Source organism: Colletes latitarsis, chromosome 11 (genome assembly GCF_051014445.1).
Source record: "Colletes latitarsis isolate SP2378_abdomen chromosome 11, iyColLati1, whole genome shotgun sequence".
Taxonomy (NCBI): domain Eukaryota; kingdom Metazoa; phylum Arthropoda; class Insecta; order Hymenoptera; family Colletidae; genus Colletes; species Colletes latitarsis.
In genome coordinates this window covers 5,987,336-6,262,677 of record NC_135144.1, presented here as the reverse complement: position 1 = coordinate 6,262,677, position 275,342 = coordinate 5,987,336, and the positions used below count along the sequence as shown (strand labels likewise).

General features: G+C 38.1%; 1 protein-coding gene across 1 annotated transcript; it reads left to right on the top strand.

Annotated features, from left to right (window-relative positions):
- Window positions 1-114,706: 114,706 nt before the first annotated feature.
- LOC143347971 (uncharacterized) lies at window positions 114,707-251,961 on the top strand. The gene is made up of 6 exons (XM_076777673.1): window positions 114,707-115,362; window positions 214,973-215,185; window positions 216,623-216,761; window positions 240,597-240,723; window positions 243,109-243,337; window positions 249,580-251,961. Exons 1-6 carry the CDS (start codon window positions 115,229-115,231, stop codon window positions 250,607-250,609), a joined length of 1,872 nt encoding a protein of 623 aa, XP_076633788.1. The 5' UTR covers window positions 114,707-115,228; the 3' UTR covers window positions 250,610-251,961.
- Window positions 251,962-275,342: the final 23,381 nt, after the last annotated feature.

Genomic DNA, 275,342 nt, shown 5'->3' with positions numbered 1-275,342 from the left:
ACTTCAGAAAAAAGTTTCATTCAAATATATTCACTATTGTAGAAGTTATGGCTGTTTGAAAATTGGACCATTTTTATGGAGTTTTTCTCATTTTGCGGGGTCAAGAATCAATTTTTCGAATATTTTTGCGATTTGTACATATTCTCCACCAAAATACGCGTTGTTTGCATTTTGAAACATTAAAATCGTCCAATCCGTTCAGGAGTTATGACGTTTTAAAGATTTGCATGAAATTTCGGGGAACCATTTTTGGCCTCAAATTATATTTTCGGTAAGGAATTTTTTTCTCGATAGTGGTTAGGTTTTTGGGGGTATATGTATTGACAAAAAATGATTGTAATTGACCCCTACAGCCAAAAATATTTTTTTTAGAATGATTTGCAATTTTTTTTTTCGCCGAGAAAATTTAGACACCTACCCCCCGTTGATTTTTCTTAAAAATTCGTTTTTGATTTTTAGTAATTTTATTTGACGCCCTACAGAAAAGTTGTCTAATACTTTTTTGTAGGTATTCGTAAGCTCTACTCCAGGGAAAAGTTTCTTTGAAATATATTCACTATTGCAGGAGTTATGGCAGTTTAAAAATTGGATCATTTTTATGAGGGTTTTCTCATTTTGCAGGGTCAAGGATCAACTTTTCGTATATTTTTGCAATTTCTACATATTCTTCATCTAAATACGCGTCGTTTGCGTTTTTGAAAATTAAAATCGTCCTATCCGTTCAGGAGTTATGGTGTCTTAAAGATTCGCATGAAATCTCGGGGAACGATTTCTGGCCTGAAATTGGATTTTCGGTAAGGAATTTTTTTCTCGAAAGTGCGTAGGATTTTGGGGGTATGTGTAATGACCAAAAATGATTGCGATTGACACTTGCAAACGAAAAAAATTTTTTTAAAACGATTTGAAAAATTTTTTTTTCTGCCAAAAAATTTCACCTACCCGATTTTTTTTCTCGAAAGTGGGTAGGATTTCAGGGATATGTTTATTCACCAAAAATGCTTATAATTGACCCCTGCAACCAAAAATAATTTTTTCAGAACGATTTGAAGTTTTTGAATTTAATTGTTTATAACTTTTTAACGGACCCTCCCTCAATAAATTGGTATTCCTGATTTTCGTTTTATAAAATTTTTCCCAGGGGTGGCCGAGCACCCTGTATATCAGTGGGTTTTAATTGTTCATATCTTTTATATTGTGTCGTCGTTGTGTAAATAAATACATTTTTGTCCATTTTACTCACAGGAATAGTTACGTTAAATTTGTTTTGATGATAAAAAAAAAAGGAATAAAACCCGAACAATTATGTATTTTATGAAGAATTTGAAGGACAAAAGAAATGACTCGTTGATTTATTAACCCGTGATTACAATCTGGTTTGTATTAATCTAAATTTTGCCTCCTCACCCATTAAACAGGATTGCATCGGTGTACTATTCGCTTTCGGGTGGTTCCGGTCGATGAAACAGGACTTGGCGTGGATCGGTCACGGATTCCATCGTGAGCATGTTTTATTTATCGAAATACCTCCGAGTTGGGGGTCGTTCGACGAGTTCTGGCGCGACAAGTTCCAGAGTCGCTACAAAAATGGGATCCCCTGCTTTAAATTCTCGCATTAGCTTCTGTACGATCACCGTTATATACATCGCTGTTTCGACAATAATTTTCTAACGGAATTTCAAAGATCGGGGTACGCGACGACGAAAAAATGACGTCGATCGACTTTCACGGGCCGCTCGTGAAACATAAGCTCGAGTCACGCGATAAAACGTTGTCCTTGCGTACTTTCGTTACGTTTCTTCTATAACGAACGTTTATTGGTAACTGAATTTTTAGCACACGCGCGTGTTAATAAATTTTCAGAATCGTCCAGATCTTAACGACCCGAAGAAAACTTTTCTACCGATTTAATTTATGGGATTACTTTGTTCGCGTCGCAACGTTATTCGCGCGACCGTCTTTGAAACGCGAAACTTATTTGTTTTCAAACCGGCCGGTTTTCTTATGCAAAAGCGAAGAACAATACACCTTCGCGGCGCGGCTTGTACAGACGGGACAGCGGAACACGGGCCGCAACCTCCGACGATTTAATCGGCCGCAATTCGTCATCCGTGTCTCGTCATAATTCCTCGGCTCTCTTTCTCTCCCCTGTCATTTTTCTCCTTTTCCTCGTTTTTCTTTCCCTTTATCTCGTCGTGAACCGCGTCGCAGTTCAAGGGGCAGCTGTCTGACAACTCAATCCCACATTGGGAGAGGCATTTCTATTTTTATTCGCGGCCAGGACAGCGAATTCTATCCGAGGCTCATAAACCGGATTGGTATCTTGGAATCTGAAGGGGTAACATCGATGTGGATGGCATATATACGCAACACTCGCCTCCCTGCCAGTGTGTTCGTGTCCGCGAATGTACAGAATCGCGCGTTCCCGCGCTTAGTTCGGCTTATTTCCAGCCCGCAAAGCCATATCTCTGCTTGTTTGCCGCGATAAATGCCCCGCGAGCGAGGTTCGATCGCAAAAATCGAAATCGTCGACGTGCATCTTGATTCACGAAAGTAGAGGGACGTTTTTTAATTACTTCAAGGAATATGATAAAAAAACGTCGTTGAAAGATCCATTCTCTACAATAATTTTATCGACACATTAGTTAACTTATTTTCTAGTTAGAACATAATAAAATTCAAATATTATTTTTACTTGAAAAACACCTAAACTTGGAGGAGAAATTTGTAAAATAAAAATTTGTCGTATATTTGAAATATTGTAGAATTAAAGGGATTTTTTAAATTACTTCTTGGGATATGATAAAAAAACGTCGTTGAAAGATCCATTTTCTACAATAATTTTATCGACTCATTAGTTAACTTATTTTCTAGTTAGAACATAATAAAATTCAAATATTATTTTTACTTTAAAACCACCTAAACTTGGAGGAGAAATTTGTAAAATAAAAATTTGTCGTATATTTGAAATATTGTAGAATTAAAGGGATTTTTTAAATTACTTCTTGGGATATGATAAAAAAACGTCGTTGAAAGATCCATTTTCTACAATAATTTTATCGACTCATTAGTTAACTTATTTTCTAGTTAGAACATAATAAAATTCAAATATTATTTTTACTTTAAAACCACCTAAACTTGGAGGAGAAATTTGTAAAATAAAAATTTGTCGTACATTTGAAATATTGTAGAATTAAAGGGATTTTTTAAATTACTTCTTGGGATATGATAAAAAAACGTCGTTGAAAAATCCATTTTCTACAATAATTTTATCGACTCATTAGTTAACTTATCTTCCTGTTACAACATAATAAAATTCAAATATTGTTTTTACTTTAAAAACACGTAAACTTGGAGGAGAAATTTGTAAAATAAAAATTTGTTGTATATTGAAATATTGTAGAATTAAAGGGATTTTTTAAATTACTTCTTGGGATATGATAAAAAAACGTCGTTGAAAGATCCATTCTCTATAATAATTTTATCGACTTATTAGTTAACTTATCTTCCTGTTAGAACATAATAAAATTCAAATATTATTTTTACTTGAAAAACACCTAAAGTTGAAGGAGAAATTTGTAAAATAAAAATTTGTTGTATATTTGAAATATTGTGAAATTATACTTTCATTCGTTTGTCCAGTGAAAATAAAGTGTTTCTTTGAAAATTAATGTGTAAAACTTTCTTCACAGCGATCGCAATATATCAACGTCATATTCCGCCATTTTTTCTACGACATGCGTGGTTCCGTAGCATCAGTAACTTTCAATAAGATTCGTCCCTAGGAAGTCGCTTTTCGTCGTTGCAATGGCGATGATGGTCATTTTCTCGCGTTAGAAAAGAATAGCAACCTGCATAGCAACAGACGGAACATAAGTTGTGAACAAAATCAAGTGAACAGGTAGGGGAATAGGTATGAATTAAATTTAATCAAAGTAGTATAACTATTATGCACTTAAGTTTTATATATTCTACAGGGTGTTCGGCCACCCCTGGGAAAAATTTTAATGGGAGACTCTAGAGGCCAAAATAAGGCGAAAATCAAGAATACTAATTTGTTGGAGGCTTCGTTAAAAAGTTATTAACAATTACATTCAACAATTTCAAATCGTTTTAAAAAAATTATTTTCAGTTACAGGGGTCAATTACAATCATGTTTGGTCATTACATATACCCCCGAAATCCTACGTACTTTCGAGAAAAAAATTCCTTACCGAAAATCTAATTTCTGGCCAGAAATCGTTTCATGCGAATCTTTAAAATGTCATAACTTCTGAACGGATTGGACGATTTTATTGTTTCAAAATTCAAACAACGCGTATTTTGGTGAAAAATATGTGGACATTCCAAAAATATTCGAAAAGTTGATCCTTGACCCCGTAAACTGAGAAAAACCCAATAAAAATGGACCAATTTTCAAACAGCCATAACTCCTACAATAGTGAATATATTAAATAAAACTTTTTTCTGAAGTAGAGCTCATGACTACCTACAAAAAAGTATTAGATAACTTTTCTGTAAGGCGTAAAATAAAATTACTAAAAATTAAAAACGAATTTTTAAGAAAAATCGACGGGAGGTAGCTGCCTTTTTTCGTCGAAAAAAAATAATTTCAAATCATTCTGAAAAAATTATTTTTGGTAGCAGACATCAACTACAAGCATGTTTGCTGAATAGACATACCCCGAAATCCTACGCACTTTTGAGAAAAAAATTCTTTACCGAAAATATAATGTGAGGCCAGAAAGCTTCCCTGCATGCGAATCTTTAAAATGTCATAACTCCTGAACGGATTGGTCGATTTTAATGTTTCAAAATTCAAACAACGCGTATTTTGGTGTAGTATATGTGGAGATTCTAAGAATATTCGAAAAGTTGCTCCTTGAAACTGTAAAATGAGAGAAACCCCCTAAAACTGGTCCAATTTTCAAATGGGCATAACAACTACAATTGTGAAAATATTTCAAATCATTCTGGAAAAATTATTTTCGGTTGCAGGGGTCAATTACAATAATTTTTGATGAATAGATCTATCCCCGAAATCCTATCCACTTTCTAGAAAAAAATTCAGTACGGGCGGAACTTTAAATGTTAATAATTTTATATCGAAGCCTCCATCAACAAATTGGTATTCTCGATTTTCGTCTTATTTTGGCCTCTAGAATCCCCCATTAAAATTTTTCCCAGGGGTGACCGAACACCCTGTATATACAAGAGAAACGATTGAATAATTGCTGAATTTGAAATATGATTTTTTATTAATTTACTTACGTAGTAAAGTGAACAAATTATTAAAAACGTGTAGAACTTCCATTGTTCCTACTAATAGAGAGATAAGACTGGTTACGGAAATTTTCGGATAATATGATCTTGAGTACGCATCTAAAGATGTGTCAATGCCGTCGCTAAAGTCCGCTGATTAGTGGAATCGTCACGTTTCGTGCGTCTTCGAACGGCCGCCGAAGAAGAAATTTAATTAAAGGGTACGGAGACGCAAAATATCCGTGGTGGAGCGTTGCAGCGCCGACGAGATCCTTTCCTCGAGGACAATGCGTTTAATCACCTAGCCGGACGCACCTACTCGTGCCACTAAACGAATGATAAATGATAAGCGGATGATTAAACAAAGGCGCGCACGCAGGAAAAAGACGGTCTCATCAATCTCTATTTCCAACGCAGTCCATTTCATCGTGCGCGGTGTCTCGTCCACGGAGCGCATTTACATTATCATAAACTGGACTCTGACTCGTTCGCGACGGACCTTCTCCGTTACATAGCGTCGTCCATCCACCGTTAATTCTAGAAGGCCACGCTTCATTTTTAGATACGGTAAAACGTTGATTATCCAAACTAACAGCGAGACTGTGGAAAAGTAAGTTTAGTTTCAAATAAAGATTAATCTCGAGTATGAGATGCGTACGTGTACGAGTGAATAGTTCATGCGATCGTGGTTCTGAGAAAGTGTGAATGTTTACACAAGGAGCAGATTAAATCAACAGAAAGATTATAAAATATTATTTAATTAGTTAGAAAAACAGTGGTATAATTATTCCGTTAAGTATTTGTACAGTTTTATTTTGATACTTAATTACACGAATTCCTTAAAGAATTAGGCCTGGGATTGCAGCCCCTTGCACTCTCGTCTTCGTGTCACTGAACCGTCAACTAATTAAAAGTAAATTCGATGGCTCGTGTCACACGCGTCTTCGAGCGAACACGGTTTTATCGCGCGCATTCATTTTCAGTTGGACATTTACTCGCGTAAATGCATCGCCAGTGTTCGAATCAGACCACCTATGTAGCTTTTACGAGGCTGGGGATTGTTTATACGGAAGATGAACGCGTTAATTTTCTTGGCCGTGAGTCGGTTATTCTCGATAAGGAGGATTTCATTTCCGCGTTGCATTTATCACTCCCGCGACAAGCTGAACGTTATTACTCGCAAAAGAGACCAACAGCTGGAACATCGCGCGCGCAAGATTATTTCTACGCATAATTTAGATTAGCGTTTTCCAAAACGGTGGATTTCGGTTCCCAGGTGATCTCACGACCCAGAGAACCGAGAAACAAAGTCTTTCTTTCATTTTTGTCTTAAAAACTTAAAAATAACTTTAAATATTTTAGGGGAAACCTACTTACTCGTTTACCTTTTCTGAGATTGACAATCGGCCAATTTCTATCGTTCTCCGTTTCTTTTTTTTTTCGTATGGTGCCTCGTGAAAAGTTTGAAAATCACTGTGATTTAATTCAAGGGACGACTGTTCCTCGGATATTTCGTTGTAGAGACACTCTATAGATACGTTTCACGATACAGGTTCCCTTTCATATAGAAAGTTCGTTCCATTGACGACCGAGTGGTCGCTGTTAACGTTTTACGGAGTCCGTGGTCCGTGGTGTCGCTCGGTTGGGAACCTCTTTTGGCGCCAGACGTCACCTGGAATGCGGTTTCCACTGCTCCGGATGGACATTTCGTACCACGTGCGTCTCCCACGCAGTCACGCGCACCTCTCGCCGCGGATGATATTTTTAATATTAAGACGCCGCGTTCCAGCGAAGAATCGTCGTTGTAGGTAGGTCAGAAGAAGGACAGACGAGAACGGAATCTCGACGCCCTGTCGGGATTCGAACGATTTTCACTTTTAACGGTTCGTTCGAGGAAGTTAATAGCAAAGGACTTAATAAGCAACCCCGATGACTGGATATTATCCGAAGCACGGCCCGACAAGCGTGTGCACGCCGTGAATCGTAAATACAGTTCACGCACGTGACACCTAACTTTATGAACAGTAATATTCACGAGGATAATGCTGGGGTCCAAAGCAAACGTAGACAAGTTTTACTCATAATCATTATCTGTTGGGCACCGTGGCTATTAAGCATCCGTTTATAGAGACCGCAGACCCCTCGGGTGTTACGCGTCATAAAAGAATCGGCTTCGCGACGATAAATTAATAGACGAGAAAACCAGCGGGCATTGATGCTGCACCGTGCCTCGCCTCGCCTCGCCTCGACGCGCTGTACGAAGTCGAACGGTAATAACATAATAATACCATAGATGCCGGCCGACTAATTTATTCGCGATTGGTATGCGCTGGGTAAAAAGTTAAACACCAGCCTAGGGGGTAAGCTCGACCATGGCGAGCCTTGCATATGTCGCGTCGCTGATAAGCGAACTACGCAACGTGTTCTTACTCGTCGATTTCAATCAACCTTTCTATACCCATTAAGGACCAAAGCTAAACATACAAATTTTAATTTTAATAATCTGAGCGTATAAAACAAACTGAAAAGAAAATACGTGATATTCCAAGCAATGCCCTGACCTGGCGTTTCTTCTTTTATTATTATACAGGGTGCCCCAGAATCGGTAGTACAAGCAGGGAATTTCGATTCTACATGAAATTACAAATCAAAAATAAAGAATGAAATTTTTGGGATAATTGACCCTCGAACGACTCAACGGTTTTTTTTAAACAACCAGAAGAGGTTTCAGATACAGTAAGGAGCATAACTGGACTAATAATCACAACTTACAAATCTAATTCATAGAATACAGTTTTTGTGTGAATTAAGTTAGTTTAATAAGTAAATTACATGCCTTATTTTCATTTAAATACACTTGATACTAATGATACTGGTGCCATTTCTATCGACATTCATCCGTCTAAACCTATAGTTAAATGCACACGTACTCGGTGAATATTCACAATTAATTTTCTCGACAAGGAAACATCGAATAAAAACATTTTATTTTTTATTTTCAATTTGTTTTTTCATGTCGAACCATCCCCTTTTTTTTTGTACCATCGATTATGGGGCACTCTGTATAGTATATACAGGGTGTTCGGCCACCCCTGGGAAAAATTTTAATGGCAGATTCTAGAGGCCAAAATAAGACGAAAATCAAGAATATCAATTTGTTGACTGGGGCTTCGTTAAAAAGTTATTAAAAAATTAAATAAAAAATTTCAAACCATTCTGAAAAAATTATTTTTGGTTGTGGAGGTCAATTACAATCATTTTTTATGAATACACATATACCCGAAATCTACCCCCCTTCGAGAAAAAAATTTGGGTAGATGGTGAAATTTTTCGGCGGACAACAAATTTTTTAAATCGTTCTGAAAAAATTATTTTCAATTGCAAGGGTTGATTATAATCATTTTTGGTCAATAGACATACCTTCGAAATCCTACCCAGTTTCGAGAAAAAAATTCGAGAATGTGTGAAATTTTTCCACAAAATTAAAAATTTTCAAATCGTTCTGGAAAAATTATTTTTGATTGCAGGGATCAATTATAATCATTTTTGGTCAATAGACATACCCTCGAAATCCTATCCACTTTCGAGAAAAAAATTCCTTACCGAAAATATAATTTCAGGCCAGAAATGCTACCCTGAAATTTCATGCGAATCTTTAAAATGTCATAACTTCTGAACGGATTGGACGATTTTAATGTTCAAAAAGGCAAACGACGCGTATTTTAGTATAGAATATGTAGCACTTATAAAAATATTGAAAAAGTTGTTCTCTAGCCCCATAATGTGTGATAAACCCCATAAAAATGGTCCAATTTTCAAACAGCCATAATTCCTACAATAGTGAATATATTTCAATGAAACTTTTTTCTGAAGTAGAGCCCATAGGTGTCTACAAAAAAGTATTAGGCAACTTTTCTATAGGGCGTCAAGCAAAATTACTAGAAATCAAAAACGAATTTTTAAGAAAAATCGACAGGGGGTGCCTAAATTTTTCGGCGAAATTGAAAAGTTACAAATCGTTCTGTAAAAATTATTTTCGGTTGTTTGGGTCAATTATAATCATTTTTGGTCAATAGACATACCCCCAAAATCCTACCCACTTTCGAGAAAAAAATTCAGTACGGTGGAAACTTTAAACGTTAATAACTTCTTAACGAAGCCACCATCAACAAATTGGTATTCTTAATTTATGTCTTATTTTGGCCTCTAGAATCTCCCATTAGTATTTTTCTCAGGGGTGGCCGAACACCCTGTAGAACATTATTTTTAACCAACTCTCGTGTCTAAATTAATTCATACAACGTTCTACCGTACTCGAAAGTAATTCCGTGAACTTCGTTTGGAATTTGCTAAAACATATCAAAACTGGACAGTCGTTGAAAGGAAACAAGTCATTTGATCGGGCCCAAAATTATTAAAGGAAGACATAAACATATAGATAAGCAAGTGAACAACACGAAGAACCCTTAAAAGAGCTGAGTTTAGAAGTATTAAGAAAAAGAAGAAGCCAGTGTTGTTAAAGAAGAATATTAAACTTCATTTGGAATTTGTCAAAACATATCAAAACTGGATAGTCGTTGAAAGAAAACGAGTCATTTGATCAAACGAGATTAAAATTGACTGTATTCGTTGGAAAAATGAAACCCTTAAAGCACGACATGTAAAGCAGATTGTAAAACATGGGGGCGGATCTATAATGGGGTTCATACGATTCCCAACCAACATCAATCATACATTTGTATAGCAGAATTAAAGAACAGTGGGAACAAATATCTCCGAATTATTGTAGAAAATTAATAGAAAGTATTCCGAAGCGAATTAATGCAGTTTTGCAAGCATAAGGGTTGTGGACAAAAGATTAAAAATAAATAATATATTAAATACTGTTAAGTATTGTACATGGTGCAAAACCGAGTAAATCTATTCTTTTTTCATTGCCAAACGAGAAGACAATAACAATTAAAAAAATTTCTTATGTTACTTCTAACTGTGATAAAAATAACTATAATGTTTATTTTTTAATATTTTCTTATATTCTTAGCAATAATGAGTTATACAAAAGTTGTGATTATTAGTCCAGTTATGCTCCTTACTGTATCTGAAACCTCTTCTGGTTGTTTAAAAAAACTGTTGAGACGTTCTATGGTCAATTATCCCATTGGTATGAAACTGTCGATGCTTCGGATGCATACTTGAAATAAACTGTACGGTTTTGAGAATACGTTTTCATTATGATCTATGGGAATGGTAATTTCATGTACATGTTAATAGATAGTTGGCGAGAACTGTCGCGATCCGACGAACGGGTGGTCTTCGAGAGAAGTTACGCTCTCCGTTCGTTTTCGAAGCGGACATTCCTGAAGCTGTTCGAAAGAAGAACATAATTTAGGTGTTTGCCGTGATTGAGAGCGGGACCGGGATCGGCCGTTTCGATGCACCTCCGTGTACCCGAAGGACTAACTGCATGAATGGTATAAATTGCATTTTGTGGTGGCACTGTCCGAGCAATTTATTTTCACTTTCATTTACGATCGGACACCATGGAGGTACAGGCAGTGTGCATATACGTGCATCCTCTGCAGGTTCTGCCTTCCCTATCCGACTATACCAACAAATTCCAAAGTTTAGCATCACGTATCTAGAAGTTACACTTATAGGAACTTGAAATTTACGCAAAAGTCTAATTAAGAAAATTAAGATACGTATGGAGTGAGACACGAATTAGTCCTCACAATTGCTTAGCCCCTTTCGATGGTTTGACAAAAAAATGTTTCTTATCGAAGTTACTCAGTATTTAACTGACAAGAAATTGCAGTTACTTAAATTTAAAATTGATTTTCGATAAAAAGTTAAGGTCACTGTTATATTTTTAAATGGAACCAGGTATTTTTAACTTCTTAGTTTTGTAGGTGACGTCCAAATGAATTCAACGACTTGCTACACGATGACATTCACATGGCATTGAAGGAAAAATTGCTATGAATCGATTGCCATAATATTTGAAATTATTCGGCGATATACAGGGTGTTCGGCCATCCCTGGGAAAAATTTTAATGGGGGATTCTAGAGGCCAAAATAAGACGAAAACCAAGGATACCAATTTGTTGATGGAGGCTTCATTAAAAAGTTATTAACAATTAAATTCAAAAATTTCAAATCGTTCTGGAAAAATTATTTTCGTTTGTGGGGGTCAATTATAATTATTTTTGGTCATTGCACATACCCTCGAAATCCTACACATTTTCGAGAAAAAAATTTCTTACCGAAAATCTAATTTCAGGCCAAAAATGGTTCCCCGAAATTTCATGCAAATCTTTAAAACGTCATAACTCCTGAACGGATTGGACGATTTTAATGTTTAAAAAAGCAAACTACGTGTATTTTGGTGGAGAATATGTACAAATCGCAAAAATATCCGAAAAATTGATTCTTGACCCCGCAAAATGAGAAAAACTCCATAAAAATGGTCCAATTTTCAAACAGCCATAACTTCTACAATAGTGAATATATTTGAATGAAACTTTTTTCTGAAGTAGAGCTCATGGGTACCTACAAAAAAGTATTAGACAACTTTTCTGTAGGGCGTCAAACAAAATTACTAAAAATCAAAAACGAATTTTTAAGAAAAATCGACAGGGGGTAGGTGCTGAAATTTTTCGGCAAAAAATAATTTTCACAAATCGTTCTAAAAAAATTATTTTCGGTTGTAGAGGTCACTTATAATCATTTTTGGTCAATAGACATACCCCCGAAATCGTATCCATTTTCTAGAAAAAAATTCGAGAAGGTGCGAAATTTTTCGATGGAAAAAAAAGTTTCAAATCTTTTTGGAAAAATTATTTTCGTTTGCGGGGATTACTTATAACCATTTTTGGTCATTACACATACCCCCGAAATCTTGCGCATTTTCGAGAAAAAAATTCAGTACGGGCGGAACTTTAAACGTTAATAACTTTTTAAAAAGCCTCCATCAACAAATTGGTATTCTTGATTTTCGTCTTATTTTGGCCTCTAGAATCCCCCATTAAAATTTTTCCCAGGTGTGGCGGAGCACCCTGTATAACACTACGGCCTCGCATGTAGACGTAAACAAATGAACGTAAAAATTACGAATGCTCATTTAGTTAACTTCAGAACTTAACACTCAAAATAAAAGAAAAATTTATACAAAACCATGGTGAAAACACTCATGTTGAAAAGGTGCATGTAATTAATAATTTAATTACATGTTCGAACTGCATTTCGCCTTCTGCAACGCAAAGTTCTACTCTTTGTAATAAAGTCTTTTGTGTAGCTTCGATTAGAGAACTTCTTTGTACATTTCTACACGCATGAATTATGCGTACTTTAAGATTTTCAATATCTACAGGTCTTTTATACACAAACGATTGTAAATGACCCCAAAGTGTTTTCACTATTGCAACTTTATGGGCAGGACAGCCATCCTGTTGGAAATACATGTCTTCTGTGATGTTTTCTGCAACCTTTTGCAACAATATTGGAAGTTCATTTCACAATAAATTTAACCCCTTGCCGTACAATGACGTGTCTGACTCGTCACAAGTTCTTGATGACAAGTTCCACAATTACAAGGCCACTCGCTCGTCATCAAGTCGTATATATTAAAATCAACACATTTTTACATTCACGAGATATTCGTAAAACAAATTTATTCTTTTTCGTGCCCATTCCTTGCACGAACAAATTTAAACAAAATTAGATAGTATATGTATGAAAAATTTTTTGGAATTAATTCGTAAGTCAAGGGGTTAAGTATCGACCTGGCGTTAATGTTCCATGATAAAAATATGACCCGATTAAACATCCGTTTAAAATATTGCAATATACATTTATAATAATGTGCACTTGAATGTTACTTACAGATGTTACACGTGGATTATTTCTTGCCCAAAAACGTCGGTTACGTCGATTAAAAATATCATTATTTGTAAACTTGGATTCGTTCGGCCACAATATTTACTCTAATATGTAACAATCTTCTTCGTACTGAGACACTATCCATGCGATAAATTCTAAACGTCGGGGACCATCGGATGTTTGAAAATGTTCCACCAACGTAAATTTATATGGGTGATATCTGTTTTCTTTTAAAATTCTTCTCACACTCCTATTTGACATGCCTGTTTCAGCAACAATTGCACGAGTAAAAGTGGATTTACTTCAAAATAAGCTAACACTGTTACAGCATTGTTATCACTTGTTGCTGATTTGTGGCGACTACTGCGTTTTCCATCTTGAAATTTTCCATTGATACATAGACGTTCAAGTGGCAGGTCGTTGAACTCGTCTCAACGTCGCCTATAATACTATGAAGTTATAAATACTTAGTTCCGTTTAAAAATATAACAGTGACCTTAAATTTTAACTTTAATAGGAAATACTGTTTTGCCAGACTATCGAAAGGGGCTGAAAAATCGTGGGAGCTAATTCGTGTCTCACCCTGCATATTCAGACAGGCGAGAATTTCACCCGGAAGCCTCAACTAACTATCAGAATATGTCTTGTGAAAATCTCTAATATCTCATATAAAGTTATTCATCTATCAATAAATTATTATTATATAAACCATCTGTTGTTTGTACCAATAATAATAGACTAAAACAATTAATAGTGATTTTTCACTGTTGGTAGCATTTGTTTCAACAAAGAATTCACCAAGTTATGGGGTCACCAATCTTGAAAAAGTATATTTCTTACATTTTTTTCACTCTTTTCGAATATCACTAAAACACTTATGACCAACCTTTGCCCCTATTAGGTCGAATAATTGTGAGTCTACTGTACAAGAAAGTTCTTAGCTTTTTTTAATTTCGATAATTTTAATGAATCGTTGAGTGTACACTATTTAGACGCGCGTAGAGTACACGGGATTATAGAAATAACAATATTTAATAGTTCTAGATGTTCGAGTCGCAAATACATTTGTCGAATACTTTGAAGTGCGCGTAACTAAAAGAGAACCATATTTAACGACTTTGCACTTCTCGTACCTTTAATCGTTTGTACAGTCTGTTCAAACTAATTATGTACTAATAAATTATCGATTAATTAACGACTGTTCAAACGAATAATAATATTACGTTTAAAATAGGATCTGGTAAATATCTCTTACCGATAATTCCAGCTGTCGGATCAAGGACAAAACGTACTAATTGCTTTTTGCGCCAAAAAATATGACACAGAAAAATCTAGAAAAGAGTTTTATACGATCATTTAATTCTATTTTATCTTTTAAATAATTATTGGGATACAGTACAAACTTGAATCGAAAGTGTTATTTCAATCAACAGATACATAAACTGATCGCAATTTAAAATGTTTCTCAGTTCCGATAGTTTTATTTAGACGATGACCATGAGCTCAGAATATTCGGCGATTTGAGGCATACATAATGCAATTATTCGCGGTTGGCGAGTCGTCGCGATGGAAAATAAACAATGCGAAACCGGAGGAGCAACGCGCGCGAATAATAATGAGATTCTATGAATATGATAATAGAGTTTTGGTTGCGATTAGGTGTCAGTCAAAGGGAATGACGTGTCCCGAGCTAGGCAAACGAGGATGAAATTGCCATTACACGAAGTAAAGTGCCGTGCACGTGCATTAAACCGCAGTAACACATAGTACTTAAGCAACGACTACTCTAACGAAGGAGCCTTTGCATTCGAAATTGGATCCTCAGCGAGGAATCGTCGCCGAGAAGGAAGCATCGAAGCTGGTATTCGACATTTATTCGAAACGTCGACCAAAATTAACCGACCACTTTTCAACCTTTACGCTACGACAAACTATTTCAAGATCCGTCTCCTCTAATTACCTTTGCAAATACTCCATGGGTCTTATCTATCTAATTGCACGATTAGCGTTTTGCCGCGGCGCTCGACGCCCGTCAGAAAAACTTACTTATTAATCCATTAAGTTCAATTATCATTCCATTAGTCTGGATGCTTTTAATTGATACTTTATCTAAACATGCCGACGTGCGTCGTATTTGTAGACAACCGATGAACGATACTAAGCAACTGGACGAAGGTACAGAAATGATTCTTAAAATGAACCTCAAACGTGATTCGTAAGTTGCACATTGATATGATATCGCTGTGTATATCTATTGGTGTCGAAATTCGCCTCCGTTCTACGAAAAATGAACGTGTATAACACTGGAACGATGTTCATTTTAATACTAGATTTACGGACTGAGCCAATTTGACTCATTTAGAATATTGTTGCTATATACAGGGTGTTTGGCCACCCTTGGGAAAAATTTTAATGGGGGGTTCTATAGGCCAAAATAAGATGAAAATCAAGAATACCAATTTATTGATGGAGGCTTCGTAAAAAGTTATTACCAATTAAATTCAAAAATTTCAAATCGTTCTGGAAAAATTATTTTCGGTTGCGGAGGTCAATTACAATAATTTTTGGTCATTACACATATCTTTGAAATCCTATCCAATTTTAAGAAAAAAATTCGAGAAGGTGTGAAATTTTTCGACGGAAAAAAAAATTTCAATTCGTTTTGGAAAAATTATTTTCGTTTGCGGGTGTCAATTACAATCATTTTTGGTGAATAGACATACCCCCGGAATTCTACGCACTTTCGAGAAAAAAATTCGAATAGGTGCTGAAATTTCTTGACGAAATTAAAAAATTTCAAATCGTTCTAAAAAAAATTATTTACGATCAAGGGGTCAATTACAATCATGTTTGGTAAATGTATATAGCCCCAAAATCTTATGCACTTTTGAGACAAAATTCTTAAGCGAAAATATAATCTGTAGCCAGAAATGTTTCCCCGAAATTTCATGCAAATGTTTAAAATATCATAACTTCTCAACGGATTGGAGGATTTTAATGTTTCGAAAGGCAAACAACGCGTATTTTCGTGAAGAATATGTAGAAATCGCAAAAATATTCGAAATGTTGATCCTTGAATCTGCAAAATAAGAAAACCCCAATAAAAATGGTCCAATCTTCAAACAGCCATAACTCTCACATAAGTGAATATATTTCAATGAAACTTTTTTCTGATGTAAAGCTCATGGGTACCTACAAAAAAGTATTAGACAACTTTTCTGTAGGGTGTCAAATAAAATTACTAAAAGTCAAAAACGAATTTTTAAGAAAAATCGATGGGGGGGTAGGTGTCTAAATTTTTCGGCGAAAACAAAATCTCAAATCGTTTTGGAAAAATTATCTTCGGTTGCAGGAGTCAATTACAATCATTTTTTATCATTAGGCATACCCTCGAAATCCTACCCACTTTCGAGAAAAAAATTAGAGAAGGTGTGAATTTTTCGACGGAAAAAAAAATTTCAAATCGTTTTGGAAAAATTATTTTCGTTTACGGGTGTCAATTACAATCATTTTTGGTGAATAGACATACCCCCGAAATTCTACGCACTTTCGAGAAAAAAATTCGAGTAGGTGCTGAAATTTTTTGGCGAAATTAAAAAATTTCAGATCGTTCTAAAAAAAATTAGTTTTGATCAAGGGATCATTCACAATCATGTTTGGTAAATGTACATAGCCTCAAAATCTTATATACTTTTGAGAAAAAAATTCTTAAGCGAAAATATAATCTATAGGCAGAAATGTTTCCCCGAAATTTCATGCAAATGTTTAAAATATCATAACTTCTCAACGGATTGGAGGATTTTAATGTTTCAAAAGGCAAACAACGCGTATTTAAGCGAAGAATATGTAGAAATCGCAAAAATATTCGAAAAGTTGATCGTTGAACCTACAAAATGAGAAAAACCCCACAGAAATGGTCCAATCTTCAAACAGCCATAACTCTCACATAAGTGAATATATTGCAATGAAACTTTTTTCTGATGTAAAGCTCATGGGTACCTACAAAAAAGTATTAGACAACTTTTCTGTAGGGCGTCAAACAAAATTACTAAAAATCAAACACGAATTTTTAAGAAAAATCAAAAGGGGGTTGGTACATAAATTTTTCGACGAAAACAAAATCTCAAATCGATTTGAAAAAATTATCTTCGGTTGCAGGAGTCAATTACAATCATTTTTTATCATTAGGCATACCCTCGAAATCCTACCCACTTTCGAGAAAAAAATTCGAGAATGTGTGAAATTTTTCGACAAAAAAAAAAAAAAAAAAAAATTCAAATCGTTTTGGAAAAATTATTTTCGTTTGCATGGATCAATTACAATCATTTTTGGTGAATATGCATACTTCCGAAATCTTACGTACTTTTGAGAAAAAAATTATTTAGCAAAAATATACTGTGTGGCCGGAAATGTTTCTATAACTTTTTAACGAAACCTTAATCAACAAATTAGTATCCTTGATTTTCGTCTTATAGAATTTCACCTCTAGAATCTCCCATTAAAATTTTTCCCAGGGGTGGCCGAACACCCTGTATGTAGTAACTGGATGAAATGAAGAAATGGATATTTGTTTCTAAATATGTGTTCTATGTATTTGAAATAATTTATTAGATATTATAATTTAATAAAATGCTGTATCCGAACATTTTAAAACAGTATCACTTTTGGGTCACATTTGACGCTGTATCGTTTGCTGTGCAAGGGTTAAAATCATTTACAGCAGAATGTCTTCCCCTCTGTTTAGAACGCGATTGGCCCGTTGATAATTTCGCTGGATAAAATCGGATACGAGCCACGAGTGTAATGTTTCCATGGAAATGGTTTGTTCGTTAGAGACAGCGTAAGAGAGGACCTGGTGCTTCCGGATAGAGATCGCGTTTTACGGGGAATTCTCGTGTTACCGGCACGAGCATCGCCACCGGTATTACCTAATTCGAGGAAGGATAATGCGCCGTATCTTTGGTGAACCGTGGGATTGCCATCTCTATCCGGGAGTTCTGACCTATTCTTACTCGGTTTAACCGTCCTTCACGGTGAATCCCGATAGCCGAACGATTCTCATCGATTTCCATATGCAGCCGCTACTCCGTTCGATCCATTCCGCCGCGAAGCAGGAAGCGACGTGCTCGAGCAGAGGAATGCCAGAATCGTGTGGGAAATCCGCACCGTTATTCAGGGCAACATCTACATACTTGGCCACAATCTCTTATCTAGTTATCGCGGCTGTTACGTCCGACAATCCACTATCTTGACTTTTACGACGGAGGGTTTGCTCTTTCCCGAATAAAATTACGTGGATCGGTTTGCACAGCTTTCCTACCGTTGTCCGATCATCGTTTTCTTTTTTTTCACGACCAATCGCAACGGAAGAGAGAACAAGAATCGACGAAAACGAACAGTTACTCGTGGCAAACGTTATGCTATAAAAAAATTGTTGCTGGCTACGCGAGATCCAAGCAATGTTTACGTGAGAGCAATCTTCCTGTGGTTCAACGGTCTTCGAAATCAGAAAAACTACTAAATCTAGCTGTTTCTTTTGTTTATTTCATCTCTGTGCAACGGTCTTCTTGGAACCCTCTTCGAGCAAAGAAACGTACAAAGATCAACGAAACAGGAGTAATTAAGCCACATGTTTAATAAGAAACAAGCTTACGGTGGGTAAAGGAAAGTAATTAAGATTAGAAAAAAATAACAAAAGAATTATTTTCCTTTTCTCAGCGCATTCTTATGTAATAAAGTTTGTATATAAGTAGCTAGGGTTACATTGTTCATGTTTTTACACGCTGTATTTGATAAATTAATTAACTCTCGCACAGGTATAGAGAAATTGTCGGCAGGTTTAGCGTTAAGGAGGTATTGCTGTCTAGACTGTCAATTTCACGGCCCTTTTTGTGATTTTTTTTTAATGATAGATAGGCTGTTTTGTACTGAGACTTTGTAGATATATTTATTTATCTTATAAAAATATTAAAAATCGTGGGAATTATAACTTCTTATTTAATGGCTCTTTTGGAAAAGGTGCTCCAATGGCTTCCAGGATTCCAGATAATTTGAAACAGTGGGGGTTAAAGTATCTTCATAAGGAAGGTTGTAGTTATAGCAGGAACTAGGGAGAAGTCAAAATCCTGATAAATAAAGAAATTCTTTTGTCTTTAGCGTATCAAAAAAAAATAGTAAAACTCAATATATTTTTAAATCTCTAGTTCCAGCTATAAGGGCGCATCTGCTGAATATTCTCTCCAAATTTGAAGTCAATCGGTCTGCTAGATCTTGAAATATCATGTAAGCCAGTTCAAATGCGTTTCTTAAAACAAGAAGCTATAACTCTCGCAATTTTTAATATTTTTTGATGAAAAAAATACTATACATACCTATAAGACAAATAAATATATCTACAAAATATCACTACAAAACAACCTACCTGTCGTTAAAAAAAAAATCACAAAGAAAGGCCGAAGAAATAGCCTAGACAGCAATACTCCCTTAAGGAAGAAATATTCGATTTTGAAACGTGCTACCTTTTCTTCCAGCAGTGTAGGAACCATCGAACAGATGAGGTCCATCATCGAGAATCTGTGCTCAGGGATGTAAGTACTATCCAGTGATGGCTTGTTGGCTAGGTACCTACAAACTAAACGGGGCAAGGGCAAGGAGAGAAGGTCTTCGCGCCGCCTTATTCCCACTGGAGAGGCTCGCTCTGACGTCACGCTACATAGTACAGTGTGTTAGGAAATGATAGGTTCACTCACATTTATTATCGTAACTTATAGAGATATGTATCAACTGCTCTCAAACTTTCAAGATATAATGTCCTTGTATTAACAAATCTGATTGCTAAATTTCGTTTTGGAGTAATATTTCAAAATGATGTAACATAAGAATATCATAATTTTAACATATTTCAACCGTTAATAAATGATAGGTTCACTTTAAAAAACATATTTATACATAGTCGTTAAATAATTCTTAACAAAGTAAAAATTAAAATTAATATTTAATAGGTTTTCCACCACTTTTAATTAATAAATTGATTCGCTTCGGCATAGATTCGACAAGATTTGTGAGTTGCCGAGTAGTAATGCGATCCCAAGCGTTCGTAATTGCCGTTTTGAGCTCTTTTACACTATTGAATTGGCGACAATCATCGTAAACATCGCGTACTAGTTGTCCCCATAAATTCTCAATCGGGTTAAGATCAGGAGACCTTGATGGCCATATTAATGTGTCTATATTTTTAGTTTTTAACCATTGTTTAGTGCTTGATGAAGCGTGCACTGTTGCGTTATCATGCATGAATGTTAATTTTGCAGACGAAAAACGGCGAATATAGGGCAAAAGGTGTTCTTCTAAAACAGTTCGATATTTTTTTGAATCGAGTCGTGTATCAAGGAAGGCTAATGTCGTCTTGCCAAATCCAGAGAACGCCGCCCAAATCATCACAGAACCTCCACCAAAGTTACGCTTTGAAAAATAACGCGGTTCTATACATAGATTGTGCCAATAGTTCGCCAACCCATTTGGTCCATCTAAGTTGAATTTCTTTTCATTAGACCAAATAATCTAAAAATTTAAAAATATGTAAATTGCAACGTCCTCGCTAAAAAATGTGCACATACCGAATGCCATTGATGGGTCCACGTTTGATGCAAATCTGCAAATGTTACACGTGTTTTGCAATGCTCCTTTTTAAGCATTGGGGCAGATTTCATTTTCTTGTATACAAAATTAGAAGATTCTTTTAAAACATTCCATACTGTCACATGTGAAACATTTGGCGCGAATTCGTTGCGTAATCGTCGACTTCCTATTGTTGAATTTGATGCACTCGCGATAATTGCTCTTTTATTGCGTGGTGTCAATTTTGCTGGTCTTCCAGGTGATCTTTTCACACCATATTCATCCCCATTTTTTATAAACTGATTCACCACATTGTAAGATCTGCCTATGCGACGACCAATTTCTCGATGAGACATTCCAGAGTCTTTATACGCAAATATCTGTCCTTTCTCTTTTTCATTTAAAACTTTACCCCTGCCCATTTTAAAAAAAATGCTTTAACACCTTAATAACTCGATACTTCGATACTTTAATACATATCTTTTACACTGTAAATGCATGGGAAGATTCATTAGAAATTGTTTACTGTTTGTTTCCTTTGTAACCAGGATACGTAACAAACGACACGCAAACAAAATGACGGTGTCAAGCAGCCAAATTCACAATGAATGCATTATAACGAAAGAATATTGTGATGTATTAAATTTAGGTACATTAACAAATCGTTTAATCGTCCTTTTAGCAAGTGAACCTATCATTTATTAACGGTTAAAAGCTGGTTACATTCAGTAAAAGATTTCTAGTTTCTTTTTGAACCGTTATTTCCATATAATGTTTAGCAGAACAGTTTGTTAATATAAAAGCTAAAAATTCTGAAAATTTGAAACTGATTCATGCACTTCTTTCTAAATTATTATCATAAGTATGACTGAACCTATCATTTCCTAACACACTGTAGTAAGGTCTCCATAACCACGAGAGATACATTTTTGTCCTATTCACGGCTAGTATTTTGAGCGTACGGTTACGCCAATGCCTCTTAGTCTTGCCCTATCCTACTCTGTCCCTATACGTTTTGTTCGCGTCCTTTGTCACGCGATGGAATTGTAGTTGTGAGCAGCTCAGCCAATAAAGTGCCTAGCCATCAAATCATCACTGGATAGTACGTTTCCCGCAGAAATGAGTTTCGTTAATCGCGGCATGAAAAACCGGTAAGACCAAAGAGTAACAATCCGCGATCCGACAGTTCAATGACGCACTGACCATTCGTCGCGTATAACGGAATCGTATTCATTATCGACGCGTGATCGACGTCGATGCCACCTCGAGGTGGTTACGATCAAGATCACGGGAACAGTCGATCGAGGAGAAACGGTCATTGACGTTTGGAGTGTTCTTGACAGGATGATATCTGAGATCGCGAGTGAAATTTCCATGTAGCTTATCGGGCTCGGGTGGACAAGCGGCACCCGTTCTCCTGTTCCGTAGCCCAACACTCGGACTCGAGTCTACGGAAAATTTATACCTCACTTTCTTCTCCTTTCTTTTACCATTTCCGCTAAATAAATCTTGTCGGCGATCGCGACGTGCTCGAGGACTTAACGTTAATCGAGCAATCTACAAACTCGCGAAGCAAGTAATCGTGTGCCCGGCGCATCGTTGCGGTTTATCAGTCGTCCTGCAACGGCAGATGTTACTATCGATGACTGGAAAACCTGTAAAACATTTTGTGCAACGAGCCTCTTTGGGCCAACCAGGAACGGATTCTTTCAATTCCACGGATATCTCTCATATTCCGCGCGTTTCTATTGGGAGGGCAACTCCGTAAAGCGAAGATGGAGTCGATCGTGATTCGAATGCTTATTGCAACGTTTCCCACACTGGAGCATTCACCGGTGGTTTACGAGCTCTTAGCGGAAGAAGTTTTTTTAGTTACAGTTATGTGTTAATATCGTTCATATACTGTTGTCACGCTTAATTTTATGTAAAGATAAATATACATGTATGTGTTCGTTCAAACAGTTTATTAATTTTATTATAATGACATATACATATAGTTAATTCTGTATTTATAGGCGAGACCGGGGCTAGAAGTTACGGAGTAAGTTGTTCCGATGGTTATGTCTTTATAATGAAAAAAGATAGCGTTGCGCTTTTAATTATTTTGTAAACATAAACTGATCATGCCACGCTGTCGAACATTTTAATAGCGTCCGTGACAGCGAATTGTGTAGTTTTAGGCAAGAGGTAGTCACACATCAGGTAAGTAAATAATTCGCAGTCATTATTTATTTGTCGTAATCAATTATTTAATGAAAATATCGTTTATTGTCCTGTCGTTATGAATCAAATAATAGTTGTAATAACATTAATTAGAATATTTGAATATATAAAAAAAATATTTGTAAACGTTGCTATACAGGGTGTTCGGCCACCCCTGGGAAAAATTTTAATGGGTGATTCTAGAGGTAAAAATAATACGAAAACCAAGAATACCAATTTGTTAATAGAGGCTTCGTTAAAAAATTATTAACGTTTAAAGTTCCGCTCGTACTGAATTTTTTTCTCGAGAATGCGCAGGATTTCGGGGGTATGTCTATTGACCAAAAATGCTTATAATTGACCCCTGCAACCGAAAATAATTTTTTTAGGACAATTTGAAATTTTTTAATTTTGCCGAAAAATTTCAGCACCTACCCCCTGTCGATTTTTCTTAAAAATTCGTTTTTGATTTTTAGTAATTTTAATTGACGCCCTACAGAAAAGTTGTCTAGTACTTTTCTGTAGATACCCATAAGCTCTACTTCAGAAAAGAGTTTCATTGAAATATATTCATTATTGTAGAAGTTATGGCTATTTGAAAATTGGACCATTTTTATGGAGTTTTTCTCATTTTGCGGGGTCAAGGACCAACTTTTCGGATATTTTTGCGATTTGTACATATTCTCCACCAAAATACGCATAGTTTGCTTTTTTAAACATTAAAATCGTCCAATCCGTTCAGGAGTTATGACGTTTTAAAGATTTGCATGAAATTTCGGGGAACCATTTTTGGCCTGAAATTAGATTTTCGGTGAGGAATTTTTTTCTCGAAAATGCGTAGGATTTCGGGGGTATGTATAATGACCAAAAATAATTATAAGTGACCCCCGCAAACGAAAATAATTTTTTCAGAACGATTTGAAATTTTTTCTTTCCGTCAAAGAATTTAGGCACCTACCCCCTGTCGATTTTTCTTAAAAATTCGTTTTTGATTTTTAGTAATTTTGATTGACGCCCTACAGAAAAGTTCTCTAATACTTTTTTGTAGGCACCCATGAGCTCTACTTCAGAAAAATGTTTCATTGAAATATATTCACTATTGTAGAGGTTATGACTGTTTGAAAATTGTACCACTTTTATGGAGTTTTTCTCATTTTGCGGGGTCAAGGACCAACTTTTCGGATATTTTTGCAATTTGTACATATTCTCCACCAAAATACGCGTAGTTTGCTTTTTTAAACATTAAAATCGTCCAATCCGTTCAGGAGTTATGACGTTTTAAAGATTTGCATGAAATTTCGGGGAACCATTTTTGGCCTGAAATTAGATTTTCGGTAAGGAATTTTTTTCTCGAAAATGCGTAGGATTTCGGGGGTATGTATAATGACCAAAAATAATTATAAGTGACCCCCGCAAACGAAAATAATTTTTTCAGAACGATTTGAAATTTTTTCTTTCCGTCAAAGAATTTAGGCACCTACCCCCTGTCGATTTTTCTTCAAAATTCGTTTTTGATTTTTAATAATTTTATTTGATGCCTTACAGACGCCTTCAGAATGATTTGAAATTTTTTAATTTAATTTTTTAATAATTTTTTAACGAAGCTTTAGTCAAGAAATTGATATTCTTGATTTTTGTCTTATTTTGGCCTCTAGAATATCCCATTAAAATTTTTCCTAGGCGTGGCCGAACACCCTGTATATTTGTGTTAATCCAAAGTTAATAAACTAACCTGTCCAGAGTGATAACAACTTGCTCCACGACGGAGTAAGAAGTCCCGCTTCGACTAATCACAAAAAAACGAGTTTCTATGAAAAACTTATCGCAATATATTAAATTTGGGCTGAAAATCTTAAAATATAATTTTAACAATAAATTAGACAGGAGTGAAAAAAGTAACTACATTATTTCCTAGTTATTTTTTATGTTTTCTTAAAATCGGAACTTCTAGCCCTTAGACTATAATGGTAATTCACTATAAATGAAAAGAAACTTGTTTTCTTGTAAACTCTCTCCCATTTATTTTTATCAAATTTGTTTATTACGCTGTGTTGGTTTTATTTACGATATATCCGATTCAACGAGAACTGGCAGGAAATATAAACAAAAAGCTCACATGATTGACGCTGCGGCTGCAGATGAGGGGCTGTCGAACATTGCTACTCAGGGACTTTTTGAGGCGGCCCCGGAGATGGGCCCTCACACGAGGCATTAAACCCAATAGAGATAAATTTAATCGCAAGTTAAAAATTATATTGCAGTAAATAATACAACGTACAAAGCGGATGTAAAATATTTATTTTACGATTCACTAGAACACGTTACGATTGAAAAGTAGAGAAAATGCGTTGAACGTGTTGTTATTAAAGTTATTTAACAGAAGTTTTGGCAATGGGACAGTAAATTCTGACAGTTGAAACACAGAATCAACATAAATTGTATATAGTAATAAATAGATAAATTAAATGTTGAAATATACTTTTCCATACCTTTATTTGTATTTTTATTTGCCTCCTTATGTACATTTATTGATGAGGTACGTAGCAGGAGTTGAACATGTTAAGAAAGAAATAGTTTACCCGTGGTTAACCTTTTATAAGCAAACTATATTTCGATTCATTTTTTGCACGTGTCACAAGACGAACTAACGAATAAAGATGGCGCATCCGCTTACATTTTGGTGGCGCTCTAACCGATCGACTACGTGGCGCTCTCGATCTATAATCGACTTCAATAACATTATTATGTAATAATATTTATAATATTTAGTTAATAACATTATTAATACAAAGTTCAAAAATTCTTACAAAGTTAAGAGTGTTCACAGTATAACTGTTTACATTTAGTTAGAAAATATCATTGACTATGAGTTACGTTTACGTTTCATTAACGCGTAGAAAATTTAATTTTTTAACTACTGTGAATTTCTGAGCTAAAGGTCATCAAAAGGTCATTGTATGGCAGGTCGCCGAATTTATTTTTTAAATCAGCTATAGCAACATCAAGCCAAAAATGCATAGTGCTATTTAAAAAGGTCAATAACAAAATTTTTTTATTATTGCACTTATCCCCGTCAAAGTATTGAATAACTTTTATTTGAAACATTTTTTTTATTAGAATGGCGTAAATGTCTTAAAAATCGTAGCGACCGTTAGGATGAATATCCCTTCTTTTATTTTAAATAATTAATGTGATACATATTGTACCGTACCAGTGCATGTTTGATGCGATAAAAGTAATAAATGTAAGCGCTGGAATACTTTCGTTGGACACCGTGGAATATTTAACACTAGGTTTACGGACACTCGTTGCGCATATTTGATTATAATTCGCTACAGTTTTTCTTTTAATTAGAGGATACATCCATATCAATGCATCGATTCAATTCAACATAAATTGCTAACAAATAATATTTATGAGTCCTATAACGTTAAGTTTAGAGTCTGAATGCGTCAAATTGACGCGTACCGTAAACCTAGTGTTAAAAATTTCCTGAATTCCCGGTCTCCTAATTTTCGTCGTAAGAAGTGTAACGTATCTTTTTGTACGAAAGATAACAATTTTGCGAGTTAGTTCGCCACGCTTCGATCAGTCCGACCGGCGAATAAATTGGAGTCGGATGTGATCCATTCGCGTTGACCAGCGGTGACGAGCAACGACACGCTCCGAGGGCAGCCCAATGACAGTAATTGAACGATGAACGGCGACACCGTGCGTTCCGTGCATCGTGCCCTTGGCCTTGCCCGCAGTCTCTCGTCGAATTTCAAGAATGCAGCCATCGTTGAACGTGGCCGTGGCCGTACCCGTGCGCTGCGATATCTACGAACCTGGACAATAAAATTGGAAAAAGCACGCAAACGCTGCCGCGTGTAAGCTACGAAACGCCATTATGGTGGACATCTGGCGTGCCGCGAATTCGTGCAATCCCGTTCGAGCCGCGGACGCGACGCGACGCGACGATTCCACTGGAAAAACGATTATCATTCGCTAGGTCCGCAGGTACTCGATTTAATAAGCATCATCGCCAGGCAATCGCCTCGCGAACCGCGTTCAAAGGTTACAAGCGTTGCCGGACTCGGTCGCGAGTATAAGATACTCGAGATTATGGCGACTATATTTCACTGCCTGGTATTACACGCCAGCGTTGGCTTCAAACCTCGCGATAAATAAGGGATACCTTGGGGAGAAAGAGGCTTATATTAATTATCCCAGCGGGGCAGACGCATCAACCTCCCTCGAGATCGAGCTAGAAGCTCCCGAGGCGCCGAGCGCCGTGACCTCGACCCCCTCGACGCGCAAAACTCCTATCTGCTTCGTAACCGTTGCGTAATATTATTAACGCACCGACTCCTTAAAATTCTGCCGCCGCGAGCTTCGCCAACCCCCGGGACCCTAGCAGGGACCACGGACGCGGTAAACTACGATAATTCGCTACGATCGTCCGATTCTTCCAGCTCGTTTCGCTCATTCGAGGATAATACACGGATATTTTCTAAATCCCGGGGAAAAAATTATTTATTTAAGCGCGACGGGATGACGTACAAGGGAATCCGCGCACGTTTACGATCGTAGGCTTACGATCCGCCGGTTAAAATATCGTTATCGCGTCGTTTACATTACCGCGGATGCCGGCATTTATCAGGCCGCATGGTAAATATTTTATCGCAAATTGGACCGCTGTACAGTAACATAGTATCGCGAGCGGGACAATAAATTCCTTGGCTTGTACCGGACATTGGTAAACGGCCGGTTAAGTAGATGTCTACGCAGACCTTTAACGATTCTCTATTAGATCGTGGAAAATTGCTTCGGCTGTTAAAACCCAATTGAACAGCCTCTCCTTATTAATAGTTCGTCCACCGAGGATGTTGCTTCACGGCGTGCAAGCGTATCGCGGTTGTCGATCGCTGGCTTTCGTATCAGAACGTTAGCCTATGACCGTCCTTGGGTCCCTGCACGAGAAAATAATCGCCGGAAGCAACCGGGAACCACTGTCTTTTGAAATCGCATTCGATATGGAACAATTATGCGATTTTGGCCAAGCAGACGTTCTTTTCTCTGCTCCTTTCCACCTTCCATACCTCTTCCAATGCACACGAATGTTGGGAATGAAAAATATTGAGTTAACTGCTTGAAACGTATCGTAGATCGTCGAAAGAGTATCCTTTAAGTTTCTATACACGCATCACCAAGATACGATTCAAGTTGTGGCGACACCTTCCGCACTCGCCAGCAGAGGGCTACGCTCTTAACTCTCTCACAAGTACTCGACCGACTATTCAATGTCCTGACAGAACTCGCTAGAGTTGTTTTACCGATGAGACTTTTCTTCCTCCAAACAGCAAACCACCACAAAGTGTATATTTCAAGTAAGATAAGAGACCATATTACTTAACACGTTCGCGGAACAGTAAAAATTTTAATGAAACGGACAGGTGATTTACAGTCCAGTATGTTGTAAAATGAAATGAAAATACTCTGAATGAACCAGTTAGAAATTACATTAAAGTAATAATATTAAAATGATAATCACATGGCAGTACTCCGTGCCTTGCACATTTTCAACTCATTTATTGAGAGAATCCTTCGATATGTAATAAATAATAGAAAAGTACGCGCGAGATATAATCTTCGATACAAAATGGAAGTATATATTATTGTGTTAAATATATGTAAATTGAGACCAGAAAGCAAAGAAATTTCGAACCGACGAGAATGTATACTCTGTATTTGCCTCGTATACGTATATGTCGTAATTGTAAAATTAACGACGTTACTGATTTTAAATGTTAGTCACTGTAATGGTGCGGCATCTTTCAACTTTCGCATTACTACGATGTTTCCCAGCCGCGGACGGAAGTTCTCCCTAACAGTTTTACCGATAATAAAATTGCGACAACGATAGTGGTTGGTTGGTAACGCGGTGCTATTCCACAGCCCCACAGAAAAAGTCGTGTAAGCGGTCTGTAATTATCCGTGTAATCGGTCGGAAAATACGGAGCAAACGTATTAAACGAGGGTAGATCGCGCTCGAAACCTCCTGGCAAGCTTCTTCACGCTGTAAGAAAGGAACAGAGATTTCCTCTCGAGAACGATCGTAACAGTCTGGTTACGTCGCCTTCTAATCGGTCGCAATAAAAAAGGATCGTTTGCAGGTATCTCCGTCGATTTAAATTTGTCGGTAGGCGCGTAATCAAAGGCTCGCCTTATCATTACGCGCGGTCGTTACACGAGTAATTATATGTAGAAACCCGCGAACAATAAAGAAGTTAAAGCGTGAATAGCGTGCTCGCAAAATGAATCGGACGCACAGTGAAAAGTAACAACTACGCGCTCCCTGGATGACGCGGCCGATGACCAAACGGTCCGTGCGAACGACACTGGAAAAAACTAGCCCCTATTCGCCGCTTTGTTGGTTCAATAAACCGAAGAGAGGCTGGAGGAAAGCACAGAAAGAAACGTGGACTGCGAGGGACCCACGTTATAATTGCGTTCACTCGTTACGTAAGGTCTATCCCTACGGACCTTCGTTTCCTCTTCAACCCCCTTCACCGTATTCACGACTGAAGAACCAAGCGGAGCGCGTTCCCTTGGAACAAAACTTTACAGTATCTCGTATCACACATCCACGATAACGTAGTTCTACGTCATAACTCTCTTCTAACATCTGTGAATAATGTGCGTGATCTTGGGATATACTTCTCAACAAACCTTTCTTTTGAAAAACATATTGCACGTACGAGTAGTGCAGCATTTAGATCTCTTGGCTCTATTAGTAGGTTTGCCAAATATTTTAGAGATACTAGTACAACACGTTACTTGTATTGTACTTTAGTACGTTCTAGTATCTTTATCAAGCAAACATTCTTGAAAGGGGTCAACACAGATTTCTATGGCAACAATAGACCATGAATATTTATCAATTTAACTTAATCTAAATATTTGGCCGCTCGAATATCGTTGTATTAAGCTGATTTAGTTTTTATTTATAAAGTTCTTAATGAATTGGTGGAATCTCATGAAATACTCTTTATGTTGTATCTAATGATACCTAGATTAACTACAAAACACTATAGGATTATACAGGGTGTTCGGCCACCTCTGGGAACAAATTTGAATGAGAGATTCTAAAGACCAAAATAAGACGAAAATCAAGAATAACAATTTGTTGATTGAGGATTCGTTAAAAAGTTATTAACGTTTAAAGTTTCATACCGACAGGAAAATTTTTCGGCGAAATTAAAGAATTTCAAATCATTTTGAAAAAATTATTTTCAGTTGCGGGGGACAATTATAATAATTTTTGGTGAAGAAACATACTCCCGAATTCCTACACAGTTTCGAGAAAAAAAATTCTTTACCGAAAATACAATGTCTGACCATGAATGATTCTCCTGTCTGATTCCCCTGAAATTTCATGCGTATGTTTAAAAAATCATAACTCGCGAAGGGATTGGACGATTTTAATGTTTCAAAATGCAAACGACGCGTAATTTAATGAAGAATATGTAGAAATTCTAAGAATGCTCGGAAAGTTGGTCCTTAATCCCGTAAAGTGAAGAAAACCCCATAAAGGCGATTCAATATTCAAACGACCATAACTTCTACAATAGTGAATATATTTAATTGAAATTTAGGGAAGAGGTACAGCTCAAGGATACCTACAAAAAAGTATTAAATAACTTTTTTGTACAGCGTGAAACAAAATTACTAAAAATCGAAAACGAATTATTAAGAAAAATCGAGAGGTGCCTAAATTTTTCGTCGAAATTGAAAAGTTTCTAATCATTCCGGAAAAATTATTTTTGGTTGAGGGGGTCAATTACAATTATTTTTGGTGAATAAACATACCCCTGAAATCCTACGCACTTTCGAGAAAAAAATTCGTGAAGGTGGACAAATTTTATTAATAATTTTTAACAATAGTTTTGTTAATAACTTTTTAACGAAACCTCAATCAACAAATTGGTATTCTTGATTTTCGTTTTATTTTGGCCTCTAGAATTTCTCATTAAAATGTTTCCCAGGGGTGGCAGAACACTCTGAATTTCAAAAATTTCATTGTACGTTGTATGAAGAGTTTAAATAATCATTTAATAATCAATGCCAATAAGTTTTGCGAATATATACACTTTTTCTCCCCTTACACTTCATTCACGCAGAAATTAGATAATACTATAAGATTAAAACAACTTACATTTCTGTAAGTAGTACAACTGGGTATAACGGCTGTTATGTTTATGTTTGGTTGCAATTTGTCACGTCATCGCTCGCTCATTGTTGTACACTTTATATAGTTTATAAGTTTATATGATTTTATAATTACATATATTTTATACTTATGTCTTTCTATCTTTCTATATAAGGGGATTCATACCCGTAAGTAAATAAATAGATATAAAATTCCTTACCCAAATACCAATAACATTGTTGCACGTCATTTCAGATTTCTTCCCCGAATACAGCACAATGGCATTTATCCTCCACTTATCAGAACTAATTACATCACGTTACGTATTGCAGAGCTCCTATTATCCGAACTTGAGTCTCGCGACGTGCTGCTAATGCAAATTTGGGTCTTCGCGTCACACGTGATCAAACGACATCAATAAGTAAGTTGTATGAACACTGTTATGTCTTTTCATAATTATGGCAAAAAAATGAAAAAGAGTGGTTCTTATTATCGACGACAAGATATCAATTTTTGAACGTTTGGAAAATGTTGAAAAGACAATATTTCTTTTCGCAAAATATTATATGGAAAATTTAGAAAATGCAATATATTTGTAATCTTTCCCTGATATAGGCACGTCTCGTATAGGACCGATTTTACACGAGAAAGCTTTGCAATTAAATGCAAAAATGTAGGAAGACGCTAATTTAGTACTATTTTTATTCAAAATTCGAAAATGTATCCGTACGATTTTTCCAAGTTAGCAAATAAAGATACAATCGCTACTGTTAACCATCCAACATAGAATCACAATAGATTCATAAAAACTTGAGACACTATTAAACTTGAAGAACCAGTAGAACAGAAAGTCAGGCAGTTTCATGTATTTTATTATTTAAGACAAAATATTAATATTTTAAATACTCTGATTTTATATTTAAAGCGTAACATTTGCAAATTTCGATGATCAAACTTTGATTGTAAAATTCAATATGGTGGAGTGAGCCACACGGCGACCTCGAACGATGAATTTTTCCGTTTCGAGAATAAGGAGCGACGCATTAAAGCGATTCGCAACCAGGTGTAGTTACAATCTTCTTTTCGATCTTTTAGATGTTTCAATTAATGCATCTTGTCGGGCGTGTCACGTTTTAAGAAACACTATCCAGAGGGAAGAGTATAAAAGTGCAGCTGCATTCGCAATGGTCCTCTCGGTCCTTCGTTTCGAGGCAGATGCGCGATCCGTGCGATTTTCGTTCGAATTTCAGGGAAGCCAATCAGCCTCGCAGGCGCACAGTTCTTGTTGGGTCGTAGCACCTGCACCAGGTGCGTTAAAGGATTGCTTCGACTATGCGAGTTCGGTGCATTGGCTCGTGCACATCGCCGACAGCCTTCGTATCGTCTCGTGCCACAGAAATTCCGTGATTGCTTTTTCTGGCGAGGACGACGGACACAGAAATAATAATCTACTAACAATAGTACGGATTTAACACTAGAACTACCGACAATTATAGTGTATTTATTTCCACCAAAAGAAATTAAAACGATATGCACTTGAAGAAACGTATAATGCAATGGAAATGAATGTTTATTCATTTTCTTATAAAAAGCTACGATAAATTTTCAAAAATCCTGTTGAATAACTCTTTTACAATTTTTATTAGAAACTACGAATGGGTCATTTTGACCACTTTGGTAGTTCTAGTGTTAACAGATATACAGATTACAATTATACAAATAAAACAAATAATCTAAGTATCTGAATACCCCAAGCATCCCGCTGTTTTTATTTTCTAAAACTTTTATAGCGCACCAGGTATCCACCGTTTTATAATATAAACTGACGTTGAAGTTCGTCAATGTGATTCGCACTCATATAACGTTCCTAATATATTATGAATTTTCATTAATTTTATTAAAATCTTCCAATTCTTCGATCTCCTTGTATAAAAATTTCATAATTTTTACATGAAAAATTTTGTTAAGCACATTCCAACTACGTCAACATTTCTTAATTCTTTTCCAGAGAGATGACTTTGCAAACTTCAGAATAAATAATAATCCAATGAAGAAATTAAGTAAATTGAATTATTTATTCCCAACCAAATTATGTAATCAACGTCTGCCAGCACCTGATTTGCCACACGTGGCCGAACGTTATCTTAATGAAAATGACTCCTTTTTTTATTAAGCAAATTGGGACGGTTTTTTAAATACTGATCACAATTGTTTCAATTACTGATAATAAACTTCCATATCGATCGATCGATCGGGTTCCAGCAACTTAAAATAGAATTATTTTTTCATATTCTATGCAACGGAAAATAAAATCTGTAGCAGACCGTCGGTTTTGCATCTAATCCAAATGTTATCTAACATTTAACCCAAAAATACATGAATCCGATGATGACAAATAATAATTATTACAGAAGGTGTTCAATTCTATTAAAGAATTTTTATAAATCAGGGATTAAAAAGTTACCATGCATACAATAAGCCATAATAGCAAATAAGGGTAATATCTATACTAATTGTTAAAAATGATATTTTCATTTCACAAAAAAATAAATAAAAGGACAAATCTTGAACAAATCTAAAATTATGGTTTTTACCTCAAATGTCTAAACAGAGTGTTCGGCCACCCCTGGGCAAAATTTTAATGTGATATTCTAGAGGCCAAAATAAAACGAAAATCAAGAATACCAATTTGTTGATCGTGGCTTCGTTAAAAAGTTATTAACGTTTGAAGTTGCGCCTGTAGAACGGTAATTTGTGAACAGCTGCGTGCTCGCGATAGTGGTTCTCACTCAGCATGAGAAACTCTACTTAGTGACGTATCGACAGCCTCACAGTTTTTTGAGTGAGAACCACTATCACGTGTATGCAGCTGTGCGCAGATTGCCGTTCTACAGATGGAACTTTAAACGTTAATAACTTTTAAACGAAGCTTCAATCAACAAATTAATGTTCTTGATTTTCGTCTTATTTTGGTCCCTAGAATCTCCCATTAAAATATTTCCCAGGGGTGGCTGAACACCCTATATATTCGAAATATTGTGCCTCGTTCTTCAACAGGTTCATTGTATATTACGTTTTCTTTTATTTTTATCAAAATTTACGTAATTAAAGTAACTACTTTACGTTTCCATCCTCCTCGTATCAACAGATGCGTAAGTCTAACATGAATTGCAATAGATCTACATCGTCAAATATCTTAAATTAAAGTACATGTCGCCGTTATTGAATGCATAAGAACATTGATTGTTTAAAATTAATAACTCTTTACTAATACACCATGATATCTAAGATCAGTATGTAGTTTTGTACTCATTCAAGTCTTTAGTTTTATAACGAAATTACTTCTGAAGTGTTATTTGACTATTTATAAGAAAATTATAATGAAAATTCTATTCGTGTTCCCTTTATTTATCGGCTTGCGCCATTTATTGACCACCTTGTACCCTTATTAGTGACTAGCAATATTCCCTACTGTACATTGAACAAATTTTTGTTAAATTTATATTGTGTGAAAATTGTATATTTTTACGTTTTCAAGTTATATTTCATTATTAAGCTATTTATATTAAAACTTTTCTCATATTGATTTCTCTTTCTTCTTTTTCGTTTTCACTATTATTATTTCCTATAGATAATATACGATAGATAATATATGATTCAATATTATTTTTTAATATATATAAATATATATATATATATATATATCAATTTCTTTTAAAGAAATTAACGGTAACTAAAATAAGTAATAAATAATTATATATATTAAAAAATAATATTGAATCATACAGACGAATTCGGGAATTCAGACACTTTTTGGAATAAGTTTTCAAACCATGTTCGATTTTGAATATGTTGTAGCCCTAAGGTATGTTTAAACGTATCTTAAAGGATTTTTAAAAATTTTGTAAATTGTTGAAGTTACAGATACGTAAAGTTGAGTGCTTTTTTCAAAAAATTATACCTGTCGAATTAATAAATGGATGAGAATGCGCTTTTGGCTGCTTGTAGCAAAGATTAAATTAGAGTACCAAATAAAAATCTACCGATTAAAAACAATTTGTTTTTCACCATTTTTTTTTTGCAATTGTTTGAAAGAAATGCTGTTTTTGTACTAGAGAAATGTTTAACAATTTAAAAAAAATTACAATATAGCCTCATTTATCCTCTTGATGGAAAACTTTTCATAAATATGGACAACTTAAAATTGGCCCTATGAAAATTAATTTTAGCAAACGCTAAATTAGTGCTTTTAGCGTACAAACGACGAGACGGCTATACCTGCTATTATTTTAGTGGATATGTGATCACTGTAGGGTTCAAGACGGTTAATATTTCCAATACTATTGGGAATTTAGGATCTCATTCTTTGTCGATGACTTGAATTATTAGAAATATTTCTGTGCCACTACTTAACGAAGCTATTAGAATCATGGCCACGAAAAAAAGGTTTCATTTCTATTAAAAGGGATGGTTTAAAAATGCATATTCAGAACGTTTAATTTTAAATAATTCAAGGAAACTTCATTCACTTTAAAAACAAGAAAATTCGCTAATAAAAATTGGATTCAATATACAGGGTGTTCGGCCACCCCTGGGAAAAATTTTAATAGGGGATTCTAGAGGCCAAAATAAGACGAAAATCAAGAATACCAATTTGTTGATGGAGGCTTCGTTAAAAAGTTATTAACATTTAAAGTTCCGCCCGTACTGAATTTTTTTCTCGAAAAGAGAAAAGAATTCGGGGGTATGTCTATTCACCAAAAATTATTGTAATTGACGCGTGCAACCGAAAATAATTTTTCCAAAACGATTTGAAATTTCTTTTTCCCGTCGAAAAATTTCACACCCTCTCGAATTTTTTTCTAGAAAGTGGGTAGGATTTCGGGGGTATGTCTATTCACCAAAAATGATAGTAATTGACCCCCGTTACCGAAAATAATCTTTCCAGAACGATTTCAAATTTATTTTTCCCGTCGAAAAATTTAGGCACCTAATTAGATTTTTAGTTATGAATTTTGTTCTCGAAAGTGCGTAGGATTTCTGGGGTATGTGTAATGACCAAAAATGATTGTAATTAACCCCTGTAAATAAATATAATTTTTTTAGTATGATTTGAAATTTTTTAATTTCGTCTAAAAATATCAGTATCTACTCGATTTTTTTTCTCGAAAGTGGGTAGGATTTCAAGGATATGTGTATTCACCAGAAATGATAGTAATTGACGCCCGCAACCGAAAATAATTTTTCCAAAAAGATTTGAAATTTTTTTTCCGTCGAAAAATTTCACACCCTCTCGAATTTTTTTCTAGAAAGTGGGTAGGATTTCAGGGATACGTGTATTCACCAAAAATGATAGTACTTGACCCCCGCAACCGAAAATAATTTTTCCAGAACGATTTGAAATTTTTTAATTTAATTGTTAATAACTTTTTAACGAAGCCTCCGTCAACAATTTGGTATTCTTGATTTTCGTCTTATTTTGGCCTCTAGAATCCCTCATTAATATTTTTCCCAGGGGTGGCCGAACACCCTGTATTTGCTCAGCTACGTCCTGAAGAATGCGTGTTAGCAGTGGAACACATTCTGTTTGTGTATGTCTTATACATCAAAATGTGAAGTTAATGCTTGCTTGTGCTAAGTTGCAGAAATTAGTTCCTCCATCTTCAGATTTTCCGAACACATACGAGAATATGCTATCAAATGTACGTTATAATGTGTCATATGGATCTTGCAACTTGAGTATTTGTAAAGATTGTCCAGGTTTTAATTCGTAAAGTGTTAGAAAATTTATTTAAAAAGCATTTCATTATATTTATCTCGTGTTGCCAACGAACAAATACAGACAGATTCTATTTAGAAAGGGTAGAATATTTAACGACTAATTTGATGAATTAGAAAGCCGATTTCATTTCAAAATATTGGAGTAGTTATTTGAAATTTGCAAAAGAAAGTTTAGAACCTCATATGCTTGTCGTTGACAGAGATTTTTCAAAAAATTATACATTTGTTATTCAAGACGAAATTCAGAATTAACATCTGCAATTCAACACACATTTTACACACACACAGATTGCGTTCCACTGATTCCTGCTAACACATACTATTCAGGACAAAGTTGAGCAAATTTATTAAATCTAATTATTATTGATGGACTTCCTTATTTAAAATTAGACGTTCCTAATATACATTTTTTAACCGTCTTTTTTAATAGAAATGAAATCTTTTTTCGTGGCTATGATTCTAATAACTTCGTCAAGTAGTGGCACAGAAATATTTCTAATAATTCAAGCCATCGACAGAGAATGAGATCCTAAATTCCCAATAGTATCAGAAATATTAACCGTCTTGAACTTTTCAGTGATCAATTTCAACATTCGCTAAAAGTAATTTTCATAGGGTCAATTTTAAGTTGCCCATATTTTTGAAAAGCTGTCCATCAAGAGGACAAATGAGATTATGTTGTCATTTTTTTCAGATTTTTAAACATTTCTCCGGTACGAAAGCAGAGCACTTCTTTCAAACAATAGCATAAAAAATGGTGGAAAACAATTTTTTTTTAATCGTTATAATTTTCATTTGGTACTCTAATGTCTTCGCTACAAGCAATCAAAAACGTATTCTTATCCATCTATTAGTTCAACAGCTATAATTTTTTGAAAAAAGGTAGCACTCAACTTTACACGTCCGTAACTTCAACAATTTACAACATTTTAAAAAATCCTTTGAGAATTAAACATCCCTACGAGTTACAACATATTCAAAATTGAATATGATTTGAAAACTTATTCAAAAAAGTGTCCAATTTCGCGTGGAATGACCAATTTAATAATATTTAAAAATTTATTTAAGTATTGTACTTTACTTATATTTAGACAACTGATTGTCTAATTGTCCTAAAACTGACTACCTAAAAATTATAAAATAGTGTAATCAACTAATTTCCTTTTCGAAGTATGATTATATTTTATTCATTCTATTATCAGCTACTAGTGCAGCATACTACTGTGATTTGCTATCAATAAAAGTGATGCATGGAAGTCGCGGCGTGATATAACAACTGATTGTTTTAAGTCTGTCAATTAGGATGTTGTAGTATGATTTAAAAATTGAATTCATATGGAAATCGAATGTCTATAAAAGAACTGTCTTAAACGAAACGTATTTGTTTAATCTGCATGGCCATAATACTAGATCAATTAAATGTAAACGGTTAATCTAAAATCAATAAGAACTGTTTAGCATGCCTGATATTCAGAATGGTTGATTGGCGATAACACATTTTGCCGCTTATAAAAGTGGTTACGTGTACGTGTAATATACAGTAACCCATCATATAAGTGATAACCACGCGTATCGCTTCAAAAATTCAAACGAAACGTGTGTTTCGCTATGAAACGTAAGTATTGAATAAATTTCAAATGAAGAAATAGTTGGTGAACAAATAAAAGATATAAAATTGATTTAGAACAAATACCAGTCTGGAGCCATTTATTTCTCGAGTAAAATTATATATAAATCAGTCCAGAGCGATAAATTTTCAAAATCGAATCATTTTATTCGTGAATTTTGATGCCATTAATAAACGGGAAAATTTAATGTTTTTCAAAAATTAATATTATCGATCGGTTTAAGGAATCAGTTGTATAATTCAACGACTCTATTCAGTAATTTATACAGAAAAAATTTCTAACATTTACAAAAAATATGATTGCTCGGTAATCCCTACATTAGATACGAGTAGAAGTTTGGAAAGATTCCTATTCGTAGGAATATGATTATTTATTAATTACTTGATTTTTGAGAACTATAAATAATATAGATAACGGAATATAGTAGTCAGATTTTGAAATTAATCTTTTGAAGAGAAACTGTATTATTTATTTATAGAAAATTAGTAATGTGCATCAAATATGTAAACTTCTATCTTTACTTTATTTAAAAACAATGTAACATCTTCTATTATATGATTTTGATCATGGTTTCAGTCATACGTATTACAAAGCATTGACAATTTTCTATTAAAGTAGTCTTTCAACGTCTAATATAATTTTTACGTTTAGAAGCAGCAGATACACAGTAACAATTAATTATTAATACTAGATATAATTGCATAGCAAAATCAGATACAAGTAATACTCGACTACTATTTCATCTGCTCTATTTCAGTCATAATAAAATTTTATTTTTAATCCATAAATTTACAAATACCAACAAAAAAGTATAAGAATTAGAAATATGTAGTATAGTCTTGGGTTAAATAGCTAGAATTTAATTTACACAACAAAATTTTCGAATACTGTTGCTGGATTTTTGTCGAAATGCTGCAATATGCTAATCAGTTTGTCGTCATTATGCAGTGATGAACACTGTTATTAGACCAGAGTATCACACTAACAATGAGTGATCCAGATCGTTATAGACTTTGAAATATTGAAGACAATAACATCTAGTTCGGTAACCTTTTCCGTAAAAATTGCACAGCGCACTCACAGTGAGCAACGACGGCATTTCTACTACAAAATCCATAAAAATACACCACGTCAGCAAAATATGTTGACACTGATTAACAAAATACGTATGGGGCATTATTATAATTACATACATAGTTTATTCTACAACAGTAATCAATGAACTAACAGTTACATAGTGTAGATGGAAGAAAATTTATTTACTAAACCAAAACGAATCGTTTACGAACATATATCCAAAGAAAAACTTTTTAATTCACAAAACCTAAATTTATATTTAAAATCCAGCTATTTAACTTGAGATCATCCTAGATAGTTGCAGATCTACAATGTACGATAACGATGATACTGCTTTGAAAAATTTCAGACATATATTTTGCGGCCATCGTAGCCGCGATAACAGTGGCAATAGCTCTGATAGATGGCAAAGCTATCATACCGACAGAATGCCCACTCCGCGATACAAATGAAACGATTCACATTGCCGACAAAGACGACTGTCACAAATTTTATAAGTGTCACATGGGAAAGAAAGTTGTCATAGAATGTCCAATGAATTATGATAATACAACCAGACTGTGTTTTAATCCGATACTGTCAGTCTGTGACATGCCGCAGAACGTAGCATGCTGTCAAACACAACTTTCAACGACGAATGAAAGGTCCACACAATATGCAACGACAACGCATGACTCAATAATACCATCACTGAACGTGAAGGCACTAGCTAAGATACCATTAGTGAACCGGACATCTGACACAAAACCTACCACAACACAAACATGCACAACAACTTGCACAACGATAAAAATATCGACGACAACCCAAACTCCCAAATCACCAACACAAAACCAAAATTCCAAAACGTCACCTAACACCACTACAACACCAGAGACGAAACAAACGTGCACAACAACGTGCACGACAATTCAGACAACTATTACACCATCACCCGCAACAAATGCAGACACGATATCTCCAACTACAACAGAATCAATCAGCACACCATCACCGTTGCCAACACCATCAACTACGCCAACACAATCGTCTACTGCGTCTAGTACTCCCACGGCCAGCACGACTGTATCACAATCGTCTACGTCTCAAGGATCCACAGCATCGTCGGCATCAAGTCCAACGACCACAGGATCTACTGAAAGGCACTCGTCGATCACACCAACATCTGCAACGTCCCCAACATCACCTCAATCTTCCAGTACATCCACACAGAGCACATCGCCATCCGGGTCGACAAGCACCCCGTCGCCGTTGACCACGCAATCCGCTACGCCAACACAGTCGTCTCATGCGTCTAGGACACCTTCTGCACAGCGAGGATCAACTCCGGCACATCCGACGCAGACATCCACTGCAGCACCGTCGTCAACGTCGCAAGCATCCACTCCATCGACGCAAGCAAATCCAACGAACACAGGATCTACTGAGAGGCACTCGACGGCCACACCGACATCCGCTACGTCCAGAACATCACCACATCAACTTACCAGTACATCCACAAAGGGAACGGCAACATCCTCGGAGCGTACATCACCATCCAGGTCGACAAGCACCCCGTCGCCGTTGACCACGCAATCCGCTACGCCAACAGAATCGTCTCATGCGTCTAGGACACCTTCTGCACAGCGAGGATCAACTCCGGCACATCCGACGCAGACATCCACTGCAGCACCGTCGTCAACGTCGCAAGCATCCACTCCATCGACGCAAGCAAGTCCAACGAACACAGGATCTACTGAGAGGCACTCGACGGCCACACCGACATCCGCTACGTCCAGAACATCACCACATCAACCTACCAGTACATCCACAAAGGGAACGGCAACATCCTCGGAGCGTACATCACCATCCAGGTCGACAAGCACCCCGTCGCCGTTGACCACGCAATCCGCTACGCCAACAGAATCGTCTCATGCGTCTAGGACACCTTCTGCACAGCGAGGATCAACTCCGGCACATCCGACGCAGACATCCACTGCAGCACCGTCGTCAACGTCGCAAGCATCCACTCCATCGACGCAAGCAAGTCCAACGAACACAGGATCTACTAAGAGGCACTCGACGGTCACACCGACATCTGCTACGTCCAAAACATCATCACACCAATCTACCAGAACATCCACAAAGGGAACGTCAACATCCTCGGAGCGTACATCACCATCCAAGTCGACAAGCACCCCGTCGCCGTTGACCACGCAATCCGCTACGCCAACAGAATCGTCTCATGCGTCTAGGACACCTTCTGCACAGCGAGGATCAACTCCGGCACATCCGACACAGACATCCACTGCAGCACCGTCGTCAACGTCGCAAGCATCCACTCCATCGACGCAAGCAAGTCCAACGAACACAGGATCTACTGAGAGGCACTCGACGGCCACACCGACATCCGCTACGTCCAGAACATCACCACATCAACTTACCAGTACATCCACAAAGGGAACGGCAACATCCTCGGAGCGTACATCACCATCCAGGTCGACAAGCACCCCGTCGCCGTTGACCACGCAATCCGCTACGCCAACAGAATCGTCTCATGCGTCTAGGACACCTTCTGCACAGCGAGGATCAACTCCGGCACATCCGACGCAGACATCCACTGCAGCACCGTCGTCAACGTCGCAAGCATCCACTCCATCGACGCAAGCAAGTCCAACGAACACAGGATCTACTGAGAGGCACTCGACGGCCACACCGACATCCGCTACGTCCAGAACATCACCACATCAACTTACCAGTACATCCACAAAGGGAACGGTAACATCCTCGGAGCGTACATCACCATCCAGGTCGACAAGCACCCCGTCGCCGTTGACCACGCAATCCGCTACGCCAACAGAATCGTCTCATGCGTCTAGGACACCTTCTGCACAGCGAGGATCAACTCCGGCACATCCGACGCAGACATCCACTGCAGCACCGTCGTCAACGTCGCAAGCATCCACTCCATCGACGCAAGCAAGTCCAACGAACACAGGATCTACTGAGAGGCACTCGACGGCCACACCGACATCCGCTACGTCCAGAACATCACCACATCAACCTACCAGTACATCCACAAAGGGAACGGCAACATCCTCGGAGCGTACATCACCATCCAGGTCGACTAACACACCATCGCCGTTGACCACGCAATCCGCTACGCCAACAGAATCGTCTCATACGTCTAGGACACCTTCTGCAGCGCGAGGATCAACCCCGGCACATCCGACGCAGACATCCACTGCAGCACCGTCGTCAACGTCGCAAGCATCCACTCCATCGACGCAAGCAAGTCCAACGAACACAGGATCTACTAAGAGGCACTCGACGGTCACACCGACATCTGCTACGTCCAAAACATCATCACACCAATCTACCAGAACATCCACAAAGGGAACGTCAACATTCTCGGAGCGTACATCACCATCCAGGTCGACAAGCACCCCGTCGCCGTTGACCACGCAATCCGCTACGCCAACAGAATCGTCTCATGCGTCTAGGACACCTTCTGCACAGCGAGGATCAACTCCGGCACATCCGACACAGACATCCACTGCAGCACCGTCGTCAACGTCGCAAGCATCCACTCCATCGACGCAAGCAAGTCCAACGAACACAGGATCTACTGAGAGGCACTCGACGGCCACACCGACATCCGCTACGTCCAGAACATCACCACATCAACTTACCAGTACATCCACAAAGGGAACGGCAACATCCTCGGAGCGTACATCACCATCCAGGTCGACAAGCACCCCGTCGCCGTTGACCACGCAATCCGCTACGCCAACAGAATCGTCTCATGCGTCTAGGACACCTTCTGCACAGCGAGGATCAACTCCGGCACATCCGACGCAGACATCCACTGCAGCACCGTCGTCAACGTCGCAAGCATCCACTCCATCGACGCAAGCAAGTCCAACGAACACAGGATCTACTGAGAGGCACTCGACGGCCACACCGACATCCGCTACGTCCAGAACATCACCACATCAACTTACCAGTACATCCACAAAGGGAACGGTAACATCCTCGGAGCGTACATCACCATCCAGGTCGACAAGCACCCCGTCGCCGTTGACCACGCAATCCGCTACGCCAACAGAATCGTCTCATGCGTCTAGGACACCTTCTGCACAGCGAGGATCAACTCCGGCACATCCGACGCAGACATCCACTGCAGCACCGTCGTCAACGTCGCAAGCATCCACTCCATCGACGCAAGCAAGTCCAACGAACACAGGATCTACTGAGAGGCACTCGACGGCCACACCGACATCCGCTACGTCCAGAACATCACCACATCAACCTACCAGTACATCCACAAAGGGAACGGCAACATCCTCGGAGCGTACATCACCATCCAGGTCGACTAACACACCATCGCCGTTGACCACGCAATCCGCTACGCCAACAGAATCGTCTCATACGTCTAGGACACCTTCTGCAGCGCGAGGATCAACCCCGGCACATCCGACGCAGACATCCACTGCAGCACCGTCGTCAACGTCGCAAGCATCCACTCCATCGACGCAAGCAAGTCCAACGAACACAGGATCTACTAAGAGGCACTCGACGGTCACACCGACATCTGCTACGTCCAAAACATCATCACACCAATCTACCAGAACATCCACAAAGGGAACGTCAACATCCTCGGAGCGTACATCACCATCCAGGTCGACAAGCACCCCGTCGCCGTTGACCACGCAATCCGCTACGCCAACAGAATCGTCTCATGCGTCTAGGACACCTTCTGCACAGCGAGGATCAACTCCGGCACATCCGACGCAGACATCCACTGCAGCACCGTCGTCAACGTCGCAAGCATCCACTCCATCGACGCAAGCAAGTCCAACGAACACAGGATCTACTGAGAGGCACTCGACGGCCACACCGACATCCGCTACGTCCAGAACATCACCACATCAACTTACCAGTACATCCACAAAGGGAACGGCAACATCCTCGGAGCGTACATCACCATCCAGGTCGACAAGCACCCCGTCGCCGTTGACCACGCAATCCGCTACGCCAACAGAATCGTCTCATGCGTCTAGGACACCTTCTGCACAGCGAGGATCAACTCCGGCACATCCGACGCAGACATCCACTGCAGCACCGTCGTCAACGTCGCAAGCATCCACTCCATCGACGCAAGCAAGTCCAACGAACACAGGATCTACTGAGAGGCACTCGACGGCCACACCGACATCCGCTACGTCCAGAACATCACCACATCAACTTACCAGTACATCCACAAAGGGAACGGTAACATCCTCGGAGCGTACATCACCATCCAGGTCGACAAGCACCCCGTCGCCGTTGACCACGCAATCCGCTACGCCAACAGAATCGTCTCATGCGTCTAGGACACCTTCTGCACAGCGAGGATCAACTCCGGCACATCCGACGCAGACATCCACTGCAGCACCGTCGTCAACGTCGCAAGCATCCACTCCATCGACGCAAGCAAGTCCAACGAACACAGGATCTACTGAGAGGCACTCGACGGCCACACCGACATCCGCTACGTCCAGAACATCACCACATCAACCTACCAGTACATCCACAAAGGGAACGGCAACATCCTCGGAGCGTACATCACCATCCAGGTCGACTAACACACCATCGCCGTTGACCACGCAATCCGCTACGCCAACAGAATCGTCTCATACGTCTAGGACACCTTCTGCAGCGCGAGGATCAACCCCGGCACATCCGACGCAGACATCCACTGCAGCACCGTCGTCAACGTCGCAAGCATCCACTCCATCGACGCAAGCAAGTCCAACGAACACAGGATCTACTAAGAGGCACTCGACGGTCACACCGACATCTGCTACGTCCAAAACATCATCACACCAATCTACCAGAACATCCACAAAGGGAACGTCAACATCCTCGGAGCGTACATCACCATCCAGGTCGACAAGCACCCCGTCGCCGTTGACCACGCAATCCGCTACGCCAACAGAATCGTCTCATGCGTCTAGGACACCTTCTGCACAGCGAGGATCAACTCCGGCACATCCGACGCAGACATCCACTGCAGCACCGTCGTCAACGTCGCAAGCATCCACTCCATCGACGCAAGCAAGTCCAACGAACACAGGATCTACTGAGAGGCACTCGACGGCCACACCGACATCCGCTACGTCCAGAACATCACCACATCAACTTACCAGTACATCCACAAAGGGAACGGCAACATCCTCGGAGCGTACATCACCATCCAGGTCGACAAGCACCCCGTCGCCGTTGACCACGCAATCCGCTACGCCAACAGAATCGTCTCATGCGTCTAGGACACCTTCTGCACAGCGAGGATCAACTCCGGCACATCCGACGCAGACATCCACTGCAGCACCGTCGTCAACGTCGCAAGCATCCACTCCATCGACGCAAGCAAGTCCAACGAACACAGGATCTACTGAGAGGCACTCGACGGCCACACCGACATCCGCTACGTCCAGAACATCACCACATCAACTTACCAGTACATCCACAAAGGGAACGGTAACATCCTCGGAGCGTACATCACCATCCAGGTCGACAAGCACCCCGTCGCCGTTGACCACGCAATCCGCTACGCCAACAGAATCGTCTCATGCGTCTAGGACACCTTCTGCACAGCGAGGATCAACTCCGGCACATCCGACGCAGACATCCACTGCAGCACCGTCGTCAACGTCGCAAGCATCCACTCCATCGACGCAAGCAAGTCCAACGAACACAGGATCTACTGAGAGGCACTCGACGGCCACACCGACATCCGCTACGTCCACAACATCACCACATCAACCTACCAGTACATCCACAAAGGGAACGGCAACTTCCTCGGAGCGTACATCACCATCCAGGTCGACTAACACACCATCGCCGTTGACCACGCAATCCGCTACGCCAACAGAATCGTCTCATACGTCTAGGACACCTTCTGCAGCGCGAGGATCAACCCCGGCACATCCGACGCAGACATCCACTGCAGCACCGTCGTCAACGTCGCAAGCATCCACTCCATCGACGCAAGCAAGTCCAACGAACACAGGATCTACTGAGAGGCACTCGACGGTCACACCGACATCTGCTACGTCCAAAACATCATCACACCAATCTACCAGAACATCCACAAAGGGAACGTCAACATCCTCGGAGCGTACATCACCATCCAGGTCGACAAGCACCCCGTCGCCGTTGACCACGCAATCCGCTACGCCAACACAGTCGTCTCATGCGTCTAGGACACCTTCTGCACAGCGAGGATCAACTCCGGCACATCCGACGCAGACATCCACTGCAGCACCGTCGTCAACGTCGCAAGCATCCACTCCATCGACGCAAGCAAGTCCAACGAACACAGGATCTACTGAGAGGCACTCGACGGCCACACCGACATCCGCTACGTCCAGAACATCACCACATCAACCTACCAGTACATCCACAAAGGGAACGGCAACATCCTCGGAGCGTACATCACCATCCAGGTCGACTAACACACCATCGCCGTTGACCACGCAATCCGCTACGCCAACAGAATCGTCTCATACGTCTAGGACACCTTCTGCAGCGCGAGGATCAACCCCGGCACATCCGACGCAGACATCCACTGCAGCACCGTCGTCAACGTCGCAAGCATCCACTCCATCGACGCAAGCAAGTCCAACGAACACAGGATCTACTGAGAGGCACTCGACGGTCACACCGACATCTGCTACGTCCAAAACATCATCACACCAATCTACCAGAACATCCACAAAGGGAACGTCAACATCCTCGGAGCGTACATCACCATCCAGGTCGACAAGCACCCCGTCGCCGTTGACCACGCAATCCGCTACGCCAACACAGTCGTCTCATGCGTCTAGGACACCTTCTGCACAGCGAGGATCAACTCCGGCACATCCGACGCAGACATCCACTGCAGCACCGTCGTCAACGTCGCAAGCATCCACTCCATCGACGCAAGCAAGTCCAACGAACACAGGATCTACTGAGAGGCACTCGACGGCCACACCGACATCCGCTACGTCGAGAACATCACCACATCAACCTACCAGTACATCCACAAAGGGAACGTCAACATCCTCGGAGCGTACATCACCATCCAGGTCGACAAGCACCCCGTCGCCGTTGACCACGCAATCCGCTACGCCAACAGAATCGTCTCATGCGTCTAGGACACCTTCTGCACAGCGAGGATCAACTCCGGCACATCCGACGCAGACATCCACTGCAGCACCGTCGTCAACGTCGCAAGCATCCACTCCATCGACGCAAGCAAGTCCAACGAACACAGGATCTACTGAGAGGCACTCGACGGTCACACCGACATCTGGTACGTCCAAAACATCATCACACCAATCTACCAGAACATCCACAAAGGGAACGTCAACATCCTCGGAGCGTACATCACCATCCAGGTCGACAAGCACCCCGTCGCCGTTGACCACGCAATCCGCTACGCCAACAGAATCGTCTCATGCGTCTAGGACACCTTCTGCACAGCGAGGATCAACTCCGGCACATCCGACGCAGACATCCACTGCAGCACCGTCGTCAACGTCGCAAGCATCCACTCCATCGACGCAAGCAAGTCCAACGAACACAGGATCTACTGAGAGGCACTCGACGGTCACACCGACATCTGCTACGTCCAAAACATCATCACACCAATCTACCAGAACATCCACAAAGGGAACGTCAACATCCTCGGAGCGTACATCACCATCCAGGTCGACAAGCACCCCGTCGCCGTTGACCACGCAATCCGCTACGCCAACACAGTCGTCTCATGCGTCTAGGACACCTTCTGCACAGCGAGGATCAACTCCGGCACATCCGACGCAGACATCCACTGCAGCACCGTCGTCAACGTCGCAAGCATCCACTCCATCGACGCAAGCAAGTCCAACGAACACAGGATCTACTGAGAGGCACTCGACGGCCACACCGACATCCGCTACGTCCAGAACATCACCACATCAACTTACCAGTACATCCACAAAGGGAACGGTAACATCCTCGGAGCGTACATCACCATCCAGGTCGACAAGCACCCCGTCGCCGTTGACCACGCAATCCGCTACGCCAACAGAATCGTCTCATGCGTCTAGGACACCTTCTGCACAGCGAGGATCAACTCCGGCACATCCGACGCAGACATCCACTGCAGCACCGTCGTCAACGTCGCAAGCATCCACTCCATCGACGCAAGCAAGTCCAACGAACACAGGATCTACTGAGAGGCACTCGACGGCCACACCGACATCCGCTACGTCCAGAACATCACCACATCAACTTACCAGTACATCCACAAAGGGAACGGTAACATCCTCGGAGCGTACATCACCATCCAGGTCGACAAGCACCCCGTCGCCGTTGACCACGCAATCCGCTACGCCAACAGAATCGTCTCATGCGTCTAGGACAACTTCTGCACAGCGAGGATCAACTCCGGCACATCCGACGCAGACATCCACTGCAGCACCGTCGTCAACGTCGCAAGCATCCACTCCATCGACGCAAGCAAGTCCAACGAACACAGGATCTACTGAGAGGCACTCGACGGCCACACCGACATCTGCTACGTCCAAAACATCATCACACCAATCTACCAGAACATCCACAAAGGGAACGGTAACATCCTCGGAGCGTACATCACCATCCAGGTCGACAAGCACCCCGTCGCCGTTGACCACGCAATCCGCTACGCCAACAGAATCGTCTCATGCGTCTAGGACACCTTCTGCACAGCGAGGATCAACTCCGGCACATCCGACGCAGACATCCACTGCAGCACCGTCGTCAACGTCGCAAGCATCCACTCCATCGACGCAAGCAAGTCCAACGAACACAGGATCTACTGAGAGGCACTCGACGGCCACACCGACATCTGCTACGTCCAAAACATCATCACACCAATCTACCAGAACATCCACAAAGGGAACGTCAACATCCTCGGAGCGTACATCACCATCCAGGTCGACAAGCACCCCGTCGCCGTTGACCACGCAATCCGCTACGCCAACAGAATCGTCTCATGCGTCTAGGACACCTTCTGCACAGCGAGGATCAACTCCGGCACATCCGACGCAGACATCCACTGCAGCACCGTCGTCAACGTCGCAAGCATCCACTCCATCGACGCAAGCAAGTCCAACGAACACAGGATCTACTGAGAGGCACTCGACGGTCACACCGACATCTGCTACGTCCAAAACATCATCACACCAATCTACCAGAACATCCACAAAGGGAACGTCAACATCCTCGGAGCGTACATCACCATCCAGGTCGACTAACACACCATCGCCGTTGACCACGCAATCCGCTACGCCAACAGAATCGTCTCATGCGTCTAGGACACCTTCTGCACAGCGAGGATCAACTCCGGCACATCCGACGCAGACATCCACTGCAGCACCGTCGTCAACGTCGCAAGCATCCACTCCATCGACGCAAGCAAGTCCAACGAACACAGGATCTACTGAGAGGCACTCGACGGCCACACCGACATCCGCTACGTCGAGAACATCACCACATCAACCTACCAGTACATCCACAAAGGGAACGTCAACATCCTCGGAGCGTACATCACCATCCAGGTCGACAAGCACCCCGTCGCCGTTGACCACGCAATCCGCTACGCCAACAGAATCGTCTCATGCGTCTAGGACACCTTCTGCACAGCGAGGATCAACTCCGGCACATCCGACGCAGACATCCACTGCAGCACCGTCGTCAACGTCGCAAGCATCCACTCCATCGACGCAAGCAAGTCCAACGAACACAGGATCTACTGAGAGGCACTCGACGGTCACACCGACATCTGCTACGTCCAAAACATCATCACACCAATCTACCAGAACATCCACAAAGGGAACGTCAACATCCTCGGAGCGTACATCACCATCCAGGTCGACAAGCACCCCGTCGCCGTTGACCACGCAATCCGCTACGCCAACAGAATCGTCTCATGCGTCTAGGACACCTTCTGCACAGCGAGGATCAACTCCGGCACATCCGACGCAGACATCCACTGCAGCACCGTCGTCAACGTCGCAAGCATCCACTCCATCGACGCAAGCAAGTCCAACGAACACAGGATCTACTGAGAGGCACTCGACGGCCACACCGACATCCGCTACGTCCAGAACATCACCACATCAACTTACCAGTACATCCACAAAGGGAACGGCAACATCCTCGGAGCGTACATCACCATCCAGGTCGACAAGCACCCCGTCGCCGTTGACCACGCAATCCGCTACGCCAACAGAATCGTCTCATGCGTCTAGGACACCTTCTGCACAGCGAGGATCAACTCCGGCACATCCGACGCAGACATCCACTGCAGCACCGTCGTCAACGTCGCAAGCATCCACTCCATCGACGCAAGCAAGTCCAACGAACACAGGATCTACTGAGAGGCACTCGACGGCCACACCGACATCCGCTACGTCCAGAACATCACCACATCAACCTACCAGTACATCCACAAAGGGAACGGCAACATCCTCGGAGCGTACATCACCATCCAGGTCGACTAACACACCATCGCCGTTGACCACGCAATCCGCTACGCCAACAGAATCGTCTCATACGTCTAGGACACCTTCTGCAGCGCGAGGATCAACCCCGGTACATCCGACGCAGACATCCACTGCAGCACCGTCGTCAACGTCGCAAGCATCCACTCCATCGACGCAAGCAAGTCCAACGAACACAGGATCTACTAAGAGGCACTCGACGGTCACACCGACATCTGCTACGTCCAAAACATCATCACACCAATCTACCAGAACATCCACAAAGGGAACGGCAACATCCTCGGAGCGTACATCACCATCCAGGTCGACAAGCACCCCGTCGCCGTTGACCACGCAATCCGCTACGCCAACAGAATCGTCTCATGCGTCTAGGACACCTTCTGCACAGCGAGGATCAACTCCGGCACATCCGACGCAGACATCCACTGCAGCACCGTCGTCAACGTCGCAAGCATCCACTCCATCGACGCAAGCAAGTCCAACGAACACAGGATCTACTGAGAGGCACTCGACGGTCACACCGACATCTGGTACGTCCAAGACATCATCACACCAATCTACCAGAACATCCACAAAGGGAACGTCAACATCCTCGGAGCGTACATCACCATCCAGGTCGACAAGCACCCCGTCGCCGTTGACCACGCAATCCGCTACGCCAACAGAATCGTCTCATACGTCTAGGACACCTTCTGCAGCGCGAGGATCAACCCCGGCACATCCGACGCAGACATCCACTGCAGCACCGTCGTCAACGTCGCAAGCATCCACTCCATCGACGCAAGCAAGTCCAACGAACACAGGATCTACTGAGAGGCACTCGACGGTCACACCGACATCTGCTACGTCCAAAACATCATCACACCAATCTACCAGAACATCCACAAAGGGAACGTCAACATCCTCGGAGCGTACATCACCATCCAGGTCGACAAGCACCCCGTCGCCGTTGACCACGCAATCCGCTACGCCAACAGAATCGTCTCATGCGTCTAGGACACCTTCTGCACAGCGAGGATCAACTCCGGCACATCCGACGCAGACATCCACTGCAGCACCGTCGTCAACGTCGCAAGCATCCACTCCATCGACGCAAGCAAGTCCAACGAACACAGGATCTACTGAGAGGCACTCGACGGCCACACCGACATCCGCTACGTCCAGAACATCACCACATCAACCTACCAGTACATCCACAAAGGGAACGGCAACATCCTCGGAGCGTACATCACCATCCAGGTCGACTAACACACCATCGCCGTTGACCACGCAATCCGCTACGCCAACAGAATCGTCTCATACGTCTAGGACACCTTCTGCAGCGCGAGGATCAACCCCGGCACATCCGACACAGACATCCACTGCAGCACCGTCGTCAACGTCGCAAGCATCCACTCCATCGACGCAAGCAAGTCCAACGAACACAGGATCTACTAAGAGGCACTCGACGGTCACACCGACATCTGCTACGTCCAAAACATCATCACACCAATCTACCAGAACATCCACAAAGGGAACGGCAACATCCTCGGAGCGTACATCACCATCCAGGTCGACAAGCACCCCGTCGCCGTTGACCACGCAATCCGCTACGCCAACAGAATCGTCTCATGCGTCTAGGACACCTTCTGCACAGCGAGGATCAACTCCGGCACATCCGACGCAGACATCCACTGCAGCACCGTCGTCAACGTCGCAAGCATCCACTCCATCGACGCAAGCAAGTCCAACGAACACAGGATCTACTGAGAGGCACTCGACGGCCACACCGACATCCGCTACGTCCAGAACATCACCACATCAACCTACCAGTACATCCACAAAGGGAACGGCAACATCCTCGGAGCGTACATCACCATCCAGGTCGACTAACACACCATCGCCGTTGACCACGCAATCCGCTACGCCAACAGAATCGTCTCATACGTCTAGGACACCTTCTGCAGCGCGAGGATCAACCCCGGCACATCCGACGCAGACATCCACTGCAGCACCGTCGTCAACGTCGCAAGCATCCACTCCATCGACGCAAGCAAGTCCAACGAACACAGGATCTACTGAGAGGCACTCGACGGTCACACCGACATCTGCTACGTCCAAAACATCATCACACCAATCTACCAGAACATCCACAAAGGGAACGTCAACATCCTCGGAGCGTACATCACCATCCAGGTCGACAAGCACCCCGTCGCCGTTGACCACGCAATCCGCTACGCCAACACAGTCGTCTCATGCGTCTAGGACACCTTCTGCACAGCGAGGATCAACTCCGGCACATCCGACGCAAACATCCACTGCAGCACCGTCGTCAATGTCGCAGGCATCCACTCCATCGACGCAAGCAAGTCCAACGAACACAGGATCTACTGAGAGGCACTCGACGGCCACACCGACATCCGCTACGTCCAGAACATCACCACATCAACCTACCAGTACATCCACAAAGGGAACGTCAACATCCTCGGAGCGTACATCACCATCCAGGTCGACAAGCACCCCGTCGCCGTTGACCACGCAATCCGCTACGCCAACAGAATCGTCTCATGCGTCTAGGACACCTTCTGCACAGCGAGGATCAACTCCGGCACATCCGACGCAGACATCCACTGCAGCACCGTCGTCAACGTCGCAAGCATCCACTCCATCGACGCAAGCAAGTCCAACGAACACAGGATCTACTGAGAGGCACTCGACGGCCACACCGACATCCGCTACGTCCAGAACATCACCACATCAACTTACCAGTACATCCACAAAGGGAACGGCAACATCCTCGGAGCGTACATCACCATCCAGGTCGACAAGCACCCCGTCGCCGTTGACCACGCAATCCGCTACGCCAACAGAATCGTCTCATGCGTCTAGGACACCTTCTGCACAGCGAGGATCAACTCCGGCACATCCGACGCAGACATCCACTGCAGCACCGTCGTCAACGTCGCAAGCATCCACTCCATCGACGCAAGCAAGTCCAACGAACACAGGATCTACTGAGAGGCACTCGACGGCCACACCGACATCCGCTACGTCCAGAACATCACCACATCAACTTACCAGTACATCCACAAAGGGAACGTCAACATCCTCGGAGCGTACATCACCATCCAGGTCGACAAGCACCCCGTCGCCGTTGACCACGCAATCCGCTACGCCAACAGAATCGTCTCATGCGTCTAGGACACCTTCTGCACAGCGAGGATCAACTCCGGCACATCCGACGCAGACATCCACTGCAGCACCGTCGTCAACGTCGCAAGCATCCACTCCATCGACGCAAGCAAGTCCAACGAACACAGGATCTACTGAGAGGCACTCGACGGCCACACCGACATCCGCTACGTCCAGAACATCACCACATCAACCTACCAGTACATCCACAAAGGGAACGTCAACATCCTCGGAGCGTACATCACCATCCAGGTCGACAAGCACCCCGTCGCCGTTGACCACGCAATCCGCTACGCCAACACAGTCGTCTCATGCGTCTAGGACACCTTCTGCAGCGCGAGGATCAACTCCGGCACATCCGACGCAGACATCCACTGCAGCACCGTCGTCAACGTCGCAAGCATCCACTCCATCGACGCAAGCAAGTCCAACGAACACAGGATCTACTGAGAGGCACTCGACGGCCACACCGACATCCGCTACGTCCAGAACATCACCACATCAACTTACCAGTACATCCACAAAGGGAACGTCAACATCCTCGGAGCGTACATCACCATCCAGGTCGACAAGCACCCCGTCGCCGTTGACCACGCAATCCGCTACGCCAACAGAATCGTCTCATGCGTCTAGGACACCTTCTGCACAGCGAGGATCAACTCCGGCACATCCGACGCAGACATCCACTGCAGCAACGTCGTCAACGTCGCAAGCATCCACTCCATCGACGCAAGCAAGTCCAACTAACACAGGATCTACTGAGAGGCACTCGACGGCCACACCGACATCTGCTACGTCCAAAACATCATCACACCAATCTACCAGAACATCCACAAAGGGAACGTCAACATCCTCGGAGCGTACATCACCATCCAGGTCGACAAGCACCCCGTCGCCGTTGACCACGCAATCCGCTACGCCAACACAGTCGTCTCATGCGTCTAGGACACCTTCTGCACAGCGAGGATCAACTCCGGCACATCCGACGCAGACATCCACTGCAGCACCGTCGTCAACGTCGCAAGCATCCACTCCATCGACGCAAGCAAGTCCAACGAACACAGGATCTACTGAGAGGCACTCGACGGCCACACCGACATCCGCTACGTCCAGAACATCACCACATCAACCTACCAGTACATCCACAAAGGGAACGGCAACATCCTCGGAGCGTACATCACCATCCAGGTCGACTAACACACCATCGCCGTTGACCACACAATCCGCTACGCCAACAGAATCGTCTCATACGTCTAGGACACCTTCTGCAGCGCGAGGATCAACCCCGGCACATCCGACGCAGACATCCACTGCAGCACCGTCGTCAACGTCGCAAGTATCCACTCCATCGACGCAAGCAAGTCCAACGAACACAAGATCTACTGAGAGGCACTCGACGGCCACACCGACATCCGCTACGTCCAGAACATCACCACATCAACCTACCAGTACGTCCACAAAGGGAACGGCAACATCCTCGGAGCGTACATCACCATCCAGGTCGACCAACACACCATCGCCGTTGACCACGCAATCCGCTACGCCAACAGAATCGTCTCATGCGTCTAGGACACCTTCTGCACAGCGAGGATCAACTCCGGCACATCCGACGCAGACATCCAGTGCAGCACCGTCGTCAACGTCGCAAGCATCCACTCCATCGACGCAAGCAAGTCCAACGAACACAGGATCTACTAAGAGGCACTCGACGGTCACACCGACATCTGCTACGTCCAAAACATCATCACACCAACCTACCAGTACATCCACAAAGGGAACGGCAACATCCTCGGAGCGTACATCACCATCCAGGTCGACTAACACACCATCGCCGTTGACCACGCAATCCGCTACGCCAACAGAATCGTCTCATACGTCTAGGACACCTTCTGCAGCGCGAGGATCAACCCCGGCACATCCGACGCAGACATCCACTGCAGCACCGTCGTCAACGTCGCAAGCATCCACTCCATCGACGCAAGCAAGTCCAACGAACACAGGATCTACTGAGAGGCACTCGACGGCCACACCGACATCTGCTACGTCCAAAACATCATCACACCAATCTACCAGAACATCCACAAAGGGAACGGCAACATCCTCGGAGCGTACATCACCATCCAGGTCGACAAGCACCCCGTCGCCGTTGACCACGCAATCCGCTACGCCAACACAGTCGTCTCATGCGTCTAGGACACCTTCTGCACAGCGAGGATCAACCCCGGCACATCCGACGCAGACATCCACTGCAGCACCGTCGTCAACGTCGCACGCTACCAGTGTATCGCCGCCAGCATGTCCAACGTACAGAGGATCTACTGAAGGACACTCGACGGCCCCACCGACATCCGGTACGTCCGAAACATCATCACATCAATATACCGGTACATCCACTAAGGGAACAGCAACATCCTGGGAACGTACATCACCATCCAGGTCGACAAGCACCCCGTCGCCGTTGACCACACCATCTGCTACGCCAACGCAGTTGTCACAAGCGTCTAGCACTCCACGAGCTAAAACGACTGTATCCCCGTCGTCTACGTCGCAAGCATCCACTCCATCGGCGCCAGCAAGTCCAACGAACACAGGATCTACTGAAAGGCCTTCGACGGCCACACCGACATCCTCCACGTCCAGAACATCATCACATCAATATACCGGTACATCCACAAAGGGAACAGCAACATCCTGGGAACGTTCATCACCACCCGGGCCGACCAGCACACCATCGCCGTTGACCACACCATCTACTTCGCCAACGCAGTCGTCTCAAGCGTCTAAGAGTCCTTCTGCTCAGCATGGGACAACCCCGGCACATCGAGTGGAGACATCCACGGCAGCTCCTTTGTTAACGTCGCCAGCATGCCCAACGAACACAGGATCTACTGAAAGGCATTCGACGGCCACACCGGCATCCGTTACGTCCAGAACATCATCACATCAATCTACCAGTACATCCAGTAAGGGAACGGCAACCTCCTCAGAGCGTACATCATCATCTGTATCGACCAGCTCACCATCGCCGTTGAATACATCACCTGCTACGGCAACACAGTCGTCACAAGCGTCTAGCACTCCACGAGCTAAAACGACTGTATCCCCGTCGTCTACGTCGCAAGCAACCACACCATCGGCGCCAGCAAGTCCAACGAACACAGGATCTACTGAAAGGTACTCGACGGCCACACCGACATCCGCTACGTCCAGAACGTCGTCACATCAATCTACCAGTACATCCACAAAGGGATCGGCAACATCCTCAGAGCGTACATCACCATCTGGATCGACCAGCACACCATCGCCGTTGACCACACCTCCCGCTACGGCAACACAGTCGCCTCATGCGTCTGGGACTCCTTCTGCGCTGCGTGGATCAACTCCGGCACATCCGCGGCAGACATCCACGGCAGCACCGTCGTCAACGTCGCAAGCATCCAGTGCATCGTCGCCAGCAAGTCCAACGAACACAGGATCTACTGAAACGCACTCGACGGCCACACCGACATCCGCTACGTCCGGAACATCATCACATCAATCTACCAGTACATCCAGTAAGGGTACGGCAACATCCTCAGAGCGTACATCTCCATCTGGATCGACCAGCACACCATCGCCGTTGAATACATCACCTGCTACGGCAACACAGTCGTCACAAGCGTCTAGCACTCCGCGAGCTAAAACGACTGTATCCCCGTCGTCTACGTCGCAAGCAACCACACCAGCGGCGCCAGCAAGTCCAACGAACACAGGATCTACTGAAAGGTACTCGACGGCCACACCGACATCCGCTACGTCCAGAACGTCGTCACATCAATCTACCAGTACATCCACAAAGGGATCGGCAACATCCTCAGAGCGTACATCACCATCTGGATCGACCAGCACACCATTGCCTTTGACCACACCACCCGCTACGGCAATGCAGTCGTCTCTAGCTTCTAGTACTCCCCGGGCTAGAACGACTGCATCTCCATCGTCTACGTCACGAGCATCCACTGCATCGTCGCCCGCAAGTCCAACGAACACAGGTTCTACTGAAAGGCACTCGACGGCCACACCGACATCCGCTACGTCCAGAGCATCATCACATCAATCTACCAGTACATCCAGTAAGGGAACGGCAACATCCTCAGAGCGTACATCACCATCTGGATCGACCAGCACACCATCGCCGTTGACCACGCAATCCGCTACGCCAACACAGTCGCCTCATGCGTCTAGGACTCCTTCTGCGCAGCGTGGATCAACTCCGGCACATCCGACGCAGACATCCACTGCAGCACCGTCCTCAACGTCGCAAGCATCCACTGCATCGTCGCCAGCAAGTCCAACGAACGCAGGATCTACTGAAACGCACTCGACGGCCACACCGACATCCGCTACGTCCAGAACATCATCACATCAATCTACCAGTACATCCAGTAAGGGAACGGCAACATCCTCAGAGCGTACATCACCATCTGGATCGACAAGCACACCATCGCCGTTGACCACACCATCTGCTACGCCAACGCAGACGCCTCAAGCGTCTAGGACTCCTTCTGTCCAGCGGGGATCAACTCCGGCACATCCGACGCAGACATCCACTGCAGCACCGTCGTCAACGTCGCAAGCATCCACTGCATCGTCGCCAGCAAGTCCAACGAACACAGGATCTACTGAAACGCACTCGACGGCCACAGCGACATCCGCTACGTCCAGAACATCATCACATCAATCTACCAGTACATCCAGTAAGGGAACGGCAACATCCTCAGAGCGTACATCACCATCTGGATCGACAAGCACACCATCGCCGTTGACCACACCATCTGCTACGCCAACACAGTCGTCACAAGCGTCTAGCACTCCACGAGCTAAAACGACTGTGTCCCCGTCGTCTACGTCGCAAGCATCCACTGCATCGTCGCCCGCAAGTCCAACGAACACAGGTTCTACTGAAAGGCACACGACGGCCACACCGACATCCGCTACGTCCAGAACATCATCACATCAATCTACCAGTACATCCAGTAAGGGAACGGCAACATCCTCAGAGCGTACATCACCATCTGGATCGACCAGCACACCATCGCCGTTGACCACGCAATCCGCTACGCCAACACAGTCGTCTCATGCGTCTAGGACTCCTTCTGCGCAGCGTGGATCAACTCCGGCACATCCGACGCAGACATCCACTGCAGCACCGTCGTCAACGTCGCAAGCATCCACTGCATCGTCGCCAGCAAGTCCAACGAACGCTGGATCTACTGAGAGGCAGTCGACGGCCACACCGACATCCGCTACGTCTAGAACATCACCACATCAACCTACCAGAACATCCACAAAGAGAACGTCAACATCCTCGGAGCGTACATCACCATCCAGGTCGACAAGCACACCATCGCCGTTGACCACACCATCTGCTACGCCAACACAGTCGTCTCAAGCGTCTAGCACTCCACGAGCTAAAACGACTGTGTCCCCGTCGTCTACGTCGCAAGCATCCACACCACCGGCGCCAGCAAGTCCAACGAACACAGGATCTAGTGAAGGGTACTCGACGGCCACACCGACATCCTCTACGTCCAGAACGTCGTCACATCAATCTACCAGTACATCCACAAAGGGATCGGCAACATCCTCGGAGCGTACATCACCATCCATGTCGACAAGCACACCATCGCCGTTGACCACACCATCTGCTACGCCAACACAGTCGTCTCTAGCGTCTAGTACTCCCCGGGCTAGAACGACTGCATCTCCATCGTCTACGTCACGAGCATCCACTGCATCGTCGCCCGCAGGTCCAACGAACACAGGTTCTACTGAAAGGCACTCGACGGCCACACCGACATCCGCTACGTCCAGAACATCATCACATCAATCTACCAGTACATCCAGTAAGGGAACGGCAACATCCTCAGAGCGTACATCACCATCTGGATCGACCAGCACACCATCGCCGTTGACCACGCAATCCGCTACGCCAACACAGTCGTCTCATGCGTCTAGGACTCCTTCTGCGCAGCGTGGATCAACTCCGGCACATCCGACGCAGACATCCACTGCAGCACCGTCGTCAACGTCGCAAGCATCCACTGCATCGTCGCCAGCAAGTCCAACGAACGCTGGATCTACTGAGAGGCAGTCGACGGCCACACCGACATCCGCTACGTCTAGAACATCACCACATCAACCTACCAGAACATCCACAAAGAGAACGTCAACATCCTCGGAGCGTACATCACCATCCATGTCGACAAGCACACCATCGCCGTTGACCACACCATCTGCTACGCCAACACAGTCGTCACAAGCGTCTAGCACTCCACGAGCTAAAACGACTGTGTCCCCGTCGTCTACGTCGCAAGCATCCACTGCATCGTCGCCCGCAAGTCCAACGAACACAGGTTCTACTGAAAGGCACTCGACGGCCACACCGACATCCGCTACGTCCAGAACATCATCACATCAATCTACCAGTACATCCAGTAAGGGAACGGCAACATCCTCAGAGCGTACATCACCATCTGGATCGACCAGCACACCATCGCCGTTGACCACGCAATCCGCTACACCAACAGAGTCGTCTCATGCGTCTAGGACACCTTCTGCACAGCGAGGATCAACCCCGGCATATCCGACGCAGACATCCACTGCAGCACCGTCCTCAACGTCGCAAGCATCCAGTCCGTCGACGCGAGCAAGTCCAACGAACACAGAATCTACTGAGAGGCACTCGACGGCCACACCGACATCCGCTACGTCCAGAACATCATCACATCAATCTACCAGTACATCCAGTAAGGGTACGGCAAGATCCTCAGAGCGTACATCACCATCTGGATCGACCAGCACACCATCGCCGTTGACCACGCAATCCGCTACGCCAACACAGTCGCCTCATGCGTCTAGGACTCCTTCTGCGCAGCGTGGATCAACTCCGGCACATCCGCGGCAGACATCCACTGCAGCACCGTCGTCAACGTCGCAAGCATCCAGTGCATCGTCGCCAGCAAGTCCAACGAACACAGGATCTACTGAAACGCACTCGACGGCCACACCGACATCCGCTACGTCCAGAACATCATCACATCAATCTACCAGTACATCCAGTAAGGGTACGGCAACATCCTCAGAGCGTACATCACCATCTGGATCGACCAGCACACCATCGCCGTTGACCACGCAATCCGCTACACCAACAGAGTCGTCTCATGCGTCTAGGACACCTTCTGCACAGCGAGGATCAACCCCGGCATATCCGACGCAGACATCCACTGCAGCACCGTCCTCAACGTCGCAAGCATCCAGTCCGTCGACGCGAGCAAGTCCAACGAACACAGAATCTACTGAGAGGCACTCGACGGCCACACCGACATCCGCTACGTCCAGAACATCATCACATCAATCTACCAGTACATCCAGTAAGGGTACGGCAACATCCTCAGAGCGTACATCACCATCTGGATCGACCAGCACACCATCGCCGTTGACCACGCAATCCGCTACGCCAACACAGTCGCCTCATGCGTCTAGGACTCCTTCTGCCCAGCGGGGATCAACTCCGGCATATCCGGCGCAGACATCCACTGCAGCACCGTCGTCAACGTCGCAAGCGTCCACTGCATCGTCGGCGTCTAGTCGAAGAAACAAAGGGTCAACTGAAGTGCATTCAACTCTCACACCGACATCAGCAACGTCCAGGTCATCATTTCATTCTTCCAGTGCATCAACAAAGGGAGCGCCGTTGACTACACCATCATCTACGCCATCGCAGTCTTCAGAATCGTCTAGTTCTGCTGCTTCTCTTGGAGCCTCTACTCCGGCATGTTCGCCGTCGACTGTTGAGATGTGCAACTGTTCTGACGATGAGCCGAACATCCACAATACAATAAACGTTAACTTCGATGTTCATAATAACTTTGATGACGACGCGGACGTACATAATAATGTCGTCGATGACACAGGCATTAATAGTTTCGTCAATGACGATAGTGATATTAGGAATGAAATCAATGATAGAGCTGAGATTGTGGATGCCCTTCGCGACGATTCTGAGGTTCGCGATGCTGTTGTTGACGATTTCAAGATACGTAAATCATTGGACGATGACATAGAATTGCGGAAGGCGTTGGTCGAAAATTCAGATGTTGGAAATAGTTTTGTCGATAGTTTGAATATCCGGAATGCTTTTAGCGGTAACATGGACATGGGAAGTGCTGCCAATGTTGGAGCAGGCGTTTTGAATGCTTACGGCGATGAATCTAAACTACTGAAGGTCATCGATAATGAGTCCGTGGTCCAAAATTCTTTCAATGATGAGTCGAATGATTATAATATTTTAAACCGTGATTCAGTAATTCGCCATGCTATTAACGATAATTCTGAGTTTCAGAACGTTGTTGATGGTACCTCGGACATTCGTAACTTCATTAATGGTGGTTCCAATATCCATAACACTGTCGTTGATGATTCTGGCTTATTCAACTATTTGAATAGTGTCTCAAATGTTCATAATATTTTGAATGACGGTTCGAGCATTCGTAAGACTTTAAGGGATGGCTCGGACATCCACAAGATCTTTAACGATGATTCAGACATCCGTAAAAGGGTTAACCATAATTCAAATATCTACAAGATCTTGAGTGGTGACTTAGTTGGCCTCAAGAATGGTGGTTCCGATATTCGCAGATCTTATAGTAATGTTTAAGAAACAGAAAGAAAGTTGATATGTTTCTCCAGCATTCATAAATAATGTATTTCAGGAAAATGACTGTTTCGTGCGTTCTTTTTAGTATAACAGGGAAAATTCTGTTCAATGTCTACAAGACATTTATTTAAATCTAATGATAGAATGTGATTCTTTTTGTATGAGCGTATTAAATTTTTCACACATCGCTGTCTCAACAGTATTTGTTATATTTTTACAAGTGTAAGGAAATTATAAAATGAATGACCCCTGTTTCACCATAAAGTGCATGATGGTTAATTTTGTTTTGAGAAATGAACGCTTCTTATAACGTTTAAAATATTTGTAGCTATATTGTAAACATGGTATTATGTACCGAATTCGCTAAATTTCGAATTCACCATATACTATGCAGCGCATTCTTTGTTTATTAATATTTCTGTAAGAATATTAAAATATGTTTCATATTATAGCACTTGTTTCTAATTTAAACCTACATTTCTACGTTATCCTTCATTTCTCCTAGTTTTAATTTTCGTTTTGTCATATGCTCGTTGTTATTATATTGTATTTATAAATAAGGCTAAATCGATAATGAAATATTTAAAAAATCATTACCTTTTGTTACGCAAAGTAGCTTTTGAAAGTAAAGTGAACAAGTGTACATTATCGTTGATGTACAATAAGAAAAGCACGTATGCATCATAAATGGGATAAATTGCATTTTCCATTTGATCCAATTCCATTTTATTGCATATTTAGGTAGTATATTTAAACTATGCCTAATGCGTGGCAGCATCTGATGTTGATTCTTGAACCGTGTTTCTTATTACCGGATGTTCAAATTCCCGCTGAAACACAGTGTCTTGCCTTAAACGCAATTACGACAGTCAACAAAACGGAGATAAAAGATTCTTTATAAATCCTATACTCAAGATTTATTTAGAAGATTCGATTTGTAGAACAATGAAAGTCTTAAACACAAAATTTCAGTAAACGAATTACCTTTCTCGTAATCTAATTAAAGTATCGATCTGAGAGACATACTACAGTGAGGAGCAAAATTGAACACACATACGACATTTTAACAAAAACAATTTTTTATTCAATATTTGCATGTAGAATACAAAAGAAACAAAATAGTTAGTATTATCTAAAATCTTTTGGCTTTTCAAAACAAATTTAACATTTGTGATATCATTATTATTTCACTTGGTACAATTCTTTTTCTTGTAGTCGGTTTTGCACCGCAACTTATTTTTAGTAATCATTTCAGATTTTGGTGCACTTAATATTTCGTCCATAAACTTTCAACCTTGATAAATGCTTCGATACGTTTAGGTATACTTAATACTACAGTTTTGCGATACTCTGGTTCAATAGAATCGCATCGATATAACGTTGTGAAATCATTATCTAAAGATATAAAGAATAATATCATTTTCCAATTAAAATTGAGTTTATGAACGGAAATAATTGCTAGAAAATTTAGTGTTAGTCAGGGAGTTGTACATACAATACAGAGAAAATGTAATGAAGTCCTTGCATCTTTTGGAGATCGTCCAAAATTATTATCTTGTCAGGATAAGAGAAGATTGACAAGATAAAACTGTTAGAAAGCGATGTTGGAAAGGAAATTATTAAGTGGACATCTCGAAGAGCATTAAAAGAAGCCAATTTTACAGCAATTAAGAAAAACAAAAAACCTGTCCTATCAAAAAAGAATGTCAAAGTCTGTCAGAATTTTTCAAACATTTAAGATGGAATATGGAGCAATGGAAAAAGTAATTATTTCCAATGAATCAAAAATCAATCGAATTTCATCGGATGGATGTTGTTAGTGTTGGAAAAAGCATGACGAACCTCTTATACCACGCCATGTGAAGCAAACAATGAAATTTCGTGGTGTGTCACTTATAATATGGGGGTGTATAAATACGTATGATACAGGATCACTACATCGAACAGAAGGTACAGTGAACTAATATACGTATAAGGATATTTTAGAAAAAAATTTACTAGAAACAATTGAAAATATGCCAGTAATCAGAGTTGATGTTATACTATATTCCAACATGACAACGCTTGTAGGCATTGTGTGAACAGCGTGAAGAATTCCAAACCATGGAATGTTCTGCTCAAATACTAGGCATAAATCCGATTAAAAGAGTCTAGGCATATTTAAAAATGAAGTTATAAAATAAATATAATGCTCCCCCAATAACGATAACTAATTTGTAGCATGGAATGCAAGAACAATGGTATTCTATTACATCAGAGTATTACGAAAATTTAGTATTAAGTATGTCTAAACGTGTTGAAGCAATTATCAAGGTTAAAGGTTTATGATCGAAGTATTAAATGTACCAAAATCCGAAATGCGTACTCAAAATTGGTTGCGGTGCAAAACTGACTACATGAACAAAAATTGTACGAAACGAAATAATAATAGTATCACAAATGTTAAATTTGTTTTGAAGAGCCAAAAGATTGTAGATATAATACTAACAAGGAACTTTCGCGAACGGTCCGGCTTCGATTTTGATGAAACTTCGTACACTTATGAAGCAGCCAAAAATAATCGACACGTATTTTTTTTTTTGGCTGCGGAAACTCGAGTTTAAGGGGTGAAACCACCCCTTGAAGTTTTGGCTCGAGACGGCTATCTCGAAAACGGAAAGACATACGAAAAAATTGTTAATGGGCGAGGTTGATGGTTTCTTATGTACAATAACAAGGTGTTCAAAAATTTAACAAAATACAATTTGTTTATAACAAACAAAAATTTATTAACTTAATTTTTCATTTTATTGAAATTTTCATAATGACAACAAATGACAAGCATTTTATTCCAAATCCATTGGTATATAACATTTTAAAATTGCCTCTTATAATTTTGCAGATTTTGATGATTTACATCTTGCGCGTACATCCACTATGGTAGTAGCCATTCTAACTTTGTATTTAATGAAGCACTGTAGGCTTGCACTAAATTATACAGTAACAAGTAACAAGTAACAATAAGAGTAACAAGTTTCTTAACAGCAATGAAAAGATTAATTGTGTTTATTACCCACCTATGACATCATGGCAAAGGTGGAGCGATTTATAAATTATAAATACATACAGTGTGTATAGCAATCACTCTACGTAGTTTCGATAATAGTTGTACTCGTCGAAAAAATGTTTGAAACATAAAGATTTCTTACACTATGCGCATTTAATTATTACCACGTCACCACAAATATGGCATCTTGGTTCATTTTTAACAGAATAGCAGTACTCAACAAGATTCTGGAATGCATTTGATTTTTCATCTATACAGGATATTTGGCCACACATGAGAAAAATTTTAATGGGAGATTCTAGAGGCCAAAATAAGACGGAAATCAAGAATACTAATTTGTTGATGGAGGCTTCATTAAAAAGTTAACAAAATTAAATTAAAAAATTTCAAATCATTCTGAAAAAATTATATGTAGTTACAGGGCTCAATTACAATCATTTTTGGTGGATACACATATCCCTGAAATCCTACCCACTTTCGAGAAAAAATTCGAGTAAGAACTGAAATTTTTAAATGAAATTAAAAAATTTCAAATCATACTAAAAAAATTATATGTAGTTACAGGGCTCAATTACAAGCATTTTTGATGAATAGACATACCCCGAAATCCTACGCAATTTCAAGAAAAAAATTCTTTACCGAAAATGTAATGTAAGGCCAGAAATGCTTCCCTGAAATTTCATGCATATCTTTAAAACGTCGTAACTTCTGAACGGATTGAAGGATTTTAATGTTTAAAAAAGCAATTAACGCGTATTTTTGTAGAGAATATGTAGAAATTCTAAAAATATTGGAGAAGCTGCTCCTTGATCCCGTAAAATGAGAAAAACCCCATAAAAATGGTCCAATTTTCAAACAGCCATAACTCCTACAATTGTGAATATACTTCAATGAAACTTTTTTGTGAAGTAGAGCTCATGGGTACCTACAAAACAGTATTAGACAACTTTTCTGTAGGGCATCAAACAAAATTACTAAAAATGAAAAAGGAATTTTTAAAAAAAATCGACAAGGGTGCCTAAATTTTTCGACGAAAAAAAAATTTTTCAAATCGTTCTAAAAAAATTATTTTCGGTTGCGAGGGTCAATTATAATCATTTTTTGTTATTAGACGTACCCTCGATATCCTGTCCACTTTCTAGAAAAAAATTCAGTGCGGGCAGAACTTTAAATGTTAATAACTTTTTAACGAAACCTCCATCAATAATTTAGTATTCTTGATTTTCGTCTTATTTTAGCCTCTAGAATCTCCTATTAAAATTTTTCCCAGGGGTGGCTGAACACCTTGTATATCATGTTTTCATATACATAAAGTACATTTTTTCAATCATAGATTCTGTGCTCAACATCAATTCAGATGATAATAATTGTAGTCTTGTTCATGTAATTGATGGTTTGACTACTTTCGTCATCACTTCCTGAAGAAAAGACTGGTTTTGTTCAGGAAGAGATTCACATTTTCATTACATAACTGTATAAGAATTTTAATTTAAACTATCGTCGTTATTCAAGAGGAAAACAGAACAACGACAGATAATGAATTTAAGATTTTAACTGTATCAAGACGTTTAATTCCGCATTTAAATTAATTCAATTGTTCAATAAGTTATAATTAGCATAACTTAACTATTTCCAACTTATAATTAATGAACAGATTGTTTATATATGCTGTTTCTTTTGAAGATACTAATGAACATGTGTAATATTAGACAAATGAAGTGTAAATAGCCAATATTAATTCAATAGGAATTGTTTAGCATACCTGGTACTGATAAAAGAGGTTTGGCGATAAGACATTTTCGATCTTGTATTTAAGTAGATATGTGCACGTGTAAAAATCAGTTTCTCGTGAAGTAAGTGACAACGACGTGAATTGTTTCCAAAATTCTATCAAAAGATGTCTTTCGATATGAAGTGTAAGTATTGAAGAAGCTTTAAACAATTTCTCAAACAGTACTAACATATGGGGATGTTCGATGAATTAATAATTGCAATTAATTTAATTAACAAGTATCGAGGTATCGTTTATTTCTTAGTCATAATTACATACACATCGGCAGAGCCTGATAAATTTTTATTATAAAATTGGTTTATTCGTGAATGTCGGTTTTGTTGACGGACAGAAGAATCCAACTTTAAGTAAACATAATCAGCATAACACAGACTCGATTTTGATAACCATATTTGTCGTTAAAATGTGAATAAAGCAGATTAACAAATTAATTGAATCCTTGCGGCGAGTTGAGTATAATGCAATAAAAAAATTGTTAATTTTAACACTAGATTTACGGAAGTTGATTATACATATACCTATTTTTACTAAAATGAGCCAATTTGACTCATACAACAAAATTCAAGTTGTTTGCAAAAAAATAGTTCCGAATCAATTTAAATGAAAGATTTATTATTAAAAATTTCATTGAAAACATTTTTTACGTATACAGTGTGTTTTTAAAATACATTTAGCAAAAGAAATTTTTTCTGATTTTTTCCAACGATGGAAACCCTACGTAATTAGATGTAAAATAAATATCAATTGAAATACCTTTTACAAATAAATATTGAAATTAACTTGATGAACCAAATTATTTGACAAAAAATTGATTTTATAAAATTATATTATTTCACTAAAAATGCTCTGTTTACGCGCAATGTATAAGTCGGAATTATGAAAGAGTTTTTTTTGGCCTCAGCTAACTAATAAATTGTCAAGATTAAACATGAATGTTTACGCGCAATTGGTGTTAGAATTCTGATTCTTTATGTAAGCCAGAAATCTCATTTGCAAAGCAATTAACTATTAAATCATTTTATGAGTCAAATTGGCTCGCAACCGTAAAAATAGGTATACCACATTCGACAATACGAAATGAGGGGGTAAGTCGAGGGGAGAAATTCATATTTATGTATAATTAATTACGGAATTAAAAACCAACATATGTTATTAAAAAATAATATACAAGTTTTTTATATATATAGCAACAAAATTCTAAATGAGTCAAATTGGCTCAGTCCGTAAATCTAGTGTTAAAAACTGGGTCAAGAACAATTTTATGGCATGTTCTTTACATCAATTTCCACTAAATCAAAAGCATAAAATCCATTCATGGTACCTACTCGTGACATATAATTTAGCGATCCTGTGTACACATATTTAGGTAAATTGTTTTATCAATTGCAGACATGTATTTAGTGGCCATTGTAGCCACGATAGCAATGGAAGTAAGTCTGACCAAAGGGATTCCTATTCTTGGAACAGAGTGCCCATTAAGGAATGGGAACGAAACGGTATATCTCGAGGATAAATCCGACTGTACCAAGTTTTATCACTGCGATATGGGAAATAAGGTATCAGTGGTATGTCCACCCTATGGAGACGCAACAAGGAGATTGTGCTTTAACCCGGAATTATTAGTCTGCGATTGGCCGTGGAACGTAGAATGCTGCCAAGGTGCACAAGATGTGACATTAATGGAAACGTACGATACACCTTTTCCGGTGGTCGAAATATCCAGAAACAAGAATCATACAAAGTCATCAACAATAATACCAGTTAAACCAGTAATGATGACTCCAAAATTGCCAACATCTTCACAGCCGACTTCAACATCCACCAAACATTCAAACTGAGACTAGAAACTAAAACAAATTCAATATTGTATAAGAATACCTAGAATTAATGATTAGGTACATCAGGCGAAATGCCCAGCAGTTTGATTGCAGGTGTACTTGTACTTAGAATATTTCTTTTTATTTCAAAGTAATTTGACCGTCAACTTCAACGAAAATTACAGCCAATGCGATTTTGCAACTCGATTGCTCCGACTATACCGAACAATATTTAGTGCATATTAACCCTTAAGTGGATTATTGGGGCCGCTGCGGCCCTCCGCAAGTTTACACTAATATTGTATAATATATGTCAATGTAATTATTTGAAAATTTATGTAATCCTGCATTAGTTCATTATTTTTTAAATGCTTTAAAGGGAAGTTGATTTCTATTTATCAATTTGGTAAAAATCAACATTAAGTAAAATAATTCAGTTGAGATTGAGAGCCCACTTAAGGGTTAAATGATTATGAAATTTTAGATGTCGCGAATCAGTTACTACGCTAACATAAAATTATTTGCCCTTCGCTAGAAACTCGTCCAATTTTAGTATTGTATAATTACAAAACCAACAAAAATCTTATTAAAAACGCACGTTATTAACACGTTGATTTCTACATCAATTTTCCTTGTCTCAATTTATCCTCGACCATTTTTCAAATTATAACGTGACAAATAAAAGTATTTGTTATTATGCGGTTCATTTATTTTAAAAGACACGTTAGTTTCGAGCACCAATGGCAGTGAATGAGTCAATTACAGGCGTATCAATAATATTTTTATATAATTAGGATTCCTTAAACGAGACCTATTTTATATTATTTTCACGGATCGAGATCGTCGTTTTGTAGGGAAACATCTGTTGATTTGTATTTTCCCACGAAGGAGGCGTAACCTTTTAATCACAGGTCTGTAAATTCTAACGGATTGGTCACGCCGCATCCGTGACTGATCTTCATAATTGCTCGATCGCGGTCTGCGTAGAAACATGTCGCAGGCACGACTCCCTTGAATCACTGCGGTTAACCGATTCGCATAAAATAAATATTTATTAGTCAGTGAATCATGTGCCGGGCATGCAAATATCGTCCCTTTATCGAGAGAAAAACGTGAACGGTACGCAAGCGCGAGTGCGCCTCGCGCATTCGCTCGTCGAAAGTAATTTCCCACTCGACAGCCGCTGATTGAAATTCGTTTTACGTTCTCTCTAGTATTCGGATATATCGCTCCGCGGTGACTTCGTGGGACTCTGAGCGAGATTTTGTGTATGATTTATACGTTCCACGGGCTTCCTAAAAGCTGCGCAGGCTTTAAAGTGGTTACCAATCACCGGAAACTCGGCGCGTGATCGGTATTACAAATATGGCGTAGAGAAACCACCCAGGAAACCGGAAGTTTACGTCCTTCGTCGTTTCGGTGTTTCAACTTCCAAGAATTTTCTTCTCTATCCGCCCATTCATAAAAGAGTCATTCAATGCCCGGATCGACGCTCTTTGTTGCTACCCAAAACAAATTACTATTGGGTCGATGCATAACTTATAATAGTGCAAGCGCCAGCTTCGAACTCGTGCTCGAATAACCAACATGTGGTTGAATAATTTTAGATATATATGTAAAGAAAGAATACTTCCTTTAATCGAAAGTAGCCACGTTTTATTAGCTCAGCGCGCCTTCTAATCGAGATATATCGATACTCAACGAGAGATATAGAACAATATAGAGAGATGAGGTAAGAGGGCACATGTGCAAGAATCGAAGGGATTATTAGCAATAGATAAAATAATAGGTCTAGGAGTTAGTAAGAAGAATAAACCTCTTTTTTTAGGTAATGAATAAATTATTTTGCATATCCGTAAATACTGTATATACCCCATGTGTAAATTATAACCTCTTTTTTTAGAGCAACACATTTTGATTATTTTCCTGGAAAGTCTTAATTATTATTCTTCGTCTTATATATAGGGTGTTCAGCCATCCCTGGGAAAAATTTTAATGGGGGATTCTAGAGGCCAAAATAAGACGAAAATCAAGAATACCAATTTGTTGATGGAGGCTTCGTTAAAAAGTTATTGAAATTTTTTTTAGTTTTGTCGAAAAATTTCACACCTCGAATTTTTTTCTCGAAAGTGGGTAGGATATCGAGGGTACGTCTAATAACAAAAAATGATTATAATTGACCCCCGCAACTGAAAATAATTTTTCCAAAACCATTTGAAATCCTTTTTTTTCGCTGAATTTAGGCACCTACGGCCCAGACGACTTTTCTTATAAATTCGTTTTTCATTTTTAGTAATTTCGTTTGATGTCCTACAGAAATGTTGTCTAATACTTTTTTATAGCTGCCTATGGACTCTGCTTCAGAAAAAAATTTCAATGAGATACCTTGACTATTGTAGGAGTTACGGCCGCTTAAAAATTGGACCCCTTTTATGGGGGTTTTCACATTTTACAGGATCAAGGAGCAAGTTTTCCAATATTTTTAGAATTTTTAAATATTCTTTACTAAAATACGCGTTGATTGCTTTTTTAAACATTAAAATCCTTCAATCCGTTCAGAAGTTATGACGTTTTAAAGATATGTATGAAATTTCAGGGAAGCATTTCGGGCCTCACATTAGATTTTCGGTAAAGAATTTTTTTCTTGAAAGTGCGTAGGATTTCGGAGGTATATGTATTCACCAAAAATGATTGTAATTGACCCCCGCAACCGAAAGTAATTTTTTCAGAATGATTTGAAATTTTTAAATTTATTTTTTAATAACTTTTTAACGAAGCCTCAGTCAAGAAATTTTGGCCTCTAAAATTTCCCATTAAAATTTTTCCCAGGAGTGATCGAACACCCCAGTATATAACTATATCATGTAATAAGATATAGCAAATTCAGTTTTGTTCCATACTAAGCCTTATAACTTTGATTAAATATGATTTTATTGATGCACTTCATTATATAAGAAAGTGGTTATAAAGAATAAATGCAACTGGAAAAATTTACTGCATACAATTTTCTCTATTGAAATTTTGGGTCGGTTTTCAGGTTGCTGCCTATTTTATAACTTTACTTATTGGATTTCTCTTTCATTTTGTATTCTTTCATTGAATGATTAAGTTTTTATAAACTAATCATTAAAAAAATAAAATAAAATAATCCGTTGGAAATGAAATTAAAAAATTTGTTTGCTTTAGAGGAATGTTTGACATGCAAACGCAACTGGAAATAACTAAAAACGGTTATTAGCAGGAACGACTTAAACGCGGGCGAAGCCGCGTGGTAGAAGCTGGTATTACATTCGTCCAAAGAATACGCGAGTGCTTGCGTAATGGTCGCTGCTCCGAAAATTTGCGAATCCTCTCTCGCGACAGAGATCTTTGACACTAAGCGCGAGGTTAATAGAACTCAGAAAATATTTGGCAAGCACGTGGCTCGCCAAATAGTCGGCTAAAATAACTAACGCCGGTGCTGAATGTTCAAACGATCCGCCAGAGCAGTGGTTCTTAATCGTTTTCAGCAAAATTTAGAGGGATAAAAATTTCACACAATCCTCAACAATTATAACAACCAGAATTTAATAACAATTACAAAAAATTTCTTTTACACGGGGGATTCTCTCATATATTTTCCATGCACGAAATTTTGTATGTTGTTTTATATTTCAGGAGTGGTTTACCAGAATACATATGAATCTTGATAAAATTGTACAACTGTCAACGTTTTACTGTTTACTCAATCCATATTTAGGAACATATAATGATAATACAGAACCATTACGAGATTTTTTCGGCTTTCAATTACTGATTCTGGCCTATACAGGGTGTTCGACCACCCCCGGGAAAAATTTTAATAGGGGATTCTAGAGTCCAAAATAAGACAAAAATCAAGAATACCAATTTGTTGATGGAGGCTTCGTTAAAAAGTTATTAACGTTTAAAGTTCCGTCTGTACTGAATTTTTTCCTCGAAAATGCGCAATATTTCGGGGGTATGTCTATTCACCAAAAATGATTGTAATTGACTCCTGCAACTGAAAATAATTTTTCCAAAACGATTTGCAATTTTTTTTCCCCGTCGAAAAATTTCACATATTTTCGAATTTTTTTCTAGAAAGTGGGTAAGATTTCGAGGGTATGTTTATTCACCAAAAATGATTGTAATTGACCCCCGCAACTGCAAATAATTTTTCCAGAACGATTTGAAATTTTTTTTTTTGTCAGTCACATAATTAGATTTTCGGTAAGGAATTTTTTTCTCGAAAGTGCGTGGGATTTCAGGGGTATGTCTATTCACCAAAAATGATTGTAATTGACCCCTGCAATTGAAAATAATTTTTCCAGAGTAATTTGAAACTTTTCAATTTCGTCTAAAAATTTCAGTACCTATCCGAATTTTTTCTCGAAAGTGGGTAAGATTTCGGAGGTATGTTTATGCACCAAAAATGATAGTAATTGACCCCCGCAACCGAAAATAATTTTTCCAGAACGATTTGAAATTTTTTAATTTAATTGTTAATAACTTTTCAACGAAGCCTCAGTCAAGAGATTGATATTCTTGATTTTCGTCTTATTTTGGTCCCTAGAATCTCTCATTAGAATTTTTCCCAAGGGTGTCCGAACACCCTTTATACTGTATGATATAGCGTCATGTACATCACCCACATATGGGTGACATGACTTTTCACTAAGGAATTAACAAAATTAATTTTCAAGATTAAATGTTAAAAGAAATAGATCTAGGTAGGGCTCTTGAATTTTAACCAGGCCGTAAAAGTAAGTTCAATGACAAATTGTGAATAGTTTCCAATTGTCTAAAAACAAAGTTTTATTTTCGTGGGCTTTGGTCTGACAGTGAACGCGTTAAGAGTCGCTGCTGCGAAGAGTGTAGGACGCACGATGACCGTTTCTTCAGAAGCAATGATCGCAGTTCCATCGTTGAATCGTATTTCTCGTCATGGAATCGAATAATCGGAAATAGTGAATTCGTAAATGATCTCACTGACTGTACAATTATCGTAGCGGTGCGCGAAAGATTAATAGGAATTCTTTTCTAGTAGAGATTTCCTTATGAAAGTCAATGGTTACCGCATATCCCGTCGTTATAATTTAATCAGACGTTATGCTCGTATTTTTACCGCGTTTTTCCATTCGGTAATACCCGATAACCAAGTATAATTGCGAGCGTAAATTCGAATGCAAGAATGCTTTTCTTTTGTGAATCCGTTAAGAAGTCGATTGTAAAAAAGATTGGCACGTTCTTTCGAGTATCGGTTTCAAAGGTACATAGAAATATAACGTAAAAATAATCTCGGTTTATCGAGCGAAGAAATATTCCGACTGTTCCTCTCGCTGTCCAATAACTGTGAAATCTAAATTCGCGTTCTCGAACCCACGGTTTTCTATTTTCACTCAGTGAAAGCGTCGGTGGAAATAAGATATGCGAAGAGGCTGGTACGTCTATAGCAAGAGAAAAATATTCGATCGGAGAATCGAGTTACTCTGATCGCGTTGAATCATAAGAAATCGATATCGAGTCACTCACTTGAGTCACATTGAGTCTTTCGTGTAGATAACATCATTAAAACTTTACAAAGAGAATCATGATTTCGTAACGATACTAAAATTAAAACGTCCTCTAAACTGATGGTTTCCTCATTTCAAAAAGAAAAAGACAAAGACGACATTCGTGAGTGTGGTATGTATTGATCGAGACAAAAACTAATTAAATCTGAAAGATCGATAAAAATCTAATCAATAAGCACAAATCTGGATTTTACTGTTCGCGAATAAATAAATAAATAAGGGTGCTCGAAGACGTAATCGCGTAAGATTGAGCACTGTGGGCAGTGGAGCACTGTGAGTAAGCGCGGCTGCCCGGGGGAAGTTGGTAAGGGAGAGGAACAATATTTCGGTGGCCAACCACGGGCCAGGCCCGCGAGTCGTCTTCTATTAACGGTGACAAACAGACCGAATGGACATCACGGTTCGCCGAAAATAGAAATAGAACGGCTCTCTAACGAACAGAGCGGTTAGGTCGTGTTTCTCACGTTCCACGGCATGAATCACTACGCGAGAGCGCGTGCACGGTCTCGTCGTCGGGGATGTGTACGTTTTCTCGAGGCTTCCATCTCGTTTGTATACCGCGACGCATCCCGTGTGTAACGTGCTCGTTTGGCCCACGTATAGGTAGGCAGCTATAGGTAGGTAGGCTTCGCCTTTGGCTCTGGCCCTACAGTTGAATCACCTCGCTAAATACGGTTGCGTAATTTTAGGTGGGTCGATGAGTATGTCCGCTCAAATTCTGCCAGCCACTGAAATCACCGCGACCGCGGCCGTGGACCGCCGCGACCACCGATGACACCGTCGTCGTCCAGCATCGGGATGCGCTTCCTATTTAGGGTGCGTCGCCGGATTTTCCCGCACGATGCTTCCTCCTCAAGTAGGGTAGACCGATGACGGTTATAACATTGTAACTATCTCTAAATATACAGGGTGGCCCGTAACTGGTGGTGCAAGCGAGTAGAGGGTGATCCCACGTGAAAAATTGAATCGAAAATGTAGAATAAAATTTTTTTATATGACTCTTTATTTTCGAAAAAGATAAGTTTGAAAATTTGTCGAGTACGCGTGTACTTGGACCAGTTTCAGCTCAACGGATTTCATTGTAGATTACCTCCATTCTTGTTTGTAAACGTTGTCAATGGATCGATGAACAGATTTCCAGAATTCGTCTAATTTATGAACTGTTGGAAGTGATCGTTGCAAACATAACTGTGCTCTCATTAAATTGCATCGAACGTTTTCTAATACGTTGTTGTGCAATTTTAATTGAACAAACGCTATAATAATTTTTTGTTTTAATTGTTCAACGCTCATCATGTCATCACTGTACACAATCGACTTAACATGACCTCAAAAATAAAAATCTAAAGGTGATAGGTCCGGAGATCGTGGCGGCCACGACAAATTATTTTTTTTGAAAATAAAGAGTCATATGAAAAAATTTTATTCCATATTTTCGATTCAATTTGTCACGTAGAATCACCCCCTACTCGCTTGCACCACCAGTTACGGGACACCTTGTATAATAAATATTAACACAAATTTCAAGTATAGGGGAGATCGGGGCTAATGACTACAAAATAATGTAGTTACTTTTTTCACTCCTGGCTAATTTATATTATATTTTCAGATTTTCGGATCTAATTTAATATATTGCGGAAAGTTTTTCGTAGAACCTCGTTTCTTTCTGATTAGTCGAACTTCTTACCCCACTGTGGGGCAAGTTGTTACTGAGAAATAAATGTTATTTTCTAATGAGACATTTCATTCTTTGATAAAGTAAAACATAATTTTATTAATAAGTTTTGTTTATTAACTTTGGATTAACATAAATGTACAATGTATTCGACCACCCCTGGGAAAAATTTTAATGAGAGATTCTAGATGCCAAAATAAGACGAAAATCAAGAATATCAATTTCTTGATTGAGGCTTCGTTAAAAAGTTATTAAAAAGATAAATTGAAAAATTTCAAATCATTCTGGAAAAACTATTTTGTGTTGCGGGGGTCGATTACAATCATTTTTGGTGAATAGACATACACCCGAAATCCTATCCACTTTCGAGAAAAAAATTCCTTACCAAAAATATAATCTGAGGCCTGACATGGTTCCCCGAAATTTCATATAAATCTTTGAAACATCATAACTTCTGAACGGATTGAACGATTTTAATGTTCGAAACGGCAAACTACGCGTATTTTAGTGTAGAATATGTACAAATCGTAAAAATATTGGAAAAGTTGGTCCTTGACTTCGCAAAATGAGAAAAACCTCATAAAAATGGTCCAATTTTCAAACAGCCATAACTTCTACAATAGTGAATATATTTCAATGAAACTTTTGTCTGAAGTAGAGCTCATGGATACCTACAAAAAAGTATTAGACAACTCTTCTGTAGGGCGTCAAATAAAATTATTAAAAATCAAAAACGAATTTTGAAGAAAAATCTACAGGAGGTAGGTGCCTAAATTTTTTGACGGAAAGAAAAAATTTCAAATCGTTCTGAAAAAATTATTTTCGGTTGCAGGCGTCAATTACAAACATTTTTCGTGAATAGACATACCCCCGAAATCCTACGCACTTTCTAGAAAAAAATTCGTGTACATGGATTTTGTCGATAAAATTAAAAAATTTCAAATCGTTCTGAATAAACTATTTTTGGTTGAAGAGGTAAATTACAATCATCTTTGGTGAATACACATACTCCCGAAATCTTACGCATTTTCAAGAAAGAAAATTCTTTACCGAAAATATACTGTGTGTTCGGAAATGTTTCTATAACTTTTGAACAAAGCCTCAATCAAAAAATTGGTATTCTTGATTTTTGTCTTATTTTTGCTCCTAGAATTTTCCATTAAAATTTTTCCTAGGGTTGGCCGAACACCCTGTATATTGCTTAAAAATACATATTTTTCGAAATGAATTTGTTTTAAGTAATGAGAAGAAATTAAAAATTCAAAGTACAGATAACCCTCCTATAACACGGTAGATAGGTTTCTAGAAAATGCCGTGTTGCATGAAACCGTGTTATATGAGACCCCGAGCCAGCATAAAAAGGGGAGTTACGTTCCAAAAACTTATTAAAAACAAATATTTTTTTTTAATTCCACATAAGCAACTTAATTTTTATAAAAAATATAAATGTATGTATAACACAAAACAAAAAATATTATTTTAATTTAACACAACTTTAATTTAATAAATTGTAATTTGTTTATATATTTTCATTTAAGCCAGTTGAGTTCATTATTTCAAGGTAATTTAGTTTTTAAATATGTTAGGCAAAAATCATGTTATTCAGTACTGTAGAAGTATAGTATTGTACAAAGGTTTTCGCATTTTCTTATCGTGTTAAAGCGAAACCGTGTTACAAGATGCCGTATTGTAGGAGGGTTCCCACAATTTATGAATCGTGTTATAGCGAAACCGTGTTGTAGGAGGGCTACCTGTATTTGTATTTTTTTAGTAAATTTATACAGTTTAGCTTAGATTCGTACCACCGTACCAACAATAACATTCAAATGAAACTTAGAAACCATTTGCGTGGTTTGTTTAGAAAGCAACGAAGAGGATTGGATTCAGTGTTGTAGTTGTGAAAAATGGGCACACGAAGCTTGTGTCGATATCCTTGAAAGTGCGAATAACTATGTTTACAGTCGCTGCAAATTACATTGATACTATTTTGAGTTACGTCTTAAACTTATGCTATGTTCGGTACTGGGAGACACCAAATGATCTGCTCAAATTCTATACCAAAGTTTAACTAAAGTTTCAGTTAACTATTATAATAATATTATTTGTTTTGTAGCTTTATATTGATTTTTAATATTGTCGAATTATAAATAAAACAGTATAGAAGGCATAAAATATTATATTTTTTTAATGATTTAAAAGAAACCTTAAGTGGCTGGTATTAGGGGAACTCCCTCTAAATATTCCAGTGTTTCGTCGTCGGAAGCATCGATCTCTTTCGCGCACACAGCGAACGATACCGCCGCGAGGAACAAACGGAATCAATCGCGCGAACAAACGTGAGATAAGCGCGCGACGAAGAAAGTGACATCCTGAAAGCACGAGTCCGGTGATTCAGACGCGAGATATTCCTGACGATGCATGGCGCCACATATCCGACTCCAGCGCACTTCCTTTGCGAGCCACGCAGAATTAATAGGAAAACGAGTCGAGTGACAGAGAGTTGCACCGTACACCGGGCACACACGCCGCATGTCCTATGTCCGAGTCAGTAACCGATCACTAGCAGGCATAAACGGACGTGGAATGCCTAATGTCTGGCGCCTGTGGCTCGTGCGGCCGGAAATAGATTGCGCCGGTTATCGAGAACACGTTGCAGACCCTCTTAAAGATCCCGAGAGACGGCACTTAGGAACACCGATTCGTGATAGACGCTGCGATTCAGGGAACGGGCCATCGATCCTCCATCGCTCAACATATCGAGAAATAAATGTCATCGTTTTAATAATGATTACGAACGGAGAGTGACGGAATGCGAACAGCTTCCTGGTGGCGCGTTCCACGAAACAGCCAGAGGGAACGGAGAATCGAATTTCGTTTTGGACGAGTGAGCGCAATAACGTTTTTCCAATACGGTAGAATTCCATTTATACAGGATGTTCGGCCGCCCCTGGGAAAAATTTTAATGGGGAAATCTAGAGGCCAAAATAAGACGAAAATCAAGAATACCAATTTGTTGATGGAGGCTTCGTTAAAAAGTTATTAACGTTTAAAGTTCCGCCCGTTTTGAATTTTTTTCTTGAAAATACGCAGGATTTCGAGAATATGTCTATTCACCAAAAATGATTGTTATTGACCCCTGCAACCGAAAATAATTTTTCCAGAACGATTTGAAATTTTTTAATTTTGTCGACAAATTTTACGCCTTCTCGAATTTTTTTCTAGACAGTGGGTAGGATTTCGAAGGATATGTCTATTCACCAAAAATGATTGTAATTGACCCCCAAAACCGAAAATAATTTTTCCAGAACGATTTGAAATTTTTTTTTTTTCGACGAAAAATTTAAACTCCGAATTAGATTTTCGGTAAGGAATTTTTTTCTCGAAAGTGCATAGGATTTCGGTGGTATGTGTAATGACCAAAAATGATTGTAATTGACCCTCGCAACCGAAAATAATTTTTTTAGGACGATTTGAAAAATTTCTTTTTTGCTGAAAAATTTCAGCACCTACCCGATTTTTTTTCTCGAAAGTGGGTAGGATTTCGGAGTTATTTCTATTCACCAAAAATGATTGTAATTGACCCCCGCAACCGAAAATAATTTTTTTAGAACGATTTGAAAAATTTGAATTTAATTGTTAATAACTTTTTAACGAAGCCTCCATCAACAAATTGGTATTCTTGATTTTCGTCTTATTTTGGACTCTAGAATGCCCCATTAAAATTTTTCCCAGGTGTGGCCGAACACCCTGTATATAAATTTATACATTATCCCTACTATTTTAAACTTTTCGTTCATATGACCGATGTTCTTGTTCGGATAAGTTGATTTAATCATACCTATAGCTCTTTCGCCGGAACATAGCAATATTGCAATATTTTTGAACTTGGAAATCACTTGCAAAGACAATAATTTGGTGATAAAGTAAAAATAACCAATATAAATATTATTTATATTCAGAATTATATTAAGAATTAATTGTATTCGTTTAAGGATTTTACAAATGTTGGATCCCTTAAATATTTCAAACACTAAATTAATTTTATTTCTATTCAGCTGTGTTTGCAGTCATTTAATAACTCTGAATGTTTTTACTTTTCTGTATGCTACTACGTAATTATTTAATAATTACTACGGCATTCGTTTTTCGTTGGGAATAACTTGAAATATGCTTGTACTTCAGCGAGCACAGGCTTGTTATCTTGCTCATTATCTTTCGATTCCAATTAATTTTCACTTGCATACACAATATGTACATAAAAACAAAATTTTCTCGCTTTCATCACTGCTCTGAATAACTGGCTAATAACTGACTTCGTACAGTTTCATCCATTCGGTGTAACAAGTACATTCTATTTAAATACATTAACTAGGACTGCATAATGACTTAGAAGAACCAACTTATTTAACGGATGTTAATGTCTACGCTACAAGAAACAATGACGTTTCTCTGCTTGGGAAACTTCGATGACGAATTTAAATTGCTCATGAATTTGTGACAGCCTGCGGTTAAATAACTTCTTGACGATGTCATCGAATTCGGCAAATTCTCTTTCACGAAGCAAAGTATTCACTGCACATAACGTCCATGAAAATAAAATATAATTGTTTTGAAAATTTCAATGTTAATAAATTTAATAAATTAGATAAGGCATTCTCTTTAAGCTGCTGGCGTATAAGTGTATATCTACATATTTAATCTTTAAATTACTTTAAGTACTGTGGAGTAACCATTAAAATTATAAATATATGCGATCGATCGATATCAGTTTAATCTACTTTGTTCAAAACATTTCGTCCATAAGAAGGCTGAAACGATACAAAAAAAAATATACACGTATAGTAATTAGATTTCGATAATTGGTACAATACGTTAATACAAACACATAGGCTCACGAAAGTATTCAAACGATGACATATTCCTAATTGAAATTGACACAAACCGTACAGTATATAATATATAAAATAATATGCAATAACATGTAGAACTTTCAGTGAAATCAAATAACACATATTCGAGATAGAAAGACTTTATTAGATTTAATAGCATATCGTAAGCCACAATAGTATTCGAACTGTACATTTAACATTACTTAATAGGATCATTAATTGGACTAATCAAAAGTTAAATACGAAATTAACCCCCCTTTTGCTGTTATTATCGTCCCAAGACGGTTTTTCATAGAAAATGCTGACTTTGACGCACTAGTTATGCCTATAGACTGCTATACTTCAACAATATTCTGTTTCAATTCTTCTTTCGATGGAATCATTGTATTTCATAATTTTTTTCCACCGCATCTTATAGGTGTTCAATGGGATTGAGGTCAAGACTCTTTGTGGTGGATCTGGCAATGTGTGTAAAGTGCTGTACAGTAAGCATTCTTGAACAATTTTTGCCAAATGCTTCGAATTTTGGGTCATTGTCCTGCTGGAAGTAATAATTTTCCGGTAGACCCAATTTACTTACACTATTCTTTAAATTTTCTTTCAAAATTTTCAAATATTTCATTTTATCTACAATCGTATCGATGAATGTGAAATTTCAAACTCTATTTGCTGCTATACAGCTCCACACCATCACCGAGCCATCATTATGTTTTACAATTGGCTGTAAATTCTTTGATTGTAATTCGGTGTTCTTTGTCCTCTATACGTTTTTGTCACCATCGCTGCCAAAAATATTATATTTGCTTTCGTTAGAGAATAATACTTTACTACAAAAAGAATAATCCTTATTAATATATTCTTTGGCATATTTGAGACGAAAAATTTTATTTTGTTGGCTGATATATGGTTTTTTTCTCAGAACCCGTGCATCAAAACGGTGTTTTCTTAATAATCTTCGGTGTAATTTCAAATGAACACCTATTTTAAAGTGCGTGGCTACTATTGCTGCCAGTTTTGATGTACAAATAAAAGAATCTTTTTTAATTTCCTAAATCACCGTCTTTTCTTCTCTCTTCGTTAACTTTTTTGGTTGATTACAGCAGTGTTTATTTGTAATGGTTTCTTCGTTATTAAATTTTTTAAGAATATAATAAACTATACACTTACATCTGTCTATAAGTTTTGCAATTTCATTCGTAGATTTTCTTTCTTTGTATCATTTTACTATCACTTCTCTTTCCGACTTGCTTGTTTTTGACTTTTTCCGATTCATTTTCCAAAAATTCGATTTTAAATAAATCGTGTCTCTCTTAGATCAACTGTTTGTGATGAATGTTTGTTTACATTCGTCATTAGCTAGAAATATTATTAATATGACGGTAGTCCTTACAGTTCGAATGCTTTTGTGACCTACAATATGCTATAAATCTAATAGTCTTTCTAACTCGAATATGTGTTATTTCATTTCAATGAAATTTCTACATGTTATTCTCACATATATACGATATATACGACAATTTAAAAATATTTACTGTACTGTACGGTTTGTGTCAATTTTAATTAGGAATATGTCATCGTTCCAATACTTTCATTAACCTGTGTATTCTATGTACTCTTACGATTACGCGAGTCTTCACATTTTATGTTACAACTTGCAACTTCTGTTTTTATCATTTTACAAGGGCGTAGGACAAAGTTACCCAATGTAGAACACTTTAAATTCCCTTAAGGGGGAACCACTGTGACGAATGAAAATAAAGGCAACTTTCAAGAATTTTATGGGCAAAACTATAAAACTTTATGTGATAAATGTTTAATGTTTTTGAAAGTACATTTCTTAAACTAATTCTTGTAAAAATTTCGTATAAAAATATTAATTATTATAGCCACAATAGGAATCAGCGTTAGAGGCCTTCAAAAATTTGTTAGAAATGGCCGGACGTGTAATTTTTCACTACAAGCTGTGAAACAAGAAATCATGCAATTTTCTTAGATTATAAAATAGTAGCTTCAGTTGCATGTACGAATGTTTAAAAGTAATTATTTATTATAAAATGGTGGAACTCTCCTGTTCATTATTTGTAATAATCCTGAATAACCATCGTTAAAGTAGACTACGGCTAAATAAATTGCCAGTTGGACCACTTATCCGTGTATCGGTACATTTCATCATACTACTTATCGCTCTAGATTAAATACTCTTGATTCACATAGTTATCTCGATCAAAACACTTCCCATTCATATAAAACACAACAGAAATAATGATTGAATGTCGAATGAATGTCTCGAAATAAAGAGCAGTTAGTTTCAATCGTTAAGTATATTATATTTGCTAAATCTAATGAATCTTCTGTAACTTTGCAATTTTTGCAAAGTTTACTTTAACACTAGATTTACAGAAGCCGTCAATTTGATGGATGTCAGTTCCATATTTAAAATTGCAGAGCGCGTAAATATTATTTTTTAACAACTAATATTGAATTTGTCTGATGCAATGACATGAATATATATTCTAATTAAAAGAAAAATCGTATTTTAAGATAATCGTCAACACGAAAGGTATCAATAAATATACGTGCGATCAATGCTGGTAAATCTAGTGTTAATATTTTAGGCGGTCATTCTTAAAACCCTAAGCATTGAAAAGAGATGAAAAAAAATTCGATTTTTTCAATCCGTCATAGTGGCATCTCCCCTTAACAATATGTTCTCATTAGTTACTTGAAATACAAAAGAAATAGATTTTGAAAATCACAAGAAAATTCCCACGTATACAAAGTGCTCGGCCACCCCTGGGAGAAATTGTAATGGGAGATTCTAGAGGCCAAAATAGGACGAAAATCAAGAATACCAATTTGTTGATGGAGGCTTCGTTAAAACGTTATTAACGTTTAAAGTTCCGCCCGTATTGAATTTTTTTCTCGAAAATGCGCAGGATTTCGGGGGTATGTCTATTCACCAAAAATGATTATAATTGACTCCCGCAACTGAAAATAATTTTTTCAGAACGATTTGAAATTTTTTCTTTCCGTCGAAAAATTTAGGCACCTACCCCCTTTGTCGATTTTTCTTAAAAATTCGCTTTTGATTTTTAATAATTTTACTTGACGCCTTACAGAAAAGTTATCTAACACTTTTTTGTAGGTACCCATGTACTCTACTTTAGAAAAAAGTTTCATTGAAATATATTCACTATTACAGGAGTTATGGCTGTTTGAAAATTGGACCATTTTTATGGGGGTTTCCTAATTTTACGGGGCCAAGGAATAACTTTTCGAATATTTTTGCGATCTCTACATATTCTTCACTTAAATATGTGTTGTTTGCCGTTTCGAACATTAAAATCGTTCAATCCGTTCAGAAGTTATGATGTTTCAAAGATTCACATGAAATTTCAGGGAACCATTTCAGGCCTCAGATTATATTTTCGGTAAGGAATTTTTTTCTCGAAAGTGGATAGGATTTCGGAGGTATATCTATTGACCAAAAATGATTATAGTTAACCCCTGCAATCGAAAATAATTTTTCCAAAACGATTTGAAATGTTTTAATTTAACTTTTAATAACTTGTTAACGAAGCCTCATTCAAGAAATTGATATTCTTGATTTTCATCTTATTTTGATCTCTAGAATCTCCTATTAAAATTTTTCTCAGAAGTGGCCAAATACTTGATATGACTCCTTCGGAAACAGTAAGTATAATACATTGTCTAGGGATTACATTTACCAGAATATTATCTTGAAGTGATCCCTAATAAATGTTTTATTATACACATGTTGATTACTGGTCGTTCTTATTGTATAATTGCACAATAACTCCTACGAATCTCCAAAGAGCAAGAAAACAAATTTGCAGTGGCAAATGCAAATTGCTATTTCAAGATATTTATTGTGCTGTACGGTTTGTGTAAATTTTATTTAGGATTACACATCGTTTGAATACTTTCGTAAGCCTGTGTAGATCTATCCACATTTTCCTATATGAAAATTTTCATTCGTGTCCCCTTTGGATAATAAGGCACCTCTCTCTGCAAGGGTCGCGTCCCCTACTTTGACAAACTTTGCCCTATAATGGGGCGTGTTGCACAATGGAGTGATTTTTAAATATAAAAATATACGTGTGAGTTGAGAACGTGGCGCTGTACAACCATTGTGAAACGTTGATGTTCCAGGTTTAAACAGCAAGTCGGGTTCGTTCAATGCGCGCGCGTCCGCTTTCCAGATCCCGCGTTACGATAGATCCTTTACGTGCACGCGACGCAGCACAGGTTAAGTGGAAAACGCGTCTCCTTGTGTAATCTCAAGTCGAACTACACTCCTGATTACACCGTCAAAAAGATCGTCTTACATGAACACGTGGGACGGATTATCCACGCCAGACGCAGCGTAGGCTCACATTGTCCGGGGCAACAGACGACCTCGAACTATGCATTCGTACGGACAACATCTGCCGCCTTCTCTAATATCTTCACGTGCCGCACCGAGCGGTTATTTTAAGGGTAAACCCGTCTCGAAAATACTTTCGCCGCACGTGAAAACTTTATAACGATACACCGCACCGCAGGACGAGGCCCTCCTTCGTGTCTGGCAGCAACGTGGCGAAGTAAATTACGATCTTTCGATGCAGCATAAATCTACCTCGATGGCCTCACTTCCGGTAAATCTAACAGCGACTCGTAATCGAGTTACGCATGCACGCGTATTGTTCAACCGATTTCTTTCGTTGCGTCATTTTCTAACAGCGAAGACGAGAACCGTCTACCGCGCGATGATCATAAATCATATTGCCGTTGCACCGAGACAGTTTGTCGTTTCGTTTCAACGAGAATAATAAACGGTGATTTCGCAATCGTTTCAAGTGCCCTTTTAAATTTCGAGCGGATATTAACCTTGACGGGAGTCATGGTACCGTGTCGGATGCCGGAGACACCCAAGATGGCTGACTTTGATCGTTGTCGGATGCATCGGCCTATTCCGCGAAATTTCATTGAGGGCGTACAATGTACTCTGTTTGATAACCTCTGCGCCTGGTATCGACCGAAACGCAGGTACATGCATCTACCAGGAGAAAAGCTCCCGACAAAGAGGCACGCGGTCTTTGATAACAAAAAAGTACCGGGATAAATGCATTTCCCTTGCTTTGACATGAGATATTGTCCACCGCGTTTCACGACACAGGGATGAAAGTTCGACAAAAGAGTCGAAAGTATCTGCGGTGGACATTTTTTCCAGTGATAGCGTGTCGCTTTCCTGTCTGCTACCGTCTATGAAACGACGCTACTAGAACCGAATGGACAAAGCGTTTCCTCTGTCTCCGTGTCTCTTTTTCTCTGAAGGTAGACAGATAGATAAGCAGGTAGCCATGTATTGGCACGAGATAAAAATATCCATTAACCCTTTGTGGTGTTCGAGACATTTTTTTATATTCCCTTACAGCAGGTCGCAATTCAGTTATTTCCACTTGTACCCTATAGCTTGGAGTAGGAGAAACCGGGGCAAGTCGATACGCTTTTCAGTTTTCAATTTTTCCAAATTTTATTCGGACAATAAATAACTATTCCTAACACTAGAATTACCGAAGTGGTCAAAATTACGCATTCGTAATTTCTAATAAAAATTGTAAAAAATTTACTCAACTGGAGTTTTTAAAATTTGCCATAATTTTCTATAAGGAAACGAATAAATATTTATTTCTATTGCTTTATACATTTCTTCAAGTACTTATCGTTTTCATTTGTTTGGTGTACATAAATACTTTATCTTTAACGAATAAAAATTGAAAAAAATGCGGTAGGAAATAAATTTGAAAATATTTGAGTGACCAAGTCACACCGTATCTATTTGCCGCAATGTGAATCAGTTTTATGATCATTGTTAGATCATTCTGATTTCGATTTCAAGCTTCCTGTTCGTAGAAAGTGCATTAAAAACATTATTCATTTCTCGTTTCTTCGTTCAGAGACTGATTTTTTAATGCTGAAATCGTTGTTAATTATGTTAAACGTATCAAAAATTCTTCCATAAAGTTGGGGCACAGATATTCTGTATTTCTTTAGATATAAACTCAATAATGACAGCAGTAGATCAATGGTAATAAAGTAATAACTTAATATTTACAGAAATTCAATTTTTGAAACTTATATCGAAATGAGCTTAATTCAGCTTCGTTATTTTTCTACTGTATAATGTAAACAAATTAAAAGGTTTAAATAACGTACAACTCGAAGATAAAATTGACAGTCTACGCAACATCTCAGCGATTTTAATAGAAAGTCCATTACTCTTATTTGACAATAAGGACATTTCAAAGTGGTAAGCCGGTTGAGAGGTATTTAGTACACTGCACATAAGACTCTCGAGTAATATAAGTCTTCTATTCTTAGTCAGCAGCTATTCTAGATTGAATCTATACCGAGAAACATCCACACCCTTTTTAAGTTCAGGAATAAGTCGTATGCAACTGCTGCATGCTCTTTGAAGTTTAACATCGTGTGTCGGTGTTAGGTCATTAGAACAAGCGTACAATAATAAAATAAGACTCGTAACTATAAATTCATGCGTATGGAAGTCCAGTTATTTTTTACTTGATACTACATGCAATTTTCTCCCATGTTCTCATTCTTATACGTATCGATTCATCACGCATATTCATGCAACTCCATTACACCAAGCACTCAATTCAAATTATTCCTTCTGCTGATACCAACGTTGCTCCGTTATTCTACCATAACGCTTGGAAACATACGACGCAATAGTTCACACGTTTAAAACAGCTATTAATGTCTAATAATTCCTTCTCTCTCTCCTTCCACTACTTAATGTATTTAATAATATACCATGTATTTTTCTCGATCTGTTTTATTACAATTCATGTTAATTAACATTGCTTTTATGACATGGACTCAAAACGTCAAGTTGATTCTACAGAATGCTTCAGCAATTGTAACAAGTATAAAATAAAACTGTTTCTTACGAACTTCCATAATCGAATGGGGTAATTGCTATCAAAGGATCATTTCTTCAGTTAAGGGTTCAATTTTGTTACAATATTAATATGTCGTAAACCATTAGAAAATTTTCATTATCGACATTCATGTCACTTCACGTCGTATAAATAAAATTATGTTGGCTTTAATCGATACTTAAATTTACTCGATGCGAAGAATGTCATCAAAAACGCAAACGTGTGACTGGTTGGCGTTGACGTTTGGATACCAGAACATTTGAAAAAAGAAATATACGAAAAGAAAGGAACAGAATAAAAACGATTGTGAATAAAGACGCGTGTTATAAAAGTTAAATAATTCCAACAAAGGACTCGTTGATCATTCTTTCATTTTAGTAAAGTTTATTCAAGTTAATAGTTAGTAGTTAATTAGTTAAAAATTTTAAATAATATGAAAAGAATTACAAGGCAAAGAATTGGTTGCCCGAGAAGACCTGAAAGAAATAACCCCCGAGTAATTTCCTATGAAGTTGTATCTCCGACAAATACAGGGTGTTCAGTCACCCCTGGGTACAATTTTAATGGGAAATTCTAGAGGCCAAAATAAGACGAAAATCAAGAATATTAATTTCTTGACTGAAGTTTCGTTATAAAGTTATTAAAAAATTAAATTAAAAAATTTCAAATCGTGATGAAAAAATTATTTTTGGTTGTGGGGGTCAATTACAATCATTTTTGGTGAATACACATACCCCCGAAATTCTATCCACTCTCGAGAAAAAAATTCGGCTAAGTGCCTAAATCTTTTGGCAAAAAAAAAATTTTTTCAAATCGTTCTAAAAAAATTATTTTCGATTGCAAGGGTCGCTTACAATAATTTTTTATCATTACACATACCCATGAAATCCTACGCATTTTCGAGAAAAAAAATTCGTAATCGAAAATGTAATTTATGGCCAGAATTGTTGCCCGAAAATTTCATGCGAATCTTTAAAATATCATAACTCCTGAACGGATTGAACGATTTTAATGTTTGAAACGGCAAACAACGCATATTTAGGTGAAGAATATGTAGAAATCGCAGAAATATTCGAAAAGTTGATCCTTGACCCCACAAAATGAAAAAAACCCCATAAAAATGGTCGAATTTTCAAACAGCCATAACCCCTACAATAGTGAATATATTTCAATGAAACTTTTTCCTGAAGTAGAGCTCATGGACACCTACAAAAAAGTATTAGATAACTTTTCTGTAAGGCGTCAAATAAAATTATTAAAAATCAAAAACGAATTTTGAAGAAAAATCAACAGGGCGTAGGTGCCTAAATTTTTCGACGCAAAAACAAAATTTCAAATCGTTCTAAAAAAATTATTTTCAATTGCAGGGTTCAATTACAATCATTTTTGATTATTACACATATTCCCGAAATCCTACGAATTTTCGAGGAAAAAATTCCTTACCGAAAATCTAATGTGAGGCTAAAATGCTTCCCTGAAATTACATGCGTATCTTTAAAATATCATAACTCCTGAACGGATTGAACGATTTTAATGTTTGAAACGGTAAACAACGCGTATTTAGGTGGAGAATATGTAGAAATTGCAAAAATATTCGAAAAGTTGATCCTTGACGCCGCAAAATGGGAAAACCCTCATAAAAATGGTCCAATTTTCAAGCTGTCGTAACTCTTGCAATAGTGAATATATTTCAATGAAACTTTTTTCTGAAATAGAGCTCATGGGTATCTACAAAAAAGTATTAGACAACATGTCTGTACAGCGTAAAACAAATTTATTAAAAATCAAAAACGAATTTTTAAGCAAAATTGACAAGGGTAGTTGCCTAAATTTTTCGACGGAATGAAAAAATTTCAAATCATTCTGAAAAAATTATTTTCAGTTGCGGGGGTCTATTATAATCATTTTTGGTGAATAGACATACCCCCGAAATCCTGCGGATTCCTCGAGAAAAAAATTCAGTTCGGGCGGAACTTTAAGCATTTATAACTTTTTAACGAAGCTTCCATCAACAAATTGGTATTCTTGATTTTCGTCCTATTTTAGCCTCTAGAATCTCTCATTACAATTTATTCTATGAGTGGCGGACACCCTGTATATGTTTTCTCGACAATTTTAATGTAAATTTGACACGTCAAGCTATCATTTAATATAAGAAAAAAATATAAGTGTCTAACTTACACAAATTAACGACATAAAAGAACTGGTAGATGAATGAGATAGGTGCATTAATGTAGGATGGAAAGTAAGAAAATTATAACACTTATTAGATAAATAATATTTTAGCAGCAGCCATCCGTCTCTTTTCGTATTGAGCGACTCAAGGGGAATCTCCCCTCAATGGTGGGGATAAACACCGGGATCAACGTTCACTGTATCAAAATTTTGACGAAAAAATAACGTATCAGGTTTTGCCATCCGTCTATAGAAATTCTCTTCAGGTTTAAGAGCCACAACTTGAACGTGTGGCAATAGTAAAGGCGAATGAATGTTTCCAATAGGGATACCCAGGAATTACTAAACGTTTCCTCGCACATTCTACGGTGCGAGTAACAATTTCCAGACCGTCGACCGTGTAATCCATGCGAGTCAACGGACAATACAATTAAGTCCTTTGTATCGTCGATGTGTCACCCTCTTCCTGGCTTCTGACACACGTCCACACACGCGTATTTATAAATATAGGGCCATCGGAATAAGAGACAACTGCGCGATCCAGTTAGACGAACACGAGTTCAGTTCCATTACACCCGTGCTCCCTTTTCGCACTCCCGCAGGAGAACGTTTTCGTTTCATCGGGGTTGGTTCCCGTTTCCAACGCATGCATGGGCGTGCACGCATCCGAAAGCGTTTGCACGCGATACAATTTCAACCCTACGAAGCGTCCTTTTCCATTCGGTTAAAACGGTTCGATCGGCACCGACGCAGGTTTAAAGAAATCTAGTTTTCTCGGGTTAGCTCGGACACGTCGACAATAATATTCCCACGGTATTTCTGTTTCCTTCGGAAATCAATTACAATCACGAGTTTCCTGCCGGAATTTAGCTTCCTCCAAAGAGTGTTTTGAATACAGATAACGCATAACGATGTAAGTTGGAAGAAGGAGAATATTCTCCCCCGCGAACGAACGCTCGTGAAGAGAAAGGAATCGAAACGACGCGCAGTGGAATATTTGCCCGGGAAAATTAGTCAAAACCATTTTGACCATTTCGACGCAACGAATTACAATTAAAAATTACACAGTGTGTAATTGTGTGATGCTATTTAATTAGAAAATGAATAGGAAGAAAACAATATTAGAAATAGTTTATTTACTGAAATTATTTTTTTATTATACATTGTTCTTTTATTGTCAATATATACAGATTGTTCGGTCACCAAAGTTTTAATGGGAGATTATATAGACCAAAATAAGACGAAAATCAAGAATACCAATTTGTTGATCGAGGCATCGTTAAAAAGTTATTAACGTTTAAAGTTTCCTCTGTAGAACGACAATTTGCGAACAGCTGCGTGCGCGCGATAGTAGTTCTCACCACAGACCAGATATACAAATAGACCATACATTTAATTTATTTTTTCGATCCATTTTTCTGGGGCTCTAGAACTCCATTAATACGCATTATTTGCATTTTGGATCATTAAAATCCTTCAATTCGTCCAGAAGTTATAATTTCTTAAACATTCGCATGAAATTTCGGGAAAATATTTTCCTTAAAAATTCGTTTTTGATTTTTAATAAATTTGTTTTACGCTGTACAGACATGTTGTCTAATACTGTTTTGTAGGTATCCATGAGCTCTACTTCCAGATTAAAAACGAAATCCGTTCACTATTGTAGAAGTTATGGCCGTTTGAAAATTGGACCATTTTTATTGGGGTTTTCCCATTTTACGAGGTTAAAGAACAACTTCTCTAATATTCTTAGAATTTCTACATAATCTTCACCAAAATACGTGTTGTTTGCATTTTGAAATATTAAAATCCCCCAATTCGTACAGAAGTTATAATTTCTTAAACATTCGCATGAAATTTTGGGAAAATATTTTCCTTAAAAATTCGTTTTTGATTTTTAATAAATTTGTTTTACGCTGTACAGACATGTTGTCTAATACTATTTTGTAGGTATCCATGAGCTCTACTTCCAGATTAAATTTCAACGAAATCCGTTCACTATGGTAGAAGTTATGGCCGTTTGAAAATTGGATCATTTTTATTGGGGTTTTCCCATTTTACGAGGTTAAAGAACAACTTCTCTAATATTCTTAGAATTTCTACATAATCTTCACCAAAATACGTGTTGTTTGCATTTTGAAATATTAAAATCCCCCAATCCGTACAGAAGTTATAATTTCTTAAACATTCGCATGAAATTTTGGGAAAATATTTTCCTTAAAAATTCGTTTTTGATTTTTAATAAATTTGTTTTACGCTGTACAGACATGTTGTCTAATACTATTTTGTAGGTATCCATGAGCTCTACTTCCAGATTAAATTTCAACGAAATCCGTTCACTATTGTAGAAGTTATGGCCGTTTGAAAATTGGACCATTTTTATTGGGGTTTTCTCATTTTACGAGGTTAAAGAACAACTTCTCTAATATTCTTAGAATTTCTACATAATCTTCACCAAAATACGTGTTGTTTGCATTTTGAAACATTAAAATCCCCCAATCCGTTCAGAAGTTATGACGTTTTAAAGATACGCAAGAAATTTTCGAATGACATTTCTGGCCTGAAATTATATTTTCGGTAAAGAATTTTTTTCTCGAATATACGTAGAATTTGGGGGGCATGTGTATTCACAAAAAATGATAGTAATTGAGTCCTGCAACCGAAAATAATTTTTCCAGAGTGATTTGAAATTTTTTAATTTTGTCGAAAAATTTGTCCACATAGTTAAATAGAAAATTGCATAATTAGACAATAAATGAGATAACCAAGAGGTTAGTTGGTATTTTTCATTGGTGAAAGATAATTTCTTTTTTATTGTATAAGTGATAGTTTTGTTGTTTTGATTGTCTTTTCCTGTTTTTCTTTTCATTTTTCTAATGATACGTCAAATATACTACGAAGAGTAATTTTACTAACTTTGATTAAATTTTACTAAAACACTCCTCAAACCTCTTCACTAATTTTTATTGTATTTTTTCGTTATTATATTATGTAAAAGTTTCTACAAAAATTTATTGCCAAGACTTGCCAAAAAATGTATTGCAATTTTCCTTTACTCGACATCACTGTGTGTTCATTTTCATTAAAGTTGTAAAAAAACGTTTCTAACAAAGATTAATCATCAGGAATTATGTGGCAATAAATTACAAGAGTAAAACCTAGAAAAGTACGGTTTATTCAATACAAAATTATGGTCAGCTTAATTAATAAAGTTGTATTTCTTTTATCAATTAATCAACGCTTAGTGTTCGAAAACAGCAATTCATTCGCGAAAAATTATATTTCACCTTAAAAGTGCATACATTCTTAAAAACAAGTTTATGAATGATTATTAACACCGTTAACATTAATTTGCTTAATAATTTTTATATTATTTTATGTTAAATGAAAATTAAATTATTTAATTAAAAAAACGAAATGTATTTATTATGAAAATTTCACTGCTGAATAATATTTTGAATGATATAATGTATGTAAATAATGAAGAAAATAATAGAAAATAGGAATTATAAGAATAAGATTCGCTAACTTTAAAGTTATATTATTAAAAAAGTAACAAAAAGTAACAGCTGATTTTCAGAGAAACCAAAGAAATGAACATAAATTACAAGCCCGAGGTGGAAAGTTGACCAATGCGTACCAATCTGATAACTTCTATTCCAAAAACTTACGATAAATGCATACTAAAATTGGTTCCTTTTAATTACCTATATTTAAAATTACAATAAATTTTGATCAATTATTTTTATTCTAAAATAAAGTGTGTACCTTCCTGTGCAAAGTTCATACAGTACAAAATGTAATCATTGTAACATCATTATTTCCTAGAAGGAGAAATATGAACTGTAAAAATAGATTTCCAAGAAGAATAGAAATGTCGAGTTTGTTAGCAAAGATTACCCTATTTAAACAATTTTTCGGGACAATGTTTCAAATGAAGATATTCAAGAATTTACAAACTTTATGACACCTAAAGTAAAATGACTGGAGATGGTAAAAAATTTTTTGCGTCTGAATCGCCGTTTTCGAACAATGTGCGACGCGTCGATATTCGCGAGAATGAAATAATAACAAGTCTTTTCTACTCGAATATTTTTAGAACGAAAATATTTACCGAAACAAGACGGTGCAAATTATTTAAAAAAAAACTTTCTCGTATCTCAAACAGTTTTCAAAATAGCGTTACAGGATTAAAATTGTTTTCGGTGTTTGAACACGAGTTGCAGCGGCTGAAAAAACAAGTGTCCTTCGTTTTTTTGTTTCACCACAAAGTTGCAAGTTTCGATGGATGTTCCTTGTCCGTCATAAATTTCGCGTCGCAGTATTAGCGACAAAAGAAACTTAAAAATGGTTTCGCCGTCGGGATTCGCAGGTATAGGTCGCGTCGGCGAGGTATGTGCAGCAGACGCTCTTATCGAGTGTTTACGAACACGTGGGGAGCACACAAAGCCTCATGGGAACAATAACTTTTGCCACGAATGGCAGCATAAATCTCCTGCGAGGGTGAGGGCAACTCTTGCTCCTGCAGTGTTACCAGACGGCAGACCGGTGCCACGAGGAAACTGCCCCCTCCACTTACGTACAACCTGGTAAAAAAAAAACAATGGTCAATTGAGACAAATAAAGTTAGCAATCGTAGAAAAGACTTTCTTTCCTTACACGATGTATACAGTAGGGTGGACCTTATTCTTCACTTTGGAATTTTTTTTGGGGCACGCCCTGACTCTAGCAAAAGACTGAAAATTGGTACGCAAGATATAATAAATTATATTAACAGAGGACTGGATCATTTCGTTTCCCAAGAGACCACAAGATTTTTAGAGAGATTTTCCATATCAACCGGATTTTTAAGAAAAGATCCAAGCACGTGGGAAGATGATGATTACAAATATGGGTGAAACATTGTTCGGCAGCTAAAAGTTGTCAATAACACTGCTAAACGTGGAATTAAACTTGTGGAAGAATGCAAGCAATTATTATAAAAAAATGAGGAAGAAAAGCAATATACTTACAGGGTGTTCGGTCACCCCTTGGGAAAAATTTCAATGTAAGATTCTAGAAGTCAAAATAAGCCGAAAATCAAGAATACTAATTTGTTGATGAAGGCTTCGTCAAAAAGTTATTAACGTTTAAAGTTCCGCCGGTACTGAATTTTTTACTAGAAAGTGAGTAGGATTTCGGGGGTATGTCTATTCACCAAAAATTATTGTAATTGACCCCCGCAACCGAAAATAATTTTTCCAGAACGATTTGAAATTTTTTTTTCGTCGAAAAATTTAGGCAGCAACCCCCTGTCGATTTTTCTTAAAGATTCTTTTTTGATTTCTAGTAATTTAGTTTGATGCCCTATAGAGAAGTTGTCCAATACCTTTTTGTAGGTACCTATGAGCTCTACTTCAGAAAAATGTTTCATTGAAATATATTCACTATTGCAGGAGTTATGGCAGTTTGAAAATTGGACCGTTTTTATGAGGGTTTTCCCATTTTGCGGGGTCAAGGATCAACTTTTCGAATATTTTTGCGACTTATACATATTCTCTACCAAAATACACGTAGTTTGCTTTTTGAAACGTTAAAATCGTCCAATCCGTTCAGGAGTTATGATGTTTCAAAGATTCGCATAAAATTTCGGGGAAACTTATCAGGCCGTAGATTAGATTTTCGGTAAGGAATTTTTTTCTCGAAAGTGCGTAGGATTTTGTGAGTATGTGTAATGACCAAAAATGATTGTAATTGACCCCCACAACTGAAAATAATTTTTCCAGAACGATTTGAAATTTTTTTTTCGCCAAAAAATTTAGACACCACCGTCAATTTTTCTTAAACATTCGTTTTTTATTTTTAATAAATTTGGTTGGCGCTGTATGGAAAAATTGTTTAGTACTTTTTTGTAGGTAGCCATGAGCTCTATTTCAAAAAAAAATTTCAATGAGATACGTTTACTATTGTAGGAGTAATGGCCGTTTGAAAATTGGACCATTTTTATGAGGTTTTTCGCATTTTATAAGGTTTTTCGCATTTTACGAGGTCAAAGAGCAACTTTTCGAATATTTTTGCAATTTCTACATATTCTTCACCTAAATACGCGTTGTTTGCCGTTTCAAACATTAAAATCGTTCAATCCGTTCAGGAGTTATGATATTTTAAAGATACGCATGTAATTTCAGAGAAGCATTTTTAGCCTCACATTAGATTTTCGGTAAGGAATTTTTTTCTCGAAAATTCGTAGAATTTTGGGAATATGTGTAATGACCAAAAATGATTGTAATCGAACCCTGCAACCGAAAATAATTTTTTTAGAACGATTTGAAAAATTGTTTTTTTGCCGAAAAATTTAGACACCTAACCGAATTTTTTTCTCGAAAATGGGTAGAATTTCAGGGGTATGTGTATTCATAAAAAATGATTGTAATTCAGCCCCGTAACCAAAAATAATTTTTTCGGAATGATTTGAAATATTTTAATTTAATTTTTTAATAACTTTTTAATGAAGCTTCAGTCAAGAAATTAATATTCCCATTAAAATTTTTCCCAGGAGTGGTCGAACACCCTGTATCTTTAAGATGAAAAAAGATAGTGTTGTACTTACAATAATTTTAAAAACATAAACTGATCACGTCACATTGTCAAATATTTTAATATCGTCCGTGACAGCGAATTGTGTAGTTTTAGACAAGAAGTAGTCACGTAAGTGACGGTAGTAAGTACGGTAAGTAAATATTTCGGAGTCATTATTTGTCGTATTCAAATATTTAATGTCAATATCGCTTATTGTTCTGTCGTTATAAATCAAATAACATTTAAGAACACGTTTTTTTCTTTCAAAAATATATATTTATATTAATTCGAAGTTAAATTGTATTTTACTTCATCAGAGAATGAAATGTCTCATTAGAAAGTAACGTTTATTTCTTAGTAACAACTTACCCCAGAAAGGTAACAACTTACCGCTTCGACTAACCACAAAAAAACGAGTTTCTACGTAAAACTTATTGCAATACATTAAATTTAAGCTGAAAATCTTAAAATATAATAAATTTAACAATAAATTATGCAGGAGTGAAAAAAGTAACTACATTATTTTCTAGTCATTTTTTATGTTTTCTTAAAATCAGAATTTCTAGCCCCGGTTTCTCCTACAGTATTGTTATTATAAAAAATATTATCGGATATTTAAAGAAACTATTTTAATTTCGCAGCCATTAACCAACTTTTCTATCGTGGGTAACACCGATTACCAGGTCTCACCACGAGGAGGTTGCTACGACTAGAGACCGAAAAGGAGATAGATGAAATCCAAGTTCCATCGATCTCCCTTTCACATTCTTAGATTACTAAACTTAGGAGATAGAAGGAATCCAAGTTTCTTCGATCTCCTCGTTTAGTTCTGTCAAGCAATTATTTGATCAAAGGAAACGAGGCTAAATTGGGAAATACGCGGCGCGACGCGATGCTGTACCGTGCAGCGGATCTTGGGATCGAATCGACTGCCCTTGATAACTCGATTTCTATAGTAAAACGTATGCTGCGCCCCTAAATCAGGTCTCCATTTCTCCAACTTAGGACGTCTGACAAAGAGGGAGTACCTGAGGAACTACTTTCCCTGAATTGAGCTACCAGGAGAAGGCGATTAAATCTTTTGGACCAACTATGCGGCCGATCACATGTTTCACTCAGTGAACCCTATAACCTTAATTCTGACTTAATCCAATATTAACTACGTAGTACCAAGATCCCACGAGCGGATGACGATGTCCTCTCTAATGTTCTCGCGATGAATCCGAAAGTAAGCCTGGACCTAAACTGAAATTTAATTTAGAAACATAGATAAATAAAAGTTCTATTAAATCAAATAATTTTAAACAAAATATCACATTACGAGTCTCCTAAAATTACACATAATGAAAATGACACAAGAATTTCGGAAATAACGAGAAAATAGAAATAAGAGTAAAATAGCAAAGGATTACAGAAATTATCTATCACCTAACTAAAGAACTATCAAAAAGAGACAAACAGAAACGAAAATTGAACAGAATTGAAGAAAATGTTATAAATTTTCAACGATCGATGCAATACCTAAACTGAAATCTATTTTACAAACATAATATTCGTTTCTTACAATTATAGAAGTAAGTGAGAAAGTAGAAATCAAGAGCAATTAAATACAATAACGTATTATAAGTTATCAACTTTTGGTAATATAATTAAACTAAAGAAATTAAAAATTTCTGGGATAATGCTAATTATTGTAATATACGATGAAATTGAAACAAAATTAATCAGAATAAAATATTCTATGTCAATGTATTTATCAGAAAATATCTAGAAACTCGCATAATAAGAAATTAATAGAAATAGCATATGATTAAATAAAATATGATGGTGCATATTAACTTTGTTAGATCTACTTAAAAAGTAAGAAAATGTTCATAGTAAATCATAACGAACGAGGCAAATTGTTAAACAAATTTGAATCAAAACTCTGTAATCGAAGAAGTCATCTTTGATTACTTGAAATATAAGGCAAATAGATTTTGAAAATCCCAACAAAATTTCCACGTACATACAGGGTGTTCGGCCATCCTTGGGAAAAATTTTAATGGCAGATTCTAGAGGCCAAAATAAGACGAAAATCAAGAATACCAATTTATTGATGGAGGCTTCGTTAAAAAGTTATTAACAATTAAATTCAAAAACTTCAAATCGTTCTGGAAAAATTATTTTCGGCTGCGGTGGTCAATTACAATCATTTTTGGTGAATAAATATATCCCCGAAATCCTACCCACTTTCTAGAAAAAAATTCAAGAAGGTGTGAAATTTTTCGACGGAAAAAAAAATTTTCAAATCATTCTAAAAAAATCATATTTAATTACAGGGGTCAATTACAAGTGTTTTTGGTCATTACACATACCCCCGAAATCCTACGCACTTTCGAGAAAAAAATTCTTCACCGAAAATCTAATTAGGTAATTTCGACGGAAAAAAAAAATTTCAAATCGTTCTGGAAAAATTATTTTCGGTTGCGGGGGTCAATTACAATCATTTTTTGTGAATAGACATACCCTCGAATTCTTGCGCATTTTCGAGAAAAAAATTTCTTACCGAAAATATACTGTGTGGCCGGAAATGTTTCTATAACTTTTTAACGAAGCCTCAATCAACAAATTAGTAACCTTGATTTTCGTCTTATTTTGGCCTCTAGAATCTCCCATTGCAATTTTTTCCAGGGGTGGCCGAACACCCTGTATATCATAGTTAAACAAAAAGAATTGGTAATAGTAGTCAGTAATAGCTAGGTATGGTCGGTTGGTATCAGTAGTGACCAGAAGAGTCAGTCAGAGGTTGTTCGACACTCATCAGAAAGAGGCTAAGCTAAAGTGAATATTTTCGACCTTGATGTCTCCTCTAATTTAGGAGTGGGGAGCTATTGAAAATAGGTCAACGTTCCGTTAGATCTACGTACCCAGCAAAAATTTCACGAAATATTCATATTTACAACAATTATTTGCTAGGTCGATATTGTTAATAACTATTTCAACTACTGTCAAATGAAATTTATTAAAAATCGATAGAAATCATGATATAACGATATTTATATGGATCGAAGGTTTTAATGAATTTTTATTCCGAGTCGTGATTGTAACTAATATTTATATATTTTTTAAACGTTGTGGCAAAACATGCATTATAATTAATTGATTGGTCCATATAAATAACTTTTTACCAAGTTCCATAGTAAAAGATGGTTCCCCGAGTGTTTCTTAATTATGTAGGTAAAGTTTTATAACGAGAAAAGTAATAATTATTTATCCGGTACATTAATATATCATTTCTTTAATTTTAATCATTGATCATATATTTCACAGATAATTCCGTTTTATTCGTAAAAATATCACTTTTCAAAGTGATGAAATTCGACATAACTTATAGGTCGATCGAATAGCTACAGTGAGAGTAAAAGGATTCGTTGCGTGTTGTTCTCCATTTATTTATTTTCCAAGCAGAATATTAGCGATCGAATACTCGACGATCGTCATCGTATCTTATCTTTTGCAGGCAAGGACAAATTGCTGTCTACTTTTCTCGAATACGTAGCATTCTAATCTACGCTGGTAATCGTAGAAGATGGTTGCCTAGGCTACCACGGGCTTTTAAAAGGATTCTACGAGGAACAATGTTCCGGCATCTGGACTCTTATCGCCGCCTGCAAATCCGAAAAACAAACTTCTCCCGGTGAACGTCGAACAAAGGATCCGGAACAGATTCTCGGCGCTTCTTTCAAGGCTGCACAAAGATCCCTGTCGCACACAAAAGAAGTCAGCTTTTCAAACGGCTATGAAAGCCCCGAACACCGAGTATCCGTCGTATATTTGCAAACGTAAATTATGGTACCCGCGCGTTAATAAGGAATTCTTGCGTTCATCGAGGCGAATCAGGCGAACAGATAGAAGCAGATTAACGCGAACAAGACTTCGTTCTGCTGAATGTAAAGTGAGTTTGGTGAAACTCGGTACACGGAACGCCTGATTTACGCGGAGTTTATCTCGTCGTTCGAAAAAAAAGTCCTCGAAACGTTAAGACTTTTTGCGAACGTTGCACCGAGTTTACACCGTAATTGCTACCAATCCCTGTGATAAGCGATAATAATATGTGCTGCGAAAGTGGGCCATTCAGCAACGCTACGTCGGGAACCGTATCTATTCTTTGTTCCAAATTATAATATCCCAGTTTACCTACAGTGTACCATCGTGCACTTGAGCTCATTCCAATGGAACAAGCACGTGGGAAAGAAGCTACGCGCATCCTTCGGTTTGTTTTATGATTTACACTTATACGATCGATCTATTTCGCGATAACTTTTGCGAAGATAGATAGTAAATCAGTAGATAGGCATTTATTGTTCTCGAATAATAATGAAACTTAAGTGATGTTCGTTGATTAACGGTGTTAATTAGAAATGGTTCGGCGTAAAGTTATGAAATTTTACGATTACTTTACAATTAAATCTGAGCAGATTTCAACGAAGGTACGATTTCGAAATTACTTTTTAATTAATTAATTAAAGTGCTTAAAGAGTCGTGCGATGTTCGAGGAATTGACCATTTAATTTTATACGATTAGACAATTAACTTCTCCGTATCTGGAAAACGATTTTTGCATCGGCGAGGGAAGTTTCTATAAATTCATTTCTACCAGGAAATTGTCTGTTTAGCAACATTTTTCTGTAACGGGATAGGTATAAGTTAGGTGTTTTGTTTTCTTGCTGTTTAGAAATTCGTATGAGGTGTTGTTGTGAAGTTATACAAAACAAGCGAACAGTAATCAACATGTGTGTAATAAAACTGTCGACGAACAGTTTGCACAAATGGAAATTCAGGTATTTTTAATTGCATTTATTATGGATCACTTCAAGATAATATTTGAGTAAATGTAATCTCTAGACAATGTACTCGTACCTACTGTTTCTGAAGGAGTCATATATAGGGTGTTCGGCCACACCTGGGAAAAATTATAATGGGAGATTCTAGAGGCCAAAATAAGACGAAAATTAAGAATACTAATTTGTTGATGGAGATTTCGTTAAAAAGTTATTAACGTTTAAAGTTCCGCCCATACTGAATTTTTTTCTAACAAGTGGATAGGATTTCGAGGGTATGTCTATTAACCAAAAATGGTTGTAATTGACCCCTGCAATCGAAAATAATTTTTTTAGAACGATTTGAAAAATTTTTTTTTCATCGAAAAATTTAGGCACCTACCCCCTGTCGATTTTTCTTAAAAATTCGTTTTTGATTTTTAGTAACTTCATTTGACGCCCTACAGAAAAGTTGTCTAATACTTTTTTGTAGGTACTCGTAAGCTCTACTTCAGGAAAAAGTTTCATTGAAATATATTCACTATTGTAAGAATTATGGCTGTTTGAAAATTGGACCATTTTTATGTGGTTTTTCTCATTTTACGGGGTCAAAGAACAACTTTTTTATTATTGTTAGAATTTCTACTTATTCTACACCAAAATACGCGTTGTTTGCTTTTTTAAACATTAAAATTGTCCAATCCGTTCAGGAGTTATGATGTTTTAAAGATACGTATGAAATTTCGGGAAACGATTTCTGTCTTGAAATTAGATTTTCGGTAAGGAATTTTTTTCTCGAAAATGGTTAGGATTTCGAGGCTATGTGTAATGACCAAAAATGATTGTGATCGACTCTTGCAACTGAAAATAATTTTTTTCAGAACGATTTGAAAAATTTTTTTTTCGTCGAAAAATTTAGGCATACCCTCTGTCGATTTTTCTTAAAAATTTGTTTTTGATTTTTAGTAACTTCATTTGACGCTCTACAGAAAAGTTGTCTAATACTTTTTTGTAGGTATTCGTAAGCTCTACTTCAGGAAAAAGTTTCATTGAAATATATTCACTATTGTAAGAATTATGGCTGTTTGAAAATTGGACCATTTTTATGTGGTTTTTCTCATTTTACGGGGTCAAAGAACAACTTTTTCATTATTGTTAGAATTTCTACATATTCTATACCAAAATACGCGTTGTTTGCTTTTTTAAACATTAAAATCGTCCAATCCGTTCAGGAGTTATGGTGTTTTAAAGATACGTATGAAATTTCGAGAAACGATTTCTGGCTTGAAATTAGATTTTCGGTAAGGAATTTTTTTCTCGAAAATGGTTAGGATTTCGAGGCTATGTGTAATGACCAAAAATGATTGTGATCGACTCTTGCAACTGAAAATAATTTTTTCAGAACGATTTGAAATTTTTTACATTTGTCGAAGAATGTTACACCTTCTCGAATTTTTTATTCGAAAGTGGGTAAGATTTCGGTGGTATGTCTATTGACCAAAAATGCTTATAATTGACCCCTGCAACCTTAAAGTAATTAAGTAAATTTTTAAAAGTAATTTTTCCAGAACTATTTGAAATTTTTTAATTTAATTTGTTAATAACTTTTTAATAAAGCCTCAGTCAAGAAATTGATATTCTTGATTTTCGTCTTATTTTGGCCTCTAGAATGCCCTATTAAAATTTTTCCCAGGGGTGGCCGAACACCCTATATGTACGTGGAAATTTTGTTGGGATTTTCAAAATCTATTCGCCTTATATTTCAAGTAACCAAAGATGACATATCGTTAAGAAAATTTAAAGTATTTTAAATTTGGTAACTTTGTCCTATGTACTTGTAAAATGATAAAAACAAAAGTAGCAAGTTGTAACATAAAATGTGAAGACTCGCGTAATCGTAAGATTGCATAGAACGTGTACAAACTCGCGAAAGTATTCGAACGATAACATATTCCTTATTGAAATTGACCCAAACCGTGCAGTAGAGTAAATATTTTGAAGTTGTATACAGAGTGGGTCACTACATATTGTCATCAAGAATTACGTCACTATTATTACGCGTAGCAAAGAATGTTTAGGATGAAGTTGAATGGTTTTGAGAGGGGCACATTCTGATGATACTAGTTTTCTTACAGATGGACGTGTAGAGGACATATGAAGGTCATCAACGACTTTTTAAATAGAATCATGTATTAATCTATTAATGATAAAAAATCATTAGTTTAGGAGATATTTTAATTTTTTATGTTATTAGGAAATTATGACTCCTTTGCTAATGTTGTCATGATTTTCTTTGGAAAGAATATGCCCCTCTCGAAACCATTTAACTTCATCTGAAATATTTTTCACTATGCATAGAAATAATGACATGGTAATGTGTAGTAAAATATCCTGTAAATCGCGTATGGGGAATATGTGAGAATAACATGTAAAACTTTCATTAAAATCAAATAACACATATTCGAGTTAGAAAGACTTTATTAGATTTAATAGCATATACATAGTAGGCCACAGTAGTATTCGAACTGTACATTTAACATTAGTTAATAGGATCATTAATTGGACTAATCAAACTATAAAGTTGACGTCCTTTTGCTGTTATTACCACCCTAAAACGGTACTCCATAGAAAATTCTAACTTTGACGTACTAATTATGCCTATGATCTGCTATACTTCAACAATCTTCTGTTTCAATTCTTCTTTCGATGGAATCATTGTATTTCTTAATTTTCTTTCCACCTAATCCCATTTAATGGGATGTAGGTAGAGTGTTGTACAGTACGCATTCTTGAACAATTTTTGCCAAATGCATTGAATTTTGGGTCATTGTCCTGTTGGAAGTAATAATTTTCCAGTAGACTCAATTTACTTACACTGGTTTTAAAATTGTTTCTCACAATTTTCAAGTATTTCATTTTATCTACAATCGTATCGATGAATGTGAAATTTCAAACTCTATTTGCTGCTATACAGCCCCACACCATCACCGAGCCACCATTATGTTTTACAATTTACTATATATATACTTTGATTATAATTCGGTGTTCTTTGTCCTCTATACATTTTTGCCACCATCGCTGCCAAAAATATTATATTTGCTTTCGTCAGAGAATAATACTCTGCAACAAAAAGAATAATCCTTATTAATATATTCTTTGGCATATTTGAGACGAAAAATTTTATTTTGTTGGCTGATATATGGTTTTTTTCTCAGAAGTCGTGCATTAAAACGATGTTTTCTTAATAATCTTCATAATTTCAAATGAACATCTATTTTAAACTGTGTTGCTACTATTGTTGCCAGTTTGGATGCACAAATAAAAGAATCTTTTTTAATTTCCTAAATCACCGTCTTTTCTTCTCTCTTCGTTAACTTTTGTGGTTGATTACAGCAGTGTTTATTTGTAATGGTTTCTTCGTTATTAAATTTTTTAAGAATATAATAAACTATACACTTACATCTGTCTATAAGTTTTGCAATTCCATTCGTAGATTTTCCTTCTTTGTATCATTTTACTAGCAGTTTTCTTTCCGACTTGCTTGTTTTTGACTTTTCCGATTCATTTTCCAAAAATTCGATTTTAAATAAATCGTGTCTCTCTTAGATCAACTGTTTGTGATGAATGTTTGTTTACATTCGCCATTAGCTAGAAATATTATTAATACGACGGTTGCCTTTACAGTTCGAATGCTTTTGTGACCTACACTATGCTATAAATCTAATAAAGTTTTTCTAAGTCAAATATATGTTATTTCATTTCAATGAAATTTCTACATGTTATTCTCACATATATACGATATATACGACAATTTAAAAATATTTACTGTACTGTACGATTTGTGTCAATTTTAATTAGGAATATGTCATCGTTCCAATACTTTCATTAACCTGTGTATTCTATGTACTCTTGCGATTACGCGAGTCTTCACATTTTATGTTACAACTTGCAACTTCTGTTTTTATCATTTTACAAGAGCGTAGGACAATGTTACCGAATGTAGAACACTTTAAATTCCCTTAAGGGGGAATCACTGTGACGAATGAAAATAAAGGCAACTTTCAAGAATTTTTTGGGCGTAACTGTGAAACTTTATCTGATAAATGTTTAATGTTTTCGACAGTACATTTCTTGAACTACTTCTTGTAAAAATTTCGTATAAAAATATTAATTATTATAGCCATAATAGGAATCAGCGTTAGAGGCCTTCAAAAATTTGTTAGAAACGGGCGGACGTGTAATTGTACAGTTTGTCTAAATTTCAATTAGGAATATGTCATCGTCCGAATACTTTCATGATTCTGTGTAAGAATACGGGCAAAGGAACGTTGATCGCGCAAGTTGTTGGTATTGGTTCGTCGATCCGCTTCCTTTCTTTCTTCCTCCAGGTTGACTTCCTGCCATGTTCTTGGGGTCGGTCGGCCTCGGCCGTCCTTGCCCCTTCTGGTAGGCAGCAGTTCGTTACCATCTACTAGCTGCCGCGAAAACATCAACTCGTTGGACGGATTAGAAAGGCTCTCTCGCATGCCAATGCCTTCTTCTCCTCTACTCCCCTTACCCGTTCTTGTCACCTTGTGTGCGTAGGAGGGAAAGTTACCAGAATCCCCTTCGCGTCCCACCCTTCTCGACCTCCATACCGAGGGAAGCTGCGTCCTCGCTCGAACGATCGACATCTGTTTACAAAAACAAGCCGCAGGGATTCAAAACGAGTCCTAGGATACTTGTACACCCGTTAGAAAATATCAAGGGAACTGCAGGAACTACAGGAACTAAGAATAAAACGTTATGCAATTAGAAACTGTTAAATGCTTTATCAGAAAATTGTAACAAATTTACAAAATGTAGTCGATATCTATTTGCTTTGCGTAAACTGTAATGTTTACTTGCCGAGGTCGTTGATTTTGTAGTTGTACAGTTTTTTTTTCTCGATTTCCTACAATACGAATAAAATGTTATGTAATTAGAGACTGTTAAATGCTTTATCAGAAAATTGTAACAAAACGAAATGTAGTCGATATCTATTTGCTTTGCGTAAACTGTAATGTTTACTTGCCGAGGTCGTTGATTTTGTAGTTGTACAGTTTTTTTTTCTCGATTTCCTACAATACGAATAAAACGTTATGCAATTAGAAACTGTTAAATGCTTTATCAGAAAATTGTAACAAATTTACGAAATGTAGTCGATATCTATTTGCTTTGCGTAAACTGTAATGTTTACTTGCCGAGGTCGTTGATTTCGTAGTTGTACGGTTTTTTTTCTCGATTTCCTACAATACGAATAAAATGTTATGTAATTAGAGACTGTTAAATGCTTTATCAGAAAATTGTAACAAATTTACGAAATGTAGTCAATATCTATTTACTTTACGTGAACTGTAATATTTACTTGCCGAGGTCGTTGATTTCGTAGTTGTACAGTTTCTTTTTCTCGGTTTCCTACAATACGAATTAAAAACAGAAGCGGTAAGAAATATTTTATTATTACTTCGTCGAAAAGTTTGTATCTAATTAGTACGGTAATAGTTAAATGATCATTAGCCACAATGATGGATAAGTCGAGGAGAACCAATCTCATGGCTTTCCAAGATCACCAGATATCGCGCCAATGGATTTCTCCTTTTGAGGAACTGTGAAAGAAAGAGTTTATAGAAAATAAATTAATATTCGTGAGAAATAAACATTACAATACTTCATTTGACATTTTGAAATGGAACTGCGAATTCGAAGAAAGCGATCTATTGTTATTTTTTATTTTGTTTGTAATTTTATTTGTGGAGTATGCTTACGCTAACACAAATAGGCTTCGTTTAGTTCAGTTTTGTGAGATTGTGCAAACATAGATAGGGTAGACTTTGAGTTAAAGTAATCATACCCGCTAGTAGACGTTGCCGGTGGTATATTAATGGACTCCAACGACCATGAAATCGACGTTGGGAGGAAAGCGTCGTTTATGATACCGCGTGTACCGCAACGCTTCGCTGGATCATCGATTACGAGTGCTATCCTAGAAAACTATTTGTACACGTAGATAACTTGTCGCGCGATGAATCAGCGACGCATCATCGCCGTGTTCTGCACAAAACAGACGTGTATTCGTTTGCCTTTGACTATGTATTTTCATTAATTTTTCTTCGCCGTCGATGGCCGTTGTCTCTTCAAAGCCCTTTCGAATCCGGTGCCCGACGCGATCTTGGCATACGTTCGATCAATTTGCGATGCTCCGACGCTTTCACGATAAATTCTTAACCTCTTCGTGCGACCTCCTGTACTCCAACCGTGTACATTTGCGTTTCCATGTACCACCAAGCCTTCATCATCCGTCGCATTTTTATTTTACCCTGCAAACAACTAGGGAACTTGGATCAATGTTTGCCGATTCTAGCCCAGATAGAAGCTGCGATCGCTTCGACACGTGCGCCGAGCACTTTTCCGTATCGCGAAACGCATTGTTTGCGCCAAGTCGGCAAACACGGATTACTTTTATTCGACCGTTTCGTAGGGGTACAGAATTCATTGAACGACGGAAATAATCGATAATTTCAGCGAGGAATACGTATAACAAAATATTCAATAAGTAATTTCTTTAATGCATTCTCTATGGCACGGAGCATACAGTAGCGAACGCAAAACTATAGCACAAAAATATAAGACGCTTAAATATTTTTATGTTTAATACTTTCCGAGTGACAGGACTTTTCACTATGCAACTGAAACAATTCATGAATTTTAGCAAGATTATGAAAACAAGTATTAACAAGGAACCTTCGCAAACGGTCCGGCTTCGATTTTGATGAAATTTTGTACACTTATGAAGCAGCCAAAAATAATCGACACGTATTTTTTTTAGCTGCGGTAACTCGAGTTTAAGGGGTGAAACCACCCCTTGAAGTTTCGGCTCGAGACGGCTATCTCGAAAACGAAAAGACATACGAACAAATTGTTAATGGGCGAGGTTAATGGTTTCTTATGTACAATAACATGGTGTTAAAAAATTTTACAAAATACAATTTGTTTATAACAAAAAAAAATTTATTAACTTAATTTTTCATTTTATTGAAATTTTCATAATGACAAAAAATGACGAGCATTTTATTCCAAATCCACTGGTATTAACATTTTAAAATTGCCTCTTAAAGTTTGGAAGATTTTGATGATTTACATCTTGCGCGTACATCCACTATGGTAGTAGCCATTCTAACTTTGTATTTAATGAAGCACTGTAGGCTTGCACTAAATTATACAGTAACAAGTAACAAGTAACAATAAGAGTAACAAGTTTCTTAACAGCAATGAAAAGATTAATTGTGTTTATTACCCACCTATGACATCATGACAAAGGTGGAGCGATTTATAAATTATAAATACATACAGTGTGCATAGCAATTACTCTATGTAGTTTCGATAATAGTGGTACTCGTCGAAAAACTGTTTGAAACATAAAGATTTCTTACACCATGCGCATTTAATTATTGCCACGTCACCGCAAATATGGCATCTTGGTTCATTTTTAACAGAATAGTAGTACTCAACAGGATTCTAGAATGCATTTGGTTTTTCATCAATACAGAGTATTCGGTCACCCCTGGGAAAAATTTTAATGGGAGATTCTAGAGGCCAAAATAAGACGGAAATCAAGAATACTAATTTGTTGATGGAGGCTTTGCTAAAAAGTTAACAAAATGAAATTAAAAAATCTCAAATCATTCTGAAAAAATTATTTTTGGTTAGGGGGCTCAATTACAATCATTTTTGGTGGATACACATACCCTTCAAATCCTACCCACTTTCGAGAAAAAAATTCGAGTAGGTACTGAAATTTTTAGATGAAATTAAAAAATTTCAAATCATACTAAAAAAATTATATGTAGTTACAGGGGTCAATTACAAGCATTTTTGGTGAATAGATATACCCCTACGCACTTTCAAGAAAAAAATTCTTTACCGAAAATCTAATGTGAGGCCAGGAATGCTTCCCTGAAATTTCATGCACATCTTTAAAACGTCGTAACTTCTGAACGGATTGAAGGATTGCAATGTTTAAAAAAGCAATCAACGCGTATTTTAGTAGAGAATATGTAAAAATTCTAAAAATATTGGAAAAGTTGCTCCTTGATCCCGTAAAATGTGAAAAACCCCATGAAAGTGGTCCAATTTTTAAACGACCATAACTCCTACAATAGTAAAGGTTTCTCTTTGAAATTTTTTTCTGAAGCAGAGTCCATGGGCGCCTACAAAAAAGTATTAGACAACTTTTCTGTATGGCGTCAAATAAAATTATTAAAAATTAAAAACGAATTTTTGAGAAAAATCGATGAGGGGTAGGTGCCTAAATTTTTCAACGAAAAGAAAATATTTCAAAACATTCTGGAAAAATTATTTTCGGTTTGGGGGTCAATTACAATCATTTTTAGTGAATAGACATACCCTCAAATTCCTACCCACTTTGGAGAAAAAAATTCGAAGAGGTGTGAAATTTTTCGACGAAATTAAAAAATTTCAAATCGTTCTGGAAAAATTACTTTCGGTTGCGGGAGTCAATTACGATAATTTTTGGTAAATAGACCTACCCGTAAAATCCTACCCACTTACTAAAAAGAAATTCAGTACGGGCGAAGTTTTAAACATTAATAACTTCTTAACGAAGCTTCTATCAACAAATGAGTATTCTTGATTTCCGTCTTATTTTGGCCTCTAAAATCTCCTATTAAAATTTTTCCCAGGGGTGGCCGAATACCCTGTATAGATGAAAAATGAAATGCATTCCAGAATCCTGTTGAGTACTGCTATTCTGTTAAAAATGAACCAAGATTCAATATGTGCGGTGACGTGGCAATAATGAAATGTGCATGGTGTAAGAAATCTTTATGTTTCAAACAGTTTTTCGACGAGTACCACTATTATCGAAACTACATAGAGTAATTGCTATGCACACTGTATGTATTTATAATTTATAAATCGCTCCACCTTTGTCATGATGCCATAGGTGGGTAATAAACACAATTAATCTTTTCATTGCTGTTAAGAAACTTGTTACTCTTATTGTTACTTGTTACTTGTTACTGTATAATTTAGTGCAAGCCTACAGTGCTTCATTAAATACAAAGTTAGAATGGCTACTACCATAGTGGATGTACGCGCAAGATGTAAATCATCAAAATCTTCCAAACTTTAAGAGGCAATTTTAAAATGTTAATACCAGTGGATTTGGAATAAAATGCTCGTCATTTTTTCTCATTATGAAAATTTCAATAAAATGAAAAATTAAGTTAATAAATTTTTTTTTGTTATAAACAAATTGTATTTTGTAAAATTTTTTAACACCATGTTATTGTACATAAGAAACCATTATCCTTGCCCATTAACAATTTTTTCGTATGTCTTTCCGTTTTCGAGATAGCCGTTTCGAGCCAAAACTTCAAGGGGTGATTTCACCCCTTAAACTCTAGTTACCACAGCCAAAAAAAATACGTGTCGATTATTTTTGGCTGCTTTATATGTGTACGAAGTTTCATCAAAATCGAAGCCGGACCGTTCGCGAAGATTCCTTGTAAGATGAATTTTAAGTTATGTGATTTACAATTGTCTAAAATCAAAGTTTTAGTCTCGTAAAAAATTTTACGCTAAAAGAATGGTACGGGTTATATACAGAACAAGTATACAAAATACATATTACTTGAACGGTATGCATTAATTGCGTCAGGTAGACTCATCGGAAACGCGAGATAACACGATTAAGAAACTAGTCCTGAAGTTTCGCAAGATCCTGTTTAGAAACGCGTCCGAGAAATTCCTCGACGACTGGTCAAATTTCTCAACAGGAGTATCAAATGTCGCCGCGCATCAAGATGGTTATTATTCAGAATATGAATACCCGTTCCAATCGTTCGTTCCGTCACAGTTGAGAAGAAGCTACGATTTGCGTTTGTGGATCATGTTCAACTCATTTTTGCTCAGGGGCCAATTTGCAATCCGATATCACATCGCAAATAGGAGATTCATTCACCGGAATAAAAAGTATTTTAATACGTTGTTTGTCATAGTCATACAACGTTTCTTTAATACACTATTCAATTATTAAATATTTATATTCAGCAGATTATAGTTTTTCATGGAAAACTAAAATGGTATTCAACGTTTTAATTTTTCAGTTATATCGATGAAACAATGTTATCATGTAATTTCATAAGTTTAAGTATATTGCATTTGAAAATAAAGATATACAAATTCATACAAAATGTTAAACACTGAATTTTTAAAAGTTGCCTTGACATTGGATAAACGCTACTATAAATTTTATCGATACGTATTATATAATACGTTCCTCTTCGTAAAATTAAAAAAGCAGGGTGTCCTTAATATGTATATTTGTTGTGTTCATTTATAAATGAAAGGTATCCATATTGTTCAAACTCATTTCCATGACTGACAGAAGACTGTATAAAGTCGTCTTCTGGTTTGATATGGTTTTTATAACTTATTTATGCAACATTCTAAAGATTGATATAAGTAATTAAATAATCAAAGATTTATAATACGATCAAATATTTTTTAAATAGAAGAGAAGTATCGATCAGTTAATCATAATCTTTCAGATCTTTCGTTGATTTCTATTATTTGAGAAAGTCATTCGCACAAATACGTCTTCCTAAAAATAAATAGTAGGTATGCCACGTGCAAAAATTATGCATACCGAAAGAAAATAAAAGGAATATAAAGATTAGAGGGTCCGAAAAATCTAGTCGATCTGTTTGAGATGGCTAATGTGCGCGAATCGTTAATTCAATCTCTTCAGTTTCCAATTCCGCCGTGAATCAGCGAGTCTAAACGGCGCGTCCCGACTCGTGCTGCAAAATAGGTATAACTACGTCATAGTTATCGTGTAGAGACAACGGTTATCCTTATCGAGATTAGCTGATTTATCTCGGCATTGGAAGCTGCACCGACTTATTAGGAGATCTATAATGCAGAGGCGCGCTATAGCCACAATCTATAGGCCCCTCTCTTTCTCCGACCGGCTCGCTGCGGCTCTTTCGCCGCGAAATCGATAAATTATACATTCAATTATTCATGCTCGGTCGCCATAATCATGTACGGTGGTTGACAAGATCCTGGCACGCTTTACAAGCCTTCTGGCTCTCCGCGTTTGTTCGCTAGTCCAAGGTAAGTTCCGTTTACTAGTGTGACCGTAAGCTACTCGATTTACCGTCACGATTTGAGACGCGCTTGCTCGTTACCCGGTATTTTACGACTTTGTAAAATGGCCGCGTGTTTTATGAAACTCGCAAAGATTAGCGAGGTTCCCGCGGTTTCGGTGGAAACGCATCGTGTCTTCTGTTCGAAAAGCACGGCATTGAAATCTCCGCGCCGCAGTAACAAGTCGTAAAAATAGACGGGTTTATGGATGAAATCTCGCTGCTAAAACTCATTATTGATAATATGTTAAACCTGCAATGTGATCTTATCGGGTTTGAAGGCTGATGTAAGGGCAATTTGATATAGTTAAGCGTAAATGGAATGCCCTATAACGAGATTTTAATACGTCTTCCACGTTAGTTTTATCGTAGGAGACAAGTAACAATATCTTAACTACCATTAATATTTATGGTAAAAATTTTAGAACTCCGTAGATGCTATAATTCTCGCTTGTACTTCTCATGTTAATATTAAAAGTGGTGAAAAAAAGACTAAAAGTTTTATATACGTTTAATAATTATTATTATTCATTGATTCACGAGAAACCCCTTTAGTACAAAAACAAGTAATATGTAAGGGAAAAGAAAATAAAAATTATACAAGAGAAAATATCGTTATAAAATTTAGTAAAATAATTATTGTATAATTATTCTTCATTTTTACATGTATGAAATTAACATGAGTAATTGTTCTATTTATAAAATTTTTAGATTCATGTGTTGCGCGGTGGCTTACGGAATAAAACAGAATTCCTTAGATATTTTGGTGTTACATACAAGGGGAACGATTTAATAATTGCTCCTCACGAAATTTTCTTTCCATTATGCAAAGTTTGAAGATTTAAACATTTTCTCGCTATTCAGCGGCAAATATCGAGCAAAATGGGGGATAGAGAAAAGGGTAGACGAAATACGGTTGGGGCCGAGAGAGACAGGAGGAAGTGGTTGGTGCATGGCGTCGGGTTGCATCTATCTTTCGCGTGGTTCGCGTCGGTGCAGCACAAGCCCGTTCGGTTGCTTTCGGAGGCGTTCGGTTCGATTCGGTTCGGTGTACTGTCACCGTCACCGATTACCCAAGAGGGTGGGGGTAGACTTTCCCCACCACGGTGGAGATAGGAAGGCGCTCGAGAAGCGAGAGTGGGGATTGCACAAAGCCGCGGCGGAAGGTTCAATTGTTGGTGAACCATCGCGAAGAGTGGTCGCGCGTGATAAGGCTCGGACGATAGAAGCGCGTGCCTCGTATCGCGAACGGTGCGTGCACTCCGAGGAGACTCGTGCCATCGACGTAGCAGTGCGAAACGCCAGGAGGATTTTCGTTTACGGAGATGCGTGCCGCAACCTGCCGCGACAGTGACGTGGTGATTCGTTCGCCGTTACGTTGCCGACGCGAGTAAAATCGTAGGCCGTGTAAACGCAGTGACCGGAGACCAGAGAAAACACCTTCCCTTTTTTTTTCTTCTACTCCCTTTCCATCGCTCGTTCTCGTGTTCACGGATATTATTTTCAACACGTATCAAGAGATCTGGTTGTGATAGCTACAAGTGAATAATCGTAATCTGCTTGTGTGACTTGTACTCGGAGCGGTGCGGCTCGCCTTGCCCTTCGCGGTCGTCACGCGTCGTCGTACGACCCGACGGAAATTTGGGATTATCTGGCCACCATTTGGTCCTTTTCGTCCAGTTGACGCATCCTCGAACCGGCAGCGGCTATGACGGCGGACAGCCTGTTCGAGACTACCAGCATCCCGGGGCATCTCGCTCCCACGCCCCAGAGACTCGAGAGGCTTCTCTCGAAACAGACCCTCGAAGAGCTCTACGAGGTCGAGGAACAACCTTTCGCTCGGTGAGTCCGACGTCTCTTCTTCTCTCGTCTCGCCTAGACATTCTATCCTCTTTGTGTAAACCGAGTTACCGGCGTCCTCTACCGCGTTCCTGCTGCGACCTCGCGAGGTCGTCGCTTCGCGCTCTGCTAATTAAAATAGTTACTTTTATTTCTTCTCTCCGCGGTGAACGGAAAGTTCGCTCCCGCGAATACCGAGTTACTCGAACGGGGAGCTCCGATTGCGGAGCAGACGAAGCGTAAAAATGTTTGAGCGTGGAAAGCAAAAAGGGTCCGCTGACCGGTAGAGATCGTTCAGAGCCTGAGGCACCCTTAACTTCTCGGCCCTGGACCCTCTGGGAGAAAGAAAGTATCCCTACCGCGAGAGATCGAGGTCGAGACTTAGCGCGCTGATACTCTTTTACGACCTCGGTCTATTGGCGCTTCTTCCTCTCTCTCTCTCTTCATCCGTCTCGAGAATTTCGTTTCTTCTTAGCGGTGAGGCGCGACACTGAAGGGGATTTGTGTGTTGTGTGCGGTACAGAAGTCTCTGTGAACGGCTCCAAAACTGTGCAAGGTCGAGGACCATCTGCGAAGACGCTTCGGTACGTGTCCTGAATGACTCGTCGATCGTAAGAAGCCGCCGAAGAGAAATCCTCGAATCGGGTCGCACGGTGGTCACACGACACAGTTAATTCGCTTCTAATATTAATCATCTCGCGCGTACCGTTCCGACGGTATCGATGCTCCAATATATACATCTCGCCATAACGGACCTCGTTAGGAAATCAAAATTGCATTACCTGGATACGTGTTATCTGCTACTTTCACGACTCAACGATCCGCGTTCGTAGATCGCGATTGCAGCGGTTCTGCAAGATCGGAGCTCGGCCAAATATAAAGTATTATGGTGTGCTCGATCCTATTTGTATGCTCGATGCAGCGGTTCTTAACCTTTTTAAGCTCAGGACAGACTTAGGCAGACAAGCCTAGGACAGTGACGGCAAGTGATTGGCACGCGATTTTACGGACACGCTATAAACGTTGTAGAAAATCTTTATTTATCAAACATACGAAATAATGATATCGATGAGACCGTTAGAAGCAACGATACAAGTTATTATTAGGTATCGGTGCGTTTATATAGAATAATTATTTAATAATATTAAGCAATTGTAAGATGAAAAAAGATTCGTAATCCTTTCGAGCTCACGACACAGTTTCGGTAAATAGAATTTGATACGGTTCTTAAGCGTATAAAGAAATTGTTTAACTACTCTCGTCTTCTTAATTCAGATACTATTGTTCACATCAGCGCTACTGCTAATAAATATTCCGTATCTGTTGATGTTTTTAGTATATCTATTGAGAAATTTCGAGTTCAGACAAACAATCTTTCGTAATTTTGTAAAACAATAAATAAATAAAAATGTACGCAAATTTTTCGATGAAAACAATTTTTCTCTTTTCCGCTGACGTTTCTCTAGCAACGTAACGCCAGTCGATACGATGAAGAAATGATAACAAGACACGGATTAGTCACAATCACAATGTTTCTACGGGCACGAAGGTCAAACGATTTTGCAAAAGCGCGACGCTCGTTAAAGTTTACCAATTCCGTGCGATGGTTGGATTACTATTACGACCAAACGTAGCAGTATCTTTTTCGAACGTGGATAAAAGTGAAATAAGTCGAAAATGTGCGGCAGAAAGTTGACAGAATCGCATATTACGGTCATGCCCAATCTCGCGTTCATCCTCCGGTTGGTTCGAGCGCCATTCCCATTTGCGACCCTTTTGTTCGTCGATCGCTGGAAGTCGGTAGCGAGTGTCGCTGTCTGCAATAATATAGGCCACCGGCCACGATATTTGTTGTCGTTACACGTGCCAGAGTCGTTGGCGCTGTTTGTGCACGTAAGCTATCACCGCACCGATATCGATTGCAGACACTGCGGCAGAATGCAGTTAATTCACGCGATCTGGAACCGATAAGAGGCTCGGGATAAACAGCAATGGCGCATTAATATTTATCGTCGGACGTAACGAATCGAGCCTCGACTCGTCGCGGTTCTTTTGCGACGACGCGTTATTAGTATTCCCGCAACGACCGGATACGTTGGAGATATTTCTCCAAAGGTGCTAACCACTGCAAAGATTTATGCAGCCGTCAATCAATATCGTTGGTCGCTGGGCGTCAGCTACGAATGCAAAATAACGATTGCTTGGAAAATGCCCGCTACGCAGACAAGATTTATACACGAGACGTTTATTTCGTTCGGGATAAGGATAACGGCGTAAAGCTTAACTTTGGTATTAACGGGTTACACCCGGAGCGACTAAATTTCAACATTTGTTCGCAGACTGACAAAAGTACTAATAAAATTTTGTTTAACCTGTTAGACAGAATTTAAAACTCGCGGTCTTGGCGGCGTGCGTCTATTGGTCACGTGCTCGCTCTAGCGGCAAGAACCAGTCGCGTACAACGTATTCCTAACTTTGTTGCCCCGTTGGCCGAAGACGTGCAATCCAAAATGGACGTGTGCACCGTATCGACAAAAACAGGAACGTGTTATTAACAAAAGAAATGAAAACAACCGACGCGATTCATTGAGGATATTTTAATTGCGTAATGGCCTACAGGAAATTATATGGGAAAGGATTCTTTTCCTTCGGGATCTCGCGAGTTGGCGAGCATCTCTCTCGTTCGTCGAGACGAAGGATAAGTGGGAACAGAATCGAGCCGTTTGAGTGCCGAGCCACGACGAGTCAGACCGACGCCATAAACGTCCGCGAGAAAGGGATCTTGGTATAAATATTATGGCTGTATCGGCCTACGGAGCGTTATTTGCGAATGTAAATAAAGTCGAAGCGAACGCGCGCGCCATTTCGTTCTCACCAATTAAGCGATTCCTGCGCCCGCGACCGATACTCGGTCGCTGTATATGCTAGCAGTTTATTGCCTACAACATTTGCCTTCGCCAGTCTCTACGGCGTTGCTCGTATTCGTCACGGTTTTGGCATTTAACGTCGATTTACTTTTGCCTGGCAGCGCGCGCGCCTGCAACACGTTTCTCCACCTTCGGCGAACAGACTGTTTTTTCCCCCCCTCGAGACTGACCGACCCATTTAAAACAAAGAGAACGTTTTACGTTTCTCCTATCTGGATCGATAACACGATCCAGTAGTTTGACGTAGATCATCGCGAAGGTCAAGAACGCGTATTACTCTTCGCTCTTCCTTTCCTTCCAGCGACCCTCGCGATGAGTCAGGCTACAGTTATTAATGATTCGTACGTGCGTACTTGATTCTCGTCGCTTCGCGGTTACTCGACGAACGCGCGCGTACGCGGATCGAACGATGTTTCGCTTTGAATTTTGCGAAACAAACGTAACATAGTCGTTTCGTTGCGTTAAAACGACAATTTATACGTACGTTACAGTTAGATTAAATCAGACTTGAAAAATGGATAATGGTTACACGACTTCAGAGTCACGTTGAGTATGGCAACGATCTTCCAATATTCATGTAAATGAACGACGCGTTCGATCACAATATCTTTATTTACCACGAAACAGCGGGAGGTGAAAAATTTATTTTCTGAATTTCTACAGTCTCCTGCTCTAGAATGGTTCCAATGCATAAAGAAATTATTCCTGTAAAATAACGGTCCCAACGAATAACAGGAAAACGTGCCTCATATCTTTACACGTGAAACTTCAAGGCCCCCGAGGCACGTTTTCCCGTTAATCTGATCGTGCTGATATTTCACTAGAATTATTTCTTTATGCATTGTAACCGTTCACGGAGGTGAGACTAAAAAAATTCAGAAACTCGAAAAAGACGGCGGACTCGACGGATTTTTCGTGTTGTTACATCGTATATGGTGCACGATGCAAATATTTGCATCGGTATGTTGAAACATGTTTGAAGAAACCGTCGCGGCGGTCGCGGAACAAATTCGTTCGACTCGAGGATGCTTGGTAATTTTGGAGCAACGGAGACAGACAGGTGCTTTTTATGGTACCGGGTCGCATCTTAGAATACACGGAGACAAGTAGGGGACCCGTAAAGCAGAGCAGAGCGAGAGAGCGAGAGAGTTTAGCGTGGGTTGAAAATAGCTTGTGGCCGGACCGAGTATGCTGGGATTGTTCGCTATGCACTTGCCACTTGATATTTAAATCATTGTAATAGGTAAAATCAGGTAAACCCACACCCTTTATCACCAATGATCGAACGCTCGAGGAGAATATTCTATACAGGGTGTTCGGCCACCCCTGGGAAAAATTTTAAAGGCGGATTCTAGAGGCCAAAATAAGACGAAAAGCAAGAATATCAATTTTTTTTATGTTAACTCGTTAAAAAGTTATTAACAATTAAATTAAAAAATTTCAAATCATTCTGGAAAAATTATTTTCGGTTGCGGGGGTCAATTACAATTATTTTTGGTGAATAGACATACCCCCCAATTCCTACGTACTTTCGAGAACAAAATTCTAGTAGGTGGACAAACTTTTCGATGAAAAAAAAACAATTTCAAATCGTTCTGAAAAAATTATTTTCGGTTGCGAGGATCAATTACAATCATTTTTGGTCATTACACATACTCCAAAAATCCTACGCACTTTCGAGAAAAAAATTCTTTACCGAAAATCTAATGTGAGGCCAGAAAACTTCCCTGAAATTTCATGCGAATCTTTAAAATGTCATAACTCCTGAAAGGATTGGAGGATCTCAATGTTTTCATAATGCAAACAACGCGTATTTTAGTGGAGAATATGTAGAAATTCTAACAATATTGAAAAAATTGTTCCTTGACACCGTAAAGTGAGAAAACCCCCATAAAATGGTCCAATTATCAAACAGCCATAACTCCTGCAATAGTGAATATATTTCAATGAAACTTTTTCTGACGTAGAGCTCATAGGTACCTACAAAAAAGTATTAGATAACTTTTCTGTAAGGCGTTAAATAAAATTATTAAAAATCAAAAACGAATTTTGAAGAAAAATCGACAAGGGGGTAAATTTTTCGGTGAAAAAAAAATTTTAAATCGTTCTGGAAAAATTATTTTCGGTTGCGGGGGTCAATTTCAATCATTTTTGGTAAATAGACATAACCCCGAAATCTTGCACATTTTCGAGAAAAAAATTCAGTATGAGCGGAACTTTAAACGTTAACAACTTTTTAACGAAACCTTAATCAATAAATTGGTATTCTTGATTTTCGTCTTATTTTGGCCTCTACAATCCCCCATTAAAATTTTTCCCAGGGGTGGCCGAACACCCTGTATATGTATAACTCTTCAAAATTTATAAATTCATTTAACTCAAAAAATAAGTATGATCGATTACAATAATACAATTTAATATATGATTAGTATAAAAGAATATATAACGCAGAAATTATTTTATTTTTATACGTCATGAATAAAATGTTAATAAGATCAAGGATCTATATGAAAAAAAAATGAACGCAATTGTTGTTGCAATCGTAACCTGACTCGCTTCTTTCGCAATTTTAACCAATACGATCCAATAACATTCCGGAAAAAAGTATTAACACTCTTATCCAAATATTTTGGATTGGAAATCTTATATTTATTTCAGATGAAAGTAAATTATATTAAATTTCGATGAGATTGAACTTTTCTGAGTTTTATAATATACGTTTCTTGTTTGGAAAAATTGGAAAGAATATTGTTGGTTTGTTTCCTTCAAAAAGAGAAAGTTCTCTTTCATTTACAAAAACCATCGATGTGCATGTTGCGTTTCACTTTTCGAGGCATAAGTCAAAAGGGTGCAGCTGTGTCCCTTCCTTATTTAGACAATGAATAGAACCGTTTGGGTCTGTGGGTGACGAATTTTTCGTCACTGACCTTTCTTCATTGGTAGTTTCTTCCGAACTGAACAGACGTGCTCTTCCAAGTGTTTCAAATAAAGCCAAAGTTTAGTTTTAAAAAGATTATTTTTATTCCATCACCTATTTCCAATAAATGTTAGGTAAATTTTGAAAGGGAATTGAATTTCACTTGCAATCGTTGGGAACGTTTGATCGATTCTAGACTGTTGCAGTAGGTTGGGATCGGAATTTTGTAAATGTAACGGTTGACTGTGCGCATGCTTTCGGGTGGCGAGTCGCGAAGGAAAACTCGATCGGCGGTGTCTCTCGTTACGTTCACGGAGAACGCTCTCCAGTTGGAGCGGACGAGGTAACGCGACAGAAACGGACATACCATCTGGAAAGTAACGGTAACGGCACCTGCAATTAGCGCGACAGCCTGACTGCCAACTCGTTGGTCCGCGATCTAGTCGCTGATGACCTTCCGTCGAGGGGGGAAAATGGGATCTCGGGGCGCAGAGTGGATCGACTCGCAAAAAGATCACACGTATCCGGTTTGCTGTATTCCATGGCCTTTGTTCGAAACGATTAAGGACGTCCTGTTCTGAAACACGCGCATCGAAGTCGCAACACGCACGCGCGACGTTTCACTTTTTACGACAGGCATCTTGAAAATCCTGGACGAGATAGCGTGTTCCACAAACGCACGCCGTGATCTTGTTTCCAGAATTCGTGGCTCGGATTAGATTACTCGCAGCCATTTGGATTTGCTCCGTGGCAGCGTCCGAACACCTCCAAGTACGCTTAGATCGAGCGTCGGATATAGTGGTTTGAAGTAACGAATGAAGGCTAACGAACCGAAATCTGTACACGGTGTTGATTTCACGATGAAAATGACTACTTGCTTGTCTTTTTAAACATCAAACCTGTACCGAGATCCGATAAAGTCAAATACTTGCGATTAAAGATCGACGAAAGGCTAACCTGGATCCATTCGGTAAATACTAAATGATAAAAATAAAAAGAAGACAAATATACTGGTTACAAGAGTCGTCGATGATAACTTTTTATTGGAAACAACTGCTTTATAAATTCATTCTAGAAACTGGTTTAGATTTATAAAATTCAGCTCTTGGGATACGCAGAGTCAACAAACAATGTCAACATTTATTTAATGCAAAGATTTTAATTAAAAATATTCCCTAGAGTATCGAGTAATCCAATTTGATTTAGTCGATAAAAATGAAATTAGAATTCGATATAAGTTCGGTTGTTCGATCGGGAGTTTCTTTTGAGATTTTTCTTTTCCCTCGCCATGGATTTCGAATCGCGATGTTGCAGCTGCCTCCAGACAAGCAACAGCTGTTCCCATTGGCCCGAGCCGCTCGTAGACGGTACTTGTCTCTCTTTATTCCTGTTCCTGGTCTTCCAGGATATGCTTCCCATACCTTCGTGGCGCGTCTTTTCACTTAACATAACAATGCTTCTCTTTCAACCAGAAGAATGCAGGTTTTACGAGAACTTCGAACGGCAACGCGTAGGTCCTTTCCCTCCGTGCTTGCGTTTTCCTCTGCTCAAGAACTGTATTCCGATCGTTCGTTAACGTTATCGCGACAAATGAACACTATGATCGATGACGAAACTGACTTGTTAACGATCTTATTATTTATTTATTAACGGAAAAAATCCTTTAGTACAAAAAGCAGTAGTATGCAAGGAAAAATAAACTATTGTCGCTTATAAAATTTATTAAAATGTGTAACATGATGCAAGGATAGTTTTGAATAATTCTATTTATACAGTTTCGAGGTCCATATGTTGCGCGGTGGTTTACAAAATGAAATAGAATGTGATTCCTCGAGAGTAATATGCAAACAATGGAACTCCAAAAATACTAGCAGGCGAGTCTAAAAATGTTATAAATATTAGACGAAACCGAGCACATCTATCTTATTATTGTAGAGGATGACCTAGTAATTCGGGGAAGGAATAAAATAAATGATAGCCACAGGTTAGCGATAATAAAATGTACTTAGATGTTTTTTTTTTATTACTTAGCTTCGTGAAACTCTTGTGGGAGTTATATAGCTATACATGAATTTAATAGTTTACAAGAATGATTATAGGTGGTGTGATTAACTTAAATTTGTAAGATACATTTCTTAAGAAAACGGTAAACATGAATGCACGCTACAATATTTGGTTTCATGAGGAGGGATCTCATGATACTTAGATGTTACTGGTTCGTTGTCCCTTTTCTCGCATCCTCTTAAATAAAACCCCAACACTTTCTCCAAAGTTAGAGGCTATTCCAAAATGTGGCATAATTACAAAGGTGTCGATTGTCTTTACTGAAGTCAGCGCGCTGCTTATAATACCGACATTAAGAGTATTTGCGGAATCCTACACTATACAGGGTGTCCGGCCACCCCTGGGAAAAATTTTAATAGAGAATTCTAGAGGCCAAAATAAGACGAAAATCAAGAATACCAATTTGTTGCTGGTGGCTTCGTTAAAAAGTTATTAGCAATTAAATTCAAAAATTTCAAATCGTTCTGGAAAAATTATTTTCGATTGCGGGGGTCAATTACAATCATTTTTGGTGAATACACATACTCCCGAAATCCTACCTACTTTCGAGAAAAAAATTCGAGTAAGTGTTGAAAGTTTTGGATGAAAAAAATGACTTTCGAATCGTCTTGGAAAAATTATTTTTAGTTACAGGGGTCAATTGCAAGCATTTTTTGTCAACAGACATACCCCCGAAATCCTACTCAGTTTCGAGAAAAAAAATTTCTTACCGAAATTATAATTTCTGGCCAGAAATGTCTGCTCGAATTTTCATGCGAATATTTAAAACGTCATAACTTCTGAACGGATTGGACGATTTTAATGTTTAAAAAAGCAAACTACGCGTATTTTGGTGGAGAATACGTACAAATCGGAAAAAGATTCGAAAAGTTGCTCCTTAACCCTGCAAAATGAGTAAAACCCCATAAAAATGGTCCAATTTTCAAACAGCCATAACTCCTACAATTGTGAATGTATTTCAATGAAACTTTTTTCTGAAGTAGAGCTCGTGGGTACCTATAAAAAAGTATTAGGCAACTTTTCTGTAGGGCGTCAAACAAAATTACTAAAAATGAAAAAGGAATTTTTAAGAAAAATCGACAGGGGGTAGGTGCCTAAATTTTTCGACGAAAAAAAAAAATTTCAAATCGTTCTGGAAAAATTATTTTCGATTGCGGGGGTCAATTACAATTATTTTTGGTGAATAGACATACCCCCGAAATCCTACCCACTTTCTAGAAAAAAATTCGGAAGGTGTGAAATTTTTCGACGGAAAAAAAAAATTTCAAATCGTTTTGGAAAAATTACTTTCGGTTGCGGGGGTCAATTACAATCATTTTTGGTGAATACACATACCTCCGAAATCCTACCCACTTTCTAGAAAAAAATTCAGTACGACCGGAACTTTAAACGTTTATGTTTTTAAGGAAACCTCAATCAAAAAATTGGTGTTCTTGATTTTCATCTTATTTTGGCCTCTAGAAACACTCTGTATATTTATTCATGTTTTAGTAGTGCTCACAATTTTTTGTCAAATGAAAATAATTAAAATTGACTGAACTACATGTCTTGAATGAGGTTTCTTCAAAAAAAAAAATGTCTGAAATTTGATTAGTATGATTAATATGATTCTTATTATGATGTGAACTAAAGTTGTAAAAAAAGAATTTTCCTTACTGTCTTTTTTTTATCTCGTTAAATATGAAAAGAGTCGAGAAAATCGATATTCGAAATTCAAAATGACAAATTTAATATACTTAATTTGTATTTTAGAAAATTGTTAGAGGTTCAGTGTATAAAGGAACATTTTTTACGTATGTCAAAAAAATTGTATGCCAATCTGAACCTCTGTTTATTTGCAATCACTGTAAAATGAAACGAAAACAAGATTTCAAGAAAAACACTTAACTATTACATATCTCTTAAAAACTTCCAACAGAATAATACGAAGTTGCCAGAGCTTCTTCAGCATCTGTACGATGCTGTTTAGCAATCCTTCTATTCATTCGATTCTTTTTGGATCTATTCTTTATATCCATTTGGGATTCGTTTAAGCGTCGCTCATTTTTTTCTTCGCACATTGCCTCCGCGAGCTGTCCAGTTGCGATATCTAAATTTTGCAAAAACTGTAATAATGATTTTGCATCGTTATTGAAGATACAGATTCAATAAATAGGCTGCAATTTTAACAATTTCTATCCCGCTGTATAATGTTTTTGGAGCAATTTTCCAGACTAAATTCTTAAAGCTTTAGTAGCTCAAGTAGCTTTTCATTGCTCAAGTCTTCATAAATGGGTAAAATTACTTTGTTTTGCCTTGTTTTGTCCGCCACTGAGACAATTATTCTGACATTTTCATCTCTCAAATCCTTATTTTTTATCACAACGTCATGAAACTTTGGCATTTAATTTCTGAATAGTATTATATTCGAAAAAAAAATCGATTTTCTGACTGCCTGGTCCCCTTAAGCGTAGCAAAGCGGCGACGTTGAGCAGGGTGATTCGACGGAAAGATTTCCTGTTTTGACTATTGGTGGAAGTGGCCGTTAATTTGACCAAGCGAGAGGACGTATCGTGACTCGGCGAGGTTTGGGATGCACACACGACGTCTTATTAACAACCCTCCTGCGCGATGACGGCGATTATCAGCGATACAGATACAGCGTATAATAAAGCGGTCGTGGCGTTCCGTGTCGAGGGCTCTTCAGCTTCCCGTCGCCTTAATTATATTTATCGGCTCGCTCGATCGGAACGGTCGCCACGCCGATCTCCTTCTCTCTCGCTTTCTTGATAAAAGTGCGGTGGTTCGATCTTCACGGGTGAGAAAATACGATGGTATGCCGGGCGCGTTGCATCGGCGAACAAACGTTGCCTTCTTCTCAAGGTCGCCGTGATCATTGCCCGTTCACTGCCGCGCTGCTCGCTCATCCGATCGATAACTCTCTTCCCGAGTCAGGGATCGTGTTCTACGAGTCGGAGGAAGCCACCCAGAGTCGCAGACAGGCCGTGATTCTCGAGAAATAACGAGAAATTCCAGCGATCGTTATTCACCGGCACCGTATTTAGACAGGCTGTTACTCGTGTCCGTTACGAACGAACGAATAAACCGAACGTAGAGAAGTCGCCCAGCCATTTTCTTTCGAATAAAGATATCATCGTGCACCCCGTTGGGGAAAGAAATTCGTTCGTGCGATTTCCAGGTTCGCCACGGCGAAAGATCGGGATCTCGTTCTTAGCGCGACAGTAGACTCGCGGCTGGATCGCGCGCGATCTCAATCGCGAGACGACGTTATCGACGGAGAAAAATCGCCTAGGATCGTGATGTCTGGCCGGCATGGAAAATCAGCGAATCTTAATCGAGCGAGAAACATCCTGGCGGAATGATCTATGGATCGAGATCGATCACGACTGGAGAGCTTGGGTACCGAAGGTGGAGGTATTGCGACAGAAACTCGAGAGGGAGGCAGGTTCGACGGAGAAGGGCGACTGGATCGCTCGCGATTGCGATGATCTATGGGTCACGATCTGTTGGTGCCAAGACACTTTTAGCTCGGATCGTTCCGCGGTGTAACGTTGACTCGACGATCGAGGTCCGGTAAGAAAGTACTGGAACGGAGGATCGGATACGTGGGACTAGTATTTTAGATCGATCATGTTTTATACTGTTTCGTGACTATAGTCTTTTCTAATTTTGCAATTTACGCTCCATGAATTAATAATTTATGTAAATGAATGGATTTTTTGCCCATAAATAACTAAATAAAATTATCGATCGAAAGCTCCGATCATTTTTATCGTTCTGAACATTTTTTCTTGTTTGTTGAACGCAACAATTCCAAGTTGGCCTTCGAAAATCAGATCACGCATTTTTCCGTGTCCCGTTCGACGCCCACGCGTGTCGCGCGAACATGTTTTCCTGCTTTTCTCTCCCGGCGTCGAGCTCCCTCGATACAGTGTAAAATGCTTTTACCAATAGTTTTGTGCTACGTTCGACGATACTTTTTCTTCTACTTTTCCATGTTTCTCTGCTACAGTTTATCTCGATTGCCACGAATCGCGCGTCCTCGACGGTTTTTCGTTTCGTTCGAAAGCATCTAGCAACGAGGCATCTTAAACAACGTAATGAAGCGAAACTGGATCTCGGAGGCAATTTCTCGCTGCACAATTTCCCGGAGAATATTAATTTGAAAAAAGGCGATCGTTCGACGATCGTCTCTGCCCACGAGGTACGTTTCTTTTCTCGAGAATCGTTTCTAGTAGAACCGCGCGAGAAAAGGAGCACTCGGCGAAATTGTGCTCGCTTGATCGCCAGAATTCCGAGCAACGAAAAGAGAAAGAGAGAGTCGTAGTTTGTTCGTTAAGACTCTATACGCGACGACCTCGTTACTACAACGCGGTCGCTCCCCTTCGGTTTCCGTTCGGTTAACCGTAAATTACAACCACGACCGGTGTGTAACGAGCATAATGGCGACGGTAGCCGGGTGAAGGTCGGCCAACTCGAGCGAGCGATTCGAACAACGATACGAATCGAATCGACGCGACGTTTCGTTTCTGTCACGTTAAGGGGGGCTTCTCGTGTAACTGGTCCAAAAAATCAGTTTTTCTTTTGTTTTCATTAATTAAAAGTATAACGAAGTTATAGCTCATTTAGCGAGATGCGTCAGAGCCTGAAAGAACAAGTGTTCGACGATAAGTGTGCCTGCGACGTTTATGAAATCCAACGCTTAAAATGGATGAAGCGCGTTGTAATCTAAACATATTATGGCATCGCTGTTTATTTTTGAAGACTGAACTCGATTCGGAAGAGTAGAGACTGTTCTTAGTATCATTTCGAAATTCAAAGAGAACACAATAATTTCAAATATGCAACGAAAAGGAAGCAACTAAGATAGTTTTCATTAATTGAAACTGTGAAAAAAGTCATTTCAAGAAAATCAATATACAAGAATTGAAGTTGAAGCGACAGAAAAACTTCGTGAGTTTGAACATCAACGTGCCTTTTTACAACGTATTCAAGATCATCTCTTACCAATTTATGAGAATTTGTTCAGGTGGATTTACACAAAATTCAAACGAAAGTTTTGATACAACTATTTGATGTCTAGCTCTTAAATATTTCCATTACGATTCAAGAATGGTTAAAATTCCATCCCATTTGGCGTTTGCAATATTTCATGAAAGATTTTATGCAGTTCTTGAAATAATAGAAACGTTGGACATTGTATTTGAGAAGAAATTGCAAAATATTGCCGATTCTCACAGCGAGATGCGGCTTAAGAAAGCAGAGCGACATAGTTTAGAGAGGACGAAAGAAGAAAAAAGTAGCAGGACTATTTTGAGGAAGAAGAAGATTGCTGCAGGGTCCAGGCGTAGCAGATTAAACTTTTAAATATTTTGAAACAACATTAATACCTTTGAACGTACTTTTAGAACGCCTTTAAGAATTAATTGACTAATTAATTTTGGACGAAGCTTATTCAATTCAGTACATATTTCTCTAGGGATTATACCTCAAACCTATTCTTTCTTTGTATTTGTAATACTTTTTTATCGATATAAATTCAATGAATTTAGTGAAAAAGGTTAATTTATTTTTCAATATCTCATAACTTGCTCAATTTTCCATACTTTTTTTTTAAATAGGTATAATCCCAAACTATTTAACTTTAAGAAGATTTTTCATGTTTCGATTCTGATGATTTATGGACATTGCACGACCCGCCAACAGTGGTTACATTATTAAAAAGGATTATAAAAATTACAATAAATTCACTCTCACAATAAAAGAAATTGAAAGAAGAAAATTATTTTTTGTACTTTGCGAATATGTTTTTACACCTTCAAAAGCCTAAGCCAATATTATAAATAGTTTTCTAGAAAAAAATTATACGAAAGTGATGCATTTATACTGCCATTGCACGATAAGCCCCCGTTAATAAAAATAAAGAGAAAACAATGAAAAACAATTATGAGAACTCGTCTCGAAGTCGAGCCTCCAAATCGAAGAAAATCGATGCCAGGACTTTCTTATATCGAGCGACGCGATCCAAGATAAGCAGTGCTCGTCCTTATGCGCCGACGTCGAAAGATGAAACCGTGATCGAGGTTAACGATATGCAGATTCGATTATCCTGCGAACCCGGACGCCAGTTTTTTATTTAATTTCACTTTCTTTTGTTTCGAGAAACTTTCGTAAGCGACGAATATACATACGCGAGAAGGTCGAAAAATTTCTGCAATAAGACGGAGGATAATACGAAACTGAATTTGTTGTCTTCTTGGACTGCCGTTTACGACAATAAAATTTGTCTTAACCGTAGCTGGTCGAGTCCAGAAATCATTCGAAAGTAAGTTGATCTAGCCATCCCACCTCGAGGCGTCCTACTTCGCGAGTCGTATCGTCGATCGTTGCGGTTCCGCGTATCCATTGTGGTGTGCATTGGAAAGGGAATAACCTTGCCCGCATTTTCTATCGTGTCGCAAGAGATATACCCACCCCTATATCTCGATTCATGCACGTACCGCTTAAACGTACGTGTCGTTATCCTTAAGCACGTAAGCAGATATATCTCGTTTTCCCAGAGCACATAAAGCGATTAATCGTATCCAAGCTTCTCTCGTTACGTACGATCGAAATAGGCGACTAGAAGACTAAGATAAACAGCTACTCGCGACGAGTTGCGAGCAATTTCAGACTCTCGAGTCGTTTAATCGTTTTCCCGTCCCTCGTTACTGTCGACCACCTTCGATAAAAGGGACGTAATTAGCCGAACGACCATTGAGAAAGCAAAAACGAGATACGTCTTTTACAATTATTGATTAGTGAAATTTATTCGCTTTCTCTATTTTGGACCTAAAATTTAAAACCAATTTTATTCATTCACGGAGTACAGTAATGATTTTTAAAATGAACATCGCTTCAGGATTAGTATGTTCATCTGTCGTATAGCGGAGGCGAAACTCGACACCAGTAGGTATGCTTCATGCTCCACTGGCTGCAAGAAGGACAAAAATGTTTAACTTACGAATCACGTCTGGAGTTTGTTCTAAGATGGTAGATAAGAAACAAACAGTAAAAAATATACAGGGTGTTCGGCCACCCCTGGGAAAAATTTTGATAAGGGATTCTAGAGACCAAAATAAGATGAAAATCAAGAATGCCAATTTATTGATGGAGGCTTCGTTAAAAAGTTATTAACAATTAAATTCAACAATTTCAAATCGTTCTAGAAAAATTATTTTCGGTTGCGGGGGTCAATTACAATTATTTTTGGTGAATAGACATACCCCCGAATTCCTACGCACTTTCGAGAAAAAAATTCTAGTAGGTGGACAAACTTTTCGACAAAATTAAAAAATTTCAAATCGTTTTGGAAAAATTATTTTCGGTTGCGGGGGTCAATTACAATTATTTTTGGTCATTACACATACCCCCGAAATCCTGCGCATTTTTTAGAAAAAAATTCAGTACGAGCGGAACTTTAAACGTTAATAACTTTTTAACGAAGCCTCCATCAACAAATTGGTATTCTTGATTTTCATCTTATTTTGGCCTCTAAAATCCACCATAAAAATTTTTCCCAGGGGTGGCCGAACACCAATAAAATAATAAACAAAAATAAAAGAGAAACACTAAGAAAAGACATCCGTCGTATAACAAAATAAAAAATATATCATTGGAATAGAATAGAAAAATTTACGAGTTACGTATTACAGAGAACACGGAGCGTTTAAATACAGGAAAAGAGACGTCGAAGAAAGAATACTTTCCAAGAATGAAAGGTTTGTTGCGGATTTACGGAAAAGAGAGTGTGATTCCTTAGGCTTCGTGTTGAAACGCAAAAAGTTGTATCTAAATAAAAATTCTACGACAATAAAACTCTTTCGTTTGCTATCTAGTCATTGAAGATAGGCACGTGTCTAATCGTCAGGTTTTGTTATCTTTGGTGAGCTCATGCAAAATCTATTTGCCTTCCTTGCGACCTTTCCCACTATCAGTGTCGATACTTTAAACGCTGTGACGAACTACGATATATTTTAACTTAAAACGGAACATCGGATTGTTATGCAATCGAATGCACAGAATGTCTTCTCACACCTAATAACATACTTCGAAGAACGAAGATCGTATTGGCTGGTTTTTATTCGATCCCATAAAATCACTGTTAACCGGAGAGATGCAGTTATCGCACGGAGACATTTATTATCGGCTGGCAGCCTCATCTTTGCAACCTACTATTCCCGCGTTTTCAAGGCAATCCATCGATTCGTTGAACGCATTGTTCGTTCCGAGGCCTTTTCTTTTCCACGACGAACACGAGAACAGAGTGAGATCTCAATCGATGACGAGATCCCGTCGTCGCGGACCAGGTAAAAAGAGGCTCGTGTTCGGAGCAGAGGCTGGGTAGCCAATCGGTGCTAAGTAAACCATTCGATCGTTCCTCGATCGACGCTCGAGAAAAAGCCGATCACCCACGTCTCTCGATGTAGTCGGACGGTATCACTTTACCTTTGGGTTACCCTCTCTGTTTCTTCGTCCCAGATTCGATACACGCCCGACATATAACTGAGAGGAACATCAGGGCCAGCTGCGTGACTCTTCTAACGTAATACGGGCCGATCGATCGGAAACGTTCATTCGAGCTTCTCGATTCTTTTGTTCGGGTCGGTAGGCCACTCGGTCTCCGGTGGAAGACCACACGAGAGATGAGGTTGGCTTTGACTGTCGGGCACGTCGATTCGCGGTAACCTAAAAAAAGAGCCGTGAGATTGTCATGGTCGAACACTTCGTGATTCACGAAGCACGCGGAATAGCCAGTTTCCTAGAAGACTATGACTAGACCAATGACGTACGGAATCTTGCCAAGAACTACGAAACGTCCCACATCGGGACAGGTAGACGCTCAGAAAATCCGGCCTAAATTTTAATTTTTGCGACTTGGATTTACATCTCACTTACTCGCGGTACATTCAAATAGTGACTTTAACAAGGGAAGGACCCTGTCCGAAAAACATGTGAAAGTATACAGAGTGTTCGACCACTCCTGGTAAAAATTTTAATGGGAGATTGTAGAGGTCACAATGAAATGAAAGTCAAGAATATCAATTTCTTGATTTCGTTAAGAAGTTATTAAAAAATTAAATTAAAAAATTTCAAATTGCTCTGGAAAAATTATTTCCATTTGCGGGGGTCAATTACAACCATTTTTAGTCAATAGACATACCCTCGAAATCCTACCCACTTTCGAGAAAAAAATTCGAGTAGGTGCCTAAATTCAGTACGGGCGGAACTTTAAATGTTAATAACTTTTTAACGAAGCCTAACATCAACAAGTTGGTATTATTAATTTTCGTCTTATTTTGGCCTTTAGAATCTTCCATTAAAATTTTTCCCAGGGGTGGCCGAACACCCTGTATATATTCCTAATGATATGTGTAAAATATGAGTCGTAGATACGCAATAATTTTAAAGATATAAACAATTAATAGAAAGTAAATATAAAAATGGCGTTGGCGAGATGAGAAGAGTGGGAGATCCCTTAGTACCGGACAATTAAGGTTTTTTATATCTTAGAAATCTTTTGATATTAGAAATCAATATAAAGCAACAAAACAAATAATATTACTATAATAGTTAACTAAAACTTTGGTTAAACTTTGGTATAGAATTTAAACAGATAATTTACAGCGACTGTAAATATGGTTATCCGTACATTCAGGGATATCGGCAGAAGCTTCGTGTTCCCATTTTTCACAGCTACAACACTGAATCCAGTCTTCTTCGTTGCTTTCTAAACAAACCACGCAAATGGTTTCCAAGTTTCATTCTCGTAGTTTGAATGTTCTTGTTTTCTTATTTCCCGAATTTTTTGTTTAGTTTTCCAATCTTTTGTAGTTTTCTTTCTACTTCGTCAATAATTTATTTATTTACTTTCACATCTTCTTGCTGTTTCAGTTCTCCTTTTCTTGGCATTAGATAAGGGAGATACTTTCAGAATTATTTTGTAAATATTAACAGCAAAACTAGTAGATAGCTGCACGTCTAATGTCTTCTTATCTTTTTTTCTAGGATCTTCAGATTCTACCGTAGAAGTGAAATTTTACTGATTCCTTATTTCTTCATATGGAATATCATTTCACAACCTGCATAATCAACGACTGAGAATATAATCCTATTCAGAGGATAAATTCCAGTACATTTGAAGCCATTAGTATGAATATGAATAAGCAAAATTTAGACTTTTAGTGTTCGGTAATAGGGGACGATGATCTGTCCGGAATCCAGGGTCAACAAAGTCATAAAAAAAGTTAGTTTTATAAAAACCAGTGCACTATACATACCATGCAAGGGTAATTAAAAAAGTACTTACCGAAAGATATAATAATACCATTTACACGTTTTTTCATTACAAATATTGAGAGATATAGTAGATCATAATTTGTACGGAATCACTAGCTTCTAATTAGATGCAACACACAACTGATTTTTTTAGCTGTGTATGCGCGACTAGAATATGGAGAAACTTGATCATTTTTTATTCTATCGCTACTATTGTATATGCAAAATAATGATCGCATAGCATTTCATACTTTAAAGGTATCGCTACTATATTAGGTGCCATCCTGTTTTAGGAAAACTCCCCCTATATACTTTTTTCTATTGTAAAAGTTTATTACGTTCATGGTGTAGATATATGATGCTGCATGATAATTGCCATGTATGCAATAGAAACGTAAATGATAACAATTAATGTATCTTTTTTAATATTTAAAGTAATGATTTACAAAAATATAGAATTAATATAGTGCTAAAGTGTAAATTATTAAGTCTATATTTTTGAAAGTCATTACTTTAAATATTAAATAAGATACATTTATTGCTATCGTTCATGTTTCTCAGTATTTATATTTTTATTGGATACATGGCAATTATCATACAGCATCATGTACTTACACTACGCACACAATAAACTTTTAAAAAAACAATGCCACGGAACAGAAATCGAACACTCAGGACCTTGAATTTACCAGTCAGACACTCTTCTAACGTCACCAATACCACTTCGATAGCTTGTGTCTATACTAATGGTATGGTTTATAATTTTACGCCTAATATTTTACACATGTCATTAGGAACATTTTTCCGTACACACTTCAGCAGTGTTTTCTACAAGTAAAACTAAGGCTGACATGTTATATAACAAAAATTCATAAATGCTTTGTTAAGAAATTATGACAGAAATATAAAATGTCATGCATACGCTGTTGAATATACCTATATTTCCATTTCAAAGTGACGCCCGCCTTTGCTGAGACGCTTTTGGTATCGATGTACTATTGAATGTATTGTTGACTTCAGTTGGTTGCGATTTTGTCGAACCTCTTCATATGCGATATTGATTTTTGCAATTACTTCATCTCTTGTACGTATTTCTGTATTGTAAACTTTCTCTTTCAGAATGCCCTATAAGTAAAAACCTAAAGGGGTAAGGTCAGGTGATCTAGGGGGCCAAGAAATTGGCTCCCTTCGACAAATCCATTGTTGGGGATAGTCTATTAAACCAATTTTTTACGACAATCATAATGTACTGGATATCCATCTAATTGTACCCAGCTGTTTTTACGGAATAATAAAGATACATCTTTTAACAATGACGGGAAATCATTTCTTAAAAACGTTAGAAAAGATTCTACCGTGAACCGCTCAGGAAGGAAATAAGGTTCGATTAAGAATTTATCACATATGCCCAATCAAACATTGCATTTGAATTGATCTTTCTTTGTATTAAACTGAGAGAAACAACATTATTATATCTTATACAATTTATATTTTTGTTATAACTTCTTAACAAAGCATTTATTGATTTTATGGTATATAACATTTTAGTTTTAGTTTTACTTGTAGAACAAGCTGCTGAAGTGTGTACAGAAAAATGCGGAACACTTTGCATCAAAGTCGGAGAATTGGGGTCCTTCTTTTGTAAAAAAGGCTGATTAACACATTGACTGCCAGACCAAACCCCTCAAATTGTCCATGAGAACGAAACTTCGTTTTCAGACAATTAGAAATTTCTCACAATTTGGCATAGAACTTATTTTTACAGTCCGGCTAAAATTCAAGAATCCTAGAGCCTAGAATCTAGATTTATTTTCTTCAACGTCTAAGCTTGAGAATTAATTTTTTTAGCTCCTCAGTGAAAAATCGTGTTACTCATATAATGTCTGACGTGGCAAACTATAAAGAAAAGTTATGTCTGCAGTAGTTGTACGAGTATCCGGTAATAGGAAGTTGAGAAGGTTCAAGATTCAGCCATAATTATGATCAGTTATGACTTGCCCTGCATCAAATGCAATAAAACAGAGGAATTTATGTTGTGCACTTTTTATCATCTGTTCATGTTTGTTTAAGTAACCGATTAACATATTAACAATAATATAGAAATCGATGTATAGTTTTTGAGACAGATTTATCGTCGACCAGTGACGTCAACCGCGTGAAAGTCCTCGCGCGTAACTCGTATCGCAATTACATCGCGTTTGCCTCGTTCGGGTGAGCGCGTAAGACGCGGTTCGGCCAAGTATGTCGAAGAGTGGCTGGCTAATCGTGTGAAAATTGAACCTTCTCGAGGCGGAAGAAGCGTTTCGCGAACGGTGTTCCGCGTATTTCGACAGGTTTGCGACAAATTTCACGTCCGCGTGCGCTCCTAAGGATGACCTTTTATCGATGCGCCCGGGAGATACGAACGAGTGCGTGCAACGCTATATTTGGTAATGGTTGCAGCGATTTTCGCAATATCCCAGTTACGTGCCCGATACACGCGAACGTGGCCGGAAAGGCGTGCCGTGAAAAGTTTACGCTTGCTCGGGGTTCAGCCTTTTCGAGCTTAGCAACAGAAACGCTGCTTCAGCGTCGACTGAAACACGAGAATTCGTTCCCCTCTGCACGCACATTCTTTGCTGCGAGGACTCGACAGCTGACGTGCCCCAAGCCCCCTTATATTTTCCTCGTCCAGGCAATTGCCTCAGCTCGAGTCGACTCTGTGTCAGATATGTGCAAAATTTTTATTCAGACTCCCAACTGCCCAATAATTTATTTATTTGTTTAGTATAGTAGTAACCCCCCCGCCCCCCATTAGTGTACAAGAGAAAATATAATATTTTTACAGGTGACGTAAAGAGCAGTAAGATAAACAATATGTAGTACACAGGGTGTTCGGCCAATTTTAATGGAGGATTCTAGAGGCCAAAATAAGACGAAAATCAAGAATACCAATTTGTTGATGGAGGCTTCGTTAAAAAGTTATTAACAATTAAATTCAAAAATTTCAAATCGTTCTGGAAAAATTATTTTCGGTTGCGGGGGTCAATTACAATCATTTTTGGTGAATATACATACCCCTGAAATCCTACCCACTTTCTAGAAAAAAATTCGAAAATGTGTGAAATTTTTCGACAAAATTAAAATATTTCAAATCGTTCTGAAAAAATATTGTTAGCTGTGGGGGTCAATTATAATCATTTTTGGTGAATAGACATACCCCCGAAATCTTGCGCATTTTCGAGAAAAAAATTCAGTACGAGAAAAGTTTCAGTAAACATTAATAACTTTTTAACGAAGCCTCCATGAACAAATTGGTATTCTTGATTTTCGTCTTATTTTGAATCCTGAAGAATCCCCCATTAAAATTTTTCCCAGGGGTGGCCGAACACCCTGTATAATATAGAAACACACATAGAACAGAATAGTATTGATATTGAGTTTTAACACTAGGTTTACGGAACATGTAAATTTGACGCATTAAGATTCTAAACCTAACGTTACAGAACTCATAAATATTATTTGTTAGCAATTTATGTTGGATTTGATTGATGTAATGATATGAATATACACTCTAATTAAAAGGAAAATTGCATTTTAATGTAACTGTTAACAAAGCGAATTGCAATAAAAATATGTGCAACAAGTGCCCGTAAACCTAGAGTTAAAGAGGAAATTTTAATGGCTAAAGTCAAGCTTTGTATATTCATTAGCTAGACTGCAAATGCTGTTGATCGGTCAGCAGAGAGAAGTCGAGAAGTAGTATGCAGGTCAAGAAGGAATATAGACTTTAGAGAGCATTTATAATTCTGCAAAGAGACGGAAGGCCGTAAGTCTGCTAGATTCAAGAGATTTCGGATTTAGAATACATTGAGCAGGCTTGTAATCATGGTCGTAAATGCTCATGTAACAGCTCGGTTCATAAGATAATCGGACGATTACGGAAAAAACTACTGTAGTGAACGCGTTCGTCGAACACGAATCGAAGAAACGTATTTCCGTAGAATCGAGGAACTAGCGCGCCAAGTGCTACAACGTTGCGCAGAAACGTTGACGCGACGAGTCAGCGTTCTTTTCTCTGGAAGAATGTAAGGTGAAACGTAAAAATTGCAGTCACACCTGCGGTGACACGGGATATGACATTCCATCGTAAATGCACCGCATTCCTAAAGAAAGACCGTCGAGTCGGTACTCGATATCGCAGAAATAGAGGGCGGCTTTCGATTGCATTTCCATATAAGGGTTGTGTATTCTAGAAAGAAGGTGATTAACAGCTGATCTTATTTTTCTATTTAAAGTTATCAATAATCGTATTGGGTATGCCAAACACCTGAGAGCAAGAAATCTCTTTTACGCTATACCGTGCCGCTCGCTGATAGAACAGAGAAATTGTATGAATAGATTATGCTCAGCCACAAATGCTTCCTGCAAAAACATTCATTTTTTCAATGAATCGTTAATCTCTTTTAAATCGTCTCTAGTAAGTGCATTTAATCGTTAAATTCAATTTTCTATTTCTTCTTTTTTTGTTTTGTTTTATATACAGGTAGCCCTCCTACAACACGAAATCCTATAACACGGTTTCGCTATAACACAATTCATAAATTGCGAGAACCCTCCTACAACACGACATCCTATAACACGGTTTCACTTTAACACGATAAAAAAAATTGCGAAAACCTTTGTACAACACTGTACTTCTACAGCACTGAATAACATGATTTTTGCTTAACATATTTAAAAACTAAATTACCTTAAAATAATGAACTCAAGTGGCTTAAATGAAAATATATAAACAAATTATAATTTATTAAATTAAGGTTGTGTTAAATTAAAATAATATTTTTTGTTTTGTGTTATACATACATTTATATTTTTCATAAAAATTAAGTTGCTTATGTGGAATTACAAAAAAATATTTGTTTTAAATAAGTTTTTGGAACGTAACTCCCCTTTTTATGCTGACTCGGGGTCTCATATAACACGGTTTCATGCAACACGGCATTTTCTAGGATCCTATCTACCGTGTTATATTTTATACAAAATTCCATATTTATTCGACGTAAAAGGACTTTATCCAAACGTTAAACAAGACCTCTTAAAGTGGCTTTGCAAATGAGTAAAACTCATTTCTTGATTAATATTTCAACTAAAGAAAAGTTCAAGTTTTACTTCTCTTATTAGCCTCTCTGATACGGTAAATTATGCGAACATATTTCACCCTCATATTAATATTCGTTTTTATGTATCGCCAACTCCACTGTTATAAATCAAGCGTGATTAACATTTTTAAATTAATTTGTTGTTTTTCCTCAAAGATCTAAGACGAAATAATCCATGGCTACTTCTGACTTTGCATAATGTAAATGTATGCTCATATAGGTACGTCCCCTATACTAAATAAATAAATCCTATTTATGAAATACAGTTTTGCACAAGTCGAACGAGGAGGCGGTCTGAATGCGGGTGATCGTGCTCGAGACACTTTTACATGCCCACCTAACGTCTGCGCCGTGCACAGGTGTGGCCAGTTATTCCGCTCGATTTATTGCCCTCTTCGTTTATTGCTGCATAGCGAAAGATATTGGCAGTGCCGTAACGACAGCTTTTCGACCCACGCCCGCGTATTTTTCCACTTGCGGCCGTAACGTAATTACGACCGATATTTTCGTGCCGTGTGTGTGCCGGCTGCATCGAGTCAACCGAGCCGATCTCCGGTTGCAATCGCAATCGCGAATTTCTGCGGTTGTCTCTGCGGCGCTGCGCGATTTCGAAATTAATGTCTCTCCTCCAGACCCCGATCGATGGGCAAACAAAATCCGTGGTGCAAGTCGACTCGTGCGGTTTCACAAAAAGACGTTTTCGCCGTAGCATGATTCGCTCGACTCCTGCGATCAATTTCTTTTCCAGCCTTCTTTCGATTTAACAACACTAGGGTCAACGACGCGAAATCGATCGCTAAAGCATTTCTATTCGAGACCCGCGTATTTTCGATTTAGTGGCTCGACGTATTTTATGTTTAGGAACATTACACTACGTGGTAACGGATCTAGACGATCCAAGGGTGGGATGGAAGGGTGGGGGCTAATAAAATATCTTGAAAAAGATGTGAGATTTCGTATACCTAACGAGAGCCTTTTTCATAAGTTTCTCGATTTTATCGATTGAACTATAAAAATGTCGAAATTACACAGATGTTAACGATAACTTATATAGATGGCAGATGTAAATAGCAAGCTATCGTATAGACTACTTACTTTTTGCGGAGTCACGACTATGCATAATTGTTTAATATACATACGTGTACAAGAAATTACTTTCAACGAAGAACATTTCTGTCCACCTATAAACTAGGCGATTCACCTGATGTGAATATCATTTAACACGTTGATTGCCAGACCAAAATTGTAACATTTTTTACGAGACGAAAACCTTAATTTTAGAGAATTTCACCTAATTATTATCACCAATTATATTTTTATATACATTATACACTTTAATAAATACAAAATACTTTATTTAAAAGTTAATTAGCATTTTTATGAGTGAATTTCTTCATTCAAATTTATCTATATTAAGAGAAAAAGAATATAGTTATCGGGAATCGAACTTGGACTTACTTGGGTAGGAATCCTGATAGATTAAAATTATATTTGAGATAGTAATGAAACTTTAATCATTAATATTTAAAAAATTATTGAATATCAGCCCCTATAATGTTATACAGGGTGCTCGGCCACACCAGGAAAAAATTTTAATGGGGAATTCTAGAGGCCAAAATAAGACGAAAATCAAGAATACCAATTTGTTAATGAAGGCTTTGTTAAACAGTTATTAACGTTTAAAGTTCCGACAGTACTGAATTTTTTTCTTCAAAATGCGCAAGATTTCGGGGGTATGTCTATTGACCAAAAATGATTGTAATTGCCTCCTGCAACTGAAAATAATTTTTCCAAAACGATTTGAAATTTTTTTTTTCCGTCGAAAAATTTCACACCTTCTCGAATTTTCTTCTCGAGAGTGAGTAGGATTTCGGGGGCATGTCTATTCACTAAAAATGATTGTAATTGACCCCCACAACCGAAAATAATTTTTTCAGAATTAATTAAAAATTTTTTTTTTCGTCGAAAAATTTAGGCACCTACCCCCTATCGATTTTTCATAAAAATTCCTTTTTCATTTTTAGTAATTTTGTTTGACGCCCTACAGAAAAGTTGCCTAATACTTTTTTGTAGGTACCCACAAGCTCTACTTCAAAAAAAAGTTTCATTGAAATACATTTACAATTGTAGGAGTTATGGCTGTTTAAAAATTGGACCATTTTTATGGGGTTTTCCTCATTTTGCGGGGTCAAGGACCAACTCTTCGAATATTTTTGCGATTTGTACATATTCTCCACCAAAATACGTGTAGTTTGCTTTTTTAAACATTAAAATCGTCCAATCCATTCAGAAGTTATAACGTTTTAAATATTCGCTTGAAAATTCGGGCAGACATTTCTGGCCAGAAATTATATTTTTGGTAAGGAATTTTTTTCTCGAAACTGAGTAGGATTTCGGGAGTATGTCTGTTGACCAAAAATGCTTGCAATTGACCTCTGCAACTAAAAATAATTTTTCCAAGACAATTCAAAAGTCTTTTTTTTCATCCAAAACTTTCAGCACTTACTCGAATTTTTTTCTCGAAAGTGGGTTGGATTTCGGAAGTATGTGTATTCAGCAAAAATAATTGTAATTGACCTCCGCAACAGAAAATAATTTTTCCAGAACGATTTGAAATTTTTGAAATTAATTGTTAATAACTTTTTAACGAAGCCTCCATCAACAAGTTGGTATTCTTGATTTTCGTCTCATTTTGCCGTCTAGAATCCTCTATTAAAATTTTTCCCATGGGTGGCCGAACACCCTGTATATTCTTAAATCGAATAATTAAATCTACAAATATGCAAAGTTTTAACAAAATCGGTAACCCGAAGGCCTTGCCCTCTCCTTATTAGTATTTATCTTCGAATCCGTATTAAAATTCATGAATTCTATTAGTTTCCTTTAACATTTCTGCTTGAAAATTAATTGTTTTAATTCCAAAGTGTTGAAATCTCTGAATTTTGATGGATTTGTACGTAGGCGGTTGTAGAAACTCCAGAGTGTACGGCTTTTCGTACAATCTTTGTTCCGGGAAATCGTAACTTGTACAAGCCGTCAAAAAGAGCTAGGAATATCAAATATTACGGTTTTAACATCGTGAAAAGAAACGAGAAAATCACCGAGGCTAGCGACGAAAGTGGATCGGAAACGAGCAACCGACCCGTTAAAATGGGAGGTCTACCGAGTACCGAAGACGATGACACGAACTGCCTAACTGTCGTTTCCTCGTTCGTGAGTTCCACACGCTTTGGTGTTCCCGTTCTAGAGGTTGAGACGTGTCCTCATTTCTCGGCAACTCCTTCCTTGAAATCGAACGATCTTACCGTTTCCTCTTCCGATAGCTCAACGAACGCTTTTGCATTACATTAACTCGATAGAAGGCGCAACCTTGTTTTTCGCGCGTTAATCTTGTACTAAAAGCGAGCGTACCGTTTCGTGGGCAGGCCAATTTCTAAACAGTCGATGGCTATCCGGGCAATACCGTTTAGTTTTCGTTCAAGATCGGTTTCGAAGCGTTTGGCGATCGCCTATCGGTTCCTGACACCGTAGGTGTTTGTGCAAACGCATCGATCTTCCATGCGAACTTACACGAAATATTTTCACGTGGGATGGTCGGTCGTTGATGACCTGAATGCCGTGAAATCGTCGTGTGGGACGTGCGTCGTTTGCGGGCCTTTCGTACGATTCCACGCACTCGAATAAGTACGATTCCGTATAATTATTGCCTTCCCCTCTCCGCATGTGGCGTCGTTCGGCATTAACCGAGAGGCGTCGATGGCGGTGGCTTCCATCGGAGGCGTGCGCAATCTTTTTACCTTCTACGCAGCTGTCGCGCAGTTTTCACTTTTCCTTCGTGTACGCACAATCCAAGTCAATACAACTTGAAACGGAATAAATAGAATAAAATAAAACAAAACAAATTTTATAAGGTAACCACGCAGGTAACAATAAGATCAAGAATATCAATAAGAACACAACACATAACAAGTGGAACGATAATACAATAACGTAGAAAATAATTAAGAAAATAGTAGGTACCTATCAGTAAACCAAGAATTCAATACTTGAAAGACAAAGAACGTTTAAAAATTCTATTAACGAACAATTATATTTGGTGGTAACGATCTTGTATTACATGCTGTTTATACAAAATATGAAATTAAAAGAATATAACAATTATTTTTTGTAATTTATGGAAAAGAGATATGTAATAGATATTGAAGATAAGTAACATAAAACCTTATTCAGTTTCAATTCCACCTATTTAACAGATTTTATTAAAAACTGTGATTTATAAAAGCAGAGAAATTATTCAGTATAAAAAAAGTAAAGAGAATGAAGGCCACGCGTTGCTAAGGTAAAAGTGCCAATTACTTTAAAGCAATTGGCTAAGTGTTAATATCTATTTAACGCTCGGTCGAGCGAATTAACGGTCGATCCTTCCGTGTTCGCGATCGTCGAGATTTAGTAAAAAAAGCGACGATTCGGACTCCCAGTTCTTCGGCGCGTTTTCGTCGACGTCGTCCACCGGCGCCCGTGGTAATTTCGTCGACCGAGCTGGACGATGCTCAAGCACGCGGTCGCGAATAAATTCCGTGCAACGAAACGTGTAAACGTGGAAATCTGCACAGATGCGGTGGGCGAGAGAGCACACGAACGATCGCCAACCGCCTGGGCGATTGGATCACATTTAGTTAGCACAGTTTTCTCCTGCGGACGGTGAACGTCGTCGAGGCCGCAGACGCGGCGCCGATCTAAACACGTTCGTTCGTTCCGCTCGGACTGAACGCCGCGCACCAGTGCTCCGCGCCGCTCGGCCGGCCCCTCGAGCTGCGATTTACAGACACGCTCGATCTCTCGCGTTGCATCGCGAAATAAATAATCGTCCTATTCGAACGTTTCTCGTCGCGTCTCGTACCGCGCGACACTCCTTTCGCTTCTTCGAGTGCTTCTGCTTCGTTTGAAAATGTACGCGGCGAATAGCTACTACGGTGGTCCCTATTATTTTCAGACCTCGAATCTTTCTGCAATTAATAATTGCTGTAAAATTTTAATGGCTTCGAAAGATGTACCAAACTTAGATCACCTGGCATTTGTTTCTTGAAGTTTTGTGGCTTGTTGTAGAAAGAAGTAAGCGACACAGCAGGAGAAACGACAAATAAGGCCCAGTGTTAGATGCCGGTACATTCAATGGTTGGTCAAGGAGTATATGGGACAGTCGGTTGAGTACTTGCGAGAGAGCATAGCCCTCTGTTGGCGAGTGCGGAAAGTGTTGGCACGAAACGATCTTTCGTTTCTGCGAAGGAGTTAATGGGACAAAAATACGGGCGTCCGACACCACGATTGTGTTCATTGTGACTGGCTGGCGGCGGAAGACACGCGAACGAATCGCGACTCTGCTAATATCCTCTTAATCGAGTCGCCTCTTACCTTCCACGCGTCCTTGCGTAAGCGACTCGACTCGACGACGGCCTTTGTCGTTGTTGTTATTGTGTCATCGCGAGTAATGGGTACGGGCCGCTTCCTCGGCAAGAGGCGAGAGAGCGAACGGCTGTTTCATAGGGAAACGCCGTTAAAAGGCAGCCTCGAAAGCGCCACGTGGGCGCTCACCTTCGATCGCGTCGCGAGCGCGCAAGCGCCTCACGCGCATACGTACGTATACGCTTCGTTCACGTGAGAAAATTTTTAGTGTTTGGTGTGTACGCGTCGCAGACCATTGCTATTCGAGCGTAGGTTTTAATTGGACTGCACATACACGCGCGCGACCGTGTTGCTCCACGCATGTCACGTGGGTGCCGAACACCTATCCATACCGTTCGGGCGCCTTTGTTCGCGCGCCTTTCAACGCCGTTTACTCGACGCGTAATTTGTCGCAACGTCACACAGCGAGCCCAAAAACCGATTCTAGGAAATAAAAATTATAAATTTTAATCATCGCAATTATAATTTTGTAGGGGAGACCGAGGCTAGAATTTCCGATTTTGAGAAAACATAAACAATGACTTTATTATATTTTAAGATCTTCTTATGATTAGTCGAAGCGGAACTTCTTTCTCTATCGTGGGGCAAGTTTTTATCGCTTTGGGGTAAGTTGTTACTAAGAAATAAGTGTTACTTTCTAATGAGACATTTCATTCTCTGATGAAGTAAAACACAGTTTTATTAATAAGGTTTGTTTAATAACATCGGATTAACACAAATATACAGAGTGTTCGGCAACCCCTCTGAAAAATTTTAATGGGGGATTCTAGAGGCCAAAATAAGACGAAAATCAAGAATACCAATTTGTTGATTTATCATGATTTATCATTGGATTTTGGGGGTATGTCTATTGACCAAACATGATTATGATTGACCCCTGCAATCAAAAATAATTTTTCCAAAACGATTTGAAATTTTTTTTTGTCGCCGAAAAATTTAGACACCTACCCCCTGTCGATTTTACTTAAAAATTCGTTTTTCATTTTTAATAAATTTGTTTGACGTTCTACAGAAATGTTATCTAATACTTTTTTCTAGGTATCCATGAGCTCTACTTCCCTACTAAATTTCTATGAGATACGTTCACTATTGTAGGAGTTATGGCTATTTGAAAATTGGATCATTTTTATGGGGGTTTTCTAACTTTACGGGGTCAAAGAACAACTTTTTCAATATTGTTAGAATTCCTACATATTCTTGACTAAAATACGCATTGTTTGCCGTTTGAAACATTAAAATCCTCCAGTCCGTTCAGAAGTTATGACGTTTTAAAGATACGCAAGAAATTTTCGAGTGACATTTCTGGCCTGAAATTATATTTTCGGTAAGAAATTTTTTTCTCGAAAATGGTTAGGATTTCGAGGATATATCTCTTGACTAAAAGTGATTATAATTAACCCTAGCAATCAAAAATAATTTTTTTAGAACAATTTCAAATTTTTTCTCGAAAGAGGGTAGGATTTCGAGGGTATGTGTATTCACCAAAATGATTGTAATTGACCTCCGCAACCAAAAATAATTTTTTCAAATTTTCTAATAAATGCTATTACAAATATTATTTGATTTATAACGATAGAACAATAAATGATAATGACATTAAATAATTGAATACGACAAAAAGATAATGACTGCGAAATATTTACTTACCTGATACGTGACTATCTCTTGCCAAAAAGTACACAATTCGCTGTGAACGGATGCTATTAAAATGCTCGACAGCGTGGCATGATCAGTTTATGTTTTCAAAATAATTGAAAGCACTCTTTTTTCATCTCAAACATATGACCGTCGGAACAACTTACCCCTGGTCTTCCTTAGTTTATTTAATTGGGTCTCCTAGTTTGAATTTTTTGTGAATAAACTATAAGACCTTCTGTAGTCAAATTTACAAGGTTTGTTTATACATATTTCAATAATATTTTAAAATTTTTTAGATGAAAAAAAGTTAAAATTGATGGGACTACATACTCTCATACATAGTTACTTTTAAAAAAGTTCGTTCTACGATGTCCATGATTCCAGCCATTCTATTTGTTTGAAATGGAAAAGGGTAAAAGATTCTTAATTAGTATGAGTTTGGCTATAGCCGGTAACAAAATAAAAGAAAAAGTTGATAATTAAAAAAATGGCAACACTTTGAAATTTAATTATCAATTTTTTCATGTTTCTTTTTTTTCTAATTTCGGGGGCCTAAAGAAAGATAAAATAAGTATTTTGAGTTGATTTTGAATGTGCACCTAAAATTTGAAGCCAATTCATCAAGTAGATTTTGCTGTATCGTGAACACCGTTTCAGAAAACATAGTTTCGAGGAAAACGCTTATAAAGTTTTGTATCCTTATAACAACGACGTTGATCATCGCGACTTTAAACAGCCATAACTTCGTTAATTTTAGAAGTTCAGGCATAATGTTATGCAGATACATTTTCCAAACTACATTCTTTAAGAAAATGCAGAAAAAAAAACGATTTTTTCGAAGGTTCATACTAGAAGACCCCCTTAAGTTCATACATGTCTATGACAACTAGTAGTAATTATTCGGAATCTTGACCTTCTCATCAGTTTGAACGATATTGAAATGTGTTGCAGATATCAATATTCTAAGCAACTTCTGTATATGTTACCACCACTTGGCCTTAGTTTCCGAAATATTCGCAAAAACTTTAATGAAAAACAAGTTTCCATTATGCTTCATCTCATCATGCAAATATGTGCAACTGTTCTTAATCCTTGAATTGTGTGTGAAAAACATTATTTCGTGCCTCTATCTTGCAGGGCAGAATATTATTTATCATTCCAGGGGGTGGGTTTCTCAAATCCTTGAAATCTAAAATTTTTCGTTAGATCTCTCTTCTCGGCCCGCCATTGTTCGCACCTGTTGCTTAGGGACAAGTATTGTGCCTTCTGGTTTACAAGTTACAGACACTTCACAATTGCAGTCCAAGGATTCGTATTAACTATAGCTGTACAAATTATTGTACGAGAAATTATCGAGCCAGTCGTGGGCAGCTGACACGTCAATTTGGTTATTCGAACGTTGTCGTTGAAAGTACTATGATACCTTTTCTCGTTCATCGAGTTGGATCGATTAGGAACGAAAGTGGATAGGGCTGTTCGTTCCGTCAACCCTGTCCAAACCGTGTTCGTCGCAGCTCTACAAACCTAGATTTCAACTAGCGACGCGAAGATCAAGTGGATTAAAAAGCGAAGCCAAACCAGTCCCTCTTGTTGACGTGAAACTTCTCTTGGTTCGGTCTGAACGACGCGAAATCGGCATATAAACGCCTGCGACGAGAAAGAGGGAGTGGGAATTCTCAAACGTATCGAGGAGTGAAATTTTACCGCCTTTCACCGTTTCCATGCCTTTTCGATCGAACCTGCCATCGCTGTCTCCCGCGTTTTCGCGTCTTTGACTGTTTGCGTTGTGCAACGTCGCAGTCTGCCTCGTCGTTTCGCAGAATTAAATTCCAATTTGCGAGCCTCGGTGCAAAAATGGTCGACTACGTTACATTTTTACTCTATCAAGTAGATCTAGGTCTAATCCCTTTGCCGTACGAACTTTTAAATAAATATATCGCGATGAAACTTGTTGCTGGAAGAATTTTTAATACTAAATGACATACTTTTACCATTTTGATCGTGCTTTGGAAAATTCTCTTGAATCCCGTCACCTGTAAGTTAACACAATTCGTTAAATTATATTAACACTGGAACCACCAAAATGACCCATTTGTAATTTCTAATAAAAATTGTAAAAAATTTACTCGATTGGATTCCTGGAAATTTACCGTAATTTTCTATAAAAGAATGAGTAAATACTTATTTTCATCCTTCACATATCTATTGTTTTAATTTCTTTGGTACAAATAAATACACTATAATTGTTGGTAGTTCTAGTGTTAAAATGTATACATTGGATAAAGTAATTTTCAGCGGTCGTGATCCATAACGTAAAGAGTTAACTGTAACAGATCGGTAATAATTTTTACATGTATAAAGAGTCTTTGAAAATTTGAAATTCATTTCTATTTTCTAAAAATAATACGTTATAATTTGTTGTCCGTCGTTAGGTTGTATTTCTTGCTCAACGTGAGCATCTCTTCACCGCCATACAGTGTGTCGCGTAAATGGCAATTCGGAACAAAAATCATAGCTTCTAAACTAGTCAATTTTCGACCTAAGATCTCTTACACTTTTTTAAAGAAAATACAAAGATGCATCGATTGATGCACAAAAATTATATATTTCTGTTAAAAAAAATTGAAACGACCTTGATTTTTTGTTGAATAAAAATTGTTTTGCTAATTTCTACTATTGCAATTTCTAGTCAAGTGATTTCTGTGTAACTTTTGTTCGAAAAGTTTTTTGATTGGTTTAGAGGAAGTGCCTGAAATATCGCTGCGAACATTTCGAATATATGGGTGTTCGGGAAGAAAATCGTAACTTTGCATCTGTGTAATGTTTTTCCCATATTTCTTTTTAATTAAAATATAAAATACATACAGAAATAATTTCTTATTTTGTAAATAAATAAAAGAACATCTTTTATTAGATTAATTCCGATTCTGATTCGGAGCAGATATCAGTATTTGCAATAATGATTTTGATCATTTTCTCTGTTTCGGGCAAATTCGGGCAGCTAAAATTGGCGTTAAATTAAAATTTAATGTGTTCTAAATTAATATACAAAAAATCATCGAGGTATTTTTTGGTATTTTTTTTTAAACTCAATTTAAATGTTAATATTGTAAAAAGATTGTGCTATAATACTGTACATAACTTGCAAAAATCAAATTAAAAACACAAATTTTCGGTAAATGGCACATGTTTAAGGAAATGCACCGAAAATTGCAATAAATTTCTAGCATCATTTTCAAGAACAAATTGGTAAATTTAGTAAAGGTTATGGATAGTGTTAAAATCTACGTTGCTTTATTAACATTTTGTAATATAAGAATTTGTAAAACATAGACTTTAGTTTTTCGACTTTTGTCCATTGCTGGGCACACTGTGCGCCAGTGGGAATCACGCGTAATGGCTACGAAGATGACGCGCACTGGAGTCAGACACGCGTTCTAACGTCAGGATGGCAAAAACTGCCCCGGATACGCGTAGCGATAAAAATTTGGCCCCTTCTTGTCCGAGACGGTTACATTAATAGCAGGAGGGAACGAACGAGTGCCGGCTATTTTTGGAACAGTTTGCTTATTCTTGTCTCCGGCATTTTAATCGGATATCCTGTTTGATGACCAAACATCGTTCCGTGGATATTCCGACGTTCTCTGTTTCGGTTTGTCTCTATTCCGAGAAAAGGAAGACCACAGCGCCTAAACGGTTAAAATTCTGACGGATCAGAGGGATATTTAGCTTCTCCGGCGAAAGGGGACGATTCTGGGAAGACGGTGGGAACCACTAGCCTCTGAGGGATCGCCTAAACTTGGAATGAACGCGCTCGCGAAATTATCAGGCTCGTGGAAATAACGAGGAACAAGAGAAGAAAGATGGTCGCTATTCGTACGCTAAAATTAAAGATCGAAAGATTCGGATCGCGGCTGTCGGTCGCTGCTCTGCCTCGGCTCGCTTCCAGATTTGTCGGTCCGGGCCAAGTCATGTTGGTCCGGGCGAATGCACGCGCATACGAATATATCGCGGGCCGGGTACACACGCGCATTCCCTCCGCTGTGACAGCAACGCATTCCTGAGGAGTGAGCGCTGCATTAGTACTGGCGCCAGCGCGCTCCTTCAGCTCGAGATCAGCAAAGAGAGCTAGCTACCCTAGACGGAAAAACAGTTTTTGCCGTTTCAACGAGGCTATGTTTCTGTTAGTACGTTTCGTACGTCTATGCCTTTTCCTAAGTACATCAGACCCTTGTACTAACAAGGGGACCTTACGGTCGTGGAAATTGCTTTTGAAAAGATAGCAGGTGCAAGTTATAGTGTATACCTTATATCAAAAAACCATAATAGATTTCTTCACAATGGGCCTTCGTTTTCGAGATACAGTAGACCCTCTTTTTTGCAAACGAATTACTGCTGAGCCTCAGATGTAAGAACGCATATTCTTATACATGTGTATGTACATATGTAAAGGAGCTAACATTTGGAAAATTAAAATTAAGTACACCCGTATATTTGGTGCAAGCTGAAACGTAATTTAATACGATTAATAAATTTGTAAATCACTTTTACGTATTGTTCATAATTTAGTTGAAAATATTTATAAGTATGTAGATAGGATATAATTATGCGTAATACATATGCATAAGTACATAATAAAATTGTAAAACGAAGTAATTAACAAGAAAATTAGGCTTCAGTTGCATAAAACAATCATTTTTAAGAACAGAAAGTAAAATAATTAACCCTTAATAATAATACTAAAAATTATGAAAATCGTTTTATATTTAAAAAAATAATAAATCCACTAATAAAAATAATTAACGATAATGAACATAATTAATTTTCACGTATTTACAATCTTTGAACATGCAAGTTCTTTTAAGCTCAGGAGGCACGAACCTTAGTTACTCGACCGTCAATCCCGATTATCTGAATGAACAGAAACTCGGTGAGATGGATAAGCAATGAATCTCTATTATCGGAACACCTCGGTTATCTGAACTGCCTTGTATAAGGTGTCCGGCCATCCCTGAGAGAAATTTTAATGGGAGATTCTACAGGCCAAAAGAAGACGGAAATCAAGAATACCAATTTGTTAATGGAGGCTTCGTTAAAAAGTTATTAACAATTAAATTAAAAAATTTCAAATCGTCCTGGAAAAATTATATTCGGTTGCGAGGGTCAATTACAATCATTTTTGGTGAATATACATACCTCCGAAATCCTATCCACTTTCGAGAAAAAAAATCGGGTAGGTGTTGAAATTTTTTGGCAGAAAAAAAAATTTCTCAAATCGTTCTAAAAAAATTATTTTCAATTGCAGGGGTAGATTACAATCATGTTTGGTTATTACACATACCCGTAAAATCCTACGCATTTTCGAGAAAAAAATTCCTAATCGAAAATGTAATTTATAGCTAGAAATGTTGCTTGAAAATTTCATACGAATCTTTAAAATGTCATAATTTCTGAACGGATTGGACGATTTTAATTTTCAAAAATGCAAACGACGCGTATTTAGATGAAGAATATGTAGAAATTGCAAAAATATTCGAAAAGTTGATCCTTGACCCCGTAAACTGAGAAAAACCCAATAAAAATGGTCCAATTTTCAAACAACCATAACTCCTACAATAGTGAATATATTTCAATGAAACTTTTTTCTGAAGTAGAGCTCATGAGTACCTACAAAAAAGAATTACACAACTTTTCTGTAGGGCGTCAAATAAAATTACTAAAAATTAAAAACGAATTTTTAAGAAAAATCGACGGGGAGTAGGTGCTGAAATTTTTCGGCGAACAAAAAATTTTTCAAATCGTCCTAAAAAAATTATCTTCAATTACAGGGGTAGATTACAATCATGTTTGGTCATTACACGTACCCATAAAATCCTACGCATTTTCGGGAAAAAAATTCCTAATCGAAAATGTAATTTATGGCTAGAAATGTTGCCCGAAAATTTCATGCGAAAATTAGCTAAAAACGCAAACGACGCGTATTTAGATGAAAAATATGTAGAAATTGCAAAAATATTCGAAAAGTTGATCCTTGACCCCGTAAACTGAGAAAACCCAATAAAAATGGTCCAATTTTCAAACAGCCATAACTCCTACAATAGTGAATATATTTCAATGAAACTTTTTTCTGAAGTAGAGCTCATGAGTACCTACAAAAGAGAATTATACAACTTTTCTGTAGGGTGTCAAATAAAATTACTAAAAATTAAAAACGAATTTTTAAGAAAAATCTACGGGGGGTAAGTGCTGAAATTTTTCGGCGAACAAAAAATTTTTCAAATCATTCTAAAAAAATTATTTTCGGTTGCGGGGGTCAATTATAATCATTTTTGGTCATTACACATACCCCCGAAATCCTACGCATTTTCGAGAAAACAATTCCTTACCGAAAATCTAATTAAGTGCCTAAATTTTTCGACGAAAAAAAAAATTTCAAATCGTTCTGGAAAAATTATTTTCGGTTGCGGGGGTCAATTATAATCATTTTTGGTGAATAGACATACCCCCGAAATTTTGCGCATTTTCGAGAAAAAAATTCAGTTACGGGCGGAACTTTAAACGTTAATAACTTTTTAACGAAGCCTCCATCAACAAATTGATATTCTTGATTTTCGGCTTATTTTGGCCTCCAGAATCCCTCATTAAAATTTTCCCAGGGCTGGCAGAACACTCTGTATGTTCAGTCTGTTCAGGAGTCAACGTACATATGTAGTTTTCTTTTTACAAAATGTACGATTTTCGTACGGTAGATGAAATTTAAAATAGTGAAAGTCGATTTGTTAATAATGATACGCCCTTCGACACATTTATATTAGATTTTAGTTACCGTAACTATAAATTCCCTGACTCGTTTTACCAAGCAATTAGCATAGGTAAAGCTAATTATGACAGTAATTATTTAGATTTAAGCGCTATCGGCAGACCTTTCACATTATTTTATATGCGTAATGCATTATTTCTCTCGGTAATTAATTGTGCTCGTGTCGAGAATATCAATAAATTAACTGTTTGAATTTCGATCACGTCTCGAGAAATCTCTCCCACCGTGCGTCACTCTAGGCATGCAAGTAGATAGATAATTCACGTTTAGCGACAGAGTTGCTTCGATCGATCTTCGTCGGTTAGATAGTCGATTTTATAATCGCATTTAGATTAATTGGGTCGTGTAGTTCAGGCGAACCGCGTCGCCTTATCGGCCGACAGCTGTCGAACCCACGAAGGCCCGGATTTCTTTCGTGTACAACAGACCTTGAACCACGCGTTTGGTGTGCTTATCGAGTTAGCGACTATCCGATAACCGTTTCTAACCGTTCGACTAACGATACCCGTCACGTCGGTTTGCCGAGACAATCGACGAAAAATTCTTTCGCCGTTACTCACAGCGCGCGGTTGCCCTATTTGAGACCTTTCAGTCATCGACGACTGGAATACCGTTAAGAGATAGCAATGTCTACGGTAAAAAGGGCTCGTACGGGTCGAAAAATACGCAGCGTGGCAATTTAACCCTCAAGCACATACGCTCAAATACTTACGTAGAGACACAACTGGGTCTCTCAGACCCATCGCATCTTCAATCGCTGTATCTCGGACTGTATTGCATGGATTGAAGTGTCTTTTTTTTTTTTAATCAATACGTCAAAGATTTAAGAATAACATTATGCAGGTTAAATTGTTGGATGAGTTTTTACAGTGAAGATATTTATCAAAAAGTAAAAGATAAAATGAAACATTTTTACAGAAATTTCATTTTCTTCAAAAAATCATATATTTTTATTGATAAGAGGTAAAAGAGTTTTACCACATGAAAGTGAAATGGTTATGAGTTGTATTTCACGAAAAAAATACGCTGAAACGATTCGTTGCAAAAACTATAATTACTTTGTAGAATGAAAATAAATGAATTTTTATATCTACGCCATGACCGTTTTGATATTTTTAATAAGAAACAGTGGAAATAATCGCTTGTGGCGTTTAATACAATATGTTTTAAGTATGAACAAAATTTGTAAAAAATAATCAAAACTGACAAATAAATATGGCGACAACGGAAACCTGAAAAGGTTGTAAATACCTTAAAATGTTAGAGGTTTTTACATAAAAATTAGATTTAAAAGAATGGAAAAATGCAATATATGAAGTTCTAAAAAATTCTTTCTTAATATTTACTAAATAATTCATAGAATAGAAAATTTATATATTATTGTCAATACAATTGCAGCAGACTTTAGCAGCATGTTCTTGGCACATTGGTTTGTGGTATCTTTCCATTCTGTTCAACAAAAACCAAACATAAATACATAATATAAAGGTAGATTTATAAAAGCAAGTAATTTATAGAATCTTTTCTATTTATATTAATTTTATTTATTCTTACTTACTTTGCAAATCGCTGTTCTCAAAAAAAATGCTGCTACAGTTGGCTTGCCGTTCACAGCCATGTATTACCAATAAAACTAAGAAAACAAACCATTTTTTTCATTTTTCACGTTACACATAAATGTTCACATAACAAATAATTGATTTGAATTATATTTATTTCAACTTTGTATTTTTCGTGATTCTGATTTTCTGACGTTAAGGCACAACTTAACCCACTTTTAAGGTTGTGGGACTTACAAGGAGAGGTCCCAAGGCCTGACGCTCACTTTTTGACGAGGTTTTGCTTAATGATAGATATTAAGTTACTGAATCGAATGGTATATACCCGAATTTTGAGCGTAGACGAGTTATAGTTTTTGAAATATTTAACAGTGAAGTTGTTAGCAGATACTTATATATAGAAATAGAAGTATGTTTACTAGTAGCCAGCGTGGTGTGGTTGTGCGTGCAAACTTCTTTTACCATAGGTTCAAATCCTGTTAGAACTAATTTTTTTTTGTTTTTTCAATTAGTTTTTTATCCTACGCAAAATGTAATATTATATTTTTGACAAACCTTCGAATATATTTTTTTCTAAAAGTTGAATTTAACTGTTATTTTCAATGTATAATGGATGGTACTTTTCGTAAAAACAGTCAAAACAAAGAAATTTCAAGCACCACCTACATCTAATGAAAATTCTGTTTTCACAGAAATTGCAAAATTTTGTGTTTAACTTTCGTGGAAAGGCTGCTTCATTTACATTGATAAAATGTGAGCGATTTTTGAATACATAGTCAGGCATATCAAGCATATCTGTAATAAGAATATGTATATTGAAATTCAGTATAAAATAAGTATAATTACAAAAATACCATGTACACTCATATTTTCCTTATCATGCACACAATGCCTGAAACCTTTTTGTTTTGTCTGTTTTTACGAAAGGTACCATTTAGATTCATGTACTTTGTACATTGAAAATAACAGTTAAATTCAGCTTTTAGAAAAAAAAATATTCGAATGTTTGTCAAAAATATAATATTACATTTTTATCGGATAGAAGATAAAACGTCTTTGAAAATAAATTTTGTTCCAAGTCGATACCGTAGTCAGTTCTAGAGAAAACAAATATTTAAGAAAAAGTGCTGGCTAGTAATTACGCAAACATCCTGTATTTAAATTCATTTTCAATTAAATAAACAATTTATGGTCCAGTTTTATTGTACACTAGTCGTACGATTAATAAGAATTACTGAAACTTCTTTGAGTACTTAAAGTCAAAGTAAATGTTAAAATAAACATAGAAGACAACATATGGTACCCCCACAGGTACGGGCCCCCTCACTCTTGTCTTGTAGTTATATCTCGTATTTTCCGAATGTCTCCGGTTTCACAGACCTAGTAGTGTATACAGGGTGTTCGACTATTCCTGGGAAAAATTTTAATGGGATATACTAGAGACCAAAATAAGGCGAAAATCAAGAATATCAATTTTTTGATTGAGGTTTCGTTAAAAAGTTATTAACCATTAAATTAAAAAATTTCAAATAATTCTAAAAAAATTATTTTCGGTTGCGTGGGTCAATTACAATCATTTTTGGTCATTACACATACCCACGAAATCCTACGCACTTTCGAGTAAAAAATTTCTTACCGAAAATCTAATTAGGTGCCTGAATTTTTCGACGGAAAAAAAATTTCAAATCGTTCTGGAAAAATTATTTTCAGTTGCGGGGGTCAATTACAATCATTTTTGGTGAATAGACATACACCCGAATTCCTATCCACTTTCGAGAAAAAAATTCGAGGTGTGAAATTTTTAGACAGAAAAAAAATTTCAAATCATTTTGGAAAAATTATTTTCGGTTGCGGGGGTCAATTACAATCATTTTTGGTGACTAGACATACCCCTGAAATCTTCCGCATTTTCGAGAAAAAAATTCAGTACGAGCAGAACTTTAAACGTTAATAACTTTTTAACGAAGCCTCCATCAACAAATTGGTATTTGTAAGAGAGTTAGAATCTAGAATCCCCCATTAAAATTTTTCCTAGGGGTATTCGAACACCCTGTATAGTTGAGGGTTAATTCCCAGAATCAACGCGGCAACCCTGAAAGTAAATTCTGTATGTTTGATTTTATTGTAACGATACGGGAATTAAATTGCCGCGAAACCAGTGTCGCTGACGCGCGTCAACGTACGTAAAAATTTGAAACAACGAAGAGAGGTCTGTCGGAGCATGCTCGACTCGCAAATCGCCAGCGGCAAGCCGAAAGAGGATATAAAAGGCGTTAGTGGCGAACGCGCTGCAGGAAGTAGGCGATGGATGCGGGCCAGCCGACGTGCGAGCTGTAATAAAACGAAACTCGTTTTGTGACCTCTGGCCATCGGGCGGCACAGTAAAGTTTGCCTTCGGCGGTGGATCTGTTTACCGATCGCCCCAGGACCACTCGTGACTCGGCTCGACGTCCAACCGCGTCCGTCCAGGGATTCTGGAAACGGATGAATTATCGAGTACACTAAGATCTCGCTTAACACATTCGAGATCGATAAACTCAGTCCACGATTCATTCAACGTCTCATTTGTTAGCCTACGTCGCAGCATTTGGGTCAAAACGGAACTGCAAACATTTTGTCGGTCACTAAGGGATAATCTCATAATAATACATTTGCTTTTAATTTATTATAACGTGTTCTTTCTGCTTGTTACGAAATATATTTTTTCAGTTATTAAATTCAATTTCGAAGCGGCATTCAACCGCGCCGTCTTTTACGCGTTTCGACAATTTTATTTTATTTCTGTGTGTATGCATGTGTACATTTCCTTTGCGGTACGATATACACTATAAATAAATGAAGAATTACAAGTAAACTACGGGAGTTGTAACTACGGGTTATACAAAAAGCGATTTTTTCATGTGGAGAGTGGTAATTAGCGAATAGTAAATGTTTTATAAATGCTTGAAGTTTTGGACAGACAGTAGTATGGCGTCCAGAAGACTTCTGTTAATTTTTCAAGCTTAAAATGAGGATAATACGAATGGTCTGATTCGTTCAGGTAGCCAAAAGGGCATTGAAAATCCGCTTACCTACCAGTAGATAAAAAGAAAAAGATACGATGACCAGGTAGATGGACAATTCTGGTGTATCATTTAGAACATCATGTAGTTTTACGTGTAAAGCTACAAACTCCATTTTTCGAGTACGTATTTTACAGAAATTATTTTGTACGTATAGGAACGATTCAAGCGATTGGATCCAACAAGTCTGGCCATCTATAGTTAATGTACACTCTGCTTCGTATCCTTCGCGTTGCATTCTGCCGACGAGTTTTGTAATCGACGTTGTAAAAGCACTCGATTTGCTGTTTCCCGGCTCGTGAAAGACATTTCGTCGAACGAATCCATTCGCGTCGAGGGTTTCACCTTTCGTCGGTGAGATTCTCGTCGAATTCGACGTTCTCTGTCTGAAAGAGAACCGCAGAGCCTGGCCCTCCTGCCTTTTACTCTCACAGTCCGGCTGGTTGTCGTGTCGGTGAGTAATCCCTGCGGAATTTCGCTCGAAAAGTGGCTTTCCTGTGAAACGAACCAACATCCTTCTGCTCCGCTCTCTTCTCTCCGGCCAGACGCTCCGAAGCTTCGTTCTGTTCCCTTTCTTTCATGAACCTAACGCGGAGTGGCTTATACTGGAACGCCGCCAAAAAGAAAACCCAACCGTTTCTTTTTTTCCGGTCTCAAAGCAACGTCCGCCCAAACGGACTTTCCGTTGCGCTGGAACTTTTTCGATCTTCCATCTCTGCATGATTAAAGCGCGGACTACTTCGTTTGGGGGGGAAAAATGTTCGGTCGTGTACCAAGTCGTGCACTCAAAAAGGAAAATTTTACTTACCTTATTAGGATTAGTAGAATTCTTCGAATACTCTTAATGTAAGCGGCGCGCTGACTTCAGCAGACTACCGGCACCTTTGTAATTAAGCCGCATTCTGGAATGGTCTTGAGGCTTCGAGAAGGTGTCGTTGTTTTATTTAAGAGGACACGAACCCAGACTAGTTAATCTGTAGCCATCATTTATTTTATTCCTTCCCCGAATCACCGGGTGATCCTCTGCATTAGAAATATTTCGAAGCACAAAAGATGCGCTTCCGTAGAAACCGATCGTATAACAGTGTCGTGTAACGCTCGCTGGCACCTATTCGCATAAATTGTTTCGATCACCTTTGGCGCTCGAATGGTTGGTTCGTTGCTCCCAATTCAGGCGTCGAGGCTTCGTAACGAGATCTTTTCGATAAATCTGGCCACGGGTGCTCGTTGGATCGCACGGTCGCACGATCTTGGCCAGACGAACACCACCGGGCTGCAGATAATGCGAGTAACCTTCATCCGTGGACCGTTATTCTGCCCTGCCGGGCCCGCCGGCTACGGCTATTCAGGTCTCTGGGTCCCCGATCGTCGCGACACCGAGCCGAGGACACGACGTCTCGCATGAGACGCGGCAGCCTCCTTTTCCGCTCGCTTTGAGGCTTTGCGCGCGCTTCAATGCCGGTAGTCGCCGCGCGAACGACGCGTTTCTCTCGACCGGTAAACGCGTTCGTTCCTCGAGCATCTTTCGCGCAAGCTATTCTTTGGAGAAGAATGTTCGTTTCCCGGCACGAGCAGTCTAATTTCTGCCGCGCGATCGACAAAAAAGCGTTGATCTGGCAGTCGAGAAGCGGTTCACCAAGTATGCGTGCTTTTATGTAGATCCATTTAACCACCTCGAACAAATTTTCCTAATGTTTCGTTAAATGAACACATAATTCGTAAGTTGAACATCCGTATCCCTCCCAACTGAGGAAATCCTCTTTGGAGTCGGCGAAGTGTTCATCTTAAGAATCGTTACTGTACTAGCAGATTTCACGAAAGATTTGGTCGAAACTTTGTTCTCATACCAGTTCACAATTAGCCATTAATGGCTGCCGCCTACTCGAATCGACGATTACTCGAGGTAAGGAAACATAAGTAGCGGTGGTTACTCTTTCATAAGTATCTGAAATGCAAAATGATGCAAGAATCTTTAGAAATCAGCCGCATCTGATCGTGCAACGAGCATAGAAAATGATTACAAATAGCCTGAAACCGATTCTTAACCTTTCGCAGGTTGCAGCAGATCTGTCATCGTAAGTCGTAACGAAGTTAACGAACGACCCGCTGCGTTATCTATGAGTCGCAATGAACAATGGCTTGGATTATTAACTGGTCACTGGCTCTTATTGTTACCCGTTCTCTCTCTCACGGTGTCCTATTGTCATTCTGAATGTTAGGAAGAGTCCAACGGACCAGAATAATCAGAGCAATAAATTTGGTGTTCCTCCCTCGCAAGTTGCGACAGCGTAGTTGCATTCGAGTAGCGATACGCTGGAAGTCGGTGCGCGTTCCTAGCCGTTTACCAGGAAGCACCGGCGCGATGGGCAGGAAAAATTGTTCCTTCGGACACGGTTCGAGGTCAAAGCCGACTCTTACGCGGGAGACGCGTGTCGGCTCAATGCCTTCTCGCGTGACCGTCGGTCTTCCGCAAGTAGGCCACGTGCAAAGTAGGCCTCCTCGCGGCGAACGAAGAACGCGTTGTGGCTGCCACGGCGCGTACTCGTAGCCATCTCCTCTTCCCATCCTCTGGTGGCGTGCCACGGCTCGACAAAACACGGATCCCGTCGTGGAACGCTCCTTTCAAAGGCGGAGAAAATACCTGCGCGTCGCTGTTCGCTAATGGGATCAAAGAGCAAAGTTCAGAAGGCGTGTGCTCCTCCCTCGAGTCATTTATTCCCGTGAGACACGTTCGCTTCGTTCTCCTTTGCCACCGAGCGACACGTCGAACAATAAATCTTCGGCGTTATTCTTTGAACGTTTCCGGGAGAACGTAGCTCGAGAGGCTAAGCTCGCTAACGTAAGAACGCCGCGGAGTCGTGCCGCCCGTCCACGATAAATCATGCGTGGTTCTGGACGTAACGGACACGCCGCTGCGAGGAGTTTTGTTCGCGTTCACCAACTGACGTTGATGCCTCTTCGCGTTCGCGGGAAAATGAACTTCGAAACGACCAATATCCTTGACGTACGCGGCTGCGTGTCGTGTTCGAGGTAGCTCTTGTCAATTATTTGTCCTGATCGCTCAAATCCCAAAGATACCGAAATAAGTAGATTGCTTTAAACGATATACAGTATAACGTGATGAACTCTATCCACTTAAATATCTTAATTATTTCGAACAAAGAAAATGTTACTCTTACAGAAGTTGTAGGGTTTAAGAAAGTACATGGTATGGTATAAATATTCTTGCAAGTGAAGGCATAGAGGAGAATGTCCAATTTGTTATATGCTCGATTTCGACAAATTAAAAGTACTGAAATACATTTGTTCTCAAATTTATCCGTTTCTGAGATATTTCACTGTTTTTACGAAGCGTGTTCTCGAAATGTCGGCCATCTGCAGCGATGCAACGCTGTAGAGTCTTTGAACTGTTGCGTCCATTTATACTGTGGTGACTTGCTGTACAGAGAAATGGTAAGCGAGGTAGTAGGAGCTAAGAAAAGGAAAGGGAAGCGTTTCGTTCTGAGTTTGCTAGTAGACTTCATCAGTAAAGGCAATTCAAGCCGCCAGAGTATTGAATGGTCAATCGAGAAGCGTATACACGTATATACGAACAGAAGGGTCGAGCGCTTGTGAGAGAGTGGTTCCTCTGGTGGCGAGTACGCGAGGTGCCGCAACAATACCATATTACGTATTTTCTTAAATTGTACAACTTTTGAAAGTAACATTTTCTCATACTGTTTGAAATAATCAAGATATTTAAGTGGACAGAATTCATGAGACCCACTGTATTCAAAATTATTAATTGTTCACTAATTTCCAAGGATTGGCAGGCAGTCGGCATCAAGCGACGATCGTTGTGTTCAAAGGAGAGCAGCTTGGAACCATAACCGCCTTTTCTAGTTTGGTCACGAGTACTTAGCTACAAGCGCGATCGTTACGAAGCAACGGTGATAACATTTTCGCGACAACGACCTTGTGTCACGATTCAGGGTACGCGATTTCGTGCTCGGGTTCCGCGATAAGAATCAAAAGCTGTCGATCATACCTGCTCGGTACACGTATCAAAGGGAACATGTAAACGGGCTGCAATCAGTTTTCAAAGCTACTGAATTTATAGCTATAGTTTTCTTCGTTTGAGATGTAGGAAACAAAAGTAACAAAGAGAGGTTTCGAAGACTGGCATTTACATTTTGATCGGGTTTCACTTAGTGATAGAGCTTGAAAAACTGAAATTAACAGCTAATAATTTTTTAAATATTTAATATTAAAGCATTCAAGGTAGACATTAAATTTAGTGTTTAAAAAAATATATTTTAAGATCCGTCAAAACTGGAATATTATATCGAAGCATGTGGTTAAAAAGTAAATTGAAAAACCAAAAGAAAAGATTTTGCATATATTTCTTTAACCAGGATTCGAACCCACAACATCAGCATTACAAGGCAAATAGGGGGAATTCCCCTAGTACCGGCTATTTAAGGTTTTTTTTAAATCATTAAAAAAATATAATATTTTATGCCTCCTATACTGTTTTATTTATAATTTAACAATATTAGAAATCAATATAAAACAACAAAACGAATAAAATTATTATAATAGTTAACTGACACTTTGGTTACACTTTGGTATAAAATTGGAACAGATGATTAGGTGTCTCAAAACAGTTTCAATGTAATTTACAACGATCGTAAACATGGTTATCTGCATATTCATGCATATCGGCACAAGCTTCATGTATCCATTTTTCACAGCTACAACACTGAATGCAGTCTTCTTCGTTGCATTCTAAACAAACCACGCAAATGGTTTCCAAGTTTCATTCTCGTAGTTTGAATATTCTGGCTTTCTTACATTTATTTCCCAAACTTTTTGTATAGTTCTCTTTCTCCTTGGTCAATTTATTTATTTACTTTCATATCTTCTTGCTCTTGTTTCAGTTCTCCTTTTCTTGGCATTAGATAAGGGAGATACTTTCAGAATTATTTTGTAAATATTAACAGCAAAAATAGTAGATAGCTGCACGTCTAATGTCTTCTCATCTTTTTCTCTAGGATCTTCAGATCCCATCGTAAAAGTGAAATTTTGCTGATTCTTTATTTCTTTATGTGTAATATCATTTCACAACCTGCATAATCAACGACTGAGAATATAATTCTATTCAGAGGATAAATTCCAGTACATTTGAAACCATTAGTATGATACACTAACTTCTAATTAGACGCAATAATCAACTGATTTTTTTAGCTGTGTACGCGCGACTAGAACATGGCGAAACTTGATCATTATTTATCCTAGCCCTACTACGTTTATGTGAAATAACGATCCCATAGCGTTTCACACTTTAAAGATACGAGGGTCGTTCAATAAGTCCTTGGAAAAAGATAGAAAAACAAATTATTTTAGATAGATTTTTCTTTATTTTTCAACATAATCTCCTTTTAGCCTTGTACACTTTTCCAAGCGTTTCTCCAACTTTTTTAAATCATCTAAAAAGTAAGATTTCGGAAGGTCCTCAAAATAGGTATCTATTTGGGCGATGACCTCCTCGTTCGACGTGAACCGTTGTCCCCCGAGTCATTTTTTTAAAGTTTGGAAATAAAAAAAAGTCACTGGAGGTAAAATCCGGCGAATACAGTGGATGTTGTAATAATTCGACCTTTAATTCTATGATTTTGGCCATCGAAACTGCACAGGTATGTACCCGTGCATTGTTTTGATGCAGAAGGAAGTTTCTTACTTGAATCGACAATAAAAATGAAACCATGTGGTGGATATAACTGAGACTTTGACTTTTAGTGAGTCATGATGCTTACTAAAAACAAACCATTTTGGATGCTACGAGTGCCAAGTCTTGGATTTTCTAAGGACTTATTGAACGACCCTCGAGTATTCCTACTGTCCAGTTTTAGGGGGACTCCCCCTACCGTATAAACTTTATTATGTTTTCTTTCGACGCGTGTAGTCATATTTTAACAAATATAGATCAGTAATAACTATAACGTTAAATATCCCAAAAACTATAAGTCATCCGCAAAATTGCACCTAATATGAGTGGTATAGTCCGGGCCAAAATATAGCGAGGTCGAAAACTAAACTCTTGAGGGTTGGGATCGACTCCTGCTGCGGCACTTAGGGCCGCACATGACATCTTGTTTGAGGGTGCCTTTCTGAATGTTTTTCCGTGTCCGTAACTGCATTACTTTTTTTCATTTTCTAGATGCATATATTATAAGTAGGTAAATTAAGATATTAAAGACTTGAGTAAGACCTTTACCTCTTTTGATATTGCTCTGGAACATCAACATCTCAGTTTTCTCATACTCTCGGACTCTCTCAGCGCACTTCAGGCCTTGGAAAGCACCAAAGTAGACATTAAAACTAACCCATACATCCTTGAAATCAAGAGAAAATACAACTTGTTGATCAATAATGACCATAACAGTTTTGTTAAATTGTTTTGGATTCCGTCGCATATCGGAATTCAAAACAATGAAAATGCGAACAGGGCAGCTAAGTCGACAACATCAATGAACATTATAAATATTCCTGCGGTTCCCTACACTGATTTATTTGAGAAGTACAAAAAACAAGCTAAAGATCGTACTTTCGAAATTATAAAAAAACCAAGGTTTCTTTGCTCTACATACCCCTAAAAATGGCGACACTAGATAAAATATTTCTTCGTATGGCTCTGACTATGGTCTAAGGCCCTTCGCTGCTCGTATTTCTGTCAATTCACTCGTTTCGGGAGCTGAAACGTGTAAACTTTGACACCCACTCGAGTTTACGACCTCGCTATATTGTTGAAATCGGAGAATCGTTCGAGTCCTGTTTTCTTGCAACAATCGAGGTTCTATCGACAAATTGCCTCCGCCCTGTTCCGAGACCTGCGTTTTCCTCGAAGGATCGCGGTTCACGAATCGTGAACGGTCAGTTCTCACGGGTCTCGAACCTTTTGTATGCAGAAACGAATGAAGGCACGCGGCGGGACCGCGCCGAGGAATTTCGGGCGGCGTTGAATCACGGGCGGACGACGCCGCGACGCGACGTGACTCACGCTCCGCCGAGAGGCTCGTCCCGCGTTCTCGGACCCGCAACGGATGAAAACCGTAAGCGCGAGAGAAAGGAACGCGACTTTTGTTTCGTAATTCCGAATCGCGAAACCGTTGCGACCGGGACACCTTGTGGGTTACGTCATCGCGTCTACCGTTTCCCTCGACGACGCGGGTTTCTGTCGTGTGCGTAACCGTCGAACCACTTCCTGGAAAGGTTGGTCAATACGTAGCACATTCCGCTTGGCGGCTCGCATTGATTGTATTCAGGAGAAATGCGCTCAGATGGGCGTGGTTAAAGGAACGAAATTGACAGTAACAGTACCAGCGTATCGCGTATTTTTTAACCGACAGATCCGTAAGAATTTTTTCAAAGTAGATCGATAATTAAATCCAAGGTAATTTCTGGCAGAAATTGCATCCGCGAAGATCAGATTTCGACGTTGAAAATTCCAGAAACATTCTCCGTTTCGGTAGCATATTTCTAGCATAGCCTCTGGAAACGAGACGTTGTTGGCGGGCAGAAGAGTACGAAGGTAAGGTCGGAAGGTCGAGGAACGAAGGGAAACGGAAAAACGCGAGGTAAGGTTAGTGGCTCGGCGCGACTCGGTTCGGCTGAGTCACGAGGCGGTGCGTTCGTTGAAACGTCGACGATCGCCATGCATTGTGCGTGCAGGTTGCACGCGGAGGGCTCATGAACGATACGTATCTATGCTCGACCGGCTGAGCCACGTGGGAAGCATGCGTGAAGCTATTCCTCGGCAGGTTCGGCGCTTGCCCTTGCCTTCTCCCTCTTCATTTTTTCCTCTCTTTACTCCTGACTCCTGCTGTTTCCATGCGAATGAACAACCGATCTAGCTGCGCCGCTACCACCGCGCCAATTGAATTACTACAAATCGATTCGGATGCATCGATCGTGCGTGTAATCCACGCTACGAACGATCGACGTTGATCGATTCTAGCTGCCTGAGCCGCGTTCATTAGCGGCCTGAAGATGGGCTTTCCTGCACGCGTCCAGACGCCAACGATCGCGCTTTGTGATGCGATGCGTTTTACGAGTCGCAGAGTTAATCGTAAAACGATTTCCTATGAGCTGTCGGACAGTAATGATTCTTAAAATGAATGTGATTCGTAAGTCGAACATTCTATCCCACCCTACTGGGGAATCCTCTTTGAAGCCACTAAAGCGTGAAACACGACATTTAAAAAACGAATTTCGCCGACGCTGTGTACCTTCCTTTTAAGAATCATTACTGTATCGTAATCCTCTCTTAACTCCTTAACACTCACATTTTTTTTCAATTTACCGTGCAAAAATGCACAAATTTTTTTTTGCCATAAATTCGTATTCTTGGTATATTCTAACATATTTTTTGCATTTTTAATGCCATGCGAATTATTTTTACCAAAATAGAGAACATAACGCTAATAATGGAATGTGACACAAATCATACTATATCAAGCATTATAATTTTTTATTTTATGATATAAATATACATACAATTAAAAATGTGATTGCGTTTGATATATTTTAGAACATGGTACAGCAACTAGCCCTACATTACATTCGCATGTATCGTGTTTCTTTCCTGCATTTTTTGCCGCAGATTAAATAGAAACTGACGGCGAAAGCTTGGGGTTTTATTTTTGTTTATGTATTAAGCTGCGTCTCCACTGCGTCGGCATTTGTCATCTAGTACGGCCGATCGGCACCCTAAGTACTTCTCGGCAAAGCCAAACACTCTAAAGACCTGCATCGTCTCGGATAGCATGGCTTGGAAAGCCGAACGGCACGATGTCGGTAACCATCAAAAAAGATCGTGCCAAGACCGGCAATTAACTTTTGTTGCTTCTGTATTCCCAAAAAACAAACAAAAAAAATGCAGAGTACATCAGTCAAGTAGTCTGTTGAGTCCTCAACGTACAGAGATTCATGTCAATTTCGTTCCAAAACCATCATCGAGATACAAAGATACAATTTTATTACAAAAATTAAGATGATCTTAATTCTTTATCGAATAAAAAGATTTTTGTCAATTTTTTCGTTTACCATTTGTTGTCACATAATTACACTTTTATTGGAAAATTTTTTGTCAGTTTATCGAGAATGCTTGAAAAAATCGAATTAACCACTGGAGTACATAGAATATAGGGTTAAAGAATAAAAAATTAACATTTATTTAAATTTTTTCATTAAATATATTTTTTTAAATCAATTATATATTATAGTATGCCTACATTTGAATCAGAGTCAGTATTCGTATCTGATTGAAGACGCGATTCATCTATTATTATACAGGGTGAGGCATATGAACTAATCACCACGATTTTCCAGCCCCTTTCGATGAACTGACAAAAAAAATGTTTCCTATTGAAGTTAGTCAGTATCTAATCGACAAGAAATTGCAGTTGCTTAAATTCAAAAACAAATTAATTTCTGACCAGACCAAATTAAGCCCTGATCATAGTCTAAGGATCTTAGCTACTCGTATTTCTGTCAATTCCCCTGTTTCGGAAACTGAAACATGTAAACATTGACACCTATTCGAGTTTTCGACCTCGCTATATCGTAGTTCGGACTATATGTACAGGGTGTTCGGCTAACCTTGGGAAAAATTTTAAAGGGAGATTCTAGAGGCCAAAATAAGACGAAAATCAAGAATCATCAATTTCTTGACTGAAGCTTCGTTAAAAAGTTATTAAAAAATTAAATTAAAACATTTCAAATCGTTCTAAGAAAATTATTTTCGGTTCCAGGAGTCGATTACAATCATTTTTGGTCATTACACATACCCCCGAAATCCTACACGTATTCAAGAAAAAAAATTCCTTACCGAAAATCTAATTTCAAGCCAGAAATCGTTTCCCGAAATTTCATACGTATCTTTAAAACGTCATAACTCCTGAACGGATTGGACGATTTTAATTTTTCAAAATGCAAACTACGCGTATTTTAATGAAGAATGTGTGAAAATTCCAAAAATATTCGAAAAGTTGTTCCTTAACTCCACAAAATGAGAAAAACCCCATAAAAATGGTCCAATTTTCAAATGTTCATAACTCCTACAATAGTGAATATATTTCATTGAAATTTTTTTCTGAAGTAGATCCCATGGGTATCTCCAAGAAAGTATTAGACAACTTTTCTGTAGGGAGTTAAACAAAATTATTAAAAATCAAAACGAATTTTTAAGAAAAATCAACAAGGGTAGGTGCCTAAATTTTTCGGCGAAATTGAAAAGTTTCAAATCATTCTGAAAAAATTATTTTCGGTTGCAGGGGTTAATTACAATCATTTTTGGTGAATAGACATACCCTCGAAATCTTGCGCATTTTCGAGAAAAAAATTCAGTATGGGCGAAACTTTAAACGTTAATAACTTTTTAACAAAGCCTCCATCAACAAATTGGTATTCTTGATTTTCGTCTCATGTTGACCACTAGAATTTCCTATTAAAATTTCATTCAAGGGTGGTCGAACATCCTGTATATGGGAGTTCGGGAGTAAACTAATAACTCTTAAAATATTCAATTTTCGACCTAAAGCCTCTAATACTTTTTTCAAAAGGATACAAAGATGCATCGGTTTATGAAAAAAAACAAACAATACAATTTTACTAAAAAAATCATGGTGATCTTAATTTTTTATTGAATAAAAAAATTGTTATAATGAGAAAAATCAACATCGTTTACGAAAGAGATTTTGCGTTTCACTATTAATCGAATGAGAAAGAAATAGTTTTGTCACGTAGCCGTGCATAGCAGTGGAGACGCAGCTTTAGTAGGAACGTATAGTTCGGGCTACGATATAGCGAGGTCGTAAACTCGAGTAGGTGTCAAAGTTTACACGTTTCAGCTCCCAAAACAAGTGAATTGACATAAATATGAGCAGCTAAGGACCTTAGACCATGGTCAGGACTGTACGAAGAAGTGTCTTATCCAGTGTTGCCATTTTTAGAAAGCCATTTTTGGAGATATCGTGACATGTAAAGGTCTTACTCAAGTCTTTAATATCTTAATTTACCTGCTTATAATATATGCATGTAGAAAATGAAAAAAGGTAGTGCAGTTACGGACACAGAAAAACATTCAGAAAGGCACCCTCAAACAAGATGTCATTTACGGCCCTAAGTGCCCCAACAGTTAATTTACGATCTCGCTATATTATGGCCCGGATAATACGTGCTTTAGTACAGGATATCATGGAACAGGTCCATGATTATCAGCAGTTAAAGTAAACAAATCGCTATGTGGCGAAAGTATCTGTTACGCCCGTGACTGTCACGGGCATGCACATTTTGAACGGTTAGGCTTGCCCGTATACGTCACGGGCGTGAGCGTTAAGGGGTTAACTTGCATATCGAAATAACAGTATTACGAATAATTCCAAGATATTTTATCTCGTGTTTTTGGGGGAAACGGAGACACTGGTAATTTCCATGCCTTCCGAGAAAATGCAAGGTATCAATGGTCTCGAGAATCTTAAGACGGAACGCAAACAATTGGTCGCGATGGTAGCGGCGCGCCTTCGTTTGCCTAGGCGTGCGTTCCGCTCCATGCGGCTTCGGGCGATTTCTCAAAGCAGTCGAAGCAAATTATAAGCTGTTCGCCAAGGGTCTCGATCGAACGGTCAATTGCCGGCATTATGTAAATATTTTGCTAAGAAGATGGCAAGATTAAACCGAACCGGACCTCTGCGCAATAATGGAACGAGATTATTCCAATTAAGCCTCGTATGGAAGAAGAATTGGCCGGTGTACTTATTACTTTGATGCCCTCGCCACGCGAGAAGCCACTCCACGCGCCTGGTCTGCCATTACGCTTTATCTCGTAATAGAAAGAAAATTTGTCTCGTTACAAACAAAACGATGGAGCCATTCAGAGAGTATGCCGCGTCTCGCCCGCACGAATAACTTTAACGTAATTGAAACTGTTGAGATTTTACTACACAATGTATTTTATCTATTATATGTGTTTATTTCTAACAGGTAATGTGAAAACTAATTAACTGTATGAAGCGTGTTACCCAGTTAAGCGTGGAATTTAGTATTTCAAATCCCCCACAGTGTGTGGAATTAAAATCAAGCAATGTTCTATTATAAATTTTATGAAAAACGAGGAAGAACTACATTTTTATGTAATAAAAACTTGACAATTATTATTGTTATTATAAACTTAAAAATTCTCAAATAATAATAAAATAATAATTTGATTGGAATTTCCACAAAAATTAAATAGAGCTCTAATATTTTCTTGTGTATTCCATGCAAAACTTTTAATTTGATTCTCTTCTTCTGATCCAGTGTCATCGTAAGAATCGTCTTCAAGTTCAGTTGCACTGGAAAAATCCTCTTCTGATTCACTTTCGCTAGAAGAATCCATTTCTGAATGATCACTCTTGCTGTCGTCAGAAGATGAAAAAAGACAAGGCACATTTCTTCGCTTCCTGATATGTAAAATGTTGCTACTATCGCTGTTTGAATCACTCATTTGGGTTTAAAAAGCAATTTATTGTATCATCATTATTATTATATTATACCAATTTAGTTATTTTTCATACCTTACACTTTATTTTGGTAATAACTGTGGAAATACACATTTTTACTTTAGACACTTTTAAAGCGAGAAAAAGAGATCTTTAGGCTCGAATTCTTCGGATTATTGTGTTGATACTGCTTCAAACGCTCTATCTTGTATTGAAGAATGTCTAGGACTCTGCCTCGTAGAGCAAAGGGTATTAGCTCTGCTAAATATTTAGGCAATTTCTGTCCAAATCGATATTCGTCGTTGAAGTCGCGGCTTACGTATAGAATTGTTTTCGAGTCACGAGTTAACCATTCCCACCACCCCCTCCGTATAAAATACTTGGCAGTTCTATTGGTAATATAAAGGAAACATCCTACCAAATAATATTCTTATTGTATTTTATTAAAATTTCGAGTTTTTATAGTCAATGGTAATTTTATATTCTTCACGACGAGACGTCGAACACGCTTAACTGGTTACATTACATTACAGACTGATCTATAATTAATCGGTGATCCAGGAGGTGGCAATCGATTACCTACACTGTTTTAGCGACAAAAGTGAAATTTATGATTATGTTTTGTCTTGTTACTTCTGACTTCTTCTTGAAACGCAAGGACTCGTCGCACAGTGACCTATTTTACCGAAAAGTTGGCCAAAATATGAAGGCTTTTTTTTATTTGTACGAGAATTGGCATTCTAGAGTTTTCGAGGTCGCTGATTACGAATCTAAAGTAAAAATTTCGACAAACAAAATGGCGGGTCAAAAATAGTGGACAGTTATGTTATAAAGATATCGTAATGGCCTGATAATTGATATTTTTGAGTTTTCGAGGTCGCTGATTATGAATCTAAAAGCAAAATTTCAAAAACAAGGTCAGGACAATTAATGACTAGACTTTAAAATGAAAACTGCTATTTTACTGTTTACAGCCTTTATTTTTAGTCAGATTCGGATTCTGACGAATATTGTACATTTATATGTTCACTATCACATAGTCAGGAAGTGTTATTAGTGAATTTGAATCTAGCAATAATCTATTAAAAATGTCTTCATTGGTTTTCTTCCCAGAAATCTTTTGGCTATAACTCCTTCTAAATAATTTACATATCCTATGGCACGATTCTAATACCTCTTCTGCAAAACACCCTATGAGTATAATAGTATTTTCCCCCACAGAGGGTTCATGAATTAATAGTTTATGTACTCGCGTAGAGCATCAATTACTACTAATTGTTACTTTAAGTGTAAATATCTTCTAAATCAGCAAATTTCCGCAAAATGTTTCGATTGAATATCAAATTTGGGACGTTCCTTACCAGAATGATACGTGTCTCGCTGTGAAGTTCCGTAAATAACATAAGTATTTCTTTAACATTCTATTAAAGAATGGATAAAATTTATGGTATCTTAGCAAGAAAATTACATAGGTAAATTTAAAGTTATTTTATATTGTTCAAGTACAAAGTTTACACTTATAATTTGTATTTTAAGGACAAAATGATTTAAATATGTTTGTTTGTATATATAAACTGTACCTGACACATTAAGCATACTACAAGTTTCAGGGCGTTAGACGTACGAAATGCCAGCTTTGAAAGTCTATATATCAGTAACCGATCTTTATATTTTAAAACTTCAAGCAGCATTTGATGCTCTGATATGTATACAATAAATATGCCATAGAGGCAAAGAGCTGATTTATACTCCAAACACTGCAAACGTTCATGGACAATTTTTTAAAATAAACTTCAGACGTAATTCGTAAGTTGAACGTTTCTATCCCCTTTGGAGCCAGTAGGGCATGAAAGACGACATTTAAAAAACGATCAGCTGTTGTCGAATCAATGCCAATCCCGGAGCGATGTTCACCTCAACACTAGGTTTACGGAATACGTAAATTTGACGCATTAAGATTCTAAACCTAACGTTACAGAACTCATAAATATTATTTGTTAGCAATTTATGTTGGATTTAATTGATGTAAAGATATGAATATACACTCTAATTAAAAGAAAAATTGCATTTTAATGTAACTGTTAACAGAGCGAATTACAATAAAAATATGCGCAACGAGTGCCCGTAAACCTAGTGTTAAGAATCATTACTGTGTATTTAACACTGGACAAATGCGTGATATAATCTAAAACAACGTATATAATTACGTGGAAACAATAAGAAAAATATTCAGGGAGGCTCGAAACGCGCTGAGTACGACTCTAGGAATAATTGTTTTAAACGAAGGAGCCGCTCCGCAAAGTATGCTAAGTCGTTTCTCAGGACGAGGCTTCGTTTCGCCCTATTCTTTCATAGCATTGCAGACGGTGGTAACTGCAAGAACGACTTTGCCATTAGCGCGGTCTCGAGGTCTCGAGTACAATGCTGCGAAACGATTTGCACTTGAATGCTAGGTCTCATCCGTTTTCAGGCCGGATGCAGGTCCCGCCTTGTGCCGGATGCGGTCCCTTTGCCGCATCGACGCTCGCGAGAGTGGCCTCCCTTTCATCCATCTTGAGTTCTCCGGCATTCCTTCGAGTTTTCGTTAGTGTTTCGCGCCGCGCCGTCGAGCAATTAAAACGGACACCATAAATTCGACGGGACGAGAAACGCAATCGAGTGCCCTCGGTTCGTTTCTCGTTTTTCGTTTCCTCGGCCGCAGCGACCGGCCATTTGCTTCCTCGTAACCGAGACGCCCACGCGTTTCGCCGGCGATCGATACGACTTGCTCAATTTTTAATAGCCGCTGTAAATCACGATGCACCGTGTTAAATGTTCGTTTGGAGAACTCGTCAAAATTCCCCTTGGACCGTGCCCTTCGCTGGAATTTATTTAGTTTTTATACCTGTGTATCTCAGTTACAAATATTAAACTCATTTTATCCCATAAAATTAATATTCGAGTACAATTTTTACACTTTTTTACCTTTTGTTATATTTCTGAGATTAGAATTTTCTTGCGTTTTTATCTGTTTTGTTTAGTTTGTAACGGTAAATATTTATACGACATATATTTCAATTATTTTTTTTTTAGTAAGTAACACTTCATGTGTTTCTTTGTATACTATGGATTCGTGCTATTGGAAAAATGATGAGGTAAATCCACTACGTGGTATCTCTTATGTTTACGTATTTGTTGTCCGTTACCCAGGAGATTGGCAGCTTGAAGATTCCGATGAATTTTTAATCTGTTCATGTAGTTCGTACTAAATCACGTGTCTTCTTTTACAGTTTGTATTCTACGGTCTTGATTAAGTGTTTTGTTTGTCACGTACCAAGGTGCGTTTGCGATTACTCTTGGTGTCTTGGACTGAAATCTTTGGAGTATTTCTATGTTTGAATTGTTGGCGGATCTCCATAGCTGTGTCCTGTAGGTCCATATCGGTTTTATTATTGCTTTATAAATAAGCACTTTATTTTTTAGCGTTAATTTTGATTTTTCCCCTAACAGCCAATACATTTTACTCGTCAAGAGGTTTACGTTTGGTGGAAATATGTTTTTTACATTCTCTGACTGCAGGATCTTTTTTCCATACAATTTCACTACAGGACATGTTTTAGGTCTGCTAGTAATATTTCAATTATGATTTTTGTTTTATTGTTTTTAAACAGGCACATTAGAAAAATCATAGTTGGAAATGCTATCTTCGTTCGTTTCTAATGTTAGTTATAAATTTGTCTAGTTACAAACATTCGATCGCGTCTTTTTGGCACGCCAGGAACGAATTCTGGCTTAAGGGGGTCTTCTACTGAAAAACGCATTTTTTTTATGTTCTCTTTGGTATTTTTTTATGAAGAAACTATGCGACTTCTTGCATCGGCGTTTCGCACATATAGTTATTAGTCTTTCAGTAATATTCGCAAATATTTATAGCGAGAAATAGTCAAAATTAGTGGTAGTACAGAGTCTCGTACGCAATCGCGTACCGAAAAAGAGTTTTAATGGCTTCCATGATTCCAGCCGAAAAAGATTCTTAATTAGGTTACATTTTGATAAAATTTTGATGAAATTTATAATTTAAAAAATGGCAGTATTTTGAAGTTGAAATATCGCTATTTCTTATTGTTTTTAACATTAGCAGATTAAAAAAATAGAAAAAAAATAATGATTTTGACTTCATTGTGCGATGGGCTATAGCAACACATGTACTGAAGGTATATACACGCTAAATTTGAACGAAATCAGTCAAGTAGATCTTGAGATATCATGGAAGCCAATTCAGAAAAGATAGTTTTGGGAAAAACGCATTTAAACGGAAGGATCAGGCCGTTTAAACAGGTATAGTTCGATCGAGCAATAAGTATACCTTCGTTAATTTTAGGAGTTTGGTGATATGCATTTTACACGTATATTCCTAAGACAAAAAAAAAATCGAATTTTTTTGGCGTTTTACGGTAGAAGGCCCCCTTAATGTGGCGTGGATCGAACCAATTCTAAGTCAGTTCGACCGCAACGCGAACGGAAGCAAGTCGATCGCGATTCATTAACCGTGCAATGGATGTTCACGCGGCTTTATTCTTCAGAAGCAAATAGATCGGTGGCCTCGTAAAAGTGCCTTAGAAATAAATTGACGGGCAGATGCAAGCTGCTCGTGGCAGCTACTGGCGAAGTATAATCGCGCAAAGGGAGCCGACTGGTGTTGGGAAACGAACGAAGGGGAGCGGTTCCCCGGTAGTCCGACGTAATTAACAAAGTCATGCTTAGTCGACCCGAGTCAAGGCCACGCGGTCGCACGATTACCGAGCTAAATTCATCTTGCGATAGATTTAGGGGAACAAATCGCACACTTTAGGTAAAAAACATTCATTTTGTTTTTTTTTTTAAATACAAGTTTTAAAATAATTATTTTGAGAAGATTACGAAGAAATTTGAAAAGCTAAGTTCTAGAAGGCTTAGAAACTGAATATTTTAGATCAAAGTAGTGTCTTAAGTTTTGTCTATCAAATTAGTAGTTTATCTGAAATCGTAAACACCATTAAGACAGATTGTCTACAGTGTCATGTTGTGAATTAAAGATACTGTAACGAATATTCTCGTTAAATTGCAGTACACAAGGTAGTGCATGCTTAGTAATTTTCATTGTGATTCTATTATTCCTCCGTAGAAGAAAAAATTATAAAAAACCTTTAATTTTCAATTTGAAATAAGAAACTGACGTTTCGATATCGTCGTGGGAGTCCGTGTTATCAGGCAAGCCACGGATGCGGTTGGCAGCGTCGGACAGTATGCTCGTACTGACGTTATCGCGGCGTTCGACGTTACGCACAACAAGGAAGCGCCGTTGCTTAATCGATAATGCATTGTGTTCTTCCTACGAACACACATATTATACACAGGTTCTAAATTATAATGCTATCTGTAATCTGTATGCACTATGCTATACCAAACGTTTTCGAGAACATAATTGCACCTAATCTCTCTTGCCTCCATGTAGTAATATAATTATAACTGAGCATCGTGGGTTCGGATCCGAATGTCCTATAACTATGAATTTAATACTTTACAATTATCACGTATTCAATTTTATTAAAAGAAGTGTTCAAGTAGATATTATGTATACCGATTTCTAAAATGCTTTCAACTCTCAAAGTATTTCTTTGAAATACTTGCATCGAATAAACCTCGATACTTGTAAGTTTGTAAATAACGTTATTATTATTAGATACATTGATGAACTATTGAATATTAACATTTTTCGTACTATAGTTTAAGTGGATGCTGAGGACATCCATGAAAAACTGATATGTCAGTGAACATATTAATAAAGTAATATAATATTTTAATGACGCAAACATCCTCATTTGGAGTATTGTTCGTTAGCCTGGTCTTCTTATTCTAACAGTCATAACTCTTTTATTGAGAAAGTGAAGCATATGCAACACGCACGAGACGAGCCACTTGAAACGTTTAAAAAGACTCAAATTTTACGAGCAGACGCACGCGAAGAAGGCCGATGGTTGAGACTTGCGTGCGAATGCATGCATGCATCGCTGAAAGCATCGGAGGGAATATGTACGTGTTTATTATCGTACTTTTCAAGTACAACAAACCAGACATGATTGAAATGAAATCAATAGATACATTATTCTACATCTATCGACGAGTTATTACTAATAGGTTGACATATTTATTTATTATTATTATCGTTAATATTACTAAACGTCTTTACTATGCGTATAGGTTTCCTTTCACGAAGCAATTAACGCCTATAATAATCGATAGAAATTGCTGAAATTTCTTTGACTTCATACGCATAAAGTCAAAGTAAATTTCAAAATAAACATAGGAAACATTACAAATTATAATAGCTTTTAAAACGAATTTTGTGTCAAGTCGATAACTTAGTTAATTCCGGAAATACAGGCTTCGAAGGATTTCATTGAGTTTCATTGATAAGCACGGGATGGTCGACGAAATTCCTGTTTGAAATAAAGTGCCATCTGTTTCTATGCCACCTAGAGTTCTTCTGACTTACTATTTTTGTACTGTGTGTCTTTTGTCTGTAACGAAGCCTCGTGTTAATTAAAAATGTGTTGTTGAGAGGAAGTCAAGTTTTGCTCATTTGAATCCCCCAATTCCCACAATTCCAAGAAATATTACGACCCCCTTTAATTCTCGGAAATGCGTACACACTGGAAGTAAATAGTAGACTTGGTTGGTGTAGGTCTAATTTATAAGACGAAGACAGAAACTGTGGAATTTTAAAAAATTACACCTTTCATCAAACGACGATATCTCGAAGAGGGAAAGACGAATCTATATAAAATAAAAATCATTTCAAAGATAAAGCACCAGTAGCTTCGGAACTGCACGTGTCTAAAGTTTTACCATTTTTAATACGCATATTGTCACATGTTCTTTCTATGTTCTTTCTTGCCTTGCAATTGAAAACAACGAAGATAGACAAGATTGGCGTTCTTATGTCTGTTCGGTTGTTTTCAATTGTAAGACAAGGAAAAACATAAAAACGCACGTCGTTTCGACGCTCGTGCGACCCCGGTCTTTTTTTTTTATTTCGTTATTTAACGTCGCATCAACCGTTTTGTGGGTTATTAGCGACTCAGGTAAATCATAGCCTGTTGTGCTGTTATTTATTAGGTTGTTTTTCAAGATGGATTTTATGCTGCTCTCGAGGCGGATTGCGGTGTATTTTTTGCAGTCCAAGATAATGTGGTCCACGGTTAGCGGCACTTTTCATAGTTCACAAGTTGGTGGTTCTTCTTTATAGAAGAGATATTGGTGGGTGAGTTTAGTGTGTTCTATTATGACTCTTAAGATTACAACTTGGTCATGCTTTGGTAGGATGCAGGCGCTGCTGTTCTTGTAGAAGTCGTTCTTGACTGGTTGTTGTGGTTTGGATGAGGATTTCCAGGTTTTATTCCACTTTTCGTTTATTTTCTTTTTGAGTAGCTACAGTGTGGTTTTTCTTGATAGGCTGTTGTTGTAGTGGTTGAGGTTAGGCGAGTTTGCAGCTTCTTTAGCCACTTTGTCCACTCTTTCGTTCCCAACAATGCCAATGTGGGAAGGGACCCAGGTTACTATAACTGTATTACTTCTATTTGTTGATTTGATGAAGAATTCTTGGAATTCTTGGATGACTAACTCCGGTCTTACTAGATGTGGTTCAACGAGAATTGGCAGGGAACCTACACAGACGCCCAAGTGACGAAGCAGATAGGTTACTATAACTGCATTGCTTCTATTTGTTGATTTGATGTAGAATTCTTGGCATTCTTGGATGACTAACTCCGGTCTTACTAGATGTGGTTCAACGAGAATTGGCAGGGAATCTAAACAAACGCCCAAGTGACAAAGCAGATAGGTTACTATAACTGTATTACTTCTATTTGTTGATTTGACGTAGAATTCTTGGCATTCTTGGATGACTAACTCCGGTCTTGCTAGATGTGGTTCAACGAGAATTGGCAGGGAATCTAAACAAACGCCCAAGTGACGAAGCAGATAGGTTACCATAACTGCATTGCTTCTATTTGTTGATTTGATGTAGAATTCTTGGCATTCTTGGATGACTAACTCCGGTCTTACTAGATGTGGTTCAACGAGAATTGGCAGGGAATCTAAACAAACGCCCAAGTGACAAAGCAGATAGGTTACTATAACTGCATTGCTTCTATTTGTTGATTTGACGTAGAATTCTTGGCATTCTTGGATGACTAACTCCGGTCTTACTAGATGTGGTTCAACGAGAATTGGCAGAAAATCTAAACAAACGCCCAAATGACAAAGCAGATCGAACGTATACAATAGTTGACGAATAAAGGCAGATGTTGCCTTGTCTCATTGAACGAAGTATAGACTGTTTATTAAAATATTACATCCAGTAAGTGAATTATTCGAATAATTTCATTTGTAACAATTCTATTAATTGTCTTTGACATTATCTACGATGATTGTTTATTTAACAAAACTAACACGATTTCAATTAAGCCGGTTAAATCAGCTGTTGCGTTGTTAAAAGAAATTGTATAGTGCTATATTAATTTAATCTTTAATAAACTGTCGAGTAAAACTTGCTTAGAGCTATAAAGTTTTTAATTTAAATCATCATACTAATTCTATGTATGAACTTTTTAGTAAACTGAGCTTGAGATTAAACATACAAAACTATGGATTTTAAAATGTAAAATGTAAAAATCGATATTTGCCTATCGATTTCATGTTTGAGTCTCAATACTGAAATAGGACAATTGTACAGAAAAAAGTTAAATAGACTTTGCACATCCTCGGAGATGAATTTCATAAGTCCAGACCGGTTTTAGTGATTTTATACAGGAACAACTTGTTTACAGTTGGAAGCGTCGATAGACGACCCAGTAGATAGTAAATTTTTCTTAAGTTTATTTTTATCTGCTGTCTCTTTCGCTGAACGCGACATTTCTAGGTTAACTTTTCATCTATGGACATTTAAGTGAAAATACTTGACGTTATCAGATCTTGGTATAGAGTCGAGGTTTAAGAGGTAGGTAAGTGTCATTTACTGTGAGGTCTATATTATTCGGTATTTGATCAAAAACAGATGCACTAGATTTAGATGTTCTCGAATGTATTTATTGTAGTTACGACGTCGGTAAAGAATGTTATTGGTGATTTTGCATTGTTACGTACGTCTAGACCCAACTTGGCGTTTACTCGAGAGTTTTTTATTTCCGATAGCGACTCCTTAAAGGAAAATTCTCCGATGGAAAGCAAATAAAAAGGATCTACGCTGGCTGGCAAGCTTGTATCCGCGAAAAATAGAGCCTCATCGATCTTTGAACCGTTTCGTAATATACAGGGTGTTTGGCCACCCCTGGGAAAAATTTTAATGGGGGATTCTAGAGGCCAAAATAAGACGAAAATCAAAAATACCAATTTGTTGATGAAGGCTTCGTTAAACAGTTATTAACGTGTAAAGTTCCGACCGTACTGAATTTTTTTCTCGAAAATGCGTCAGATTTCGGGGGTATGTCTATTCACCAAAAATGATTGTAATTGACCCCCGCAACCGAAAGCAATTTTTCCAAAACGATTTGAAATTTTTTTTTTTCGTCGAAAAATTTCACACCTTCCGAATTTTTTTCTAGAAAGTGGGTAGGATTTCGGGGGTATGTCTATTCACAAAAAATAATTGTAATTGACCCCTGCAACCGAAAATAATTTTTTCAGAACGATTTGAAATTTTTTTTTTTGTCGAAAAATTTAGGCACCTACCCCCTTCGATTTCTCTTAAAAATTCCTTTTTTATTTTTAGTAATTTTGTTTGACGCCCTACAGAAAAGTTGTCTAATACTTTTTTGTAGGTACCCACGAGCTCTACTTCAGAAAAAAGTTTCATTGAAATACATTCACCACTGTAGGAGATATGGCTGTTTGAAAGTTGGACCATTTTTATGGGGTTTTTCTCATTTTGCGGGGACAAGGACCAACTTTTCGAATATTTTTGCGATTTGTACATATTCTCCATCAAAATAGGCGTAGTTTGCTTTTTTAAACATTAAAATCGTCCAATCCGTTCAGAAGTTATGACGTTTTAAAGATTCGCATGAAAATTCGGGCAGACATTTCTGGCCAGAAATTATATTTTCGGTAAGGAATTTTTTTCTCGAAACTGAGTAGGATTTCGGGGGTATGTCTGTTGACCAAAAATGCTTGCAATTGACCTCTGCAACTAAAAATAATTTTTCCAAGACGATTCGAAAGTATTTTTTTTCACCCAAAACTTTCATCACTTACTCGAATTTCTTTCTCGAAAGTGAGTAGGATTTCGGAAGTATGTGTATTCACCAAAAATGATTGTAATTGACCCCCGCAACCGAAAATAATTTTTCCAGAACGATTTGAAATTTTTGAATTTAATTGTTAATATCTTTTTAACGAAGTCTCCATCAACAAATTGGTATTCTTGATTTTCGTCTTATTTTGGTCTCTAGAATCCTCTATTAAAATTTTTCCCAGGGATGGCCGAACACCTTGTATACCTAAAGAAGTTTCAGTAATTCCTATTGATTATACAACTGGTATGCGATAAAACTGGATTATAAATTGTTTATTTAATTGAAAATGAATTTATATTTGGAAAACAGGATATTTACGTAATTACTGTCACAGCATGTTTTTGTAAATAATTGTTTTCTCTAGAACTAACTGTGGTATTGACTTGAAACAAAATTCGTTTTCAAGGGCGTCTTATCTTCTATCTGATGAAAATTAAGAAATTTTGACGTAGTTTGTAAATTTTCCTCTATTAAAATTTTTCCTAGGGGTGGCCGAACACCCTGTGTACCGACAGCTGGATCAAGAACGTTGGCAACCCAAATCGTCGACACGTTGCACAGGTTTCAGATTTCTGGTTTTTCTCCCGACTGTCTGTTAGGATTGCCAACTGGCCTTCCTCGAAATGCTCGACTCGATGGTTGCGATAGGGCGGGTTCGGTGGTAGTTTCTTTCATCGTGATCCGAGCGAACTTGGCGTTCTCATCGCGGATAGCATTTAATCACAGAGAGGAAACATCGCCATGGGGAATTATACTATTAAGTAGCTAGTTGAAGTTCTTTCGCGATAGAAATACGCGGATGATCGGAAGGCAATTAAAGTCAAGTTACAGCAATAAATTGAAACGGCGATGCGGAGAACGTGGCGCTCGTGCGGTCAGCTATCGCGGATTCATCGGGCGAAAGAGGCTATCGCGGATAACGGACGATAGATCCAGCTTCCAAGAATAGAGCGTCCTCAAGGAAGCTAACCCCATCCTAGTTTCCCATCGACCGCCGCGCCGGCCAACGAGGACGTGTGAAAAAGCCGCTTCTCACGTCGCGACTCGATGCATCGGAAAACGAAAAGCAAATCGATGCGCTTCGTTGCGCCCAGGCGTTAGGTCAGTGCTATTATCGCGATGATACTTTTACACGATCGGGCGTTACGTTGCTGTTCAGTTTATCAGCCGGTGAAAATGCTTCCAGCGATTCGATGGGTTATCGCATTCACCGATATCGAGTCGAAAGCAGCGAAATTGCCAGCTCCCTACGAACAAATTATTACTCGGATAACACCGCAAGTGTGGTTGAGCAATTCGCGATAATCTTCCTCGATTTCTCGACGAGCAGATCATCTCAGCGAATTCACCAGCGAACGGGCCCATTTTATTCTCGTTAACCCCATTGCTGATTACCAAAACAATCAAATATGGTTTTAATGCTTGATTTATTTTCTTATACGTAGAACATTGGATCGTCCCATAAGTTAGTGTCGAGTTTATTTAAACACATGCATTTTTTACCGATTCGTCAGAAAACAAAGTATTAGCTTAACTATATTTGTAATAGTTTACGACATATTCGACTAAGTACCTACGTTTTATTGCCTCTACTTTGAGGGGCCAATTTCAACATGCACAATAATTTTTAATCGCACTGCCAGTGTGACAAATTTCATCAAAATTGGTGATTGACGCTTTGGTATGTTCCTTTTTAAGTTACAAATTTTATTCCTCGTTAATCTTGAGAATGTCGAATAGCACGAATTTCTGGGATATATTTTATATATATATACAGGGTGTTCGGCCACTCCTGGGAAAAATTTTAATGGGGGATTCTAGAGGCCAAAATAAGACGAAAATCAAGAATACCAATTTGTTGATCGAGGCTTTGTTAAAAAATTATTAACGTTTAAAGTTCTGCCCATAATGAATTTTTTTCTAGAAAATGCGCAAGATTTCGAGGGTATGCGTAATGACCAAAAATTATTGTAATTAACCCCTGCAACTAAAAATATTTTTTCCAAAACGATTTGGAATTTTTTTTTTCCGTCGAAAAATTTCACACATTCTCGAATTTTTTTCTCGAAAGTGGGTAGAATTCCGGGAGTATGTCTAGTGACCAAAAATTATTGTAATTTACCCCTGCAACTAAAAATATTTTTTCCAGAACGTTTTGAAATTTTTTTTTTTCGTCGAAAAATTTAGGCGCCAAATTAGATTTTCGGTAACGAATTTTTTTCTCGAAAGTGGATAAGATTTCGGAGGTATGTGTAATGACCAAAAATGATTGTAATTGACCCCCGCAACCGAAAATAATTTTTCCAAAACGATTTGACAAATTTTTTTTTCGTCGAAAAACTTCAACACCTTCTCGAATTTTTTTCTCGAAAGTGGATAAGATTTCGGAGGTATGTGTAATGACCAAAAATGATTGTAATTGACCCCCGCAGCTGAAAATAATTTTTTCAGAATGATTTGAAATTGTTGAATTTAATTGTTAATAACTTTTTAACGAAGCCTCCATCAACAAATTTTTATTTTTGATTTTCGTCTTATTTTGGCCTCTAGAATCCCTCATTAAAATTTTTCCCAGGGGTGGCCGAACACCCTGTATATATATTCCGTTTTGAGTACGTTTTCTCCGTTCGTTGTCCTAATTGAACCGCGAAAATGTTAAATTACGCCCATGCGACCGTCCGCGCACGAGGATGACCGTTCGAATTTTTGGCGATTGTTTTGGGAACGGTCCACGAAACGGTAGAGGAAGCGATAACCGGTTTTGGCGGCGGGCATTCGCTTAAAAAGCATCCACCTTCCCGTATCGATCAGTCTGCTTTTTAATGAACACGGGTAATTGAACACCGATCCTTCCACTACCGGCATACTCGACAGTTTTAATTGTCTTTGATTCTTGCCACGTCCGCGCGAATTATTCTACTGTATTATTTATTCTACTTTAAACCTCTGAAAAAATTAACCTTTTGTTACACTTTCTCGAAGAACATAATTTGCAAAATATATGTGCAAACTCCAATATCCCAACTCCCAGTTTCTTTCATATCTTTTTAGTCTATGAAAATAATAAAAAACTTTAAACGCGTTTCTTATTCGCATTATATTTTTAAACTGATTTTCATGATATTTTAATTCTTTGCCAAAGAATTATTACAAAGAACCTAAAAATACACGTTTAAGAATAGAATACACCCTCAAGCAATGTAAGTAATTAGTCAAAATAATGTTCCCTATCGACGTTTTGCTCGTCTGTCTTTGAAAATGGAAATTAAACAACTGGTACAATATTCTGAAGCGACTTTATTATCTTGCTTTGTTACATTTAGTCATTTTAAGTTACTATATATTTTACTGTGCATTTTGATAAACGCTCGAATTAATATACATGAATCAAAATAGATATGCAATAAATAAAATTGTACAAGGAAACGAGTTTTTAAGATATACGCGTTTAAAATCAAAGAATGACATTAATGAAAAAATACTAATAAACAATTGTTAACAAAATGTCACCATTAATTCGAACGATCATTTTCAATCGAGGATAATATACTTACAAAACAAAAATTTTACATCGTACACTAACATTTTCATAAATTCCATGACATGCAATTCCTTCGTAATATAACGAATAAATAAATATTAGTTTCATTTTATACAGAGTGTTCGGCCACGCCTGGGAAAAATTTTAGTAGGAGATTCTAGAGGCCAAAATAAGGCGAAAATTAAGAATATTAATTTGTTGATTGAGGCTTCGTTAAAAAGTTATTAAAAAATTTCAAATTGTTCTGGAAAAATTGTTTTCGTTTGTGGAGGTCAATTATAATCATTTTTGGTCATTAGACATATCCTAGAAATCCTACTCACTTTCGAGAAAAAAATTCGAGTAGGTGTGAAATTTTTCGGCAAAAAAAAAAAATTTCAAATCGGTTTGAAAAAATTATTTTTGGTTGCAGGGGTCAATTACAATCATTTTTGGTGAATAGATATACCCCCGAAAAAAAAATTCGCCTGTGTTCGCAGGTTGCCGTTCTACAAGCGGAACTTTAAACATTAATAACTTTTTAACGAAACCTCAATCGACAAATTAGCATTCTTGATTTTCGTCTCATTTTGATCTCTTGAATCTCCCATTAAAATTTTTCCAGAGGTGACCCGTGGACAGGGTTGTACGAGTAATAATAATTAATGTTAGCATTGATGGTCAAGTATCGATACATTATTTGTTCCGGTCGGTTATTGGTTACATTTACTTTACGTATCTCTCGAAATACGAGCGGAAACGATTCTCCGGAGGCGCGGTTCTCCGGTGTTCAAATGAGCGTGTTATGAACTTATTCGTCGAGCTCCGCTCTGTACGTGCCTCGAATGCGGCCGCGTTCGTGTTTAGAACAATAAAGAAAATTGTAAAGCGCGCGCGCGCGCGATACAAAGCTACCAGCGGATCCACGAGCAGGCGTCGTCCGAGTAATTGCGACACGCTTTAGCGCTCGTCATAATTTTACGTAGTCGGTTGCTTTCGCTGGAACGACGACGACCACGACGACAACGACAACGACGATCGGTGACTATAAGGGGGAAGGTAATAATCGTTAGTCTCGAGCAAAGAGCCGTTACGTCACACGACCGAGTTTCTAGCATCTGTTTAACGCGGACGATTACCACTCCCGACCACTTCGCGATCGATGCCCCCTTCTCGCGTCTGCGGACGTGGAATCGAGTTAATTTCGCTCGGTGGTCGGTTTCGGAACCATGTGAATAATCAGGCTTCGCGCAGAGAAGATAAACTCGAACGACGTCATAGGCGTCTCTCGCGTTCAGAGGCAATTTCGGACCCTTCCGACCACGCTGACTTTGCAATTGGACCACTTGTTCCTAAATTAGCGGTGCACAACCCTTTTCGTTACTGGAACATGTCAAATAAAATAATACGAATATGTTCCCCCGTCAAACATGACTGATGACTTATTCACATTAGCCCTTTGACGAGTAAATTTTCTCGTAAAGTGCTAATGACTGAAAAGTAAGCTTCGTTCGATAATTTTGGCAAGTTTTTATTACATATTTATGTTTGATTATATAATATTATACGTTTGAGAGTATATACATTTATATTTGTTAGCGTCAACGTAGTTTGGAAGTGTTAGAACGTGTTTTGTACAGCAATGATGCTTAAAATGAACCTCAAATTCGTAAGGTGAACATTTCTATTGCTCCTAACTGAGGGAGATCTCTCTTGGAGCCAGTGAAGCGTGAAAGACGACATGGTAAAAAACAACAGGAACGATAGGAGTGTAGAAATATTTACTGGTGTCGAATTTCGCCTTCGCTGTACGAAAGTCGAACATGCCAACCCCGGAGCGACGTTCATCTTAAGAATCACTACTGTAATTAGTCCGTTGCTATTTACTGCAGGATAAATATGCGTTTATCGTCAATATCTTCTGATTTACTCAATCTTAACGAAATTCTAAATACATCGTCAAACCAAAGAAATAAATAATGAAGAATTGCACGTATCTATCCTAAAAAAGAGGTAGCGCAAGATCCTGTTTTCTCGGAACGAATGAATCCTTGCGCAGTTTAGCGAAGCGTCTCGACGCGAAAGACACCTGGAGCTCGGCTCTCGTCGCGTTTCTCTCGCGAACGGCTACCTGCGGCGTCTGCTATCGCGAATATATATCCATCGCACGTAAAGAAGAAATAAATTCCCAGCGGGCTGTAAAGAAATCCGTACCAAAGGCGTGCACCATCGCCTTGGTAGCTCGCCAACGAGGTTAGTGGGATTTGAGATTTTCGATAGCTCCTTCTTACACGTACGCGACATCGTAACGTGTCGAGGATAATCAGCGTTCTCTTCTCGCGCGAACGCATCCCTTCTGCGCCCGAGAACGCCGCGCCAGGTTCCTGCTTTCTATCGCTTCGGAAGGATCTATCGATATCCTGGCTTCCATTTGAACAAGACTATGGATGTTTAGTGCTTCGAAGCTCCGTGCAAATCTCTTCGAAAGATATTTAAAAGGGAAACTCCGAAAGTAAAAGACTCGAAGAAAAGTGAAAAAAAGAGTACATTAACCCTTGGGTACAAAGGGGGAAATTAGTGTGGTGATTCGTCGACAGAGGGATACGCTCAACCTGTACCTCTCTCACAAGTACCCGACCAAGCATTTATGCAATGTTCAATTATAGTTGACATTAATTATACTGATCTTCAAGTCGTAACTTTATTGCACGAGTGTCCAATCAATTTTCAAAGTCGATTTTCTCGAAAACAAAAATTTATTCTACCATTTCCGATTGTACCGTGATTATTGAGGCACCCTGTATCTGTCCACCTGAGATAATATGCCTCAAGAATGTAGAATAAATTACAATGCGTGATATTTATTAGACAATAACAGCAAAGAAAATGAATATCTGTAATCTTAATATAAAATTAAGTGAAATGGTAAACTTGATTCTACAATTATTAATTTCTGATTTTATCATCTTTTGATTTTATATTATTTTCTATTGCATCAAAGAACCACCAATTATATAAATAAACTGATCAGCTGATACCAAAACATACGTGTCCAATAGTTTTCAATATTCTGTGGCGACACTTTCCGTATTCGCCGGCAGAGGGATACACACAACCCGCACCTTTCTCACAAGTACTCGATCATTGAATGCCCCAGCGTTTACGTAACAGTCCTCTCTACATTTCTTTTCTTTTCTCCTGCTCACTTCTTCCTACAACAGCAAGTCGCAACAAACTTTTGATAAAAATGTGACGAAGAGATGATTTTTTATTTAAATTAAAGCTAACATGTCATGACATTATGAGGCACGTTTTATATAACATTCAACGAATAAGAGCGCATAAAGAAGGGAAAATTATTAGTAGAAAAATATATTTACCAAGTAAGGTATTTAAAAAAATTAAAATTCGTTTCTTCGAGACGGTGATTTGCATGCGACGTGCGCCACCGAGTTCGGTGCACCCAAACGTTAATCCGGTCAACGTTTTACCAGACGAAAGAGAAAACGCGATGAGCGTTTGGCCAAATCGTATTTTTTCACGTGAATTTTCTCAACGTTTGCGTATAGTAAACTGACAAGAACCTTTTCGTGTTTGTTGCAGGTACGTATCGCTTGGACTTATTTGCTGGAGATACCGCGACAGGGTACCCCATTGTGAGAAAGTACCTACGATTAGTCGTCGCTGATAATTCCTTATCGTTGCGCGGAAGGCGTCGGGAGATTACTCGAGGATTATTTCTCTACGTGGCAGCAAGTGAAAGGTTACAAACGAGCTTTCTCCTTCCCTGTTTCCACTTGTTTTTCTTGGCTATGTGACGTAATATCCCGGTGGATGTTAATTTATATTATTAGTCACCGATTTTTGGCAACGGTGACCGCGCAAGGCCGTCGAATCTACAAAACATGAGAGACCTCCAGCCGTTCTCTGTTCGCTTTGTTTCGAAAACAACCGCTGGAAGAGACTCTTTTTTAAATCTTTCTGTTTGCGCAACGCGAAACCGGCTTCGATCGTCGTCTCGGGTTTCTTCCTCTTTGAAGCTATTCGTGACAACAATCGTCGTAGCCACCGTACGACCAATTTTTTTACGGGTTATTTTGCGAAACGTATAAACCGGAGACGAGCAAAATTTCATTCGAATAATACACAGGGCGTTTCGAAAACTTGGTGCTAATATTCAGGGACACGAGGTAGTCGTCAAAATAAACAAACAGGTTTCAATAAACATGGATTGAAATATCGTTAATTTCAGGATTATAAAATGTTATTATTAAAATTCTGAATAAAGTAGCAGCGCATGGAGCAGTGTTAGAGCAAAGACAGCGGGCTTTCGGTCGCCCACGTTTCGTGGCGGTCACCACGCATCCAGAGACTGCGATGCGTGGTACACGCGTGATTCACGCGACTTGATTTGGTTTTCATGCGGGAGGGACGCGGGCGCACCTTGGTTTCACGCAACATCTTCCTCGAGTAATTATGATTCATCGGTAGTAGTCTCGACCGGTTACGATATTCGTGGAAACTCTCCGTAACTATGATGAACACATACTTTTAAAGCACAGACGTTTAGAATAATAAACATGCGGTACATAGACTCTCGACTTTTTAAAATATACTGTTAAATCAATGATTTCACTGCAGAAATATACATATTATTTATATTGAAAGAACGAGAAATTATGAATTGTCTTCCAATCTGATTGTTATATAACGTCCAAGAAATATTATTTTCTACTTTCGTAAAAAAGAAAGAACGAACTGCACCTAATTTGTTACACATTCTGATACATATAAATTTATTTTACTTCGAAAAGTACCCAAAGCAACAGGGTCGAAAACTAAATAAATTGTTATGTCTGGTATCGACACATTATACGTATTGGGTTTATGTACATTTAGTTCTCCGTTTTGCGAATATAAGCGTGGAGATAATTTTCTCGAGAGAGTCCAAGGCTAGCGTAGCTCGTCGACGCTGCAACGTTGATGCATTTTATCGTACGCAATAAAACTGAAAGAACTTGCCAGGTTTCTCAACCGTTAAAAGTTGATAAGTCGATAGTCGAGGGGCTCGTGGTTCACGGTACTCGTCAACCGGTCCGTCGATTTTGGTATCGGGTCCCCTCGTCCCGTCCTTCTCGGGCCCGACATCGATTTTTGCTCTTTTCGAACCGGGTCAGCAAACTTTGGCGGCCGACGAAGGACGCCAAGGGTGTTCTCGTCTTCTCTTTGGCCAGGGCTTCCTTCTTTTCGTCCACTTTCGTTTGCTCGCGCGCGCCTTCTTCTTTCGCCCGGTTTTTTCCCCCCCTTGCGAAATTTGGAAGTCGACGCCCGTCCCTGCGTTCGGCCGTGACATGCATGAATCCCGACAGCGACCAAAGTATCCTCTTATTGGCGTTTTGCGTCGTACCATGGCTAAATCGGGACCATCGAAAAAATTGCCAACGAATTCGAAACGGTATTAAACCGATACTCATCGTCATGATCGATTTCTCGATCGCCATTCTGTCGCGGTTCTCATCTTACGCTATATACTTTTCTGCATATTTCTATTAAATAGTGTACGCAACTCGCGAATGTTATTATACACCTGGATCTCTTTTTTCACGAATTTTTTAAACATGGCTTCAACTTGCAAAAATACAATAATGATTAGTTTGCAAGAAATGTCATGAAAATTATGTATATTCTGTAGGAATATTTCAAATTCATCTTTTTCAATATATTGCATAGCACAGTCGCCTTCGTTTTTTTAATTCTTCTAAAACATACGTTATTTTTTCTCAAAAATTCTTATATTTCACACATAGCAATGAATGCGAAATAATTATAAACTAAATTATTTAATGTAATCTACAGAGTGCCTTGAAATGATTGTCTAATATACTACGGGTTAAGAAGAATCCTCGTTTTGCCAAACGAACTTGGCTACGCACTGTTTATTTAATTATCCATCGTTACTTTGGCCAACCAAAACACAAGTTTGTTCTTATAACTCATTCATCTTGAAACTTTGATCTCAGCATCATGGAATCGGATTTCGTCTGGAAACGACGCGACTCAGGGAACATCGGCTTTATTTTCGCGAGACATCAAAGACGAATCCGTTCGGTTTATTCGCGGCCGTCCAAGTTTTGAAGGGAGCCAAACTGGTCGGTCCGCATCGACCATATTTCAGTGCTTGACAGGAGGAAGTCGCCGCTCGGTCGAGGTGAACGATTGTCGGATCGATCCAGTCTACCTCCTCCTCTCGATTCGTGCCCTTTCACGGTTTCATCTTCCTACTTCCTAGCGATCTGTCCGCCTAACGTTCCTCTGCTTTTTTTCTTGGCGATCGTAAACGTCTAGCCTTGAAACCATCTACGCTCTAATACGGTGATTCTTAACCACCGTGCCACACGGCACGCCGCCATCTTGCGAAGTCGACTACAGTTCGTCGTCTAATGATCCGTTGCAATTTTATTTATTTCTTTTACAGTCGACGGTTTCAACCACCGGGAAGCAATTTGACGACCCAAACGTTGGCTAACACGTTAACTGTTAGACTAGAAACGTGAAATTTTTTACGAGACCAAAACTTTCATTTTAGGGAATTGTAAAGTTTATAGATTAAAATTTGTCGTAGTACTTATTTTCGTAACCACGCTAAAATTCATGAATCTTATTCAAATATATTTCCTTTAAACCCTTGGCGAACAATGACAAGTCTGACTCGTTACAAGTTCTTGATGTCAAGTTTCACAATCATGACTCTACTCATTCGCCATTAAGTCTTATACAGGGTGTTCGGCCACTTCTGGGAAAAATTTTAATGGGGGATTCTAGAGGTTAAAATAAAACTAAAATCAAGAATATAAATTTCTTGACTGAGGCTTCGTTAAAAAGTTATTAAGAAATTAAATTAAAAAATTACAAATCATTCTGAAAAAATTATTTTTGGTTGCGAGGGTTAATTACAATGATTTTTGGTGAAGAAACATACTCCCGAAATCCAACGCAATTTCGAGAAAAAAATTCTTTACCGAAAATCTAATGTGAGGCCAGAAATGCTTCCTCGAAATTTCAGGCAAATGTTTAAAATATTATAACTCCTGAATGGATTGGAGGATTTTAATTTTTCAAAAGACAAACAACGCGTATTGTAGTGGAGAATATGTAGAAATCCTAACAATATTGAAGAAGTTGTTCCTTAACCCCGTCAAGTGAAAAAACCCCATAAAAATTGTCTACTTTTCAAACGACCATAACTCCTACAATAGTGAATGGATCTCATTGAAATTTTTTTCTGATTTAGAGCCCATGGATACCTACAAAAAAGTATTAAACAACTTTTCCGTACAGCGTCAACCAAAGTAATCAAAAATGAAAAACGAGTTTTTAAGAAAAATTGAAATTTCAAATCGTTCTGGAAAAATTAATTTCGGTTGCGGAGGTCAATTGCAATCATTTTTGGTTAATAGACATACCCCCGAAATCCTGCCCATTTTCAAAAACAACATTCAGCACGAACGAAACTTTAAACGTTAATAACTTTTTAACGAAACCTCCATCAACAAATTGGTATTCTTGATTTTCATCCTATTTTGGCCTCTAGAATCTCCCATTACAATTTTTTCCAGGGTGGCCGAACACCCTGCATATTAAAATCTATTCTTTTTCATAGCCATTCCTTGTACGAACAAAACAAAATTAAATGGTATACGTTCGACAAATTATTTGAAATTAAATCGTACGTCAAGGGGTTACCGTTGCAACTTGAGAGCCAATTGTTTCAGTTCTAAAGTAAAAAGTCTTGCCATTCGCAAATGGATGACGTGGCAATCAAAGTGTTAAATATATTAATAATCTATGTAATACATGATCGTTGTCTATGATTTTGAAAAATAACGAACGTTGACGTCACTCTGCAGGATATTCGTTTAGCGACTTTCAAATTCTTCGAAAGGGTGTAGGCATGTGGTTCGATGGTGTTCTCCGAAATACATGAAAGGTGTACCGCACCGATTGTTTCAGTTCTAAAGTAAAAAGTCTTGCCATTCGCAAATGGATGACGTTGCAATCAAAGTGTTAAATAAATTAATAATCTATGTAACACATGATCGTTGTCTATGATTTTGAAAAATAATGAACGTTGACGTCACTCCGGAGGATATTCGTTTAGCGACTTTCAAATTCGTCGAAAGGGTGTAGGCATGTGTTTCGATGGTGTTCTCCGAAATACATGAAAGGTGTACCGCACCGATTATTTCAGTTCTAAAGTAAAAAGTCTTGCCATTTGCAAATGGATGACGTTGCAATCAAAGTATTAAATAAATTAATAATCTGTGTAATACATGACCGTTGTCTATGATTTTGAAAAATAACGAACGTTGACGTCACTCCGGAGGATATTCGTTTAGCGACTTTCAAATTCGTCGAAAGGGTGTAGGCATGTGGTTCGATGGTGTTCTCCGAAATACATGAAAGGTGTACCGCACCGACTCGACGAGATATACCTCGCGATTTGTCGATGCGTGTCGAGGAGACTCGTACGCGAGGAGCATCGTGGTCTTCGACAATAACTTTTCGTCCGAGAAACGAACGTCCGCTCCTTGACCTCGGTACCTCTCATTTGGCTTGCAAATCGCTCGACTCGCCTAAACTCTCGTGATGTGCCGTCGTCCACCTTTCCGTAAGAGCGAAATCCGCTCTCGACCAGAAGGTCGCGTTCGAGAGAAAACGAACGAAAGCCCGTCAGAGCAAAAGAAACCGTGTGGAAGTCGAGTCGACGATAAGCTGGTTGTTCCATCGAAATCGTTTCGAGCATTTAATAACCGTCCGTGAAAATTGTCGATCGGTCGAGCGTTTTATTTCGTCGTCCTATTCTTAACATGGTTTCATACCAAACCGGTCTACTACATATTATTGATGTCGAAGTATTTACAAATTATTTATTTACACAGTGTGTATCCATTAATAATACGTTTCGTGTATTATTACGAGACCGCGGATGTTTATGCATTTATAGGAAATTTTAATTCTCAGACAACTACAGAATATGCACTTAATATGCAAAAATATATGAATTATGAACCCTCTACAAAGTTCCCGCTTCATTAATTCTATTAATAAAAATATAAATTTGCATAAAGATCCGCAGTTTAATTAAAATATGTGATCTTTCTAGAGGTTTAATTTGTTAAATTATCGGTACAACTTGACAGAGAACTTGCAAATAACAGAAAAATAAAATTAAGGGGTTGCAGGATCAATTCGGGTCACGCGCTTATCCCACCTGTTCTAGATCACGTAATAAATGATTCTTTTATCTATTTATTTATCTATTTAGAGAGGTCTCGAGTTCGTTGATAAAATTATTATTATTATTATCACTACTGATTCGGGGATCAACGAATAACGCGGAATAAACAGAAACGACGCCTGAGGAAACCTCGAGCGGCTTATTTTATAACCGTTCTTGGAGGAGGTTAAATATCATACCGTTCGTTCTCCAGCGAGTAACGATAAAGGCCACTCGACGATTCGCGTGAAAGTTTCACAGCGCGCTCCTTCTTCGATAAAAATCCTCTTGGGAAAACGCTTGGAGGGAACGTGCAAAACTCATACGGTAACCATTCGTTATGCATTTGGAAACGCGTATATAATTTGTTCGTATATTTATTTACTGGACCAGCCTCGTACGTTCGTCCGACTTAACGCTAGATTTACGAATATTAATTGCACGTATTTTTATCGAAAGCCGTTGTATTGACTCTTAGATTAAAACGCGGCTTTTATTTTAACACATTAACGACGGGGAATTTTTATTAAAGCTTTCCTATACGACGGGTGATGTAGTTCGACCAAAAATAAGCTTATAAATTAACTATTGTGATGTATTCAACTGTCAAAAAAATACTAATATGTTACAATATGTAGAATAAGTGTAAAAATGCACCACTGTTATAAATAATACCGTTATCAGAGAAATTACTAGAAGAATGAGAATTCTGGTTTCCAGTCGGTAATGTGTTAATTAGGATGTAGGTTCGTATCGTTGCATCGATAAAATTTAACATAAATTGCTAACAAATAATATTCACGAGTTCTGTGACTTTAAGCATGAAATCTAAAATGGGTTATAATTTAATTCTAAGACTAGAATTGACGGGTTTCGTAAATCTAGTATTAAATGGCAATAATAATCATCCTTGACGGGAGGATAAAAATGTACGCGGCGATCCGCGGGAATGCAGACGATCATGCAAAAATGGCAAAAGTCTCGGCAACACGGACGCAGGTCGCGCGCAAAATCGCGGATTCGTCGGTTTTTCGAACCATGTCCGAAGCTCCGCGCACTCTGGAGACATTACCCTAGGCTGAATTCCTCTCCGTGCGACCCTGAACGAAGCATGGAATCCAAATGCCTGCTTAAGAGCTCGTCCTGCTGCTCCTTTGTTCTCCAGTGACATCCGTGAAGAATCGAAAGCTGGAAGAAGACCCGAGGCCAAGGGTCAGGGACTATGCCGTACGGAAAATAAGCTCGTTTAAGAAAATTACCATTCTCTTACCATTGAATTCTCTCTCTCTTTCTCTCTCGACGACTTCTTTTTCATGCAAATATTCGCGAATGCATTTTACGCGCGAACACAACCGAATAAAAAGAAATCAAATCGCGCTTCAGATTTCGTTTTTACCTTTTGTAGATTTCATCCACGATATATCAGACAATATACTTCTACTGTCTCGAACAAACGTCGGAAAATTCTTTGCAAACTCGTGGTCAGGGGCCAAGAAAAATTCAGTTGAACGAACAAAAATTATTGTATTCAGGAGGCCATTTTAGAGCTTAAAATTAATGTTGGTTAAGCCAAACTTTTAGATAATTATTATCGATTGTTGCAGTAATATTTAAACGAACGTGTGAATTATGATAACATTAACTGTGATTCAGCTCTTCCGTTACAGTAATGATTCTTAAAATGGACTCTTTATGTGGTTTGTAAGTTGAACATTTCTATCCCCCTTGGACACTTCGTTAAAAAGTTATTAAAAAATTAAATTCAAAAATTTCAAATCGTACTGGAAAAATTATTTTTGGTTGCAGGAGTCAATTATAATCATTTTTGGTCAATAGATATACCCCAAAACTCCTATCCACTTTCGAGAAAAAATATTCCTTACCGAAAATATAATCTGAGGTCTGAAATGGTTCCCCGAAATTTCATGCGAATCTTTGAAACATCATAACTCCTGAATGGATTGAACGATTTTAATGTTTAAAAAAGCAAACTACGTGCATTTTGTTGCAGAATATGTACAAATCGCAAAAATATTCGAAAAGTTGGTCCTTGTCCCCGCAAAATGAGAAAAACCTCATAAAAATGGTCCAATTTTCAAACAGCCATAGCTCCTACAATTGTGAATATATTTCAATGAACCTTTTTTCTGAAGTAGAGCTCATGGGTACCTACAAAAAAGTATTAGCCAACTTTTCTGTAGGGCGTAAAACAAAATTACTAAAAGTGAAAAAGGAATTTTTAAGAAAAATCGACAGGTAGTAAGTGCTTAAATTTTTCGGTGAAAAAAAAAATTTCAAATCATATTGCAAAAATTATTTTTGGTTGCAGCGATCAATCATAATCATGTTTGGTCAATAGACATACTCCCGTAATCCTGCGCATTTTTGGAGAGAAATTCAGTACGTTCATTTGTTGTACAATTCACCCTGTATACAAGGTATTCGACCACCACTGGAAAAAATTTTAATGGGAGATTCTAGAGGTCAAAATAAGACGAAAATCAAGAATATTAATTTGTTGATGGAGGCTTCGTTAAAAAGTTATTAATGTTTAAAGTTCCGCCCGTACTGAATTTTTTTCTCGAAAGTGAATAGGATTTCTAGGGTATGTCCAATGACCAAAAATGATTGTAATTGACCCCCGCAACTGAAAATAATTTTTCCAGAACGATTTGAAATTTTTTAATTTTGTCGAAAAATTTTACACATTCTCGAATTTTTTTCTCGAAAGTGAGTAGGATTTCTAGGGTATGTCTAATGACCAAAAATGATTGTAATTGATCCCCGCAACAGAAAATAATTTTTTCAGAATTAATTAAAAATTTTCTTTTTCATCAAAAAATTTAGGCACCAACCCCCTGTAGATTTTTCTTATAAATTCGTTTTTGATTTTTAATAATTTTGTTTGACGCTCTACAGAAAAGTTGCCTAATACTTTTTTGTAGGTACCCATGAGCTCTACTTCAGACAAAAGTTTCATTGAAATATATTCACTATTGTAGGAATTATGGCTGTTTGAAAATTGGACCATTTTTATGGGGTTTTTCTCATTTTGCGGAGTTAAGGACCAACTTTTCCAATATTTTTACGATTTGTACATATTCTACACTAAAATGCGCGTAGTTTGCTTTTTTAAACATTAAAATCGTCCCATCCGTTTAGAATTTATGACGTTTTGAAGATTCGCACGAAATTTCGGGGTAAAATTTCTGGCGAGAAATGATATTTTGGGTAAGGAATTTTTTTCTCGAAAGTGGTTAGGATTTCGAGGGTATGTGTATTGACCAAAAACAATTGTAATGGACCCCCGTAACTAAAAATAATTGTTTTAGAACGATTTGAAATTTTTTAATTTTGTCGAAAAATTTCACACCTACTCGAATTTTTTTCTCGAAAAGGGGTAGGATTTCGGGGATATGTCTAATGACCAAAAATGATTGCAATTAACCCCCGCAACTGAAAATAATTTTTTCAGAACAATTTGAAATTTTCGAATTTAATTGTTAATAACTTTTTAACGAAGCCTCCATCAACAAATTAAATACACTTAATTTTCGTCTTATTTTGGCCTCTAGAATCTCCTATTAAAATTTTTCCCAGGGGTGGCCGAACACCCTGTATAAATATGTCAATCTCGAAGCGATGTTCATTTTAAGAATATTACAGCATTGTTAGCATTGTTAGCATTGAATTAAAATAAAATGTGGAGGATAAGCAACATGGAATATTGTTGGTAATTTGGAGTACCAAAGTATCTTAAAAAGTACTAATATTGTATAGCTTATAATACCGTAAATAATAGGATTAAATTACCTGTTAACAGTCGATATTTGCAAACGAACCGCAATTTTAACATTATCGATGCGATCTCAAGTAATTTTCTCTACGCTTCCCGTATACATTGAATGATTTTTTCGATAGAAATGCTTTTTCCAAATATCCGTGACGTTAGTGTTCCAAAATGTTGGTCCGCGAAGGGTTAACTCTTTGTTCGTCGCGAAATCTAGCCGCGCTCGGCCGGTTGACACTTTAAATGGCAGCGACAGGCTCGCGACACGATATTCATCGTATTTCTCTCGATCCATCCTGAACAGCCGCAAGCCGTATCAAGTGCGTGGTATTGCGTAACGCGTGTACGCGCTGACCAAGCACAATGGCGTTAACAAGCGGCAATCGACGGAAAGGCTGCGAACGTGTCCGCTTCGTTTGCAATAACGCCTTTCCGTTGGACGGCGTTCGTGCTCGCGGGGACTGGAGTCGTCGTTTCTTCGATGACTTTGCCTTCTTCAACGAGTGGAAATGCTCGCTCTCGGGAATCAAGGAGGTCGCGACCGGCCGACGTGGTGTCACCGACGCGATTCGAGAACTTTGCATTCGCATGTTCTCGTTTAAGAAACACGCGATACGTCTTGTCGATGTCTTCTGTCTTTCTCGAGGTACACTCTCTTTTTACACAGTACTTTCTTACACGATTCTTTTTTAATATGTTTCCAAAGACGACAACTTGGGAACGAGGCATAAGACACAAGTTTATAGGAATATTTTTGGCTGATTTTATGCTCCCCCATCCATCATGTGGTTACCACATTTTATGAAATATTTTGTAGGCAAATGAATTAATTGGTCGTCGACAGAATTTCAGAGAATTTTAATTCTCTAAAGAGTCTTGGCTCGCAGAAACCAAGAGAGATCAAAACTAAAAACTTTCCCACGTGGGGCCGACTTTTTAACCTTTTGCTGTGGGACGAAGCACCGCGACGAGAGGATGTTTCATCCTTCGCTCGAGACAATTATGTGTCGCGTACCGAACACGTGAAACACCTCGTAAAATGTCGCACTTAACAGGCGCAGAAAATTTTTATGGGTCTTCCTGGTTGGACGTTCTTTCACGGTCGAAAGGCTCTCGTGGCACTCGATTCCACGCGAACCACTTAATTCACGAAGAAGCACTCTCGATGCCACGCGACGGCTGAATTTATCTCATTACGGAGCCCGGGTAACACGGAAACCGAGACGGAGCCACTCACTGCCCCTGCTCGCCATTAATTACGCCGGACTCGGTTCGTAATTAAAGAAATTAGCAGATACCTAGACACGGCTGGTAAGTTGGTACATACATCGGCCAGGACGACCATCGCCCGGCTGTATCGGTGCTCTCTCGAATGCAAATCTCCATTGTGCAACTACTGCAACAGACCGACGCGACGTTACCAATGCGGTGAAATTCGTTCCAGTTGCGTTCGCAACTCGTTAACCGATTACACAACGTTACGCAACCTCCTTCTCTCAGGGGCAGTCTGATATTTTTCCAAATAACCTCGGATTCGCTCGAAAAAGGAAGGAGACCGCTTAGAAAAGAGACATACATTGATACAACACCTCGAAGATGCAAAGTAAATGAACTTACAAAGAAAGGACCCCAACTATCCGACGATGTAAAATATTACGTGTAGATACTCAATAATTTTAAAGATATAAACGATTAACGTTATAAACCATATCTACATACCATTAATATAGAAAGTAAATATCGAAGTGGCGTTGACGAGGTGAGAAGAGTGTCTGATTGGCAAATCCAATGTTATGGATTCGATTCCCGATTCAGTGGTATATACTTTTTTTTAATTGTAAAAGTTTATTGTGTTCACAATGTACACGATGCTGGATGATAATTGCTATATATGCAATAAAAACATAAATAATGAGAAACATAGATGATAACAAAAATATACAGTTAATATAGTGCTGAAACCCATAACCTTAGATTTACCAATCAGGCACTCTTCTCACATCGTCAACACCACTTCGATATTTACTTTCTACACTAATGGTATAGGTATGGTTTATAACTTTAATCATTTATACCTTCAAAATTATTGAGTATCTACGCCTAATATTTTACACATATCATTAGGAACATATATACTATCACCTTGCAAAGACTCGTTAAAATCGAACTCGGATAGTTGGAGTCCTTCTCTTGCCATACAAGGGCCAAAACTATTACAGGAATGATTGTTAAAATGAACCAATGTAATTCGCAAGTTGAACATTTCTACCCCTCCCAACTTGGGGGATTCTCCTTGGGCCCAGTGTAGCGTAAAAGACGACACTTAAAAAACGATACGAGTGATTCGCCCCTGCTGTACGAAAGATGAGCATGCCAACCCCGAAGCGATGTTCATCTTAAGAATCATTACTGTATATGTGGTATCCAAAAATTCTATCGTACGGTTGCAGAATTGAATCGTTGTTAGCGAAGGATCTTCGCGACGATGATGAGGAGGAGTGACGTTCATTTAAGAATCATCGCTTTATAGCGAGAAAGGTATCGGTTGACATTAACCGTGCAAGGTGCGTGACGAAGTTCGCAACTGCGATAACCGTGCAACTCGTTGCGTACAATGTCTCTGACCGGAGATGTCGATGACCCTCGAACGTCGGTATCGGGACGAGGAGTCTGGAGGAAGGAGGCAAGGAGGAGAAGGAAGAGGGCGACACAGGAGAAGCGGCAGAAGAAGACGGAAGAGTATGAAAAATAAAAAAGGGCAAGCTCCCGCGAGAAGAGGTGGAAGAAGGTTCCTCCTCGTGGACTGGTCGCTCGGTACAAGCGGGGTCGTCGGACCGACCGGTGTGTTTAGTAGTTAAGAAGCTAATGGATGCCTTAAAGGACGACGGATACACAAGGTTGTGTTGCACGACGTAGACTCTGATCCCGGTGTTAGCACCGATTTCCTGGTCCACCACGCTACACCAGAGGGCAACGAGCACTTAACGCTCTACTCGGCTGGTCTACCTCTCCTCTTGACCCTGGGTCGTTGATCTTACACCACGCTACGTATACAGTTTTAATGGGTCTACGCTCGGTAGTTTTAAGTAACACGCCATTCCGAGCTTTGCGGTTGATCCTCGATCGTGGGAAGAGAGTGCCGCCTTCCCATTTAGGAGCTCGACCACCGAAACGTCCACGTCGGCAACGTCCAACGCGAACCACCACGCCGCGGAAAAGAACACCGTCGAGCCCACCGCGGTAGATGCAACGTGCATTGCCCGACCAGCACCATCGTTGGACCACCCTGCTAACCGCCTTATTTTTCGCTTCTTCGCTGCGGAGCAACAGAAAAAGTCCTGGATCGCGTTGCGATACAGACAAGGATACTCGTTTCGAAGGTGCCGAATCACATGTTCTCGGCGCGTACAGCTCGACAATTTGGAAAAAATCCTTGCGGTGGGAAAACACTGGTCCAGCTTCATCTCCCATTCGACGTCTTCGTAAACATTCACGGTAGTACGTTCTGATAATTTTAATACGTACAGTAATGATTCTTAAAATGAACATCGCTCCAGGGTTGACATGTTCATCTTTCGTACAGCAGGGATCACTGACTTTAAGGGGCATTCCCCATTTGAACGCGTCAGAACCGTTCCATTTCACATCTGGGGATTCATTTTAAGAATCATTACTGTACATAGTACAGTTTAACTTAAATGTAAAGTACTAGATGATATTTGGTACCTGCTTTACTTCAGTATGCCAAAACCACGCCCTCGGGGACTATTCTTAAGTCGGTTGATCTATACTTGACAAGCGATCGAGGCGTGGCTAAAACGTAAACGCAGGGCCGTGGTTGGCGCAGGTCTGTGGGAGAGGAAATGGCCTTGAGCGTTCAAGATCCTTCGCTTCGACTATAGCAGCTTCTATCGCATCCGCCTTATCGCGTTACAGACGCAAACACAAAAGAGACGCCTCGATGCGCGTCGCGCGAACCATGCGCGAGAGACACTGCAGTGAAAGTGTATACTTTCTATGGAGTTCGTGGCATTACCGTGTTCAATCTCGGTTAGAACTTTATTCAACGGCAAAAAAGTTGCTAGGTTTCGATCCTCGGGAATTGGACCATCCATGAAACAATGGTGCAAGCAGGTTGAGATACAGAATCGAATCGTGAGTACCGACACGCGCGATTTTCGTACCGAAAACGTCGACCAGAGCAGAGTCCTAACTACGCTTTAACTTCGTGGAGAAATAATAATATACCTGTTGCTGCTTCAAAGAAACAAACATAGTGAAAGTATTGTCGTTAAACGTTAAACGCAGGGCGTCCGCGAAACCGTCGTCGGATGAACCAACGAAAGTTGATCTCACGATACTTTTCCTAGGAAGATTATCGTCCTATTTTCATTTCTATTAATTATTTTGCCATTCATCTTGTTCAATTATTGAGCAATCTTCGATCTAATTTACAATTTCAAGCACCGTGCAGCTTACTATCCTTTTACCGTTTCTTCACCTAATCTCTATCTTTGATTACCGAGTTTATAGTTTTTGATTTTCTCATTTTGCAGAGTCAACATTATACAAACGAATTTTTCTTTAATCTTTATAAAATTTTGTTCATCATTTATCGGTCGTGACATCGAATGAACGAAATTCGTTTTATTATTGAATATTTGAAGATTTGTGAGGAGTAGGGAGCAAACAAGGAAGAAAACAAAGGACTGCCAATAAAATAAATTCTATTCGATATTCAAAATAACTACTGGCCCCAACATGTCGCGCACACATAGACGGGTAATCAGTCTCGCGTAACAGCATATGTTTAATAATAATAACTATAATTTGCAAAGACCAGTCGAGCCAAGCACTGCGCTGGTTTGACAACACCGAACAACATGCGATTGTTTCTCGCCCGAGGCGTCAAGTACGAGCTCGGCTGGACGCGTGTCGAGTAGATGTAGATTTTACGGAAACAAACACCACGTTTCTCGTTTCCCATTAACTCGCGGACGCACGCACTCCGCCGTTATCTGTCAAACATATCGTACGCGGAGATTGAAGAGCAGGAAGCGACCGCGCGCGTTTCTTTAAGCAGAGAACCACGACAGTGGAACGGTCCAGTTTCCTGCTCTCGGTACACTTTCGAGGCAAGGCAAGCAGCAACTTCAATGAGGGGGTATTCTAGTGTGAAAAACGTTTTTTTTTTTTACTTTCTTGAGGAATTTTTTTCAAATAAACTATAACACCTTTTGCAGTAAAATTTACAAGGTTCATTTATACAGTAGAGTTCCGATTATCGGGAATGTCTGAATAATCATTTACCCCGACTATTCTTCGGCAAATATTACGGATTATATTTCGCACAAACAAAGAAGTCGCATGTATCCAGCAGTGACGTCGATACTAATCAGTTGACGAATAAAGCCTAGGAATTTTATATACTTTATTTTTTATTAATATATTGTATTACCGCATTATTCATGGTTGCGTTTATGAAAAATTAAAACAAATATTAGAGAAAAATTGACAGGAGGTAGGTGGAGAAATTTTTTAACGAAAGTAAAAAATTTCAAATCATTTTGAAAAAATTATTTTTGATTTCGGAAGCCAATTACAATTACTTTTTGTGAATACATGTACTCCCGAAATTCTACGCACTTGTGAGAAAAAAATTCTTTATCGAAAATATAACGCGTGGTCAGAAATGTTTTCCAAAAATTCCTGAACGGATTGAAGGATATTAATGTTTAAAAATTCAAACAACGCATATTTTGGTGAAGAATATTTAACAATTTTAAGAATGGTTGGAAAGTTGTTCCTTAATCCCATAAAGTGGGAAAACCCCCATAAAAATGGTCCAACATTCAAACGTCCATAACTTCTACAATAGTAAATATATTTCATTGAAATTTATTTATGAAGTAGAGCTCATAGATATCTAGAAAAAAGTATTAAACAACATTTCCGTAGAACGGCAAGCAAATTTATTAAAAATCAAAAACAAATTTTAAAGAAGAATCGACAGGGAGAAATTAAAAAATTTCAAACCATTTTGAAAAAAGTATTTTTGATTACGGAAGCCAATTACAATTGCTTTTTGTGAATACATGTGCCCCCGAAATTCTACGCACTTATGAGAAAAAAATTCTTTATCGAAAATATAACGTGTGGCCAGAAATAAAATTGTCCCAGTCTCAAGTATGCCGGATAGTCGGAATTTTACTTTACATGTTTCAGTAATATTTTGAAATTTTTGGAGCGAAAGAAAGTTAAAATTGGTGGCACTACGTATTCTCAAACATAGTCGCTTTTAAAAAAGGTCATCTTACGCCATTCTATTTGTTTGAAATAAAAAAATCTGAAAAATTCTTAATTAGTATGTGTTTGATTATAACTGTTGCTATAGCAAAAGAAAAAAGTCGATAATTAAACAAATGATATCACTTTGAAGTTTGATTATCAATTGTTTCATGTTTTTTTTTTTTAATTTCGAGGACCTAAAGAAAGATAAAATAAACATTTTGAATTGAGTTTAGTACGGGTTATGGTCATACATGTATCGAATGTGCTCTGGTAAACACAGTTTCGAGAAAAACACTTTTACAGTTTTACATCCTTATAATAATGATGTTGACCATCACGTCTTTAAACAGCCATAATTTCGTTAATTTTAGGAGTTTAGGTATAAAGTTTTGCAGATATATTTTTCAAATTATGTTTTTTTAAGAAAATGCAAACGAAAAGAAATCGATTTTTTCAAAGGTTCACATTAGAATACTCCCTTAAAGAGAGTGAAAAATAAGTTTTGGCCTCCTAGTATATACAGGATGTCTAAAAATGTTGGGACTAAACTTGTACTACGTATTACTGAGGTCAAGTAGATGAAAAAAGTTGATATAAATTTATGTTCGAAAATACTTTATTGAAAAGATATAAGATTTGAAGATATTTATGATGTATTGCGATAGTTATATGTATTCAAAATGCATTTTATATTATGTCCAATAGAAATGGAATATTTGAAAGAGTTCGACAAAGGTAGGAATTTTCAAACATTTCTTATAACTGCAATAAATCATAAATATCTTTAAAAGCTTATATATTCTCAATAAAGCATCTTCTGACATAAATTTATACGAACTTTTTTGTCATCTATTTGACCTCAGTGACAACATAATACAAGTTTAGTCCCGATATTTTTGAACACTCTGTATATTGCTCGATATAATAGAAACTTAATTTAACCCGGTCTTTGTAGAATTCAAGGACCGTTTTCTCGTGGTCAGTACGGGTTGCAAGAACCTTCTTTGGTTAACTGAGTTTGGGTTAAGGTTGGACAGCGGTTCGAATAGGGTTAACCACGGTGCTCTGAAAAACAAAGAAACGCTAGCGCAGACTCTTTCGGTCGGTTAGGTCTTTCGACTTAGGTCTCCGGCTTGTCTTCTGGCGCGGAAAATTGGATGTTCGCGTTGCGGTACCGGGCAGACCTTTAAACCCAGCAAACCACCGGCGACGATGCGCTTCCTGAGTTCTTCGATTTCCTCGTCGCGACTATTGTGCTTCTCGCGAGTTATTCCGTTCTATCGTTTCCTTCACGGAACGTGGTCGTGGAATTGCGAACGCGTCACTTTAACGCGCGCCACGCGATTAGATCCACCACGAAGAGGCCTTCTTACCAGCTGGCTATTCCAGCAAATCTCTCGCTTACCGTCTAACGACTTTAACGCCGCAAAAACCGTCGTTCTCCGGGCGGATTCGTCTTCCTTTCTCACCGAAGCTGCCAGTCGTTAAATAATCACGGGGAACTGCTGTAAATCTAATGGCTTTCGGGCATATAATTGCGCGTCGGCTTCTTGCGTGGCCGATGTCGTCGCCCAGGATCGTTTGAAAGTTTTTGGCAGCGTCCAGATAACAGCTACGATAAATATCCAATTGATATACCGGTGGGGGATTAACGGATTAACGATCAGGAAACGCGCAAAGAAGAAACTGATGAATGCGTAATAAGTACAGTTACTCTCGTATTCGCACACTGTAATGGTGATTCACTCTAAATGAAAAGAAACTGGTTCTTACGAATTATTTATATTTATTTTTACCAAATCTGTTTGCTACGCTGTGTTACTTCATGTTTGTATAATATTTTAATATTAACAATTTTAGTATACGAAGGAATGGATTTATAACAGTTTCAACAATAGTAGTTCTCAATTCATAAGAAACAAGCTGTTTTTCGTTTATAGTGAATCGTCATTATAGTGTACGAATACGAGTGGGAGTAACTGTATATATCACTCTTTTGTTATGTAAAACGACATATTTCTACCTTTATTCGTTGCATGCTACAGACAACAGTTAATTTCACGAAGAAATTTCATGATCGGTATTTCATTCTTTAGAAATGCAAATCTTAAATCCGCTACGATTCCTTTACCATTTTAAAAAATTTTCATAGCAAAATATACTCGAGTGCACCTATAAGACTAGTTGGATATTTTCTATTGTTCAATCACCGATTTAGTTTGACAACAAATTATTATTATTCACTTATTCGAAAAATGGAATAAATATTATATAAGAGAAAATATTATCGCTTATAAAATTTAGCAAAATAATTAATATACAATACTTAAGGATAGTTCAATTATATCTGTCTTTGCGTATAGGGAGTTAGTATGAATAATCATTACAGCATGGATGTTTATGTCAGTAATATGCAAAATATAGTCAAAATATGTTCAAATAATTTAATTAATTAAACATAATAATAATCAATTATAATTTGAATTACAATAAGTTACGAGTTTTTTTCAATATTGTTAAGGGTTGATTGATGACGATTATCGCTTAAAGTCAATTTATAAACTGAAAACGAACGCTCAATATCACAAGATGTAATTGGGGCATATTTGAATTTGCTGAAGTACTATGCTTTAATTGTTTCAGGTTCTTTAACAATCTGCTCCCGTAAAAAACTGCATTCCATTTTGTTATAATTTTCTCTTTGCAAATTCTAGGAAGACTAATTCCATCGATTCAGTTAAAGGCATTCCAATAGTTTCTAATTTTGTTATATTGTCGGACAAAATTTGAAAATGAATTTTGCATCATTTGCATCGAAGGATTCAACTACATTTTTAATATCTTCCAAATGCGTAGCATAAAATATTACTGCCTAAATCCACGTCCCCCACCTTGTTAAGATTAGTTTAGATTCTTTGATAGCATTCGACACGAAGTGGTGCTGTTACAAATACTTTTTTAATAGAAGATACTAAATTATTTACGTGTGGAAAAAACTGACGTACGTCCTCAGCAATTTTACGAAAAGAAATGCAATAAACATACATGACATATGCAGTATGTTTCGCCATGTGTTTTTATAAAAGATATGCAAAACATACGCCATATGCAAAATAAAAAATATATTTTTAAGGACCTCTAATGCACAAGCTTGAAACAAGCTTCTGTTTAGGTTTCACTCTTTTATCTCTTCCCTAGAAATATATGCACGTGCATAAACATCCGCAGTTTAATAATCATTCTACTTATACAGGGTGGTCTATACAACTTGTGCACCAAAAATTTTATATAAAAAAGTTGCATGATTTGAAGGGGTACACTATGTAGTGCATTAATTTCTTTTTATAGATGAAGGCGTTTTGGAGATTTGAACATCAACTTTATTTTTATATTTGGAATACTATACTTTTTATACCAAAATATGAAAGAATATCAAATTCTGAGTAGAAAAGTGTTGATCTGTATTTGTCCTAAATCTAATAACTAATGAGTAATTTCACTTTATTTTTTGAACATATTCTTCACGTAATATCAAATTGGAGACTCAAGCTTAACACAGATTTTTGCAGAACAGTCAAAATTATAAAGAAATAAAATGAAATTATTCATTAGTTATTAGGTTTGGGGCTAATACAGACCAACATTTTTTTCCTCAGTATTTGATATTCTTCCATATTTTGGTATAAAAAGTATTTCATTTAGAAAAGCAAACTTTACTTTCAAATCTCCAGAACGCCTTCACCTATAAGAAAAAACTAAGTAGTGTATCCCTTCAAACCATGCAACTTTTTTGTACAAAATTTTTTTAAGCAACGCATACTTTGGAAGCTACAGAGGTGCACAAGTTACATAGGCCATTCTGTATAATTTTGAGATTCATATGTTGTGCGGTGGTTTACAGAATAAAATAGAGTGTGATTCCTTAGATATTTCGATTAGTCTAGACACCATTAAATATCGTAATAGAACGAATAAATACATAAACGTATCTTCCAGGAATCGTTCGGACGGAATTTCTTATTGAAAGACCGAACGCACCCACGTAATTAACCTCGAACGAGCGGTGTTCAACACTTACGTAGCATTTTCGCAGAGAAATCCCTGCGTGGTATCGCGACGGGTACACCGAGACTTCTCGTTAGATGCCTACTCGTGTCAGCCTCGTTTTCTTCGGTGCACTGCTTCGTGCTACTCGGGCTTGGACTCGACGGCTACTTAAAATTCACCGCGTCTCGAGACCTTATCGACGCACAGAAATCGGACATTAATCTCGTTCGAGCGATTCTCGCGCTGACCCTATTAATGTCACGGCAGTCCCGTGACGAACGCGCGAAAGTTTGTACGGTCTCTCTCGTCCGCGAGTTTGCGATCCCGAAGAAGAAGCACCTTCCGTCGCGTCAGTCGAGGGACGCGTTGTCGTTAAACGTTCGTCTGTTATTAATAAATTAAGAACGTATTCTGTGGTAACGGCTGGTGCATAAGTTTCGGCCTGGCCTCGATTTATCGCACCACCTGTTGGCTGCCATGCAGCTGCCACCTCGCCATTACGGGGAATTTGTTCGCCGGCGTAACGAACGCACGGCTCTCGCAGGTGCTGTCTCGCGGGTACGAAAACTACCATTTCGATTTCTTGCTTCTCCGCTTGGTACCGCTCGCGGGAACATCCTTGGCATCGCGAATCGTTCGTTGGCGTTGCTCTGTTACGTCCTAAACTAACGATTCAGGACCACTCGAAACCTGTTCCTATTCACAAAATGGCTGTTAAACGACCTATACGCGTTACGATTTCTTGTATGAGAAATGACCCCTGCAACTCCCCAACAATAACAAATTGTAACAGAGATAAAATAAACCTATAAAAATACAATTTTGATATAAATGTGCCATCATTTAAGGGGGCAGGACAGTTTGGCGAGTCTAAAAATTAGTAATACTTTGGAGGAACAACCAACCGATTTCCGTGTTTGGTACGTATCTTTGGTGTAACATCTATTAGGTATTGATGATCGAATTTTTTTTAATTATCAACAATTTTGAAACATATAAACAAAAAACGTAGAAATTTCTAGTATGAATTCGATAAATCGTCGATACCTAATAAATGTTACGCTAAAGACACCATTTCTAAAAACCTAGTTTCGAGAGAAACGCGTTTAAAGTTACGGAGAGTCATTTTTTTTCTTTTTAATGTTGTTTTTTGTACCTTATAATGTGTTAAAATAAACCACAAAAACTTATGTCAATCAAATATGTACTTTTTTTTATTGTTCCTGTAAAGTATTACTAATCTTAGACTCGTCAAATTATCCTGCCCCCTTAATGCATTCCTTATTATGACGTAGGAAAAAATGTAATTTTCATTTTAATTAGAAAAGTATCGTGACCGACCTATATTCGTTTCTACTAAGTTTTAGTTACATCCCCCTTGTTAAAGCGTGCGACGCTAATGAGAGTTACGAGTTAGAGAAATCGTAAAAGAATTGTGATTTTGAACGTTGCATGATCGGTCAGGTACATCGGTAGTCTCGTTCGAAGAGGGGAGAAAGAAGTTAGTTGCACGACACGCGGAATCACATTTCCGCGGAGGAGGCGAAATTACGTTCGAAACGAGCTCTACTCGTTTCGTGGTAGATCAGCCAAGCAGAGACCGGGCACGAATCGGACGTAATATCGCGCTAGGGTTGCCCAAGATGTTCGCTGCATCGCATTTCCAAGACAAATTAGGCTCGAAGGTGGATGCGATTTGTTCGGCGAGCGGGCGATCTTTACGAGAATCGTGCATACGCGCGGTAACAACAACGGAGCGTGGGAGTTCGACCTGGGCTCGACCAGGGAAATCGAGATCACGTGCATAGCAATACAGCTACGACGAGCGCCCCAACATGGGCTGGCCTGGCTCTGTTCACTTCCTCAACTTCTGAACTTGTTTCCTAGCGTTTGCGTCGATTGCGTAAAGGAGCGCACGTTTTTCCCTTCGATACAGATCGCATGCTGCGCGTCAAGGCGATCGAAAGCTTTCTTCTACTGTTCGCAACAATGACTTTACGAACCTCGAGAAATCGCAAATTTCACTAACAGGGGAAGGGACCCAACTGTCCGACTTTGATTTTAACGAGTCTTTGCAAGGTGATAGGATAAAGGGTGTTCGGCCACCATAGGGAAAAATTTTAATAGGAGATTCTAGAGGCCAACATAAGACGAAGATCAAGAATACTAATTTGTTGATGGAAACTATGTTAAAAAGTTGTTAACGTTTAAAGTTTCGCCCGTACTGAATTTTTTTTTCGAAAATGCGCAAGATTTCGGGGTTATGTCTATTCACCAAAAATTATTGTAATTGACCCCCGCAACCGAAAGTAATTTTTCCAAAATGATTTGAAACTTTTTTCTTCCGTCGAAAAATTTCAAACCTTCCGAATTTTTTTCTAGAAAGTGGGTAGGATTTCTAGAGTATGTCTAATGACCAAAAATGATTGTAATTGTCCCCCGCAACCGAAAATAATTTTTTCAGAATTAATTAAAAATTTTTTTTCGTCGAAAAATTTAGGCACCTACCCCCCCTGTCGATTTTTCTTCAAAATTAGTTTTTAATTATTAGTAATTTTATTTGACACCCTACAGAAAAGTAGTCTAATACTTTTTTGTACGTGCCCACGAGCTCTACTTCAGAAAAAAGTTTCATTGAAATATATTCACTACTGTAAAAGTTATGGCTGCTTGAAAATTGGACCATACTTTGGGGGTTTTTCTCATTTTGCAGAGTCAAGGACCAACTTTTCCAATATTTTTACGATTTGTACGTATTCTACACTAAAATGCGCGTAGTTTGCTTTTTTAAACATTAAAATCGCCCCATTCGTTCAGAAGTTATGACGTTTTAAAGATTCGTACGAAATTACGGGGTAACATTTCTGGCGAGAAATGATATTTTTGGTAAGGAATTTTTTTCTCGAAAATGGTTAGGATTTCGAGGATATGTCTAATGACCAAAAATGATTGTAATAGACCCCCGCAACGGAAAATAATTTTTCCAGAACGATTAGAAATTCTTTTTTTGACGAAAAATTTAGGCACCTCACAATTTTTCTTAAAAATTTGTTTTTCATTTTTAATAAATTTGTTTGACGCCTTACAGAAAAGTTGTCTAATACTTTTTTGTAGGTGCCCATGAGCTCTACTTCAGAACAAAGTTTCATTGAAATATATTCACTATTGCAAGAGTTATGGCCGTTTGAAAAGTAGACCATTCTTATGGGGTTTTTTCACTTTACGCGTTGTGTGCATTTTGAAAAATTAAAATCCTCCAGTCCGTTCAGGAGTTACGACATTTTAAAGATTCGTATGAAATTTCAGGAAAGCATTATTTCTAGCCTCATATTAGATTTTTGGTAAAGAAGTTTTTTCTCGAAAGTGTGTAGGATTTCAGAGTATGTATATTCACTAAAAATGCTTGTAATTGACCTCCGCAACCGAAAATAATTTTTCCATGAATGATTTGAAATTTTTTAATTTAATTTTTTAATAACATTTTAATGAAGCCTCAGTCAAGAAATTGATATTCTTGATTTTCGTCTTATTTTGACCTCTAGAATCTCCCATTAAAATTTTTCCAAGGGATGGTTAAACACTCTGTATTCTATTATCTTGAAAAGACCTGTGAAAATTGTATTCGTACACTATAACGGTGATTCACTCTAAATGAAAAAAAACTTGGTTCTTATGTATTTTTCCTATTTATTTTTATCAAATCTGTTGGCTACGCTGTATTACTTTGTGATTTACGAAAAAGTTTGTATTTTAATATTAACAATTTTAATATACGGAAAAATGGATTTATACCAGTTTATATCTTTGAAATTATTGAATTATACGGTTAATATTTTACACATATCATTAGGAATATATATACTATCACCTTGCAAAGACTCGTTAAAATCAAAGTCTGACAGTTGAGATCTTTGCCTTATAAGCGAGATGTCACGATGAAACAAGTCCAATTTAACCATCGGGAATTCCAATACCAAATTCGAAACGTAAAAGATGATTGAAAAGTTTATAAAATGGCAATGATAAATATTATTCAAGGCATTTTTAAACACAATCCACTCGAAAGAAATGGCACAAAAAGTCGTTACAAAAAACGATACGAGCGATTTGCCTCTGTTGCACAAAAGATGAACGCACTAACCCAAAATCAATCATTTTTGTACATATCGCATCAAAAAAAAAATTTCGATTTCGAGCGGTATCCAAAAATTCTATCGCGCGATCACAGAATTAAAATTCGTAATCGAACGGTTGCTTTGCAGAAAATCTTGACGACGATCTAGGAAGAAGAAACGTTCATGGTGTACGAGCGTTCGCAATCCCGCGGCGCCTAATGGCGCAACTGTAAATTCGATATTACGACGACGACTGCGACGGATGTTATTATCAGGATGCGATCCGCGACGTCGCTGCCGCGACTTACTCGTAGATTAGAACCCTCGAGTAAACGAAAGTCTACATAACCCCCAATTATCACGATCGTTCGTTCCCCGAAGACGATTGCCCTTCTCGAGCGCGCAATCTCGTTACTCCGTTCGACGAAGCGATCGTCTATACGAAATGGTTCGCTTTCCATGGACTCGGTTGAACTTCTGTTCGCTGTAGATACGGTTGAAGGTTTATTAAGCGCGCCGCAAAAGGGAGTCCGGTACCCTTTGCCCCAAGAATGGATCGTTAAAGTCGTCTGATTCAAAGACCGCAAATCTAGGCTTCCTTGGCGTATTAATTTTAGAAAAAGTATTAGACCTATCGATTTCAAATTTTTTACACATATTTCTGCGCACTTTAAGTATCTGTATACATTTATTCAAATGTTAATGATTTACATTCTCAAGTTATACGCTATATTGCGTTGAAAAACGTAAAAAATTGTTCGACGTTAAACAGAGTTTTGTCCCGCATAATTGTAGATATCGTGTGAGTTGAAATTTTTTATTTTAATAATTACCATTCCGAGATGTCTCGAAAAGGGTAATTTTGAGATCAAACCCCATAAATGTAAAACCTTGGAATCACCCTGTGGATGAAAGCCATCGGCGAAGGGGATTGGCGTCAATTATGGTTGTCGCTCGATATAAAGCTCTCGAGGGTTGAAAATGGACTTTATCTTCCCTTTGCCCGACGTGCATGATGGTTGGCACAGTGACAATCCGTAATTAGAATGTAGATAACGAAGCCTGTTCGATAGAGTCTGTCCACGATCGTTGTGGCTTGATATTGGCATTTGTTAACCTACATACATACCTAGACGAGCCGCTGTGCTAAGGGGCGAGACTCGAAGCTCGTTCTCAAGACACGGGTAAACCATTCCACGACGTCAGTCCTGTAACCAGTTTATCGGCTGAAAAGTGTCCACGTCGATATACCTAGAACGCTGGAAGCATAACCCGGTCTGGCTACAAAAATCCCCTAAGTAAGCCGAGCTCACGCGAACCGCGCAAACTTTATCACCGAAGGTATCGCGTGAATTTTTCCGGCCACGAACCTCCGCGATCGAACTCTCTGCTCGATCCAAGCTAATGCCACTGATAATTGCATCGATGATCTCACATCCTACGAGACCGTAAACATTTTCCTGGCTACAAAATCATTACGGTTGGTCGACAATTTTATGATAGTCGGTTAATTAAAGCGACGCGTGACGTGATGGCTCCGAAGTCGAGAATAGAATTTGTCAGAACACTAATAGTATCGAAAATTTGTTAATTTTTCTACCGTTGTCGTAAACTCGATCTTATTGTTCCTCTTTTCCTAAAAGATTGTGGCCGATTTGGGGTTGTAGGAAGATATGAGCGAGATACCAGGAAGCTAGAAAAGGAAAGGAGAGGGGAGTATTTGGTCCTGAATCTACTAGCGAACTCATCACTATACAAGGTGTTCAGCCACCCATGAAAAAAATTTCAATGGAAGATTCTAGAGGCCAAAATAAGACGAAAATCAAGAATATCAATTTGTTGATTGAAGCTTCGTTAAAAAGTTATTAACATTTGAAGTTGCGCCTGTAGAATGACAATCTGCGAACAGCTGTGTGCGCGCAATAGTGGAACTTTAAACGTTAATAACTGTTTAACAAAGCCTTCATCAACAAATTGGTATTCTTGATTTTCGTCTTATTTTGGCCTCTAGAATGTCCCATTAAAATTTTTCCCAGGGATAGCTGAACACCCTGTATATAGGAATAGGTGATCGATCGAGTATACTTGAACTTGTGAAAGAACGTAGTCCTCTGCTGGCGAGTGCAGGAAATATCGCCACACGATGATAATTCTTTGACATTAAAATTTCCTCATTTAAAAATCAAATTTACAATTTATAACTAAATTGTAAGTCTCAATATTAATTCATTTTCTTCTATTCGTATTTCTATATAAAGAACAGTGCTTATAATAAAACAGTATATACTACACACTATACATATACTATATGTATACTATACAGTAGTATATAATATATGTATACTATGTAGTAATATATACTATATATTGTTTTATTATAAGCACTATTCTCTACCTGAACTGTAAAAAGATCGTCATATTTTCTCTTGTACACTAATGGGTTTTGATCTGCATAATAAATAAATAAATGAATAGAAATAACCAGACATTGAAAATATACGTATAAAATATGGGTATGTGACTTTAGAGTTATACGAAATTATAAAGTGTTATTAACACATTACCGACGGGAAATGAGAATTTTCGTTTTATTGAAATATACATTGACGACGAGAAACGAGTATTCTCGTTTTACGACATGTGTGTGTTTTTCTAGTAATTTCTTCGGTTACACAAGAATAAAATTCCAATATTATCCACATATAACTCCTGACAATTTTAATAAAATATATTAATTACAAAAATACTCATCACATTTTTAGTATGCACATGTTGAAGGAATTCTGTATCATTAAAATCGTCCGTCGTATAGAAAAGTTTTAACAAAATGACCCCTCGTTAATGTGTTAAGTTAAATAAGTCTAGAGTCAGCTAGCGTCTGCCTGTTCGTGTACTTGCAATTTGTAAATTTCTGATCGTAACGAATAAAGAAAGTAAGGAAGTATTCGATCGTTGACGAATCTGGCAAGACTCGGTCGTTCCCTGACGGACACGGTGGGATCTCGTTCGAACAATACTCTCTAATGACGCTTAAAGGGACGTCTGTTCTCTGATCCCTTCGACCTATCTGTCCTTTGTAACGAGTCGTTCCCTGCAATCGAAAACCGTTCGTTCCGCGACCATTCTCGAATTCATCATTAATGGTGGGTGGGATGGGTAACCGAAAGTTCGTTAAAAGAAGAATGCACTGTAAAGAAACGAGCTTTGTGCGATCGACAACGGCAACGCTTTCACCGTTGTTCTTACGATTTCAGCTCGTGAATCGAAAGACTCGCTCTGGACGAGGAGCATTGGCCGCGCAAATTTCGCTTTCTAGAGGCTGTTTAGATCATCGGATTACAACGCGGCGCGCTCCGTATCCGAGGATCATCGCGATGGATCGTTCGTGAACGCCACGCCGCGATATAGATCATTTGTTATTTACCGAGTGGAAAATTGAAGCACGAGAGTTTCATGCAACTCTTCGTAATTACATAATTTCGCCATAAATTCAAGCAAACAGCTTAAATAGGTTTGTTGAAATATTAAGTGTTTTGAGAAATCTGTAGATAAAGAATATTAGAAATTATACTAGCATGTTTCGTGACTTTTACCGTGCGTAGAGAACCACGGGGAAGGGATGAACTCGTTGGTTGTTAACGGAAGAACGAAAGTAAAGCGTTTACGCGTACGACTTGCTCGCGCAATGTTACTTCACTCGTAACCGTCGTTGCTCGTCACGCTTGTCCGAGAAAAATACATGTTTTGCCACAAGTTATGGTTGGCGATTTCTATTCGTAATCCGTGTTTGCGCAACGGTTCGTTCTAATTGACCCGGTTGCTTGTTGTTCGCAGAGGCAAATACGCAACGGTGAGAAGATGTCGGGAAAGATCCAGCGGACGACAGTGGGCCGCCAAGTTCCTGAGGAAGAGGCGACGGGCGCAGGAATTAAGGGCGGAAGCGCTTCACGAGGTCGCGGTGCTGGATGCCGCGGCAAATTGTTCGCGCCTGGTGTCTCTTCATCAGGTGTTCGAGACGAACAACGAGATGGTTTTGGTTCTGGAGATGTAAGTTCTGCGCGTTTTCTTCTTATCGTTCGTGGAAACCGTTATCACCGTAGAAATCGTAGAAATATTCGATTTATGCAAAAGTATATCAGATTAACACTAGATTTACGGAAGCCGTCAATTTGACGGATTGCAGATTCCATATTTAAAATTGCAGAACACGTAAATATTATTTTTTAACAACTTATGTTGAATTTGATTGATGCATTGGCATGAATACATATTCTTATTAAAAGAAAAATCGTATTTTAAGGTAATCGTCAACATGAAAGATATCAATACATATACGTGCTATCAATGCCCGTAAATCTAGTGTTAAATATGAAAATTGTAAAAAAAATTTATCGTCTCGAATCACCGAAATTAACGAAGCGTTCCATTTCGAAACCGAAAATGAAGACTGAACAAATTCACCGACACGAACCTTATAGTAGTTTACGTATCAAGTTCCAGGACAACATCTCATTTCATCACTATAAAACTATTTTTATTTGGCTAATAAATTACGGTTTATAGGGGTTTTACAACCAATCAGCGATGCAATAAAATTATGAACCAAAGAATTTTTTTATTAGATAAATCAAATTTTATTATATATATTTATTAAGACCAATTTTAATTTTATCATTTTTATTATTAGTTATTTCTTTTTATTTTAACATATATTCAACAAAATATTCCATAATATTTATGTCAAGAGTTATATGTTTAAGAGTATTTCCTGTAATAATTGAAAGTTGAGAGTCAAATTCAAATTATGTAATAGTAAGGTTTATATACAGGGAGTTCGGCCACGCCTGGGAAGAATTTTAATGGAAGATTCTAGAGGCCAAAATAAGACGAAAATCAAGAATAGCAATTTGTTGATTGAGACTTCGTTAAAAAGTTATTAAAGTTTAAAGCTCCGCCTGTAGAACAGCAACTTGAGAAGAGCTGCGTACGCGCGATAGTGGCTCTTATTCAGAAAACTGTAAGGCTGTCGATACGTCAGTGAATAGAGTCTCTCATGCTAAGTGAGAACCACTATCATGCGCACGTAGCTGTTCGCAGGTTGCCGTTCTACAGACGGAATTTTAAACGTTAATAACTTCTTAAAGAAACCTCAATCAACAAATTGGTATTCTTAATTTTCGTCTTATTTTGGTCTCTAGAATCTCCCATTAAAATTTTTCCCAGGGATGGCTGAACACCATATATAATTTCATATAAAGTTTGATTATATTAGTAGAGAATTTTTGATTAATTGTTTTATATTTATATAAAAAATACGTTAAATTTATTTATTTTATATGTTCTTCATATTTAATATTTTTATTAAGATTGTTAATTGAATTAAATCGAACACCGTTTGATTTAATTGAATCTGAATTAATGTCGGGATTTAGATTATTATAGAAGTCAATTTATTTAACACAGCTCTGTTTGCTGTCTTTTCAGGGCCCCCGGTGGTGAGTTACAAATGATACTGGACAGAGACGAAGTTCCGGAGGAGCGACAGGTCGCCAGATTGTTGAAGCAGATTTTGGACGGAATTGCCTTCCTGCATTCCCTGAACGTGGCCCATCTGGACATCAAGGTGAGTCTTGAAACCTGCGCGAAACGCTACTGAGGAAAATTTCATACTCGTATATGTTCGTGTACATGCTCGGGGAACGTAGAATCGCGGTCGAGACTCGACTCTTATCTCGTGGCTCGTAAAAAACAACAGAATGCTCGATAAGAACCGGAGGATTGTCGTTCCTGCAAATAATTCTTATCTAGATTTTTCTCGGCAAGTTGAAAAACCTCCACGCAGAATTGGCACGAGTGCACGTTCGTCCGTCACGGATAAAGAACGCGATAGGAAAAATATAGAACGGTCGCCATCAGGGTTACCATTCTCGGATCGTGAGAAAAAAGTACACGAGGCACCCTTTTGTGTTACACACAAGTTACACCTGCAAAATGTATTAGGTGTAGGTGTTTTTTTAACGCATCGACTGCCACACCAAACCCTCCAAATTGTCCACGAAAACGAAACTTTGTTTTTAGTCAATTGAAACCTACTCTCAATTTGTCATAGAACTTACTTTTATAGTCTGGTTAAAATTCAAGAGTCCTATCTAGATTTATTTCTTTAATATTCAATCTTGAGAATTAATTTTTTTAACTTTTTAATGGATTAATGTCAATGTATTTTTTAGGGTAAATGCATATACAATTATAATAATTACATAGAATTGAAAAATAATATTTGGTTACGGGTTAGTAGGTTTCATTGCCTCGAAAGAGTACGTGTGGTAGTCCTAGTTGCGACTCGACACGATGCGTCTAATCTTGACGATCGCCGTCGTTCCTGACGTCGTCGTCGCTCGGGGAAATCGAGGAGAAAAAGAAACTGGTTGGCAACGAAACGGCGACATTTCAGACGGATCTGGCAGAGTTTCTCAGCAACACGACGTGTTCCGCGTCGTGGTTGGTGCGAACGACCTAAATCGTTATGTAAAAGTATCCGTGGAATACGGTCAGGGCCGGTGTGAACTTTTACAGGGTTAAAAAAAAGGACGCATTTTTATGTACTTGTATATTTTATAATAACCGTGTACCAGTCTATCTGCTTTTACCGCAACGTACGAGTGGAAATTAAGACGGGGGGCATTAATTCATCCAGCATTTCTCGATGGCGCGTGTTCGCACATTGTTGCTTCGGAAAGTGACTTTCTCGTGAATTAAAATATTTGTTAGAAAGTGGCGAGTTGGATCGTTATGAAAACGAAACAGATTCTTCTGCGAACCGTTCGTTATCATAACGAACCGTTGTTTGCAAAGAAGAGAATAAGATCTGCGACACGTGCGCGAGAGACGAGCACGCGAGAAGAGTAAAAACGACTCATCGCGATGGAATCCCGACGAAACAGGCGCCAATGGTGTGTTCTCTCTGTCTATGATATTATTTTTGTACCAACCTCGAAGAGGAATTTCGTCCATCCCGTCGAAAAAGACCGAGAATAGCTCGATGATGCGTTTTCTCAATTTTTTCCCCCTCGAAAATAATGATCGTGTCGCTATCGCGTGAATATTTCGTACGAATCTATTTCGAATTCCAGCTCGCCCAGGGAAACGGAAAACTTGGCGAACGATATGCCAGACCTCATAAATCTGTTTCCCGGTTCGATCGAAGCGAGACACCTGACTCGATGTTGAAACGTGATCTACCCGTTTTTCAATTAATTCTTCTACCCCATTATGTTATAAATAGTTATAAATACAGGGTGTTCAGCCATCCCTGGGAAGAATTTTAATGGGAGATTTTAAAGGCAAAAATAAGACGAAAATCAAGAATACCAATTTGTTGATGGAGGCTTCGTTAAAAAGTTATTGACGTTTAAAATTCCGCCTGGACTGAATTTTTTTCTCAAAAGTGAAATAGGATTTCAGGGGTACGTCTATTCACAAAAGATGATTGTAATTGACCCCCGCAACCAAAAATAATTTTTCCAAAACGATTTGAAATTTTTCATTTTCGTCGAAAAAAAGCACCTACCCCCTGTCGATTTTTCTTTTTGTTTTCGTTTTTGATTTTTAGTAATTTTGTTTGACGCCCTACAGAAAAGTTGTCTAATACTTATTTGTAGGTGCCCATGAGTTCTACTTCAAAAAACAGTTTCATTGAAATATATTCACTACTGTAGGAGTTATGACTGCTTGAAAATTGGACCATACTTTGGGGGTTTTTCTCACTTTACGGGGGCAAGCATTAACTTTTTGAATATTTTTAGAATTTCTACATACTCTTGATTAAAATACGCGTTGTTTTTATTTTGAAACATTGAAATCGTCCAATCCATTCAGGAGTTATGATGTTTTAAAGATACGCATGAAATTTCGAAGTGACATTTCTGGTTTAAAATTATATTTTCAGTAAGGAATTTTTCTCTAGAAAGTGGGTAGGAATTCGGGGGTATGTGTAATGACAAAAAATGTTTGTAATTGACCCTCGCAACTGAAAATAATTTTTCCAGAATGATTTGAAATTTTTTAATTCTGTCGAAAAATTTCACACCTACTCGAATTTTTTTACTTCAAATTTTATAATGTATTCTCATTATATATTTTCACAGCTGACACTTTAAGGCTTGTTTGATGTCCCGTCAAGTATGAAAAATCAGTAGCTGCATTTTCGGCATATTTTGCTTTTTTATTACCGAAAAGATAAGAATGCTGTTCGAGCAAGAATAAAATTGTGTAACGTGTATGCAGAAGATGTTTTAACAGAATGGCAGTGCCAAAACTTGTTCGCAAAATTTCGTTCCTGCAATTTTGATATGGAAGGCGGTACCTTTCATTCTGGAAGGCCAAATAAAGCCGACGAAGGCGAAATAAAGGTATTGGTTGAAGCAAATCGACTAATAACAACACGAGAAATCGTTGCGAGGTCGAATTTGACCGTTTATGATCACATGAAACGACTTGGTTTCGTTTCAAAGCTCGACCTCACATAAGTTTAGTAACTCGTCAGAAGCTATTGCAGTTTGGATGGAATGTGCTACCACACCCACCATACTCGCCAGATCCGGCACCATCGGATTATTACTTATTCCAGTTTTTACAAAATTTCTTAAACGATAAAACATTTATTTAAAGCAACACTGTCAAAAATCATTTGCATCAGTTTTTTATAAATAAAGATCAGCAATTTTATGAGCATAGTACTACCAGGAAGATGGGAAAAGATGTACCAAAATGGCCAGTACATAAGTTAGTAAAATATTTATACATGGTTTTCGGCCATCCCTAGGAGAAATTTTAATGGGGGATTCTAGAGGCAAAAATAAGACGAAAATCAAGAATATCAATTTCTTGACTGAGGCTTCGTTAAAAAGTTATTCAAAAATTAAATTAAAAAATTTCAAATCATACTGAAAAAATTATTTTCGGTTGCGGGGGTCAATTACAATCATTTTTGGTGAATACACATACCTCCAAAATCCTATCCACTTTCGAGAAAAAAATTCGAGTAGATACTGAAATTTTTAAACGAAATTAAAAAATTTCAAATCATAGTAAAAAAATTATATTTAGTTACAGGGGTTAATTACAATCATTTTAGGTCATTACATATATCCCCGAAATCTTACGCATTTTCGAGAAAAAAATTCCTTACCGAAAATCTAATTTGGTGCCTAAATTTTTCGACAAAATTAAAAAATTTCAAATCGTTCTAAAAAAATTATTTTCTGTTGCAGAGGTCAATTACAATCATTTTTGATGAACAGACATACCCCCGAAATCCTGCGCATTTTCGAGACAAAAATTTAATACGGACGAAATTTTAAACATTAGTAACTTTTTAACGAGACCTTCATCAACAAATTGGTATTCTTGATTTCCGTATTATTTTGGCCTCTAGAATTTCACATTAAAATTTTTCCCAGGGGTGGCCGAACACCCTGTATATTATAAGAAAATGGTTCCTTTTCACGAAGAAGAAAAACAAAATTACTTTCTGAACAACCCAATAATTGGAGCAAAAGTCGATAGTTTAGTCGAAACGGACCACCTCGAAGGCACGCCGATCTCTCGAAACTGATTCGAGCGTTGCGTCAACCGCGTCGCGGCTGTACAAAGTCTCGGTTCTGCGACGCGGATGAAAACGAACTACCGGATTTGCATAATTACCCCCGATTCGTGCGGCGATAAATCTGCCGATTTTGCCAATAAATTGGTTTAAATTATACTAAGCGTCGCGTAACGACTATGCGTGTCTTCCAGGCGATAGATGACCGCGCTTTGTACGCGCATCACGGAGCGCAATGTACACGCGCTCGAAACGACAAGTTTTTCTTATTTGGCGGTGGCGACGATTTGCAATTTGCGACGCGAACACCGCGTCGCGGGACCAAAGCAGGGCGTAGGTATACCGAGTTATACGTGTTTATCGATTATCTGAGTGATCGATATGGGTAAGCCAAGGCGAACGAGTCGTATTAATAATATTCCCTCGGCGACACACGCGACAGGTCGTGTATTTCAGCCTTCCTCCTTTTTTCTTTTTTTTTCCTTCTTTTTTTTTTCTTCGTCTTAACGCGCGGCTCGGATTATGATCGCGGTTATGCAACCCAATTACCCGCCTTTCGCAAATTGATAGCAATTTGCGGGGATCCAGGTTACCAGGTACGCGGCTAAGAAGAGGCTGCGAGACTGCGCGATTAAATTCGCTGGAACGATAGAGAGTCCGTCGAATCGCGATAAATTAAATTACCGCGAACGAAGGTAATTTCGTGATAAAATTACATTTTGCGCGTCTTGCCACCGCTAGATATGTCGAGACGTCCTTTAACGCTGTTTTATCAGCTCTTCTGTTCAGATACCGGCGACGATTACGCATCAGTCGGAATTATCGCGATGTTTTCGAAGCGATAAGATAATTTTGTGCGTTCTAAGTACGCGAAACGGTTTGTAACCAGGCTAATTTGTACGTATACGCGTTAACAAAGAAATAAAATAGACGGTCTGATAAAAATGTACATCGAATGATAATAAATAAGAAGATAATAGAATATAATGAAAAAAACTTAGTAAGTTAACGCGTATTTCAAACGATGTATACTTTATTAAATACAAATAAATTTAATTATACGCTATTTATGCCATGATCACAATTAGTACAAAAGACAAAGATACGATGATAAACGAAAGAAAATTATATTTGGAATATAGAAAATTGTTCGAAACAATTATTTTATTAATAATTATAAAAACTGCTTTAGTTGATGGAAAGAAAAAAAGGAAAGTTGATCGATGAGGGAAAACGGGAGGAGCCGGCGAAAACATCGCGTTTAGTATCAAAATATTTTCTCACTCGGTCTGGCAACGCGTTTTTGAACCATTAAGCCGCCGACGATGTTAGTTTTCATTTTCACCGTTCAAGATCGCGAGAGCGTGGCCGCATGGAAACAATCGCAATGGCCGTTTGGAAAGGAAAAACGGTTCTCTCCATTCTTCAAGCTTTCCGTTTCGACGCGTGCTGTGTCCGAGAAGTCAACGGACCCGTTTCGATCGCGTCGAACTCTTTAAACCTTTTGCCAGACGAGTCTCGAGATATACAGCCCGTGCACAGATCGCGCTCGGAGTTCGTCTTAAAATACCATTGTGCCTCGAATTCAGGCGATATGCCTGACCTAAATATAGATCTCGTGGTTATGAATGGAAAAATGCACGTGAACTCTTTGGCCCACTTCCAGGAGACCTCGTTGACCGGTGTTCGCGAGGATTTTGACCGCCACGACGCCGATCAAGCTGATTTCTCGCCGCTAAAGTCATCGGATATGTAACAATGGCACTCTTAACTCAACATAGCGCTCTTCTAGATATTTACTGCAGTACTCGAGTATACAGGGTGTCCGGCCACCCTTGGGAAAAATTTTAATGGAGGATTCTAGAGGCCAAAATAAGACGGAAATCAAGAATACCAATTTGTTGATGGAGGCTTTGTTAAAAAGTTATTAGCAATTAACTTCAAAAATTTCAAATCGTTCTGGAAAAATTATTTTCGGTCGCAGGAGTCAATTACAATAATTTTTGGTCATTACACATACCCCCGAAATCTTACGCATTTCCAAGAAAAAAATTCATTACTGAAAATCTAATTAAGCACCTAAATTTTTCGATGAAAAAAAAAAATTTCAAATCGTTCTGGAAAAATTATTTTCGGTTGCGAGGGTCAATTACAATCATTTTTGGTGAATAGACATACCCCCGAAATCCTACCTACTTTCTAGAAAATAGTTCGAGAAGGTGTGACATTTTTCGACGGAAAAAAAAAATTTCAAATTGCTTTGGAAAGTTATTTTCGGTTGAGGGGGTCAATTACAATAATTTTTGGTGAATAGACATAGCCTCGAAATCTTGCGCATTTTCGAAAAAAAAATTCAGTACGGGCGGAACTTTAAACGTTAATAACTTTTTAACAAAGTCTCCACCAACAAATTGGTATTCTTGGTTTTCGTCTTATTTTGGCCTCTAGATTCCCCTATTAAAATTTTTCCCAGGGGTGGCCGAACACCCTGTATACGAGGATTTTGCACATACGTTTTTCAAATTATTATTTATTTATTAACGGGAAAGCCCCTTTATAAAGGGGTAAAAATTATGTAAAAATTATACAGAGAAAATATTATTACTTATAAAATTTAGTGAAATAATTAATGTACAATACAGCAAGGATAGTTTTAGATATACATTGGTGGCTTTCAGAATAAAGTAAATTAATAAATTGTGCATATTCTTCAAGAAAATGTAAAAGAATCGATTTTATCCAAAAGTTTGCAGTAGAATAAATAATAGAGTTGAATATTCTGCTGAGTGTCGAACATCTGTAACTAATCTATCTGGTCTATCGCCTGTAGAAAATGGCGCTCGAGCCCCGCGAACCTCGCGTAATTGATAATTACAGCAATCGCTTGGTTCGAACGTTGGCTACGCGATTCGATAAATGGGTTGGTCAAAGCGAAACGCGTCGATCAACGATCAATTTTCGTCCATAGTTAGCCGAATAGTCGAACAGTCAGCGTTTCTAATAACGACAATTGTATCGCACGATCGACCATGTTTCGGCTCGCTGGAATATCGTCGCTGGTCGAACGTTAGGGATTCGACGAGCATGCAACAATAACACGATATCTAAACTGGCGCCAAAGACCACTGTGTCTGCGCTCTTCTGTTTGTTCTCGATAATCGCAGAGAGCCTGCGTCGGTCATTTGGTTTGAAATTGACGCGCGGAATGGTCATCGAGCGATCCGACGTCGTACGAGGAAACCTTCATGACTCGGTGTTATTCTATGGCTTTCACGCGCGTCGATGGCGCGTTTTTCAGCAGATTTTCTACGGAACGGAGGCGAGCGACCTCCGTAGAGAAAGGAAGAGATTCATCAATGAACTCTCGGGCAAGCCTTGGTAGTTGGAGTAACGAGCTCATACCGAGAATTCCGTTTCAGTCGTGGTCAGTGGTTCGCGTTCCCCCGATCAATGCACGCGTCTGGACGTTCGTTCATTAGGCAGGACGGCGCATTCGATGAAATCGATTCATCAGACTCTTAATGGGATAGCCGAGCTTCTCCGGACAGCAGGAGAGGCGTACACGATACGCCTGTTCTCACTATGAAATGCGATGCGAGGCCAAAGAATAAACGAACCGACATTTCATTCGAACCGAAAATAATCACATTCAAATATTCTTATGTGGCGGCTTGCTGTTGTAAGAAGAAGCGAGGGGGGAGCATTTTGTTCTGACAAGAGGACCTTACGGTAGTGGAAATCGCTTTTGAAACGGTGGTAGGTACAAGTTATAGTACATACCTAGTATCAAAAACCCCCAAAGGGTTTCATCAAAATGGTCCTTCGTTTACAAGATATTTTGATTTTTAAAGTTTTGTACGCACCTAGTAAATAAATTATTTAACAGTCTTCGCAGAAGAAATTGTGGGTAAGTCGATAGGGCGGTTGACTACAAATCTGTAGGTAGTACGGTTGAATCTCTATTGTCAGTAACTTTTTTCTTCTTTTTTAATACAATTTCGAAATGAAAAGATATTGTTTTTATTTTTACATTTAATGTTAATCCTATATGACGTCAATATTAATTGTGAAACAGAAACCATAATATACAAAAAAAAAGAAGCACAGTAATAAAATAACAGTATGTGTTGCAAATATTTTTCTGCATTAGTCACTATCGAATGAATTCCGTATTAATCGATCATATCGCCATTATGGACACTAATAGTTTTCGGTTATATTTCAAACAATTGTTAGAATAACGACAATGCCCGAATACCTAACAAGGATGTCCGTATACCTACTCATTTTGGACATTCATACTGTACTTTCCAAACCATTACAACTGCTCGATCATTTGGCTATATAAGCTTATTGTTAATGGGAAATATTGTAAAATACGGCTTTTGTATTACTGTGCTTAAATGTAAAAATAAATAAAATATTTTTTCATTTCATAATTGTATTAAAAAGAAAAGACATAGCAACAATAATAGCTAAGATTCGAACGTACTACCTACAGATTTATAATCAACCACCCTATTAACCCCTTAACGCTCATATTTTTCGGGTTAACCAAGAATGATCAGTTTTCTTTATTGGATTTGTTTCTAAAAATGCGGTTTTTGTTAATTACAATGTTGTATCTAACGTATAATTTGAAGGAAAACAAATATTATCATCCCTTAAACCGTTAGATTAAACAAATATCGTTTTTTAAAGCAGTTAAACTCGGGCATGAACGTTAAGGGGTTAACTTACCCACAACTTATTCTGGTGAAGAGTGTTATAGAATTTATTTATTAGGTATGTACAAAATTTGAAATCGAAATATCTCGAAAACGAAGGTCTATTTTGAAGAAACCCTTTGGGGTTTTTAACACTAGGAATGTACTATAACTTATACCTACAACCGTTTCAAAAGTGATTTCCACTACCGCAAGGACTCCTTGTGAGCCTGCTAGTGAACTCATCACTGGCGTTGTCTTAGACGCTGGAACATTCAATAATCGGTCGAGTATACAGGGTGTTCGGCCACCCCTGGGAAAAATTTTAATAAGAAATTTTAGAGGCCAAAGTAAGACGAAAATCAAGAATTACAATTTCTTGATTGAGGCTTCATTAAAAAGTTATTAAAAAATTAAATTAAGAAATTTTAAATCATTCAGAAAAAATTACTTTTGGTTGCGGGGCTCATTTACAATTATTTTTGGTAAATACACATACTCCTGAAATCCTACCTACTTTCGCGAACAAAATTTGAATAGGTACTGAAATTGTTAGACGAAATAAAAAAATTTCAAATCATACTAAAAAAAATTATATTTAGTTACAGAGGTCAATTACAATTATTTTTGATCAATACACATACCCTCGAAATCCTACGCACTTTCGAGAAAAAAATTCTTTATCGAAAATATAATTTCTAGCCAGAAATGCTTCCTCGAAATTTCATGCAAATGTTTAAAATATCATAATTTCTGAACGGATGGGAGGATTTTAATATTTCAAAAGGCAAACAACGCATGTTTTAGTGAAGAATATGTAGAAATTCCAAGAATATTGGAAAAGTTGTTCATTAACACCGTGAAGTAAGAAAACCCTCATAAAAATTGTCTAATATTCAAACGTCCATAACTTCTACAAAAAAGTACCAAACACAATTTCCGTAGGACGTCAAACAAATTTATGAATAATGAAAAACAGATTTTTAAGAAAAATCGACAGGGTTAGGTAGGTGCCTAAATTTTTCAACGAAAAAAAAATTTCAAATCGTTCTGGACAAATTATTTTCGGTACGGGTGGAACTTTAAACGTTAATAACTTTCTAACGAAGCCTCCATCAATAAATTAGTATTCTTGATTTTCGTCTTATTTTAACCTCTAGAATCTCCCATTAAAATGTTTCCCAGGGTTGGCCGAACGCCCTGTATACTTGTTAGATAGCGTAGCACTCTGCTATCGTTACCACAGTAACATAAAAAATAATGAAAAAAAGAAACGTACATTATTACGGACAGTCATGTTTCATAAAATCATACACATTGTATAGTAATACTAACGGAAAAAGAACTGCAACATATTGCAAGATATTTCTTAAATTTTGAACTTTATCAGATAACAATTTATTTTTGTCTGGAATGATTTTGACGAAATTGATGTTTGGCCAACTAAATCGAGCAAATTCCCCACTGTGCGTCGGTCGGTCGATCGTTGGAGATAAATTGATCGCGGCACGCTTTCGTATCGTGTGAATCGAGCTCGTCCACGCTGGCCAGTTGGGGAACGACTCTTTCTCGCCCGTTCCTCCGAACTTTATTACATTCATGCTGCGCAAGCACACAGACTTGCGCGCGCGCGCGCGTCTGTCGCCTACAGGCAGAGTACTTCTCCCTTTTCTCACCGCCGGAAGTTTCAATGAACACGAGAGACGGATCCTCATAAATTCGTTGTCCGTTGGCTAAAAACCGTCGTGCCTTCGAACTGCGCGTTAATTTTTTTTCGCGCGTTTTTCTTCTTCAACCTCGGATGCTCTGAATTATAATAGTAAGCATTACGATTTCCGGTCTACTCTGTATATTGAAAAATTAATTTTCGTTTTCTGAGATTTTAAAAAATATTCCCTCTTTTTCGTTTATCAAATTGTTGCACGACGACGAAGAACGTAACGGGGGAAATTACTTTGACGACTGCAAAAAAACCAATTTTCAAGTATTTTTTCGAGGTAACTTTCAAACTTTTTCTAATAAATGTTAACTAAAAAATATTAACTATTATAGACATAATAGGAACCGGCGTGAGAAGCCCCCCAAAATTTGTTGAAAACGGGTGGACGTGTAATTTTTCACTATAAATTCTAAAACAAAAAATCATGCAATTTTCTTAAACTGTGAGACAGTTACTTCAGTCGTTTCCGTTTATACTTTAGCTACTTCAGTTACATATGTTATACTTAAACTGTAAGACAGTAACTTCAGTTGCACTTAGGGATTTATACAAATAATAATTTATTATAAATGGTGGAACTTTGAAGATAAGATCTCAAAAATCTGTGAAAAAGTCAATATTTCTTTTAACACCATGTTAAAACTATTAATCTACTAATTAATCGATCGAAAATTCGAAGAGAATATTATTATAAATCACCATACAAAATGTTGAGTAAAACTGAGTTATTGAGCTGCCCAGTTTGAAAAAGTTGGGTTTGAGAAAAACGCATTTGAAGTTTTATTCACTTGATACAAACAGTCTTCATTTATACCACTTATCGCTCTAGACTAAATACTCTCGGCCCACATATATTTACTTATATCGCGATCCAAACAATTTCCATTCATATAAAAGCTTGACCACAGCAGAAATAATAAAAGAGTTGCAAATAAGTTACGAATGTTATATTTTTTACATCTACTAAAACTTCTGTAACTTTGTCATTTTTGCAAATTTTATTTTAACAGTTTAGGTCATTCTTAAACCCCCAAACATTAAAAAGAGATAAAAAAAAATTTCGATTTTTTCAATTCGTCATAGTGGTTTCCCCCTTAAGTAAGTAATAGAGATATGCAAATATTTAAAAATTACAGACATTAGTAGCACTATTCTCTACCTAATCCTGAAATGCATAATTTGTTTTTATCTCGTGATCCGTTAGGGACTAAATTTTTATCGTATGGACGGTCTGTCGGATGCTCGGCATCGTGAGAATCACCTCGAGCAGCGTTCTTATTTTAAGAAGATGAGTGACGAGTAACCCTGATTTAATAGCTTACGTCCTTCCTGCAGTTTTTACGGGCATTCTAAGTTAAACGGCGATATCCGACAGACCGTTCTCGGGGGACTAGCTCACCTGTTACACTTTCCTAGACACGTCGGATCGATCGATGCATCGCACGAGACCGGCGATCGGAAACGTTCGGTCTAGCTGCAACGACGAAGCGGCTCGATTCTTCGATCAAAGATCCCGTAGATCGCATGCTACGCGATAATAGCGAGTTTTCCTGTAGCGATGTAAGACATGGGATAGGTAAAATTTTATGCGAATAATAGATAACCAATAAGACCAACGTGAAACGATGTATTCGTGACGTTCGTCCGAACAGTTAAATTTGTATTTTGATTTTGTGAAATATTTTATCGTAGGATTGAAATTTTTTACTAACAAACATTCCATCTTTTATTCATTATTTGATATTTTTAGTCTAGCTACGAATTTTGTAAAACTCAGATTAGAATTATTATCGCTATTAATTTGTAATATCGTTGAAAATTGCCGATTTCCATGAATCGATCGCAGCCGTGACGGCAAATATTTGCACGTTTGACGAGGAAACGAGCGAAACGAGCTATTATCCTATTTGCCAAGGTGAATCGCGCGTGTCGCAATCATTTTCGCAGTGATCGATTCCTTTACGCCTACGTCTCGTCGGTTGTGTCGAGGAACGTCCGCGAAACGCCGTTGATGCAGGAACCTCGTAATGACTGATTATGGAAATGTCTTTGTTCCTTATTGAACGACTTCCGGGATTCGTCGAACGAACGTCTCCTCGAAAGTGTTCCGCCCCCGGAACAAACGTCTCTGCTCGACCCGATCATTTACCCCTGTTCTGACGCGTATAAAGCTGTCCCTTTACTCTCAAGACGTTATGTAAGGTGTTACATATAAATATATATTATACATCATAAATAATAATTTTATATATTCAAGTCTATGGTTTTAATACACTGGCGTGTAAAATTTAAGAAACACTAAACGCCAGTGTAATTTATTCGAAACATAAGTAACAGATAAATAAAAATAGTTTTACTATGCTCTCTAGCAATAAACAAATAAAAGCTTATACCAAACTCCGCCGATAAGCCAGAGTCTCGATTAACCCTAACCTGCTGACACTTCACGTAATTATTCCTATCATGACCGGTGAAATGTCCAGTCTTTGTTTTTCTCTTTTACGAGGCAACGTACTTCTAATTTTTGCATTATATGTATAGAAAGTTGTGTTTTAAAATTTATTCGTTAGATATCTTTCTCTTTTATGTCGCATATTTTAAAAATCTGATCAAAAATATCCAATACATTTATTCAAAATGTGCATACTTAGTACAGAAAATTTAATTTTATTAATTTTCATCAGATAGAAGATAAGACGCCCTTGAAAACGAATATTGTTTCAAGTCAATACCACAGTTAGTTCTAGAGAAAACAATTATTTACAAAAACATGCTGGGATAGTAATTACGCAAATATCCTGTTTGCCAAATATAAATTCATTTTCAATTAAATAAACAATTTATAATCCAGTTTTATTGCATACCAGTTATATAATCAATAGCAATTGCTGCAACTTCTTTAGGTATACAGTGTGTTCGGCCACCCCTAGGAAAAATGTTAATGTGGGATTCTAGAGGCCAAAACAAAACGAAAATCAAAAATACCAATTTGTTGATGGAGGCTCCGTCAAAAAGTTATTAACAATTAAATTCAAAAATTTCAAATCGTTCTGGAAAAATTATTTTTGGTTGCAGGGGTCAATTATAAGCATTTTTGGTGAATACACATACTTCCGAAATCCTACCCACTTTCGAGAAAAAAAATCGGGTAGGTGTTGAAATTTTTTGGCAGAAAAAGAAATTTTTCAAATCGTTTTAAAAAAATTATTTTCAATTGCAGGAGTCGATTACAATCATTTTTGGTCATTACACATACCCATAAAATCCTACGCATTTTCGAGAAAAAAATTACTAATCGAAAATGTAATTTATGGCTAGAAATCTTTAAAATATCATAACTTCTGAACGGATTGGACGATTTTAATTTTCAAAAACGCAAACGACGCGTATTTAGATGAAGAATATGGAGAAATTGCAAAAATATTCGAAAAGTTGTTCTTTGACCCCGTAAAATGAGAAAAACCACATAAAAATGGTCCAATTTTCAAACAGCCATAACTCCTACATTAGTGAATATATTTCATTGAAACTTTTTTCTGAAGTAGAGCTCATGAGTACCTACAAAAAAGAATTACACAATTTTTCTGTAGGGCGTCAAATAAAATTACTACAAGTCAAAAACGTATTTTTAAGGAAAATCGACGGGGGGTAGGTGTCTAAATTTTTCGACGAAAAAAAAAATTTTTAATTACTTCTGAAAAAATTATTTTCGGTTGCGGGTGTCAATTACAATCATTTTTGGTGAATAGACATACCCCTGAAATCCTACCCACTTTCTAGGAAAAAAATCGAGAATGTGTGAAATTTTTCGACAAAATTACAAAATTTCAAATCGTTCTGGAAAAATTATTTTCGGTTGCAGGGGTCAATTACAATAATTTTTTATGAATAGACGTACCCCCGAAATCCTACCCACTTTCTAGAAAAACACTTTGTAACGAAGCCTCCATCAACAAATTAGTATTTTTGATTTTCGTCTTATTTTGGCCTCTAAAATCTCTCATGTAAATTTTTCCCAGGGATGGTCGAACACCCATGGAAGACAACATAAATTATAGCAGTAGTTATATCCATCGGATAAAATGAAATTAATAAATGAAATTCGTTTGAAGTCGATAGCGAAATTAGTTCCGGAGATATAATAATTTTTGTTTCAAATCGATCACGTGGTTAGTTCCGGAAATATATGGATTCGAAGCGTTTGTTTGCTTTTCATTGTTTACGTCGCGAGGTTATTGACCTTACGTGTAAATAGTAAACAGGAAATATAACTTGTTGTTTACTGTCACGACTCACTTGCGAGAGAGAGAGAGAGAGAGGGGGGGGGGTCCGATACATTAAACGGAAACAGAGACAGTCAAATTAAAAAAATTACCCATTTACATAAATTACGATATCTCCAAAATCAGATCGATATAAATCAAAAACCATTTCAAAAAGGAAGCATTGCCACTTCTAACGGTGGCTCCAACCATGGAGAAAGTAGTAATAATTTAGAAATTGCGCGCAATTGAAGTTTTAGTAATTTCAATACGCGTTAGTAGTCTGTTGTAACACGGAAAGAGACATAGCAGAGTTTTTAAAAAATTACCCCTTCATTTAAATTACGATTTTTCCAAAACGGAAAGTCGGATCGACATAAAACAAAAATCATTTTAATGGGGAACCTTTACCACTACTAACATTAGCCCAATTATGGAGGAAACACTAGTAGTGGCGAAACTGCGTGCGTGAAGTTTAATTATTTTTAATACACGTTGTTAGACTATCTAAGACAGTGGAAACTGAAGATTCTCTCGTTTCATTTTTACTATACAGGGTGTTCGGCCACCCCTGGGAAAAATTTTAATGGGAGATTATAGAGGCCAAAATAAGACGAAAATCAAGAATACTAATTTGTTGATGGTGACTTCGTTAAAAAGTTAGTAACGTTTAAAGTTCCGCCCGTACTGAATTTTTTTCTTGAAAATGCGTAGGATTTTGGGGGTATGTGTAATGACCAAAAGTGATTGTAATCGACCCCTGCAACCGAAAATAATTTTTTTTAGAATGATTTGTAATTTTTTTTTTCGCCGAAAAATTTAGGCACCTACCCCTTGTCGATTTTTCTTAAAAATTCGTTTTTGATTTTTAGTAATTTTGTTTGACGCCCTACAGAAAAGTTATCTAACACTTTTTTGTAGGTATCCATGAGCTCTACTTCAGAAAAAAGTTTCATTGAAATATATTCACTATTGTAGAAGTTATGGCTATTTGAAAATTGGACCATTTTTATGGGGTTTTTCTCATTTTGCGGGGTCAAGAATCAACTTTTCGGATATTTTTGCGATTTGTACATATTCTCCACCAAAATACACGTAGTTTGCTTTTTTAAACATTAAAATCGTCCAATCCGTTCAGGAGTTATGACGTTTTAAAGATTTGCATGAAATTTCGGGGAGACATTTCTGGTCAAAAATTATATTTTCGGTAAGGAATTTTTTTCTCGAAAATGCGTAGGATTTCGGGGGTATGTGTAATGACCAAAAATGATTGTAATCGATTCTTGCAACCGAAAATAATTTTTTTAACACGATTATGAAAAATTTTTTTCACCAAAAAATTTCACCTACCAAATTTTTTTTCTCGAAAGTGGGTAGGATTTCAGAGATACGTCTATTCACCAAAAATGCGTATAATTGACCCTTGCAACCAAAACTAGTTTTTCCAGAACTATTTGAAATGTTTTACTTTAATTTGTTAATAACTTTTTAATGAAGCGTCAGTTAAGAAATTGATATTCTTAATTTTCGTCTTATTTTGGCCTCGAGAATCTCTCATTAAAATTTTTCCCAGAGGTGGCCGAACACCCTGTATACTTCCTATTTACATTGGAAGCTAATCAAAATGTGATATCAAATATTGTCCTGTTTTTTTACAAGAAAATATAAATCGTTCAACCAGTCAAATGGCCGGTCATGGTAGGATTAGTGTTAATTATATGTATACCAGGGGTTCGGCTATCCCTGGGAAAAATTTGAATGGGAGTTTCTAGAGACCAAAGTAAGACAGAAATCAAGAATACCAATTTGTTGATCGTGGCTTCGTTAAAAAGTTATTAACGTTTAAAGTTTCATCTGTACAGCGGTAATCTGCAAACAGCTGCGTGCATGCGATAATGGTTCTCACGCAGCATGAAAAACTCTACTTATCGACAGCCTTACAGTTTTGTGAATGAGAACCACCATCACGTGTACGCAGTTGTTCGCAGATTGCCGTTCTACAGACGAAACTTTAAACGTTAATAACCTTTTAACGAAGCCTTAATCAACAAATTGTCAATCTTGATTTTCGTTTTATTTTGGCCTCTAAAATCCCCCATTAAAATTTTTCTTAGGGGTGGCCGAACACCCCGTATACCGAACAACAGAATGACTCTAGAGTCTTCGCTTTTTTCAAAAACCGTTGATAGTGTTTTCGTCCGAAGTTCTTGTACGACAGAAATTTTATTCCATATTTTTAGTCCATTTTCTCATGGAGATCGACGTATACCGCCAGATACCGGATACCCTGTACAAATAAAAGAATTGAAAGGAAAAAGGCGAAGCACCGTGTGGATAGCGTCGCATTTCGTAGGACTCGTCGGACGAGGTCGAACGGGCCGCACGAGTTTTGAAAGCAGAAACGGGCCACGAACAAAACGTCCCACGACCTCGTCGTTACCGAAGCACTTTTGAATCGCGTTATTCGTCGTACGTCGAGCATCCTGCGATGCAGTCTGGTCACGTTCGACTTGTATAACGAAACTTAACGCGCAAACTGAATCCACGAGCGAAACGAGCGTGCACGCCACGATTCCTCGGCGGTCGTTCTTTCCCCCTCGCGTGTCTTCCAACCTATCGTTTCGATCGAAATTTTCAAGACGGGACTCATCCAACGACGACTAAGAAAAAAGACACGCACTCGACGAAGCGAGACCGATCCCCGATATTTTTCCGATCGGCACGATTTACAGCCAAGGTACCAATGGACGCAACGATGACTCGCGACGATAACGATAACACCGCGAACAAATCGACCGGGCAGGAAAGTCTTTTCCTTAAACGCTTCTGTCACGCTACACGGTTCCAGAGTTTCACCGCAAGTGTCAATTTGCTATCGTTATAACCGAGACTCGGCGACGTTTATGCTGGAAACGCGGAGCCACGGAGCTTACGAAGCTTTCCACCTAAGCAGCGTCCATTAAACGAACGAACGCTTGTCGCTTCGAAAACATAAATTCGTGGCGGTCATTCCTCTTTATGAATAATATGGACAGAGTACATTCGATTTCTTTTTCTTTTCGAGGAACCGATCGAGTAATTAAACGATATAGGAACACTCTGTATACAGAGAGTTCGGTCACCCCTGGGAAAAATTTTAATGAGACATTCTAGAGGCCCAATTAAGACGACAATCAAGAATATAAATTTCTTGGCTGAGGCTTTGTTAAAAAGTTATTAACAATTTAATTAATAAATTCCAAATTTTTTAATATACACTGGTTTATTTATAATAAATATGACACAGAACGAAAAAGATGCAACCACAACGTTATCGATTACACAACCAAAAACAATATACAAGCGCACAAACGATAAACGTCTCGAGCGGTCACTTTGAATATCTTAACACAAATCGTTCTGGAAAAATTATTACTCGTATCGTACCACGTGCTCGCATATATTTTCGGGGGTGACTAAGTAAAATATTGTAATATTGTTTTTAAATTTTATTAAGAACTTGCATTTGTAATTTATTATTATTCTGGAGTATAATATTTTGAGTTTATTACATACATAAATATCATCCGAATTATATCGAGTTTAATACAATTTTAATCAAAAAAATGTTATGAATATGTTAAAAAAAAATGAAAAAGTTTCGCTTTTTTCTTAGTATTGTCTTATGCGTTAGACTATTAACCCTTTGCACTCCACTGTCGCCGCTATGGTGACAAACATAATACGTAATATAGCTCAATTTAAGTTTCATTTACGACAACAGAAATTGAATACAGGAAATATAGGAATATCATTTAAATTATAGGTAATTATACACTTTTGTGGTGAAAAGAATATTTTGTTTATTTTTAGAAGTCACATCAAAAAATTGCATTTGGTATTTCTAGTTGTTCATATTAATAAAGACTTTCGAAGTGCAAAGGTTTAACGCGATACACTGACTCCAAGGGGGACCCTTTTATCCTCCTAGTAGCGGGGATAAAATTTGCACATTGAACGCTGCAATCTCGAACCCATAGCTCGTCGCGAGGTATGCCTCGAGGCAAGTTCTCATCGCGTAAAGTCTGCTTTACTCGAAGCGTCGATACACGGATGCAAACGATGATCGATAAGAAAGGCCGCAGCGCGGCCTAGTCGCGATTCATGCCTCTTTCTTGATCAATTTTTTCTTCTCTACTCGAACACTTTTTCCCTCCGTGGAAACAATCGAACAATGCTCGGAGCCTGCCAGCCGCGAAGAGACGATAGAATGAGACAGAATGGAGGTTGCTGGTAAAAGCAGAGAAAGAAAGGGCGAAAGTTCGTTGGTTGTCTATTGTCGACGTTGCGCGACCGGTTTACACGACCTCCCAGGTAGCGTGACGATTATATTTTCAGAAGGGGTTCGTCGAGCGGTCGTGTGGACCGAAATGGCGTCATTATCGAGCAGTTTATTAAATACGACGAGCGTTGCATACGTGAACGGTCGAGTGTCGCGATTAATTGCACCGATTACCTAGCGAATGGACGCGGGAATCGCCGTTTATTCGATACTTTTAATTAAGTGGCACTGCGCGTAGCCATTGGGACACGCTTAACGATCGTTAACTACGCCCTTGTAATGCGAGCTACCGAGGAAAAAGGCACCTTGCCAACGGCTGAAACCTACCGCCGTGGCGCGGCGGGGTCTGTTCCGTGCTACGCTCCGACTATACGAGCAGATGTTTTCAATCTATTCCCCGCACTCGACGTAAACGTTCGGATAATTATCCTAATACCAGCGGCGACAATAATAACGATCATTTTTCGTTTGGGTCTTCTCTCGTGTTCGCTCCTCGTTAATTGGCCAGATCCGCGAGTCGTCCACCCATGATTACTTATGTATAAAATGTAGAGGATGACCCGATAAATCGGGAAAGGAATAAAATAAATGATAGCCACAGGTTAACGATAAGAAATGTACAGTGCTGGGCATAAGTATTGGTACAGCATGGTTGTGGTGGTACAAATGCTTATAACTACTAAACAAATTGATTTAAAGGAAAAGCTTTTTGACATATTCATTTATTATCTACTTTAGTTTATTGCATAACAGAAGCAGTAATATATTGATTCACAAAATAATAACAAAAATGTATTTATTGAACATTTTATGGGTGGACAATAGTATTGGCACATGATGCTAAATGTAGTATATCCGCATTTCTTTGAAAAATTTCTGATCGTCATTTTAAAGTGTAGATAGGGGACACCCCGATTGTTATTTTTAACAATGATCATCCTAAAGTTCAGTCAAGAAAAATGAAAGATACCACAAATGAAGAGAGAGAAATAATACCAAATTTATACAAAATGAAAAAATCTTATAGTGAAATATCACAAATTGTTAACAGAAATCGTTTTACTAGTAGAAGCATTGTAAAACGATTTATAAATCAATCAGATTTTGATAGTGCGAATCGAAGTAGCCGTCTTCTCAAGTCATCTGTTAGAGAAAAACGTAAAATTGTAAACGAAGTGAAGAAAAATCAAAAATTAAACTCCTCAGAACTCAGAATGATATTAAATAAAGAGTGTTACGATTTAAATTTAATATTAAATTATGAGTGTGACTGGATATATTCTGCATGTGTTGCACAAAGCAAACCATACATATCGGAAAAAAATTGAAAGATGAATATACTGCTTTCAGATGAAAGCAAATTTAAGATATTTAAATTGGATAGTAGAATATTAGTTTGGAAAATACCAAATACTAAACTGGATCTACGAAATTTACAATTGAGTGTAAAACATTGAGGTGGTGGAGTTATGGTGTGGGGTTCTATGGCAGCATAGATAATATTATGGACAATATATTATAGATAATATTATGGACAAGTACACATATTTAAATATATTAAAACAAAATTTATTCAAAAATGCGGAAAAATCATGTCTGGAACAAATTAGAAAAAAACATCACATTAGAGAAAACATCATATAACAAACAAAACAGCCTCGAAGAACGTTCTTTTAGAAGAATAGAACAAAAACGAGCCGGATTTTACAGAAAAATTAGTTGATTCGATGCTCAAATGATTGATGGAAGTCCTTAAAAGGAAAGGAGGGCCAACTAAATATTAATATTTAATTCCAAGTCATTTTTAAATGTTTTTATTCGAGTGTGCCAATACTTTGTTATTGTTTTGTGAATCAATACATATACAGGGTGTTCGGTCACCTCTGGGAGAAATTGTAATGGGAGATTCTAGTGGTAAAAATAGGACGAAAATCAAGAATACTAATTTGTTGATGGAAGCTTCGTTAAAAAGTTATTAACATTTAAAGTCCCGCCCGTACTGAATTTTTTTCTAGAAAGTGGGTAGGATTTCAGGGGTATGTGTATTCACAAAAGATGATTGTAATTGACCCCCGCAACCAAAAATAATTTTTCCAGAACGATTTGAAATTTTTCTTTTTCGTCAAAAAAAGCACCTATCCCCTGTCGATTTTTTTCTATTTTTAATAAATTTGTTTGGCGCTGTACAGAAAAGTTGTCTAATACGGTTTTGTAGGTATTCATGAGCTCTACTTCAGAAAAAAGTTTCATTGAAATATATTTACCATTATAGGAGTCATGGTTGTTTAAAAATTGGACCATTTTTATGGGAGTTTTCTCACTTTACGGGGTCAAGGAACAAGTTCTTCAATATTGTTAGAATTTCTACATATTCTTCACCAAAATATGCGTAGTTTGCCTTTTGAAACATTAAAATCCTCCAATCCGTTCACAAGTTATGACATTTTAAAGATTCGCATAAAATTTTCGGGCAACATTTCTGGCCATAAATTACATTTTCGATTAGGAATTTTTTTCTCGAAAATACGTAGGATTTCATGGGTATGTGGAAGGACCAAAAATGATTGTAATCGATCCTTGCAATTGAAAATAATTTTTTTAAAACGATTTGAAAAATTTTTTTTTCGCCGAAAAATTTCAGCACCTAACTGAATTTTTTTCTCGAAAGTAGGTAGGATTTCGGGGGTATGTGTATTCGCCAAAAATGATTGTAATTGACCTTCGAAACCAAAAATCTGTTTTTTAAAATGATTTGAAATTTTTTAATTTGATTTTTTAATAACTTGCTAAATTACTAACGAAGTCTCAATCAAGAAATTGATATTCGTGAGTTTCGTCTTATTTTAGTCTCTAGAATCGCCTATTACAATTTTTCCCACGGGTGGCTGAATGTCCTATACAGGGTGTTCGGCTACCCTTGGGAAAAATTTTAATGGGGGATTCTAGAGGCCAAAATAAGACGAAAATGAAGAATACCAATTTGTTGATGGAGGCTTCGTTAAAAAGTTACTAACAATTAAATTAAAAAATTTCAAATCCTTTTGGAAAAATTATTTTCGGTTGTGGGGGTTAATTATAATCATTTTTGGTGAATACACATACCTCCGAAATCCTACCCAATTTCGAGAAAAAAATTCGAGTAGATGCTATCATTTTTCGACGAAAAAAAAAAATTTCAAACCGTTCTAAAAAAATTATTTCTAGGTTCTGGGGTCAAATACAACCATTTTTGGTGAATACATATACCCTCGAAATCCTACGCACTTTCGAGAAAAAAATTCGAGAAGGTGTGAAATTTTTCGACGGAAAAAAAAAATTTCAAATTGGTTTGGAAAAATTATTTTCGGTTACGGGAGTCAATTACAATCATTTTTGATGAATAGACATACCCCCGAAATCTTGCGCATTTTTGAGAAAAAAATTCAGTACGGTCGGAACTTTAAACGTTAATAACTGTTTAACGAAGCCTTCATCAACAAATTGGAATTCTTGATTTTCATCTTATTTTGGCCTCTAGAATTTCCCATTAAAATTTTTCCCAGGGGTGGCCGAACACCCTGTATATTATTGCTTTTGTTATGTAATAAGCTAAAGTAGATAATAAACGAATATGTCGAAAAATGTTTCCTTCAAATCAATTTGTTTAGTAGTTATAAGCATTTGTACCAGAATAGCACTGTATTTAGCTGTTACTGGTTCCGTGTCTAGATCGAGCTCGTGTCCTTTTAGATAAAACACCGATACCTTTTCGAAGGTTCGAAACAATTCCAGAATGAGGTCTAATTACAAAGGTGTCGGTCGTCTTTGCTGAAGTCACCGTGCTGACTTACAATGTCAGACAATCCAGCTGCTAAGTTGGGATGGGTTAAAAATTGCTGGAATCACGATCGAAAATCTCTACGTTCCCACTTTAATATTTTCTCCCCCGATAGAACGACCGTTTTTAGTTAATGGCAAATGATACAATGTGAACGTACAGATTTCTCGTACGGTTTTATTACGTTTTCGTGTCACGCACGAAACCCTAGCCGTGTTTCTTTTTTTATTCGATGGAATTATTTACCAACTACTAGCCCAGAGAAGAGGAGAAAAATAGCGAGTACATGGTCTCGCGGGCACGATTAATTGCCCCGATTACGTGACGAGCGCCGCTGAATCGTCGTTTATTAAATACGTTTAATTAAGTGGCATCGAGTAGGCACGGGGCATGTAATGATCGCTGAAACCCTCGTCGTGCGTCCCGTGGAAAAAGCCCAAGCCGATGCATGTTGCTCGCGTACGCCTGGGTCCGGCTGCCAACGTGTTGCGGCTAGCAGCTTTAGCCAGAACACGTTCCTACCGCGAGCGCGCTATCAAACGCTGCTGGCCAGCAGATAATTGCGACGACAAGATCGCCCGAAATAATTTACTCCCGCCGCACGTACACGTCGCGGATAAAATATGAAACAATGTTCGCCCTTGGGGGCTGCTTAGACCCGCGAAGATAACATCGCGCGCTTAATCGTGACGAGGTAAAATATGATCGCTTCGTCTTCTTCCCAAGCGTTCGCGAGCCCCGAGCAATTATACGCCACGACGAAAGAAAATAACGAGCTCTTTTGTCCACCACGAGAGGGGCCAAGGGACGAAAAGAGGATTCTCGAAAGAGCGTTTGTCGCCAGACCACCGACCGACTCCTAAAGAACCCTCGCTTTCTTCGCATTATTCTGAATTGGATATTCCTATTCGTCGAGTTCGTCGTCCCTCGACGTTTATCCTATCGTTATTTAACCAGTTTATATTTTCAACGTCTCTTCTCGCGATACTTTTTCTCTTTCAATGCAATGGCCATTTTTATGATTTCAGCCGCAAAATCTGGTCCTCACAGGCGAGTTTCCCGACTGTGACGTGAAGCTCTGCGACTTTGGTATCTCGCGGTACATCAGTCATGGCGCGGACATACGGGAGATTTTGGGCACGCCCGATTATGTTGGTGAGTTATTGTTTCTATCCTAATTTTTATAAGGGTTGATCTGAAACTAGTTTTTAAGATACAGTAGATCATCGATTGTACAGGGTATTCGGCCACCCCTGGGTAAAAATTGTAATGGAAAATTCTAGAAGCCAAGATAAGACGAAAATCAAGAATATCAATTTCTTGACTGAGGCTTCGTTAAAAAATTACTAAAAAATTAAATTAAAAAATTTCAAATCAATTTGAAAAAATTATTTTTAGTTGTGGGGATTAATTACAGTCACTTTTTGTGAATACACGTATCTCTGAAATCCTACCCACTTTTGAGAAAAAAATTTGAGTAGGTACTGAAATTTTTAAACGAAATTAAAAAATTTCAAATCATATTAAAAAAATTATATTTAGTTATAGGGGTCAATTACAAGCATTGTTGGCGAATAGACATACCCAGAAATTCTACGCACCTTCGAGACAAAAATTCTTTACCGAAAATCTAATGTGAGGCCAAAAAATGCTTCCTTGAAATTTCATGCGAATCTTTAAAATGTCATAACTCCTGAATGGATTGGAGGATTTTAATTTTTCTAAATTCTAACAATATTGAAAAAGTTGTTCTTTGACACCGTAAAGTGAGAAAAACTCCCTAAAACTGGTCTAATTTTCAAACGGCCATAACTCCTACAATAATAAACGTATCTCGTTGAAATTTTTTTCTGAAGCAGAGTCCATGGGTACCTACAAAAAGTATTAGGCAACTTTTTAGTGGAGCATAAAACAGATTTATTAAAAATGAAAAAAAAATTTTTAAGAAAAATCGACGAGGGTGGGTGGTGCCTAAATTTTTTGGCAAAAAAAATTTCAAATCGTTCTGGAAAAATTATTTTTAGTTGCAGGAGTCAATCACAATAATTTTTGGTGAATAGACCTATCCCCGAAATCTTGCCCACTTTCTAAAAAAAAATTCAGTACGGGCGGGACTTTAAACGTTAAAATCTTTTTAACGAAACCTCTATAAACAAATTAGTATTTTTGATTTTCGTCTTATTTTTGCCTCTAGGATCTCCCATTAAAATTTTTCCCATGGGTGGTCGAACACCCTATATAGGACAAATGGGAAAGGGGAAAAATAATATTTTGTAAGTTTCTTACCGTTTTCTTTTGTATTAGTTTACTGTATCAATATTATCGGTTCTATGCTTGTTCTTCATTTATATTACGATAATCATTTATGTACTTTGGACAATCCAATACACAGAAAATACCGAATTAAAAAGTAGAACATACTACTGTATGGATACTTACACATTATATTGCATTATAAATCGTTCGTTGTGGAACTGATACAAGTGCATTTATCTTTGTGTCGGGACATAAAAGGTTTTACATTTCAATCGACTGAAAAATATCGATAAGCGCTAATTGCCTGATTGTAGGCTTCCGATGCGATGATCTGATAAGTTCACTTATCTGATGTCTAAAGAATATAGACATTACTCGTGAAGAAAAATATGTTCCCACTGACCCTGAACGAACTTATATCACATTTGTAATTACTGGATTTTAAAAGTATAATTCCAACGTTCCCTTTGACGATAAGTGGCTTCGTTAAAGACGATATGATCATGCTTTTTTTAAACTAACGTACAATTTTCATGGCGAACGTCTCCATCTGTTTCTTATTTTTCTTATATGCGAAAGGTTCGCCCTTTAGTTTAGTAAATAAATGAAACAAATAATCGTGTTTGTAGCGCACGGTCGTGTGCAGCGCGGAGAAATGGAGGGGCGGCTAATCGGTGGCAACCAGGCCATCAGTTTCCAGCCATGCGAGAAGTTTTTAGAGGCCGAGAGACCGAATCCAACCGCTTTTTTGCCGCGTTCTCTCTTTCTCTTTCGACTCGCGAGACAACCTGGTTCCCCGCGGGCACCATTTGGTTATTTGTACGTCGGATCGGGTTCGCGGCTCGTTTCGTACCGCGTAATTCCATTAGAGAAACAGGGCCGTTGCATAATTGAACAGAACAAGCCACTTCTCGGCCGGCAGTAAAGTCGCACGTGGCTCGATCATCGACCAAGAGGACCCTTTTACGAACCTTCGCAAGTCATTTCAGCGATTACTTTTGACTCCTGTCTAACGACTTCAGCCACGCTCCGCGGAACTGTTGGCAAACGCAATGTAGAGTTTTTGCGTTTCACATCACGAAGCGAAATATTCCGAATTGTTTTCATAACTAATGTGATTTTAATTAATCACATAGCAATTACCGATAAACAAAAAAATCTTAATCGCGCTTTATAGATGGTCAACATTTCCAAATGTCCAATTCTGTAGACACGCTACTCGACGAGAAGCGTGTACAAAATGGATCGAAAGAATTAAATTAAATTTCGCGTTCGTTTTTTTAGCCCCAGAGGTGTTGAACTACGAGCCGATCAGCTTGGCGACCGACATGTGGTCCGTGGGAGTTTTGCTGTACGTCCTGTTAACGGGATGCTCTCCGTTCGGTGGTGACACGAAGCAGGAAACGTTCTGCAACATCAGCCGATGTCGACTGGACTTCCCCGACGACCTGTTCGAAGACGTGTCCGAGGCTGCGCGCGATCTGATGTGCAAGCTGATGGTCAAGGATCCAAAGTAAGCATCCCGATCTCTGGGTGTGTGTTATAGAAAAAATTTTCAAAACTCGTGTCCCTAATGCAAAATAAAAAGACGTGGAAGGAGTAGAAACGTGTACTGTAACTGGCAAGGGAACCTTACGGTAGTGGAAATTGCTTTTGAAATGGTAGCAGGTACAAGTTACAGTACACAAGTATCAAAAAACCCTGAAGGGTTTCTTCAAAATGAGCCTTCGTTTTCGAGATATTTTGATTTAACATTTTTGGAGCATTTGATATAATATGACGCATATAACAAGGTTCTAAGGCTTCGTTAAAGAAGTTCGAAGATTATTCAACAATATGTATCGTTTTTACAGTATATTTAATGTAAAGATGTACTAGAAGTGGCTCGCAAAAGTATTTGAACGAAACATTTAATAGTTATTTAAATTAAGGGGTTAGGTAACTCTAGCGGTATGGAAAACAAGGCAATTTTTTAAGCTACAATGAAGAAAAAGTAAGCAGTCAATTATCCTGAGACCTTGCACTGTATTTAGGTATAACAAATATTGAAAAAAACCCTTGGCAATGTTTAAAAAATATTTATAATTAAGCCTACACAGCGCCATGTTCCCGAGCTACTTAATTTTTTGATGCCTAACCGGTGTACAAGATTATGGTAAAATGGTTGTTGTCTACAACAAAAACCGAAATATTCCATTAACTATGATAAAAGTCCTTAGCATTGACGATGAGACATTTCAATTTGTATAAAAATGAACAATATGGCAGATATTTAAAACCTAAAATCGAATTTTATCAAAAAATTGAGTTTTTATTATTAACATTTTACAGAATTATTAGACAATTTTTAAAAAAACGGATCCTCAATGCTTAGTAAATATAATAGTAAAGATAACTGTAAATTTTCAAAGCAATTGATTAATTAGAACTGGAGTAATTCTGCACACCGTTTTGTAGAACATAGTTCCGAGGAAAATGCATTTAAAGTTTGATATACGCAGATATAAGCAGATATACGTCATTGTTTGAGGCTCTAAATTTTCAGCAAAAACATTGTTCCGACACTGGGACCTTTCACATAATGATTTTAAGGCTTCAAACTATTATTTGAGCCAAGAAACAAAGATCGAATTTTTCAAAATTTTAGAGTTACCTAACCCCTTAAATAATTGAAAGTTTTCATAGGAAGTTAGCCCACTGTTTGCCTCAAGAAAAGACATAAATCTATTTTCCAATGAGTAGACTCAAAGCGTAGAGGATGACCCAGTGATTCGGGGAAGGAATAAAATAAATAATGGCCACAGGTTAACGATAATAAATGAATTTAGATCTTACTTGTGTCCTCTTTTAATGGGGAAACCAGTGTGACGGCTGAAAATAAAAGTAATTTTCAAGAATTTTTTGGGTATAGTTATGAAATTTTGTCTGATAAATATTTAATGTTTTCGAAAGTGCATTTCTTGAGCTACTTATTGTAAAAATTTTCTATAAAAATATTAGTTATTATAGACATAATAGGAACCAACATGAGAGGCCTCCAAAAATTAGTTACAAGCAGGCGGATGTGTATTTTTTATTGCAAGTTGTGAAACAAGAAAGCATGCAATTTTCTTAAACTATAAGATAGTAGCTTCAGTTACACTTAGGGATTTTTGAAAATAATTGTTTATTATAAAATGATGGAAGTTTGAAGGAAAGATCTCAAAAATCTGTGAAAAAGTCAATATTGCTTTTAACACCATGTAGGAACTAATTATTCGATCGAAAATTCCGTAAGTGTAACTAAAGAGAATAATAGTCAGCAGCGGAAAGGTGAAGCGTTTGTGTCGAAATGCGTCTGCCTATGGTTAAATTTTAATATGGAGGACCTTTATTATTTGTAATAATCCTGAATAGCCATCGTTAATAACTTTAGATAAGTTAATTTAGATAAATTAACTTTAGATAAGTTGCCAGTTGGACTACTTTAACCGTGTATCGGTACATTTCATTCACACCACTTATCGCTCTAGACTAAATATTTTTGATTCACATAGTTATTTCGATCAAAACACTTCCCATTCATATGGAACTAAAGAGCAGTTAGTTTCAGGCGTTATGTATATTACATTTTCTACATCTACTAAATCTTCTGTAACTTAGTCATTTTTGCGAATTTTACTTTAATATTTTAGTGGGTCATTCTTAAAACCCCAAAGATTAAAAAGAGATCAAAAAAATTTCGATTCTTTTCAATCCATCACATTGGTTTCCCCCATTAATGTTAATTTGATATGACATCAATATTAATTATGAAACAAAAAACATAAATTTTTAATATAGAAAACAGAAGCATAGTAATAAAATAACAATATGTGCCATTATAAAGTGAATTCTGTATTAATCGTTTATATCGGTACTATGGACACTAATAGTTTTCGATTACATTTCAAACAATTGTTAGAATAACGACAATGTCAGACCTAACCCAAACTATTACAACTGCTTGGCCATTCGGCTATATAAGCTTATTGTTAATGGGAAATATTGTAAGATATTGCTTTTGCATTACTGTGTGTAAATGCAAAAATAAATAAAATATTTTTTCATTTCATAATTGTATTAAAAAGAAAAGACATAGCAACAATAACAGCGAGGATTCGAACGTACTCCCTACAGATTTATAATCCATCACCCTATTAACCCCTTAACGCTCATATTTTTCGGGTTAACCAAGAATGATCAGTTTTCTTTATTGGATTTGCTTCTAAAAATGCGGTTTTTGTTAATTACAATGTTGTATCTAACGTATAATTTGAAGGAAAACAAATATTATTATCCCTTAAACCGTTAGATTAAACAAATATCGTTTTTCAAAGCAGTTAAACTCAGGCATGAACGTTAAGGGGTTAACTTACCCACAACTTATTCTGGTGAAGAGTGTTATATAATTTATTTATTAGGTACGTACAAAATCTGGAATCGAAATATCTAGAAAACGAAGGTCCACTTTGAACAAACCCTTTGGGGGTTTTTGATACTATGAATGTACTATAACTTGTACCTACTATCGTTTCAAAAGCGATTTCCATTACCGTAAGGCCCCCATGGGAGAAAGAGAGGAGGGTTAAAAAAGCCTGTCAACGATTTCTGAGGATCCCTCTTACGGGCCATATTTTCATTGCGACCGTTAGGTTGAGAAGGAAAACATAACAATTAGACTTGGTGTCATCGTCGGAATGTCGTTGTCGATTCGACGATGCGTTTATCGCGTACCCAGATGGATTTGCTTTCGTTCCTAGAAGCTAAATAATGCCAACTGCTCGCGCGACGTAACTAACAATGTTTCCGAGATCCACGGGCTACCTCTGCGCGCGGGCCTATCTTCTTTCGCTTCGAAGTAACCGGTAAACGTTCTCGGTAGGTCGCGCCACGCTTCTACGAAGGCATTATTTTCACCAGTGCCGGAATTCTAAGTAGGAGCGCGCTCTTCGATAATACTTATCCGCCAGTTCGCGTTAAGCCTGTTATCGGGCCACGAAGCACAAGCGAGAGAGCAATTTCGTGGAAGACAAACTCGCGAGGACGGGATTCGTTTAGGAACGCGTAGACGCGAACACGCCTCGACGATACTAACTACGATTATGCCTGATCGGTTGAGAATTTTACTTTTCAAAATCAGAATTGAGAATAAGAATTGTTTTACGCAAGTTAACGAAAATGCCTCCATGTTGGAAGACCAGCCGCGTCGTAAGGAACTATCCGTCTTTATTTCACACAACTTTGTGTCTGTAAAGCAGTCTATTACCACTGATACTTGTTGCGTTACAAGTTCCAACACAAGCAATGGATTTAAACTGTTGGCAGACCAAACAGTGACACTACTGATGGATCGTCACTCCATTTTTTAATATGAGAGTTATAGACTTAAACCCACTGCTAAAACAAAAATGTTTCATTTCTATTTCGTTGAAATTTCGAGATTGTAATCTGAACATACATAACAAAGGATTTGCGTATTCAAACAAAAACATGCGGAATTCCACATTTCAAGAACTTGTCGCAGTACTTATTCGGAATAGGAGACACCTCGATGTTTTCCAAGTATGTTATAGAACTCGACATTCGAAACAAGTTTTTTGTATAGATTTAACTCTCGCTTAGCTTTAGTTTCCGAGATATATGCAAAATTCTGGCGGTACTACTACGTTAAAGGGGTCTTATACTGCAAAACGCGTTTCTTTTTGTTTTTTTTTGGTAGTGTTTTATAAAGAAACTCTTTCAATAATATTTACAAATTTTTACAACGAGAAATAGTCAAAATTAGTGGTAGTGCAGAGCCTTATATGCAATTACGTATTAAAAAAGTGTTCTCATGGTTTCCACGATTCCAGCCATTCTGTTTCTTTAAACCAAAAAAACGAAAAAGATTCTTGACATATACATTTTATAATGTAATTAAAAAAGTGGTAGTATTTTGAAGTTATAAGATATTTTTTGTTGTTTTTAACATTAGCAGGCTAAAAAAAAAAATAGAACAAATAATGATTTTGACTTCATTGTGCGATGGGTTATAGTGACACATATACTGAAGGTACACACTTTGAACGAAATCGGTCAATTAGAAAAGATAGTTTTGAGAAAAACGCATTTAAGCAGGTAGAGCTCAACCGAGAAATACGTATATCTTCGTTAATTTATTTCCAAGACTATATTCTTTAACAAAATGCAAAAAAAAAAAAAAAATAGGAGTTTTTGGCGGTTTATAGCAGAAGACGCATACAGTGTGTACGACAGTGTTTGGCAAGTGCTTCGTTAGTGTCTCTAAAAACACATCGGCAGTTCACAGTTGATTTATTTTCTAAGATATTTGTAAAATTCCATGTCGTACGACGAGAAAAAATATAGTACAACCTTAACCTGACTCGAAAAAACTAATATTGTTTTGGTAATACTCCGACAATTGTGAACTACTGATGTATTTCTGAAGTAAGAGACAAACGGTTGACTGCAAAGCTCTGCTGCTGCACTGACGCTGACGTACATGTACACTCATAATTCAACGTAGTAGTAGTGACAAGATTTCTGAAAACTATCGAGATCGATGAGGTGTCCCTTCTTCCAAACAAATATTTTGTTACATATGTTCGAATTGTAATTCCGAAATTTCGACGGAGTCGAAACGATGCATTTTTGTTTTAGCAATGGGTTCAAGTCTGTAGCTTTCATAATGTTGGAAAATGGAGCAACGATTCAACATTGAATGCGTTATTCGGTTAGATCCATCGTTAGTGTCACTCTCTGCATGGTCTGCCGACAACTTAAACCCATTGCTTGTATCGAAACTTGCATCGCAACAAGTATCAGCGTCGGTTGCTTTAGAGATTCTTATTCTTGGTAGGGTCTCTTGAGAGGAAAATTCTCCATCGAACACCAGGTATTACGCGATCCTTTTCGAAGCTACCTAGCTCTCGAAACCCGATCGTTCGGCTTCCTGCATCGGTAGAGCGTACGTGGAAGCGAAACGGTCGGCATTCCAGCGCGCGACGCGACTTTCTTCGAAACGGGAAGAGGTACATTGGCGTACCGAACGAGTTCCGCTGAAAAACTCGTAGATTTCTTTATCGTCGACCAGTCGGACAGCTGGGAGGAAGTCCCCATCCGGAATATCAGCGCCCTTCCAACGCGATGCGTCGCTTATCTCAACTCCAGTACAGTTTATCTTCGCTAGTACACGCATCGTACTTGCCCCCTTGTCCTTCCTTGTCCTCTTTTATTCTTTATGCTACGTCGCGATTCACCATCGCGCCGTCATCGTCGTCCGTCGTCTTCGTTGGCGTTTCCTGGTCTTTCTTTTCTTTCGTCGCGCGTTACGCAATCAATCGTGGCCCCGTTACAAGACATCCTACAGCTCGTGCCCGGAAGTCGCGAGACGTCGACTGATCGGAAAGTACGACCGGACGCGACGTAGCGAGCGCCGTATTCGAACAAGATACAGTCCGGAACAAAAAGATAGCATACCCCATTCGTTTCCTACTCTCGATAATCTTTACGCCAAAGAAACCATAAGCAACCTCTGACGAGGACGGATTAAAATTTAAACAAGTTCCTTTCAATTAGTACGATTTAGAGAAATAATTTATCAACCGATATACCAACAAAGCAAGAAGAAAAGACTGTAAAACCGACCTTGTAATTTATTCGTTTTTGTTGAATTTATTTTTTTGAAAATAATGCGAACAAATGAAATTAATCGAATCTTGTTTTGTCTTCCAGCGAACGTCTAACCGTCACAGAATGTCTCCAACACACGTGGTTTGGCTTGTTCGACGATCCCCAGCCACCTCTTTGTACAGTCAGCTGCCCAACGTTAGACCAGTCTACGATCGAGACAACAACGACTACGCAGGAAACGAAATCAGCCACGATGATCACGGAACCATCGACGGCGCTGTCATCGACTCCAAAGAACGACTCGGAAAAGCACGGGCAAAGGTCGTCGACCACAAACGTCTGCCAAAGCGCAGATTCGAAGACAGTGGTGACGCGGGCCGTGTCCTCGCATACAGAAAACTTGTATTCGAAATCGAAGTTATCGACGAAACCGATCAGATTTGGCCTGAGTCCCGATCGCAGGGACACCTTCAAGAGGAACATGGACTCTCTGGCGCAGAAATTTTCCGGGACGGAGATCGTGATCATCGAACCAGCGACGTCTACCGGTGCGAGCGTCGCGACCAACGTGGCCACCGGGACGCAGAGGAGGGCGACGGCAACGCACACGATGCCAGCCGGAGAAGTGTTCAAATGCACGCCCGTGTTCATTCTGGGCGAGGAGCAGCAATGCAGCGACAGTGGCAGTGATACCGTCTCCGAGATCTCGACGGACAGCTCGAGCGATCGAAGCAGCATCTACTCGGACGATTCCCTGGATTTTATTCTGTATGGAAAGAATCAGAGTAGAGCCAGTTATCCGTTTGCGGCGACAGATTCCACGTCGGACAGATGGGAGTCGAGGCACCAGCAGCAGCATCACGCGAGGGTTTGGCCCAAGGTGTGCAATGGAGTCGTGAGCAAGGTACTCAGCCGTTTCTCCTCGGAAACGACGAATGCGAAAGTCGCGAAGATGTCGAGCCCGGCGACGATGCAGGGAAAGACCAGTCTGGAAGCCCTTCGGGAACGGGGAGGCAATCTGGTGGTGATCCGGGAACCCGTCAGAGCCGGCAGGTACACCAGGTACAGCGAAGTGCAGTGCGAGTCGGTGAAAGCACGGATTCGACGGTTCCAAGTTCACGGAGCCTCGTAGACAGGAGGCTATCTTATCCGTGACGAGCTTCCTTGAGCAGCTTCCAAGTCTCGAGTCAGCGATTGGACGATCGCAAGACTCGTTGTACATATAATTTACGGTGTACAGTATAGTTCGGTATCGCGCGTCACGAGGAATCGGTACTCGATCAAAAATTAGCTGGCCAGATATCACACCGGAAGCATTACAAAGAACGCGGTACGGTTTTAAAGAACAGGCTGTGTTCCTCTTGCTGGAGAAGCAAAGATTAGCTCGAGTAAATTTTTGTCTGTTCGGCGTAAAACATAATAATTCTGTAATTGAAACATTCATTTTTAATCGTCATTCGAGATATTTAATTAGATGCAAATTTGCCCATTTCCTCTGGGGAGACGTTGTTTCGGCTCAGGATGTGTCTGTTACGGGATACTCTGTGTTTCAGCGAATGCTTGTAAATAAATAAAGAGAGAAATGGCGCGAGTACCGATCGTTCGTAACGAGCGTTGTAAATATTCGGACGACCGAGATTCTACGAGAGGGAAGAACAGAAATCGACAACGGGTCGGTGTTGCTCGCGGCGTCGAATTTCGAGGGTTTTATCGTACAATAATGCAACAGTGAATCGAAGATTAGTCGTTGTAAATAAGAGAGATTGGATTCGAGATGGCAGGGTCTTTTTCTTTGTTTGTTTTTGAATGATTGAGCGATAGAATGCGAGAGAGCGAGACGCGTCGTCCGGCAGCTCGTTGTCTGCCATTACCGATAGACTGACTGGTCTGGTCGTCCGTTCAAGCTGAATGAAAAATGAGCGGAATGCGAGTTGCATCGAGTCGCTGGCGAAATGAAAGTTTGCGCCGCGAAAGATCGTCGCGTCTCGATACTGCGCAGGTCTCGAACCTCGCAATTATTACGTAACCTAAAAAATGTCAGGCATATGTCAGACTTTGCTCGGAATTCCAGAGTAGCGACGATCGTTTGCTCGCGAAAATTAGCACTAGATCAGAGTTGGGCAAATTTTATTCACGAATAACGAATAAAAACGTTAAATTTGTCAGTAAACTAACTTCCGTATCGTAACTTACATCTCGTTCGGAAATTTATTTGTATACTAGATCCATTAATGGAGTTTTTAAACTTACACGCATACGAGTAGGAGTTAGTTTACAAACGAATTAAACATTTTCCTTTGTTAGTTGCAAATAAAATTTGCTCTAGCGTTTGGCGCTGGCTCGCTCAAGCAACTCGGTGCCGGCCGGTGAATTCGCCCAACTAGCCATAATCGTAATCGATCATCGCGGTAATAGTAATCGAAATTCGATAACTTTGGTGCCTTTAAAGTAAGCGTTAAGAGCGGTCGTTTTTTAGTCGTTTACGCACGAGACGCGTGCGCGACGGGCTCGCTGGGTACATATTCGAACGTTTGCGATTAAAAATTGTAAACCAATACAATTTTAAGGCATTAATACTGTTGGTAACAAGATCGATCGATAATGATGACATTGGAAATATTTCAAGAAATTCTGATCAAGTATCTTTCTTGCAGTTTCGATTGGAAGCGTTCGAACATTTTTGCGAACTCGTATCGCGCAATATATCTGAACAAAGTCAAGTGACCGTCGATACAAAGATACGATAGAACGATTAATGCACGATAAGTTATTGAAAGTATTGGAAAGCTACTGTAAAGTGGATTATTCTTCATTAGAATGGTTACTTTGGTCGTTGCAAAAATTTTCTGCCTCACTTTTTTTTTTTGCAATAATCACAGCTCTACTGTACCGTATTTTATCTTGTGCGCGCGTTCCTGCAGCCACATGGTCCCTGTTTCTCGAACGGTAGCTTGCCTTATTTAAAAGTAGCAGTTGAGCGATCGACAGTCGGACGAATACGACGTTGAGGCTGTCAGTTGACTTTGTTCCGAGCCGAACATTCACGTGTGCACGTGGTACGCGCGTATTGCGAGCGCAAACGCACACTCGTAGTGCCTACGTTTTATTTTTGTCCCGCTCGCATCGTCGTGTCTCTGCTACGTAAATATGTTACGCGTCGTTTGGAAGAGCGTCGGCGATGCGAGCGAGTCGATACTTTTAAGAAGACTCGACGAACGAGCAGAGTAACCTCTCCGGTTCGCACAGTGCCTTAGCCTTAGTACGGGAGATTTTTACAGATCGCGGCGTCGATCGATCGAAATTGAGAGCCTAGACTAGCTTTAGGCGTCTCCAATTCTTCTCGCTAGTTCGACGGCGTCTCCCGAAGGAGATCAATTAGACAATGCGAGTTCATTCGGCGCTGGACACTCCGCGGTGTCACCAATTGAAAGAAGCTGGGTTCCCTTTTTTAAAGTATTTTTTTTCTTGTTCTGCACCCAGATATTACTGCCTCTCGATGCGTCCGAAGACGCACCAGAACAACTGCCGTACTACATATTAGATCGATGAAACCTATAAATACCATCGAGAAACATGGGGACGAGTCTTACTCGCGAGAATTTAACAACCACGGGCTGCTCACTCGTCGAATATAATCGCGATCTTTTCGACTCCGTGAATCAAATATATAAATAAATATACATATATATTTAGATATGTTAGCTTCGCGGACGTCTGTGTCGCGAAGCGTAGCCGAAGTGATAGGGCGAACGCTAAAAATCTTGCGGAGCGCGTACTTCGATGGTCGAAGGAAGCGCTCCTTGAATGCTAGTCATAAATGTTGCTCGTCTTCCTCTTGGAATTTAATCGTTTCCTAGTGACGTTCTTCGTCGTACGCGAGATGGTAAATCGGGTCGAAAGGATTCCAAGAGGAGGGACGAGCGAGCGATCGAAATGACGAATCGCACGTCGACGCTGTTAGAAATGATTCGACCGATTCAAAATTCAGAATCCTTTGTGTACGTTGGAACGCGCACAGCTGAAAGAACGTGTCGCAGAGTGTGGCCAAATTTAGCATAATTGAGTGCATCAACGGCGACACTAGTAACGACGAACTTCCTTTAGCGCCTAATGGAGTGGTGGGGAAAGCAGACATATATTATTGCACTTCGGAAAATCGAGAAGAAATTTTTTTTACTGTACCTATTAAAATGATTGCGTCTAAACAGCTGAACAAATTTCAATACAGCTTTACATTTAACTTTTATGGTCTCGTTTGAAAGTCTAGGTTAGGTCTGGGCACCTGCGTACATAGGTACAATACAAAAATGTCATTTTTTTTTAAATAGTCACAGTATGGTCAGGGAATCTTGAAACGTGTATTTCAGTTAAAAATAGTACCTTATACCCACATAGACTGAAAAGTAAAGTCGAAATCGTATGCTGATTGTCAACGAGGTCGAATTTCAGCTGTTGTAAGAGCAAGAAGGAGAGGCTCACAATCGCCTTCTTTCTTGATTTCCCGAAGTTGCGCGAAGTGCCGAGTTCACGTACACGTGGTTCGTGCGATAATTTGTGTCTGCTTTCCCGTCACTCCGTTAGGTGCTGAAGGAAATTCGTCGTTACTAGTGTCGCCGTCGATGTAGTAAATTATGCTAAATCTGGCTACACTGATCGCAGGTACGCTTGCGAGAAAACAATGGAAAGAATGGGAGAAAAAATTGAGTGACCGCGATCGTCATTTCCGCAGAGCTGAACCTCGTAGATCGAGGAGCCGCTACAGAATTTGACAACCACGAACATTATTACAGGCGTTCGTCCGTTGAAATTCTGAGACGCACACGGAGGCACACGCGGACGCACGATCAAGAACGCTATAGCGTCGCTTCGAACGAACGATATCCTGTTTACGGGATCCACGCGATCAGCGAGCGAAACAGAGAAAGAGAAAGAAAGAGCGAAAGTAAGTCGCGTGAATTTATGAATGCCTCTGAAAATCAAAGGAAATCATAGAGACCTGTAATATAGTTTTGCTACTATAGGAGAGGAGGGCGTGAATCCGAGCGATTCAATTCACCGTTTCACGAGGTCAATTCGTCCTTATTTATTTCCGCCTACTTTCTGTTCGGTATCGTGTATATAATTACTTTGCATTCGCGTTTTGTTTGCGTGGCGTTTCTTTCATCTGGTACGGCCTCGCACGAGAGCGTAAGTTTCTATCTTTCACATGGACACGCCCTGCTCTCCAACTTATTCAAGTATCATCATCATTATTATTATTCTTATTAATATTATTATTATTATTATTATTATTATTATTATTATTATTATTATTATTATTATTATTATATTGGTATTATGTTATCGCTGTAATGTTATTAATATTGAAGTTAATTATGACGAAAAGAATCGCGGATGTAGCTACCAAGACCTTCTGTAAATATTTCTGTCATTCTGTATTAATTTTAATAACGTATGAAATAAATGCCGCGTATCAGTCGAAAATGTCAATTTTCATTGTTACAACTCATTACCTAAACCACGACTCGCTTCGTATCAACATTCTAGTACATGGAAGATTTTATCAGGGATGTGAAAGAGCACCTAAGGCACCAGTAAGACTTACAATTGGTATGGAAGCAAACCGATTCCAATGTGGAAATTATGCCAAGTTCCAATCTCACTAGCTCATCTGACCCCTGTCCTATCCTAAAGTTCAATGTTTATCGTAAGAAATATAAAATTGGACCGACAATTAAAGATAACACCGAAATAACAAAATTCAGGATCTCCTTGAGTACATTAAAGCAACCAAGATTGTCACCTAAATAGTGTAATTTAATAACACCGTCGCTTCTCAGGATTAAATATCTAAGGACTAGTTAACAGGTCTTAACTAGTTTAACATCATAATTAATGAGATAACTGCTGTTTGTAACATATTGAATGCCCAAGTTTGTCGACAAATAGTTTGCTCTCTTCGACGCTAGATCGTTTTCATGGGAAAACATTCATAGCAAGCCGAAATGAAAAAACGTGTACAGGTAGCTAGGTGATATAAGCACAGACGAGGTATACGAGTAGACCTTTCACCTAATGTATTTTCTCGGCCCATTTTTCTGGGATCTCGAGACCCCATTACCATTTCCGTGTCACTCGCAACGTTACCAACAGATTTAGAAATGAACACAAGAGGAAGTGAGACAGAAAATGAAATTACAGAAATTTTATTATTTTTTAACGGAATGAAAGCTGTACGGTCCATCATTGGACATTAATCGATTAATTTCATTGGAGTAATCAATCGATTAAGATTATTTAAAAATTTCACGATTATTAAAATACCTAAGGATCTATCTCATTGATACGTACACCCCAAATCCTCTATTTTTTATTTTAAATTGTAATACATCATTTATTTAAAAAATAACTCGGCAAAAACGTATTTGCGACTCGAAATCAGTATTATCAGACCGCGCATCGGGGGGCCCAGGAACTCCTCATTCCACTTTCGCACACTATGCCTAATTGCGTGTATCATCCTACTATCACCGATCTTCGTCACCGTTTTCGACCAATACCCGTGAGTCAGCGGACTGCAACAGGAGTGGGGATGTAAACACGCTGTGCCTTCTTCTCATGGAAGCACGGTACGTGAGCTCGTACAGTTTCGGAAGAGCCGAGAAGAACAGGCTGATACTCGCTTTCCTTCTCGCTTTTGCCTCGCTGACGTCGCTTACATTTCTCAAAAGCAGGCCTGGCATCGCCAATCGCACGTTCGAATCGTCAATAAACGACAAAAGCCATCGTGACTGACAAACCTTACATTTCTCGAAATCGGGCCTGGGCGCTTTTGGAAGATTTATTGACTTTCCATACGAAGCGACCATGCGTCATATGTATACATATGTATACAGGGTGTTCGGCCACCCCTGGGAAAAATTTTATTCTGGAATTTTAGAGGCCAAAATAAGACGAAAATCAAGAATATCAATTTGTTGATGAAGGCTTTGTTAAACAGTTATTAACGTTTAAAGTTTCGACAGTACTGAATTTTTTTCTCGAAAATGCGCAAGATTTCGAGGGTATGTCTATTCGCCAAAAATGATTGTAATTGACCCCCGCAACCGAAAATAATTTTTTCAGAACGATTTGAAATTTTTTTTTTTCGTCGAAAAATTTAGGCACCTACCCCCTATCGATTTTTCTTAAAAATTCCTTTTTCTTTTTTAGTAATTTTGTTTGACGCCCTACAGAAAAGTTGTCTAATATTTTTTTGTAGGTACCCATGAGCTCTACTTCAGAAAAAAGTTTCATTGAAATATATTCACAATTGTAGGAGTTATGGTTGTTTGAAAATTGGACCATTTTTATGAGGTTTTTCTCATTTTGCGGGGTCAAGGACCAACTTATCGAATATTGTTGCTATTTGTACATACTCTCCATCAAAATACGCGTAGTTTGCTTTTTTAAACATCAAAATCGTCCAATCCGTTCAGGAGTTATGACGTTTTAAAGATCCGCATGAAAATTCGGGCAGACATTTCTGACCAGAAATTATATTTTCGGTAAGGAATTTTTTTCTCGAAACTGAGTAGGATTTCGGGGGTATGTGTAATGACCCAAAATGATTGTAATTGACCCCTAGAACCAAAAATAATTTTTTTAGAACGATCTGAAATTTTTTAATTTCGCCGAAAAATGATAGCACCTACTCGAATTTTTTTCTCGAAATTGGGTAGGATTTCGGAGGTATGTGTATTCACCAAAAATGATGGTAATTGACCCCCGCAACCGAAAATAATTTTTCCAGAACGATTTGAAATTTTTGAATTTAATTGTTAATAACTTTTTAATGAAGCCTCCATCAACAAATACTCGTATACCTGGTCTGTGGTCCTACGTTCGATTGTTATCGTGGCCTGCGTCATGCATCACGTCATAATACATGCTGAAAGCGATATGCACTTTCGTTCGAGAGGATGCTACCTTCCGATAGGTTGAACTCGATCTTGCGGAGGTCCATGTACCTCGAGGAACTAGAAAGATTGCCCCTAAGTGACGTTCGCCATGCAAGAGAAATCTGTCTTTTTGCCCGTAAAACGCGATGTCGCGTTGGTAATGGTATTAATCATTGATTCGTGCGTTACGAAATCTTAACAAATATTAAAATAATTTTTTACAAGAATACCAATCGCTGCATGTAAACTCCATACAGAGTACGTACTCGACGATGATGCGAATTAAACAATTATAAATAAACCTTAGCATTGTTTAACATTCCAACGCTATAGTTTAAACAATTCTTAACAATATGTGGTATATGAATAATGAAAGGGCCCATCAGTATGCGTAAATAATAATTTTTCGCGAAATTATTTGTCCACCGGACGGGTTGAGATGGCTGACACGCGCTGTGCTCTTCCCACTCCACCGTCACTACATTAAAGGCTCGTGTGGAGACTCAAATGCCTCACTCTCGCGGGGGGGTCCAAGGGTGGCGGACTTCCTGGCTCGGTGGGTATCCCGGGATCATCCTAGGTTGACCAGTGGCGACCAGGAGGGACCAGGGGGACCAGGGGGACCAGGGGGACCAGGGGGACCAGGGATGACCACTACTGACCAGTGCTGACCAGTGCTGACCAGTGCTGACCAGTGCTGACCAGTGCTGACCAGCTGACCAGTGGTGAGCATACGATGACCGATACTGATCAGTTGTTGACCAGTGGTGAGTCTTGTTTAAATATCTCCTCTCTTTCTCTTATTTTTCTGATTTGAAGCTTGCTCGTTTATTTTTGACTACCGTTTGATGAAAAATTGGGTTTGTTGAATTTATCGGTTTTCGTTTCGTTACTATGAATATTTCCACCATTTCAACATACAATGAGATATTCTATTAACTCGTTCTTCTATTATTTCGGCAATTATTGCGTTACGTTGACCATATAGGACTCTGAAAGAAAATGATTCTCTATGGGGTATTTCCTTCGATCGTTTACTGTTTCTGTTTCCAATTCTTTCCTGAACTGGTATCTGTCTTTGTCGATTAATCTGAATTTTTATCTCGATTTTGTTTGCGAAATTGCTTTGTCGATTTCATTACTTGTGGTATTAGTTGAAACTGACTTGGCAAGATATTCCTAATTTCGTAGAATATTTTTACTGGTCAGCTAAGTTCACAAGCATCGTCTATCAATTAATCCGAATTTTTATTTTGACTTTATTTGTGAAATTGTTCTGTCGTTTGGACTGAGCGTATTTAATATATTTTGACTGTCATTGTTTAATTTATTAATATTTTCACTTCCTTACCAGGTGTTAATTTTGTACATTTCTTTAGGTAGGTCTACCCATCGAGTAACATTTATTCTGTGTAGGAATATTTCAGAATTTCTTAACTTGTTCGATACATCAGCTGAACAAATTATTTCTCCATTTGTCGAGTTACAGATGGATTGGTTAGGGTTTATTAAATTTTCCTTAATATGATACTAACACAAGTAGTGGTTTTTGTTTCAGGTTAGATCTATTGTAGATCAATTCCAAGGACATTGAGGGAGGACGCTACAACCGCCGAGAGATTCAACCGCCGAGGGATTCAACCATCAAGGGATTCAATCATCGAGGGATTCAACTACCAAGGGATTCAACCATAGAGGGATTCATCCGCCGAGGGACCTTCAATTCCAAGTACATTAGTCTTAAGATTCGCCGCGAATATTAAAATTAACGTCGAAGATTTCTCTATTGTCCGTGTTGCCGCGCCATACCAAGTAATTATTGACCAAGTAGCTTCACTTTCTCTCGTCCTCTCGTTTCCCGTTTCGATCACCACTGCTTTAATGTAGAAAGCAAGTGATCGGCCGTGTAGTTGGTCCAAAGGATATAATCGCCTTCCCTTGGTAGCTCGAGATATCAAGGGCAGTAGATTCGATCCTAAGATCTGCTGCATGGTTTCGCATCGCGTTGCGTCGCGTATCCCACGATTTAGCTTCATCCCTTCTTAAAAGAGATAATTGCTTGGTACCACTAATTTAGAAAATAGAAGGAGTCTCGTTTTCTCCTATCTTCTGAATTTTAGTTCCGAATTTGCTAGCTCAAATTTCGACGTTAGTTTTAAGTCTCTAGTGTATCCGCGTATGTGCCACGCAATTGTTTACCAACTAGCTTCTCTCGACTCGTTATCGTTTCTTGCTTCGGTCACCACTGTTTCATCGAACGAAACATGTAATCGACCGTCCAGTTTGTTCGAAAGATCTATTCGCCTGCCAATGACAGATCGATTTCTAGAAATAGAAATCAATCTACCAAGGGTAGTGTTGATTCGATCCGAAGATCTGCTGCACGGTTCAGCATCGCGTCGCGTCGCGTCTCCCAGAATTTAGCTTCACCCCTCTTTTTAAACAAAACAATTGCTTGGTACAATTAAACTAGACTTAAGCTTCGACGACCATTGTACGCGTCTCCGTATGCCAAGTAATTATTTAACAAGTAGCTTCACTCGATTCGTTCTCTCGTTTCTCGCTTCGATCACCGCTGTTTCGACGAACGAAACATGTGATCGGCCGTCCAGTTGGTCCGAAAGATCTTACCGCCTTCTCTTGGTAGCTCGATTGAAGGAAAATGTTTCTTCGCTGGAAGGTGTGGACTTTCCGTATTCTGCGGAAACACACACCTTCCAGCGGAAATCGTTCCTGTCTCAGGTACTCTCTCTTTGTCAGACAACCCAAGTCGGGTCCTTCGGGCTCCCGGCGGGTTGCGTTGAAGAAATGGAGACCTCGATTCAGGGATGCAGCATCCATTTTTCTATAGAGATCGAGTTAGCAAGTGCAGTAGGTTCGATCCCAAAGATCCGCTGTACGGTTGAGCATCGTGTCGCGTCGCGTCTCTCACGATTTAGCTTCACTCCTCTTTAAACCAAATAATTACTTGGTATAACTAAACTAGAAGATCGGAGGGACTTGGGTTCCTTCTATCTTCTTAGTTTAGTCATTCAGATTGTAAAATTGCGAAAGAGAGATAGATGGAACTTGGATTCCATCTATCTCCCTTTGGGTCTCCACTCGCAGCAACCTCCACGTGGTGAGACCTGGGTAATATTATTTAGCATTTAATTAATAATCCTTATTACTCTTAGCCGGGTAATGCAATTATTAATTAAAAACTAAATAATATTAGCAAATTGGCTGCGATCCGCCTTGCATAAGTCATCATAAATATAGAGTTTCTTCACTAGATTAGTTTTGATTCTCATTGATTCATCAAAGATTCGAGAGTATTGTCACAGACGAGGTATACCAGTAAATCTTTCACCCAATGTATTTTTTCGACCCATTTTTATGGAGTCTCGAACCCCCATTATCATTTTCGTGCTATTTGTAATATTACCAACAGATTTAGAAATGAATTTCAATCCCTGCATAGTCCACTCACATGTATTTATGCACACACTACAGCTGTCAGCCCATCAATGCTAATTCAGTGAATAGTTTGTCAACTGACCACCATCCATGAGAAGAGGACGCTAAAATCACCTCTGAATTTTCAGGTCGGTATGGCAGTCAGATTGGGCCACGAAAGTCCATAAGGTGTAAGGTCTATTCGTATACATCGTCTGTGGTTACAGTGTGTAGATTAATAAAAAAGGCAACCCAGTATTATCAAACGGCAGACCAGGCGCAGAATTACAATAATTTTTGTTTGATAGACATACACCAGAAATCCTACTCATGTTCGAGAAAAAAATTCTAATGTAAAGTCTACTCGTATACCTCCTCTGTGAGGCAAGTGCCTAGACGTGACATCTAACGCATGTTTTAGGTCCATGGGGTTCTAGAGCCCCATTACCATGTCGGTATCACTCGCAACCTTACCAACGGGCCATAGAAAACGATCATAGCACTTAAAACGGTAGGAAATGAAATTAAAGGAATTCTTTTCTTTTTCAACTGAAGCTATACGGATCAGAGTCGGGCATCAATTGCGATTGAAAATTTAACGACCACAATTAAGTCGCGGTTCAAAATTAGGAACAGCCGTCTCAGGCACCGGAGGTGTTCAGCTGATGCAGCTAAATCAGCTGCATTGTAATTGTTAGATGCTACCCTGGAAAGTAAACGCGAAAAAATAATTGCAACGCTAAAAACAATCGCGATAAAATTTATGATATTATATTTGCAATGCGAGTAATTCTTATATTTTGCAACGCTACTACAAACCGCGATTAGTATTTATAAGCAACGCTACCCTGGAAAAGCAAACGCGAAAAATTCTCATTGCTCGCAACACTAAATGGAACTTTACAATTAATGTAAATTATTAGCAACAGTAACTAGGCAAAGAAACGCGAATAATTCATACTACGCAACGCTGATAACAAACTGCTATCAAAATTCTTATTTGCAACACTACTCTGAAAGAAAATGCGGAAAATATTCATTGTTCGCAACTCTAACTGTTATCGTGATATACTGATCTTAGTCGCAACGCTATCCCGGAAACAAACGCCATAATATTCATATACCGCGACACTAATAAAATCGCGTATTAAATAATCCGCAATGCTAATTTTACTAATGCGTACAACCGTTCCAGGCTGCTTCGTGATGCTGAAGAAGGTGCCATCTGAAAAGTTACAAGTACTACAACTACAGACGACAACAGTGACATAATAGGAACATGAAATGACTCTCCATCCTCATCCGAAGATGAAGATGGAGAACCATTTGTTGCAGCCCACTCTTGCGACAGTTTGTCAGGGCCTCTTCGACTCCCGAGAGTCTCTTCTTTCTTCGGCGGACCTGCCAAAGCCTGAAACTTAAACTTATGCTCGAGATTCCGTGCAGTACACAGTCCTCCAACGTTTCTACAAATCGTTATCGGAACAGGTGTGGAGAAACTCGAACGGGACGAGCGTTTCGGGGATCCTACCGCGAACGAACGCGACCGCGAAGAGCGATTGTAAAGCCGCGCGATTCCAAGAACCGAAAGTAAAACCAAAACAAACGGTACAATCCGTTTGGATCGGCTAACTTTTCGATTCTTCAAAATCAAACTACAGGTACAGGACTTGTGGCAGTCCTGCCCTGACCCTACCTACTTACATCTAACACACATACCAGAAAGCAAGTTACCTACCTACCTAACCCTATATTTAAAAAATTGCAAAACTCATTCTCGCAAACATACACTCCACGGTTCTCACACATAATGTCCGGGCGCAAAAACCTACACTAGAGAGGACGCCCCGGGGTTCCTCCGACACCCGAACATTCCACACAACATTCACACTCTAATGTTTACGTACCAATGCCTGAAATCAACCGACAAAGACTAGCGATCATTGCGTATTTCAAGTAACTTTCAAATAATAGAAGCTTTGATAAAATGATTTTCTGCATTCTGCTGTTTAAAATCAAGTAATTAATTGTATCTACGTTTCATTAAATATTTTATATTACTGTCTTTGAACATACAAAATGTATGAGCAAGATGAAATAGAATTTTATTTGTAAATTATATTAAAGTTTTAAAACGACGCAATTCCACAGCCTAACCACACACACACAAACATGTAAAATTGCGTCGCGCACGATACACTAACTCAATGTCAGTCGCACATAGATATTATTAGGAATTTTTAGAAACTAATTCATCGTGTTCGTTGCCTTCGCTCACGCAAGTAGCACCTGGGCACTTGGGTGAGTTTAGGCAATGAACACGGAAAGGTATCCTGAAAATCCTCAACTAGAAAAAATGGTTACTGTAAATACCAGCGTATAACGAAATAGTATTTATATATTCTCTCTTATTTTATTTCTTTTACTGGACTTTATATTTCTGATAAATAAAGAGCAAAATTTTAATATACAATAATAATGAAAAATATTATTAGTAAAGGAAATTATACTGATTAAAATTGAATTTTCTAAGACGAATGGCTTTACAATAAAACAATTTACTTTGAAAATGTAAACAAATATTATTGAAGCAAACTGATGAAAATATTTAACCCTCGAGCAATTCTGTTGTCAAAGCATATTTTTTAAAGATGAAATTAGTACATAATGCATGTTTACTTTGACTCAAGAATTTACCCATCGCGAAACGTCTTTTTGTACATGAATTGTAACATCAAATTTTTGAATAAGAAAAGACTTTAATGTCTTCGATAATAAGTCATCAAATTATATTTTCATATGAAGCACGAACAATATAAAAAACAATTAATATTACAAGTCAAAGAATTTATTTTAATGTTCTGACAAATTTCACGTTATATAAAAAATCGCGAAGCACAAAAAGACCCTAGCATGATCTATAAAATAAAACAATATACATATGTTCCTATTCACGGGTATGAAAAATACTACGTATACAACCGGGCACCCGTGTTGTTTCGGACCTTTCGCCCTACAACATGATTGGGGACCGGAGGGACAAAAATCACATGCGACTCACCAATCGTTGACTACGACGACGACGATGCTGCCCAGTGAAATACATCAGCCCAAGTTATCTCCATGGTCCTGCTGGTTTCCAGGATATAAGGATGAAATCCATAGTCTGTAAAGCGCAAGAAAACAATCATAATCTACTGTACAAATTATAGGTATACATCTAACAAATTAATGTAAAAGATACTACGTTCAAAACTAATTACAGGTTTTTAATCATTTAAAAAATTTTAAATCGTTGGCAAAATTTGAAAATATTACTTTTTTCTAAAGGTGCAGAGAATAAAATAGGATGATACTTACGTTTTTTATTCGTAGACTTTCGCTCAATATACATATATTTCTGTTTGGCGATGCACTGATTCTAACACCGGCGTCGAGTAATTTTTATTTTTAAAGGAAAGATGAAAAAAACATATTAAAAAAATGATAAACTAACGCGACTGAAAACCGAAGTTGGCGAACAAGAGGCTCTACTATCGCGATTTTGAAAGCAAAGAGCCACGACGCTCTGGAAAAGATATAAAAATGCGCAATATACACTGACTCGACCTTCGCGTGTACCTAAAATATAAACGAAATTCTACTCGAAGCAACTGTGCTTCGAAAAACAATCAACTAATCTACGCAACAAACACTGATTCTACCGACCGCATTGCGCGCGGTCACAAAAATTTCTGGAAAAAAATAAGAAATAATTAAGTACATAATCACTCAGACATGTCTATTTATAGATTTAGTATTAAATTTGACTGATAAAAGCACAAAAATATGTAAACATAGTATATAGGTACAAACTCACTTGTTGTAACGAAGTTGATTTCCCCAATATTCCATTTTCAATTCCTTCCATTTGCCATTTCCAAACATAGCGTCGATTGCATGCCGATAGCGTTCCTTCCAGTCGAACTCGACAATCAAAATCTGTAACAGCAATAAAACACATATTACGATTCAATGCGTTAAAATAAATGTACCTATAATTTAATTAAACATCGACTGAACCCGAAATATGGTCCATGAATTGTTCATTACGTTTACAGAGTTCATAATTGACGACGATTGTGTATGGGAAGAGCACGTACGAAACAGATCAAACATTTTTCGCGATTCCGATTGACTTGAACGTCAGAAACGCGTTAATATTAAATGAAAGTACTAACAGACAGTAAAGGAAAGTACTACGAGCGATTTGAAACATTAAGGTGACAATATATTAAAAATTACATACCTCATTAGACGCGAAGTCTGTCACTGCATCTCATCACACGAATTTCCAGAAGACGAATGACGGACAGGAACGGTCGCGTCTCCCTCTGGGGGCAAAAAGTGGGGAGCGTGGTAAGGTGGTCACGTAGTCCGTCTCGACTCCCGATCTGTATTTCGGAAGAAAAGGTTAAATCTGAACTGAAAAACTGAAAATAAACAAAGTAAATAAATATAATAAATACAAAAAGATATCAGACTAACAATTAATTAATGATTTATTGTCTTTATATCCTTGTGACGTCACAATGAATAACAGCCAACCACATGCGCTGCTTGAACATCGAATATCGATCTGTTAATCGACATACAAGTAACTAGATCGATTGAAAGACATTAGTTATCACTATTTTAATCAATACTTTTTATACACATCTTGTGAATGCAACAACAATAAGCAAATAATATATGTATATAGAATATAGAAAGACATTCATTTTTCAGGATGTTTTACCTTTGCGTCATAGGACTCTGTCTTCCCCTAAATATTGCCGTATTTTTGCCGTATTTATCTATTTATTTTGTATTCTCCATTATTTTGTAAAAGTAATTTATATTATTACCGTTACTAGCATTCGTTAGCCAGGGTCAGTCATCTGATACGTTTGTTGTTTTTTCAACGCTCGGTTAGATTCTGTTTATATTCGCGGACGCCGGAATCTCGACGTCAACTTGCAGCTGGGTTTCAAATTCCTTCTTCGTGCGACACGAAAAAAAAGTTGCTTTACACATCTCCACTATGCATTGTCTGTGCCCTTAATCCGTGTGTTACGAAAATTAGTTCGAAAATTAGTCTGGGATATCTATTTCTCACTTCGTTTATGTCTGTACTACCAACTTCTTACCATAAATCAAGTCCAATGATATCGACACAGAATCAAGATAGATTTTTATGTAAATCTAGAGAAAACTGAAATAAATAATATTCGAAAATATACTATACACAAAAGGAACATTTATATGAGGAACTGATTGCAATTTAGATTAAAAGTTAATATTTACACGTTATATGTTTCTATAGTTATAATTAATATATTTGAATCGATCTAGTTACTTGTGTGTCGATTAACAGATCGATATTCGATGTTCAAGCAGTCCCTGTGATTGGCTGTTATTCATTGTGACGTCACAAGGATATAAAGACAATAAATCATTAATAAATTGTTAGTCTAATATCTTTTTGTATTTATTATATTTATTTACTTTGTTTATTTTCAGTTTTTCAGTTCAGATTTAACCTTTTCTTCCGAAATACAGATCGGGAGTCGAGACGGACTACGTGACCACCTTACCACGCTCCCCACTTTTTGCCCCCAGAGGGAGACGCGACCGTTCCTGTCCGTCATTCGTCTTCTGGAAATTCGTGTGATGAGATGCAGTGACAGACTTCGCGTCTAATGAGGTACGTAATTTTTAATATATTGTCACCTTAATGTTTCAAATCGCTCGTAGTACTTTCCTTTACTGTCTGTTAGTGCTTTCATTTAATATTAACACGTTTCTGACGTTCAAGTCAATCGGAATCGCGAAAAATGTTTGATCTGTTTCGTACGTGCTCTTCCCATACACAATCGTCGTCAATTATGAACTCTGTAAACGTAATGAACAATTCATGGACCATATTTCGGGTTCAGTCGATGTTTAATTAAATTATAGGTACATTTATTTTAACGCATTGAATCGTAATATGTGTTTTATTGCTGTTACAGATTTTGATTGTCGAGTTCGACTGGAAGGAACGCTATCGGCATGCAATCGACGCTATGTTTGGAAATGGCAAATGGAAGGAATTGAAAATGGAATATTGGGGAAATCAACTTCGTTACAACAAGTGAGTTTGTACCTATATACTATGTTTACATATTTTTGTGCTTTTATCAGTCAAATTTAATACTAAATCTATAAATAGACATGTCTGAGTGATTATGTACTTAATTATTTCTTATTTTTTTCCAGAAATTTTTGTGACCGCGCGCAATGCGGTCGGTAGAATCAGTGTTTGTTGCGTAGATTAGTTGATTGTTTTTCGAAGCACAGTTGCTTCGAGTAGAATTTCGTTTATATTTTAGGTACACGCGAAGGTCGAGTCAGTGTATATTGCGCATTTTTATATCTTTTCCAGAGCGTCGTGGCTCTTTGCTTTCAAAATCGCGATAGTAGAGCCTCTTGTTCGCCAACTTCGGTTTTCAGTCGCGTTAGTTTATCATTTTTTTAATATGTTTTTTTCATCTTTCCTTTAAAAATAAAAATTACTCGACGCCGGTGTTAGAATCAGTGCATCGCCAAACAGAAATATATGTATATTGAGCGAAAGTCTACGAATAAAAAACGTAAGTATCATCCTATTTTATTCTCTGCACCTTTAGAAAAAAGTAATATTTTCAAATTTTGCCAACGATTTAAAATTTTTTAAATGATTAAAAACCTGTAATTAGTTTTGAACGTAGTATCTTTTACATTAATTTGTTAGATGTATACCTATAATTTGTACAGTAGATTATGATTGTTTTCTTGCGCTTTACAGACTATGGATTTCATCCTTATATCCTGGAAACCAGCAGGACCATGGAGATAACTTGGGCTGATGTATTTCACTGGGCAGCATCGTCGTCGTCGTAGTCAACGATTGGTGAGTCGCATGTGATTTTTGTCCCTCCGGTCCCCAATCATGTTGTAGGGCGAAAGGTCCGAAACAACACGGGTGCCCGGTTGTATACGTAGTATTTTTCATACCCGTGAATAGGAACATATGTATATTGTTTTATTTTATAGATCATGCTAGGGTCTTTTTGTGCTTCGCGATTTTTTATATAACGTGAAATTTGTCAGAACATTAAAATAAATTCTTTGACTTGTAATATTAATTGTTTTTTATATTGTTCGTGCTTCATATGAAAATATAATTTGATGACTTATTATCGAAGACATTAAAGTCTTTTCTTATTCAAAAATTTGATGTTACAATTCATGTACAAAAAGACGTTTCGCGATGGGTAAATTCTTGAGTCAAAGTAAACATGCATTATGTACTAATTTCATCTTTAAAAAATATGCTTTGACAACAGAATTGCTCGAGGGTTAAATATTTTCATCAGTTAGCTTCAATAATATTTGTTTACATTTTCAAAGTAAATTGTTTTATTGTAAAGCCATTCTTCTTAGGATATTCAATTTTAATCAGTATAATTTCCTTTACTAATAATATTTTTCATTATTATTGTATATTAAAATTTTGCTCTTTATTTATCAGAAATATAAAGTCCAGTAAAAGAAATAAAATAAGAAAGAATATATAAATACCATTTTGTTATACGCTAGTATTTACAGTAACTATTTTTTCTAGTTGAGGATTTTCAGGATACCTTTCCGTGTTCATTGCCTAAACTCGCCCAAGTGCCCAGGTGCTACTTGCGTGAGCGAAGGCAACGAACACGATGAATTAGTTTCTAAAACTTCCTAATAATATCTATGTGCGACTGACATTGAGTTAGTGTATCGTGCGCGACGCAATTTTACATGTTTGTGTGTGTGTGGTTAGGCTGTGGAATTGTGTCGTTTTAAAACTTTAACATAATTTACAAATAAAATTCTATTTCATCTTGCTCATACATTTTGTATGTTCAAAAACAATAATATAAAATATTTAATGAAACGTAGATACAATTAATTACTTGATTTTAAACAGCAGAATGCAGAAAATCATTTTATCAAAGCTTCTATTATTTGAAAGTTACTTGAAGTACGCAATGATCGCTAGTCTTTGTCGGTTGATTTCAGGCATTGGTACGTAAACATTAGAGTGTGAATGTTGTGTGGAATGTTCGGGTGTCGGAGGAACCCCGGGGCGTCCTCTCTAGTGTAGGCTTTTGCGCCCGGACATTATGTGTGAGAACCGTGGCGCGTATGTTTGCGAGAATGAGTTTTGCAATTTTTTAAATATAGGGTTAGGTAGGTAGGTAACTTGCTTTCTGGTATGTGTGTTAGATGTAAGTAGGTAGGGTCAGGGCAGGACTGCCACAGGTCCTGTACCTGTAGTTCGATTTTGGAGAATCGAAACGTTAGCCGATCCAAACGGATTGTACCGTTTGTTTTGGTTTTACTTTCGGTTCTTGGAATCGCGCGGCTTTACAGTCGCTCTTCGCGGTCGCGTTCGTTCGCGGTAGGATCCCCGAAACGCTCGTCCCGTTCGAGTTTCTCCACATCTGTTCCGATAACGATTTGTAGAATCGTTGGAGGACTGTGTATTGCACGGAATCTCGAGCGTAAGTTTAAGTTTCAGGCTTTGGCAGGTCCGCCGAAGAAAGAAGAGACTCTCGGGAGTCGAAGAGGCCCTGACAAACTGTCACAAAAGTGGGCTGCAGCAAGTGGTTCTCCATCTTCATCTTCGGATGAGGATGGAGAGTCATTTCATGTTCCTATTATGTCACTGTTGTCGCCTGTAGTTGTAGTATTTGTAGTTTTTCAGATCAACAGTCAGTATTTTGGAGCAGATCATGTTTTGCGTTAGTGTTGCGGAACGCAAGTGATTGCGTTTGTTTTAAAAATAGCGTTGCACATAATTTGGATTTATCGTGATTACTTTTAGTGTTGCGAACGATGAATATTTTCGCGTTTTCATTCAGACTAGTGTTGCGAATCAGAATTAATACCGGTTTGCTGTTAGCGTTACAGAGTACAAATTATTCGCGTTGTTTGTCTAGTTATCTTTGCAAATAATTAGTTTTATAGATAACTTTACAGTTGTGAGCGATGAGAATTTTTCGCGTTTTTTTTCAGGGTAGTGTTGCGTATACGAACTAATTTCAGATTGCATTAGTAATTGCATTAGAAATGTAGATATTATCGCGTTGTAATTACAGTGAACCGATTTTGATTACTTTCAGATTTACGATCGGTTATATTCCTCGCGTTTACTTTTGGTATAGCGTTGCGTATAGTCACTGATCACATTTGTTTGTAGAGTTGCGACGGATAGAATGCCTCAAGTATAACACTGGTAGTACATGCATCAGCATCACGAAACAGCCTGATGTATTATAATTTAAAATAAAAAATAGAGGATTTGCGGTGTACTTGTCAATGAGGTACATCCTTAGGTATCTTAATAATCTTGAAATTTTGAAATAATCTTAATCGATTGATTATTCCAATGAAATTAATCGATTGATGCTCAATTCTGGATCGTACAGCTGTCATTCCGTTAAAAAATAATAAAATTTCTGTAATTTCCTTTTCTATTTCACTTCCTCTTGTGTTTATTTCTAAATCTGTTGATAACGTTGCGAATAACATGAAAATGGTAATAGGGCTCTAGAGCCCCAGAAGAATGGGTTGAAAAAATACATTGGGTGAAAAGTCTACTCGTATACCTGGTTTGTACTACTGGCTTCTTCTTGCTTCTGCCAACCTCTACTGGGCCCCGCTGACCACTGCTGACCTTTGTTACCAACTTCTGATATGATATACAGGGTGTCCCAGCTAAAGTGTGACAGTCGCGATATTTCAATAACTATTGATGATACGAAGAAATTGTTTATATGAAAATTGCAGGATAAAATAGGATCTTTATTTTGGCGTAAACGAAATTTTCGTTTATGTTATTAATTTAAAAGATACGATGGTGAAGTTTTGTTTTTTAAATGGAACTATATATTTTTTTTTAGATCATGCGATAGTGTTTTTCGTTAATCTTCAAACAAGATTAACTGAAATTGCGGCCGAGGATAATTGCTCGGCATTATGTAATCTTTAAACAGGATCCTTGTAAGAAGGCTTCAATATTACCTTCGACTTCGTGATAGTTTTAATGAGCCATTGGTTATTTTATGGTCAACAATGGTTGGGTTATGATCATAGATGGTCAATAATGAGGCTAACATCAAGGTCAACGATCCAGTGAAGATCTAGGAAATACCAATGAAATACATTCACTATTATAGCAGTTGTGGTCGTTTGAAAATTGGACCTTTTTTATGGTTGTTTTCCACTTTACAGAATTAAGGAACAAGTTTTCGAACATTCTTAAAATTTCTACATGTTGTTCACCAAAATAGGCATTGTTTGTATTTTGAAATATTAAAATCGTTCAATCTGTCCAGAAGTTATGATTTTATAAACATACGCATGAAATTTTGGGGAAACATTTCTGACCACACATTATATTTTCGGTAAAGAATTTTTTTGTCGAAAGTGCATACGATTTCGGGATATGTGTATTCACCAGAAATGATTGTAATTGATCTCCGCAACCAAAAATAATTTTTTCAGAATAATTTGAAATTTTTTAATTTCGCCGAGCTCATATACAAGGTGGCTACGAATTAGTGTGTGTAAGTGGAGGAGCAGGTTCCTTCAGGAACTGATTCGCCGTCTGATAATAATGGATTGCCTTTTTCAATCCCTTTCATAGTCAACTCACATATATTTACGGACACATTATAGCTACCTGTCCATCAATACTAATTCAATGAATAGTTCCTCAACTGACCGCCATTTGTGAGAATAGGAGGCTAATATCACCTCTATATTTTCAGGTCGATATAGCAATCAGATTGGGCCACGAATTTCCATAAGGTGTAAGGTCTACTCGTATACCTCGTGTTGAGAATTCACAACATTTATTAACGGACCTCAGTTAGTGAATATTATATCAATTTAGCATACACCTTATTAGTTAAATTACTTAATCAGCACTTTGGCAACCTTTTGGTACAATGCAAATTGCCGTACCATAACGCCGTAAAGGAACCATACTTCGGGACCATACCTGCCCCTTGGGACCGCGGTCACCTACCCCTGCACCACCCTCAGTGGGTGGGATTTCGAATATCTGAGGACTAGCCCACAAGGGATGGGTAGGCGTTTGATTGGCGATTCCAAATCTCCACCTATTTTTGAATGTGTATAAAAATGCGGGGCATGAGTTTTTAGAGTTAGAACAGGTAAGAACACTACAAGAACGCCATTACAACATCACAAGAACCGTTACAAATTAGAATTGAACCAAGGACGTTGAAATTAAACTGTTAACACCTATGTAAATATTGTCAATAAATTCAAGTGTTGTAAATAGTATCGAACCTTCTATTTACTAACAAGGGACCATTCTGAGGTGTAAATCTCCAATTTTGATGAAACTTCGCAATTATGTAGTTCTCATAAATCTATTAGACACGTATTTTTTTGTACCTGCTAATATTCACTTTAAGGGATTGAAATCAGCCCTCAAAGTTGGGGGTTTAAAACATACTTTGTTAAATATCTCGGAAACTATTAGAGATAGGGGTGTACTTCAAATGCATGAAATTTATGTTCTTAAACGGCGAATTTGATGGTGTAAAGAGATTTGCAAAACTTCTATTTGTTTAAACAATATGTTGAACAATAGCACATTTTTTTATTTTTCTCGTTGGATATTAATGATTTTTTTTTCTTCATTTGTACAGAGAAACTACACATCCATGTACAAAATACGGATAAATTGGAATTTTGATTTCTTCACAATAAAGAAAGATTTTATATTTGTAATTTTTTTCGTATTTCGTGTTGTACGAAGTACCAGATCGCATACAGGGTATTCGGCCACCCCTGGGAAAAGTTTTAATGGGCGATTCTAGAGGCCAAAATAAAACGAAAATCAAGAATACCAATTTGTTGGTGGTGGTTTCGTTAAGAAGTTATTAACGTTTGAAGTTCTGCCAGTATTGAATTTTTTCTCGAAAGTGGGTAGGATTTCGGGAGTATGTCTATTCACCAAGAATGATTATAATTTACCCCCGCAACCGAAAATAATTTTCCCAGAACGATTTGAAACTTTTCAATTTTGTCGAAAAATTTAGGCACCTACCCCTGTTGATTTTCCTTAAAAATTCGTTTTTGATTTTTAGTAATTTCATTTGACGTTCTACAGAAAAGTTGTTTAATACTTTTTTGTAGGTACCTATGGGCTCTACTTCAGAAAAAAGTTTCATTGAAATATATTCACTATTGTAGGAGTTATGGCTGTTTGAAAATTGGACCATTTTTATGGGGTTTTTCTATCATTACGGGGTCAAGGAACAACTTTTCGAATATTTTTATTATTGCTACATATTCTACACTAAAATACGCGGCGTTTGGCTTTTTAAACATTAAAATCGTCCAATCCATTCAGAAGGTATGGTGATTTAAAGATTCGCATGACGGGAAGCATTTTTGGCCTGAAATTATATTTTCGGTAAGGAATTTTTTTCTCGAAAATGGTTAGGATTTCGAAGATATGTATATTGACCAAAAATTATTATAATTGGTGCTTGCAATCAAAAATAATTTTTTTAGAACAATTTAAAATTTTTTAATTTTGTCGAGAAATTTCACCACCTACCCGAATTTTTTCTCGAAGGATGGTAGGATTTCGGGGATATGTGTATTTATAAAAAATGATTGTAATTGAGCCCCGCAGCCGAAAACAATTTTTCCAAAACGATTTGAAATTTTTGAATTGAATTGTTAATAACTTTTTAACGAAGCCTCCATCAACAAATTGGTATTCTTGATTTTCGATTTATTTTGGCCTCTAGAATCTGCCATTAAAATTTTTCCCAGGGGTGGCCGAACACCCTGTATGCGATCTGGTACTTCGTACAACACGAAATACGGCAAAAATTACAAATATAAAATCTTTCTTTATTGTGAAAAAATCAAAATTCCAATTTATCCGTATATTGTACATGGATGTGTAATTTCTTTGTACAAATGGAGAAAAAAAAATTATTAATATCCAACGAGAAAAATAAAAAAATGTGCTATTGTTCAATATATTGTTTAAACAAATAAAAGTTTTGCAAATATCTTTAGACCATCAAATTCGCCGTTTAAAAACATAAATTTCATCCATTGAAGCACACCCCTATCTCTAATAGTTTCCGAGATATTCAACAAAGTATGTTTTGAACCCCCAACTTTGAGGGCTGATTTCAACCCCTTAAAGTGAATATTAGCAGCTACAAAAAATACGTGTCTAATAGATTTATGAGAACTACATAATTGCGAAGTTTCATCAAAATTGGAGATTTACTATTCGGGATGGTCCCTTATAAGTAAAACGGCTCCACGAACACTGTTGGAGCCTACACCTCGTCTGTGGTACTATAAACCAGCTAAACTCGATGCACTGACAGATCATTATATTATTTTTCCAATCAATGTGCATTGGTGAAATTTGTCAAAGTGATTTCAAAACTTTGCTTGTAAACAAGGTAATTGCGTCATTACAACATATAACAATCAGGTAAATTGTCTTTGTAGACCAGATGTAATAATTTTCGAAGTCAATTTTCTCGATAGAAAAATTTGAAATAAGAACAATTTATTCCACAATTTTGACCTTTCCTTGAACGAGGAATCACATTTTATTGGATCGTATACGTCACGCTGTATCGTATATAAAATGGAAGAACCGATTTGGCTCACGGAGCTGATCTTGAACATACCTGTTATACATACTGAATGAAAATTAGACGTAAACTATTACATTGTAAACAAAACAAAAACATGTTTCGGCCTAAGCACTTAAACCTACAAAAAAAATCACCAATGTCAGGGTTAAGATTAGCGTCGAATGTTTTGACTGGTCAAGGTCACTTTCCTAAACGTGAGTGATATCGAAAATCATCTCCATTGTGATGGTATCTCTGGGCTTCTTCGTATTTGTGAAACTAAAAGTGTTTGAAGGTTTGCACAAAGAGACGAGAAATGGAACGACAGAGAAGATATAGGCACTGTACAGGGTGATTCTAAAACCTGGAACAAGCTATAGCTCATTTCTGAACGGAGGCACAGAAAAAAATCATTTTTCATGTCATAAATTATTTGCAATAGGTACTTGCATTTGTTTCTTAAATTAAACTTTTCCTTTTACATTCAAACGTCCCACCATGAATGTTTAAACACTTTATTCCTTCCTTTACATTTTCCATTACATTTTTATGTTGTGTACCGGTTAACTCTCGTATTATCCATAGAAACAAACACACTGTACGTATCTGCTTTGTTTAGAAAAGAGCTACTCCCAGTTTCTAAAGTCATCTTGTATAATGGTGTTTATTGTTCAATGGCCATGAGCGACCTAGACATTTGGCGTTTACCACAATCGTTTCTGGACCGGACAACTTTCGACAATTTTTG

Bases quoted from the DNA above. Each gene is read 5' to 3' on its own strand.
- LOC143347971 (XM_076777673.1), top strand. From the start codon at position 115,229: ATGACGGCGGACAGCCTGTTCGAGACTACCAGCATCCCGGGGCATCTC. The intron at 215,186-216,622 runs GTAAGTTCTGCG...CTGTCTTTTCAG, and splicing joins ATGGTTTTGGTTCTGGAGAT to GGCCCCCGGTGGTGAGTTAC. The intron at 240,724-243,108 runs GTGAGTTATTGT...TCGTTTTTTTAG, and splicing joins GGGCACGCCCGATTATGTTG to CCCCAGAGGTGTTGAACTAC.